Source organism: Labrus mixtus, chromosome 5, assembly GCF_963584025.1.
Source record: "Labrus mixtus chromosome 5, fLabMix1.1, whole genome shotgun sequence".
Taxonomy (NCBI): Eukaryota; Metazoa; Chordata; class Actinopteri; order Labriformes; family Labridae; genus Labrus; species Labrus mixtus.
The window spans coordinates 27426938-27715295 of NC_083616.1; the positions used below are offsets into that span (position 1 = coordinate 27426938).

General features: G+C 39.5%; 10 protein-coding genes, 1 long non-coding RNA gene and 1 pseudogene across 13 annotated transcripts in view; 6 read left to right on the top strand and 6 right to left on the bottom strand.

The window, feature by feature from the left end:
* The first annotated feature begins 342 nt into the window (after positions 1 to 342).
* Positions 343 to 23369, top strand: LOC132974797 (GTPase IMAP family member 4-like; annotated as a pseudogene).
* LOC132974892 (uncharacterized) lies at positions 7785 to 8229 on the bottom strand. The gene is made up of 2 exons (XR_009673150.1): positions 8110 to 8229; positions 7785 to 7893 (listed from the first exon to the last, which is right to left on the bottom strand). It is a non-coding gene; the product is annotated as an uncharacterized LOC132974892 (long non-coding RNA).
* A 7983-nt stretch (positions 23370 to 31352) lies between the features above and the next one.
* On the top strand, positions 31353 to 35737 carry LOC132974798 (GTPase IMAP family member 8-like). The gene is made up of 3 exons (XM_061039073.1): positions 31353 to 31989; positions 32864 to 34303; positions 35703 to 35737. Exons 1-3 carry the CDS (start codon positions 31353 to 31355, stop codon positions 35735 to 35737), a joined length of 2112 nt encoding a protein of 703 aa, XP_060895056.1.
* A 5343-nt stretch (positions 35738 to 41080) lies between these two features.
* On the top strand, positions 41081 to 47979 carry LOC132974820 (GTPase IMAP family member 8-like). Its single transcript, XM_061039094.1, has 5 exons — positions 41081 to 41225; positions 42124 to 42690; positions 42782 to 42820; positions 43638 to 44834; positions 45077 to 47979. The coding sequence occupies exons 1-5, from the start codon at positions 41207 to 41209 to the stop codon at positions 46705 to 46707; spliced, it is 3453 nt and encodes a 1150-aa protein (XP_060895077.1). The 5' UTR covers positions 41081 to 41206; the 3' UTR covers positions 46708 to 47979.
* Positions 47980 to 55939: 7960 nt separating this feature from the next.
* Positions 55940 to 62321, bottom strand: LOC132974857 (actin, non-muscle 6.2). The gene is made up of 9 exons (XM_061039157.1): positions 62161 to 62321; positions 60276 to 60400; positions 60049 to 60177; positions 59014 to 59124; positions 58660 to 58744; positions 58302 to 58463; positions 57982 to 58173; positions 57262 to 57443; positions 55940 to 56540 (listed from the first exon to the last, which is right to left on the bottom strand). The coding sequence occupies exons 2-9, from the start codon at positions 60396 to 60398 to the stop codon at positions 56397 to 56399; spliced, it is 1128 nt and encodes a 375-aa protein (XP_060895140.1). The 5' UTR covers positions 60399 to 60400; positions 62161 to 62321; the 3' UTR covers positions 55940 to 56396.
* Positions 62322 to 74183: 11862 nt separating this feature from the next.
* LOC132974821 (GTPase IMAP family member 8-like) lies at positions 74184 to 150597 on the bottom strand. Of its 3 annotated transcripts, none has more exons than XM_061039098.1 (7): positions 150576 to 150597; positions 144605 to 144673; positions 103438 to 103491; positions 102664 to 103284; positions 102520 to 102567; positions 99335 to 100528; positions 74184 to 75631 (listed from the first exon to the last, which is right to left on the bottom strand). In XM_061039098.1, the coding sequence occupies exons 2-7, from the start codon at positions 144621 to 144623 to the stop codon at positions 74226 to 74228; spliced, it is 3342 nt and encodes a 1113-aa protein (XP_060895081.1). In that variant the 5' UTR covers positions 144624 to 144673; positions 150576 to 150597; the 3' UTR covers positions 74184 to 74225. The 3 variants fall into 3 exon arrangements, with proteins under 3 accessions (XP_060895081.1, XP_060895080.1, XP_060895078.1); XM_061039097.1 differs by lacking the exons at positions 144605 to 144673; positions 150576 to 150597 and adding exons at positions 104166 to 104221; positions 108060 to 108155; XM_061039095.1 differs by lacking the exons at positions 99335 to 100528; positions 102520 to 102567; positions 102664 to 103284; ... (1 more) ...; positions 144605 to 144673; positions 150576 to 150597 and adding exons at positions 75779 to 76972; positions 78964 to 79011; positions 79108 to 79728; ... (1 more) ...; positions 80610 to 80665; positions 84586 to 84708.
* Positions 134719 to 150587, bottom strand: LOC132974827 (golgin subfamily A member 4-like). The gene is made up of 7 exons (XM_061039110.1): positions 150576 to 150587; positions 144605 to 144673; positions 140352 to 140405; positions 139594 to 140226; positions 139439 to 139486; positions 137089 to 138273; positions 134719 to 136938 (listed from the first exon to the last, which is right to left on the bottom strand). The coding sequence occupies exons 2-7, from the start codon at positions 144621 to 144623 to the stop codon at positions 135374 to 135376; spliced, it is 3504 nt and encodes a 1167-aa protein (XP_060895093.1). The 5' UTR covers positions 144624 to 144673; positions 150576 to 150587; the 3' UTR covers positions 134719 to 135373.
* A 7566-nt stretch (positions 150598 to 158163) lies between the features above and the next one.
* On the bottom strand, positions 158164 to 168002 carry LOC132974832 (GTPase IMAP family member 8-like). Its single transcript, XM_061039114.1, has 5 exons — positions 167913 to 168002; positions 164044 to 164114; positions 162906 to 163524; positions 161528 to 162736; positions 158164 to 160145 (listed from the first exon to the last, which is right to left on the bottom strand). Exons 3-5 carry the CDS (start codon positions 162964 to 162966, stop codon positions 158608 to 158610), a joined length of 2808 nt encoding a protein of 935 aa, XP_060895097.1. The 5' UTR covers positions 162967 to 163524; positions 164044 to 164114; positions 167913 to 168002; the 3' UTR covers positions 158164 to 158607.
* Positions 168003 to 170516: 2514 nt separating this feature from the next.
* On the top strand, positions 170517 to 176106 carry LOC132974880 (L-rhamnose-binding lectin SML-like). Its single transcript, XM_061039183.1, has 6 exons — positions 170517 to 170636; positions 171863 to 171898; positions 173237 to 173287; positions 174075 to 174216; positions 174383 to 174537; positions 175799 to 176106. The coding sequence occupies exons 1-6, from the start codon at positions 170606 to 170608 to the stop codon at positions 175825 to 175827; spliced, it is 444 nt and encodes a 147-aa protein (XP_060895166.1). The 5' UTR covers positions 170517 to 170605; the 3' UTR covers positions 175828 to 176106.
* Positions 176107 to 177940: 1834 nt separating this feature from the next.
* On the top strand, positions 177941 to 200118 carry LOC132974885 (protein mono-ADP-ribosyltransferase PARP14-like). Its single transcript, XM_061039193.1, has 25 exons — positions 177941 to 178177; positions 179395 to 179477; positions 183288 to 183315; positions 183742 to 183816; positions 184377 to 184544; positions 185785 to 185910; positions 186048 to 186149; positions 187308 to 189486; positions 189981 to 190114; positions 190187 to 190490; positions 190843 to 190918; positions 191726 to 191962; positions 192548 to 192769; positions 193342 to 193453; positions 193779 to 193928; positions 194357 to 194419; positions 194754 to 194939; positions 195454 to 195644; positions 195755 to 195767; positions 196205 to 196323; positions 196602 to 196837; positions 196938 to 197212; positions 197412 to 197551; positions 198462 to 198636; positions 198928 to 200118. Exons 1-25 carry the CDS (start codon positions 177991 to 177993, stop codon positions 199206 to 199208), a joined length of 5862 nt encoding a protein of 1953 aa, XP_060895176.1. The 5' UTR covers positions 177941 to 177990; the 3' UTR covers positions 199209 to 200118.
* A 6056-nt stretch (positions 200119 to 206174) lies between these two features.
* Positions 206175 to 282842, top strand: LOC132974814 (protein mono-ADP-ribosyltransferase PARP14-like). The gene is made up of 33 exons (XM_061039087.1): positions 206175 to 206406; positions 207741 to 207823; positions 216725 to 216752; positions 217179 to 217253; positions 217883 to 218050; positions 221145 to 221270; positions 221403 to 221504; positions 222584 to 222834; positions 226173 to 226365; positions 226897 to 227022; positions 227158 to 227259; positions 228546 to 228793; positions 230559 to 230586; positions 232157 to 232324; positions 233548 to 233673; positions 233806 to 233907; positions 235193 to 237371; positions 237867 to 237961; positions 272485 to 272812; positions 273165 to 273240; positions 274048 to 274284; positions 274868 to 275089; positions 275654 to 275765; positions 276081 to 276230; positions 276658 to 276720; positions 277055 to 277240; positions 277757 to 277960; positions 278514 to 278644; positions 278922 to 279157; positions 279258 to 279532; positions 279731 to 279870; positions 281491 to 281665; positions 281909 to 282842. The coding sequence occupies exons 1-33, from the start codon at positions 206220 to 206222 to the stop codon at positions 282187 to 282189; spliced, it is 7203 nt and encodes a 2400-aa protein (XP_060895070.1). The 5' UTR covers positions 206175 to 206219; the 3' UTR covers positions 282190 to 282842.
* Positions 282843 to 287780: 4938 nt separating this feature from the next.
* The window catches only part of LOC132974836 (phosphatidylinositol 3-kinase regulatory subunit alpha-like), a 22599-nt gene continuing 22021 nt past the window's right edge, over positions 287781 to 288358 (bottom strand). Inside the window, exon 17 of the mRNA XM_061039123.1 lies at positions 287781 to 288358. This exon is cut by the window's right edge and continues 2015 nt beyond it. The gene's annotated coding sequence lies outside the window, so the exon portion shown is untranslated.

A 288358-nucleotide genomic window follows, 5' to 3' on the forward strand; every position in this document is an offset into this window, starting at 1 on the left:
ATAATTATTATTATTGTCAGTTCATCATCATCAGATTGGCCTGGATTGGATCTATTGATTCATTTTTAGGAAGCTGTTACCAGAACAAAGCTATTGGGTTATTTACACAGGTTGCAGCCCAGACTTTTATCTTGAAGGTTATGTTCTTGGGTTTATTCTACGATATTCTCAAACTGGCAGTGTAATCAATTAATCCTTATATTATCAAATCATACATCACAAAATATTACTGTGGTCATATTTTTCTCATATCAACCAACCTTTAGTCAGGCTTTCCAGGTCTTTGATAAGTACTACAGGGACGTTAACTATTAACTTCTGATAACTGATGTCATTTCTAAGCAGTGTCCCACCCATTTTATAAAATAAAGGTTGGTCTTGATTTTGTGCCTTCTCTGCAGTCTGAAGTTCATCGATGCACTAAAGGCAGCAAAGAAGATCTCGCTTGGTGAGTGGACACGACTAAATTATGAATATAAACTTAATAGAATAGATTTGAAACCTGTATTGTAAAAAAAGAACTGTATTCTTGTATTAATAGTTAAAACGGATAGGTACTGACATTATATAACAAAGAGTAAGCTCTTTAACCTGCTCCTTTGTAAAGTGTCTTGAGATCACATTTGTTATGAATTGGTGCTATACAAATAAGATTGATGGATTGATTGGTTGGTACTGATCCACAGGTGTATGCTGATAGTTAAGGACGGGAGAGACCCTGGACTCAATGATGGAGGGCCAACAACCCACAGACACCTCAGGTTAGAAACAACAGAAATAAACACCTTGAGTTAAACTGTTTTTGTTTAAAGATGATCCCGATGTTATAACGTTTGACTGATACAGTGAAAATGTTGCTGTCTTGTGTTAGTCATGTACAGATCAGGGTTGGAAATGTTTTGCTCAACTGGTGACTGGTAGATTTTTGAATCCAACAGTTCCAGTCGTAGGTAGGCGAATAAGTTAATTTCCAACCCTGGTACAGATAAGATTTCAATCACAAGTTCAACGTTCAGAATAAAGGTGAATAAGGAAATAACATTTTATACCACTCATTAAATACAATCCCATTTTTTACCACCATAAGTTACACATTGACTTTGTACTATCAGTGTTTCTAGTGCTATGAAGGAAAGAAGATTTATAATCCCCCTTTTCAAACAGTCCCCCTGTGGTCTAAATGAAACATCTGTGCTGTGCTTTGGTCAAAATATAACATGAATCAAGCACCAGAGGAGGTTTGTGACCCTGTATAAACCAGCTCTCTCAGAACGCTCCATTTTGATGTGTGTGTCTCTTTAAAGAGTGGGTGGAGATACCAGGGGTGGGGAGGGTATTTTTTTTTACCAGAATCCCACTGTGACATCACAAGGAGAGCACATTTGAAACGGAGCATTTTTCTCTGTGTTGTAAGACTTATGCAGACCACAAACAAAGGACTGGATGGATTTATTTCACATATTGTGGGTCAGTAGACACTCAGGTTACCCAAATATATGTTCAAAAACACTGTGGAAGTGGATTTTTCACAATATGTCCCTTTTAATTTGCAAACTTATAATTTAAGTATTTTTAAAAAATATTTTCAATTTAATTTCACTTTTTGTATATACACATCCCACAGAAAGTAAGGAAATTTGTGTTTGATAGATTATTTATTTGTTGTAACAATGCTTCTTGGCAATAAATCTTATACCGTTGGAAAGGCTGTTTATGTCCCTTTTAAATAGTGCCACATTAGTAAGTAACATGAATTTGTGGGATGAGCAGCAGAGCTGAGTATGTGGGTTGCGCCCATGAAAGACTTGCCAAATCGTCTCTGCCAAACAGCTTTTGGTGGAAGCAGTGTGATGTTGTTGGGCAGCATCTCCCACACTGGAAAAACAAGGCTTGTCGTCATTGGAGAAAATCTCAATGCAGACAAATATCGAGATGAGATTGTGCAACCCGTGGCAATCCCATATCTCCACAGTCTGGGACCGAAGATGTCCTCCAAGATGACAACGCTCGCCCTTACAGAGCGGGATTTATCAGAGACTACCTCCAGAATTTGGGAGTGGAGAGGATGGAATGGGCTGCCTGCAGTCCTGAACTCAACCCCATTGAACACTTGTGGGATCAGCTTGGGCGTGATGTTCATGCCAGAGTGACCAACACAACCACATTCGCTGACTTACAACAAATGCTGGTTGAAGAATGAGATGCCATCCAACAGCAGTGTGTGACCAGTCTGGTGACCAGCATGAGGAGGAGCTGCCAGGCTGTTGTGGCTGTGTATGGTTCTTCCGCACGCTACTGGGGCTCCTGTTTGTTAAATGAATCAATTGTTAAATTGCCAATATGTCTTTTATTCTTCGGACTTCAATCATCCAATCCACTACACAACACCAAAGAAGAGTCAACAGCAAAATAAGCTGTTTGGCAGAGAAGATTTGTCAAGTGTTTCATGGGCGCAACCCATACTCAGCTCTGCTGCTCATCCCACAAATGCATGTTCCTTACAAATGTGGCACCATTTAAAAAGGGAAATGAACAGGCTTTCCAACAGTATGAGATGTATTGCCAAGAAGCATTGTTACAACAAAGAAATAATCTACCAAACACAAATGTCCTTATTTTTGTTTATTTTTACAATAACAGAAATGTATACAATTTTAAAATATTTATAATGTAATACATTTTTTTGAATGGCATTTCCCGACGCCCCTCTTGGTGGCTCGCAGCCACCCGCTTGGTCCCGATCCCCGCTTTGGGAACCAATGATCTAGTACACATTGTTAGTCATTTGGACAGAACAGACTCCGGTCAAAGTATTCATTTTTGGTGTAGTAAAAGTAAAAGTTTGTATTGATATGAGATATGAGAGCATAAAGGTAAGTGGAATAGCAAAGAAAAAGGTATAAAATCCTTTTTAGATATTATGTATCATCTATGTTAAAATAAATGAATGGGTCACCATTTAACACAGGAAATTGTCATTTGGTGACTTTATTATAACTATTACCTTGTAGTAGTTTTATATTTATGATGCTGAAAAAAAACTAATCAGCTCATTGACACACTCCAGGCTGCTCAGTAAAAGGGGTGTTGACCTAAAATAATATACATTTCAGTATGAAAGACTTCAATACATCTTCTCTCTGTTACAGCTAAAGACACAGCCTTTCCCCTGAAGTACCGACACAGCATAAGATTACCACCTACCAGTGAGTACAAACTAAGATATAAATCTTCTGATGTTTTGTAAATGAGAAATAGTCCGTGAAGACCATAAGGAAAGTTCATTTCAACCCTGTGTTAGTCATCAGGATCAATTGTGTTTATTCTCTTTGGTTAAACCCAATCTGCAAATATTCAGCCTTCTAGATTAGAAGCTAACCCAAACACTGCCTTGTCTGGGTTCATTAAATCCCCAGGAGGTGCACACTGCTGGTTTTACTCATTGCCTTCTCACTGTGTCTGGATTAACATTTAATGCCACTCCCAGTTTCTCCAGGCTGACTGCTGTCAGGTCTGTTAACCTGTTAGCTTCTGACTTGATTTATTGCCATTGTAAATATTTTTGAACAAGCTTATGGTCTCAATTGCAAGTTTTACATCTTCATCAATGGAATACTCTCTTGATTTTTTAAATTATGGTCCCATTTTCAAAAATACACTTCATCATCTTTTTAAAACACTAATATGTGTCTCTAGCCTGTCTACAAACCCCCCAATGATGAGAAAAGTCCATCCTCTCCGTCTTTTGCCTGCTCCACTTTTCAGAAAATGTGTGCTCAAATAGGCTGTTTGGAGATTTTCCCTTCATGACATCACAAAGGGCAGTAGCCCCTCCCCCAGGTGGGTGACACTCCCACAGCTAGGTGTTTGTTCTGCCCTCTGAGTCTGCCTTCTCACCGTAAACAATAGGACATGGAGCAAGAAAGCCCGAGCCACCCAAGCCCTTCTAGACAGATTTATACAGTAGGCATGATCAAGTGGCTCCCTGGGATTGGGAAGTCACTACCAAAACAGCCTGTCAAAGAGCAGAGAGAATTAGCAATTCATATCCACATATTTTTCTAATTCTGTGTTTTCATTTCAGTGTCTAAGATGGTCATTTCATCATTGAAGTCCATGTCAGGATACAACAACGAAGCTTTGACACTGGTTCTATGTGGGAGGAGTGAATCGATGAAGACTTTAGCAGCTGAGGCCGTTTTACGTCAGACCGATCACCGTCTCAGCTCTAGCTCACCAGAGTTTGGAAGTGTTTCCCTGATGGAGCTTCCTGCCTTGTATGGAAAACCTCCAGAGGCTGTGATGGAGGAATCATCAAGGTGTATCTCCTTCTGTGACCCTGAAGGTGTCAATGCCTTCATCCATGTCCTACCTGTGGGTCCACTCACTGATGAAGACAAGGAAGAGTTCAAAACCATCCAGAGCATCTTCAGCTCTCGACTCAAAGTTATGAAGACCATGATTATGTTCACTGTGGAGTCAGACCAGACCACTACAGATATTGATAACTTTCAGAAAGACAATAAGGACATCCAGGAACTTATTCAGAGCTGTGGAAGGCAATATTGTTTTATAAACATCAAGGACAAGCTGCAGATCTCAAGGCTGTCTGATGCTGGGGAAAAGAAAAGATCTAAAGGATCTGCTAAGGCTCGAGGGAAGGCAAACGAAGATAGAAAAGCAGCAGCTGAACTGTGGGATGAAGATGAGAAACAGGAGACTGCAATGGGAGGTGACGATGAAAGTCAGAACAGGGAGTGTCTCAGGATGGTGGTGATTGGAAAAACAGGCAGTGGAAAGAGTGCAACAGTAAACACCATTTTAGGCAACACACATTTCACACCTAGAGTCGCCCCGAAGCCAGCGAACACATCTTGTGAGAAAGCAACAGGAGAGATTGATGGACGGCCTGTTGTTGTGGTCAACACCCCAGGCTTGTTCGACACAACTCTGTCTGATGATGAAATCCAACAGGAGCTTCTTAAATGCATCAGCATATTGTCTCCTGGACCTCACGTGTTCTTGCTGGTGCTGCAGATTGGGAACATTGCACAAAAGGAGAAAGACTCTGTGGAAATGATTAAGAGTGTTTTTGGTAAAAAGTCTCAAGACTTCATCATTATTCTTTTTACAAGAGGAGACGCCCTGGAAGGTCGGTCAATTGAGAGTTATATAGAGGATTGCGATGGTTTCGTCAAACAACTTGTACATGACTGTGGAGGGAGATACCAGGTCTTCAATAACTATGCTGACAAAAATCACAAAGAAGGCAAGAACCGCGGACAAGTCGGAGAGCTGCTTACCAAGATCGAGGCAATGAAGCAGGCAAATGGGGGCAGCTGCTGCAACGCTGAGATGTTCCTATGGACAAAGGACGCTGTTCAAAGGGAAGTCCAGAAAATCATGAGAATGGAACGGAGAGCCAGCAAAATACAAGCTGAAGACATGGAACAGCTAAAAAAGAAAATACAAGAAATGGAGAGTGATAAACAAGAGGTAGACAAACTGAGAAAAGAAATAAGAGACATGAAGATAGTACTTGCTGAAAAGAAAAAAGAAAATGGATGCAACATCTCCTAATTATGTTTAACAGAGAACATTTAAAATAAGTCCATTGAGGCTTGCTTGTTCACATTAGAGAACAAATCTTATTCACTCATACTAGCCCTTTTCAGACTGATTTACTTCGCAAATGTGCTGTATCTTGTACATTCATATATATACAGGACTTTTTGGTTAGGAAAATTAAAGCTTGGTTAATTTCTGACAAGCATCATCAAAGGTCACATATCATGTAAAAAACACTTCACCATGTTTCTCTAACACTAATATGTGTCCCTAGTCTGTCTACAAACCCCCCAATGATGAGAAAAGTCCATCCTCTCCGTCTTTTGCCTGCTCCACTTTTTAGAAAATGTGTGCTCAAACAGGCCGTTTGGAGATTTTCCCTTCATGACATCACAAAGGGCAGTAGCCCCTCCCCCAGGTGGGTGACACTCCCACAACTAGATGTTTGTTCTGCCCTCTGAGTCTGCCTTCTCACCGTAAACAATAGGACATGGAGCGAGAAAGCACCGAGTACACCCAAGCCCTTCCAGAGAGGGGGCGTGGTTAGACACAGCTCATTTACATTTAAAGGTACATACACAGAAACAGCCTGTTCTGAGCAGGGCTGAAATAGAGGGGTTTATAGACATGATCAAATACAGGATCAGAGTGGATTTACAACAAGAAACTTCACACACATGTTTTGGGGAACTCTGAGACGTATTTAAACTTTTTGAAATGGATAAAAATATGTGACCTTTAAAGAGTAGTTCACAGCCAGAGCTGTTTTCATGAAGTAAAAGAACTGCCAAAAAACATACTTAAGTCGGCTTTTCACCTTAGTAATGTAGAGAACAGAATCAGATCCTGGACCAAATACTAAATGGAAAAAATTGGAAAGGCCGTCTCTTATAGGAAAGACTGTTTTATTTCATCTTCAGTAATGCCCTGAATCAAAGCTGTCTTCTCTCATTCAATTATATTGTCAACCCCGTAAACTCAGTTATAAACAGAGAATAACAAACTGTTTATAAAACCTGTAATTTGTTCAGAATTATGTGTCAGCTTCTATTTGAGATTTTGCAATGGTAAATGGACTTGAGCTTGTTTAGCACTTTTTTAGTCTTCTGACTACTTAAAGCTCTTTTACACCGCATGTCACACCTACACATTCACACACTGATGGTAGAGACTGCTGTGTAAAGAGACCATCAGAAGTTACTAATCCCATTCATACGTCGCCGACTAAGATCAATTTGGGGTTAATTGTCTTGCCCAAGGCCACATCGGACGTGTTGCTGCAGGAGCTGGGGATCGAATCCTTTACCTTCCGGTTCGAGAGACAACTGACTCTACCTCTGAACCACAGCCGCCCAGCTTTAGCCCCGTTTCGACCAGAGGAACTTTCCCCCAGAAATATGGTCTTTTTGAAGAACTACTTGCGTTTCGACCAAATCTACCAGGGTAGAAATGTAGTTCTGGGTAGAAGAAAGAAAAGACCCTGCTAGGGGTTATGTTCTTTCTAAAGGTCCAGGGACTTTTGAGAAGAGGGCATGCAGCCCCTGCAGCGCTGAATGTCTCTGATTGGTCAGTCAGCAGGGTTTTAGATCAACCACCGTGTTAAATTGTTTCGCAATATGAGGCCCTATAGCGGTTTTCTGAACTGCGGCATCAGTCTGAGACACTGTGAGGGAATATGATGTGCCTAAAGGAAAAGACTTGAAGGTCCAAACACAAGAATCCTTTAACCACAAATAATATGTTGGAAGAAACATTGAATAGAAAAAACTGAATGGATATAAGAACTAAAGCATTGAAAATAACCTGTGTCTGTGACCTTTTACTGTATTCCTACGTGATATTCTAGGTGATTCTGTTATTGTGTTTTAAGTTTTAGTGTGAGCGCTTTGACTGCAAATATGTATTCATCTAATGTTCTCTTTGTGTATATAGTTTCTGTTAAAAGTTCTAGTGTCTTATTTAGCAGCTATTGCACATTTTACTGCAGTAATACGTTAAGGAATATGTTGTAATTGTACTTTTGGTTTCAAGCGATGATTGTTTTGAATTGATAGTTTAAACTTTTTATGATTTACTCTTGTTGAACTTGTTGTTGTCACTTCCTGTTTTATTTTGTAATTTCCTCTCCTGTGTAGTTTTATTCATGTTCCTGAGTTTAGGCTTTAGTGTTTCCTGTTTTATTTTGTAGTTTTTATCCCCAGTGTTTCCGGCCTATGGTCACTTCCTCCCATTTGTGTGTCCATCCCTTTTTTATGACCTCATTATTCTCACCTGTTTAATTATCCCCGCATGTGGTTCAAATGTCTACCTATCCTGTGCTGTTTCCTCCTCGGTGTTCTTTTGGATTTTATGTTGGACTGTTGATGGACATGAAAAAAGAAAGCTTTTTTTTTTGTTAAATACATTATTTAGTTTGGTCTGCACTTGGGTCCTCTTCTTTGTTTTGTACTAACTGTGACAGAGTGTACTGACCAGCATAGACTGGAACAACTTGATTTTTTGTTTTGTACAGCACACACTAATATTAAGATGCTACTTAACTGTATTCTTGCCTTACTCTTATTCACGTAAATATTTCTTGTACTTATTTCTTGACATCTTTCTTACATTCCTATTCTATTTGATTAATATTTTGTTGTATATAACAATATTTCTACTGCTATATTGTGTTTAAGAGCAATTCTGATTCTGATTCTGATATAGTCGCTAAAATTTGTTACATCCAGAACATTTTTAGAAAGGTTCCAGTGAATGTGAGAAGCTATGCTAAAATAAAGCTGTCTCCTTTGTTTGGGACACGCCCGGCAGTATTCCCTGGCAGTGTTGTAGTCAAGACCATGCTAACCGAAGCCAAGAAATACCCAAGACCAGAGTGCTCCGAGATTGAGACAAAACCAAGACCAAGACCATAAATATCACAGAAAAATCATCATCTTGTGTTTAGGGGGCGTGTCACTCACTTAGACTGTAACACCGGGAAGGCTGCGGCTATAACCGGGGGATAAAAATTAAACTACACATGAATTGAAGTTATTTGTTATTTTAAAAAGAGGAGTTTTCCTTCTAATCTCAGTAATGACGTGGAGAAATAGCCTTTCAGTGGTGGTCTTGACCGGTCTTGATTTCCACCTAGTCTGAGACCGAGACCTTCAAAAAGTCTCTAGACCAAGACCGATTTCTAGTACTACATCCCTATTCCCTGGAACCTGTGGAGGTCGAAAAAAAGGAAAACACACGAGGATAGGAAATTACAAAATAAACCAGATTAAATCATGATAAAATTGACTGCAGGCTTTGATTTAAGTGTCAGCTGTACAGATGATGACATTAAATAGACTGCATGAAATTCAATAAAACGATAACATAGAGATTAAAAATCAAATGTCTGAAATTATTAATGACACTGATGATTTACTTTGTTAAAGTGCTCATGATGGATAGGCCGGGTCTTTGTAACATAACAATAAGTAAGGTCTTTTACCTGCTTTTTGTAAAGTGTCTCGAGATAACACTTGTTATGAGTTGACGCTATACAAATAAAAATTGATTGATTGATTTAAACTATCTGTTTGTAAATGTGTTATGTTGATTCTTCTTCATGTGTTTGTGGCTATAAAGTATAAACATATATCAGAATTTGTTTTGAAGTCAATTTTTATCCACCACTGCTGTTTGCAAATAAAACCAAGTTGTCACAGAACTCCTTTACACCTGATTAACTTTGCATTTTCTGTCTTTAGGTATAAAAAAAGAAAACAGATTATGAATAAGTAAAGTCTGTGAGGCTGGTCGAAATGTCCTCAGTCACCTTGGAAACAACTGTACCTACATGCTGTGGGAATATCCTTCAATTCTGTTTTGAAACCACATTTTAAATGTGTGAGCTGCAAGTTTCATGTAGGTGTGCTGAAATAATTGCTCCAACAGAACAGAGAGACCAGCAAATAGATACTTAAGTCGTTACATTTCAAATAAAACCAAATTATTAAGTGAAATGAAAATAAAATTAATGTTTAAAATGACTAAAAATGTAAGTTTGCACATAACAGCAGTAGGTGTCTGCTGCTCTTTACACTCAAACATGAACACACCTGTGTGTTCATTTAAGTTTTTTAAGGCCACTGAGTCATAAAGTCCATACATACATGGAAATTACTTTTATTCTGCTTCTAGCCAATCTAACAATAAATTACTTTACAAAAGTACCTCCCAAGAGAGTTGGTGTTGTATTTGCAGAAAATGTTTGCATTGACCAGGTTGTACACTGGCCTGGGAAATGAGGCAAGCAAGGCTTTTGCAAATTCTGTCAAATCAATGCAACCACCACCCTCTAATGTGTATCTCTGCTTCACTGCAGAAAGAAATTGTTTCAGATATGACCATTTTGCCGCGGCTTAACTGCCACAAATGTTGATACCACTGATTCAAATGTGGTGTGATAATATAAAAGTTATAGTTTCTAAACTTATTTGAGTTATGTTTAGTCAAGCTTACCACATAAGTCTGACTGTTTTTCAGTCATATACAGTAACATTTCATTGGCATATTTTACAATAGATCTGATGTGAAATCTGCTCTGACACATATAAGGGTGACAGCACACACCCTTGTGGAAAGTCAGTAGAAGTGCACTTTAGTTCAGACAGAGTCCCATTTACTCTGACTCTGTGTGTCTTATTGGTGAGGAAGACCATTATCCAGCCTGCCACATTTCTTTCTCAAGTCAAACTGTTCCAAACGCCTCCTAATTAAGATATGGGGCTGGATTGAAAGCATGAGTCCCATTACCTTCCAGAAGTCTGAAAAGCATGTTAAGCAGAGTGACTGTAGCGTCCTCCACTCCTCTGTGAGGCCGATATGCAAACTGCATGGGATCCAGCACATGTTCAGTTAGCCTCAGAACCTCAGACCTGACCAGTTTCTCCAAAATGTTCATTAAAATTGAGGTCAGAGCAGTTGGCATGAAATCATTTAGGGTTTTAGGGCAACTGGATTTAGGGACATGGACAACCACAGCATCTTTCCAGAGATTGGGGACGTGTTTGCAAGGACTTATTAAAATACTGTGAAATACAGGACTCGGCTGTTTTGCACATGATTTCAGTAAACGTCCACAGATATTTTCTGGGTCATGTTTTTTGTTTACTTTTACAGAAAGGAAGGCTTTTTCAACATCCTTAAGGTGAATGTTAAAGTGCTGATTGTCCTTAAGTTTAAGACTCAGAATTTCATTGATAAAGATAAGATAAGATGAACTTTATTGTTCACCTTGGACATCACAGTGCTCTGATGCAGTAGCAAATTATCAAAATACATTCATTCGTTAGTAAAACATGTCAGTTAAATAATCATTCAATTCCATACAAGTAAATTACTAAAACCATAAATGTGTCATAATTAAGAAAAGTGATGAACAGTGCATGTACAGCTACACATCTACACACACCCACCCACACACACACACATACATACACACATCTTACAGCTAAGTGTTGAGGGCTTTGATGGACAAGGGGACAAAGGAATATTTGAAGCGCTTGTTCCTACCTACTGTAAGGGTACCCTGTATCGTCTGCCTGAAGGGAGGAGCTGGTACTCAGGGTGCTAAAGTCAAGAGGATCAAAACGACAGTCAAAGCAATTAAGAACATTAGCCAATTCAGTATCTGTGTTAAAAGCATCTAAAAAGACATGAATGATACTCTCTGTATTTTGGAGACCTGCTATGGTTTTCATAGTTGCCCAGGCTAAGCCAAAATTTCCAGTTCTGACTTGTAGTTCAGCTTTGATCTTAAAAGTTAAATCTTCAGCTCCTTAGTAGCTGAATGTAGATCAGATGATGATCCCTCTTTAAAAGCACATTTCTTCCTTCTTAAGCAGGACTTTACAGATGAGGTAACCCATGGTTTATTGTTGGGAAAGGCTACATTTTTAACACGCTTACAGGGGATGATCATGTCCCTACAGAAGGTCACATATGAGTAGGTATACATCCACCAAGGATTCCACATCATCTCCACAGAACTGTGTAAAAATGTCCCAGTCAGTGCAGTTCTAACATTTGATGTCTTTAGTCTTAACTTTGTCTCTCTTTAAAACAGTCCTGTGTGGGCAGTTATGATCCGCCGAGCCCAGAGGAGGAAGTGGGAGGGATTTGTAGGCGTCCTTAACAAACCCATAACAAAGATCCGATGTCTGTCTAGTTACTGCGGTCAAGCCAGCCGCTCCTCGCTTTTACATGGTGAAGTGAGCCGCCCCTAAATTTGAAGTGCCCACGTATTCTGATCTTTATGGTAAATGCTCCGGACTCCAGAGCGAGCAGAGAGAGAGAGCGATGAAGTGAAGTGCTAAATGCCTAGGTCTTACCATAAAACTGAGATATACGTGTATGAAACGGGAGCAAACAAAATACTGTTCAGGGAATAGCTTCGGAGGTCGGTGAAATTAGTTTGAGAATAATACTGCGAGTCTGCGATAACTTCCGTTTTTCAAAATAAGGTGTTTTCCTGGGGAAAAAATAGTAGTAATATATGTTCTTCCATAAGTAGACAATGATTCTGATATGGATGGACTTAGTACTTCCTAGACTACGTGCACAAGTAATATGAAGTACTTTTACTGTGTACTTTTTGAGAAATCCATTGACAAAGTCCATTATAAATCACTATAATGAGTCTTTTTTATGACTTTGATGTCTTGTAAAAAATAATTCTTCCATAAGTAGAAAATGATTCTGTCCATTGAAAAAAAAATCCATCCAAAAAAATCCATTGATTTTGTGGATTTCACAAAAAGTACACAGTAAAAGTACTTCATATTACTTGTGCATGTAGTCTAGGAAGTACTAAGTCCAACCATATCAAAATCATTTTAAAAAAAAAGGGATCTTATAAAATCGCTCTCTCTGTCTGTTACTCCTGCTCGCTCTGCAGTCCGGAGCATTTACCATAAAGGTCAGAATACGTGGGCACTTCAAATTTAGGGGCGGCTCACTTCACCATGTAAACTCGAGGAGCGGCTGGCTTGACCGCAGTGACATAGCCTACTGGTGAAAGTTTCAGAGTGAGTTTTTGAGAGAGACGTGATTAAAAACAAACAGTATGAAGTTCAGTGCATCAGGCGAGATCGATCAAAGACGGTACCTGAGGCAGCGTCTACCTTCAGGTGAATAAAGCCATACACCATTGTATTAAAAAGTTGAGGGAGCTCGCGGGGCAGGTAAAAAGGGCGTAACGATACGTTCCCCGTGATAACCGTGGGCAGAGGAATCCGAGTGAGCCGCTGTTTCCTCATGTGTAGTCTGACGCCTCCTCGTTTGCCCCTCTTTCTCTTCTTGTCCATCTTAACACCACCATGTTCATCTCTCAGAATAAAGTCCGATAGTTGTAGCGTGGGATCAGTCGGCTGAGCTGGACCGGCAAAGTTTAGCTTCAGCACCTGGTCCCTGGAGTATTGAGTCCTCACCGTCCTCACCTGGCACAGTGCCCTGCGGACCTCGCAGGTAAGCAGTCTGTATAAAATAATACAGAATATCCATACTCGATATGTGAAACCAGGAGTGCCCCGATCAGATGTTATAACACAAGACGTTGCGAACTCATAGAAACATTAAAAACACAACAGTTTCCCGGCTGGTCGTTGTGCGCGCATGCGTAGATCATTTCTTAGCAGTGTCCCACCCATTTAATAAAATAAAGGTTGGTCTTGATTTCGTAGCTTCTCTGCAGTCTGAAGTTCATTGATGGCACTGTAGGCAGCAAAGAAGATCTCGCCTGGTGAGTGGACACGACTAAATTATGAATATAAACTTAACAGACCACCAATTGCCCCAAGAGGGATTAATAAAGTTGTTTGAATCTAATAGAATAGATTTGAAACCTGTACCGTAAAAAAAAAAAAGGACTGTATTCTTGTATTTATAGTTAAAACTGATAGGTACTGACATAACAAAGAGTAAGCTCTTTAACCTGCTCCTTTTTAAAGTGTCTTGAGATCACATTTGTTATGAATTGGTGCTATAGCCTACAAATAAAGATTGATTGATTGGTTGGTACTGATCCACAGGTGTATGCTGATAGTTAAGGACGGGAGAGACCCTGGACTCAGTGATGGAGGGCCTACAATTCACAGACACCTCAGGTTAGAAACAACAGAAATAAACACCTTGAGTTAAACTGTTTTTGTTTAAAGATGATCCCGATGTTATAACGTTTGACTGATACAGTGAAAATGTTGCTGTCTTGTGTTAGTCATGTACAGATCAGGGTTGGAAATGTTTTGCTCAACCCTACCAGCCACAGTGGAGGGTCAATAAATGTAATGTGACAGAGTGATTTGTGACCAGAAACAACTTAAATTGAGCTGCTTCATGCGCTCCGACTTTGAGCAGAGACAGAAGGTCCTGCACACTCACATCAGGGCTACAGATTCACAAAAACATGCCAACATGTTTCAGCCATACGGGCCTTCATCTAGGCAGGTACAAAATGGCAGCCAAGCTACTGATTTACAACCAGTCACATAATCAGTAGTGGTTTAGTAAAAAGGTTACACATTTGGACAAATAAAGTAAATGAGTTGCCATGATGAATATTTAAAAATGTCAGGTATTGATCATTTACCAAGCTCAATCAGAGGTGGAGACAGATTAGAAAAGCTCCTACAAAGAGAGTCCTTTTTGATTTATACATTGAAAGCTGTGCAATATCCAGGTCTAAATGGGGAACTGGACTTTTCTCTAGTTTTCTTGGTTTTGTTTTTCAGCATTTCTGACAGAGTAATTTGTGCAATATTTAGTCACATTTAGATATAAATATACATTTTAACTCTCATTACTAAACCATGTGACTACTACTGATCGAGGCCAGTTCTAGGCAATGCCCTGATGAAGGCCTGTGTGGCTGAAACATGTTGGCATGTTTTGATGAATCGGTAGCCCTGATGTATTAAAAACTTTTTATGCATACCCCTCTGAGTGCCTCAGGCCGCTTCAATAGCTTTTACATTGGATCCCTGCACTGAAGAGCACCAGAGGGACTAATTCATTTCAACTATTTTGAAAATATTTTTCAACACCCATGCAGCACAATTTATTTTAACTTCTTGTATATATTTTTACAATAACGGAAATGTTTACAACTTTAAAATATTTTTAAAATAATTCGTTTTTTTGAATGGCATCTCCCAACGCCCCTCTTGGTGGCTCGCAACCACCCGGGTGGTCCCGACCCCGGCTTTTGGAAGCTATGATCTAGTTCACATTGTTAGTCATTTGGACAATCCCTGTCCCTGTCAGAGGGGAGGGGGGGGGGTGGGGGGTCTCCTGAGGTAAGATGTGACGTAAAAAAACAACGCAGAAGTAGCAGCCAAAGCAACAGAGTCCGCTACACGACGTTCTAATGAGAATATTCGCCTTTATATCAATGCTATGTGTAGTCCAATGGAATGACAACATCCATATGTGTGAAAAGGGTTATTGCAACCCAGTCTCATGTCAAAATGTGTAATACCTACGTTGGTCCACAGCTCAAAACGTAGTAGTTTCACAATAATGGCTCTAAAATTGTGACATGTCTACGTTTCCTTTTCCCTATTCTTTTGTATAGGCATACCTCAGGTCACGTGACTGCCCAGTTTTCCCCTGGCGAAAAAAAAAACATGGCGGACATCCCTTCTATTTTCGGTGGAAAATGCAATATTCTAAGATAGTTTGAGGCTTAAGTGTTGTTTTGATAACCTTTCTGGCGACAAATGTACATTGTATCTTCATAATCTTCGTTCGGTTTATGTTTATGATCTTTAGTTTGTTCGTTTCTACGAAGATTCTTTCAGGTCTCGATAGAGAAACGTTGGAATGCTACGTTTTCTACTGTTGCTATGGTGGTAGCTATGGACGCTATCAACAACAAACCGGAAGGAAGTGGACGTTCGGTTCGTGGCTCTTAAAACGGGTTACATCAGACCCTAGACATCAAACTAAACTTCTATGCAATAAATAATGATTTCTGTTACATTTTTATGGATGTCTTTCATTACAACCAAATTTAATAAAACAATTGGAACAGATCGATGCATATTAGCAACATTATAAACTATAACATGTAACAATACATAAAGACAATACTGTACAGTTTGTGATTTATATGATTTCATAATTTTAATTAACAAAATAATCCTGACGGATTAGATTAATACCAGAAAATGCAATCAATAAAATAAACGGCCGGCAATAAGAACTACCAACGGGCGCATGACACTGACATCATATAATGACGTACTGATAATCGTCACTTGTGAGCAACCTCTTTATTAGATCTTTCAGGGGGTATTTACTGATGTTTTTTAAGGTTGGTTGCAAAAACACAATCTGTGTTAACCAAAGATCCCATTCCAGGAATCTAAGCAAAAACCCATTCAAAAAGTCCATTATTTCTATGGTCTGCCAGTGTACTGCTGACATGCGCAATCGTGCAGTCACGCCCACTGTCGGTTTAAAGGCTGAGGGCCCCCCCTCCCCCCTCCCCCCTCTCCCTCCTCTCCGTAGACTCAAATTTTAAATCCCTTTTTCATACACTTATGTTTGACCTAGAACCCCCAAATTTTCACCAGTTGTTGAGATTGGGAACTGTCACCAAAACAAAAATCAACTTCCTAGGTCTCTTCTAAGAGATTTTGTGAGCCCACAAGTCACTTAAGGCCCCACTCTCAATTTGCCAAACCTTTCACAATTGAAACACTTTTATCAAAACATCAAAAAAGGGTCTTAAAAAGTGTGAAAATGTTCCAAAAGACAGAGGGTCATTCTCCACTATATGCTGTATGCTTTGTGAACAAGACTGATGTTAAAAACTCATTTTAAAGGTGCTTGAAAGAGCTAATTTGACCATTTGAGGCCTAGCAGAGACATGAAGCCTTTTGACCTGTTCAACCCTGTTGCTCTATGAAAGACATTAAACTGAATATTAAAACAATGCCTGATGACAAATTAGATTAACTCTTCTTTAAGGAAAGAAGGATAAAAAAAAAAGTACTAGGATGAATTAATATGGACAAGAACATAAGAGATTTTTACTTTTAGCCATAATTCTAAACCAAGCACTTAAGGCTGTCCTCCAAGCATACAGTTCCCCAGATTCTATGATATACTTACACCAAAACAAACAAACAAACAAAATAAAAAAAATAAAAAAACATTTTATGTACTGGGCTTTGAAAGAGCTCTATGAAAGTATGACTGCAAGACCCCATGCCTATGAAATGAGAATATTTAAGTTTTTGGCTTAGAGCTGAACGACATATATCGTTGGAAAGGTCTCATCCTGGAGAGTAACATATGTGAAGATGAGGTTTCAACATGACCCCTGTTTTGAAATAATGCCCTTTGAACCTTGACCCAAGGGCATGTTTGAAGGCTTATACCTCAGCAACAAAAGGGGCTACAGACATGGGAATAACTGTTTTAGAGAGGTCTTGGAACAAAGTATCATGTGAGGGTAGTCAGCTCACCAAAACAACATGGGGAGCTGCTATATATGGTTAAAATACATTTTAACAAATGTATCAATTATTTTTTAAATATCTGATAACATAAATGTGTTAACCATCCAATTAAACTCCCCTCTGTACCCTCAGTTATATATATATTACTTCTTAGGTAAGGGAAACATTGAGATTTGTCTAAAAGACTACAATTCCTCAGAGTCAAGTCATACAGCTTGATACTGAATGGCGCCATAATTGTAGTCTTTTCCGTTTCCAAAAAAAGGTTGTAACTAGGATTATAAAAGGCTTACAAAAGATATATTCACTCAATATGTCACGGATCTCGTGTGGCCGAAGTATTTATTGCATAGTACATATGATCTATGTTAAAATAAAGTACATACAGTGGGTACGGAAAGTATTCAGACCCCTTTACGTTTTTCACTCTTTGTTTCATTGCAGCCATTTGCTAAAATCAAAAAAGTTAATTTTATTTCTCATTAATGTACACTCAGCACCCCATCTTGACAGAAAAAAAACAAAAAAAACTCTGCCATTCTTCCTTGCAGATCCTCTCCAGTTCTGTCAGGTTGGATGATGAACGTTGGTGGACAGCCATTTTCAGGTCTCTCCAGAGATGCTCAAGTGGGTTTAGGTCAGGGCTCTGGCTGGGCCAGTCAAGAATGGTCACAGAGTTGTTTTCCGAAGCCACTCCTTTGTTATTTTAGCTGTGTGCTTAGGGTCATTGTCTTGTTGGAAGGTGAACCTTCGGCCCAGTCTGAGGTCCTGAACACTCTGGAAGAGGTTTTCTTCCAGGATATCTCTGTACTTGGCCGCATTCATCTTTCCTTCAATTGCAACCAGTCGTCCTGTCCCTGCAGCTGAAAAACACCCCCATAGCATGATGCTGCCACCACCATGTTTCACTGTTGGGATTGTATTGGGCAGGTGATGAGCAGTGCCTGGTTTTCTCCACACATACCGCTTAGAATTAAAGCCAAAAAGTTCAATCTTGGTCTCATCAGACCAGAGAATCTTCTCATAGTCTGGGAGTCCTTCATGTGTTTTTTGGCAAACTCTATGCAGGCTTTCATATGTCTTGCACTGAGGAGAGGCTTCCGTCGGGCCACTCTGCCATAAAGCCCCGACTGGTGGAGGGCTGCAGTGATAGTTGACTTTGTGGAACTTTCTCCCATCTCCCTACTGCATCTCTGGAGCTCAGCCACAGTGATCTTTGGGTTCTTCTTTACCTCTCTCACCAAGGCTCTTCTCCCACGATTGCTCAGTTTGGCTGGACGGCCAGGTCTAGGAAGAGTTCTGGTCGTCCCAAACTTCTTCCATTTAAGGATTATGGAGGCCACTATGCTCTTAGGAACCTTGAGTGCTGCAGAAATTCTTTTGTAACCTTGGCCAGATCTGTGCCTTGCCACAATTCTGTCTCTGAGCTCCTTGGGCAGTTCCTTCGACCTCATGATTCTCATAAACTCTGACATGCACTGTGAGCTGTAAGGTCTTATATAGACAGGTGTGTGCCTTTCCTAATCAAGTCCAATCAGTTTAATTAAACACAGCTGGACTCCAATGAAGGAGCAGAACCATCTCAAGGAGGATCAGAAGAAATGGACAGCATGTGAGTTAAATGAGTGTCACAGCAAAGGGTCTGAATACTTATGACCATGTGATATTTCAGTTTTTCTTTTTTAATAAATTTGCAAAAAATTCTACATTTCTGTTTTTTTTCTGTCAAGATGGGGTGCTGAGTGTACATTAATGAGAAATAAAATGAACTTTTTTGATTTTAGCAAATGGCTGCAATGAAACAAAGAGTGAAAAATGTAAAGGGGTCTGAATACTTTCCGTACCCACTGTATATCAGTTAATTTTGGATATTTTGACTGTTATTCTAGAAACGGGAATTTTGGTAGTTATGTCTGGCGTTGTGCACAGAGGGAACATAATTAGGGTTGTAAAAGATGTATATCTACCCACTATATCAAATATTTACTAAAGCCGAATGGGTTTTGTAAAATAATCTAGACTATATATATTGTAAAAAAAGTGGTCAAATCAAACCTGTTTTAAAAGATAGTATTAATCTGTCATGATTATTTTTTTTAAATAAAATCATATAAATCACACATGAACTGTACAGTATTGTCTTTATGTATCAAGGATTGTTACATTTTATAGTTTATAATGTTGCTAATATGCATCGATCTGTTCCAATCATTTTATTACATTTGGTTGTAATGAAAAATGTAACAGAAATCATTATTTATTGCATAGGAGCTTAGTTTGATGTCTAGGGTCCGATGTAACCCGTTTTAAGAGCCACGAACCGAACGTCCACTTCCTTCCGGTTCGTTGTTGATAGCGTCCATAGCAACCACTATAGCAACAGTAGAAAACGTAACAGTCCAACGTTTTTCTAGCGAGACCTGAAAGACTGAATAAACGATATCATTCCCAATGGATTGTGGGATGGGTAGTTCCTTGACTCCGGACGAAAATGATGTACACAGTCTTGAACCTATACCTTTGTTTCCGTTTTTAACGCCGTTTTGGTGCCGAATTGAATGTACTATAGTCACGAGTGTTAGAGTAGCTTGTTGTTTTGGTCCCAGGCGCCAATCTCTTGATAAAAGGATTTTGTGAAAAATCAATGGAGGATTTGAATGGGAAAATTTAATTCCGGAACCAGAGCTGCCGAAAAAAGAGCCGCGAACCGAACGTCCACTTCCTTCCGGTTCGTTGTTGATAGCGACCATAACAACAGTAGAAAACGTAACGTCCCAACGTTTTTCTATCGAGACCTGAAAGAATCTTCGTAGAAACGAACAAACTAAAGATCATAAACATAAACTGAACGAAGATTATGAAGATACAATGTACATTTGTCGCCAGAAAGGTTATCAAAACAACACTTAAGCCTCAAACTATCTTAAAATATTGCATTTTCCACCGAAAATAGAAGGGATGTCCGCCATGTTTTTTTTTTCGCCAGGGGAAAACTGGGCAGTCACGTGACCTGAGGTATGCCTATACAAAAGAATAGACAAAAGGAAACGTAGACATGTCACAATTTTAGAGCCATTATTGTGAAACTACTACGTTTTGAGCTGTGGACCAACGTAGGTATTACACATTTTGACATGAGACTGGGTTGGTTATTGACACACTCCAGGCTGCTCAGTAACAGGGAGTTGCTATTGAACTATAATGAACATACATTTCAGTTAGAAAGACTTCAATAATTTTAAATATTTCTTCTCTCTGTTACAGCTAAAGACACAACTGTTCTCCTGAAGTCCAGACACAGCATGAGATTACCACCTTCCAGTGAGTACAAACTTAAACCCTTTTCACACATACGGAAATCTCCTGAAAAACTCCGGAGATTTGGCTACCCGGAGGTTCTTCAGGCTATGTGTGAACGCAAACAGCCAAATTTTTTGCGCAGACTTTACCCGGAGTGTCTCCGACCAGACCCCGAGTATTTTTTCCACAGAAAGTCCGAGTGAGCTGATGTCTGAACTTGGCAGCATATACTCTTGAGATTTTCAATTCGAGCCAATAGGACCCGAGTGACGTTTATATAGTGACCGGCTAAAGTGTCTGCACGCGACCACTACGATCTCCGTGCACGTAATTAAACGGCTGCATTATGTTTTCTGTTCGTCAGTATGTTGTTCTCCTCTCTTTTGTGGATGTTGTAATTCCATTGGATTACACATAGCATTGATATAAAGGCAAATATTCTCATTATAACGTCGTGTAGCGGACTCTGTTGCTTCGGCCGCTACTTGCGCGTTGTTTATTTACGTCATGTCTTACCTCAGAAAATCCCTCGATCCCCCTCCCCTCTGACCCCTCCGGAATCTCCGGAGCGGTCCTCCTGTAATTATCTAGATATTATCCGGAGTGCAGATGTGAAAACGGCTTTCAGATTTTAATCTTCTGATGTTTGGTGAATTAGAAATAGTCCGTGAAGACCATGAGCAAAGTACATTTCACCCCTGTGTTAGTCATAAGGATCACTTTTGTTTGAACCCAATCTGCAAATATTCAGCCTTCTGGATAAGTAGTTTTTTGGTGGGGGTGTTTCTGCTGTAAATATCCAATGATGAAATCATGAAACAGACTGTGGATTGTCTTTATCTATTCGGCCGAGGTCAGACAACGGCAACAGAACACAAACGGCTGACAAAGTTTTCATGTTACCAGTGTTGCTTATATTATTTTTTCCTTCTATTTTGGTATAATTCTAAAAGGCTAGAAGAAAGAGATTACCATGACTTGTCAATGTCAGACATCAGCGCACCAAATTGGCTTTGCTTTTTTCTTGTTACAACCCGACTCTTAGTCGGAGACGAGGTTGACCAAAATAACACCAAATGTATTTATTTACCCTAAGAAGAGGATTATATGCATGAGGACTACACAGGGCCAAGGTGTAGCTCATCCCCTGATTACGATCCCACCTTGACCTGAAACTGTAACAGAATAACAAACAAGCAGCACAGGAACACCAAAAGGTGTGGACGGGTCATCACATTCTGAATACACATTAGTAATAACTTGGGTTGATATTATTTAAAGATTGTTACTGAGTTATATAGTGTTATAGTAGTTAATTTCACTTTCATTCTCTGACTGACTTTGCATAATACTGTACATTGCACCATAGGTTTTTTTTTTTTTTTGTGGTTTGTCTTTCTAATTCTGTGTTTTCATTTCAGTGCGTGAGATGGTCATTTCATCACTGAAGTCCATGTCAGGATACAACAATCAGGTCATGAACCTGGTTCTATGTGGGAGGAGAGCATCAGTGAAGACTCTAGCAGCTGAGGCCGTTTTAAGTCAGATCGATCTTCATCCCAGCTCTAGCTTACCAGAGTTTGGAAGTGTTTCCCTGGTGGAGCTTCCTGCCTTGTATGGAAAACCTCCAGAGGCTGTGATGGAGGAATCATCAAGGTGTATCTCCATCTGTGACCCTGAAGGTGTCAATGCCTTCATCCATGTCCTACCTGTGGGTCCACTCACTGATGAAGACAAGGAAGAGTTCAAAACCATCCAGAGCATCTTCAGCTCTCGACTCAAAGTTATGAAGACCATGATTATGTTCACTGTGGAGTCAGACCAGACCACTACAGATATTGATAACTTTCAGAAAGACAATAAGGACATCCAGGAGCTTATTCAGAGCTGTGGAAGGCGATATTGTTTTATAAACATCAAGGACAAGCTGCAGATCTCAGGGCTGTCTGATGCTGGGGAAAAAAAAAGATCTAAAGGATCTGCTAAGGCTCGAGGGAAGGCAAACGAAGATAGAAAGCAACAGCTGAACTGTGGGATGAAGATGAGAAACAGGAGACTGCAATGGGAGGTGACGATGAAAGTCAGAACAGGGAGTGTCTCAGGATGGTGCTGATTGGAAAAACAGGCAGTGGAAAGAGTGCAACAGCAAACACCATTTTAGGTAACACACATTTCACACCTAGAGTCGCCCCGAAGCCAGCGAACACATCTTGTGAGAAAGCAACAGGAGAGATTGATGGACGGCCTGTTGTTGTGGTCAACACCCCAGGCTTGTTCGACACAACTCTGTCTGATGATGAAATCCAACAGGAGCTTCTTAAATGCATCAGCATGTTGTCTCCTGGACCTCACGTGTTCTTGCTGGTGCTGCAGATTGGGAACATTGCACAAAAGGAGAAAGACTCTGTGGAAATGATTAAGAGTGTTTTTGGTATAAAGTCTCAAAACTTCATCATTATTCTTTTTACAAGAGGAGAAGCCCTGGAAGGTCGGTCAATTGAGAGTTATATAGAGGATTGCAGTGGTTTCGTCAAACAACTTGTACATGACTGTGGAGGGAGATACCAGGTCTTCAATAACTATGCTGACAAAAATCACAAAGAAGGCAAGAACCGCGGACAAGTCGGAGAGCTGCTTACCAAGATCGAGGCAATGAAGCAGGCAAATGGGGGCAGCTGCTACAACACTGAGATGTTCCAATGGACAACAGACACCATTCAAAGGGAAGTCCAGAAAGCCCTGAAAATGGAACGGAGAGCCAGCAAAATACAAGCTAAAGACATGGAACAGCTAAAAAAGAAAATACAAGAAATGGAGAGTGATAAACAAGAGGTAGACAAACTGAGAAAAGAACTGAAAGACATTCAGAAAGTACTTGCTGAAAAGAAAATGCAAGAAATGGAGAGTGATAAACAAGAGGTAGAGAAACTCAGACAAGAACTAAGAGACATGAAGAAAGAATATCGTGAAAAGAAAAACAAAAGAAGATGCAAAATCTCCTAATTATGTTGAACAGAGACCATTTAAAATAAGTCCATCGAGGCTTGCTTATTCACATTAGGGAAAACATTTTATTCTCTCATACTAGCCCTTTTTAAGACTGCTTTACTTCACAAAAGTGCCATCACTGGGTTTAACCGTCATCACGTCTTTGTTCATTCATCTTGATTCCACGACGACGTAATATTGGTGTCCCAGTCGGTGAATTCAAAAATTTTCCGGCGTTGCAGAAGCACAGCACAGTGAAAGCTCCACATACACACACAGTAAGACATGCGCACACACACACACACACACAGTGCTGCGCTTCCTGCTGAAACAGTCTCCAACAGGGGGCATCACTTCATCCCCTCATTAAACCTCTGCATAATTCAGATTGAAGCCGAAACGTTGCAGGGTGTAAATATGGCGGCTTGAAACGGCAATCTTCATAGAACTACGGTACTATGAAGTATGAACAAATTAAAAAAACATTACAAGAAGTCTCCAAAAATTGAGATTCATTCTTAATTTTAACTCTTTCAGTATAGAGACTTTTAAAGATGAGGACTTTTTGCTTAGGAAGATGTAAGCTTAATTCCTCAAAATCATTAAATGTCATATATTATGTAAAATCATGTTTCTCTAACTCTAATACGTGTCTCTTGTCTGTCTACAAACCCCCCAATGATGAGAAAAGTCCATCCTCTCCGTCTTTTTCCTGTTCCACTTTTCAGAAAATGTGTGCTCACAAAGGCACGATTGCTGTGCTTTTCTGTTTCATTTCAATTTTTTCATTGGTCTCTACCACTTTTTCCATATTATAAAGCCGCCTCTATTGATTTTGTGCTTACATGTTATTATGTTGATATCTCCTGATGTTTATAGTTAGTCACTCATTATGGTAATCCTCCTGTAACTGCAGGGTTTTTTTTTCTGCTGGAGACGATTTTACCAATGTAAAATAATTTTTGTTTTCACTTTTGCCTTTTGTAATATCCATGCATAGGTCCTGTTGACCTTTAACGTGAATTTTTTGCGTAGCCTAATTTCTATTTTGCTCCTGGTTTTGTATCACATGACCTCTCAGGGTTGTATATATGTGGAGGTGTGTCCATTGACTTGGTCATGTCTGATGAGAGGCGAGGACCCGAAACGTTACACATTTCATTTATTTGGAGCTACTTCTGGTGTGTGGACTCAGTGTTGTAGTCAAGACCACACTAACCGAAGCCAAGAAATACCCGAGACCGAGACAAGACCAAGACCATAACTATCACTGAAAAATCATCATCTGGTGTGCAGGGGGCGTGTCACTCATTTAGACCGTAACAAGGTTGCGGCCGTAACCGGGGGATACAAAACAAATTATGAATGATTTGAAGTTGTCTGTTTTTTCAGAGAGAGGCGTTTTCCTTTTAATGTAATGACGTGGAGAAATAGCCTTTCAGTGGTGGTCTTGACCGGTTTTGATTTAAAATCCAGAATCTGCCTAGTCTGAGACCAAGACCGATTTCGAGTACTACATCCCTATTCCCTGGAACCTGTGGAGGTCGAAAAAAAGGAAAACACACAGGGAAAGAAACATGAGGATAGGAAATTACAAAATAAACCAGATTAAATCATGACAAAATTGACTGCAGGCTTTGATTGAAGTGTCAGCTGTACAGATGATGACATTAAATAGACTACATGAAATTCAATAAAACGATAACATAGAGATTAAAAATCAAATGTCTGAAATTATTAATGATGACACTGATGATTTGAACTATCTGTTTTTAAATGTGTTATGTTGATTCTTCTTCATGTGTTTGAGGCTATAAAGTATAAACATATATCAGAATTTGTTTTGAAGTCAATTTTTATCCACCACTGCTGTTTGCAAATAAAACCAAGTTGCCACAGAACTCCTTTACACCTGATTAACTGCATTTTTACAGTTTTCAAGAGTTTCTGTATAACTGAAGCACACCTGACTGCAGAACCCACAGAACATTTAGTGGATGTGAAAACTCTGTCCACCAGAGGCCGACATTTAGGCAGCATGGAGAGAATTCATTTCAGATTGATATTGGTAAATTAAAATTAAATTTTTTGCTAATGCTGAGGTGAGTGTCAGCTGGAATGGAGACATTGCATCAAGGTTGTTTAGTACTCCCAACTAATGTAAAAAAATGCTTTCACATTTTGTTCATGGATAAATGAGAGTATCTTTCTCAGCCACTCACTGCAGACCTTTTTAAGTTGTTGAAAGACGGATAGATTGCCCTTCCACTGCTGTCTGTATTTCACCCAGAAGCATACCCAGGGTTCATTAGGAAGTGTTCATTAATTTCTAGTTGTCCGTAATTGTAACATTGCAACAACAACATCTTCCGAGGGACATTAAAGGGGAGTTTCGAAGTATTTAATAGGGCGGATGATAGAAGGGTGTTGCCCAGAGGCTGATACAAATGTTTTCAAAAACAAGTTATTTTTATAAACAGAGGCGACAGCGCTGGAACTCTATCAGGTAAGAGAGAGAGAGAGAGAGAGAGAGAAGGAATATTTTGCATCAGCGTATTCTTTCTCAAAGGCAGTTAACAAATCTAAGACAGTTGGATTTTGTTTTTAAGGAAAATGAAAGTATTAAGAGGATCGACAAGCAGACGAGATGATTACTATTCAAGGTTTAGTCAGTAGAAGGCTTCAAATAGAAGATTTGAACGTGGACTAAAATGTGGTCTAATGTCATCTGGAGGTTTTCCCGCCTCTGTGCTGTTCAGTAACTGAATGCAGACTCTCCTTTTTTGTTTGACTGAAAGCAGCATGAGAAGGTCCTTAGTCCTTTAGAGGCTTAAAGACAAGCATGTGCATGTTAGGTACAGAGTATTTTTTTAATGTGACACATCTTTCTTTTCTGGCTTTGCAGTGTCTCTCTGAACTCTGAAGTGGGCACTTTGCTGAGACTTTCCAGAGTCTCAGCTAACAGTACACGGCGATGATTGTTTTCAGGTTTCTGTATCCGTTAAGTGTTTGTTCTGCAATGTTGTTGTTTTTTTCATATTTGGTCATACAGTACATATACAGTATAAGTTTAGCGTGAAAACATTACCACCAACCACTTAGTTAAACAAGCTATAGGTAATATAGAGATAAAGGTCACACTGTTTAAAGTAGTGGTTCCCAACTGGTCCAGACTCAGGACCCCCCAGTCAACTCAATCATGAAAAATCGAGACCAATCGTATCCATCAGATTTATTCTATGAAAAAGTGAGCCATTTGGTCCTCAGTAGCTACAAACAAGTGTAAGAGCAAAGAGATGGATCAAAACAAACATGTTTAAAAACGGCTTCACAGACTTCTTGACACTATTTTTTTCCAAGGCACACAATCGCCACTCACTGAAAACAGCTCCGCAACCCATTTGGGTCCCGACCCACCAGTTGAGAACAACTGGTTTAAAAGGATTGTTGATGTACTGTATTTATAGTAAAGCTATTAATTTAACTGCATATTCAAATGATACATAATGTGTCAAGTTGTATGAAGAGGAGACATGCTAAAGCTGAAGCTTATCTGTCTTTAGGTATAAAAAAAGAAAACGGAGTAAACAGATTATGAATAAGTAAAATCTGGGAGGCTGTTCGAAATGTCCTCAGTCACCTTGGAAACAACTGTACCTACATGCTGTGGGAATATTCTTCAATTCTGTTTTGAAACCACATTTTAAATGTGTGAGCTGCAAGTTTCATGTAGGAGTGCTGAAATAATTGCTCCAACAGAACAGAGAGACCAGACGCACCAGCTGAACTGGTTGTGACTCATCTACTTTGACCTTTATGTATTCCTTACATAGGTCATAATTCCCCCCTGAAATAATTCTACAACAACATTGTAATCTACGGTGCAATGATTCTAGAAAAGCTCTAAAGACATTGGCTGTATTTTAGGAGTCTCTCTAAAATCATGTCTTGACATGAAGAAATACAACCCTGAACTAAAGGTGAGCTGCCAAAATGAATACCTAAACCCCACCCACGTTGGCCAGGAAAACAAATGATTTACAATTACAAATCATTAAGAGTCACATTGTCTAGTTCCAGTCTTAAAGGCTTTACATGCGATTTTTTGATCCAGCAGATGTCGCCCTTGAGCACCAGCATGAAACCAAAACAACTCGCCCTGCATTGTTGTGTTAGCATGCTAGTGCTCTTTATTATGCTCGTATCTTCACACTGCATGTAAATTTACCTGAAATGAGCGTGATCTAGAAACACAGTTAAGCAGTGAGTACAGTATGTTATTCTTCTTTTCTCTAGTCCCTCAATTAAACTACTTTTATACACGAGGGGATGAGTCAGCCGGCCGTCCCAACGATGTAAACAAACTGAAGATAGGACTCGGAAAACATCACAGACAGTGGGACTCGGGTGTTACACCCATTGTAGACAGTCATGACTCACAGAGTTATTTTCAGAGGATATACTTGATTTCTATTACATTTAAGTGTGAAAAATCACATATAAAGCCTTTAAAGGGATACTTCACCCGTTGAAACATGAATCTGTATTGACATTGGGTCATACATGTAGTAGAAATGTGAAATACATTTTGAAGTTGGTGCCTTCTTGGCTGTGAAAAGGCAGAAAGTGTCTTTTTGGCTCATGTGGATGAAAGACACCAAATCCCAGAATGCACAGCACCGCAGGCCACGCCCACTGAGGTCCTCTATTTCAGAATCAGAAATACTTTATTAATCTCAAAGCAAAATTCGATCATTACAGTTTCTCCAAAATAAACAAAATAGCAGTAGAAATATAGAAATAAAAACATTTACAGACATATTTACTTCAACACATAAGACTGTTTCCTCAACTGATTCAGAGATTTCTTCCAGAATTGATCTTGGAAATTCCTGGCAGAAAACAGACTCTATGTCTGTGTCCATCGGCAAACAGTGAGAGCACTGACACTACCAGTCTGCCCCAGCTCACTGTTGCCAGCAATATATGGTAATATAGCCGCGAGACGGTTGCTGCCGACAGGCCGGATTTGTGTCGTGGCGGGCGGCGACCGGGATGCACGACCATTCAAAAATACTACCAGGTTTCTAATGATACAAAGCTTAATGCAAATGGGTGAAGTATCCCTTTAAGGATCAAAAAGTTTCGGATCAATAAGTGAAGTAGGGCAGGTCCAGGGTTAGCATTAGCCTACCCTGAAAGTAAAGAGGGTGTCTGCCTCCCTGTACTCCAATCTCAGAACCAACTTTGGCATCTTGAGAAAACGATGTCTCTGGGAGAAAGTGAGTTTTTTTTCCCTAAAACAGCACTCCTGGACTGTAATCTTAGTTATATTATCTACAAAGGTCCAACATTAATCCAGCAATAATCAACATTTAGCAAAGTATCAGTGGCAAAGAAAAAAAATCATTTTAACAGGCAGATAAAAAATATTTTTTTTAATTCGAAAACTATTTCTTTATTTTAAGCTAAATAACCATTTATACACATTCCTGGTATATGGTATATATTCTCACTGAAAAGGCAGCATAAGAAGCAATATGTAACTGACACTTAGTGTTTAAAATGGGTACTGCAGTCTAAATTCTAAACATTGTATAGAGCTGTTCCCCCCCCCCCTCCTCTCTAGAGTCAATGCTCACACAGGTCACCATGTGGTGGACACTGAAGCTTCAGTGTTTATCCAGCTCTGCATCGGTCTGTAAACCTTTCTGCGTTCTAACCTCTCTCCATTTTTCAAAAACATCTCCAATATTGATCCTAGTTTGAGCACATTTCTGCTCGTGGAGCTTATTAGAAACATGCAGAGGCTTTTTAGGTCGGGTACAATCACTTCTATCTGAACCACTTCTCTTGCCCGCTTCCATCTCTGCAACACCTGTTGGTTTGACCTGATAACTGGTCTCATATCTGGCAAACCGAGGGGCGTCCAAAACAGCCGTGTGTGGGTGCCTTAAAACCGCCTATGGTCCAAACAAATCCAGAGCATTCAGGACCAGAATCTAAAGTCAGAAGGAGGACATACTGACTGCTGCATTGTTGTCAGAGAAGCCAGCACTTCAACATACCATGTTTCCTTAATGTCTGATCATATAGTAAGGTCTTTTAAGTATTACAAAGAAGCTTTGTGTTGGGAGATAATGTAACATGAGGCTTCATCAGATAATGTAAGACTTTTAAACAAACCAAAAACATTATAAACTCTCTTTCTTTCAGGTCTCAAACCAAGTGATGTTTCCAGTTGAATAAGCCTCCGATGTGGACGGCAGAGTTTAATCATGGCTGCTGCAGCAACAGGTGAGTTCAGGTTTTGGCTGCTTCTAGGTTATCAAAACTAGATTTGCCCATATAAACTAGAATCATGATAAACACACTAACTGGAGCATTTATTCAAAGGTCTGTCAATAAAACTGTTAAAATAGGTGTACTCACTCAAAAATATCAGAAAATGGAGTCAGCCAGACACCCCCTGTAATTAAGGTTAGACTGAAATATTGATTTTGACAGCAATACATCACTTTTTTTTATCATGTGGGTACTGGTACTGGTTTCCCCTTTTTTAAAGGGGACATATTATGAAAAATACTCTTTTACAGTCTTTCTGAACTTATATTTGGGTAACCTGAGTGTCTACTGACCCACAAAATGTGAAATAAACCCATCCACCCAACCCTTTGTTTGTGGTCTGCATAAGTCTTACAATGCAGAGAAAAATGCTCCGTTTTAAATTTGCTCTCCTTGTGATGTCACAGTGGGATTCTGGTAAAAAAAAAAAAAAAAAAAAATCTCCTCACGGATGTGAAATTCAGCAGGTCCCAGTTGCTGTGTGCAAATCAGCGCATGCTAACAAAAATGATAATAATGTCTTTTTCTGATCCACACCAACATATAGAGAATTGCAATAATCTAAACGAGATGAACAGGTGGATGACCATCTCAAATTCATTGGGTGGAAGATAAGGCTTCACCTTACTCAAGAGTCCTAATCACCACCGAGGTTATCGTGTCAAATTTAAATGAGCTGTCAAAAAATCACACCCAGTTTTGTGACAAATAATTACCAGAAAATAAGTGTCTGAATCATGTTCTCTATCCTTAGATGACCTGCAACCACTAGCACGCAGAAGCAGCAAAGACTTCCTGCTACCTGAATGTGAGATCAATTGATCTGAGTCTAAATAATATTTCTGTATCTTTATATCTAGAAAAACATGTTTTGTAAGTGGAAGGCACAAACTCATTTATATATTCTCAAGAAACTAACGGCTGTAACATCCTCTTTTAAAACAATTCTTCTTAGCCGTAGAGCATGTAGAGCTGCACTTTTTTTTATTTGAGACAAAACTACCCAAAGTTTCGAAATAGTTCACTTAATTTGGTGTTTTCTTTCCAGTTTCTGAGCTGAAAGTTGTTCTGCTGGGGAACAGCTGGTCTGAGAGGAGTATTGTAGGGAACATCATACTGGGAGGGACTGCGTTCAACACTGAGGAAGAACCAAACCACTGTTTAATAGTCAGAGGACAGATAAAGGAAAAAGACATAGTTCTCATCAACACCCCAGATCTTATACGTCAAAACATTTCCAAAGACAAACTAACAAAACATGTAGACTATTGTGTGAGACTCTGTGATCCTGGACCACATGTTTTCCTGTTGGTTGTACAACCTGAGGACTTCACTGAGGAACAAAAACTCAGACTCTGCAGAGCTCTTCAACTCTTTAGTAATCAATCGTTTGATCAATCGTTTGTGTTGATTTCACCAATAAGAGAGGAGAGTCACAGTTTCATGGAAAAACTCGCACCAGACCAACCACTACAAGACATGATTGCAATGTGTGGATACAGATACCTGAGTCAAGAGAGCACTGATGTTTCGGAGCTGTTAACACGTTTGGATCAAACTGCAAAGGAGCACTATGGACAGTTTTCCTTCTGTAAAGAATTTGAAGGTAGTGATGCAGGTCTATTTATGAAACCAAAGTGTGTTTCTGAAAACATGAACACAGCTTTGAACCTGGTTATTTGTGGGAGGAGAGGAGGAGAGAAGACTTCAGCAGCTGAGGCCGTTTTGGGTCAGACAGGACTTCAATCAGCCTCCAACTCATCAGAGTGTGTTAAACATCAGGGAGAGGTGAGCGGACGTCAGGTTTCCCTGGTGGAGCTTCCTGCCCTGTATGGAAAACCTCAGGAGGAAGTGATGAAGGAATCACTCAGGTGTATCTCTCTCTGTGATCCTGAGGGTGTCCATGCCTTCATCCTGGTCCTACCTGTGGGTCCACTCACTGATGAAGACAAGGGAGAGTTAAAGACCATCCAGAACACCTTCAGCTCTCGGGTAAATGATTTCACCATGATCCTGTTCACTGTGGAGTCAGATCCTACATTTGCTATTAACTTTTTAAGATGTGACAGAGATGTCCAGCAGCTCTGTCAGAGTTCTGGAGGACGATATGTTGTTCTCAACACCAAGGACCAGCAACAGATCGCTGAAATTTTGGATTCTATTGATCAAAAAAGATTCATCAAGGACAAACCATGCAGCTACACAATAGAGATGTTTGCCCATGCCCAAATAGAAAGGATAAACACACTACAGGCTCAACTTAAGTCACTGAAAAGGAGCAGCAGCACAAGTAAGTAAATCCAGGGATAAAAATCATGTCTATAATTCCTTATACATTTGAAATATGTTTTAGTGAATTTGGGATCGATGTAACATACAGTATATAGTAATAGTCTTGCTTAATCACGTTATCTTAAGACACTTTACAAATAGCAGATAAAAATACCTTACTCATTGTTATATTACAAAGACCTAACGTTAATCCATCATGAGCACTAAGCAACATTTTAGCAAAGTTACAGTGGCAAGAAAGAACTTCCTTGTAAGAGGCAGACATTGTGGGCAAAACCAGACTCATGATGAACAGCCATCTGCCAAAACTGCGCCGGGCTTTAAAAAAAAATGGGATGGGGGAGATGGGATAAAATGCAGGAAGAAGGATCCCCCACCTTCCCCAACAATTTTCCAGAGGAACCCATGAGACAAGAGAGCTCAGGAACTCCCAGGAAAATAAGTGGTTAGTAACTTACTACATGAAGATTTACAGATAGTGACATACAGTAGAGAGAGAGACAAGAAGAGAGAGAGGAGCTCAAGGTGCCGGTTCCCCCAGTAGTCTCAGCCTATAGCAGCATAACTAGGAGCTTGTCCAAGCCTGTGCCAGCCCTAACTATAAGATTTATCAAAAAGGAGAGTTTTAAGCCTACACTTAAAGGTACAGAGTGTTTCTGCCTCCCGGACCATGACTGATAGATGATTCACAACAGTGGGGATCTGTTTTGTTTTGTTTTCAATTGCAGCTGGGCTGCTCGTCACCAACGAAATTCTGTTGTATGACAATCAAGTATCTGATAGCTTATATTTTATGTCTTATGGTTTAGAGTATTTCAATTCTCTGAGACAAAAGCTAATACACAGAAACTCTTTGCCTTTTTATGTCACAGGTGATGATGAGAAGCCCAGCCCAGAGAGTCTCAGGATTGTGCTGATAGGGAAAACTGGCTGTGGAAAGAGTTCTTCGGGAAACACCATTCTTGGACGTAAAGAGTTCGAAGCCAAACTGGGCCAAGGATCTGTCACCAAACGTTGTCAGAAAGAACACTGCAAGGTGGATGGGCATACAGTCACTGTGGTCGACACTCCTGGTCTGTTTGACAATAGCTTGTCCCATGAAGAGGTTTATGAAGAGATGATGAAATGCATCAGTCTTCTGGCTCCAGGACCACATGTCTTCCTGTTGGTGTTACAAATCGGCAGATTTACACCAGAGGAGAAAGAGACATTAAAACAAATCAGAAAAGGGTTTGGGAGGAATGCTGACAAGTTCACCATCATTCTTCTTACTAGAGGAGATTCATTAAAGCATGCAAACATGTCCACTGATGAATACATTGAAACAGGATGTCTTGATTCCTTTAAGAAACTGATCGATGACTGTGGAGGAAGATACCACGTGTTTGATAACTGTGAGGAACAAAACAGAACTCAAGTCAGTGAGCTGATAACCAAGATTGAAACAATGGTAAAGGAAAATGGAGGCAGCTGCTACACCAATGAGATGCTGCAAGAAGCTGAATTTTCTATAAAGAAAGAAATGGAGAGACTCTTGAAGGAGAAGGAAGAAGAGATGATGAAAATGACAGAGGAACTTCAAAGAAACCACAGAGAAGAAATGAAAGTCATGAAAAGAAGAATGGAAGAACAAAGAGCAGAAACTGAAAAGCAGAGAAAGATCAGGGAACAACTACTTGAGGAAAACATCCATAAAGAAAAAGAAATGAGAAGGAAAGAACAGGAAATAAGGGACGAAGAAGAATGGATAAGAAAGCAACAGGATGAGATTCAACGACAAGCTTGGAAATGGAAACTTTCTGATTTAGAGGAAAAGATTATGTCCAAATCAGAGGAAAAAGAAACCATTGACAGAAAGCTGGAAGAGACCAGAGAAGAATGGAAGAAAGAAAAAGATAACTGGGAGAAAAAACTTAAAGACTGGTGGGACGATCGATCACAAGAAAATGAACAGATAAGCAATGGGGAACAAACCAAACTGAAAAAGCTCCAAGAGGAATACGAAAAGGAGAAACAAGAGAATGAAAAGAAAAGACAAGAAGAGGACCGAATCAGAAGACAAGAGGAAAATGAAAAAAAATCCATTGAGGAAAACTTTGAGGAGAAAATGGAGAGTCTGAAGAAAATGTACAAAGAGGAAGCCAGAAAGAAAGCTGAAGAATTCAATGAATTCAAAAAGAAATACAAAAAGAAATATTTAGCCCAGACACAGGAGCATGACAAACAGATAAAAGACATCTTACAGTACCTTTCAGTCCACAGAGAAGAACTCGAGAGAAACCGTCAGGCTGAACTCTGCAATGTGGTCAAATGTATCACCAAAAAGAAAGAAAATATAAAGAAAGTCAACAACTTACTAAAAAAACACGAAAAAGAAATGAAGAAGGTGGAATCCGCAAAAGAAAAGAACAATCTTCAGGGAGCACATGAACAAGAAATAACTGATCTTTTAGAGGAACTTATAGATCAAGTGGACACATCAAGGTGTAGATTTTTATGAGATATCATTTATAAAGTCACAATGACAAAGCAGTTTCAGGCGTGCTGCAGATGTACTTTGCCCTAGCTTCATTTGGCTAAAATAATCTAAAAAGAAGATTTGACAGTTATTTTTCTCAGTGGACTACAGTGACATAGATACCATGACCACGTCAATACTTCTCCTTTGTTGGACAATGTTGAACATTTCATGGATTCATGCTGACTAGAGTTGCTTCTGCTCGTTTGGTACAGGTGGATTCCCTAAATTAAACTGCCTACAAACACTTCCAAACATTGGTAAATGGCCAGGGTGTAAGGGTGGTTTTCAAACCAGGGACACGGGCCTGGATCTCAGTACACTTGCACCCAAGGTCCATTTCATTTGATCAGTGTGAACACAAACGCACCGTACTCTAGTTCCTTGCCTGAGTCCACTTGAAGAGGTGGTCTAAGAGACGATTCATGTGTACTTGAGTACGGTCTGCAGGAGATGTGAACGCAACCGCGTTCAAACAAGGATTTGGAACGCTTTCTGAAGAAATTCTAAACGGCTCCTGTCACTTAAAAAAAAACATCATATCCACGGGCCCGTTTCGTCCTCTGAGCTGCCAGTAGATGTGGAAGCAGGAAGAGGGTCGTTGTTGGCATCTCAGAAATAACAAAACATCCACTGTAGCAGGATGGAGTCAGCCTGCGAGTGGTTGCCATGGTTGCTTCTTCTTTCTTCTTCTTGGGGGATTTGCAAAGTAACTTTGATCATACTGCCACCTGCTGAATTGGACTGTGTAGATACGGGAGCTTCCCACCCTGAGCGTGACAACACGGCAACATGGCTAATTTATTTATCCCTTTGAGTCAACTTCTGTGCAGAGAACAAGAGATGTCTGTGTCTTTGAGTTGAAGTGTTGTTTAAATGTTGTCTGTAGTTAAAATTAGGTTTTGATAACTTAGTGACCAACACTGTAATTTAACTTTGGTGAAAACTGTATCTTGTTTGTTTTTTTAGATTTTATTGTCCCCATCTGGAAATTCCTTTTCACAGCACCGTTTCTGTCCAACAGACAATTCCCACCAAAGACCATACATACACATAACACTGTGTGTAAAACAAACAATTTCAACCAGCAACCAAAAGTTCCCACTCTGGCCTGTTCAGAGAGGCCTTTTGTTCAGGGCAGCTATAACAGCAGGGATCTGGCTCCTCCCAAGGTGAGCCTTTCTACCTCTCAGTGCTCTATACCTCCTTCCTGAGGGAAGTGGGGTGAGGTAGATGTTTAGTGGATGTGTGATGTCCTGTTCTTTTGAGGTTGCAATGCGTGTGTTGTTTAGTTCTGTTAGGTTGGGTATAGGGAGACCGATTGTTGTGGCAGCTGTGGTTTCATGCATGTGAGTTTGGCCTTATATTTAACAGGTAACATGTTGAAGGAGACAGTGGAAGAGTAAAGTAGGATGGGCTGGATTATGCTGATATAGCAGCAGGAGGAGATGGGTGGCAACATAAGCCCCTTTTCCAGCGAGGGGTCTGGTTCAGTCTGGTTATGTATGGTACACATTTATGGGCGGTTCCAAAGTCAAAAGTTTGGAAGGGTACCAAAATAACTGATCCCTACAGTCCTACTTTTTTTAGTACTCTTCTGTTGGGGGACCAGCGTAACCCTATCCTACCCTAAAGGTTGGAGCTAGACACACTGCAGTCCCTTCATTGGTCGAAAGAATCTTCAAATCCTGTGAAACATCTGTAATAAAGGACAAAAACAAAACTCACCATGTTTAAATATCCTGTGGATTTGGAGAGAGTCATTTCAAGGCCGTTTTTGTTTTTTCTGCGAATATTGTCAGCGCGTACAGTAGCATGGATGACCTCAGAGATGAGAGAGCAGAGTAGAGTAGACCTTCCTAGTAATCATTGATCTTTGTTTACTGTGTCATGTTATTTTTCTATATTTAATTTATTGTCTACACTGTCTACACTATGTCGTGCGGCTGTGATGTAGTGATGTGCGGGGTAGGTTTGGCTGTGGAAACGCAAGCCAGATCATGATTTATCGTACCAAACTGTACTGAACCCGGGGCTATAAAGTCCTTTCAGTTTGACTCTCTTTTTGGATGTCACTGGTGTGCTGTTCGAGTTGGTTGTCTAGTGTCACACAAAATATTTTTGTGTGTGTGCTTTTATCTTTAGTACATCAGCACCAAAGTGTAGTGATTTTTTTAAAGCAGAGCCAGCACAAGGAGCAATTACTCTTTGGTCTGAAAGAAAATGTTTACGCTACATTGTAGTAATTTATTTTGTTGGCTGGACTGATTTGTTTGAAATGATGCCAGTTTTGTTTTTTCTATAATTATTGTTGAGTGAAAAACACAATAATCAGGTCAGAAAACAATGATCTCAACTCTGGAGGTCATGGTATGCCATTAAAACGGATCTTTGTTTCGTATTTTGTTTTGTAAATAACAGAAGAAACATTTTCTTTTTAATGTCAGAGAAATTAAATGTTTACAAACATCAACCTGTCCTTTCTCTGACACACACACACACATAATTAATATAACGAAATCAAGTTGAAAAAACTATAACTGTTTTCATTTCTCTGTTTGATATCATTGAGAAGATGCTTTAAGACTCATGTTACATCTACCGTTCTGTGTTTGAACTTTGGTTTCTTTTCTGATAATTATAAAACATGAATTAAACGTTTCCCTCCAGCTAAGTGCGGACTGTTGCTGATACAATAAACAATGTTAATAAATAATACAACAGGACAGAGCTCACAGATTTGTTTTTTAGCTGCACATCACTATCAGAGAGAGAAAGGGGAATTCTATCTTTATTAACCTTTTCATTCATCTTTGTTTCTACGATCTTAGCATGCTGCAGTTAACTAATAGAGTCTGATACAAATTTAAGATGACACAAGAAGAAAACATTTTAGAGACGGCAACACACACAAAAAAATGTGAAGAAAACACTTTAAAGTAACTTTCTGTATCAATGTTCAAGCCTGATCTGTCACAGAAATGTTTCACCTCAGGACTAAATTAAGTTAAGACATCCTGTTGAGGTGCTCCTGGACGCTCTTGAGTTTACCTGGTTGAGCCCAGCAGATGGCGCTCCAACATCAAGTTTCATACCTGTTTGATGTCTTTAAGTGTTTGACTAATAATGAACTATGAGGATTTCCTCAAAGACCTTTAATGTTGTTCATCACTTGAAATGTATTGGAGTGGACCGATAACATGCAGTATTGCATATGTTATGGCTTCAAACTTCCAGGTAAGCCACTGCTGAGTGGGTTTAACACACTATCAGAAAACAAAAAGCAGCCGCAGATCAAATGTCAACTTGTGAAGGTATTAACAAAAACGTTCATCAAAAATTTAACTCGACAAAATAAAATAATTAATAAAATAATTTAATCTCAGGCCTTGCACACAGATTATGAGTTCAGTTCTTCTAGTGTGTGGAGAGTAGCCAACCAACCAACCGACCAACTCAACACATCACACACTGACCGATTCATTCACCAACAACCAGAGTCTTGACTCTCAAAACGTGTAATCTCACAAGGTCAAACGCGATTTAAAGTGGATATGTGAAAAATCCTCTTCTACAGTGTTTTTGAACATATATTTGGGTAACCTGAGTGTCTACTGACCCACAAAATGTGAAATAAATCCATCCTGTCCTTTGTTTGTGGTCTGCATAAGTCTTACAACACAGAGTAAAATGCTCTGTTTGAAATGTGCTCTCCTTAGAAAAAAATCCCCTCCCCTTCCCTGGTATCTCCACCCATGGACTCCACCCTCAGCCCAGAACAAAACTTTTGCGCAGGTCCACCATTTTTATTCTTGACTTCAACACTACCTGTTATACGAATATGACTGGCTTCTTTGAAAGTATTTAATTAAGATACTTACATGAATCATTTCAGATATGAGGAAATGAATCGATGAAAGCATTTGACCTGAGGTGTTCTTTCCTAAACCACACCCAGCTCAGGCGTTTCATTATCAAGTGTACACAAAGGTTCTGTTTCTAAAGGAGTTAGACTTAACACCTGAGAAATAAAAGTGACCAAAAATATGTTTAAGGTCTTAATTAATATACGGCAATAAAAACAATTAAGAGCTCAGGTCAAAAAATGTCAATAAAAACCTTGAAAAAGTTTTTTTCTGTAGTCCTCGCCACAGCGGCCAGGGTGCTCGAACCCGACCTCGGCCCTTTGTTGCATATCATCCCCCACTCTCTCCTCCCAGCATGTCCTGTCTCTGATCAGCTGTCTGATCTAATAAAGGCAAAAAGATAGAGTCTCTTTAAATTACATTCAAACACAAAATGCCTGAAATGCTCTCTCTGTGCGGTCTCATTAACATATTGAAACGGTTATTCATTCTTTAAATATGAAGCCTCACCCATAATCACGTGATCATTATGAATATTTCAGATTCTGCTCCTGTTTTTAATTGTCCTTTCTCATCTCGGTGTGATGTCGCAGCAGAACGCTCAGCAGGTGAGTACAAAACTACAGAAATAAGTCAGATTAATGCATTTGTAAAAACTACATAGAACTTGTACTTTCACTCTTTGAGACTGACAGAGGTAATTTATTAAAGATTATTTAGTTTAGAGTTTGCTCCTCAGAACAGATTTACAGCTTTAACAGAAACTGATCTGGGAACAGATTTCTGTTCAAACAGTATACAGATACACAGAAATATAATCTAACAGGATGTTAAGTAGTTAAGTCAGTATATTTGTTCATCTAATCATTTCTGAGAGAAACTGTTGAAAGAATCTCAACAGGAGATGAGGGAAGCTATCTTTTAAATCACTTCTTAAAACTGTGATTTCTCCTTTTAAAGTCTTTTACTAATCTATCCATTCCTAATCCTTTAATGTTTGACTCTCCTATCCTCTGCTGTGTTTATATTTTTAACAGCTTTCTTTGATTTGGCTCCTTTTTATCTTAATTTCTGTTTTTATTACCTGTGATGTGATGTCGTCTTTTTTAGCGTATGTAATCGCCATTAGCTTGTTGACTTTTTGTTTTTATTTGTCTTTAACTGTTTTGGTTTATAGCCTTCAAGGCAGGGTTGGTAATTTCCAAAAATAGCATTATTTTGAAAGTAGCATTCCCTCCGTGCTCCCTCAAAAGCCACGCCCCTCACTTACATGCATGAGCACCGCATTGTGTCGCCTCATTCAGCGGTATGTAAATACTTTTATCATAATAGATGTTAAAAAAACTGAATATTTTACTACTCACACCGGCCAACGACCGGTTTTACAAGCTTACAAGTGCTAGAGACGATGGATTTTCTTTGTTCCTTTTTTCAGAGTTATTAATTTCTGTCAGGACCTAAAGACAATTTCAACCAAAATCTTATAAAGTGGATCTGGTGGAAATGACCAACCCTGCCTTTAACCAGTGGTGTAGTGATGCATGAAGAAGTGGGTATACTTTTTGAAGTGGCCCGCCCAGCAGAGGTTAAATGGCTTCTTTTATAAACAGTGACATGTAAGATATATTTAGTTCACCTAATAAAATGGGCCTTTTCTAATTTACACATCCACACTCAACTTCCACTGCTTGACTTAAAGGCACAGTTTGTATATTCTGCCATCAGGAGGCTCTCAATCAATACTACAAAAACAAAAGAGAACGCCAAGGTTGACGGGGAAACATGGGAGTCCCCGGTCAGAAAACTCCGTAGTGAAGTTGAACGGGTGAAACCAACCTAAGAAAGAGAATATGTTTACTGACGAGCTAATCATAATAATAATAATAATAATAATAATAATTTATCCTTTATTAATCCCGTGAGGGGAAATCAGTTTTACACTCTGTTTAATGAACATTCTACACAAACATAGGCTGAAATACACACACATGCACAAACAGGATCCTATGGACATGCATTAACAGAGAGGTCTCAGAGTGAGGGGGCTGCCCACAGCGAGCGCTCCAGAGCAGTTTTGGGGTTCGGTGCCTTGCTCAAGGGCACCTCAGCAGTGCTCAGGAATTGGACTGGAACCTCTTCAGCTACCAGACCAATTTCCAAATAATGTATCCGAGTATAATTTACATGACGATTTTATCACAGCAGCACATACAGCAACAGTACGGCAGCTTTCTGTAGCAGCTCACGCTTCTTTATGCAGCGGTCTTTGATGTAACATCTGGTGTTTCTACGGCAACGATACACACTCTGTCATTGCAGCTCATCATGGCAGCCGCTTCCAAAAGACACGTCCTGTTACAACTATACATTTTCAGATAAGATATACGATTTTAAAAGTGCTATATAAATAAAGTTATGATTATTAGGACTTAAACAGTTTTATCAACATAAAGCAAAGCCAACAGTTCAGATTTCGATGGTTAAACAGAAGTAGAAACGGAAGTTATGTAACTCTTATTAATGTAACAATGGTGTCAGCTCCTCTCTAAGCTTCATTAATTTATATTAACTATTTTTGGGTCATGTTCACTTTTGTCTACATGATATATATAACAAGTCTATGATCAGAAGTTAAAAGAACAAGTTAGTCAACTTGATCCACACCCAGCTCCACGCAGAGGCACACATTGTCACAGGTTTAGTAACTGAACTGATGAGAAACGTTCTCTCTTTATTGCAGATAATTTAGTTTTGATTACTTGTTCTGCCTTTTTTTTTATAGATTTTCTGTCTCAAGTGAAGTTTCCTGTGATGATTCTAACAGACGCATCATGGCAACGGCAGAATCAGGTGAGTTCAGTCTGACTTTGCACTAATGAGGAAAAAGGAAAATGTGTTTTTAAGGTTTAAATTTCAGTTTCATTTAATGTGACATAAACAGAAATAATGTCGAAGCTTAACTGCTTGGGATGGCTCGTTCCTCTCAGCTGTCTAATAATAGTTCCAGGAAGTCTTGACATTTAATAATTGATGTCTTCCAGTCAGTGATTGGCTGATTGCCAGGAGGAGTCATTGAAGTAAAAATATAGCTCACATCTGATGGACATCACTAAAATATATAAACTTTAAATATTTATGTATTTCTAAGTTTAAGTAGATGATTGTGATTACTGTTCAATATTTAAACACTTAAAAACCAAAAGCCAAGATGGAGACTAAACATCATTGAATATTAAAAGGCAGAAAAAATGTTAATTCTTCTTAAATTAAATTGGGGGACGGCTGTGGCTCAGTTGGTAGAGTCATCGTCTCCCACCGGTGGGTGGTTCGATCCCCAGCTCCTGCAGCTACATGTCCCATGTGTCCTTGGGCAAGACACTAAAATCGCTACCCCGAATTGCTACCGCTGCTTTGTCGGCAGTGTATGAATGTGTATGAATGAATTAGTTACTGCTGATGGTTTAACTACATAGCAGGCTCTACCATCAGTGTGTGAATGTGTAGGTGTGACATACTGTGTAAAAGTGCTTTGAGTAGTCAGAAGGCTAAAAAAAGGGTTATACAAGTTAAGTCCATTTACCATTTGAATGCAAGCTATTGTAATTTCTTTGCATGAGGAGATGCCAGAAAGCTTTAATTCTTAAACACCTGTGGAAATCCCATCCTCTCAATTTGATTCTTATTTTTTAACTGTTTTATTTTCTTGTAACTAATTATTTTCTGTTTTAATTCCATATCTTCATTTCAGATTTTGAGATGAGGGTTGTTCTTCTGGGGAACAGCTGGTCTCAACGGAATTTAGTGGGAAACTTAATGATGGGCGGGAATGTGTTCGAGGCAGACAAAGATCCACACTTTCAGTCAGTCAGAGGACGGTGGAGGGAGAACAAAGTAATAACCGTCATCAACACTCCTGATCTGCTGCTTTCCAAAATCTTTGATGATAGACTGAAAAGACATTTGGAAAAATGTGCTAGACTCTCTGCACCTGGACCCCATGTATTCCTGCTGGTTCTACAGCCTGAAGATTTCACTGAACAACACAAACAGAGGCTCTACAGAGTCCTTCAACACTTTGGTGGTCAGTCATTTGATCATTCACTGGTTCTGATCTCAACACCCAGTGAGAAGAGTTTAGGCTACAATCATGTGATCAATCCACACTTACAAGAAATAATTACACTGTGTGGAAACAGATACTTGATGCAGGAGAACCTTAAACATCAAGAGCTGGAAACACGTTTGGATCAAATTTTTGAAAAAAAAAACAGAGAGCATCTGAGCCTGAATCCTTTCAAGGACCAAACAACTGCTGGTAAGTATTCTGACATGTGATGGATATTTAGACAATAGCTACGAAATCAAAATGTTTGTTTATTGTAGATAAAATTTGTATTTTTGTACAGGGTTGACAACAAGGATGGATATCAGCACTTCAAGTCCAGGTAAGTCCTTCAAGTTTGTATTTTTTTCATAATATGGACAGAATAGAAACTCAGACTTCGCCCCCAGTGATCCTGTTGGTTAATCTTTATTTACTCACTGCTTAAAGGAAGAATGTGCAACTTTTTGATCCAGTAGATGTCGCCCGTGAGCACCAGCATTAAACCAAAACAAACTCATGTTTGCCAACACCTCCGCCATACTGAATCCTCTGCTCCTCCAGCCAGACACATCTCCAACCCCCCTCCACTCGCATTCGCACTAAGGAGTTATCAATAAAAAGGCACCATAAATAAGCACCATTGTCCCTGCTGAAGCTGCAATTGCCTGGAGTTTTGATGCAGGGCGCATCTTTGTGTTAGCAGGCTAATGTTAGCACACTTTGGTTAGCTCGTAGCTTCACATTGCACCAATGACCGTGATCTAAAGACTCTTAATTGACATCCAAATAAGCAGTGATAGGCTATTCTTCTTTCCTCTAGTCCTTGACTTAAACAGCTTTATACACAATGCCGTCCCGTCCATGTAAACACGGCTCCGACAACACAGCCAGCAGGATTTGAGCTTCTCAATCATTGTAGACAGTAATGAGTCAGAGAGACATTTACAGAGAATATATTTGTTTTCTGCTTTATTTATGTGTCAAATGTTGCACATTCTGCCTTTAATGCATTTAAGCAAACAAATGAAATTCAAAATATATCATTCATAATGTACAAAAATGCATTAAATGTCTGCATTAGTCACTGAAAATGATGAAAAGATTCTGAATGGAATATTGCAAGGTAATATATTAAATCATATTTCTTTTCGTTCCAGCGCCAAATCTCTGTGTTGTGTTGTTTGGCAAAAGTGATGAAAAAAAAACAACACTGGGAAACTTAATTGTTGGGAGAAGGCAGTTTTATAACCTAAAATCCTTTACAAACAATAAGTGTGAGGTTGCCAATGGAGAGTGGAAAGGGAAACAGTTAACAGTTGTGAAAACTCCAGACATTTTCAATCTGTCCATAGAAACAGTGAGACAAGAAATGAGAAGCTGTGCAGAGTGCTGTCCTCCAGGACCAAATGTCCTGCTTCTATTAGTGAAGCCTTCTGATTTCACTGAAGAGAACAGACAAACTCTGAAGTTCATCCTGAGTTTGTTTGGTCAAGATGCCTTAAATTACTCGATGCTCATCAGCACACATGAGGTGGAAGGAGCAGGAATCTCTTTCAGCCGTCTTCTTAAAGACTGTGGAGAGAGACACTACAGCATAGCTGAAAACAACCATTTGTTAATGATGGAGAAGATAGAAAACATTGTGCATGAAAACAGAGGAGCCTTCCTCACCTTCACTGAAGAGTCCATAAGACCAAAGTCTGAATACAACAAGGCAGCTTTAAACCTGGTTCTGTGTGGAAGGAGAGGAGCAGGGAAGACTTCAGCAGCTGAGGCCATTTTAGGTCAGACAGGCCTTCATTCAGTCTCCAACTCATCAGAGTGTGTTAAACATCAGGGTGAGGTGAGCGGACGTCGGGTTTCCCTGGTGGAGCTTCCTGCCTTGTATGGAAAACCTCTGGAAGAAGTGATGGAGGAATCGTTCAGATGCATCACCCTCTGTGATCCTGAGGGTGTCCATGCCTTCATCCTGGTGCTACCTGTGGGTCCACTTGCTGATGAAGACAAGAAAGAGTTTAAGACCTTCATAAACACATTCAGCTATCCAGTCAATGACTTCACCATGGTTCTGTTCACTGTCGAGTCAGATCCGTCAGCTTCAGCAGTTGTCAACTTTGTACAGAAAAACAAAGACATCCAGGATCTCACTCAGAGATGTAGAGGAAGTTTTGTTCTCGACATCCGTGATCAGCAGCAGATTCAAGAGCTGTTTGACAATCTAGAGAAACATAGACCTGGGATGAAAAACAAACTACTCAGCTACACAACAGAAACATTGAGACATGCCCTAATAGAAAGGGTCGACACACTACAGGCAGAGCTTAAGGACCTGAAAACAACAAGGATAACCAGAAGTGAGTAGTTATTTATATAAGCAATATCACATGAGAGGGAGTGCTGTTGTATTAAATGTCAGTGTGGCTGGGATTTGGCCATAGGCACAAGAAAGAGTTGCTTTAGTTTAATAGAGTACATCCATTAATTTTATCAAATCAAATGATTTGGTAAGAACTAACTGTTGTATTTTTGACAATATACCTGGATTAATGCTGTGTAATTTGTTAGCATATTAACTCCAGACCCTTTTATTTCCCAGGTGGTGATGATGAGAAGTTAAGTCAAGAGAGTCTCAGGATTGTGCTGATAGGGAAGACTGGCTGTGGGAAGAGCTCTTCAGGAAACACCATTCTGGGAAAAAAGACATTTGTGTCTAAACTAGGCCAAAAGTCTGTCACCAAGCATTGTCAGAAAGAACACTGCAAGGTGGATGGGCATCCAGTCACTGTGGTCGACACTCCTGGTCTGTTTGACAATAGCTTGTCTCATGAAGAGGTTTATGAAGAGATGATTAAATGCATCAGTCTTCTGGCTCCAGGACCACACGTCTTCCTGTTGGTGTTAAGCATCGGCAGATTTACAACAGAGGAGCAGGAGACATTACAACTCCTCAAGAAAGTCTTTGGGAGGAATGCTGACAAGTTCACCATTGTTCTTCTAACTGGAGGAGATTCATTAAAGCATGATAACATGTCCACTGAAGAATACATTGCAACAGGATGTGATGAAACATTTAAGCAACTGCTTGCTGACTGTGGAGGAAGATACCATGTGTTTGATAACCGCGATGACATAGACAAAACTCAAGTCAGTGAGCTGATAACTAAGATTGAAGAAATGGTGAGAACTAATGGAGGCAGCTGCTACACCAATGAGATGCTGCAAGAAGCTGAAGCTGCTATAAAGAAAGAAACGGAGAAGAACCTGAAAGAGAGGGAAGAAGAGATGAAGAGAGAGATGGAGGGACTTAAAAGAAAACATGAAGATGAAATGAAAGCCATGAAAAGAAGAATGGAAGAACAAAGAGCTGAAACTGAAAAGCAGAGAAAGATCAGGGAAATACAACTTGAGGAAAACATCAACAAAGAAAAAGAAGTTAGAAGGAAAGAACAGGAAAAAAGAGAAGAAGAAGACATGATGAGAAAACAAAAGGAAGAAATTCAAAGACAGGAATGGAAACAGAAACTTGCCAATTTGGAGAAAAAGAAACAGTCAGAATCGGAGCAAGATGACACCATTGACCGAAGGCTGGAGGAAGCTAGAGAAGAACTGAAAAAAGAAAGAGATAAGTGGGAGAAAAAACTTAAAGACTGGTGGGAGGATCGATTTCAGGAAAATGAACAGATACGATATGAGGAAGAAATCAAACGAAAAAAGCTCCAAGAGGAATACAAAAAGGAGAGAGAAGAGAATGAAAAGAAAAGACAAGAAGAGGACCGAATTGGAAAGCAACAAAAGGAAAGAGAGAAAAAAGCCATTGAGGAAAAATATAAGAGTCTGAGGAAAACCTATGAAGAGGAAGCCAGAAATAAAGCTGAAGAGTTCAATGACTTCAAACAGAAATGTGCAGCTCTGAAGCAGGAGCTTGAGAAACAGATGGAAGAACGAGATGAGAGGTATGACCTCTTACATGCACTTTTTGACTATAACGAAGAACACCAAAAGAAAAAACATCGAGAGGAACTCTACAGCGTCGTAAAATGTGTCACCAGAAAGAAAGAAAATATGCAAAAAGTCAACAAACTACTGAAACAACACAAAAAAGACATGAAGACGTTAGAAACTGAAGAGGACAAAAAATCCCTGCAAGAAACTCATGAGAATGAAATAACTAATCTGTTACAGGAACTCACAGATCAAGTGAACGCATCGCCATGTAAGGTTTCATGAGGTTTCCTTCATGAAGAAGTAACAACGACACAGCAGTTTGTTTACTGTCCTCGAACTCCGTTTCAATTTGGTTTTCAAAAACAGAAATGTATATGAATTGAAGATTGACATACACTGCAATGCATTCTGTTGCCAAAGAAAAACTGCTCGTCGGCTGTCAGGTGTTTAAACACCAGCCTATGCAACATAGATACCAAGTTCACACAGGACATAAGTACCAAGAAAAATATACTAACAAGATCAAATCTCTGATATGACACTAAAAGAGTTGCTCAATAACATGATCTGGAGAAATATGGAATATGTTACTAACCGTTGAGTTATGAAAGAGATATTTTGGACTACTCTCTGACTATTTTCTTGTTCCTTTTATTTGTTCAATAAGGCCTGAACTTATTATTCGGTTGACATGCGTTGCACTTGTACGCGCATTCATGTGCCATCTTGTCCAGCTACAGTTCAGGCGTCGTGGTTATGTGTGGATTGAAGGCATATCACTGAGGATTTGGCAAACGGCTTTATAAAGCGTAATATTTTGATTAATAACAGGTGGGTTTCATGTATCTTTGAGTTTATTAGACACCTGCACTGATCCCCCACAGTGCCCACTTATAGACTATACTAAGGACGATAATTTTATATTTGAACTTTGGTTGTCAGGCTTTTATTGTCAAACTCACTTTATGTACTATTTCTTTAACATTTGAGGCCTTTGTCACTAAAAATGTTTTTAATCTGTAATTTACAGAACATATTCAGGTGTGTTGTCAGGTTGACTGTGTAAGATCATCATTACAACGCATGTTTGTGTCATTATTAATAATTCTAGTTCAGAAATATCTCAGCAGAAACTCTGCTCAGCCAATGGAGATTGCTTGCATTTCTTATTTTAATACGAGTAAGAACATACATTTATAGACGTTTTTTTATGATGACTTTCTTTGTTTTGCTTCTGGTCACTTGAGAATCAATGCTCTATAGTAGATAACATCAATTCAAGACAAAAGTTGAATGCTTTGTGATGGAATTTTGGTTTCTGTGTATTGTTTTAAAATATAAATACAGTGTTTTCCTAAAATGTTGTGTAGACTGGTTTTATTTTCAAACTATGTGATGCAATGGAGACAATGTATAAGGAAAGGGGTTCTACTCTAGACCGATCAACTTTTCTATCCATCTATTTGGGTTATTTTTTGATACAAGGGTAAAACTGTAACTGTGGATACTCCATCCATTATCTTTTACCACTTTTTCCCGTTCGTGGTAGCGGGGAGCTGGAGCCGATCCCAGCTGTCATTGGGCGAGAACCCATGCATGGACGAGGAGAACATGCAAACTCCACACAGAGAGGCTCCTGTCCAACGGGGATTCAAACCGGAAACCTCCTCGCTGTGAGGCCACAATGCTAACTGAGAAAGTAAAAAAAAAACTCTGCAATTGAAATGAGGAATGGTAATTTAATGAGTTAAAATAGTTTGACTAAAGTATAAAACAACCTAGGATGAATAAGTACATATTGTTGTGGCCTTATTCTAAATAAAGGGGTGTGTGTAGGTCTCTTTATGGCTTCATTGGTTGTTCTGCCACTTCTTGTTTAAAGGCTGCGCTGTAAATGATAGAAGCTTGATGGCAACAGGGGCCAAATTTAGCCTGAGAACCTCAAACAGCGATGAACAGTGAGAGTCAGTATCTTACTTTCTATCTATTTATGAAAAGTGTTTAAATACCAGACTATCTGTCAGTATTAACGTTATCTAGGTACAGCTATTTAGTAGTTTATGCAACATCCATCTATGTCAATGTATTTATATTATCTATCCATTTAAACGTATAAAATGATTAATCTGTCTAAATGTATTTACATTATACTTCTTACAGCATTTTTACAATAAGTGCACTAGTGTTGTAGTCAAGACCACACTAACCGAGATCAAGACATACCCGAAACCAGAGTGCTTCGAGACCGAGACAAGACCAAGACCGAGACATTTAGGGATCGAGACCGAGACAACACCAAGACCATAAATAGCACAGAAAAATCATCATCTTGTGTGCAGAGTGTCACTCATTTAGACCATAACACCGGGAAGGTTGGGGCCGTAACTGGGGGATTAAAAATCAAACTGCAAATGAATTGAAGTTATTTGTTGTTTATGTAAGAGGTGTTTTCCTTCAAATCTCAGTAATGAAATGAAAAAATAGACGATCAGTGGTGGTCTTGATTTAAAATCCAGAGTTCACCCAGTCTGACCGAGACGAGACAAGACCGAGTAAAAAATGCATTAGATTCCGAGACCTTCGAAAGGTATCTCGAGACCGTATTTGAGACCAAGACCGACTTTGAGTACTTACAACATTAAAGTGCGCATCCATCTATCTCCTATTTGATAGATACTGTAAATACTCTAATTTGGATGGATACAGTGATCAGTATTAGACATTTAGACAGACAGACTTATAGATACATAGATAGCTATAAAAAGTATCTATCCTATCAGACTTACAGTATAATTAAATCTAACAAATCTACAGTATCTACTGATTATAATATTTTAACAAAATTTACAATATCAGTCTATCCAATATCATTTACAATATTTTTATAAGAAAGAAAGGTTTCCTAAATATTGAACAGCGTTTAGACTTTGCAGTATCTATCTATCCAACAATAATAATCAATAGATGATGTACTCACAGACGGACCCGTACTGGATATACCTTTATAGATATTACTGTAACAACTGTTAGACAGAAAGATATGATACTTTTGTTAGTCTGATATTGTAAATGCAGTTAATGTGGAGAGATAGACGCTTTACCGATTCTCAACAAAGATATTTACAGTATTTAATAACAGTGTGACAGTGTCTACATGATCTAATAACAGAAACAATCTGACATATCTATAGTTTCTAACAATTGTGACAGTGTCTCTCAATCAATAACTACAGCAGCATTACGGCAACAGTCTATCTCTCTATTTATCCATCCATCCATCTCTCTATCAACCTATCCATCCATCCATCTCTCTATCTATCCATCTATCTAACTCTACAGTATCTAACACCATCACTATCTACAAAGCAACATCTAAGAGTATGGAATAAATAGTTTTAGTTCGGCATCTTAATATCTAAGAAAATATAAATAAGTCTTGAAAGACTATCCTAAAATACACTTTATATCCATCAGAATTTACAGTATTTTTCAACAGTGTTCACAATACAGACTGAGTAACAGCGACTTACCTTGAGATTCATTTCATGCAGCTGTAAAATACCGTAAAATCTGGAATATAAATCGCACCGGTATGTGAGACGCAGCCTGTTTTTTGACTTCTCTCAGAGAGAAAGAAAAGGTTTGAACGATCTCCAAGGCATTCAGCAAAGTCCACAACGTGCAGTTTATTCTCGTTTAGTAACTTAAGTTAAGTACGGACCTGCAGGACGACTCTGCTGGTCACTGGTTGACTTTTACGAGTTAGGAGTCTTTCAATCCAACCAGAACTTTACAAGCTTTTATTTACTTAACAATATACCACGTTTCTTGGAACCTTTAATTGAACAAAGGTCATTACAACACGTGAGAGAAAGTGTGCATACTTTTATGATCTAAAAAAACAGTATGAAAAGTGAGTCTTTTCACACGATTATTCTATAATCCTCACCGGGAGTTGACTGAAACTTCCAGAGACTTTGGTGGGAACAGCAGATAGTTCTAGTATCTTTTTGAATTTCCGTTTACAGCCATATGAAGACCGAAAAATGGCATCAGGTTAATTTCTGTGTAATCAGATGTCCTTTTCTTTAACATAATCCATCTTCACATATGCATTCGGGGGGAGGTGTCAGGAGGCAAGACATGACGTAAAAAGAACAAGGCGTATGAGCGTACAAACCCTTTAAAGGCTTTATATGCGATTTTTCACACTTAAATATAATAGAAATCAAGTCTATCCTCTGAAAATAACTCTGTGAGTAATGACTGTCTACAATGGGTGTAACACCCGAGTCCCACTGTCTGTGATGTTTTCAGAGTTTTTTTTCTGTTTGCTGACATAGTCGGCCCGGCCGGCCGGCTCCTCCCCTCGCAAATAAAAGTTGTTTTAATTGAGGGACTAGAGAAAAGAAGAATAACATACTGTACTCACTGCTTAACTGCGTTTCTAGATCACGCTTATTTCGGGTAAATTTACATGCAGTGTGAAGATACGAGCATAATAAAGATTACTAGCCTTAGCATGCTAACACAACAATGCAGCGCGAGTTGTTTTGGTTTCATGCTGGTGCTCAAGGGCGACATCTGCTGGATCAAAAAATCACATATAAAGCCTTTAAATTAATGCTTTGTGTAATACACACTTTCACAATATCAACTAAAGAGCAAAGAAGAAAATATTTGTGAACATAAAACATAATGAAGCAGTTTCATTATGTGCACGGACATCGTACAGGTCGCGTGCATACGGTCTTTGGTCGTGCACCTGTCGCAGGATATAAACGTCACCACCCCCTCCCACTCACTCACGATGATTTTGTCTGAATCTTACCTATTGCATTCTCACATCAGCTCACCCCAGCTCCATGCAAAATACACTAAGGGGCAGGCAGGAGACAGAGTAAAAGTAAAGCCAGAGTGAAAAATTGAGCCGTTTGTGTTCACATGCAGCTTCGGGAAGTTTTCAGGACTTTAGTGCAAGTTTGAAAGCACTAATAATAAGATGTATAGTAGCAAAAGGTGTGTAGTTGTGTATAGTGACAGCCGTATAAAAAAAATAAGTGAGAGTTTTTCAGAATTTGAATCAGTCCCTAGTCTCTTGTTTTGAAACTTACCTGATCTCGAAGAAGCCTTTTGCAGTTGCAAACAGCCTGGATTGGGATCCCTTCCACTGATGGCCATGACCAGAAAATCCTGGACCCTTCTCGAATTTCATTCATTCAGCGTCTTGGAAGACCGTGTTTCACTGCAGAGATGTGCTGGACAGATAGCAACACAAAAAAAAAGGATCACAACTGGTAAAGTACTCACATTATTTGCCATCAGCTTGTTAGAATAACAATATTGACTGTGGTTATTTTTCAGTGTAGGCACAAAAAGGAATGTGTTTTTGTGGATTAGGATCAAAACATTGAAATACAAGAAATAAAAGAAACTAAACAACAAGCACTATTACTGAAAAAACTAAACGTCATTGATATTAAAGGTTTTTATGTACAAATTGGTATACATACAGCTGTATTTTTTTTACAGAAATGTCTCAGGAGCAGAGCTTACAAATAATGCAGGAGGATGGTTAAGTGATATTAAATATTAATAGTGCTTTTACACTTGTGAAGAAACTACTAAAAAACTCATGAAGTTTTCAGGATGAGCTGCATGTGAAAGCAAAAAGCTACATTTCTCACTCTGGATTTATCCGGAGTTTCTCCTGCCAGAGTAAGCTGATGTGAGAACGCAGCAGGATATAATCAGGAGAATTCACCTCGAGCGAGTGGGAGGGGGTTTAATTCCTGTGATCGGTGCATGATCATAGACTATCTGCACACGAGCAGTACGATCTCCGTGCTCTAATTAAGTTGCTGCAATATGTTTTCTGTTCTCCAGTATGTTCTTCTCCACTCTTAAGTTCTTATTGTGATTCTGTTGAACTACACATAGCATTGATATAAAGGCAAAAATTCTTATTATAATGTCGTACTAGACTCTGTTGCTTCGGCCGCCACTATTGCATCATTCTTATTAACGCCACACCACTCCTAAGGAGACCCGCCCCCATCCGACCGGGACAGTGTCCCACTGTTATGTGCATGTGTGAATGACTAGATCAGGAGGAGTTCAGGGGCAGTCCTTTTTCAGAAATTCTCTAGAAATTATTTCAGGAGTGCATATGTGAAAACGGCTTAAACAGGGTTTACAGGTAGGCACAGGTATGTCAGTTGGTAGCAGGGCCGGCCCGTGGCATAGGCAGTATAGGCAAATGCTCGTGGCGCCTGCCATCCATAGGCGGCGTCCTGGCACCCGAAATGAGTGAGAAAGAAAAGTTGAAGACAATAAGAAAAAGAAGGAAACGTTTGTATAACTGTTACTTAATGTTGTTTTATCTAATACCATTTTCATGCTATTATTCAGTTAAATAACAATAGAAGCCATACATATCTACATCACCTATTAAAGAAAAGCTGTAAAACATAAAGTTGTATGCCAGTTTTCTTTAAGTGTATGAACATTGTGATTGGTGAAGGAATTAGTTGCAATACAAGGGGCACCAACTAAAATCTTGCCTAGGGCACCAAGTGGGTTAGGGCCGACTCTGTTAGGTAGGCTGGTACCTAGTGAGGTGTTGTTGCAGAAGAGCAATAGCACAGACACCTGGCAAGAACTCAACATTGCGACAAAGTCACACTGCACTGCAGGTGTCTGCACTCAATTGGGAAAAGGATAATTGTGCATACTGGCCTCTGATTGAAGGGAAGCTGGTGCTGCGTTGCTCTCCCTGAAGTTCAATTACTTTTGTGATTAGTGTGAATAAATAATGTGGACTGAAAAATGTATTTATTGTGGTTCATCATTGGGAGTGAGGAAGGAGAGGGTCACTTTTAGGCCAAGGCTGGTTTCCCCCTAGGCTGGTCATAATATAATACTAAAGTTTAAGTACCAGCCAGCAATGATTATGTTTTTTATTAACATTTAGTCGTAAGAAGCAGAATTTTAAAAAGTACAAGTTTCGGGTATTTATAAAGTACATTTATTACCTTTTTGGTGGTTTCATATCCTGGTAGCAGTGCATGTACGCCTGAGCTCAACGGTCAGATCCGGTCTGAACCGGTTTAACGGTCCAGTTTATCAGATGAAGTTCGTGGATAATATTTTAATTTGAATATATAAAAGTGTACAATGTATCTTAATTTATTGTATAGCCCAGTTTCGAAAGATAAAAACAGTTGTGTTGCTAAAATATGAACTATAGTTAGCATTATACTAATTTTAAATCACACTTTGTTCTGGAAGTAAAAATCCCATTTATTTTCTCCATAGCGGATTTGATTTTTAGCCATAATGTCATAATCATCCAAGGTAGACTTACCTTGAGCTACCCGAGTATAAAACGATGGTGTATGCTCCTGTAGGAGACACATGTTGGTATGATATCAACCTCATTTTAAGAAAAACAAGATTTATTCACGATATCCGGGCAAAGAACTACACTACCCACGATCACAGAGTGTCACAGAGACGTCTCTGATTGGTTGAGCTTGCTGTTACCATGGCAATGTTTCCCGCCCCTCGGCGTCGTATGCGAACAGAGAAGTTTCGTTAGCAGGCTAGCTGGTTAGTTAGCTAACACGAAAGGTACTAATAACCTAGTCTTGCCGCTGTGGATGTAGTTTATATTTTCCACAACACACACAAGATAGGACAACACTTGCATTGACAGTATAAACATTATAACAACAACAAAAGTTACTTTTAAGAAGAAACGATGCCATTCGCAATGGATTGTGGGATGGGTAGTTCCTTGACAATAGAGTCTTGAACCTTTCCTTTTTTTCCGTTTTTTAATGCCGTTTTGGTGCCGAATTAAATGTACGATAGTCACGAGTATTGGGGTAACTGATTGTCTTGGTACCAGGCGCCAATCTCTTGATATAAGGATTTTGTGAAAAATTAAGGGGGGATTTGAATGGGGAAATTTACTTCCGGTACCAGAGCCACCAAAGAACTTCGCGGTCACTATTGAGCAATAATAAATTAATGTAGACACAGCATTATAGTAAAACTTCTACTAGTAGTCCCGGCTTTATGAAAAATTACCCTGCCTTTTTTGAGTTCTTTATGAATTATTTGAGACGGGCCTAATCGTTGTAAAACAAAACTTGTTCACAAGATATTAAAGACTATAACATTGTATATTACACCCGACAGAATATGTCACTGTGTAGGCTCACAAAGTTAGGATAGGCCTATGGATAAACAAATTAAGTTAAAAATCACTCAATTGAACTTGCTTTGACAGACAGCCCATGTCTTCCAAGCTGCATATTACTATATAACACTCGAAGCACAGAGACGTCTTCATTTGTCAAAATGTGCATCAACCTTACACCAGGCTAATAAAAGGGCCCTTAAATATTGATGGGCTTTTATTTGAACTTTTACTGTATTTCATTAACTATATCAGAAACCATGGCTGCAGGAAAAGGTTTGGCTTCAATTAACAATTATTGGTCCAAAGAACTCAAAGAAATGGATAGAGGAAAATGAATTTGCTCTCACACCTTTATTTTCTTTAATAAGAAATTCCTGATCATGTTTGCCCAGATGGTGGCGCCATCATATCATTAAACCAACTAGAGTGCCTTCTTCCAGATTTAAGTTTTGTATTTAGATTCTGGGAGTTATTTTTATGTCATGCAAAGTAGTTCAGGGTTTGCTAATGTAGTTTAAGTGCTTGTAGGCTATAATGCAGCAGTGATCCGAATAGCACATGACACTATTTTAGGAGTCCACACTTAACATATATTTTTCTGTAAAACTCTGATCCAGCAGCTTTTAAAGGGAACATTTTGATTTGAGGTATTCTTTAAGCCCTTAGTCTTATCTGCAGCAGGGAAGAACCTCTGGGTAAGAAAGCCCATTAAAGACTTGCTTCCTTAAAACTTTAATTATTAAAGGTCACTTTTCAACCAGCTTAAATATGTCTCAGAGCTCCCCTAAACATGTGTGTGAAGTTTCTTCTAAATCCACTCTGATCATGCCTATAAACCCCTCTATTTCAGCCCTGCTCAGAACAGGCTGTGTCTGTACCTTTAAATACGTAAATGGGCTGTGTCTGACCACGCCCCCTCTCTGGAAGGGCTTGGGTGTCTCTGGCTTTCTTGCTCCATGTCCTCTTGTTTGCGGTGAGAAGGCAGACCAAACACCTAGCTGTGGGAGTGTCCCTCCCCTCCCCTACCTGGGGGAGGGGTTACTGCCCTTTGTGATGTCATGAAGGGAAAATCTCCCAACAGCCTGTTTGAGCACACATTTTCTGAAAAGTGGAGCAGGAAAAAGACAGAGAGGATGGACTACTCATAATTGGGGGGGGGGGGGGGTGTAGACAGACTAGAGACACATTAGTGTGAGAGAAACATGCAGAAGTGTACTTTGCTTAATATGTGACCTCAGCAGTGATCAAAGTTAGCATAAACTTTCAAATGTTGGACATGCAAGCATCAAAATGACAACAATAAGCTCTAAACATCAAATGTTGGCATTTTATTGAGAAAGTAAACACTCATGATGAGTATGGGTACAGCTCAACTCTTAACAGAATCAAGAGACAGAACGAACAAGGAGAAAAGCAGAATATTGACGTGCAATTTACTGCATAGGATTACCGGGGGGTGAAAAAGGTTTTGTGATAATACTGTTTATTTTCTTTGACCTTAATCACCGGGAGTGAAAACTGAGCAGGAATGTGGTCAGAAATGTTACTCAACTTTGTTGGTCGTTCAGTTGCTGGGGATCTGCAGTGTTGGGATGTTAAAATGCAAACAGTCGCTAGATTCATCTTGTATGTGGCATCACACATCTTTTAGTCTGTTCACACAAGATAAACCAGAGACATTTGTAGTTGGATGGAACAGCTGAAAAGCTTGGTAACTTCTCGGCTGGGCTTGAGGAGGAAGGCGAGTAGGACGTCGTCGAGTTTAGAAGCACTTGCGATGGACGATGGAGGGGCCGGACTCGTCGTACTCCTGCTTGCTGATCCACATCTGCTGGAAGGTGGAGAGGGAGGCCAGGATGGAGCCGCCAATCCAGACAGAGTACTTCCTCTCAGGGGGAGCGATGATCTGGAGGAGAGGGGAGAGAAACAGGTAAGAATGGAGGCATCTACACAGCAGATTACATTTGTTTAGTTTATCTTGCACAAAGAATCAGACAAATTCTAATTAACCGAGTGAGAGAAAAACTGTTGCACTTTTAATGAAGTTTCTAAACCCTGATAAAGCATGTTCCCTTATTGAAATATGGTATATAACCACAGCACGCAATACCATGATGCAGATTTATGACGTCACATCCAATTAAACTACAAGTTTTAAGTTTGTAAGCATCTCATTTTAGGCTCTTAACACACTGTAGATTTGAGGAGCCTGCTGTGCCTTATTGAGTGTTTAAATTGTGGTATAAAATACATTTCCATACTAGAGAGTTTTACTAAATTCTATCAAAGATGTTGCCTTAAACTTCTAGAGAAAGACACCTACAGAAAAGAAACCGCCATCAGTCTCTTAAATTTAAATAACCTAGTTGGTCCACTGGGGGCAGCAGAGCCTGTCATTAGAGGAATAAAACCATCAGGCTGAACTTGCAGACTAAGGGGCTGAAATTAACTCAGACCAACATTTATCAAAGCCGTACCCTCTCCTGAAATATGTTGAGTCGTCCTTCACTGAGCCATGGACTGTGCAGTGTTGCATGTACACAACACGCAAGAGAAACCTTATTGTTGTACCGCTGTGTAGTGACAGTAAAGGTGTTCAGATTCTACTTGAAAACACAAATCTGTACCTTGATTTTCATGGTGGGTGGGGCGAGGGAGGTGATCTCTTTCTGCATGCGGTCAGCGATGCCAGGGTACATGGTGGTGCCTCCGGACAGCACGGTGTTGGCGTACAGGTCCTTACGGATGTCCACGTCGCACTTCATGATGCTGTTGTAGGTGGTCTCGTGGATGCCGGCAGACTCCATTCCTGGAAACACAGAACCCAAAAGGAGAGTTTAGTCAAATGTTCAGGTCAACCTTTAAGCTCATTGAAGAGCGACACTGAGGCAGGATAACAGAGTCTTCAAGCTGTTCCAACTACAAAAAGGTCTGGTTAATGTTGGTCTCAAAGTTCTGTTTTTCAAACCACTCTTAAATTAAACTCCACTTTTAAATGTCTGACTTTGCAGCAGCTCTCATCATAAGCTGCAAGGCAAATCGTGATGTTTTGAGGCTTTTCTTTTGAACACATCCACTGTAAAGAATGGGACAAATGGGTCCAATAAAAATACCTCTTTGCAGAGCGAGCTGTAGTACAACCACTAAATCATACTCTGATATTTGTGCCACATCTCATATCCACAGGGATCAATATTTTGAGAAGGAAGTAAGTTGGACATGACAAGAAACAAGGTCAAATTTTTATAAAAACGTCAGTGATGGTGAAAATTACAAGGTGGGGGGGGAGATTGTGAACACAACATGGAAACATCTCTGCCTCTGCCTCATGAATGTCTTTTACCCACCGATGAATGAGGGCTGGAAGAGAGTCTCGGGGCAGCGGAACCTCTCGTTTCCGATGGTGATGACCTGCCCGTCAGGAAGCTCGTAGCTCTTCTCCAGAGAGGAAGAGGAAGATGCGGTCTGCATCTCCTGCTCGAAGTCCAGTGCGACGTAGGCAAGCTTCTCCTTGATGTCACGCACGATCTCACGCTCGGCTGAAGTTCAGACGGGGGGGGGAAACATTTCAGCGTTAGTTTACTGCAACCATTCAGTAGCTTCGTCTGTATCAAAGTTAACATTTAGAGTCTCTAGAGAATACTGAGCAAGGGAGTAAAACTCATACCAGTGGTGGTGAAGCTGTAGCCTCTCTCGGTCAGGATCTTCATCAGGTAGTCTGTCAGATCTCTTCCAGCCAGGTCCAGACGCAGGATGGCGTGAGGCAGAGCGTAACCTTCGTAGATGGGCACAGTGTGGCTGACACCATCACCAGAGTCCAACACGATACCTACAAGACATGCAGCGCCACATTACAAGAGGAAAACACTGCAGTTCTTCTTATGGCCACTAGATGCTGCTCCAAGGGAACTCAATACTCAACGAAAGTGCTTTTTAAAGAAAGACTTCCTGCAGAAAACGCAAACTAATGAGACCTTGAATGTTAAAGTTTTAGAAACATATTTGCGGTTGTGTCGAGGTCTCACCTGTGGTACGACCGGAGGCATACAGTGACAGGACGGCCTGGATGGCCACATACATGGCAGGACAGTTGAAGGTCTCAAACATGATCTGGATTAAACAAAACAAGAATGTGTCATCATTCAAAACTTCCAACATTCAAACTGAAGAAACACACATCCTGTGGGTCAGTTGACTCTTTTGAAATAAAACTATGAGTAGAAAGACAGGAAAATTATGAAACTTACATGAATTACAAAAAGATAAAGGGAAACTAATGTGCAGGTTTTAAACATCTGAAACATAAGGGCAGCTTAAGATCCACCTGTAGGATCACCGTCAGCATTAATCAGTATGTGTGGAGCTTTTGTTTCACACACCTGTGTCATCTTCTCTCTGTTGGCTTTGGGGTTCAGTGGAGCCTCGGTCAGCAGGACGGGGTGCTCCTCAGGCGCCACTCTCAGCTCGTTGTAGAAGGTATGATGCCAGATCTGCAAGACAGGAGAGCGATTTATTCAGTAAATAAAATAAACACGCGCAGGACAGTCTGATTGTGGCTTTGTACAGCCGTCTGATATCTTCAGTGGAGGGGAAAATAACCAGACCTTCTATAAGCAAATGCATTTACATTAGAGCTTGTTGATGCATCCATTTATGTGAATCCAATAAAAGTTTCAGCTTCTACAACAACACATAATGCACAAGATATCATTTTTCAATTACTTCTGAGGCACAAACTGTATCACAAAGGGTTTGTTCTACTATTCATAACACCTTTTAGAATCATTCCCACCCCCATGAGGAGATATTTTACTTCAAGCTCCTGTGAGGGAATTTCAGGTTGTTGCATTTGGCGCCCCCTTTGGACAAAGTGTAATAATGATCTCTTTGCTGATTTATATCTACACATATGTCAGTGGTGTTCTCAAACAAAAAAAGCATCACAAAATTAATCTTTATCTTGGAAATTGTTTTTAAATTGATTATGTCATGTTGATTGCCTCATGTGGCAACAAGCTTTAAAAATAACTTTTTAGAGAAATAAGTCATCTTGTTGCTGAGGAGCTCATTTGCTTTCATAGTTCATAAAAAGATCAGCATTAACGTCAGTCTGTTTCATAACTAAAAACACCTCACATGAGCTTTGAAGCAAATATTCAATTTATAACAAAAAGGGGGAAGTTCTGCTTCAGCTCATCCTGATAAAATCTTGTTGATGATCAATGATCGACAAATCTAACCCGTACATTCATTCATGCAAGTGATTTGTGTGTTTTTAAGTCACTTCAAGTAAAGTAAACTGAATATTCTTGAATAGTTGCTGATAGTTTGACTGAACACTTCAGCTCTAAGGCTGTTTCACAGCTGAGCTGGATGTTTATTTGGTCTGCAGGTGTGTGTGTGTGTGTCTTCACCTTCTCCATGTCGTCCCAGTTGGTGACAATGCCGTGCTCGATGGGGTACTTCAGGGTCAGGATTCCTCTCTTGCTCTGGGCCTCGTCTCCTACGTAGCTGTCCTTCTGTCCCATTCCTACCATCACACCCTGCACACAACAACACACACACACGTTTACAGTCACATCACACTGCATGCATCCGTTTTGACTTCATGGTGATGCAGGCGACATGCAGCGGTACGTACCTGATGTCTGGGGCGACCCACGATGGAGGGGAAGACGGCACGGGGGGCGTCGTCTCCGGCGAAACCGGCTTTGCACATGCCGGAGCCATTGTCGACAACCAGGGCAGCAATTTCGTCATCCATGTCTGAAAGGAGAGATTTATATTACAATCATGATGGTAACAACTGGCTTTAAGGATTGTTTTAGGCTCACTGTGTTTACATGATGGTCTCTACATTTTATATCCTTACTGTGACAGTTCAGAGACAATATGACACTTTGAGATTTTGCACAGATAGAAAACGCCGAGTTAACGTTGCAAAGGAACGGCTGAAGAGAAATCTATGTCCTCCCTCTAAAACCTGGAATCAATGCAGAGACTGGTCGCAGATATTTATTTGGGGTTTACAGCAGGAAATGGCACCGAATTTTTGACTTGGAAACGACTGCAGGACAATCTCGTTAATGCTTTCAAGGAAAACTCAAAATAATCCTGAAACTAACCCACAAGTGACATCGTTTGGCAAAATTCTTCAAAAACATCTCCTGAGATCAGAAAAGTTTATCCAATTTGTAAAGAAACAAGAGGATATGCAACCTTTCCTTTTCAGTAATATTATGAAACAGTGTCGTGTCAGGATTTCCTCACGAGTAGAGCGTCTCAAAGTGATGCAACATCCTGATGGAGCAAGAGGAAGTTGTGGTTGATGTGGCAGTGATGTCTCATAACTGGAGCACACTGATTGAGTAACATGTCACGGTGTGGCTGCTCTCGTCATGTGTAATTACTTAATGAGATGCCTGATTCCTGTTTCACTTTATGAACGGTTTAATTCACATCCTTCCGGCGGGTGACACTGGAATGACTTTTTTTCTGGGCGTGGCAGTTTGTGTCCTACGTCTTCCAACCGGAAAATAGACTTCTGTAACCTTTTCTGTGTCACGTCGCCTCAGGACATCTCCAAACAAGTCGAGGCAGATCAGAACACCACTCCTCTTTAAGCAAACCAAACACCGTCTCTGCTGTGCCACATTTATTTTCTTAATATCCGAGCTGCACCCTTTTTCTGAATCAGATCACAGGACATGAGTCTTTGTGGCGTTAATAAGATGCAAACTAATCTTACAGAACGTTTAGTTTTAATGTCTGAAACTGTGAAGTGTCTGAAGCTGAGAGGAGCTGCCCCGCCCTCAGGTCAGTCTCAGTCATCCGCTGACAAAAATAAATAAGCAAATACCACAAACTGCAAAAAGTGAGAGAAAGGAAGTAAACATGTATTCTAAATCCTGCCATTATGACTTATTACAGCTGATTAAAGCTGCTTCAGTCCTCATCAGGCTGCACTTTGGCTTTCTAGAGCAGAAACTAAAGAATTCAACTTTCCTCCTTGTCATTAAATTAGGTTAAACTGCAAGAAAAACATGCTTCAAATACGAGTTTAGATCCTTGTTGACATATATCAGTGTTCAGTTATTCCACATTTCTGCCTTAAAGTGCAGTTTTGTCCTTTCAACTAAAACTCAAGCTCAAAGAGAGAAAAGTTGAGTGTGAGGACACATCCTGTGACATGCAGAGATGTTTTCTGATTCCCGGATCTTATCCTTCTCCTTAAAGTTAACCCTTCATGAAGAGGAAACGCCCATTTTCTGTGCTTATATTCCAGACTTCAAAAGAACAGTTAGCTTGTGTGGGGTTTTAAACGTTTTCTAAGATGGTGAAACTTTAACATTTCTGACGCAAAATAATGCATTTAAAAGCTGAAACATGCCGCCATCAGCTGCTGTCACACACCTGCACTGATTCAGTGTTGATGAGACTGATCAATAAATCGGTATCCTCCAGTAAAACTCGAGTGTAGCGGTTTAATTTGTTGAAATGGTTTAAATGTCATAGGTGGGTCTTACCTGTGCAGGTAAGTCTCGGGTGGGTCTGTAGATGAAGTCTTGCAGGTGTTGCTCTGCCCCAGCTGTGCTCGGTGAATGCATCATCACCACCTTCACAGCACAGGTTTTATTCGCGCTCGCGGGACTGCTGGCGTTGTCCATAAAAGGTAAGGTTCTGTCAGCTGAGCCTCTCATTGGTCCAGGTGAGCAGGATCCCTCACGTTCTCTCAGCTCGCGCCCTGATGGGCTGCAGCAACTATCTGTCAAGAGGGAGGGGGCACGCGGGGCAGAGACCTGCAGAAAAGAGCCTGCGGGGTTTCTACCGAAAGCAAGGAGCTCGAGGGTTGTGATTGGCCAGTCAGACCGGAAAGTAGAGCACAGATTGAAAAGCTTCTGCGGAGGAAAAGGGAACAATTAATACAAGTCATATCATTTTCTTTCTGCTGCGTGTTGAAGTTTTAGTCTTTTCTTCTCTGGCTGATTAAATCACTTCTGCTTCGTTTCAGTGTAAAATGAGATGGATTAGTTCAGTTCAGGATGACAGACAGTGCAGGTTATGTAAAGCAGTTTCTCCCTCTTTGATTACTTTACATTGAAGTTAGACCTTTAAATCAGACTGTATGTGTTACATTAACACACACTGAATAATTCTTATTTGTCATTTTGCACATCTTTACTCTTACATATAAAATTAGCATTCTCTAATGTTTGTATTTTTTGATTTGATTTTGTCTTATTTTAGTGTTTACGTGTTGTTTACTCGTTTTATTCGAGTTCGGTGTTCATTGTTTTTTTGCTCAAAGTCCTCTAACCTACACTGGGAATAAACCATAATGGACGAAGCCTGAGTGATGTCACCAGTGGTGTAGTGCCGGGTATACACATGTATACTTATTTTTCAGTCTCCACAGGGTATACCCATTTCTAAATCTCCTCCGATTCACACCATTAACTGATGACTGACAATATTCAGGAGTATGCTGCAATTGTTTTCCAAAGACGGAGAAGAGATGACCCTCCTTTCTCTGTCTAATTGGACACACACTGACATGTCACTGTTAACACCAGAGGCTGTTTATCCTCTGCTGGACGGGACACTTCAAAAAAACATTCGGGGTATGAAATTCTTCAGGTACTACTACACCACTGGACGTCACCCGTCTGTTACTGTCAGATTACATTAACGCTTACTGGACTTGAGCATTTATTGTTTGACTGTGCACTTTGTGTAACTTTATACTTTAATGCAGTGGTTCTCAACTGATGGGTCGAGGAGCCATTTTCAGTAGATCGAAAAGTGTCATAAAGTCTATAAAGCACCTCTCAAATGTTTTGTTTTGATCCATTTCTTTGTCCTTTCATACATTTTTTTTGTACCATCTCAGGTCCAAACTGCCTGACTCTTCAAAAAATAAATCTCCATCCATCCATTTTCCTTCGCTTGTCTAAGGTCGGGTCGTGGTGGCAACAGGTGAACTAAGTCAACTCAGACTTCCCTCTCCCCAGCAACCATCTGCTCTTGGGTGATTCCGAGGCGTTCCCAGGCCAGACGGGGTCTATAATCCCTCCAGCGTGCTCTGGATCCACCCCCAGGCTCTCCTTCCAGTTGGGTGTGCGTGGAAAATCTCCAAAGGGAGGCATCCGGGAGGCTCCGCCAATTAAAAGCCCGAACCACCTTAAACCGTTAAAGAATCTTTGAGAGAAGATGTGTGTGCATTAAAGCAACACAGCTAGCTACTTGACACATAAGGGAAACTGTTTGGTCACTTTGAACACGTCATGACGCCCCATGAGGCTCTGCAGAGCAGCCACCAGACGGATCTGCAGGTCCTTACACGTCATTTAGGGCCAGATGAACCTGATGGCCCCAGAACTGGTGTGCAACTGCCCACTGTGCATTCAGATATTTATGATTGGAAATAATTCTACATGATGTCTCAGCTCAGGAGAAACACAAGTACTCTGGTCTATCCAAGTATAAATTGGTTTTAACATATTTTTCCTGAAAGTATTAGTCAATCTTTATTTGTGTAGTGCCAATTCATAACAAAAGTTATCTGCAGACACTTTACAAAAACAGCAGGATAAAGACCCTACTCTTTGTTTTTTATCAAGTTTATTCTTCCATTTGAGTCTCATTGTCATCAGTCAAGTAACGACATGAAATGTGCAACAAAGCTGCAGCCAGACCATAAACTGTAAACATTAATGAACGAAGCCTGAGTGACGTCACCCATCTGTTCCTGCAGACAGCTCCGAAGGCTCATCAGCAGCAGCCGCCATGTTGGAAATCCTGTCTCAGACTAACTTTCAGTCAACCTAACGACAGGCTGAGAGCTGGAGCTGAGGCGGGTTTTAAGCCTCTTGATGAAGCGTTACATCGCGCCCACCTGTCAATCATGTCAGCTACGCGCCTAACTATAGATAACACGTATCGTTCATAAAATCAAAACGGAGCCATTTAAAAAAAATCACCCCCCGTGCAGTGTGTGCCAGTGATGACAATAACTAATCAGACCTATTTCATTTTTTGTACCAGGCAGTAAATCTTTTTATTTATGCTTTAAAAACGTCTTTTTTGCCTGTTGTGTGTGTGTGACTTCTGGTGTTTCTGGAGCCAGCCTCTAGTGGACACTCGATGAACTGCAAGATTTTGCACTTCAGCATTGGCTTCATTTTTTAATACCAGAGGTTGCAGCTAGAGCCAGATTCAAACTTCATGGACCTGGCCTTAAAAAACAGACCAACTGATAATAACAATAATAAACTTTATTTACATCGCAATTTTCTTAACAAGGTTAAAAAATAAAATCAACGCTTCATTTGCAACTTCTAAAATCACAAGTTTCGAGCCCGATGAGAATCTTTACAGTGCAACAAAAACATTTTCATTTTTAAAAACATCTTTTTTTCTCTGAGTTCCACATTTAAATATTTTGCCGTCTGTAAACTACAGTCATGTATCTGAATCCAATTAAAACTCTGATTTCATTTGTTTTCATGAATGGAGGAACAGGTTCCTTTAAAGCATCCGATTCGTCAGGCGCTTCAGTCCACTAAAGGTGAAATGATCTGAAACTAAAACAACAAACAGGTTGAAAACACAATCCTGTTTTGTCCTGTTTTGTGATTGTGTTTTGGGGTTTTGTTTTCCAGCTGCAGGTAAATCCTGAAAATCAGGACAAACAAAGTGAGTTTACATAAGCACAGTTCATCTCATTACAATATCAACTCCCTTTTGTTTCTTTCTCCGCTTGGTTTAAACTTCGTTAGCATCTTTGTACACCTCTCTTCCTAATTCTCAGCCCGTTTGTCATTTTAAAAAAATCTTTAAAGCCTCCACAAAACAAAGTGAAATTATTTGAGAACAATTTTAATCGATTTAAATGCACAAAGAAAACCACAAAGTACATTTCTATTAAAACATGAGCCTGATCTTAAAGAAATATGTAGCAGAATGAAGCACAGTACAGAGTTAAAATTGATATTTCGATGTAGACTCATATGCCATTAACAGAGTCCTGGTACAGATTTTATTTTTAAGATGTTTTAGTCGAGATTCTGATTATTTCTGGCCATCAGTCCAGTTTTGACAAAAAAAGATTAAGCGGGTTGGGGAGCAGTAGCTTTTTCAGCGAGCCTCAGCCTCAGATTTGTATTTATTTATTTTAAATAAACATCAAGTTTATACTGAAAATAATTCAAATTATATTTGAGAGTGTTGGAGGTAAATCAGGTTAATGCAGTGGCGATTCTAGGGTCTTCTAGGTTCGATTCTTGGGAGTCCTCTGACCAGCGTTCATCACCATCATGTCTGCCAGTATCCCGACGCTTACTCCTCTTCCTCTTTCTTCTTGTTTCTTTTTTCTCTCCTGTAGATAATTCCTCTTCATTTTTATTTGTTGACCTTATTTGGCAAACTTTGGTTTTCACAGCAATCATGCATGTTAGCAAGGCAACATGAGTGAGTGCTGCCAGATGGGGCCCCCTTAGGAAGGTTTCCTCCTGTCGTTGCAAAATTTGCACATTTTGGGCAACTGCTTTTGGGCAACTCCAGTCCTTAGGGTAGAAATGCATCCGTTGAAACTTCAGAAAGGCTTCATTTTAAAGCCGTTTTCACTCATGCACTGCACTCCTGAATATTTCCTGACCTTTTCCACGTGGTGATAAAGAATGATTTTTTTTCTGCCAGCCTTCTGGTAAGACATCTGTGTGAAGTTGGGATGGTGATGATGTGTGACGCAACAGGTAATAGTCACAGCGAGGGCGAGGAGATGAAGTCGTTCACGTTTAGCAGGGATTCTTTATACTCGTAATTGCTCGCCTCTGTTGTCTGTGGAAACATCTTATATGTGTTGGAGTGATATTAACTCAATCTCCTGCTGTGAGATAAAAGTTAGGAAGGCAATTTCTGAAAATATGACAACCTTGATGTCCTTAAGCGGCCTGGAGAATGTGAGGAGGTCATGTACGAAAGGACTCGTCACTCTCCACATTCATACTTTACAGCTCCTGGAAGGAACTTCAGGTTTGTGTCAATTTTTTTGTGTCAAACAACAGCTCAGGCAAACCCTGCAACTTCTTAGGACTCCAACTACTGGCTGAAATCTCATAACTTTTTCTGTTTTCTGACTCTAAATTATCAGCCTCTTTTACCTTTAGTTTTCTGCCACCTCCTTCTCTTCATGATTCCCTCTCCCCTCAGCTGCTCTCATGTTCTTTTCTACTTTTTTTTTTATCTCCTTCTTAAACTTCTTTCTATTTCTTCTCTTGTCTTATTTTCTTTCAACAGTTTCACATTGTCCCGGACAAATTGTTCACTTTTAATGGTGTTTTCAATTTCTATTTTCAAATCTTTTTTGCGCCACAGTTGCAGCTCTACTTGTGCTCCCACACTCAAAGAGCAAACCCAACATTTCTTTACAGTGGTCGTGCATGGCTTTATGTTGCAGAGTTGTTCCTGTCGTAGCGTCCGCACCCTGAACCTGCACAGACACGTCCACTTACAGCCACTCGAACGCTCCTCTTGCACTACACTATGTTCACATAAAGCAGTAAACATGCTCTTCTTTTGAGCCTCTCAGTCGTTTCCTTTTTTAACTTCTAACCGGGCCAAACGTAACGCAGGATTTCAGGGGTGTTACCTGAGGCTGCGCTGTAGAATCCAGGGGGCGGTCCTTGACAGGTGTGGCCACGCCCCCTGCGTTTCAGACCCATCTGTCCTTGTTTGGACTTGACTGTAGCTGAAATTCCACCAGGTGACACACCTGCTGCTGCAGAGGAGGAGGAGAGGTTCATTGAAGTTCTGCTGAATGTTAGAGAGCTTTACAGATTGTTACGGTTTAAATTTTTAATACTTAAATGGAAGACTCAGGGACAGATAAATGTGAAAGTAAGATTCAGAGCTGCAAAATGATTTAATGCGATGAAACAAATTAGCGGTTACAAATTAATACATCTTTCAGATTATTAAAGAAAATCTGATCTGCCAAAAACTGATCTCTAACGTTCAGATGGAGGGCATTCTTCACAGTAGAACAGAGAACTTTTACCTAAAAGTCACGGCTCGTCATCGACTTGCTCTAACAAAGTTGAAAGCCTGAGTGTTTCGAGCTGCTTCTCTCCTTATATGGACGTGACTGCAGCTCAAAGCACAGAGCTGCTGCTCTTACACAACATTCACCTGAAGGATGCAGGGACCTGAAACTTTGCTGGCGATGAAAAAAAAAAGAGTTACAACCATGCTCTAAAAATAAAGTATTGGAAAGCACATTTTAAAAAGTACTGTACTCAAGTAGACATTGTAAATACTTGTTCTTTGATATCTTGACTTTTAGCCTCTCAGACCCCTCAGGTCGTCTGGGACAGGCCTCAGACGACCTGTTCCCCAGAATAAGCACCAAGCAGGCTGAGGCAGCTTTTGGTTTCTATGCCCCCCCACCTCTGGAACAAACTGCCCCGAGTATCTGAGGTGTGCTAAAATAAGTGAATCATTTAAATCAGGTTTGAGTTTTGAGTAAATCATCATGTCTGTTATTAGAGACGATTTGCCACATAGTCCTTTTCAGAGTATTTTTTATTTGTCTGCAATAACTTTTCACTTTTTTCTTTTGATCAACGACTACTCATTTATTTTTACCTCCTGTTTTTATCTCACCTTTGATTTCCTTCTTAGTACTTTTGTGCCTATGTGAAGCCCTTTGAAAATACATTTAGTTCAACACATTTCAGAGACAAATATTACACAACCCAAAATGTTAGGACACTGTAAAATGTGAATAAAAACAGAATGTGAAGATTTGCAAAACATTGAAAAAGGGTGCTTTAATCAATATTAATAGCAAAAAGACAACATGTCAAATGATGAAACTGAGACATTTCATAGTTTTTGATAAATGAATTGCACATTTTAAATTTAATGTCAACAACATGTTTCAAATAAGTTTGGACAGGGTCATGTTTACCACTCTGCTGCATCACGGTTTCTCCTGACAATACTTAATTTTACACTCTTTTATTGAACATTCTACACACACATAGGCTGAAATACATTTGCATGCACAAACAGGATTCTGTGGACGTGCACTGCTGCAGAGATGTCAGAGTGAGGGGGCTGCTCACAGTGAACGCTCCTCAGCAGTGCTCATGAAGTGAATTGGCACCTCTCCAGCTACCAGACTGATTTCCAGGTTTGGTCCTCACCGGGACTTAAACTGGCGATCCTGTGGTTCCCGTCCCAAGTCCCGACTGAGCTACTGCCGCCCCCACTTTCTAAGAATTTTAAGCTCTGAGGAGACTAGTTTCAGTCATTTTTAAAGGGGACTGTTTTACCATTCTTGCTTGATGCATGATTTCGGCTGTTCAGGGTCTCATTATCTTTTACGTTTCATAGTGCAGCAAGCATTTTTAACAGGTGACAAGACCGCAGGAAGGCCAGTTTATTACCTGGACTCTTTGACTTCAGAGATGGCGATATCATCTATTGACATGCCTCTGCTTCCACTCTTAAAGCCCTAGACTTTGTTGGTCCTCTCTGGCACAGAGACGTGATAAACACATCCATATCTATGTCTATAAATCCTTTACACCATCTTTTATAACCTCTCTGCTGGACTGGACCACCGGACCCTACCAAACTCACTCTACTGGCTATTCCTTCAAGTCCTGCAGGTTTCCTCTGAACTTTTTAGTGTATCTCTATATCATAGGGAAACATCAATGATTTTCAAGGCTTAAAATAAGTGTTTGAAATGAAATGAAACTTCGTAGCCATGCTGTTGTAGCATGTATATAATGTTGGCTTTGTCCCGATGAAAGAAGCGACCTGAAAAAGAAGCACTGTTGGGAAGAAATTCAGAATTTTCATATATATTTCCAAAAACAAGAACATTTCTTTCAACAAGGAAAAGTTCTGGAGCAGCATGGTCAATTCAGAAATTTTCAAAGAATGTGCGCCTTTTTGATCCAGTAGATGTCACTCGGTATGCGACCAAAGCAAACTGCTCTTTGGTGACACCTCCGCCTTACAGAAGCCTCCGCTCTCCTCCAGAGACACACCTCCAACCGCCCTCTACTCGAGTTCGCAGAGAGTAGTTTAACGCAAGCAGCGGACAAAATTATCCTTAGCTCGAGCTCCGATATCCTGTGTCCTGCATTGTTGTGTTAGCATGCTAATGTTAGCGCGCTTTAGTTAGCTCGTAGCTTCATGTAAACTGACACAGACTGACCATGATCTAAAAACTCTTACTAACATCCAAATAATCAGTGAGTATGTTCTTCTTCTTCTCTCTAGTTCTTGACTAAAACAGCTTTTATACACAAGGGGAGGAGCCGGCCGTCCCGTCCATGAAAACACGGCTCTCACAACAACACAGCCAGCGGGACTCGAGCTTCTCACTCATTATCGACAGTCATGACTCAGAAAGACATTTACATAGGATAGACTGGATTACTGATATATTTATGTATAAAATGTTGTACATTCTTCGTTTTAATATGGTGCAAACTCACCGACGTTTCGACACAGCAGGTGTCTTACTCAGGGTCTGAATTGATCGTGTACTCCAGAAGTTTTCCGTGATTATCTGACCCTGTTCTGAAACACTGAAGCACAGAGTCCCCTTCTTTGTGTGACAACATTTGCTGTGATGTATTTTTGCTTTCAAATTCTGTTTCTTTTTTGCATCTTACACAATGTCACAACTTTTCTTTAAAAACTGGGGTGCGTTTTTAATATCATTTCATAAACCTGACGTTTTTAGTCACTTTATGTTTAAAAAAAACATGCTAATTTATTTGAGATGAAACTGGAAAATAACTTATAACAATTTGACCAGTAAATAATATTACTGCTAAAATGTTAATGCATCAGAAATACATGAAAAAAGTAATAGGATTATATGACATAGTCCTCATTTGCCATCCATACATCCATTATCTATACCTTTTCCCGATCAGGATTGCGGGGGGCTGGAGCCGATCCCATCTGTCATTAGGCGAGAGGCGGGTTACACCCTGGACAGTTCACCAGTCAATCACAGGGCTGACATATAGAGACAGGAAACCAGCCACACTCACATTCAGAGAGTCTCCAGTTAACCTAACGAGCATGTCTTTGGACTGTGGGAGCAAGCCCGAGTACCCGGAGAGAAGCCATGCATGCATGTGGAGAACATGCAGACTCCACACAGAGAGGCTCCTGTCAGACGGGGATTCAAACCAGGAACCTCCTCGCTGTGAGGGGACAGAGCCAAGCACTCCTCATTATATAACGTTTAATATTTGATCTACAGTTCTGTAATTTTATTTCAACAATAAAAATGACAGAACTTTAATGCTCTTGTTTTCCATTCACAGCGAGCAGCTTTGTATTTAGCATTTGTCGTCCTGCTGCAGTCAGAGCACCAGTTTGCTCCGGCATGCTGGTTCAGAGCCCTGACCTGTGATCATCGCCCTGAAGCCAGGCAGCGCCGACATTTCCCACATTCTCCGGCCGGTTCAGGCCTGTTCAGGGAGCCGGAGGAGTGTCAGTCTGCCACGCCACACCTTCACACAGAGACTGATTAACATGCCAAACACAATGACCAAAAAAGGTGTGAGTGCAGGAGAAACTTCCTGACAGGATGGGAATCCTCGAAAAATCAAATCACTTCTTTTTTTATATGCAAATCAACGTGCAGAGACTTGAAACCTGCAGCAGAGAGAGAATCCAACATGTCTGCCTCTGTCTGTGTCTGAGTACAGTTTATAGTTTTGTGGTCATTTAAAGGAGAATCTCTCTCACAGAGAAGGGAGACATGTTGACAGACTGATTGAAAGCAGATCTCTACATGTTAATTTTCATGGTAATAAGCAGAAACTAAAGGCTGCATAGAAAGAGGGAGTGACTTACTCAGAAATGTAAAACATGATTGTAAACGTCGTGTCTCTAAATAACAGCTTTTGGTTTCTCAGAGTCTTGTTTACAACTTTGCTACCATCGACTGTTATATTTAACTGGACATAAAGAGTACAACTCAGTATTAAACTTTAGAAACTAAATCATGAAAGGTAGCAGCTGCTGATCTGTTGCGTAATCACTCTGTAGATTAGATAACAATCATGTATCTATTGGTCTATTCAATGTCACAAAACCTTTTACAGCTCAGTCAATACAGAACTTAAGTAAGTATCATCGGTTCAAAGGCATGCATGCGTTGTATTACGATGTTATGTACAAGAGGTAATTGTGCTTTTGCACTTGGACTTAACCCAAGCCAAGAAGCAAGACATCACCTCTGTCCTACAGCAGCTTCATTGGCTCCCGGTTAAACATTGCATCACCTTCAAAATTCTGCTCCTCACCTTCAAGGCCATCCACAACCTCGCTCCGCTTTACCTCTATGAACTCCTGCACACCTACCTCTCAGGTCTTCTTCTTCCATTCAACTCACTGCACCACCCGCCCACCTGTCCACCATGGGGTCCAGGGCCTTCAGCCGTTCTGCCCCCCACCTCTGGAACTCCCTCCCACCACAAATCCGTAATATTGACTCTCTTTCCATTTTCAAATCTTATCTCAAAACACATCTTTTTAAACTGGCATATTCAGTCTGATCTTTCTCCATCCGGTCTCATAAATCCGTTACATCCTGTGCATTTGTGTTTTTAATGTTAATTTTATCGTTGTGTTGTTACTTTGTTGTTTTTATCTCTGCTTTGTAAGGTGACCTTGAGAGTTTTGAAAGGCGCCTTTAAATAAAATGTATTATTATTATTATTATTATTATTATTATTAATAAGACATGTAGGTGTTTTATATGACTAACCCTAAAGTGAGGCCAGGTCAGACTACAGTAACACTCTCCTTTAAGGCCTAACAAAGAAAACAATAAATCAGCTGCAATTCATGCAAAACGCAGACCAGAAGGAGAGCGCACATGACGCTGATTCTAAAATCTTAACACTGGCTGCCTGTTCTTGTTGATTTTACAATTATTGTATTAGTTATAAAGTAATACATGGCCTTACAGCAGACTACATCTCACAGATGTTTGACGTTAATAAACCCCTCAGATCCTCTGGCTCTTCTCTTTTAGTTTATGAACCAGGACAGTCCTAGAATTGCATTTGATTTGTATGAAAGGTGCTGAGCATATATAAAGCTTGATTGATTGAAATGTCAGATCACATGTAAGAGTATTACTTCCCCATGATAAAGGTGATGTCTGAAACTTCTTTTTTGTTGAGATTATTTTTAATTATCACAGACATAGAACAAAGAAAAACAAAACAAGTTTTACCTCAGGGATTGAAACATTTGTTTATAAAACGTAGTAAACTTGAAAAAAATACCAAAATATCTCTGAGAATCCTTGATGTACATTTTCTCAATGGATTAAATGACTTGAATGAGTATAATCAACTATAGTAAACATAAAACACCTTTTACAATAAAAGACACATTTTTCAAAATACAAAGATCAAAACACCTGAAATTACAAAAATTGTACAAACAACAATTGGAGCAATGGTTTTGTGTTTGATTCACATCTAAACTGAATGAAGAAATCAAACAGGAATCACTTAGATCAATTAGAGTAAAAAACATAAAAAAATTGCATTAGTAAGACAGGTGAAATCAGGCAGAGTTAAAACCAAAGCATAAAACAAGATAAAAAGCAGTGGTTTTCCGGGAAAAGGTTTTTTTTAGGGAAAGGCTCTTTTAAAAAGGAACAGGCCTGTTTTATACACAGGGCGCCCTCTTGTGGCAACATCTCTTACAATTTTTACACCTACAGTATATAAAACAGCAAAACCTTATCAATGAGTCCGATCAGTTTTGGTAGGTGATTTCTCGCGGCCAGAACACATCATCAGCAACGTTGGCACTCCAACATTTTCCTCCATACAATGACGTCTTGTCCCAGTTTTTGGTTGAGCACTTATTCTTTTTATTAGGGCACAAGTATCATGTGTTTGTTTTACATGACATCACATCCATGAATCTTAGAAAGAACTAAGTTACTACTGGAAGTCTCTTTGTCACCTCCTTGGACACTGTTGGGCATGTTTCTGTGCAAAGTGATGTATATCAACCCTATGTGGTCCAGCAAAAACACAAAACAAAACAGACGGTGTTCAATCGGCTAACATCATAATCAAGAGTTGATGGAACCATCAGAGGAAGATACATGTGCTTTCGTATATTTTTTTCATTTCCTCTGTTTCTTCTTTTAGATGTGTTACGGCTGTATGTTTCCCTGTGTCCCTTCTCCCTTTCTGTTGTCTCCAGCCCAGGTGAAGCTACTAATTGCACAACGAGGTACACCTGGCCTCAGTGCTTAAAAGGCCAGTGCTGGGTGCAGGATGCATTTGGAGTTGGGACTTCTATGCCTCTCAGTCAGGGATTGTCTTTTGTTATATTTTGATCGTTGTTATTGTTTAGTGTGTCATATTGTAATAAATCCCTTTGTTTTGGCTTTGTTAAGGTGTTGCAAGTATTTTAATGGGTGAATGTGTGGACTGTTGTTAGCCCCATAGGGCCGCCTTATGGTGGGGCGTAACAGATGTTTTTCTTTGCTTTTTGAGAGGTTTTGTAAAAGATTTTACTCTTTGTCACATCTCTCCTCTGAATCGTGCAGTTGTCTTTCTTGTCTTTGCTTCAACTCACATATTTCCTCCATGTGTTTCTCTACCAGTACATTGAAGTCCTTCATGTATTTCTGTCCGAAATCATTGAGTTCTTCAGCTTGTTTTCTGGCCTTCACTTCATACTTATCCTTCATTTCCTTAATTTGTTTCTTGTAGTTTTCCTCCATATCACTTCTCTTCTTCTCCTCCTGTTCTCTTCTGTATTTGTCCTCTTCCTTTCTTTTCTTTTCATTAATGTCTCTTTCTTTTTCGTATTCATCTTTGAGCTTTTTAAGTTTTGTTTTTTCCTCCTGTTGTCTCTGCTCATCTTCTTGTTTTCGTTCTCTTCTTTCTTTCTCCCAAGTCTCTTGTTGCTTTCTCATCTCTTCCCTGTACTCCTCCAGCTTTTTCTCAATGGTTTCCTTTGATTCTGATTCTTTCTGTTTCTCCAAAGCTGAGAGTTTCTGTTCCCATGACTGTTTCTTAATTTCTTCTTCTTGCTCTCTTTTCCTGTTTTCTTCTTCTCTCTTTTGCTCTCCTTTCTTTCTCTCCTCACACTCCTTGTTGATCAGCTCCTGCTTTTCTTGGAGTTGTTTTTCTCTCAGTTGTCGCTCCTTTTCAATTTCTGTCCTCTGTTCTTCCATTCTTCTTTCCTTTTCTTTCATTTCTTCCTTGTGTTTCTTTTGAAGCTCATCCATCTCTTCTTCCTTCTCCTTCAATAGTCTCTCCATTTCTTTTTCTCTAGTGGCTTCAGATTCTTGCAGCACCTCATTGGTGTAGCAGCTGCCTCCATTAGTTCTCACCATTTCTTCAATCTTTGTTATTAGCTCACTGACTTGAGTTTTGTTTTTGTCATCACGGTTATCAAACATGTGGTATCTTCCTCCGCAGTCAGCAATCAGTTTCTTAAAGGAATCGTCACATTTCTCTTCAATATATTTTTCAATGGACCTCTTTGCATGCTTTAATGAATCTCCTCTAGTTAAAAGAACGATGGTGAACTTTTCAGCATCCTTCCCAAAACCGTTCTTGATGTGTTGTAATGTCTCCTTCTCTTCTGGTGTAAATCTGCCGATTTGTAACACCAACAGGAAGACATGTGGTCCTGGAGCCAGAAGACTGATGCATTTAATCAGCTCTTCTTGAACCTCTTCATGAGACAAGCTATTGTCAAACAGACCAGGAGTGTCGACCACAGTGACAGGACAACCATTCACATCACTTTGTGCTTTCTGACAACATTTTGTGACTGATTTTTGGCTTGGTTCGGCTTCAAACTCTTTACGACCTAGAATGGTGTTTCCTGAAGAGCTCTTCCCAGAGCCAGTCTGCCCTATCAGCACAATCCTGAGACTCTGTTGACTCAGCTTCTCATCATCAACTGTGAAAAAGAGGGCATAGAATTACATTCAATGCTGAAAATTGTATAGTACAGTATATATACAGACTTTTAGGTATGATTAACAATGGGTTATTAATTTAAAAAAAGTTAGAATAATTTGTATAAATCAAAATAAATATTACTTACAGATGACTGGGTCTTTTGTTTTCAGGTTCTTCAGCTCAGCCTGTAGTGTAGCTATCTTTTCTATTTGGGCATGTGCAAATGTTTGTGTTGTGAAGATGAATGATTTGGATTTATCTTCGTGCATCTTTTCCACCATGTCCAACAGCTCTGGGATCTGCTGCTTGTCCTTGATGTTTAGAACCAAAGATCTTCCTCCACAGCTCTGAAGAAGCTCCTGGATGGACTTGGTTTCATTTAGGAAGTCAACAACAGCTGGATCTGAGGGATCTGACTCAACAGTGAACAGCAACACAGTGATGTCATTGAATCGACTCCCAAATGTGTTCTTCATGGTCTCCAACTCTCCTTTGTCTTCATCAGTGAGTGGACCCACAGGTAGAACCAGGATGAAGGCATGGACGCCCTCAGGATCACAGAGAGAAAAACACATGAGTGATTCGTTCATCACTTCCTCCTGAGGTTTTCCATACAGGGCAGGAAGCTCCACCAGGGAAACCTGACATCCGCTCACCTCTCCCTGATGTTTAACACACTCTGATGAGCTGGAGACTGAATGAAGGCCTGTCTGACCTAAAATGGCCTCAGCTGCTGAAGTCTTCCCTGCTCCTCTCCTTCCACACAGAACCAGGCTCAAAGCTGTTTTCATAAGACCAGACTTTGGGGCGACTGAATCATCAATGACAGTGAGAAAGGTTCCTTTGTTGTCATGCACAGTTTTCTCAATCTTTTGCATTAATACATCACGGTTGTTCTCAGCCATACTGTAGTGTCGTTCTCCACAGTCTTTAATGAGTCTTCTAAAAGAGACAACTGTTTTATCCTCCTTATGTGTGCTGATGACCACTGAGTTTTTAAAAGCATCTTGACCAAACAAACTCAGGATGAACTTCAGTGTTTTTCTTTTCTTCTCAGTGAAATCAGAAGGTTTCACTAACAGCAGCACAATATTTGGTCCAGGAGGACAAAGACTCACAGCCTTCTTCATCTCTTGTCTCAGCTTCTCCACAGAAACACTGAAAACATCTGGAGTTTTCACAACTGTTAGAGGCTTTCCTCTCCATTTTCCACTCTCTACCATTTGTTTGGCTGAGGAATGCTTTGTTTTAATGGGTTTCCTGTGTTGTTCTTTTCCAGTGATTAAGTCTCCAAGTTTTGTTGTTTTGTCATCCTTTATCCCCAGCAGCAGAATTCTGACTGTAATAGAAAAATAAAATATAACGTGTAGAGAGACATTAAGTCATGCCACATGGTTAAACTAAAGCTTACATTCTGTTTTCTATATTTAGCTTTCAGTTGTTTAATGAAAGAGAAAAACTTATAATCTTCATGTTGGCTTCTAACTAGCTTAATCAAGACAGTAGCAGGAAAATGAACTACGAACACTTAATCTGTTTACCTTTATAGTAATGTATATATATTTATACTACTCAACCTGTTTTCATCATATTAAAAGAGGAAGTATACATTACGTGTATACTTTCCCATTGTCAATCAACTTTGACTTCATAACAGCAGAACTTTTGTTAAGCAGTTTACACATACTATCTTGACACCAACTTTTATATGTTTAATTTCTACAAATACACCTATTTCGGTTTTTAACTTCTGCTCGACAGTGCTGGACACTGTTAAGATTGATCTTTGCAAACTTCAAACTTACAATTATTTTAGGTAATTTTGTAAATTAGCATTAGACCCCCAGCCATGGCTATGCCCTTTGACGAAACTTTAATAACTTTTATTCTCCAAGGTATCTACAGTATAAAGAATTCTGTACTGCCCGCAGATCATATAGCCAAGTCTCTATTGGATTGCTGTTTTGCATTTTTGGATACAATATGGGGCATTCTACCAAATTAGTTCAAAGTGCAGTCCCATTACAAAAAAAGGTTTAACAAAACAATTAAGTATTCAGACATGGATATTTACTGAGATTATATTATGATCTATTTAAACCCAGGGCATTAAATGAGATAGTGATAAGCTAAATAAATACAAAATCATCATAGGGTACTTTCTATTGAGAAGTGGCTGTCCACAATCCTGACCCCTAAATTTCAATTTATGTAAATACCACTTAAAACATTTTTTAGATTTGTTTCAACTGTGTAATTTAAAAGATCTTTATGATCAAGTTAAAAAAAAGAGGTTGAAAGACTTAGATTTATTGTGGGTTTAATTCTTAAATTAAAAACTATGCTCAAAAAATCATGTCCCTTGTTTTCATTTCACTACCGAAACACAAGAGTTTTGGTGGCTTGGCTGACCCTAAATTTAAGCCACACCCCTGAATTTTTGACCAGGAAGTGACATTGCATCCCTGTCCCCCATGGCTGCATGATAAGCAGCTAAATCCCATAATTTTTAAAGAAATGTGTTCCCAAAGTCTGAAAATCAGTGTGTAACTTTAAAAATGGTCACTACCAAACACACATTCTCTTCAATTATGTAAACTTTTTGGGGTTGTATGCAAATTATTACGTTCTTTTTTTTTAGAAAAATATATTTATATATATTGAGTTATCAACTAAAATGTTATGATACTAATTGGTTAACTGATACTGATTGGATGTTCCATCTCATAAATCATTAACTCTGAAATCAATCTGATCAGTGTTTTACATTTTAGAAAGAAAGATTGCACATAGATTTTGAAGAATTTTAAAATTTGAAATTTGAGATTTGTTTAAAAAAATATTTTTTATTGATTTTATTGTGAAAACCTTCAATACAAATTTGTAAAAATAATCTTTACATAGGGGAAGTCAGCATAATATTAAAAGGTTAACATAATATTGTTTTTATCATGGTTTAATACTATGTTTCGGTAGTGACAAATTTGGGGAGAGGAAAAACATTCCAAAACAGTCTAAAAATGCAATATCAAATTTGATGGTTCTTTTAATAGATAAGTGTACTTCAGATATAGTACAATATATATAGTATAGGGGAAACAATTTGGGAATAAAACTTAAAAAAATTCAAAATATTTCCAACCTGATTTTGAACCAATTCAGTAGAATGGTCCATATATAAAATTATTCTCTGTAGCAGAAAAACTGCTATTCTAACATTAGTTATTATAGTTTATCAACTTTTCTCCAAAGAGTGATGAGTTCAAATTGTCGCCAATATGGTACTGTTCAGTAATAATAACATTTGTCTATTTGTGAAAGTTTACTTACATTCCCCTGAGGGAGGAGGTGTCACCCTGTTATCCCTGGTAAAAAGACCTGTAAAAATATGACATCATTGACTTACAGCTTCAGGTTCTGATGAGATCAATATGATTGTGAGTTTAAACATTTTGATTACAACAGATCTCTTACCAGCAGAAGTAACAGCATTGCATGTTTTCTTTTTTGGTATTCTTTGTTTTTCACCACTGGCATCCATGAACTCTTCACAGCTGACATGCTCTCCATTGTGTTCCTTCGCGATTTGATCCAGACGTGTCAGCAGCTCTGGAAGTTCAAGGTTTGCCAGCTCCAGATATCTGTATCTACATTCTCTGATCATGTCTTTTAAGGGTTGATTTTGTAAATATATCTTAACACTACTTGAGCCCTGCTCTCTGGGTGTTGATATCAGTATTAGTGAATTTTCAAATGACTGATCACTGAAGCGTTTAAGAACTCTACAGAATCTCTGTTTGTATTCCTCAGTGAAGTCATCAGGCTGGAGAACCAACAGGAACACATGAGGTCCAGGATCAGAGAGTCTCAAACAGTCTGTCACATGTTCTCTCAGTTTGTCTGCAGAGATAGTGGGATGCAGCAGATCTGGAGTGTTGATAAGAACTATGTCTTTCTCCTTTATATGTCCCATTTCTTTCAAAACGCTGTTTGGTTCTTCCTCAGTGTTGAACACCGTCTCTCCCAGTACGAGGTTCCCCACTGAACTCCTCTCAGACCAGCTGTTCCCCAGAAGAACAACCCTCAACTCAGACACTGTGAAAAACAAAGGTTTAAAAAGATCTACTCACACATACATTAAGGAAGAGTTATATATTTTTTTATTTCAGGGGTACCTACTTACAGATGTTACCCAAAAATAATGTAAATCCAGGTATTGATGTACAGCTGGATAAAAGTTTCACTTACAGTCAGGTGGCAACCATTCATAGCTCGTATTGCGCCTCAGAGGATGCAGATCATCTGTGATTTGAAGGACACAGATGAATGTTGTCATGGGTGATCATAGACTTTAATTGCAAATATTAGTGAAGTTACTGACATGAATATAACCACACTGTGAAACTAAAATGAATAGCCCAGGCTTTGATTTACTTCAGTACATGAAATTGCCGTGCCTTTATTAGAGTCCGTTGTCAATACAAAACAGGCCTTTAAATATTTTCAATCAAACTTGATCTCAGCAAAGATGGGAGAGTCTATAAAATTGTGCCATAAAGAATATAAAGCTTTGTACAAAATGATTATGTCAAGAAATCTTAGAATTACAACTCACTAATGTTAATGAAGCAGGACACTCTGAGAAGCATCGCTCACATTTAGTGTAAGCATACACCCATAGCTCCACCTAATCTCTTAACCTGCTACACATACAAGTTTATTCTGTCTTTCTTGGATAGATGTTGGGCTTTTAATTTAAGATTAACGGTACATCAGACACCTCAGTATTTAGAATGATGAATTAAACATAGTGCTGCACATAATTAGTCTGCTTTCTGATAAAAAACTGTTTATTGACTTCAGGTGTTCTAGGCTTTAATCCAAGACTCATTGAACTGTTTGAACAGCTGAGTACAAAACTTTTTTTGATGGTGACAACGAGTACAAAGTTGTATGGACTAATAAATTCAACTCACCTGCCGCTGCAGTCGCCATGATGTCACTCTTCTGGAAAAACCAGGGACGAATTCGACTGGAAAAGAACAGCTTTGATTGAGAACCTTGAAACACAGTTTATGTTTACTTTTGTTTAGAAAGGTTTTCAGAGTAGCATGTAGCCTAGTCTGGTTACTGAGAACAACAGACCTTAATTGGGTGTATGTTTACATTTGTGCAGGACTATAGTTTTTTTAGTGTATCGCCTTCAAGAACTGATGGAGCTCGTCCCCTTAAACGTACAGTATGTAAACTCCGCCGCGAGGGGGCTCTCAATCAAAACAATAACAAAAAGATGACGTCAAGGCTGGCGGGGAATCATGGGAGATCTCTCTGCTACCCCTCCCCACCCCCATCCCTGATGAAGCTCAGAATTAACCGTAGTCAAGACAACTGGGCAAAACCGACCTGAGGAGGAGAATATGCTTACAGATAAGCTAATGTATCCGAGTATAATCTACATGAGCTGCTACGTTTTTATCACAGCAGCTCATACAGCAACAGTACGGCAGCTTTCAGGAGTAGCTCACACTTCTTTATGCAGCGGTCTTTGATGAAACATCCGGTGTTTCAATGACAATGATAAACATGTCGTGTTTTCTCATGGCAGCCCGGTACAACTAAAAAAATGAGGATTTCTCTGGCTTTGATAACTGTTGGAAATATTTGAGGTAATGTAAGTACTCAACAAAAAATATATAACATGGTTTTAGTCAATTTTTAATCAATTTAGAAATTTGAATGTAAACATTGTTATAAAATTCTACATATTATACCTTCAAGTGAAACGTTTTCTTCTTTTTCTTCTTATTTCAACTTTTCTCCCTCACTCATTTGGGGAGGCAGGGCACCCCCTATGGACGGCGACGCCCCTAGCATTTGCCTATACTGCCTATGCCACGGGCTACAACATATCAGCAAGCTCATATTGAAAGTGAACATGGATGATATTACAAACAATATTTAAAAAACGATGGCATTGTCGAATGTTGCTGTTGTTAGGAAGAAGTTCACAAAAAAATGCCCTTGTTTATATAAAATTATGGATTTCGGACATGTAAATGACTACTTTTTAAACTAACTAAAATAACTGGTTTTATCAAAGTGCAAGATCTGAGCACTTTCTCATAGTCTAATACACCGATAAACTGAATCTGTGTTTGAGGGGGAATCAAGATCAACTCTTCAGTTCCCTCAACTTGAAGAAACTTATGGGATTGTGTGTGACCCCAGCCATCCATTACACAGACTAGTCAGCCTCCTGCCATCTGGGAGACAGTACTGGAGCCTCCGAGCCAACTCCAACAGACTAACAATAATGTTTAGAATAATAATAAACACTTTATAACTACTCTTTAGCAACACAGAGTCATCAGTCACTTTAAAATGACAAAAAGACTTTAAAATACATTTGTTCCAATATTCTAGTGCCTTATATTTATTAATAAACTGATTTCATGTCCATGCACATTTGTTGTTGCTGCAGTTGTTCTTTGAATGCACATCTTTTTGCACATTCTCTTGTAATTTTTCTAATATCTTTTTTATCCTCATATTTGTTATTTTGTATTATGTTTTTAAATATTTTTATACTTAGCTTGCATCGTGTTTAGGAGCGAAACGTTTTTTAGATTTTTCTGTATGTCCAGCACGTATGAAAAATTTACAATAAAGATGACTTTGAGAAGAGAAATAAACACTTATTCCGTTTGATAAATATCAATTTCCAAATCTATTGTTGGTATTCAAAGTCACAATTTACTGAAATTAGTCACTTTTGATTTGCAAATTACCAATTTTAATTGGTAAAAGAATAAAGGGTGTCATTGCCCAAATAGACCACACGAGGGTGTCAGTGCTCATCGTTGTCAAGTACTTATTTGTTTGTTGTCTCTGACATACTCCCTCTGTTGTTTGTTTGTAAATGTATACATGGTCTGGTTGGACTCTGGAACCGAATTGCCCTCAGGGATAAATAAAGTTTCTAAGTCTAAGACCTTTTGGCTGTAGTTCAATCCAATACTTTCTGACTTCAACATTTCAATTCTATCCGAAAATAATCTGAAGTCATTAGATTGAAGATACGTTTGTCAGATTCAGAGTCTTTATCAGTCACTGTGTTGTGTGAGTGAACAGAATGCTGTTTGACTAGTTTAGGTCAGATGCTTTGAACTGCATAACACCCCACAAGAGGAAACAAATTACATTTTCATCACTGACAGAAACTATCACCTTGTTTAGTTGTTTAATCAGTCCTGCTGATCATAAGTTAACCTTTTTTATTTGTTGGTAAAAGTTTAAATCCGACTGATAGGTCATCACCTCAAGAGGAATAAAAACAATATCAATGGGCTGAACACATGGGGTGTAGGTTACTTCAGGAAAAGTATTCATGGATCACCGTTTTTAGATCAGTTACTGTGATAGGATCTTAACAGCAGACTTACAGGAGGACGTTTTGTGATTTCAGTTAATGTTTACCTAAAAGGCCTACTATCTGAATTTTTTATTAGAGTTCGGTAATTAGAGTAGGTGTTGATGAGATTTGACAATAAAATTAATGTAATCTTAGTAATATGTTATCTGATAACCTTTAAACTATACAGCTATTCTATTATTACTTGTTCATACTTGTTCATCTAGTTTTCGTCAAGTTCATTCACGCCATGAATTTCTTGCTGCGACACAAAAAGAATTGTGAAACGAGAGTGGAGTTGGGGGTCAGGTGGAACATGAACTCCATGATTATATGTTTATTTTTATTGGTTAAAAATCTGTAAGTCAGAGTAATTAAACTCGGACTCTATTCCTATTGGCTGTGTCCGCTAATGGCGACTACCAATTGGCTATGGAAAACAAGTCCCACCCCTTCTTGGTAGCAGCCAACAGTGTGGAGGCACTTTTAGAGCAGACGACTGTTGCTGTCGTTAGGAAGAAGTTCACAAAATGTTTAACTTGTTGATATAAAATGTTGTAATCCGGACATGTAAATGACTACTTTTTAAACTACTGGTTAAAGTGCAAGATCTGAAATAAATGTGTTAGATTCAGAGTCTTTATCAGTCACTGTGTTATGTGAGAGAACAGAATTCTGTTCGACTAGTTTAGGTCAGATGCTTTTAACTTGATAACACCCCACAAGAGGAAACAAATTACATTTTCAGCACTGACAGAAACTATCTCACCTCATTTTTGATAACCTTTACAGCATAAATAATTACTGAAACCCTAACAGGGCGCCTCGTTTCAGACCTGATCACACACAATACTCTACATTATTCACATGTTTGTTGGATGTTTTGGAAGTCAACTCACTCATGTCGCAAAAAGATCTGGAGAAAATCATCCACGCTTTTATTTCCTCCAGCCTTGAAGACTGTAATTCATTATACACCTGACTCAGTAAAAAAATAAATCAAACGCATTCAAACAATCCAAAACGCCGCAGCCCGGCTTTTAACAAGAAAATAAAAATGTGCCCATATCACTCCAATCTTAGCATCCCTTCATTGATTTTAAGATTATTTTAATTACTTTCAAACAACAACATGGGCTGGCTCCTACATATATTTTAGAGCTTTTAACCCCTTATGAACCAGGACGCAGTCTGAGATCCTCTGGCTGTTCTCCACTGGCTGTTCCAGGGTCCAGGCTGAAAACTAAAGAGGACATGGCTTTTGCTGGCATAGCCCCCCAGACAGTGGAACAGCCTGCCAGAGATCAGAGTTGCAGAGTCTGTCCCTCATTTTACTTCTGTACTTCAGACATTCTTTTTCATTTTAATATTTTATTCTATCAGCATGCTTTTATTGTCCGTTTGTTTTACTGCCTGTTTGCCTTTATATTTTGGAACATCATGCTGTTTAACGTCATCTCTGTCAACAGTACAAGCGATCTAACATTGCTTTTAGGATTTGATAATATTTCTATATATCTAGTTTGGTCGAGTTTACTCACCTGGTGAATTTCTTGTTGTGAAAAAATCAGCAGTAAAAGTTCAAGTGAAGCAGCCACGGCACATCTGACTAAAACATAGTTTAATAAAGATTAACATGTTACAGCGTGTTTGTTGAGTTCAAGAACAAACTGGATTTGCCTGAGGTTTTTTCTCACAATGAGGAATAACAGGTTGTATCAAATGTTAGAACTTCCTCATATTTTAAATCACAGGTAAACCACCTTTGCTTATGAGGGATCAAGAGAATCAAGATGAACTCTCCAGTTCCCCCTGCTGGCGGAAAAGTATAGTTCTCTACACACGGGACGACAAGGAGGTTGGTTGGAATCATTAAAAGAAAGTTATTTTGAATGATAAATATTCATCTCTAAATATGTTTTTCATTTCAGTGATAGCTGAGGAAACACTGAAAACAGTCACTATGTATAATATTTTGAAGTAACTCATTAAAACACTTGTTTGGTTATTAATAAAAGCCTTTTGGTAGTTTATTGGAACTCAAAGAATTTGTAAATTATTAACCTTTTTCTTTCTAAAAAAATGTAATAAATCAAGTATGATGAATGATTTTAAATAACAGAGCAGTAAACAACAGGTCTCACTAGAAAAAAGATGAGGTTTAAAACATAGAGTGGATGGAAACTGGGAGCATCTGGTGGAGAGATCAAGAACAGCAAGCAACCTTTAGAAGTGTAAATGTGACTGTTGAATAAAGTCAGAGATACTGACTGTGACAGAGGCAAACAAGGGAACTATCTACAAGTGCTACCCTGAAAATTTAATCTTTTTGTGATATTTAAGAGGTCTGTTTTGAGTTGTCATACTGTATACTTGTACTGTATATTGCAGATATATAACGTACAGAGGTCAATGGGCACTTTGTAGGAAACCATAAAAATAAAATAAAAAATCCTGTAGTTGTTGCTCTAAACTAAGAGACTTTTGGGTGAACATTGAGTAACAGGGTGCAAATGAAGCTATGGATATAATAAATCAAAAGTGTATCTTGAAAACACTATTTTAACTGTTACATAGAAAATAATAAATGACTTAAATAATTGCAGGAAAGTAAAGAATTGTTTAAACCATTAGAGACGCTCATTTTAAATGTCCAAATATGTGATGTTTTGATTTGGTTAACTTCTGAAGGGTTGTCTTTTTTAATGCATGACTGTTAGTACAGTAGGAGTGGGTGTTACGATGCACTGTAACTGCATTGTGTGAGAGATGACAATAGACTTACCTGACCTTACCTATGTAGAAGAAAAAAATTGATGTACTTACCCATTAGGAGAATGTGATGTACTTACCCATTAGTAGCCCAGAGTCTAACCCTGTAAGAGAACCAGAGATGGTCTTCTCATCTTGGGCATGCCAGGTCTCAAACATACAAACATCAAATCTCCCTCTTACTTACAAGATATTAAAGATACAAAAAAATCTGGTCTTCCAAGGTGACACAAAAATACATATATACAGCTATCATTCAGCTTGTTAAGCAAAGTGCTATATAAAACCAATGTATTATTATTATTATTATTATTATTATTATTATTATTATTATTATTATTAATAAAGCTTACCGTACTCTGATATATAATGCTTTTAGTACCAAATGATAAAAAAGTACATACAAAAGATACGTATTAGACATAAAACTAGTTTCATTAAATTCCTGATATATCACTAAAGTCTTTGTTATCAGATAAGGTTTAGTAGATTATACATTTGCCTAGCTTCTCTAGTCCTGAAGGTTAAACTGAAGTACCTAACGGACAAAAAAAAGTTACATGAGGTTGAAGATATAAAACCACCCCAAGATAAAAAGAGAGCTTCTATACCAACCACCAGGAAAGTAGTACTAAATAAATTAATAAATAAAACAACTTACCAAACACCACACACGTTTTTCATCTTTCTTCCTCGGGCCGTCTCTTTCTGCAAAAGTTATTCCTCCATGTAGTCTGGTTCATAAAGGTTTCCTTTCGTCTACAATGTTATCGACACTTTAATGATCCTTAACGATTTGAGTTTCCTTCATTATTTTTTTTTTTCAATATTTTATTTGTAGTTTTTATATTTTGTGCATAATACAAATAATACAAGGACATACAGGAACTCAAACAAACAAACACGGCTCAGACATGTACATTAAAAAATTTGGTGAAAAAAAACAAGTGAAAAGTAAACAGAAATTTCTTGCAAAGCTGAGAGTCACTCAGTAAACCCAAATAGGCTGTGTATTAAGTCTCTTAAGAAGAGGTCCGTGGTGGTAACAAGGTGAGTTTTCAACCCACATCAGCTTTGTCCAAATGGGCAAGAAATGGGTCCCAGAGAATGCCAAGAATTTCTTTATCGAACTTGTCCTCAGGAACCTGAGTTTTTCCATTCGTATGGCTGACATCATTTGAGAGATCCATTTTTGAAAAGAAAGTGGGGAAGACGACTTCTAGTCTGTCAGAATGAGTCTCTTAGCGATAATCATCCCCAGTGCTAGGGAGCATTGCAGGCGTGAGGGAAGATGTTCAGTTAACTGTGAGCAGCCAAATATTGAAACTTCAGCATCTGGATAAAATTCTGGTTTGTTATAGGCCTTAAAGTACCAGTCAAATATTTTGGACCAAAATCCAGTGAGCAAAGGACAAGACCAGAAGGCATGAGTCAATGTGTCCTCTGAAACTTTGCACCTGTCACACAACAGGGAAATAGAAGAATAGAATCGATGCAACCTGTGTTTAGAATATTGAAGTTGGTCGACCACCTTAAATTGAATCAGTTGGTGTCTACTGTTCACAGAGCAAGAATGTATCATAGACAGACTCTTATCCCACAAAACCTCTGACAGAGCAATGCCCAATTCCTCTGTCCAAGCCTCCCGGATCTTTACAGTATGGGCTGAGATACAACTGTCAAACAAACACACAAACTCAGAGATGTGATGTCTGGAGTTACGAGGGTTTTTCAGGACATCAAAAAATGAGTTTTCTGCTGGGAGGGTCTCAAAATCATGAATTTTGGATCGAACATAGTGTCTCATTTGCAGATAGCAAAAGAAGTGTGACTGGGGCAGATTAAATTTCTCTCTCAGCTGATTGAATGAAGCAAAGTGTTCGTCTATGTAGAGGTCTGCAACATTTACCAAACCCCTCTCCCTCCAGACATGATAGGTTTTATCGAACTGTGGAGGCAAAAAGAGTGGTTAAAACAGATTGGTGTCTGCACAGAGGTCTCCGGTAGATTTAAAAAGCTAAAATAACTATAAAATGTTTAATTATATATATATTACAGAATACAATTATATTGTGTCTTGTTGTTAAGTCTTAATCTACTATTTGTGGCCACCTCCTCCCACATACACATCCATAGGGCCCCATTGTACCAGGCCGCCCTGAAATCCTGGCTGCACTAGTTTCCTGTTAGGGGCTGGTGACAGCATAGGGTCAAGTGAAAAGTCAAATAACTTGCTTTTATGTTGAGATAACAGTCTAAAGAAGATAAAAATTACATATTTTAATGTTTGGTGTCCTTACTTAAAAAATTACAGACTTTGATATACATACCTTTTGAATTTTTGTTTCAATTTTCAATTTCCGCCTAAACTACATGTGTGTTTAAGTGTGAAAAATTCAAAAATTGAAAATGGTATTGATAAAAACTTTGCATAATTGTAACTAATAACTATCTGTGAACATCCTGTCCAAATTTGGTGAAATTCTGATTCTGATTCCCAGAGATACATGTGATAAGGCTAGAGCTGTCCCTTTTGGAGAATCCCTAATTTGACCTATTTTCGTTTTTTGGTAAGATGCATAAAACATCCAAAAAAAGTTATTTTGCAGTAAAATATTTTTATACAACTATCCGTTTCATAAACTAGACATGTTCAAGTTATGAAAAAATATGGTCGTGCTTTGTTCTACCTCGGGTAGGGGTATCTCGAAAACTAAAGCCTTTTTTGGGGGTTTGTTCCTCTACTATGTGTTTCGTTAGCTCCGAGTACTTAGCTTCTAGCTCCTGCACATCAAGTACATCAAGGTCGCTGGTTGCTAGCTCTTGGTTAGCCACACGGGTCTGCAGGGCAGCTTGCAAGGCCACAAGCGACTGGAAGCTAGTTTTAAACGCGTCAAAGCGCTCATTAATGCCACGCAGAACCGACTCAGACATCTCCTTACATAATTCCCTGCACATGGCAAATGTTTTGTCGGGTGGTCCTTCCAGCGCAGCGGGGGGATCACTTTGATGGCCGCTGATGGTGCTAGCACTAGCGGTAGCTCCGACAGTCTGGCTATCGATAGTTTTGCTTCTGCTGGAAAGATTTGGCTTCTGCATTTTTAAACGGTGTAGGTCTTGCGCTTAGAATAGAAAGGGTTGAATCGTCTCGTGGGACTTTTAACGTTTATTTGTGGTAAAATTATAGATTTTTTAGGTCGCGGAGAGGAGCACTGACAAAACACGTCTACACCATAAGCATGCGCACTAGCCAGAGGTGTAAAGAGTACTAATATATTCTACTCAAGTAAAAGTACTGTTACTTTAATGAAATTTTACTTAAGTACAAGTAAAAGTACCAGTTTAAAAATGTACTTTAAGTAAAAGTAAAAAGTAACTTGTTTAAAATGTACTTTAAGTAAAAGTTACTTAGTTACTTTTTTTTAACAACGCGTCTCTCGTGTGTCGTGGAAAAAGGACGAGAGGATATTAATCTCACAGTTTTTTTTAATTAAAGGCAAATCTTTACAAAGATTTATCTTTTCAGATAAACATTTTCTTTTCTACCCCATTGACAAAAACAAAATATAAATAATGGATACATATTCAAGGCTTATATGTTCAAGTAATCAGCTGTTTTATGAAGGGAAATGTTTAAACTATTTAAGAAAATACTAACGGGGTCTTTGTCTCAATCATAAACAGTGTAAAGAGTATTTTAGTGTTTTTAGTTTTGTTATTCTGAGGCTGGTTAGTCTCAAATGCTGATTTAGCTGTAACTAAACCTGAGATGAAAGATAATCCATTTATTGTTTTAAAATGAGCCTTTATGAGCTTAAATATTAGATGTTTTAGTCTCTGGTTGTTTACCTATTAGCTACTGAAGCTTCTAACTGAATCTGTTTGAAGTATTTATTTTCACACGTCTCAGATGTTTTAAGTTGCAGCAGCTTATAACACCCAACTTCCTCATATGTCTGCTTCAAAATAAAAGCACATCACAGAGATGGTAATAAGGGACTTTTATTGTGAAAAACTTTCCGGAACTAAATGTGTTTATCGCTCGGAGCTGCAGCGGTGATTGTAGTCACGAACGCTACAGTGAGAAAAAGCATCCTCAGCCACTTCTTTGCCCGAGAGTAAGAACCACAGCCAACTTATTTAAATCATCTTGGACTCAAGACAACAAGACATCAGTTTATAAACACCTTCAGCAGGTAGACCCGCTCTAGAGGAGGAGCTTATCCACTCTGCACTAACTGAAGTGACACCGAGCCAAGAAAAGGCTCTCTGTATGTCGTCCGGTGCGATGAAGGAAAATCATTCATAGCAGGCCTATTTTTTTTTTACTCAGTTAAAAACGACTTAAAAAGTAGTAAGTACACCAAAAAACGACTCTATTACAGTAACACGAGTAAATGTAATTCGTTACTTTACACCTCTGGCACTAGCGCCCACTGAGTTTCCTTCATTAATTGACTTTTCTTAAAGCTGCCTAAGATGTCAGGTCGTTTACCTTAAAGTCTCTGTAGATGTGTTTCATGGTCTTCTTCCAGGACCCCTATCTGTTATATGAATCACTCATGAAACTGCTTTCCCCTTACAGTAGAGAACAGGTTTAGTGGTTATGGGGGTTGCCTCCGTTTACCGCAAATAGTATGTTTACACAGCGGTAATTCATTGTTGGTGTTTATGGACAGCCCTCGTTTTAACGTATATTTATTTATTTAAGATTTATTTTTGGGATTTTGTGCCTTTAATGGAGAGACAGGACAGTGGATAGAGTCGGAAACCAGGGAGAGAAAGTGGGGAATGACATGCAGGAAGGAGGCCACAGGCGGGATGCGAACCCGGGCCGCCCGCTTGAGACGACACCCTCAATACACCCTCAATACGTATATTTAATAGTAATTTTTACAAATCTTTAACTTTACTTCTTTAAAGGTTGTTGTAAAGTTGAAGGCTTTCTGATATTATTGATTCAACAATTCCTGAATACATTTGTATAATACACGTCTAAAAAAAGGTCCAGATATTTGAGATTAAAAAAAACGCTAAAGTAGTGATAAAGAGCAAATTGTCAACCTACCTCCAGCTGTTTATAGCCGGTCAGCGGCGCCATCTTGTGGAGCCCCTGCAGAGTTGACTCAGTCAACCCAGAATTTGAATCCAGTCTCCCGTTAACTGTCGATCTATCACAAATTAAAATACACAAATAAGTAAAATTGTGGCTTTTACGTTATTAGTATGTTGTGTAAGCTTTACAATATTCACATTTACTTTTGTAAAAGATTCAGTGATCATATCGATTGTGTTAAATATGATTTAGAGTGATCTGAGCAGTATCTCACATTATTTTTGACTCAACGTACCTAGCTTGATTTTCTTCCATGACCCACGTCGCTTCAGAACAAATCTCCGAGGAGTATCTTCAAGTTAACTTGTAAACAGAAGTTGACTAAATATTTCTTCTGCAGTTTTTCTTTAGTTTGTGCCGCTGAAATTACGTTTAAATTCCCTCTTCTGTTGTAAAAAGTTGAGAGGAGTCGGTTGGCTGTGTGTCGGCCCGGTCCATGGAGTTGGTCGCATAGCAACCGGCAGCAATTTCGGGAGGGGGTTGTTGGAAAGAATGGACACCTGACTTTCTGAAATGTGTCTGCTTGTTGTTTGAATAATGTACACTATTAATGGTTAAACATTATAATAATCGCATATGGATGAGAGCAGTCTATATATTATACCTATTCTGCGAGGCAGGTGGACAGAGTGGTACCGACCGTCCTCACCCCCCACCCCCCCTCCCCCTTCAGGTGGATCCGTCCATGAAGCGTTGAGATCAAGCGGGAAATAAAGTCAATATATTAAAAGAAACAGAGAGTTGAATGGCTTCACAATTTTAATAGATAATAAAGAACAAGGAGATAGCAAAGGTGGGGAGAGAAAGTAAGAGAGAGAATTGAGAAAAATCTTGAGCCTGGTGACACAAAATCTCCTAACATTATGTTATTATTCTAAAATATAATGTTAATTATGCCAGTGAAGGGAAATTTCCTGCAAGCTATAAGATAAGATAAGATAATCCTTTATTTATCCCACAATGGGGAAATTGACAGTGCTACAATAAAATAAAAAATAAAAAATAAGAATGTACAAAAAATAGATACTAAAAAATAGATTAAAAGCTATTGACAAAAGTGTAGTAGTATATAAGTGATAACAGATACAGTCCACCTACAACGACATGAAGGAGGAGTAGAAAAGGTTTTATAACTGACAGATACACAACAGCTGATTCCCCTGAAAAGCTGGACTGTACAGGTAGCACCAGGTAAGTTAAAGCCATTAGAGCCTAGTATATATCATTTGATTTGTGGTTAGGAGTGTTATATTCAGATTTAAATGACTGCACCATTGCTGTAAATTCTGTGTTGTGGATCATTTTACGTTTAGTTTTTCACAGTTGCTTAAACACTAAATCCCATTCTCTGAACCAAATGGTCACCCATTTATTGAAATCAGAAAAACCTTAAACAACTTTACCTAGTAGGCCTAAGACAGAAATTGCAAATCTCATTCACTCTTTTTTGCAAAACTCTAAACACTTCTCATTTACTACATGATGGTGTTGCTAATGATGTAATTAAGCCAACATAAGACATTTCAGAGTGCACACCTTAAATTAATACAATCTGAGAGTTAGTTGAGGAAGAGACAATATTGCCTGTGATGTTGATGAAGACCTCCGGCCTGATCAAGCAGAAAGGCACGATGCTGAGGCTGAATGAAAAATCACACATAGGCTATGCAATATGTAAACTGTGATGGAGTTGTGAATAATTATTTTGAAAAACAAAACAAATAAAAGCAAGAAAGACAAAAAGACTCCTGCACACTGTCGTCTGCACTTGCAGATCTTCAACAGGTTGATTCTGATGATTTTCATGTGATTGTTTGAGTCTGTCAGAAGAATCAGAGATTTTGTGACTGTATTTCAAAACTGGGTTTTCTGTTCACAGTTTTGATTAAAGGGAGGAAGGTTTCAAGAAGTGTGTCTTTCTGTAGCAATTGGGAAAAACTGTATTGTGCTGTTGATTTTGAGTTTTCCTGTAGGCTTACGGTTACCATTAACTCTGTGAATGTCCTAAAGTAAAGGTGACGACACTGAGACTGTACTCAGCGACATTATGTCTGTGAGTTTTTTAAAAATCGGACAGGATTTATTTTCATCTCACATAAAACACCAACAAATCACAAAACAGAGAAGGACATTAACCTCTAACAGGAAAGCTAGGTACCTTCAGGTGACATGAATCATTGCTGATTGGATGAACGCACTGTTCATCTTTTTAACTGGAAGGAAACGCTGCTTTCAAGTATTGATTTCAAAGCCTACCAGTGATTCAAACTTCATCTCTACTATCAGATAACTTTTGTGTCCTGCACCAAAGACATGTGAAGCATGTTCTTGCTTTGGAAACATGTTGACAGACTGATTGAAGGCAGGTCTCTACACGTTAATGTTCATTGTAATGACCAAAAAAGGCTGCACAGAAAGAGGAAGTAACAAAAGGTCTTTGCACACTGAGTCCATTTGGTCGGATGCGTTTTTCGAATCCGTAATCCGATAAAATAAAAGTGTCACATTATTTATCACAAAAATTTGCTGTATGAGACAAAATGAAGTCATCAGGTAGTGATGATGATATTGTGGTAATTTCAGTTGGAAAAAATAAAAACATGTGGTCCATCCCTTGCTGAAAAAAAGACAATAGCAGCTCATTAATAAGAGCTGCAGAGTTATCCTGATCACTTCCAGGTGTATTTCAGGATGTCAGAAGTCAAGTTAGACAGACTGCTGCCTTCTACTGTAACCACACATTAAAATGCAATTGATCCTGAACACTGAGACAAAAAGAGATGGAGGCAGAAACACACAGAAAATAAAACCTGTTCTGAAAAAATGAATGGAGGGAAAGTTTGCAAACATGATTTACACAACATGAGATCCTTTTTTTCAAACCAGTGGCAATTTTGGATATAAAAGAAAACGGACATGGTATTCAAAAAGTCTTTACTCAAATGTAAATCATGTTTGTAAATGTCGTGTCTCTAAAACTAAAGCTTTAGGTTTCTTAGAGCCTTGTTTACAACGTGGCTACTATTGACTGATCATAACCAGACATAAAAAGTACTATTTAAAAGTCAACTTTAAAACTAAGAAATGAAAGGTAGCAGCTGCTGATCTGGTGGATAATCACTTACTCTGTGGATTAGATATTATCATACATCTTTTGGTCTATCTATGAAGAGTATTACTTCCCCATGATAAAGGAAATGACTGAAAATATATTATTTTGTAAAGATATTTTTAATTATCACAGACATAGAAAAAAGAAAAACAAAACAAGTTTTATCTCAGGGAATAAGACAGTTGTGTTTATAAAAATATGCAAACTTAAAAAAAAAACACCAAAATATTTCCTTATAATACTCGATGTACATTTTTTTAATAAATGAAATGACTTGTATGAGTATGTCTAACCAACTATAGAACACATAAAAACATTTTTTTAACAATAAAAAACACATTTTTCAAACAGCAAAAGATGACACCATTTTAGCTACATTAAATGAAGTCACCGCCTGAGTCTGATCAGCTTGGGTGACTGATGACTCATTGTCAGAACACATCATCAGCAACATCTGCATTCAACATTATCCTCTGTGCAGGGATGTCAAGGTCGGTGTGTTTGGTTTAACGAGTGAACCTTAACTGTCAACTTTCAACTGAATGTGTCCATGAATGCCAGTGCTAGTATTTCGTTAGCATGTCAAAATATACTCATTAGATGTGTATTTATTGTATTTAATGGAAAAACAGACAAAGACAGTTGCAGCCACGGGGCTTTCGGCTGAAAGTTGCCAGTTTACAGTGTCACTTGTTAATCTGAAACACCCAGCTTGTTCCATTTAGTTTTAAAGGTTCCATGTCAACGTTAAAGTAAAATGTACCTGTCCGAATGCTTTTTTTTTTAAAGGCATGTTTGTGTCTGTCCAGTGACAATGACACATCGTACAGATGTGGATAACTGTAGACTTAATCCATCAGCTTGTCTCCAGACCTTTTTGCCATTGTTGCCCCTGCTGCTGTGTCCCATCCCCCCTCCACTCCCCCTTCTTTTCATGTGCATACTGCATCTGCATCACAGGAATTTCTGAGAATGTGTAGAGCCAATGCACCAAACAATAGGAGGATCAGGCAGCCATCATGCACATGTGTGCGCATAATTAAATATATATCTGGCCTGGGTCATGTGGTAGGCACTGTGACTGATCATTAGGGCAAAAGCATTTGGATGAGAGGAGAGGGGGTTAACAAGAACTCATCCTTTGTAATAGGAGACAAGTATTGTGCGTTTATTTCATCAAGTCCTAGTATGTTTGTAGAAAAAATTATTAGCGAGAACTTAGAACATTTATTTTATCGCAAGTCTCTTCATGTCCTTCTTGGACACTGTTGAACAAGTCATTTAGAAGAAACTTAGTCTACTAGCAGCATACTGTATGTGGTCCATCAAAAACACAAAACAGACGGTGTTCAATCTGCAAATGACATAATCCAGAGTTAATGGCCCACACTTATCAATCTGGTGTAGAAACCAGCGCAGATTTGGGTGTAGAAATTATCGTACGACAGAGTCCACGTGGGACCTATGAAACGTGCGTATCTGGCTGATCACAGCGTACGCAAGACCAGGTGTTGATAAGTGTGGCGGCTGGAAACGATCGTCATTTAAATACCACGCCCCTATTTATTCACGGGTTAGCTGTCCTCGCCCCCAGAGTTCACGGCATGGAGATACGTAATACAGCAAAGAAGAGAAACGAGATATGACCTGAGTGACACCATAACAGAGAAAAGTAAAGAGGAATAACATTGTGTTGTTTGGCAGCCTGAAATGTAGGATGAAAGAGCTTCAGAAGAAATGCGCCTGCATGGAAATCTCAACAGCATTGGTGTGGATAACCGAACTCCAGCTGAGTTTTTAATAATTAATTTAACATCCGTGTAACGTTCATAATCTAGGCTATAATATAATCAAATGTTTATACTTTTAGTTCAAAAAACCTGGTCAGACCAAACGATCGCTACAATGTAGCCTAATGTTGCAGGTCTTCAAAGAAGCAGCTCCCGGAGCGGACCGGAGGACGCCAGCCGTACCCCACATGAAATTATCCCAGATCGTGGAGCAAGTGGCTTCTTTCATCAGTCAGCCTCAATATCAGGCACAAAGTGGTGCAGGCGAACCTGCATCTGTGTCGGATAACGTCGGCTGCACTAACGGGCTCCATGCCCGCCATTAATGAGACTTTAAAAGAGAAGAGAAACCTGAAACTGTTACGACCAGTGAATTTAGGACCCAGATGCAGGACACATAAACAGAGGGGTTGATTGGTAATGACGTTTATTGTGGCAAATGGAGATGAAGATGGGTTGAAGATTCTGGAGGTTAGCAGAGCGAAGGGGATGAAGGCTGACCAGACCAGAGTTGGGGTGCGAGTGTGGCTGAGCAGTTGTGAGTCCAGAGAGCAGGTTGAGGCAGGTGGGTGAATGGTGATCCTGAAGCAAAGGAAAAAACAGGATGACACTCAAAAACCAAAACAAGCACAAAAGATTAATTTCAAAAATCTTTCAAAGTCTTAATTAGCCTCAGACGTAGTCTACCGTAGTAGTTGATACAACGATCTGGCGATGAGTGGATGGAGAGCCGGGGTATATATATTGCTGAGTTGATGAGGAGATGGAGAGCTGGTGTGCAGGTTGGAGCAGGTGAAAGGAATGAACCTCAATCAGGAAGGAACCACAGAGTGAGAGAGCCATGACAGAAACGTCCTGCATCACATGAATAAAGTGTTTGATCAAACGCTGTGCAATGTGCATTTCTCATCCGATTAGCCTACTTTCCAAACATAAGAATTTAACACTTACATAAAAGAAGGTCCTGACTCCGTCTTAGAGCCCCCGGATTTCTTTATTCGTTATTAAGTCATATGTAGTCTGGCCTCAGGGCGTCTGCTGTGCGCAATTACGCATGTGGCACATCAGCGTATTTATTATTTTAATCTCCAGACATACCGATTAATTATGATCTAATGTTGATGTTCTGAATTCTTAAATATTTCATATTTCAGAGGTGTTTGTGTTGTGTTTAGTATCCTCTGGAAGTTTATCTGTCCTTTTAAAGTAGCCTAACTGTTTTTAGTTTTTCTGTTTTAATTTGTCTCAGTATTTTCTGCAGCGATATTCCTGTGTGCTGAATGTTTACCATGTATTTAGTGATAGCAGCCTCTCTAATCTTTAATCTTTAAAGTAAATTGATTAAACAAACATAAAATCATTCACAAAATATAAAACAACTAAAGAAATCACCTGACAGCTCACGCTGCTCCACATCATTTAAAAAGCAATGTAGCCTACAGAGATCGTTAGAGGTGGAGCGTAATATAAAATATATTTTAGATATCTTATCTAACAGTAAATCTGTGAACCTCTATCTATCCGTCTTAACAAGCACTGTTATAGTAGATGTAATTATTCTCCGACACAGACAGATTCGCTGCAGCGCTCCGCTCACGTCCAAATTGATAAGTGCCGAACTTTGCGTGGAAATGACCGTACACCCATTTTTCTGCCGTATGCACGTTTGATAAGTGAGGGCCAATGGAACCATCAGAAGATGATTCAATACAAATTCAAAAAAACTTTATTTGTCCCCGGGGGACAATTCAAAGGCACACAGAGCAGTAAATTAACAACAGTGCAAGTACGGTAGTTCAATTAGGAGAGACTTAATTGAGAATGAACAATTATTTATTTACAATAAATGTGCAACAATTTAATTTTGAATGTGCAAAGTCTTTGGGGGATTAGACTCCATCGTGACGACTTCCCACTCTTCAGGTGAAAATATTACAAAGTTTTAATTATTTTTAAGCTATGGGGAAATATTACAGTGATTATTTATCTTAATTTATCTCTATTTTCAGGGTGTAAAACAAAGCATAGTTGTTCAAAGTTTTTATGGGTCATTTGTGTGATGGAGGTGCGGTCATAGAAATTTTCGTTTGTTACTTAGTTTGGGCCATAGTATGGGCCCAATGTGATATCTTTTCACGGGGCCCGAGGTTCCTGGCTGCGCCCCTGCCTGTAACCCCCAATTCACACATACTCTGTGCCCCCCGCGGTCCGTTAGCGCCGCACACTACGTTGTACTTAGCTGCCACTCTAGTCAGTCATTGTGTTCACAAAGGGTGCGCGAGTCTATTTTCGCCGGAGTGCGCTGCAGGCACGCGTCAAGCTGGACAGAATATGACAGCCCGGACAGGAAGTCAGACAAGGAAACACACAGAACATCCGATCAATTTCAAAATAAAAAACAATATACGGACTCGCGAACGTATTTTTCATCACTTTATCAACATTACGTGAAAACAGGTACCGAATTAACAACAATGCATCCTCAGAAAGACAAAGCAACATGTTGTTTGCATGTTTTTCTCTTTATTCCCGCGGGATCTTGTAGTTCTCCTGTGATGTGTCATGGGTGCGCTCCGCTGCACTGACGTCCCAGAAAGGATCCAGTGTGAATGGGCGCGAGCCGCCCGACGGAGCAAAACTATGGCGCTGACGGACCGTGGCGCGCACGGTGTATGTGTATATTGGGGGTTGGAGTCACTCCATTTCTTTCTTTATAGCGGCTTCAGCTTCTGCAGCATCTCATTGGTGTAGCAGCTGCCTCCATTTTCCTTTACTATTGTTTCAATCTTGGTTATCAGCTCACTGGCTTGAGTTCTGTTTTGTTCCTCATGGTTATCGAACACGTGATATCTTCCTCCACAGTCAACAAGGAGTTTCTTAAAGGAATCGTCACATTCCTCTTCAATGTAATCTTCAATGGACCTCTCAGCATGCTTTAATGAATCTCCTCCAGTTAAAAGAACGATGGTGAACTTTTCAGCATCCTTCCCAAAGACTTTCTTGATGTGTTGTAATGTCTCCTTCTCTTCTGGTGTAAATCTGCCGATGCTTAACACCAACAGGAAGACATGTGGTCCTGGAGCCAGAAGACTGATGCATTTAATCAGCTCTTCTTGAACCTCTTCATGAGACAAGCTATTGTCAAACAGACCAGGAGTGTCGACCACAGTGACCGGACGACTGTTCACATCACTTTGTGCTTTCTCACAACATTTTGTGACTGATGTTTGGCTTGGTTCGGCTTCAAACTCTTGACGTCCTAGAATGGTGTTTCCTGAAGAGCTCTTCCCAGTGCCAGTCTTCCCTATCAGCACAATCCTGAGACTCTCTTGACTCAGCTTATCATCATCACCTGTCAAAAAAGAGGGCCTAGAATTACCTTCAATGCTGAAAATTATATAGTTCAGTATATATACAGACATTTATGTATGATTAACAATGGGTTATTAATTTTAAAAAAGTTAGAATAATTTGTATAAATCTAAATAAATATTACTTACAGATGACTGGGTCTTTTGTTTTCTGGTTCTTCAGCTCAGCCTGTAGAGTTGTGATCTTTTCTATTTGGGCATGTGCAAATGTTTGTGTTGTGAAGATGAATGATTTGGATTTATCTTCGTGCATCTTTTCCACCATGTCCAACAGCTCTGGGATCTGCTGATTGTCCCTGATGTTTAGAACCAAAGATCTTCCTCCACAGCTCTGAAGAAGCTCCTGGATGGACTTGGTTTCATTTAGGAAGTCAACAACAGCTGGATCTGAGGGATCTGACTCCACAGTGAACAGCAACACAGTGATGTCATTGAATCGACTCCCAAATGTGTTCTTCATGGTCTCCAACTCTCCTTTGTCTTCATCAGTGAGTGGACCCACAGGTAGAACCAGGATGAAGGCATGGACACCCTCAGGATCACAGAGAGAGATACACCTGAGTGATTCGTTCATCACTTCCTCCTGAGGTTTTCCATACAGGGCAGGAAGCTCCACCAGGGAAACCCGACGTCCGCTCACCTCTCCCTGATGTTTAACACACTCTGATGAGCTGGAGACTGAATGAAGGCCTGTCTGACCTAAAATGGCCTCAGCTGCTGAAGTCTTCCCTGCTCCTCTCCTTCCACACAGAACCAGGCTCAAAGCTGTTTTCATAAGACCAGACTTTGGGGCGACTGAATCCTCAATGACAGTGAGAAAGGTTCCTTTGTTGTCATGCACAGTTTTCTCAATCTTTTGCATTAATACATCACGGTTGTTGTCGGCCATACTGTAGTGTCGTTCTCCACAGTCTTTGACGAGACTTTTAAAAGAGACAACTGTTTTATCCTCCTTATGTGTGCTGATGACCACTGAGTTTTTAAAAGCATCTTGACCAAACAAACTCAGGATGAACTTCAGTGTTTGTCTGTTCTCTTCAGTGAAATCAGAAGGTTTGACTAACAGCAGCACAACATTTGGTCCAGGAGGACAGAGACTCACAGCCTTCTTCATCTCTTGTCTCAGCTTCTCCACAGAAACACTGAAAACATCTGGAGTTTTCACAACTGTTAGAGGCTTTCCTCTCCATTTTCCACTCTCTACCATTTGTTTGGCTGAGGAATGCTTTGTTTTAATGGGTTTCCTGTGTTGTTCTTTTCCAGTGATTAAGTCTCCAAGTTTTGTTGTTTTGTCATCCTTTATCCCCAGCAGCAGAATTCTGACTGTAATAGAAAAATAAAATATAACGTGTAGAGAGACATTAAGTCATGCCACATGGTTAAACTAAAGCTTACATTCTGTTTTCTATATTTAGCTTTCAGTTGTTTAATGAAAGAGAAAAACTTATAATCTTCATGTTGGCTTCTAACTAGCTTAATCAAGACAGTAGCAGGAAAATGAACTACGAACACTTAATCTGTTTACCTTTATAGTAATGTATATATATTTATACTACTCAACCTGTTTTCATCATATTAAAAGAGGAAGTATACATTACGTGTATACTTTCCCATTGTCAATCAACTTTGACTTCATAACAGCAGAACTTTTGTTAAGCAGTTTACACATACTATCTTGACACCAACTTTTATATGTTTAATTTCTACAAATACACCTATTTCGGTTTTTAACTTCTGCTCGACAGTGCTGGACACTGTTAAGATTGATCTTTGCAAACTTCAAACTTACAATTATTTTAGGTAATTTTGTAAATTAGCATTAGACCCCCAGCCATGGCTATGCCCTTTGACGAAACTTTAATAACTTTTATTCTCCAAGGTATCTACAGTATAAAGAATTCTGTACTGCCCGCAGATCATATAGCCAAGTCTCTATTGGATTGCTGTTTTGCATTTTTGGATACAATATGGGGCATTCTACCAAATTAGTTCAAAGTGCAGTCCCATTACAAAAAAAGGTTTAACAAAACAATTAAGTATTCAGACATGGATATTTACTGAGATTATATTATGATCTATTTAAACCCAGGGCATTAAATGAGATAGTGATAAGCTAAATAAATACAAAATCATCATAGGGTACTTTCTATTGAGAAGTGGCTGTCCACAATCCTGACCCCTAAATTTCAATTTATGTAAATACCACTTAAAACATTTTTTAGATTTGTTTCAACTGTGTAATTTAAAAGATCTTTATGATCAAGTTAAAAAAAAGAGGTTGAAAGACTTAGATTTATTGTGGGTTTAATTCTTAAATTAAAAACTATGCTCAAAAAATCATGTCCCTTGTTTTCATTTCACTACCGAAACACAAGAGTTTTGGTGGCTTGGCTGACCCTAAATTTAAGCCACACCCCTGAATTTTTGACCAGGAAGTGACATTGCATCCCTGTCCCCCATGGCTGCATGATAAGCAGCTAAATCCCATAATTTTTAAAGAAATGTGTTCCCAAAGTCTGAAAATCAGTGTGTAACTTTAAAAATGGTCACTACCAAACACACATTCTCTTCAATTATGTAAACTTTTTGGGGTTGTATGCAAATTATTACGTTCTTTTTTTTTAGAAAAATATATTTATATATATTGAGTTATCAACTAAAATGTTATGATACTAATTGGTTAACTGATACTGATTGGATGTTCCATCTCATAAATCATTAACTCTGAAATCAATCTGATCAGTGTTTTACATTTTAGAAAGAAAGATTGCACATAGATTTTGAAGAATTTTAAAATTTGAAATCTGAGATTTGTTTAAAAAAATATTTTTTATTGATTTTATTGTGAAAACCTTCAATACAAATTTGTAAAAATAATCTTTACATAGGGGAAGTCAGCATAATATTAAAAGGTTAACATAATATTGTTTTTATCATGGTTTAATACTATGTTTCGGTAGTGACAAATTTGGGGAGAGGAAAAACATTCCAAAACAGTCTAAAAATGCAATATCAAATTTGATGGTTCTTTTAATAGATAAGTGTACTTCAGATATAGTACAATATATATAGTATAGGGGAAACAATTTGGGAATAAAACTTAAAAAAATTCAAAATATTTCCAACCTGATTTTGAACCAATTCAGTAGAATGGTCCATATATAAAATTATTCTCTGTAGCAGAAAAACTGCTATTCTAACATTAGTTATTATAGTTTATCAACTTTTCTCCAAAGAGTGATGAGTTCAAATTGTCGCCAATATGGTACTGTTCAGTAATAATAACATTTGTCTATTTGTGAAAGTTTACTTACATTCCCCTGAGGGAGGAGGTGTCACCCTGTTATCCCTGGTAAAAAGACCTGTAAAAATATGACATCATTGACTTACAGCTTCAGGTTCTGATGAGATCAATATGATTGTGAGTTTAAACATTTTGATTACAACAGATCTCTTACCAGCAGAAGTAACAGCATTGCATGTTTTCTTTTTTGGTATTCTTTGTTTTTCACCACTGGCATCCATGAACTCTTCACAGCTGACATGCTCTCCATTGTGTTCCTTCGCGATTTGATCCAGACGTGTCAGCAGCTCTGGAAGTTCAAGGTTTGCCAGCTCCAGATATCTGTATCTACATTCTCTGATCATGTCTTTTAAGGGTTGATTTTGTAAATATATCTTAACACTACTTGAGCCCTGCTCTCTGGGTGTTGATATCAGTATTAGTGAATTTTCAAATGACTGATCACTGAAGCGTTTAAGAACTCTACAGAATCTCTGTTTGTATTCCTCAGTGAAGTCATCAGGCTGGAGAACCAACAGGAACACATGAGGTCCAGGATCAGAGAGTCTCAAACAGTCTGTCACATGTTCTCTCAGTTTGTCTGCAGAGATAGTGGGATGCAGCAGATCTGGAGTGTTGATAAGAACTATGTCTTTCTCCTTTATATGTCCCATTTCTTTCAAAACGCTGTTTGGTTCTTCCTCAGTGTTGAACACCGTCTCTCCCAGTACGAGGTTCCCCACTGAACTCCTCTCAGACCAGCTGTTCCCCAGAAGAACAACCCTCAACTCAGACACTGTGAAAAACAAAGGTTTAAAAAGATCTACTCACACATACATTAAGGAAGAGTTATATATTTTTTTATTTCAGGGGTACCTACTTACAGATGTTACCCAAAAATAATGTAAATCCAGGTATTGATGTACAGCTGGATAAAAGTTTCACTTACAGTCAGGTGGCAACCATTCATAGCTCGTATTGCGCCTCAGAGGATGCAGATCATCTGTGATTTGAAGGACACAGATGAATGTTGTCATGGGTGATCATAGACTTTAATTGCAAATATTAGTGAAGTTACTGACATGAATATAACCACACTGTGAAACTAAAATGAATAGCCCAGGCTTTGATTTACTTCAGTACATGAAATTGCCGTGCCTTTATTAGAGTCCGTTGTCAATACAAAACAGGCCTTTAAATATTTTCAATCAAACTTGATCTCAGCAAAGATGGGAGAGTCTATAAAATTGTGCCATAAAGAATATAAAGCTTTGTACAAAATGATTATGTCAAGAAATCTTAGAATTACAACTCACTAATGTTAATGAAGCAGGACACTCTGAGAAGCATCGCTCACATTTAGTGTAAGCATACACCCATAGCTCCACCTAATCTCTTAACCTGCTACACATACAAGTTTATTCTGTCTTTCTTGGATAGATGTTGGGCTTTTAATTTAAGATTAACGGTACATCAGACACCTCAGTATTTAGAATGATGAATTAAACATAGTGCTGCACATAATTAGTCTGCTTTCTGATAAAAAACTGTTTATTGACTTCAGGTGTTCTAGGCTTTAATCCAAGACTCATTGAACTGTTTGAACAGCTGAGTACAAAACTTTTTTTGATGGTGACAACAAGTACAAAGTTGTATGGACTAATAAATTCAACTCACCTGCCGCTGCAGTCGCCATGATGTCACTCTTCTGGAAAAACCAGGGACGAATTCGACTGGAAAAGAACAGCTTTGATTGAGAACCTTGAAACACAGTTTATGTTTACTTTTGTTTAGAAAGGTTTTCAGAGTAGCATGTAGCCTAGTCTGGTTACTGAGAACAACAGACCTTAATTGGGTGTATGTTTACATTTGTGCAGGACTATAGTTTTTTTAGTGTATCGCCTTCAAGAACTGATGGAGCTCGTCCCCTTAAACGTACAGTATGTAAACTCCGCCGCGAGGGGGCTCTCAATCAAAACAATAACAAAAAGATGACGTCAAGGCTGGCGGGGAATCATGGGAGATCTCTCTGCTACCCCTCCCCACCCCCATCCCTGATGAAGCTCAGAATTAACCGTAGTCAAGACAACTGGGCAAAACCGACCTGAGGAGGAGAATATGCTTACAGATAAGCTAATGTATCCGAGTATAATCTACATGAGCTGCTACGTTTTTATCACAGCAGCTCATACAGCAACAGTACGGCAGCTTTCAGGAGTAGCTCACACTTCTTTATGCAGCGGTCTTTGATGAAACATCCGGTGTTTCAATGACAATGATAAACATGTCGTGTTTTCTCATGGCAGCCCGGTACAACAAAAAAAATGAGGATTTCTCTGGCTTTGATAACTGTTGGAAATATTTGAGGTAATGTAAGTACTCAACAAAAAATATATAACATGGTTTTAGTCAATTTTTAATCAATTTAGAAATTTGAATGTAAACATTGTTATAAAATTCTACATATTATACCTTCAAGTGAAACGTTTTCTTCTTTTTCTTCTTATTTCAACTTTTCTCCCTCACTCATTTGGGGAGGCAGGGCACCCCCTATGGACGGCGACGCCCCTAGCATTTGCCTATACTGCCTATGCCACGGGCTACAACATATCAGCAAGCTCATATTGAAAGTGAACATGGATGATATTACAAACAATATTTAAAAAACGATGGCATTGTCGGCACCACCCCCTCTTGGTAGCAGCCATCCGTACGGAGGCACTTTGAGAGCAGACGAATGTTGCTGTTGTTAGGAAGAAGTTCACAAAAAAATGCCCTTGTTTATATAAAATTATGGATTTCGGACATGTAAATGACTACTTTTTAAACTAACTAAAATAACTGGTTTTATCAAAGTGCAAGATCTGAGCACTTTCTCATAGTCTAATACACCGATAAACTGAATCTGTGTTTGAGGGGGAATCAAGATCAACTCTTCAGTTCCCTCAACTTGAAGAAACTTATGGGATTGTGTGTGACCCCAGCCATCCATTACACAGACTAGTCAGCCTCCTGCCATCTGGGAGACAGTACTGGAGCCTCCGAGCCAACTCCAACAGACTAACAATAATGTTTAGAATAATAATAAACACTTTATAACTACTCTTTAGCAACACAGAGTCATCGGTCACTTTAAAATGACAAAAAGACTTTAAAATACATTTGTTCCAATATTCTAGTGCCTTATATTTATTAATAAACTGATTTCATGTCCATGCACATTTGTTGTTGCTGCAGTTGTTCTTTGAATGCACATCTTTTTGCACATTCTCTTGTAATTTTTTCTAATATCTTTTTTATCCTCATATTTGTTATTTTGTATTATGTTTTTAATTGATAAATATCAATTTCCAAATCTATTGTTGGTATTCAAAGTCACAATTTACTGAAATTAGTCACTTTTGATTTGCAAATTACCAATTTTAATTGGTAAAAGAATAAAGGGTGTCATTGCCCAAATAGACCACACGAGGGTGTCAGTGCTCATCTTTGTCAAGTACTGATTTGTTTGTTGTCTCTGACATACTCCATCTGTTGTTTGTTTGTAAATGTATACATGGTCTGGGTGGACTCTGGAACCGAATTGCCCTCAGGGATAAATAAAGTTTCTAAGTCTAAGACCTTTTGGCTGTAGTTCAATCCAATACTTTCTGACTTCAACATTTCAATTCTATCCGAAAATAATCTGAAGTCATTAGATTGAAGATACGTTTGTCAGATTCAGAGTCTTTATCAGTCACTGTGTTGTGTGAGTGAACAGAATGCTGTTCGACTAGTTTAGGTCAGATGCTTTGAACTGGATAACACCCCACAAGAGGAAACAAATTACATTTTCATCACTGACAGAAACTATCACCTTGCTTAGTTGTTTAATCAGTCCTGCTGATCATAAGTTAACCTTGTTTATTTGTTGGTAAAAGTTTAAATCCGACTGATAGGTCATCATCTCAAGAGGAATAAAAACAATATCAATGGGCTGAACACATGGGGTGTAGGTTACTTCAGGAAAAGTATTCATGGATCACCGTTTTTAGATCAGTTACTGTGATAGGATCTTAACAGCAGACTTACAGGAGGACGTTTTGTGATTTCAGTTAATGTTTACCTAAAAGGCCTACTATCTGAATTTTTTATTAGAGTTCGGTAATTAGAGTAGGTGTTGATGAGATTTGACAATAAAATTAATGTAATCTTAGTAATATGTTATCTGATAACCTTTAAACTATACAGCTATTCTATTATTACTTGTTCATACTTGTTCATCTAGTTTTCGTCAAGTTCATTCACGCCATGAATTTCTTGCTGCGACACAAAAAGAATTGTGAAACGAGAGTGGAGTTGGGGGTCAGGTGGAACATGAACTCCATGATTATATGTTTATTTTTATTGGTTAAAAATCTGTAAGTCAGAGTAATTAAACTCGGACTCTATTCCTATTGGCTGTGTCAGCTAATGGCGACTACCAATTGGCTACGGAAAACAAGTCCCACCCCTTCTTGGTAGCAGCCAACAGTGTGGAGGCACTTTTAGAGCAGACGACTGTTGCTGTCGTTAGGAAGAAGTTCACAAAATGTTTAACTTGTTGATATAAAATGTTGTAATCCGGACATGTAAATGAAACTACTGGTTAAAGTGCAAGATCTGAAATAAATGTGTTAGATTCAGAGTCTTTATCAGTCACTGTGTTATGTGAGAGAACAGAATTCTGTTCGACTAGTTTAGGTCAGATGCTTTTAACTTGATAACACCCCACAAGAGGAAACAAATTACATTTTCAGCACTGACAGAAACTATCTCACCTCATTTTTGATAACCTTTACAGCATAAATAATTACTGAAACCCTAACAGGGCGCCTCGTTTCAGACCTGATCACACACAATACTCTACATTATTCACATGTTTGTTGGATGTTTTGGAAGTCAACTCACTCATGTCGCAAAAAGATCTGGAGAAAATCATCCACGCTTTTATTTCCTCCAGCCTTGAAGACTGTAATTCATTATACACCTGACTCAGTAAAAAAATAAATCAAACGCATTCAAACAATCCAAAACACAGCAGCCCGGCTTTTAACAAGAAAATAAAAATGTGCCCATATCACTCCAATCTTAGCATCCCTTCATTGATTTTAAGATTATTTTAATTACTTTCAAACAACAACATGGGCTGGCTCCTACATATATTTTAGAGCTTTTAACCCCTTATGAACCAGGACGCAGTCTGAGATCCTCTGGCTGTTCTCCACTGGCTGTTCCAGGGTCCAGGCTGAAAACTAAAGAGGACATGGCTTTTGCTGTCATAGCCCCCCAGACAGTGGAACAGCCTGCCAGAGATCAGACTTGCAGAGTCTGTCCCTCATTTTACTTCTGTACTTCAGACATTCTTTTTCATTTTAATATTTTATTCTATCAGCATGCTTTTATTGTCCGTTTGTTTTACTGCCTGTTTGCCTTTATATTTTGGAACATCATGCTGTTTAACGTCATCTCTGTCAACAGTACAAGCGATCTAACATTGCTTTTATGATTTGATAATATTTCTATATATCTAGTTTGGTCGAGTTTACTCACCTGGTGAATTTCTTGTTGTGAAAAAATCAGCAGTAAAAGTTCAAGTGAAGCAGCCACGGCACATCTGACAAAAACATAGTTTAATAAAGATTAACATGTTACAGCGTGTTTGTTGAGTTCAAGAACAAACTGGATTTGCCTGAGGTTTTTTCTCACAATGAGGAATAACAGGTTGTATCAAATGTTAGCACTTCCTCATATTTTAAATCACAGGTAAACCACCTTTGCTTATGAGGGATCAAGAGAATCAAGATGAACTCTCCAGTTCCCCCTGCTGGCGGAAAAGTATAGTTCTCTACACACGGGACGACAAGGAGGTTGGTTGGAATCATTAAAAGAAAAATATTTTGAATGATAAATATTCATCTCTAAATATGTTTTTCATTTCAGTGATAGCTGAGGAAACACTGAAAACAGTCACTATGTATAATATTTTGAAGTAACTCATTAAAACACTTGTTTGGTTATTAATAAAAGCCTTTTGGTAGTTTATTGGAACTCAAAGAATTTGTAAATTATTAACCTTTTTCTTTCTAAAAAAATGTAATAAATCAAGTATGATGAATGATTTTAAATAACAGAGCAGTAAACAACAGGTCTCACTAGAAAAAGGATGAGGTTTAAAACATAGAGTGGATGGAAACTGGGAGCATCTGGTGGAGAGATCAAGAACAGCAAGCAACCTTTAGAAGTGTAAATGTGACTGTTGAATAAAGTCAGAGATACTGACTGTGACAGAGGCAAACAAGGGAACTATCTACAAGTGCTACCCTGAAGATTTAATCTTTTTGTGATATTTAAGAGGTCTGTTTTGAGTTGTCATACTGTATACTTGTACTGTATATTGCAGATATATAACGTACAGAGGTCAATGGGCACTTTGTAGGAAACCATAAAAATAAAAATAAAAATCCTGTAGTTGTTGCTCTAAACTAAGAGACTTTTGGGTGAACATTGAGTAACAGGGTGCAAATGAAGCTATGGATATAATAAATCAAAAGTGTATCTTGAAAACACTATTTTAACTGTTACATAGAAAATAATAAATTACTTAAATAATTGCAGGAAAGTAAAGAATTGTTTAAACCATTAGAGACGCTCATTTTAAATGTCCAAATATGTGATGTTTTGATTTGGTTAACTTCTGAAGGGTTGTCTTTTTTAATGCATGACTGTTAGTACAGTAGGAGTGGGTGTTACGATGCACTGTAACTGCATTGTGTGAGAGATGACAATAGACTTACCTGACCTTACCTACGTAGAAGAAAAAAATTGATGTACTTACCCATTAGGAGAATGTGATGTACTTACCCATTAGTAGCCCAGAGTCTAACCCTGTAAGAGAACCAGAGATGGTCTTCTCATCTTGGGCATGCCAGGTCTCAAACATACAAACATCAAATCTCCCTCTTACTTACAAGATATTAAAGATACAAAAAAATCTGGTCTTCCAAGGTGACACAAAAATACATATATACAGCTATCATTCAGCTTGTTAAGCAAAGTGCTATATAAAACCAATGTATTATTATTATTATTATTATTATTATTATTATTATTATTATTATTATTAATAAAGCTTACCGTACTCTGATATATAATGCTTTTAGTACCAAATGATAAAAAAGTACATACAAAAGATACGTATTAGACATAAAACTAGTTTCATTAAATTCCTGATATATCACTAAAGTCTTTGTTATCAGATAAGGTTTAGTAGATTATACATTTGCCTAGCTTCTCTAGTCCTGAAGGTTAAACTGAAGTACCTAACGGACAAAAAAAAGTTAGGTTGAAGGTTGAAGATATAAAACCACCCCAAGATAAAAAGAGAGCTTCTATACCAACCACCAGGAAAGTAGTACTAAATAAATTAATAAATAAAACAACTTACCAAACACCACACACGTTTTTCATCTTTCTTCCTCGGGCCGTCTCTTTCTGCAAAAGTTATTCTTCCGTGTAGTCTGGTTCATAAAGGTTTCCTTTCGTCTACAATGTTATCGACACTTTAATGATCCTTAACGATTTGAGTTTCCTTCATTATTTTTTTTTTTCAATATTTTATTTCTAGTTTTTATATTTTGTGCATAATACAAATAATACAAGGACATACAGGAACTCAAACAAACAAACACGGCTCAGACATGTACATTAAAAAATTTGGTGAAAAAAAACAAGTGAAAAGTAAACAGAAATTTCTTGCAAAGCTGCCAGTCACTCAGTAAACCCAAATAGGCTGTGTATTAAGTCTCTTAAGAAGAGGTCCGTGGTGGTAATAAGGTGAGTTTTCAACCCACATCAGCTTTGTCCAAATGGGCAAGAAATGGGTCCCAGATTGCCAAGAATTTCTTTATCGAACTTGTCCTCAGGAACCTGAGTTTTTCCATTCGTATGGCTGACATCATTTGAGAGATCCATTTTTGAAAAGAAAGTGGGGAAGACGACTTCTAGTCTGTCAGAATGAGTCTCTTAGCGATAATCATCCCCAGTGCTAGGGAGCATTGCAGGCGTGAGGGAAGATGTTCAGTTAACTGTGAGCAGCCAAATATTGAAACTTCAGCATCTGGATAAAATTCTGGTTTGTTATAGGCCTTAAAGTACCAGTCAAATATTTTGGACCAAAATCCAGTGAGCAAAGGACAAGACCAGAAGGCATGAGTCAATGTGTCCTCTGAAACTTTGCACCTGTCACACAACAGGGAAACAGAAGAATAGAATCGATGCAACCTGTGTTTAGAATATTGAAGTTGGTCGACCACCTTAAATTGAATCAGCTGGTGTCTACTGTTCACAGAGCAAGAATGTATCATAGACAGACTCTTATCCCACAAAACCTCTGACAGAGCAATGCCCAATTCCTCTGTCCAAGCCTCCCGGATCTTTACAGTATGGGCTGAGATACAACTGTCAAACAAACACACAAACTCAGAGATGTGATGTCTGGAGGGTTTTTCAGGACATCAAAAAATGAGTTTTCTGCTGGGAGGGTCTCAAAATCATGAATTTTGGATCGAACATAGTGTCTCATTTGCAGATAGCAAAAGAAGTGTGACTGGGGCAGATTAAATTTCTCTATCAGCTGATTGAATGAAGCAAAGTGTTCGTCTATGTAGAGGTCTGCAACATTTACCAAACCCCTCTCCCTCCAGACATGATAGGTTTTATCGAACTGTGGAGGCAAAAAGAGTGGTTAAAACAGATTGGTGTCTGCACAGAGGTCTCCGGTAGATTTAAAAAGCTAAAATAACTATAAAATGTTTAATTATATATATATTACAGAATACAATTATATTGTGTCTTGTTGTTAAGTCTTAATCTACTATTTGTGGCCACCTCCTCCCACATACACATCCATAGGGCCCCATTGTACCAGGCCGCCCTGAAATCCTGGCTGCACTAGTTTCCTGTTAGGGGCTGGTGACAGCATAGGGTCAAGTGAAAAGTCAAATAACTTGCTTTTATGTTGAGATAACAGTCTAAAGAAGATAAAAATTACATATTTTAATGTTTGGTGTCCTTACTTAAAAAATTACAGACTTTGATATACATACCTTTTGAATTTTTGTTTCAATTTTCAATTTCCGCCTAAACTACATGTGTGTTCAAGTGTGAAAAATTCAAAAATTGAAAATGGTATTGATAAAAACTTTGCATAATTGTAACTAATAACTATCTGTGAACATCCTGTCCAAATTTGGTGAAATTCTGATTCTGATTCCCAGAGATACATGTGATAAGGCTAGAGCTGTCCCTTTTGGAGAAGCCCTAATTTGACCTATTTTCGTTTTTTGGTAAGATGCATAAAACATCCAAAAAAAGTTATTTTGCAGTAAAATATTTTTATACAACTATCCGTTTCATAAACTAGACATGTTCAAGTTATGAAAAAATATGGTTGTGCTTTGTTCTACCTCGGGTAGGGGTATCTCGAAAACTAAAGCCTTTTTTGGGGGTTTGTTCCTCTACTATGTGTTTCGTTAGCTCCGAGTACTTAGCTTCTAGCTCCTGCACATCAAGTACATCAAGGTCGCTGGTTGCTAGCTCTTGGTTAGCCACACGGGTCTGCAGGGCAGCTTGCAAGGCCACAAGCGACTGGAGCTAGTTTTAAACGCGTCAAAGCGCTCATTAATGCCACGCAGACATCTCCTTACATAATTCCCTGCACATGGCAAATGTTTTGTCGGGTGGTCCTTCCAGCGCAGCGGGGGGATCACTTTGATGGCCGCTGATGGTGCTAGCACTAGCGGTAGCTCCGACAGTCTGGCTATCGATAGTTTTGCTTCTGCTGGAAAGATTTGGCTTCTGCATTTTTAAACGGTGTAGGTCTTGCGCTTAGAATAGAAAGGGTTGAATCGTCTCGTGGGACTTTTAACGTTTATTTGTGGTAAAATTATAGATTTTTTAGGTTGCGGAGAGGAGCACTGACAAAACACGTCTACACCATAAGCATGCGCACTAGCCAGAGGTGTAAAGAGTACTAATATATTCTACTCAAGTAAAAGTACTGTTACTTTAATGAAATTTTACTTAAGTACAAGTAAAAGTACCAGTTTAAAAATGTACTTTAAGTAAAAGTAAAAAGTAACTTGTTTAAAATGTACTTTAAGTAAAAGTTACTTAGTTACTTTTTTTTAACAACGCGTCTCTCGTGTGTCGTGGAAAAAGGACGAGAGGATATTAATCTCAAAGTTTTTTTTAATTAAAGGCAAATCTTTACAAAGATTTATCTTTTCAGATAAACATTTTCTTTTCTACCCCATTGACAAAAACAAAATATAAATAATGGATACATATTCAAGGCTTATATGTTCAAGTAATCAACTGTTTTATGAAGGGAAATGTTTAAACTATTTAAGAAAATACTAACGGGGTCTTTGTCTCAATCATAAACAGTGTAAAGAGTATTTTAGTGTTTTTAGTTTTGTTATTCTGAGGCTGGTTAGTCTCAAATGCTGATTTAGCTGTAACTAAACCTGAGATGAAAGATAATCCATTTATTGTTTTAAAATGAGCCTTTATGAGCTTAAATATTAGATGTTTTAGTCTCTGTTTGTTTACCTATTAGCTACTGAAGCTTCTAACTGAATCTGTTTGAAGTATTTATTTTCACACGTCTGAGATGTTTTAAGTTGCAGCAGCTTATAACACCCAACTTCCTCATATGTCTGCTTCAAAATAAAAGCACATCACAGAGATGGTAATAAGGGACTTTTATTGTGAAAAACTTTCCGGAACTAAATGTGTTTATCGCTCGGAGCTGCAGCGGTGATTGTAGTCACGAACGCTACAGTGAGAAAAAGCATCCTCAGCCACTTCTTTGCCCGAGAGTAAGAACCACAGCCAACTTATTTAAATCATCTTGGACTCAAGACAACAAGACATCAGTTTATAAACACCTTCAGCAGGTAGACCCGCTCTAGAGGAGGAGCTTATCCACTCTGCACTAACTGAAGTGACACCGAGCCAAGAAAAGGCTCTCTGTATGTCGTCCGGTGCGATGAAGGAAAATCATTCATAGCAGGCCTATTTTTTTTTTACTCAGTTAAAAACGACTTAAAAAGTAGTAAGTACACCAAAAAACGACTCTATTACAGTAACACGAGTAAATGTAATTCGTTACTTTAAACCTCTGGCACTAGCGCCCACTGAGTTTCCTTCATTAATTGACTTTTCTTAAAGCTGCCTAAGATGTCAGGTCGTTTACCTTAAAGTCTCTGTAGATGTGTTTCATGGTCTTCTTCCAGGACCCCTATCTGTTATATGAATCACTCATGAAACTGCTTTCCCCTTACAGTAGAGAACAGGTTTAGTGGTTATGGGGGTTGCCTCCGTTTACCGCAAATAGCTTGTTTACACAGCGGTAATTCATTTTTGGTGGTTATCGACAGCCCTCGTTTTAACGTATATTTATACGTATATTTATATTTTAAAGATTTATTTTTGGGATTTTGTGCCTTTAATGGAGAGACAGGACCGTGGATAGAGTCGGAAACCAGGGAGAGAAAGTGGGGAATGACATGCAGGAAGGAGGCCACAGGCGGGATGCGAACCCGGGCCGCCCGCTTGAGACGACACCCTCAATACACCCTCAATACGTATATTTAATAGTAATTTTTACAAATTTTTAACTTTACTTCTTTAAAGGTTATTGTAAAATTGAAGGCTTTCTGATATTATTGATTCAACAATTCCTGAATACATTTGTATAATACACGTCTAAAAAAAGGTCCAGATATTTGGGATTAAAAAAACGCTAAAGTAGTGATAAAGAGCAAATTGTCAACCTACCTCCAGCTGTTTATAGCCGGTCAGCGGCGCCATCTTGTGGAGCCCCTGCAGAGTTGACTCAGTCAACCCAGAATTTGAATCCAGTCTCCCGTTAACTGTCGATCTATCACAAATTAAAATACACAAATAAGTAAAATTGTGGCTTTTACGTTATTAGTATGTTGTGTAAGCTTTACAATATTCACATTTACTTTTGTAAAAGATTCAGTGATCATATCGATCGTGTTAAATATGATTTAGAGTGATCTGTCAAGCAGTATCTCACATTATTTTTGACTCAACGTACCTAGCTTGATTTTCATCCATGACCCACGTCGCTTCAGAACAAATCTCCGAGGAGTATCTTCAAGTTAACTTGTAAACAGAAGTTGACTAAATATTTCTTCTGTAGTTTTTCTTTAGTTTGTGCCGCTGAAATTACGTTTAAATTCCCTCTTCTGTTGTAAAAAGTTGAGAGGAGTCGGTTGGCTGTGTGTCGGCCCGGTCCATGGAGTTGGTCGCATAGCAACCGGCAGCAATTTCGGGAGGGGGTTGTTGGAAAGAATGGACACCTGACTTTCTGAAATGTGTCTGCTTGTTGTTTGAATAATGTACACTATTAATGGTTAAACATTATAATAATCGCATATGGATGAGAGCAGTCTATATATTATACCTATTCTGCGAGGCAGGTGGACAGAGTGGTACCGACCGTCCTCACCCCCCACCCCCCCTCCCCCTTCAGGTGGATCCGTCCATGAAGCGTTGAGATCAAGCGGGAAATAAAGTCAATATATTAAAAGAAACAGAGAGTTGAATGGCTTCACAATTTTAATAGATAATAAAGAACAAGGAGATAGCAAAGGTGGGGAGAGAAAGTAAGAGAGAGAATTGAGAAAAATCTTGAGCCTGGTGACACAAAATCTCCTAACATTATGTTATTATTCTAAAATATAATGTTAATTATGCCAGTGAAGGGAAATTTCCTGCAAGCTATAAGATAAGATAAGATAATCCTTTATTTATCCCACAATGGGGAAATTGACAGTGCTACAATAAAATAAAAAATAAGAATGTACAAAAAATAGATACTAAAAAATAGATTAAAAGCTATTGACAAAAGTGTAGTAGTATATAAGTGATAACAGATACAGTCCACCTACAACGACATGAAGGAGGAGTAGAAAAGGTTTTATAACTGACAGATACACAACAGCTGATTCCCCTGAAAAGCTGGACTGTACAGGTAGCACCAGGTAAGTTAAAGCCATTACAGCCTAGTATATATCATTTGATTTGTGGTTAGGAGTGTTATATTCAGATTTAAATGACTGCACCATTGCTGTAAATTCTGTGTTGTGGATCATTTTACGTTTAGTTTTTCACAGTTGCTTAAACACTAAATCCCATTCTCTGAACCAAATGGTCACCCATTTATTGAAATCAGAAAAACCTTAAACAACTTTACCTAGTAGGCCTAAGACACAAATTGCAAATCTCATTCACTCTTTTTTGCAAAACTCTAAACACTTCTCATTTACTACATGATGGTGTTGCTAATGATGTAATTAAGCCAACATAAGACATTTCAGAGTGCACACCTTAAATTAATACAATCTGAGAGTTAGTTGAGGAAGAGACAATATTGCCTGTGATGTTGATGAAGACCTCCGGCCTGATCAAGCAGAAAGGCACGATGCTGAGGCTGAATGAAAAATCACACATAGGCTATGCAATATGTAAACTGTGATGGAGTTGTGAATAATTATTTTGAAAAACAAAACAAATAAAAGCAAGAAAGACAAAAAGACTCCTGCACACTGTCGTCTGCACTTGCAGATCTTCAACAGGTTGATTCTGATGATTTTCATGTGATTGTTTGAGTCTGTCAGAAGAATCAGAGGTTTTGTGACTATTTCAAAACTGGGTTTTCTGTTCAGTTTTGATTAAAGGGAGGAAGGTTTCAAGAAGTGTGTCTTTCTGTAGCAATTGATTTCAAAGCCTACCAGTGATTCAAACTTCGTCTCTACTATCAGATAACTTTTGTGTCCTGCACCAAAGACATGTGAAGCATGTTCTTGCTTTGGAAACATGACAGACTGATTGAAGGCAGGTCTCTACACGTTAATGTTCATTGTAATGACCAGAAAAGGCTGCACAGAAAGAGGAAGTAACAAAAGGTCTTTGCACACTGAGTCCATTTGGTCGGATGCGTTTTTCGAATCCGTAATCTGATAAAATAAAAGTGTCACATTATTTATCGCAAAAATTTGCTGTATGAGACAAAATGAAGTCATCAGGTAGTGATGATGATATTGTGATAATTTCAGTTGGAAAAAATAAAAACATGTGGTCCATCCCTTGCTGAAAACAAGACAAAAGCAAGGAGAGTTTCCTCATTAATAAGAGCTGCAGAGTTATCCTGATCACTTCCAGGAGAATTTCAGGATGTCAGAAGTCAAGTTAGACAGACTGCTGCCTTCTACTGTAACCACACATTAAAATGCAATTGATCCTGAACACTGAGACAAAAAGAGATGGAGGCAGAAACACACAGAAAATCAAACCTGTTCTGAAAAAATGAATGGAGGGAAAGTTTGCAAACATGATTTACACAACATGAGATCCTTTTTTTCAAACCAGTGGCAATTTTGGATATAAAAGAAGACAGACATGGTGTTCAAAAAGTCTTTACTCAAATGTAAATCATGTTTGTAAATGTCGTGTCTCTAAAACTAAAGCTTTAGGTTTCTTAGAGCCTTGTTTACAACGTGGCTACTATTGACTGATCATAACCAGACATAAAAAGTACTATTTAAAAGTCAACTTTAAAACTAAGAAATGAAAGGTAGCAGCTGCTGATCTGGTGGATAATCACTTACTCTGTGGATTAGATATTATCATACATCTTTTGGTCTATCTATGAAGAGTATTACTTCCCCATGATAAAGGAAATGACTGAAAATATATTATTTTGTTAAGATATTTTTAATTATCACATACATAGAAAAAAGAAAAACAAAACAAGTTTTATCTCAGGGAATAAGACAGTTGTGTTTATAAAAATATGCAAACTTAAAAAAAAACACCAAAATATTTCCTTATAATACTCGATGTACATTTTTTTAATAAATGAAATGACTTGTATGAGTATGTCTAACCAACTATAGAACACATAAAAACATTTTTTTAACAATAAAAAACACATTTTTCAAACAGCAAAAGATGACACCATTTTAGTTACATTAAATGAAGTCACCGCCTGAGTCTGATCAGCTTGGGTGACTGATGACTCATTGTCAGAACACATCATCAGCAACGTCTGCACTCAACATTATCCTCTGTGCAGGGATGTCAAGGTCGGTGTGTTTGGTTTAACGAGTGAACCTTAACTGTCAACTTTCAACTGAATGTGTCCATGAATGCCAGTGCTAGTATTTCGTTAGCATGTCAAAATATACTCATTAGATGTGTATTTATTGTATTTAATGGAAAAACAGACAAAGACAGTTGCAGCCACGGGGCTTTCGGCTGAAAGTTGCCAGTTTACAGTGTCACTTGTTAATCTGAAACACCCAACATGTTGTATTTAGTTTTAAAGGTTCCATGTCAACGTTAGTAGTTAGGTAAAATGTACCTGTCCGAATGCTTTTTTTTTGAAAGGCATGTTTGTGTCTGTCCAGTGACAATGACACATCGTACAGATGTGGATAACTGTAGACTTAATCCATCAGCTTGTCTCCAGACCTTTTTGCCATTGTTGCCCCTGCTGCTGTGTCCCATCCCCCCTCCACTCCCCCTTCTTTTCATGTGCATACTGCATCTGCATCACAGGAATTTCTGAGAATGTGTAGAGCCAATGCACCAAACAATAGGAGGATCAGGCAGCCATCATGCACATGTGTGCGCATAATTAAATATATATCTGGCCTGGGTCATGTGGTAGGCACTGTGACTGATCATTAGGGCAAAAGCATTTGGATGAGAGGAGAGGGGGTTAACAAGAACTCATCCTTTGTATTAGGAGACAAGTATTGTGCGTTTATTTCATCAAGTCCTAGTATGTTTGTAGAAAAAATTATTAGCGAGAACTTAGAACATTTATTTTATCGCAAGTCTCTTCATGTCCTTCTTGGACACTGTTGAACAAGTCATTTAGAAGAAACTTAGTCTACTAGCGGCATACTGTATGTGGTCCATCAAAAACACAAAACAGACTGTGTTCAATCTGCAAATGACATAATCCAGAGTTAATGGCCCACACTTATCAATCTGGTGTAGAAACCAGCGCAGATTTGGGTGTAGAAATTATCGTACGACAGAGTCCACGTGGGACCTATGAAACGTGCGTATCTGGCTGATCACAGCGTACGCAAGACCGGGTGTTGATAAGTGTGGCGGCTGGAAACGATCGTCATTTAAATACCACGCCCCTATTTATTCACGGATTAGCTGTCCTCGCCCCCAGAGTTCACGGCATGGAGATACGTAATACAGCAAAGAAGAGAAACGAGATATGACCTGAGTGACACCATAACAGAGAAAAGTAAAGAGGAATAACATTGTGTTGTTTGGCAGCCTGAAATGTAGGATGAAAGAGCTTCAGAAGAAATGCGCCTGCATGGAAATCTCAACAGCATTGGTGTGGATAACCGAACTCCAGCTGAGTTTTTAATAATTAATTTAACATCCGTGTAACGTTCATAATCTAGGCTATAATATAATCAAATGTTTATACTTTTAGTTCAAAAAACCTGGTCAGACCAAACGATCGCTACAATGTAGCCTAATGTTGCAGGTCTTCAAAGAAGCAGCTCCCCGGGGGACAATTCAAAGGCACACAGAGCAGTAAATTAACAACAGTGCAAGTACGGTAGTTCAATTAGGAGAGACTTAATTGAGAATGAACAATTATTTATTTACAATAAATGTGCAACAATTTAATTTTGAATGTGCAAAGTCTTTGGGGGATTAGACTCCATCGTGACGACTTCCCACTCTTCAGGTGAAAATATTACAAAGTTTTAATTATTTTTAAGCTATGGGGAAATATTACAGTGATTATTTATCTTAATTTATCTCTATTTTCAGGGTGTAAAACAAAGCATAGTTGTTCAAAGTTTTTATGGGTCATTTGTGTGATGGAGGTGCGGTCATAGAAATTTTCGTTTGTTACTTAGTTTGGGCCATAGTATGGGCCCAATGTGATATCTTTTCACGGGGCCCGAGGTTCCTGGCTGCGCCCCTGCCTGTAACCCCCAATTCACACATACTCTGTGCCCCCCGCGGTCCGTTAGCGCCGCACACTACGTTGTACTTAGCTGCCACTCTAGTCAGTCATTGTGTTCACAAAGGGTGCGCGAGTCTATTTTCGCCGGAGTGCGCTGCAGGCACGCGTCAAGCTGGACAGAATATGACAGCCCGGACAGGAAGTCAGACAAGGAAACACACAGAACATCCGATCAATTTCAAAATAAAAAACAATATACGGAGTCGCGATCATATTTTTCATCACTTTATCAACATTACGTGAAAACAGGTACCGAATTAACAACAATGCATCCTCAGAAAGACAAAGCAACATGTTGTTTGCATGTTTTTCTCTTTATTCCCGCGGGATCTTGTAGTTCTCCTGTGATGTGTCATGGGTGCGCTCCGCTGCACTGACGTCCCAGAAAGGATCCAGTGTGAATGGGCGCGAGCCGTCCGACGGAGCAAAACTGTGGCGCTGACGGACCGTGGCGCTGACGGACCGTGGCGCTGACGGACCGTGGCGCTGACGGACCGTGGCGCTGATGGACCGTGGCGCGCACGGTGTATGTGTATATTGGGGGTTGGAGTCACTCCATTTCTTTCTTTATAGCGGCTTCAGCTTCTGCAGCATCTCATTGGTGTAGCAGCTGCCTCCATTTTCCTTTACTATTGTTTCAATCTTGGTTATCAGCTCACTGGCTTGAGTTCTGTTTTGTTCCTCATGGTTATCGAACACGTGATATCTTCCTCCACAGTCAACAAGGAGTTTCTTAAAGGAATCATCACATTCCTCTTCAATGTAATCTTCAATGGACCTCTCAGCATGCTTTAATGAATCTCCTCCAGTTAAAAGAACGATGGTGAACTTGTCAGCATTCTTCCCAAAGACTTTCTTGATGTGTTGTAATGTCTCCTTCTCTTCTGGTGTAAATCGGCCGATTTGTAACACCAACAGGAAGACATGTGGTCCTGGAGCCAGAAGACTGATGCATTTAATCAACTCTTCTTGAACCTCGTCATGAGACAAGCTATTGTCAAACAGACCAGGAGTGTCGACCACAGTGACCGGACGACTGTTCACATCACTTTGTGCTTTCTCACAACATTTTGTGACTGATGTTTGGCTTGGTTCGGCTTCAAACTCTTGACGTCCTAGAATGGTGTTTCCTGAAGAGCTCTTCCCAGTGCCAGTCTTCCCTATCAGCACAATCCTGAGATTCTCTTGACTCAGCTTATCATCATCACCTGTCAAAAAAGAGGGCCTAGAATTACCTTCAATGCTGAAAATTATATAGTTCAGTATATATACAGACATTTATGTATGATTAACAATGGGTTATTAATTTTAAAAAAGCTAGAATAATTTGTATAAATCTAAATAAATATTACTTACAGATGATTGGGTCTTTTGTTTTCAGGTTCTTCAGCTCAGCCTGTAGTGTAGCTATCTTTTCTATTTGGGCATGTGCAAATGTTTGTGTTGTGAAGATGAATGATTTGGATTTATCTTCGTGCATCTTTTCCACCATGTCCAACAGCTCTGGGATCTGCTGCTTGTCCTTGATGTTTAGAACCAAAGATCTTCCTCCACAGCTCTGAAGAAGCTCCTGGATGGACTTGGTTTCATTTAGGAAGTCAACAACAGCTGGATCTGAGGGATCTGACTCAACAGTGAACAGCAACACAGTGATGTCATTGAATCGACTCCCAAAGGTGTTCTTGATGGTCTCCAACTCTCCTTTGTCTTCATCAGTGAGTGGACCCACAGGTAGAACCAGGATGAAGGCATGGACGCCCTCAGGATCACAGAGAGAAAAACACATGAGTGATTCCTTCATCACTTCCTCCTGAGGTTTTCCATACAGGGCAGGAAGCTCCACCAGGGAAACCTGACGTCCGCTCACCTCTCCCTGATGTTTAACACACTCTGATGAGCTGGAGACTGAATGAAGGCCTGTCTGACCTAAAATGGCCTCAGCTGCTGAAGTCTTCTCTCCTCCTCTCCTTCCACACAGAACCAGGCTCAAAGCTGTTTTCATAAGACCAGACTTTGGGGCGACTGAATCATCAATGACAGTGAGAAAGGTTCCTTTGTTGTCATGCACAGTTTTCTCAATCTTTTGCATTAATACATCACGGTTGTTCTCAGCCATACTGTAGTGTCGTTCTCCACAGTCTTTGACGAGACTTTTAAAAGAGACAACTGTTTTATCCTCTGTGATGTGTGCTGATGACCACTGAGTGTTTAAAAGCATCTTGACCAAACAAACTCGGGATGAACTTCAGTGTTTTTCTGTTCTCTTCAGTGAAATCAGAAGGTTTGACTAACAGCAGCACAACATTTGGTCCAGGAGGACAGAGACTCACAGCCTTCTTCATCTCTTGTCTCAGCTTCTCCACAGAAACTCTGAAAACATCTGGAGTTTTCACAACTGTTAGAGGCTTTCCTCTCCATTTTCCACTCTCTACCATTTGTTTGGCTGAGGAATGCTTTGTTTTAATGGGTTTCCTGTGCTGTTCTTTTCCAGTGATTAAGTCTCCAAGTTTTGTTGTTTTGTCGTCTGTCCCCAGCAGCAGAATTCTGACTGTAATAGAAAAATAAAATATACCGTGTAGAGAGACATTAAGTCATGCCACATGGTTAAACTAAAGCTTACATTCTGTTTTCTATATTTAGCTTTCAGTTGTTTAATGAAAGAGAAAAACTTATAATCTTCATGTTGGCTTCTAACTAGCTTAATCAAGACAGTAGCAGGAAAATGAACTACGAACATTTAATCTATGCATGTCTGTGTGTCTGTTTACCTTTACAGTAATGTATATATATTTATACTACTCAACCTGTTTTCATCATATTAAAAGAGGAAGTATACATTATGTGTATACTTTCCCATTGTCAATCAACTTTGACTTCATAACAGCAGAACTTTTGTTAAGCAGTTTACACATACTATCTTGACACCAACTTTTATATGTTTAATTTCTACAAATACACCTATTTCGGTTTTTAACTTCTGCTCGACAGTGCTGGACACTGTTAAGATTGAACTTTGCAAACTTCAAACTTACAATTATTTTAGGTAATTTTGTAAATTAGCATTAGACCCCCAGCCATGGCTATGCCCTTTGACGAAACTTTAATAAATTCTGTACTGCCCGCAGATCATATAGCCAAGTCTCTACTGGATGGCTGTTTTGCATTTTTGGATACAATATATATAAGATTGTTCGCTGAAGCGGAAAAACTGCTATTCTAACATTAGTTATTATAGTTTATCTACTTTTCTCCAAAGAGTGATGAGTTCAAATTGTCGCCAATATGGTACTGTTCAGTAATAATAAAATGTGTCTATTTGTGAAAGTTTACTTACTTTCCTCTGAGGGAGGAGGTGTCACCCTGTTATCCCTGGTAAAAAGACCTGTAAAAATATGACATCATTGACTTACAGCTTCATGTTCTTATGATATCAGTAATGGTTGTGAGTTTAAACATTTTGATTACAACAGATCTCTTCCCAGCAGAAGTAACAGCATCGAAGACGCCTATCCTTTTTTCCTTTGTTGTATTCTTTGTATATCATCAGTGGCATCCATGAACACTTCACAGCTGACATGCTCTCCATTGTGCTCCTTCACAATTTGACTGAAACATGTCAACAGCTCTGGAAGTTCAAGGTTTGCCTCCTCCAAATATCTGTATCTACATTCTCTGATCATGTCTTTTAAGGGTTGATTTTGTAAATATATCTTAACAACACTTGAGCCCTGCTCTCTGGGTGTTGATATGAGTATTAGTGAATTTTCAAATGACTGATCACTGAAGCGTTTAAGAACTCTACAGAATCTCTGTTTGTATTCCTCAGTGAAGTCATCAGGCTGGAGAACCAACAGGAACATGTCATCAACATCAACAGATCATCTGTGATTTGAAGGACACAGATGAATGTTGTCATGGGTGATCATAGACTTTAATTGCAAATATTAGTGAAGTTACTGACATGAATATAACCACACTGTGAAACTAAAATGAATAGCCCAGGCTTTGATTTACTTCAGTACATGAAATTGCCGTGCCTTTATTTGAGTCCGTTGTCATTAAAAAACAGGCCTTTAAATATTTTCAATCAAACTTGTTCTCAGCAAAGATGGGAGAGTCTATAAAATTGTGAATCCACCCATAAAGAATATAAAGCTTTGTACAAAATGATGATGTCAAGAAATGTTAGAATTACAACTCACTAATGTTAATGAAGCAGGACACTCTGAGAAGCATCGCTCACATTTAGTGTAAGCATACACCCATAGCTCCACCTAATCTCTTAACCTGCTACACATACAAGTTTATTCTGTCTTTCTTGGATAGATGTTGGGCTTTTAATTTAAGATTAACGGTACATCAGACACCTCAGTATTTAGAATGATGAATTAAACATAGTGCTGCACATAATTAGTCTGCTTTCTGATAAAAAACTGTTTATTGACTTCAGGTGTTCTAGGCTTTAATCCAAGACTCATTGAACTGTTTGAACAGCTGAGTACAAAACTTTTTTTGTTGGTCACAACGAGTACAAAGTTGTATGGACTAATAAATTCAACTCACCTGCCGCTGCAGTCGCCATGATGTCACTCTTCTGGAAAAACCAGGGACGAATTCGACTGGAAAAGAACAGCTTTGATTGAGAACCTTGAAACACAGTTTATGTTTACTTTTGTTTAGAAAGGTTTTCAGAGTAGCATGTAGCCTAGTCTGGTTACTGAGAACAACAGACCTTAATTGGGTGTATGTTTACATTTGTGCAGGACTATAGTTTTTTTAGTGTATCGCCTTCAAGAACTGATGGAGCTCGTCCCCTTAAACGTACAGTATGTAAACTCCGCCGCGAGGGGGCTCTCAATCAAAACAATAACAAAAAGTTGACTTCAAGGCTGGCGGGGAATCATGGGAGATCTCTCTGCTACCCCTCCCCACCCCCATCCCTGATGAAGCTCAGAATTAACCGTAGTCAAGACAACTGGGCAAAACCGACCTGAGGAGGAGAATATGCTTACAGATAAGCTAATGTATCCGAGTATAATCTACATGACGTTTTTATCACAGCAGCTCATACAGCAACAGTACGGCAGCTTTCAGGAGTAGCTCACGCTTCTTTATGCAGCGGTCTTTGATGAAACATCCGGTGTTTCAATGACAATGATAAACATGTCGTGTTTTCTCATGGCAGCCCGGTACAACTAAAAAAATGAGGATTTCTCTGGCTTTGATAACTGTTGGAAATATTTGAGGTAATGTAAGTACTCAACAAAAAATATATAACATGGTTTTAGTCAATTTTTAATCAATTTAGAAATTTGAATGTAAACATTGTTATAAAATTCTACATATTATACCTTCAAGTGACACGTTTTCTTCTTTTTCTTCTTATTTCAACTTTTCTCCCTCACTCATTTGGGGAGGCAAGGCACCCCCTATGGACGGCGACGCCCCTAGCATTTGCCTATACTGCCTATGCCACGGGCTACAACATATCAGCAAGCTCATATTGAAAGTGAACATGGATGATATTACAACCAATATTTAAAAAACGATGGCATTGTCGGCACCACCCCCTCTTGGTAGCAGCCATCCGTACGGAGGCACTTTGAGAGCAGACGAATGTTGCTGTTGTTAGGAAGAAGTTCACAAAAAAATGCCCTTGTTTATATAAAATTATGGATTTCGGACATGTAAATGACTACTTTTTAAACTAACTAAAATAACTGGTTTTATCAAAGTGCAAGATCTGAGCACTTTCTCATAGTCTAATACACCGATAAACTGAATCTGTGTTTGAGGGGGAATCAAGATCAACTCTTCAGTTCCCTCAACTTGAAGAAACTTATGGGATTGTGTGTGACCCCAGCCATCCATTACACAGACTATTCAGCCTCCTGCCATCTGGGAGACAGTACTGGAGCCTCCGAGCCAACTCCAACAGACTAACAATAATGTTTAGAATAATAATAAACACTTTATAACTACTCTTTAGCAACACAGAGTCATCGGTCACTTTAAAATGACAAAAAGACTTTAAAATACATTTGTTCCAATATTCTAGTGCCTTATATTTATTAATAAACTGATTTCATGTCCATGCACATTTGTTGTTGCTGCAGTTGTTCTTTGAATGCACATCTTTTTGCACATTCTCTTGTAATTTTTTCTAATATCTTTTTTATCCTCATATTTGTTATTTTGTATTATGTTTTTAATTGATAAATATCAATTTCCAAATCTATTGTTGGTATTCAAAGTCACAATTTACTGAAATTAGTCACTTTTGATTTGCAAATTACCAATTTTAATTGGTAAAAGAATAAAGGGTGTCATTGCCCAAATAGACCACACGAGGGTGTCAGTGCTCATCTTTGTCAAGTACTGATTTGTTTGTTGTCTCTGACATACTCCATCTGTTGTTTGTTTGTAAATGTATACATGGTCTGGGTGGACTCTGGAACCGAATTGCCCTCAGGGATAAATAAAGTTTCTAAGTCTAAGACCTTTTGGCTGTAGTTCAATCCAATACTTTCTGACTTCAACATTTCAATTCTATCCGAAAATAATCTGAAGTCATTAGATTGAAGATACGTTTGTCAGATTCAGAGTCTTTATCAGTCACTGTGTTGTGTGAGTGAACAGAATGCTGTTCGACTAGTTTAGGTCAGATGCTTTGAACTGGATAACACCCCACAAGAGGAAACAAATTACATTTTCATCACTGACAGAAACTATCACCTTGCTTAGTTGTTTAATCAGTCCTGCTGATCATAAGTTAACCTTGTTTATTTGTTGGTAAAAGTTTAAATCCGACTGATAGGTCATCATCTCAAGAGGAATAAAAACAATATCAATGGGCTGAACACATGGGGTGTAGGTTACTTCAGGAAAAGTATTCATGGATCACCGTTTTTAGATCAGTTACTGTGATAGGATCTTAACAGCAGACTTACAGGAGGACGTTTTGTGATTTCAGTTAATGTTTACCTAAAAGGCCTACTATCTGAATTTTTTATTAGAGTTCGGTAATTAGAGTAGGTGTTGATGAGATTTGACAATAAAATTAATGTAATCTTAGTAATATGTTATCTGATAACCTTTAAACTATACAGCTATTCTATTATTACTTGTTCATACTTGTTCATCTAGTTTTCGTCAAGTTCATTCACGCCATGAATTTCTTGCTGCGACACAAAAAGAATTGTGAAACGAGAGTGGAGTTGGGGGTCAGGTGGAACATGAACTCCATGATTATATGTTTATTTTTATTGGTTAAAAATCTGTAAGTCAGAGTAATTAAACTCGGACTCTATTCCTATTGGCTGTGTCAGCTAATGGCGACTACCAATTGGCTACGGAAAACAAGTCCCACCCCTTCTTGGTAGCAGCCAACAGTGTGGAGGCACTTTTAGAGCAGACGACTGTTGCTGTCGTTAGGAAGAAGTTCACAAAATGTTTAACTTGTTGATATAAAATGTTGTAATCCGGACATGTAAATGAAACTACTGGTTAAAGTGCAAGATCTGAAATAAATGTGTTAGATTCAGAGTCTTTATCAGTCACTGTGTTATGTGAGAGAACAGAATTCTGTTCGACTAGTTTAGGTCAGATGCTTTTAACTTGATAACACCCCACAAGAGGAAACAAATTACATTTTCAGCACTGACAGAAACTATCTCACCTCATTTTTGATAACCTTTACAGCATAAATAATTACTGAAACCCTAACAGGGCGCCTCGTTTCAGACCTGATCACACACAATACTCTACATTATTCACATGTTTGTTGGATGTTTTGGAAGTCAACTCACTCATGTCGCAAAAAGATCTGGAGAAAATCATCCACGCTTTTTTTTCCTCCAGCCTTGAAGACTGTAATTCATTATACACCTGACTCAGTAAAAAAATAAATCAAACGCATTCAAACAATCCAAAACGCAGCAGCCCGGCTTTTAACAAGAAAATAAAAATGTGCCCATATCACTCCAATCTTAGCATCCCTTCATTGATTTTAAGATTATTTTAATTACTTTCAAACAACAACATGGGCTGGCTCCTACATACGTACTTTAGAGCTTTTAACCCCTTATGAACCAGGACGCAGTCTGAGATCCTCTGGCTGTTCTCCACTGGCTGTTCCAGGGTCCAGGCTGAAAACTAAAGAGGACATGGCTTTTGCTGGCATAGCCCCCCAGACAGTGGAACAGCCTGCCAGAGATCAGACTTGCAGAGTCTGTCCCTCATTTTACTTCTGTACTTCAGACATTCTTTTTCATTTTAATATTTTATTCTATCAGCATGCTTTTATTGTCCGTTTGTTTTACTGCCTGTTTGCCTTTATATTTTGGAACATCATGCTGTTTAACGTCATCTCTGTCAACAGTTCCAGCGATCTAACATTGCTTTTAGGATTTGATAATATTTCTATATATCTAGTTTGGTCGAGTTTACTCACCTGGTGAATTTCTTGTTGTGAAAAAATCAGCAGTAAGAGTTCAAGTGAAGCAGCCACGGCACATCTGACTAAAACATAGTTTAATAAAGATTAACATGTTACAGCGTGTTTGTTGAGTTCAAGAACAAACTGGATTTGCCTGAGGTTTTTTCTCACAATGAGGAATAACAGGTTGTATCAAATGTTAGAACTTCCTCATATTTTAAATCACAGGTAAACCACCTTTGTTTGTGAGGGATCAAGAGAATCAAGATGAACTCTCCAGTTCCCCCTGCTGGCGGAAAAGTATAGTTCTCTACACACGGGACGACAAGGAGGTTGGTTGGAATCATTAAAAGAAAAATATTTTGAATGATAAATATTCATCTCTAAATATGTTTTTCATTTCAGTGATAGCTGAGGAAACACTGAAAACAGTCACTATGTATAATATTTTGAAGTAACTCATTAAAACACTTGTTTGGTAATTAATAAAAGCCTTTTGGTAGTTTATTGGAACTTATAGAATTTGTAAATTATTAACCTTTTTCTTTCTAAAAAAATGTAATAAATCAAGTATGATGAATGATTTTAAATAACAGAGCAGTAAACAACAGGTCTCACTAGAAAAAAGATGAGGTTTAAAACATAGAGAGTGGATGGAAACTGGGAGCATCTGGTGGAGAGATCAAGAACAGCAAGCAACCTGTAGAAGTGTAAATGTGACTGGTGAATAAAGTCAGAGATACTGACTGTGACAGAGGCAAACAAGGGAACTATCTACAAGTGCTACCCTGAAGATTTCTTTTTGTGATATTTAAGAGGTCTGTTTTGAGTTGTCATACTGTATACTTGTACTGTATATTGCAGATATATAACGTACAGAGGTCAATGGGCACTTTGTAGGAAACCATAAAAATAAAAATAAAAATCCTGTAGTTGTTGCTCTAAACTAAGAGACTTTTGGGTGAACATTGAGTAACAGGGTGCAAATGAAGCTATGGATATAATAAATCAAAAGTGTATCTTAAAAACACTATTTTAACTGTTAAATAGAAAATAATAAATTACTTAAATAATTGCAGGAAAGTAAAGAATTGTTTAAACCATTAGAGACGCTCATTTTAAATGTCCAAATATGTGATGTTTTGATTTGGTTAACTTCTGAAGGGTTGTCTTTTTTAATGCATGACTGTTAGTACAGTAGGAGTGGGTGTTACGATGCCCTGTAACTGCATTGTGTGAGAGATGACAATAGACTTACCTGACCTTACCTACGTAGGAGAAGAAAAACATGGATGTACTTACCCATTAGTAGCCCAGAGTCTAACCCTGTTAGAGATCCAGATATGGTCTTCCCATCTTGGGCATGCCAAGTCTCCTAGAGTAATAGCATGATTTACCTGCATGTGGTTTGTCTATGACGACGAGGTGATGTTGCTTCCACTGTGGTCAAATATAGTAAATATGTAGACCTTGTCAGAAAGTTACGTAGCCAGGTTTAATCTACAATCAAAACTGAAGAATAAGTGATAAGAGGAATGGGAAAAAGTAAGTATGAGTATGAAAGTATGAATTACATTAACACTGAGGTGAGAAGAAATATTCAACTGTAGCTCCTTTAACAGAAATGAAAAAAAATATCTGGAGAAAAAGAAAGTTTAAATAGACAGTGCGCCCCCTTGTGGCAGCACAGGCACTTTACGTAATCATACAACTTCAAAATTTGGTGAAGCAACAGGTCAATCACTTACTGAAGTCTGTTGTTTTTTAAATACATAATATGAATCAAATGTTGTCTGTGAAGTCATAATTTATTATATTTAACTCATCTGATGAATAGTTTACATGATTTTGTTTTTCATTATAAACGGTGGTATTATAAAGGAGAGATAACCTGGTGTCTGAGATGCAAAAAAAAAGATGGCAGACAGCAAAGGGGTTAGGGTTTATAACAAAACTATGCAGAGAAAAACAGATTTAAGAAAGCATTGATATTATCTACAGACTCAATATGTCAGCTAACATTGAGCAAAGCGTATGGTACTCTGATATATAATGCTTTTAGTACCAAATAATAAAAAAGGATATACAAAAGATCATTGTTAGACATTAAATGTTTGTTATCAGATAAGGTTTAGTAGAGAATACATTTGCCTAGTTTCTCTAGTCCTGAAGGTTAAACTGAAGTTCATTAAATAAAGTTATACAAGTTTGAAGGTATAAAACCACCCCAAGATAAAAAAGAGAGCTTCTATACCAACCACCAGGAAAGTAGTACTAAATAAATTAATAAATAAAACAACTTACCAAACAGCACACACATCTTTCATCTTTCTTCCTCAGGCCGTCTCTTTCTGCAAAAGTTATTCCTCCATGTAGTCTGGTTCATAAAGGTTTCCTTTAGTCTTTAACGTTATCAACACTTTGATGATCCTTCACGATTTGAGTTTCCTTCATTAATTGTCTTTTCTTAAAGCTGCCTAAGATGTCAGGTCGTTTACCTTAAAGTCTCTGTAGATGTGTTTCATGGTCTTCTTCCAGGACCCCTACCTGTTATATGAATCACTCATGAAACTGCTTTCCCCTTACAGTGGAGAACAGGTTTAGTGGTTATGGGGGTTGCCTCCATTTACCGCAAATAGCTTGTTTACACAGCGGTAATTCATTTTTGTGGTTATAGCGACAGCCCTAGTTTCAACATATTTTTAATAGTAATTTTTACAAATCTTTAACTTTACTTCTTTAAAGGTTGTTGTAAAGTTGAAGGCTTTCTGATATTATTGATTCAACAATTCCTGAATACATTTGTATAATACACGTCTAAAAAAAAGGTCCAGATATTTGAGATTAAAAAAACGCTAAAGTAGTGATAAAAAGCAAATTGTCAACCTACCTCCAGCTGTTTATAGCCGGTCAGCGGCGCCATCTTGTGGAGCCCCTGCAGAGTTGACTCAGTCAACCCAGAATTTGAATCCAGTCTCCCGTTAACTGTCGATCTATCACAAATTAAAATACACAAATAAGTAAAATTGTGGCGTTTACGTTATTAGTATGTTGTGTAAGCTTTACAATATTCACATTTACTTTTGTAAAAGATTCAGTGATCATATCGATTGTGTTAAATATGATTTAGAGTTATCTGTCAAGCAGTATCTCACATTATTTTTGACTCACGTCGCTTCAGAACAAATCTCCGAGGAGTATCTTCAAGTTAACTTGTAAACAGAAGTTGACTAAATATTTCTTCTGTAGTTTTTCTTTAGTTTGTGCCGCTGAAATTACGTTTAAATTCCCTCTTCTGTTGTAATCAAGAAAGGTGGATCCGTCCATGAAGCGTTGAGATCAAGCGGGAAATAAAGTCAATATATTAAAAGAGACAGGGAGGAGTTTAATAGCTTCACAATTTTTATGGATAATAAAGAACAAGAAGAACAAAAGTGGAGAGAGAAAGTAAGAGAGAGAATTGAGAAAAAATCTTGAGCCTGGTGACACAAAATCTCCTAACATTATGTTATTATTCTAAAATACATGTACAAAAAATAGATACTAAAAAATAGATTAAAAAAAAATAGATCAGCTATTGACAAAAGTGTAGTAGTATATAAGTGATAACAGATACAGTCCACCTACAACGACATGAAGGAGGAGTAGAAAAGGTTTTATAACTGACAGATACACAACAGCTGATTCCCCTGAAAAGCTGGACTGTACAGGTAGCACCAGGTAAGTTAAAGCCAATTAGAGCCTAGTGTATATCATTTGATTTGTGGTTAAGAGTGTTATATTCAGATTTAAATGACTGCACCATTGCTGTAAATTCTGTGTTGTCAAGATATAAGTGGATAATTTTACGTTTAGTTTTTCACAGTTGCTTAAACACTAAATCCCATTCTCTGAACCAAATGGTCACCCATTTATTGAAATCAGAAAAACCTTAAACAACTTTACCTAGTAGGCCTAAGATACAAATTGCAAATCTCATTCACTCTTTTTTGCAAAACTCTAAACACTTCTCACTTACTACATGATGGTGCACCTGTGAAGCATAATGGTAACAGGTGGCAGAAGTTAAACACAAATACAGCACAGTTTTCAGAGTTTACACAGAACGACTAAAATCTGAACACATGTTGCTAATGATGTAATTAAGCCAACATAAGACATTTCAGAGTGCACACCTTAAATTAATACAATCTGAGAGTTAGAGGAGGAAGAGACAATATTGCCTGTGATGTGGATGAAGACCTCCGGCCTGATCAAGCAGAAAGGCACGATGCTGAGGCTGAATGAAAAATCACACATATGCTATGCACTATGTAAACTGTGACTCAGTTTTGAAAACAATACAAAGACAAAAAGACTCCTGCACAATGTCGTCCAATGTCGTCTGCACTTGCAGATCTTCAACAGGTTGATTCTGATGATGAATCAACCTCTCTCACAAGTCTGCTGTAAACGCTTCAGAGACCACACCTCTACTAAATGGAGGTAAGATGGTCCATTGTTCTTTTTTCTGTAATTTGTCTCCATTACAGCGCAAAAAGTCAAAGTCATCTTTATTGTCAATTTTTCCATACGTGCTGGACACACAGAAAGATCAAAAAAAGGTTTCTCTCCGAACCACGGTGCAAGCTCAGTATAAAATGATTTTAAAAATCTAATACAAAAATACCAAATATAATGATTAAAAACAAATATACAAAAGTACAATAACAACAACAAATGTGCATGGACATGAAATTAACATATAAATAAATATAAGTCACTAACTTAGTGAAAGAATTGTAAAAGTTGTGGTGTATTACTGACTATTCAGTGAGCTTCCATCCATAGTGGTGATTAATCAACCTGTTGAAGTTCGGAGTACTAAACGTTGTGAAGCAATACAGTACAATGCAGACGACAGAGTGCGGGGGTCATTTTTTATTTTGTTCGTCGACATCTCTCCTATGCACCTGGCCAGGTGTGCAAAAGTTTTTCTTTATCAATATTTCTCTTGGAAAACTGAACTGCAATTTCAGTAATTGTATCATTTATTTTTATTAATGTTTCTTACTTGCTTCCTTACTATTGTCTCAAAAATAATAAACTTTTGTTTCTGGAGCGAGCCCTAACCACCAGGTTTGTTTTTTGGATGTAGTGTGTGACGTCTCTACCCTCTGTGGTGTTTTTATTTCGACTGCTGTGTGTATGATGTGAAAACAGTGTGTGATTGTGGCACAGATAAAACAGTTTTCATGTGATTGTTTGATTCTGTCAGAAGAATCAGAGGTTTTGTGAATGTATTTCAAAACTGGGTTTTCTGTTCAGTTTTGATTAAAGGGAGGAAGGTTTCAAGAAGTGTGTCTTTCTGTAGCAATTGGGAAAAACTGTATTGTGCTGTTGATTTTGAGTTTTCCTGTAGGCTTACGGTTACCATTAACTCTGTGAATGTCCTAAAGTAAAGGTGACGACACTGAGACTGTACTCAGCGACATTATGTCCGTGCGTTTTTTAAAAAGGATTTCGTTTCATCTCACAAAAAACATCAACAAATCACAAAACAGAGAAGGACATTAACCTCTAACAGGAAAGCTAGGTACCTTCAGGTGACATGAATCATTGCTGATTGGATGAACGCACTGTTCATCTTTTTAACTGGAAGGAAACGCTGCTTTCAAGTATTGATTTCAAAACATAGTACCAGTGATTCAAACTTCGTCTCTACTATCAGATAACTTTTGTGTCCTGCACCAAAGACATGTGAAGCATGTTCTTGCTTTGGAAACATGTTGACAGACTGATTGAAGGCAGGTCTCTACACGTTAATGTTCATTGTAATGACCAAAAAAGGCTGCACAGAAAGAGGAAGTAACAAAAGGTCTTTGCACACTGAGTCCATTTGGTCGGATGCGTTTTTCGAATCCGTAATCCGATAAAATAAAAGTGTCACATTATTTATCACAAAAATTTGCTGTATGAGACAAAATGAAGTCATCATGTAGTGATGATGATATTGTGGTAATTTCAGTTGGAAAAAATAAAAACATGTGGTCCATCCCTTGCTGAAAAAAAGACAATAGCAGCTCATTAATAAGAGCTGCAGAGTTATCCTGATCACTTCCAGGTGTATTTCAGGATGTCAGAAGTCAAGTTAGACAGACTGCTGCCTTCTACTGTAACCACACATTAAAATGCAATTGATCCTGAACACTGAGACAAAAAGAGATGGAGGCAGAAACACACAGAAAATCAAACCTGTTCTGAAAAAATAATGATGGAAGACTTTCTGGGTCAGTGTGCAAACATGATTTACACAACATGAGATCCTTTTTTTCAAACCAGTGGCAATTTTGGATATAAAAGAAGACAGACTTTGTGTGTAAAAAGTCTTTACTCAGAAATGTAAAAAATGTTTGTAAATGTCGTGTCTCTAAAGCTACAGCTTTATGTTTCTCAGAGCCTAGTTTACAACATGGCTACTATTGACCGATTCATTTTAACCGGACATAAAAAGTACAATTTAGAAGTCAGCTTTAACACTAAATCATGAAAGGTAACAGCTGATTACTGGGATAATCACTCTCTAGATTAGATAATACTCATATATCGTCAGGTCTATTAAATGTCAGATCACATAGTAAGAGCATTACTTCCCCATGATAAAGGCAACTTCTGAAAAGGTGTTCTCTTGTTAAGATATTTTTTATTATCACAGACATAGAAAAAAGAAAAACAAAATAAGTTTTACCTCAGAACATTTCTACAAAAATAAGTAAACTTGAAAAAATTACCAAAATATTTCCTTAAAATCCTTGATGTTCATTTTTTAAATAAATGTATAACCAAATATAGGAAACGAAAAAACATATTTTACAATAAAAGACAATTTTTTTTTAAAAATACAAAGATCATAAAACCTGAAATTACTAAAATTGTACAAACAATATTTGGAGCAATGGCGACCTTGTGTTCGATTTACATCTAAACTGAATTGAGAAGTCAAACAGGAATCACTTCTTAGCAGGAACAGGCCTGTTTTACTGTATACACAGGGCGGATTTCTCCTGGCCAGAACACAGCGTCAGCAACGTCTGCATTTAAACATTTTCCTCGAAGGACGTCATGGTCCTAGTGTTTGGTTGAGCACTTATCCTTTTCATTAGGGCACAGGTATCATGTGTTTGTTTTACATGACATCACATCCATGAATCTTAGCAAGAATTAAGTTACTATTGGAATTGTCTTTGTGGCGTTCTTGGACACTGGTCCAGCTAGACACAAAACTAAAACGGACGGTGTTCAATCAGCTAATGTCATAAGCCAGAGTTGATGGAACCATCAGAGGATGATACATTTGCTTTCGTATTTTTGTTTCATTTCATTTATTTCTTGTTCGTGCTTTTTCTTCAATTCCTCTCTTTCTTCTTTCAGATGTTTTTCTTTGCTTTTTGAGAGGTTTTGTAAAAGCTTGTAATCTTTGTCACGTCTCTCTTCTGCCTCATGCAGTTGTCTTTCTTGTCTTTGCTTCAACTCACATATTTCCTCCATGTGTTTCTCTACCAGTACATTGAAGTCCTTCATGTATTTCTGTCTGAAATCATTGAGTTCTTCAGCTTGTTTTCTGGCCTCCACTTCATACTTATCCTTCATTTCCTTCATTTGTTTCTTGTAGTTTTCCTCCAATTCTCCTCTCTCCTTCTCCTCCTGTTCTCTTCTGTATTTGTCCTCTTCCTTTCTTTTCTTTTCATTATTCTCTCTTTCTTTCTCGAATTCATCTTTGAGCTTTTCAAGTTTTGCTCGTTCCTCCTGTTGTCTCTGTTCATCCTCTTGTGTCCGTTTTGTCCACCATTCTTTTCTTTCTTTCTCCCAAGTCTCTTGTTTCTTTCTCATCTCTTCTCTAGTCTCCTCCAGCTTTTTGTCAATGGTTTCCTTTGATTCTGATTCTGATTTTATCTGTTTCTCCAAAGCTGAGAGTTTCTGTTCCCATTCCTGTTTCTTAATTTCTTCTTCTCGCTTTCTTTTCCTGTTTTCTTCTTCTCTCTTTTGCTCTCCTTTCTTTCTCTCCTTACGATCCTTGTTGATCAGCTCCTGCTTTTCTTTTAGTCGTTTTTCTCTCTGTTTTCTTTCCTTTTCAATTTCTGTCCTCTGTTCTTCCATTCTTTTTTCTTTTTCTTTCATTTCTTCCTCGTGTTTCATTTGAAGCTCCTCCATCTCTCTCCACATCTCTTCTTCCTTCTCCTGCAAGAGTCTCTCCGTTTCTTTCTTTATAGCGGCTTCAGCTTCTTGCAGCACCTCATTGGTGTAGCAGCTGCCTCCATTAGTTCTCACCATTTCTTCAATCTTTGTTATTAGCTCACTGACTTGAGTTTTGTTTTTGTCATCGTGGTTATCAAACATGTGGTATCTTCCTCCGCAGTCAGCAATCAGTTTCTTAAAGGAATCATCACATTCCTTTTCAATGTATTCTTCAATGGACATGTTATCATGCTTTAATGAATCTCCTCCAGTTAAAAGAACGATGGTGAACTTGTCAGCATTCTTCCCAAAGACTTCCTTGATGAGTTTTAATGTCTCCTTCTCTTCTGGTGTAAATCGGCCGATGCGTAACACCAACAGGAAGACATGTGGTCCTGGAGCCAGAAGACTGATGCATTTAATCATCTCTTCATTAACCTCTTCATGGGACAAGCTATTGTCAAACAGACCAGGAGTGTCGACCACAGTGACCGGACGACTGTTCACATCACTTTGTGCTTTCTCACAACATTTTGTGATTGATTTTTGGGATGATTTGGCTTCAAATGTCTTCTCTCCTAGAATGGTGTTTCCTGAAGAGCTCTTCCCACATCCAGTCTTCCCTATCAGCACAATCCTGAGACTCTCTTCACTCAGCTTCTCATCACCTGTCAAAAAAGAGGGCATAGAATTAACTTTAATGCTGACAAATTTATAGAGTACAGTTTATATACAGACTTTTAGGTATGATTAACAATGGGTTATTAATTTAAAAAAAGTTAGAATAATTTGTATAAATCAAAATAAATATTACTTACAGATGACTGGGTCTTTTGTTTTCTTCAGCTCAGCCTGTAGAGTTATGATCTTTTCTATTTGGGCATGTGCAAATGTTTGTATTGTGAAGATGAATGATTTGGATTTATCTTCGTGCATCTTTTCCACCATGTCCAGCAGCTCTGGGATCTGCTGCTTATCCTTGATGTTTAGAACCAAAGATCTTCCTCCACAGTTCTGAAGAAGCTCCTGGATGGACTTGGTTTCATTTAGAAAGTCAACAACAGCTGGATCTGAGGGATCTGACTCAACAGTGAACAGCAACACAGTGATGTCATTGAATTGACTTCCAAATGTGTTCTTGATGGTCTCTAACTCTCCTTTGTCTTCATCAGTGAGTGGACCCACAGGTAGAACCAGGATGAAGGCATGGACGCCCTCAGGATCACAGAGAGAGATACACCTGAGTGATTCGTTCATCACTTCCTCCTGAGGTTTTCCATACAGGGCAGGAAGCTCCACCAGGGAAACCTGACGTCCGCTCACCTCTCCCTGATGTTTAACACACTCTGATGAGCTGGAGACTGAATGAAGGCCTGTCTGACCTAAAATGGCCTCAGCTGCTGAAGTCTTCCCTGCTCCTCTCCTTCCACACAGAACCAGGCTCAAAGCTGTTTTCATAAGACCAGACTTTGGGGCGACTGAATCCTCAATGACAGTGAGAAAGGTTCCTCTGTTGTCATGCACAGTTTTCTCAATCTTTTGCATTAATACATCACGGTTGTTGTCGGCCATACTGTAGTGTCGTTCTCCACAGTCTTTAATGAGTCTTCTAAAAGAGACAACTGTTTTATCCTCCTCATGTGTGCTGATGACCACTGAGTGTTTAAAAGCATCTTGACTGAAGAAACTCAGGATGAACTTCAGTGTTTTTCTGTTCTCTTCAGTGAAATCAGAAGGTTTGACTAACAGCAGCACAACATTTGGTCCAGGAGGACAGAGACTCACAGCCTTCTTCATCTCTTGTCTCAGCTTCTCCACAGAAACACTGAAAACATCTGGAGTTTTCACAACTGTTAGAGGTTTTCCTCTCCATTCTCCCCTCTGCACCATTTGTTTGCCTATAAATTTATTTTTTAGGACACTTGAGATGTGTTGTTCTTTTCCAGTGATAAAGTCTCCAAGTTTTGTTGTTTTGTCATCTGTCCCCAGCAGCAGAATTCTGACTGTAATAGAAAAATAAAATATAACGTGTAGAGAGACATTAAGTCATGCCACATGGTTAAACTAAAGCTTACATTCTGTTTTCTATATTTAGCTTTCAGTTGTTTAATGAAAGAAAAATACTCATAATCTTCATGTTGGCTTCTAATTAGCTTAATCCAGACAGTAGCAGGAAAAAAAACTATAAACCATTAAATCAATATCTGTGTGTGTCTGTTCATACCTACATAGTCATTATATATATTTATATTCCTCAACCTGTTTACTAACTGTTAAACCGTCACATTAAAACAGGAAGTATACAGTAATTTACATGTATGCTTCCTGATTTAATGTGTCCATAACTTTTGCTAAGCAGTTTACACATACATACATACAAATACACTTTATTACTTATTTAAACTTATGCGCTTTACAGTGCTGGACCTTGCATATATAAACTTACAGTGATTTTCTGTAATTTTACATACATTTTAACCCCCCAGCCATGGCCACGCCCTTTAACAAAACTTAAGCTTTTAATACATTTTATTCTCCAAGGTATCTACGGTACCAAGACCAAATTTGGGTTGGATCGGATAAAGCCTTCGAGAGGACTTCTTTTGAATATGCACCCTGTTCATGGCTTAAATAGGCATTATTTTAATTATACAACTCACTCTTTTGGTGAGTCTTGTTATGCTCCAGATTTCTTCCTGTTAAAAGGCAGTTTTTCCTTGCCACTGTAACTTTACTGTGCTCATGGTAGATTAATGTTGGGTCTTTGTAAATAATATAAAAGAGTACGGTCTAGATCTACTATTTTTGTGTCTAAAGACAGCATTTGTTATGAATTGGCACTATACAAATAAAGATTGATTGATTGTAAATCAGTACAAAATGGCTCACCACCTTTTGCATTATGGGCATGGGCCAAGTTGTTTTTTAGTGCGGGAGCTGAACTTTGTACTGCTCTCAGATCATATAGTCAAGTCTCTATTGGATTCCTGTTTCACATTTTTGGGTACAATATATTTAGAATTATTCTAACAGAAAAAAAAGTGACTATAATTTCCCAACTTTTCTCTAAAGGGAGATGAGTTTTGGGGGATGGGGTCAACCACAGTGGCGCCAATATTGTACTGGTCAGTAATAATAAAATTTGTCTATTTATGAAAGTTTACTTACTTTCCCCTGAGGGAGGAGGTGTCACCATGTTAGCCCTGGTAAAAAGACCTGTTAAAATATGACATCATTGACTATCAGCTTCATATTCTCATGAGATCAGTAATAGGGTTTTAGTATTTTGAGTTTAAACATTTTGATTAGAACAGATCTCTTACCAGAAGACATAACAGCATCCAGGATTCCGGGCCTTGTTTCCTTTTTTTGTATTCTTTGTAGGTCATCAAGGGCATCCATGAACACTTCACAGCTGACATGCGCTCCATTGTGCTCTTTCACAATTTGACCCAAACGGGTCAGCAGCTCTGGAAGTTCAAGGTTTTTCAGCTCTTGATATCTGTATCTACATTCTCTGATCATGTCTTTTAAGGGTTGACTTTGTAAATCATTTTTATCGACACTTGAGCCCTGCTCTCTGGGTGTTGATATCAGTATCAGTGAATGATCAAAGGACTGATCACTGAAGCATTTAAGAACTCTACAGAATCTCTGTTTATATTCCTCAGTGAAGTCATCAGGCTGGAGAACCAACAGGAACACATGAGGTCCAGGATCAGAGAGTCTCAAACAGTCTGTCACATGTTCTGTCAGTTTGTCTGCAGAGATAGTGGGATGCAGCAGATCTGGAGTGTTGATAAGAACTATGTCTTTCTCCTTTATATGTCCCATTTCTTTCAAAACGCTGTTTGGTTCTTCCTCAGTGTTGAACACCGTCTCTCCCAGTACGAGGTTCCCCACTGAACTCCTCTCAGACCATGAGTTCCCCAGCAGAACAACCCTCAACTCAGACACTGTGAAAAGAAAAATTTAAACAGATCCAGTTTTCTTCCTTTATTTTGGGATTTGATTACCTACTGTTTTTACAGATGTGACCGAAACAGATATTTTTGTACAAATGGATAGAAGTTTTACTCACTGTCAGGTGGCAACCATTCAATACTCCTACAGCGCCTCAGGGGATGCAGATCATCTATGATTGAAACAAGTACATTTTGTCATGGGTGTGCACAGTCTTTCAATGCAAATTTCATTAAAGGAAGAATGCATGACATTTTACACATAAATAAAGTAGAAGTCTACGGAGCCTGGGAGGTGACATGAACTAACACATTTTATAAAGCGTGCAAGTTATAACTTTAAATAAGAAAAAACGTAACAAACTGTAATTTTTCTGAACCGATAAAACGGAGTGTTTTATTTTGAAAATTAAACGGATGTTTTAATGTTGTATTGGTGTCTGACTTCCCGTCCCGCTTGTTCTTTTCTGTGCTAAATTGATGCGGCGGGCTCCGGCATCTGGAAAAAATAGAAAACCTATGAATCTGCTGCGGAGGTAGAGACGGACCGGACACGCATCTGGTGGAAGTTGGCCGTGAGTCATCTCCACTGTCAGGACCGGACATGATGTAGAAACGCTTGGAGACAACGGTAGATGACTATCTTTATCATCCAAAACAGCGGTGATAAGATTTAAGATTTACTTTTATTGATCCCCGCAAGGGGAAATTTCAGTTTTTACACTCTGTAGTTCATGAACACACACATAGGCTGAAATATACACACACATGCACAAACAGGATCCTATGGACATGCACTAATGGAGAGATGTCAGAGTGACGGAGCTGCCCACAGCAGGCACTCCTGAGCTGATGGTGGGGAGGGGGTTTGGTGCCTTGCTCAAGGGCACCTCGGCAGTGCTCAGGAAGTGATCTGGCACCTCTCCAGCTACCAGACCAACTTACATATTTGGTCCGCAACGGGACTTGAACTGGCGACCCTCCGGTTCCCAACCCAAGTCCCTACAGACTGGAAGTGAATTGTAACATTGTAAATAAATAAACAACTATCAAACATTCACATTCAGCTGGAAGTCCACAGCTAAAATGTCTTTCTATTTAAAGTTAAGTCTGTGTGTGTGTGCCTACATGTGTGTGTATTATTTATTGTTAGTCACTGCCTTTTGTTGCTTGATTTGTTTACCTCCGTGCTCTGAGCTTATGATGGTGAAATTTTCCTGTTTAATTATAATTCTTCATGTTCTGACAATAAAAGAATAATTAAACCATAATTAACCATCTGGTTTCTTCATCTTTCACTCAGGAACAAAAATCAGCTTTTAAATGTATTATTGTTTATACATCGATTGATATGACATTTTTCATCTACCTGCCACCTTGGCCGGTGAGTCAAAAAGTTAATTTCGGACCCTGCCTACACACCCTCTTGGTCCCCCCGTTCTGCCTCCTCCATGCTCCTCACCACACCTCCTTTCCACCTATCATCAATGGGATCTCGAGCATTTAGCCGTACGGCCCCCCGTCTCTGGAACTCTCTCTCTCACAAACCATCCGTGACATTAACTATCTCCCCACCTTCAAATCACAGCTTACAGCTGCTGTTTTTGTGTTTTTGTTTTTAAGTAGTTGATAGTGTTCGTGTTTTTCACTCTACTGCTGTGTCTGTAAGGTGACCTTGAGTGACATGAAAGGCGCCCTTAAATAAAATGCATTATTATTATTATTATTATTATAGGTGAAAAAGTTTTGAACATGTTTTTAGATTTCTTTGTTTAAGGTCAAGATTTGGCCTGACGTGATAATGGCTTGTTTTTATTATTAAAGCTAAAAATGCCTCTCCTTTTTAAGGCAGAGGAGTAACTAGAGCCTCTGTAGGGTGACAGTTGGCTTTAAAAAGAAGTGGAGACGAGAAGTGGTAGGATTTTATGCTTTCACAGGGTTTTTCCTGGCTCAGTATTACCTTATTTGACAGAAATCTGTGCATTTCCTGTTATTTCTGACCATTTTATAAATAATATTATCATTATGCTGAACCCCAATTCAATCTGGTAAAGAATTTTTTTAAATTGCAACAGTGAAACATGGGAGGAGAGGGATTTTGAGGGAGAGGGGTGTCATGAGATTGGGAGAGGCGAGGTCACATCCTGCCAAAAGTACATTTATTTGAATTACTAAGGTATTATGTCAAATAATCACAGATTTAAGTCACAGATAATTTGGATCATTTGATCAGATCAGGAAATTGAGAAATAATAAAAATATATTTGCTGGCTATAACGCAGCGCTGTTTGACGGTCTGTGTGGAGAAGTTCACAGACTACAGCTGGCTGACGTTACGATCGTTAAGATATTTATTGTTGATAAAAGCAGACACGTTGGAATTGAACAGAGAAAAGTTGAACGTGCGTTCCCAACTCGGTCCATACGGATAGCGGATCAACCGTGTTCCGTTCCACAGTTGCACTACAAGTAAACAGGTGCGCGCGGTGGTTGGCATTCCGGTGTGTGTGCGCGTTTGCAGCCATGTATGTTGGTGTGTCTCGTCTCGGTGTGCCCCCCCGATGACCCGTCTGCAGACAGCAGAGGAGCAGGGACAAGTAGCCGCGGCTATACGTCATACGCGGTTTAGTATATTTTTAACATGACTGTTGGGATAAATATTTACCACCATGAATAGCATTGCTCTTTGAAATTAACTCACCAAACAGAAAATCAACCCGAATTTAGCGCTTGTGGGTGTCAGCGGAGCGAACGGAACCAATCAAAAGAAACGAACAGTCAATCAGCTGGCTATCCAGCGCGAGCCACATGCGTAAACGGATGAGAGGGGAGATGACTGCTATAAGTCAGAGACGTCATATTTAAGTTTATGTTCTGCTTGTTCAACAGTCGTTTGATGTATTGATATTTTTAACATACATTCAGGGAGGATTTGATTTGCTATTTGAATCGTCTTTTTTTTCTTTTGGCGCTCGGGATTTTCCTTTGGCGCTGGGTAAAACCTCTTTGGGGGGCGCCAAAGAATTGTCTGTGCAGGAAAAACCCTGTTTTATGCTTCTTACCCAAAATAACTTTGTATCATTTTTTCTGTTTGTGTGTTTTCCCTCTTTAATGATTCACTTTGAGAACACACAGAGATGAGTTTGAACACATTCTGGAGTTCATGTATTTTGAACACAGTTAGGTGGTCCAACGGCACAAGGTAAGAAAATAGCCCAATAACATAAATAGAGCAAAATATTGAATGATGGAGGATTAAAAATATCAAATTAAAATGCACAAGGTAAGCTAAAACTATGATGACAAATAAAAGTTCAACTTTATTCAGAGATTTCGGACAATAGTGCCGTACAGTCTGAGAGTGAAATGATCACTTTATGAAGGAGTACAGGAAAACTTCCTGTTGTGAAATATGTCAACAGAATGAAACATGAAAAATAGGCCTATTATATATATTAGGATGTCATACCATTGTGAAGAGAGTTACTTAAGAGAAAGAGAAACTTACAAATACTAATTATGCATGCCTTACATATATGCAAACATTGCTTTCATTATTTATTGGCATTAATCTCTTTTAGTTTTGGAATGCAGGTAGACATAATTGCACTTATATGCTGCACTGTGATATTTTAAGAGGGAATTTTGAATGTGATATGTTTTTCTAAGAAGAAAGCCTTTACTACAGACTCAATTACTATTATATTTCTCTGCATTTAATTCACTATAGGGCTGCACGATATATTGTTACAGCATTGTCATCGCGATGTGAAGAAAAAAATACATATCCGTCTGGAGCCGAAAAATATATTTAAGCCTTTCAATTAAGTTTATGTAGCCTGTCTAAGCCCAGTCACATTACTATTATATCTAAATGAGCATACATTTCTATATTTTACCACATTACATGCAACACCTCGCATAGTTAGAGCACCTTCTCAGCGCTCTGTCATCTAACCTGCTCAGGGTCGGGCAGAGCGAGAGGGAGCGGTGATGTGCGCGGAGAGGAGCAGGGATTTTGACAATCTGACAGTTTGATAACTATGTGCTAACGCAAGGGGAGAGTGGTTGGCCAAACAGCAGTTGATTTGGTTTCATGCTGGTGCTCAAGGATGACATCTACTGGATCAAAAAAGGTGCACATTCATCCTTTATAAAGTTAAGGACATACACCAGACCCCTCTGTGTTTAGAATGATATATTGTATGTAGTGATGTATAACATATATCTGCTCAAGAAAATAAAAAGTGTTAAGGCCGTTACTATTTATTAAATCCAAGACTCACTGACCTGCTTAAATGTCTCAGTATTATCTCTTTTGGTGTCTTTAAATGTGTAGACAGAGGATAAAACAGAGTCTGACTGGACTCACCTGCTGCTGCAGTCGCCATGATGTCATCAGGGACTAATTCAAATGGAAAGAACAGCTCTGTTTGAGAACCTAGAGAAACGATTTAAAATATTTTAAAGGGTAACATGTACAGTAGCTCATTAGTGAATAAATCAATGAGTGCAGACATTATTCATAGCAATTCCTGTAATATCATTGAATTCATATACTTGTAAAGTAGTTTAGCTTAAGTGATTAGGATGGTGGTAGGAAGGCATTTCAGCAGACTTCATTTAAGTTAATAAAAACAAAAGTTCAAAGGAAATAAGGTAAATTACCTCAAAACTAAATCAAACTAAGGCATAGGGCTGGATGATATAGACCAAAACTCATATCTTGATATTGATTAGCTGAATGGCGATACTCGATATATATCGATATGTATTTTATTAACAATGAAAACACATGGAAAATAAACTACCTGTTTGTCAATTTAAAAATTAATATTATAAAATAAAAATGTTCCTTAAATACAATAAAAGAGAAAAGAGAGGAGGGGCAGGGTGAAGAGGGACAGTCAGTCATCATCAGTGAGATGAGAAAAAGGTGACCTGGCACCTCCATAACGTTATTTTAATGTAACATAAACTATATCAATATTTACGATATTGTCTTACCCGTTATCTTGTTTGGAAATATATCGATATATCTTAAAAACTCGATATATTTCCCAGCCCTACTAAGGCATGTGTCAAAGGCCTCACCTCTCTTTCAGCAATAGCAAACTTTTGCTGGCTTTATAGACTGCCACATTAACAAATTGGCTGCAGCTTGGTGTAACATAACTCAAAGGGTGGGTGTACACTTTTCTCTGAAACCAAAGAAATCAACATGAACCCTAAAATGAACCTTAGCTCATTAACCCAACCCAATTAACTTTAAACATTAAATTATATTCTACTAATAACTCAAATAGGCAAGAAATAAAAAAACAAAGACAACATAACTCAAGATAAACACTACAGTCGGTTTGCCCCAATGATGTCAGTGATAACATCATCAATCTTATAAATACCCAGGAAGTGCTGAACCAGCCCCTTTAGCTGCAGGACCACATGGGGAACTGAACCAAAGAATAAAGAAAGGTAAGTATCCGATAAAGAGAACAACAATTATATTGTGCAAATCCTGAAACTAAATATAAAATTGACTGAACTAAATCAAAGCTGTGTGTTTGCTTTAACTTACTTTGTACTTTGGTATGAACTGTAATGTAATGCCTACACAAACAAACCCGGGATAGTAAGTGCTGCAATGTTACACAAGCAAAGGTCAATTATTGCAAAATGAACAACTTTAAAGAATTATGTGATTTGATATGAATGAAGATTTGAGTGACAAGTGGGAAAAAGTGAAGTGTCTCACAGTCTCTGGCTTAGTTCTGGGCATGAATTACATTAAGCTTATAGAAATAGCTGAATATTCATGCTGATTGTTATGAAGATTGCATATCCTTTTATGCATTTCGACCTGTTCTTTTATATTACTCTTATATGCCTTAGTCTATCTGAGCCTGTCAGTTGCTAAGTCGCGCCTACTGTGCATTGCTGTTGGCCAGTCAGCTGTCCCTTAGTTCTGTAAAAGATTCAAGTTATTTAGTTCTCCATCATTTGGACAGTTAGAACATGTGTGTGTTCATAGAGTTTGTAGGTTTTCTTTTCATTTCATATAGGAGTGGACATTTGAAATGAAAGCTTATACTCATTAGCCAGGATAGTTCCGATTGTATGAGCAAATGCAAAGTACAGCGAATGATTACAAGCCAGAAGCAACAACTGTATGTAATGTGTGGCAATGGTGTACTCGATATAAAATGTTAATTTCTCAGGTATTCAGAGGGACTAGTAACGAGGCGCTCCTCAAGTGTACCTTTAATAAACATTAGCATGCAAGTGTGACTGTAACTTCAATAGCGCTGCCCTGTATCTATTCATCTTCTGTATTTATGTTCATATCAATACATGAAGGAAGTTAATGTTATTTTTATGAGAACTGATATTTACAGTATTTTTTGCCATCGCTATGTTAGGTCAGTAAAGAATACAGTCTCTCATGTTCATATCAGTTATGTTGGTTATCTCTGTACATTGGAGTAAGGTGGCAGTGTTGTGTGGATTTTTCATTATGTCCTTTATTTTTATGGTTACAGAAAACCACACACAAATATTTTCCTGTCTGAATAATAAATGCAGAACAGTGTGAATCTGAAGATTAATCCATCTCAGGTGCGTTTTTACTGAAGGCCCATTGCGAATACACCAGCAAACTGTAAGTGGTAGTTTAGCAAATGTCCACTGGCGGTTCTGGGGAGGGGCCAACAGGGGCCAGTGCTCCTGTAACACTGAGCTTGGACCCCCCTGTGGCCCCACCTCCAAACGAAGAGCATATTAATAAAAAATAATTAATTTCGATGATATTGCGCTGATGCAAAAGTGAAAGGGTGAACAATTGTGGCTCAACCACAGAGCTTAAATTAAAAGAATAGTCATCCCTGTCAAATCAACAACCATGAATGGAACTAGTCATTCTAATTCTGTGGGCTCAAGATTCTTGTCAGACCCTTTAGAGCGGTAAACTGACGCTGCATCCGCTAACGACGTTACCCGCCACTGCCAGATCTTATTGGAAGCAAGCAATCAAGATTCTAATGCTACGAGACCAATAACGCTGACACGAAAGATTTAAGGTGAGAAAAACATTTTTATTTGATTAGCCTAATTGTTACAAGGTAAGACTGGTCAGGAAATGTTGTTGACTCGTTAGCTAACTTAATAGCATTAGCAGCCACACCAGCCTGAACAGTTTAAAGTTTGCTTGCATTAATACTTGTTGCAAGTAACGTAACGTTAAGTTTTGCTATAGCTAATGTTTGAAACAAATGGGCTGTCTTCATAAATGGTTAGCCTGACGGCATGCTATAACGTACATAATTCCTAGCGCAAAGGCTAACGTTACCACAACATACATCCAAGTATGTAACAGTAACGTTAGTTCACTATTCTGGGTTACTTAAGTGTTGTGCATTCCTCCCTGTTGTTTTTGTCTATAGAGGTTATCAAGATGAAGAGAAACCAGGACATTATGTCCTATTTTGCCCCCAAAAGTAGAGACAATGATGAGGCAGACATAGAAACAGACACAGACGATCCAGGTGTTGAGGGAGCACAGGGAGTGGAGAGCATCAAAGAGGGAAAGCCAGGGGACTTGATAGATGACAGTGAGGACACAGAGAAGGAAGATGACGCAGATGAAAGTCCAGAGAGTGAGGCTTTGGTTGAAATTCAACGAGTGTGAGACACAAGAGGATACAGGTGCATCCACAAGCACTGGACCAGGTGTGATGTTGAATTGAAGTTTAGAATGTGTGTCCATGTAGACGTGTGTTGTCTTATGATTGAGAAGAAATCAAATCAAATTCTCCTTCATGTCATTGATTTATAATTATTGATTGCCTATAATTGGTGTTTCTTGATTGCTAGTGAATTATGTGCCATATGATTTGGTTGGACTTTCTCCACAGATATCAGCAGGGGTAAAGACCCACCGATGCAACCCAACATGACCTTGTTTCCACGGACCTTGATGGGGGACAGGAGAAGGAGCTTCAAGGCCACCTGGTACAGCATACACCCCTGGCTTGAGTACTCCAAACAATCAGACTCGGCATATTGTTACGCCTGTAGACATTTTAGCCCCCCTAATAGCACAGACTCAGTTTTTGACTCACCATCCGGATTCAAAAACTGGAAGAAAGCAACCTACAGAGAGGGGGGATTTGCAATCCATGCCAAGTCTGAGAGGCATAAACATTCAATGATTACATGGAGAGACTATTAGAGATCTGTAGCAAATAATTCAACACTGCCAAATGTCCTAAACAAGGAACATAACAGACTGGTTACAGAAAATCGGGAATACATAAAAACCATAGGGGAAGTGCTACTACTTACTGCCACACAAAACATTGCTCAAAGAGGAAATGATGAGTCTGCAGTCTCAGATAATAAAGGAAACTTCAGGGCAATTCTAGAGACAATTGCTAACCATGACAAAACTGTTAAAAAAAAGACTAACTTCTATTCATAATGTGAAGTACACGAGCAAAATCATTCAGAATGAGGTTCTGGATTGTTTGGCAGAAATGGTTCGAACTGAAATTACAGAAGAAGTGAAACAAAGTGAAGTCTTCAGCATCATGGCAGATGAAATGAAAGATATAAAAAAAAGAACAGATTTCTCTAGTACTAAGGTACTATTTCAATGGAGCTATTAAGGAGAGTTTTCTTCATTTTGAATCTGCCGAGAAGCTAGATGCAGCAGGGCTTACTGAAAAAATAATCCACATTTTGGAAGTTCATGGTCAAGAATACAAAAACAAGCTTGTAGGCCAAGCATATGACGGTGCTGCAGTCATGAGTGGAAAGCATACCGGGGTCCAAGCTAGAATCAAAGAGCAAGCAAAATATGCCTTTTACATCCATTGCAATGCCCACTGTCTACAGCACAGATAGATCTTGAATTCATTGTGCATCTTATTACACTCCGTAAAGTGTTTGGAGAAACAAAACTTCTCTCTGATATGCTACAGTGTTCATCACTTGACATTTCAAAAGCTGTTGATTTAGTTGAAGCTTTGGTTCAGACATTGGATGACTTTAAGCAGGAGTCATTTTTTAATAACTTGTGGGATGATGTGTTGAACATTTCTGAGTAATGTGATACTGCAACAGACACACAGCCACAGTCAGCAGCCAACACTGCCATCTGCAAAACGACAAAAAAGGCTAAGATCCAAACTCAATGAACACTGTGTACTGAGTACTGTTGGTCAGAGAGCATCAGAACCAGATAAAGACAGGTTTCGTACAGCCTGTTTCTACCCTGTCATTGATAACATGCTCAATGAGCTTGACAGAAGGTTTTCAAAGACTAACTGCGAATTAATGAAAAGCATCCAAGCTCTAAACCCCAAAAGTGATGCATTCCTGCAAGCTACAGCTCTATTTGCATTTGCTCGATTGTATGATTCAAACATTGATGACTTGGGGCATGAACTACATCAATTCAGACGAATTCTAGAAAGGAAAATACAGTCTGGAATGCAGAGACCCTCTAGTACAGTAGAGCTGGTGCTGTTCATTGAGCCCTATAAAGAAGTGTTTTTTGAGCTGTTCAGATTGTGCTTTTATTATTTTCAATATTGTAATTTGTAAACTCTTAACATGTTTTTTGTACTGTATATTATTTATGTGAATTTTAATCTGCAAAGTAACTGTAACTAGTTGTAAAAAAGTTTAATATTTCCCTTTGAAAGTAGGAATGTAATGCAGTATTAAATACTGTTACTGAACCAAATACTGTTATGGAAACACTGAAACAAATGCAAATCATGGTATTTTATGTTGTCCGCTATCTTTTGTTAAGATGCCATTAACCATTATTAAAGCATGAATATCTTTGTCTCTTTTTGTCCTCGGTAGAATGTGCCCCTTTGACAAAACAACTGGCCCCAGACTGGCCCCCTCAGTTAAATTGGTCTAGAACCGCCACTGCAAATCTCACCTTGTGCGATTTAACGCTAAGGCTCACTGATTTTTACTACATTGAACTGGCGCCATGACAGCTGCCTGAACGATTGTCACAAACTTCTCAATAAATCACCTCACCTCAGAGAATTTTTTAGAAAATATATTAAAAACTCAAACCAAAATACCACACAAATCTTTTTTCAAAATGTTGTTTGTAATATAATAAATTCACTTTCAATATGAGCTTGCTGACTTGTTGTAGGAATAGACACATTACAGCAGAAAAGTTTTCATGGATCACCTACTCAGAATTGACAATAAAATGTATATAATTTTAGTAAGACGTTATTTGATAACCTTTAAACTATACAAGTAACATTAGGCTACTTGTTCATTTTTGTGTATCTAGTTTTCTGGTAACTCACCCGATGAATTTCTTGCTGCGACACAAAAGATAATTGAAAGTGAAAGGAGAGTGGAGTTGAGGGTGGAACATGAGCTCCGTGATTATTTGTATAATGTAATTGGTTAAAAATGTGTCAGTCAGAGTAACTAAACTCGGACTCTGTTCTTATTGGCTGTGTCAGTTATGTCGACTACCGATTGGCTATGGAAAACAAGTCCCACCCCTTCCTGGTAGCAGCCAACAGGAAGGAGGCACTTTTACAGCAGCTGGCTGTTGCTGTCGTCAGGAAGAAGTTCACACACAAAATTACTTGTTTATATAAATTATGTATTCCGAACATGTAAATGACTACTTTTGAAACTGAGGTATAACTGGTTTTATTAAAGTGTTCACTGATAAACTGAATCTGTTTGTGAGGGGGAATCAAGATCAACTCTTCAGTTCCCTTAACTTGAAGAAAAGTACAACACTTAGATCTTATATAGTGGCTGAAAGCACACGTATAACTCCAGCAAGACATTTAGTTATAGTGATAACTCTGGACACCATGGGCCACCATTTATGCCACATGGGAAGAATTCGCATCACAGAGACTAAATATCTTCATCCACAGCCATGAAGTTACAAAGACTCAGAAGAGAAATAAACACTTATTCCGTTTGATAAATATCAATTTCCAAATCTATTGTCGATATTAAAAATCACAAAATACTGAAATTAGTCACTTTTGATTTGCAAATTACCAATTTTAATTGGTAAAAGAATAAAGGGTGTCATTGCCCAAATAGACCACACGAGGGTGTCAGTGCTCATCTTTGTCAAGTACTGATTTGTTTGTTGTCTCTGACATACTCCATCTGTTGTTTGTTTGTAAATGTATACATGGTCTGGGTGGACTCTGGAACCGAATTGCCCTCAGGGATAAATAAAGTTTCTAAGTCTTAGTCTAAGACCTTTTGGCTGTAGTTCAATCCAATACTTTCTGACTTCAACATTTCAATTATATCCGAAAATAATCTGAAGTCATTAGATTGAAGATACGTTTGTCAGATTCAGAGTCTTTATCAGTCACTGTGTTGTGTGAGTGAACAGAATGCTGTTCGACTAGTTTAGGTCAGATGCTTTTAACTTGATAACACCCCACAAGAGGAAACAAATCACATTTTCATCACTGACAGAAACTATCACCTTGCTTAGTTGTTTAATCAGTCCTACTGATCATAAGTTAACCTTGTTTATTTGTTGGTAAAAGTTTAAATCCAACTGATAGGTCATCATCTCAAGAGGAATAGAAACAATATCAATGGGCTGAACACATGGGGTGTAGGTTACTTCAGGAAAAGTATTCATGGATCACCGTTTTTAGATCAGTTACTGTGATAGGATCTTAACAGCAGACTTACAGGAGGACGTTTTGTGATTTCAGTTAATGTTTACCTAAAAGGCCTACTATCTGAATTTCTTATTAGAGTTCGGTAATTAGAGTAGGTGTTGATGAGATTTGACAATAAAATTAATGTAATCTTAGTAATATGTTATCTGATAACCTTTAAACTATACAGCTATTCTATTATTACTTGTTCATACTTGTGTATCTAGTTTTCGTCAAGTTCATTCACGCCATGAATTTCTTGCTGCGACACAAAAATAATTAAAATAATAATAATACATTTTATTTAAAGGCGCATTTCAAAACTCTCCAGGTCACCTTACAAAGCAGAAATAAAAACAACAAAGTAACAACACAACGATAAAATTAACATTAAAAACACAAAAAAACAGGATGTACAGGATGTAAAGGATTTATGAGACCAGATGGAGAATGATCAGACTGAATATGCCAGTTTAAAAAGATGTGTTTTAAGATAAGATTTGAAAATGGAAAGAGAGTCGATATTACGGATGTGTGGTGGGAGGGAGTTCCAGAGGTGGGGGGCAGAGCGGCTGAAGGCCCTGGACCCCATGGTGGACAGGTGGGCGGGTGGTGCAGTGAGTTGAATGGAAGAAGAAGACCTGAGAGTGCGGGTAGGTGTGCAGGAGTTCATAGAGGTAAAGCAGAGCGAGGTTGTGGATGGCCTTGAAGGTGAGGAACAGATGGTGATGGTGATGTTTAACCGGGAGCCAATGAAGCTGTTGTAGAACAGGGGTGATGTGATTAACAGAGGGCGTTCTGGTGATGATGCGAGCGGCAGAGTTCTGGACCAGTTGAAGTTTGTGGATGGACTTGAGAGGGAGACCAAAGAGAAGGGAGTTGCAGTAGTCAATGCGGGATGTTACCAGGGTGTTGACGAGGATGGTGGTACTGTTTGGGAGTGAGGGACGGGCGGAGGCGATTAATGTTACGAAGATGGAAATAAGCAGACCGGGTGACATTATTGATGTGAGCTTGGAATGATAGTGTTCTGTCTAGGATGACACCCAGACTCTTAACCTGAGGGGAGGGAGAAACTGAGGAGTGGTCAATAGCCAGAGAAAAACTGTCGAGTTTAGAGATTGTTGATTTGGTGCCGATGATGCCTGAGGTTTCTGCACTGTAACTGCATTGAGAGATGACAATAGACTTACCTGACAGTCTACCTACGTAGGAGAAGAAAAACATGGATGTACTTACCCATTAGGAGAATGGGATGTACTTACCCATTAGTAGCCCAGAGTCTAACCCTGTAAGAGATCAAGAGATGGTCTTCAAATCTTGGGCATTCCAAGTCTCCTAGAGTAATAGCATGATTTACCTGCATGTGGTTTGTCTATGACGATGAGGTGATGTTGCTTCCACTGTGGTCAAATATAGTAAATATGTAGACCTTGTCAGAAAGTTACGTAGCCAGGTTTAACCTACGATCAAAACTGAAGAATGAGTGATAAGAGGAATGGGAAAAAGTAAGTATGAGTGTGAAAGTATGAATTACATTAACACTGAGTTGAGAAGAAATATTCAACTGTAGCTCCTTTAACAGAAATGAAAAAAATATCTGGAGAAAAAAGCCAGTTTAAATAGACAGTGCGCCCTCTTGTGGCAGCACAGGCACTTTATCCTCTATGCACACTAAAATTTGCCATGGAGTCCCACAAGGTTCAGTGCTTGGACCAATTCTATTTACATTATATATGCTTCCTCTGGGAAATATTATGAGGAAACACTCCATACAGTTTCATTGTTATGCAGATGATACTCAGCTTTATGTATCAATGAAGCCCGATGGTACCAGTCAGTTATGTAAGCTAGAAACGTGCCTTAAGGACGTTAGGACCTGGATGACCAGAAATGTTTTGCTACTTAACTCAGACAAGACTGAAGTTATTGTGCTAGGCCCTAAGAACCTCAGAGAGACTTTTTCTAGTGATGTGACTGTCCTCAATGACATCAGCCTGGCATCTAGCACCACTGTTAGGAATCTAGGAGTTCTTTTTGATCAAGATATGTCTTTTAGCTCTACAGCCTACTTTCACCTTCGTAATATATCCAAGATCGGGAATATCCTGTCGCAAAGTGATGCAGAAAAACTAGTTCATGCATTTGTTACCTCCAGACTGGATTATTGTAACTCTCTTTTGTCAGGGTGCTCTGGCAAATCTCTAAAGACTCTTCAACTGGTCCAGAATGCTGCAGCTTGTGTACTGACCAGAACCAGGAAATGGGACCACATCACTCCTGTCCTGGCTTCTCTGCACTGGCTCCCTATACAGTCTAGAATAGAATTCAAGATCCTTCTTCTCACCTACAAAGCTCTAAATGGCCAGGCACCATCTTACCTGAAGGAGCTACTAGTGCCGTACTGTCCCTCGAGAGCATTGCGGTCCCGGAGTGCAGGCCTGCTGGTGGTACCTACAGTCTCCAAGTGTACTATGGGGGGTAAAGCCTTCAGTTATCGGGCTCCTCTCCTCTGGAACCGCCTTCCAGCCGGGGTCCGGGAGGCAGACACAGTCTGTATTTTTAAGAATAGACTTAAAACTTTCCTTTTTGATAAATCTTATAGTTAGGGCTGGTGCTGGTGTAGACCAGCTCTTAGTTATGCTGCTATAGGCTTAGACTACCGGGGGAACTGGCACCCTGAGCTCCTCTCTCTCTCTCTCTCTCTCTCTCTCTCGCTCTGTGCATATTACATCATATTACTGCATGTATCTATCTATAAATCTCAGTCACTAACCACCTACTTTCCTGGGAGCTCTTGAGCTCTCCTAGGCTCCTCAAGATCATCGGTTGACGGCTTGCCAGAACAACCCCCACCCCACCCCTACCCCCTCCCCACCGGATCGTGGGTTGGCGGCCTGCCAGAACAACCCCCCCACACCCTCCCCTCCTCACCGGATTGCTGATGGACGGTCTACCTCCCCCCACCCCCTTGCTCTCTATCCCTCTTCCTGCATCTTATCCCATCTCTCCCCCTATCCCTTTCCAAGCCCGGCGCAGTCTAGGCCTGTGAAGACTGTTTCGTCATGAGCCGGGGATCCGGCCAAAGATTTCTGCCTTTTAATAAGGCAGTTTTTTCTTACCACTGTAACTTTTGCTGCTTTGCTAAAGTGCTCATGATGGATAGGCCGGATCTTTGTAACATAGCAATAAGTAAGGTCTTTTACCTGCTTTTTGTAACATAACAATGAGTAAGGTCTTTTTACCTGCTCTTTTGTAATGTTAACAGACAAAGAGTAAGGTATTTTACCTGCTTCTTGTAAAGTGTCTCGAGATAACACTTGTTATGAGTTGACGCTATACAAATAAAAATTGATTGATTGATTGATTTATGTAATCATACAACTTCAAAATTTGGTGAAGCAACAGGTCAATCACTTACTGAAGTCTGTTGTTTTTTAAATACACAATATGAATCAAATGTTGTCTGTGAAGTCATAATTTAACATATTTAACTCATCTGATGAATAGTTTACATGATTTAGTTTTTCATTATAAACGGTGGTATTATAAAGGAGAGATAACCTGGTGTCTGAGATGCAAAAAAAAAGATGGCAGACAGCAAAGGGGTTAGGGTTTATAACAAAACTATGCAGAGAAAAACAGATTTAAGAAAGCATTGATATTATCTACAGACTCAATATGTCAGCTAACATTGAGCAAAGCGTATGGTACTCTGATATATAATGCTTTTAGTACCAAATAATAAAAAAGGACATACAAAAGATAATTGTTAGACATTAAATGTTTGTTATCAAATTCCTGATATATCACAATAATGTTTGATATCAGATAAGGTTTAGTAGAGAACACATTTGCCTAGTTTCTCTAGTCCTGAAGGTTAAACTGAAGTTCATTAAATAAAGTTATACAAGTTTGAAGATATAAAACCACCTCAAGATAAAAAGAGAGCTTCTATACCAACCACCAGGAAAGTAGTACTAAATAAATTAATAAATAAAACAACTTACCAAACAGCACACATGTTTTTCATCTTTCTTCCTCGGGCCGTCTCTTTCTGCAAAAGTTATTCCTCCATGCAGTCTGGTTCATAAAGGTTTCCTTTAGTCTTTAACGTTATCAACACTTTGATGATCCTTCATGATTTGAGTTTCCTTCATTAATTGTCTTTTCTTAAAGCTGCCTAAGATGTCAGGTCGTTTACCTTAAAGTCTCTGTAGATTTGTTTCATGGTCTTCTTCCAGGACCCCTACCTGTTATATGAATCACTCATGAAACTGCTTTCCCCTTACAGTAGAGAACAGGTTTAGTGGTTATGGGGGTTGCCTCCATTTACCGCAAATAGCTTGTTTACACAGCGGTAATTAATTTTTGCGGTTATAGCGACAGCCCTCGTTTCAACATATTTTTAATAGTAATTTTTACAAATTTTTAACTTTACGTCTTTAAAGGTTATTGTAAAATTGAAGGCTTTCTGATATTATTGATTCAACAATTCCTGAATACATTTGTATAATACACGTCTAAAAAAAAAGGTCCAGATATTTGAGATTAAAAAAACGCTAAAGTAGTGATAAAAAGCAAATTGTCAACCTACCTCCAGCTGTTTATAGCCGGTCAGCGGCGCCATCTTGTGGAGCCCCTGCAGAGTTGACTCAGTCAACCCAGAATTTGAATCCAGTCTGAGTCTGTCTAACTGGTGTCTTCAACCTGCAATATGCTCTGTCGATCTATCACAAATTAAAATACACAAATAAGTAAAATTGTGGCTTTTACGTTATTAGTATGTTGTGTAAGCTTTACAATATTCACATTTACTTTTGTAAAAGATTCAGTGATCATATCGATCGTGTTAAATATGATTTAGAGTGATCTGAGCAGTATCTCACATTATTTTTGACTCATCGTACCTAGTTTGATTTTCTTCCATGACCCACGTCGCTTCAGAACAAATCTCCGAGGAGTATCGTCAAGTTAACTTGTAAACAGAAGTTGACTAAATATTTCTTCTGTAGTTTTTCTTTAGTTTGTGCCGCTGAAATTACGTTTAAATTCCCTCTTCTGTTGTAATCAAGAAAGTTGAGAGGAGTCGGTTGGCTGTGTGTCGGCCCGGTCCATGGAGTTGGTCGCATAGCATGGTCTGCTTGTTGTTATATAATATACATTTTTTACATTATAATAATCGCATATAGATGAGAGCAGTCTATATATTCTACTTATTCTGCGAGGCAGGTGGACGTAATGCTATTAAAACAGTTAGAGAGGAGTTGAATAATTATACAATTTTAATGGATAATAAAGAACAAGAAGAGTGCTAAGGTGGAATGAGAAACTCAGAGAGACTGGTGACACAACATCTCCTAAGACAGACAGACAGACACACAGACAGATAGACAGATAGATAGATAGATAGATAGATAGATAAATTTACTTTATTGATCCCAAACTGGGAAATTGTGGTGTTACAGCAGCAGGTTAACAGAGCAAAACATTTTGTTATTATAATAAAATATAATGTTATTAAAATGCTAGTGCAGGAAATGTCCTGCAAGCTGTGATGACAGTTACAGTCCACCTGCAATAACATGAAGAGAATAGAGTTTATTACTCGGATAGATGCTGAAGCTGGACTGTACAGGTAGGCCTACAGTAATAACTAAGAGGCAGAAGGCTCAGACTTCGGTCAATGGTAAATGTAAATGGACTTGTTTAGCACTTTTCTAGTCTTCTGACTACTCAAAGCACTTTTACACTCACATTCACACACATGATGTAGAGGTTGCTATGTAGTGAGACCATCAGAATTAACTAATTCCATTCATACGCCACCGAAGAAGCAGCCGAAGAAATTGGAGTTTAAGTGTCTTGCCCAAGGACACATCAGACATGTTGCTGCAGGAGCTGGGGAACAAACCCTCAACCAATTTGAGCATACTATTTATGTTTTCACTCGATTTGTGGTAAAGAGTGTTATATATTCTGGCTTAATTAAACCTGGGCTGTTAGATCCTGTGTTGTTAATGAAGTCGTTAGTTTTAGATTTGTTATCGTGCTGTTCATTTTGAGTTTACCTGTAGTAGGTCTATAAACCATTTTAAGGTACTTAAGTACAGGTGATGACTTTGAGACTGTAGCCTACCTATGACCGTTGTGAAAGAGTATAGTTTGATCTTTTTTTTCCATTCCTGTTGTTAATGTTTTTGGTGTATAAAGTGCCAAGAAACATTACACAAAGTTCATCATTTGTACTTTTATTGAAAATAGGCTTACACACTCACATGATATTTTACAAGTAAGAACAATGATTTGAAACATGTACTGATATATTATTTATAATATTTACAAGAATGTATTGACACAGTTCCCTACACAACATCCCTCACCAGGTTCCTTTGAGGCTTACAGACACATCTTTTCATCATGAAATTGAATTGTTAAATGAACTACAGATTGGTTTAGGGGATGTAGTAGCCACTGATTAGAGGTCTTTACAGGATACAGACTCAAACCCTCATGCACACACATAATGTTCTGAGATGTAATAATTATTTAAAATGTATCAAAGATGCACCTGCCGTATATCACTGCAATAATAAAAAATAGTACGTGAAGTAAACATGGAAATAACATTTATCAATGACACTGTCTGTTATGTTAAAATTAGAGTCCAAGAAGCAGATCAAAGGATGGCACATTCTCTTTTAACAGTTATTTCTGTCTCAGGAGCTGCCATCGAGCCCTCCTTTTCTTTGAGTTGTTTTTCCATTTCTTTGACTTTCTCTTTGTGCTCTCTTTCTTTGTACCTCAAGAGCTCGTCCAACCGTCTATACTCTTTGCTGTGTTCTTGCTGCAGTGCCCTTTTTTGCTCCTCTATCAGACCTGCAAAGTTCTTGATGTATTTCTGCCCAAATTCATTGAATTCTTCGGCTTTCTTTCTTGCCTCCTCTTCATATGTCTTCTTCATATCATCCATAATTTTCTTGTGTTTTTCCTCTAACTCTTTTCTTCCTCTTTTCTCCTGTTCTCGTAAGTTTTCTTCTTCATTTTTCATCTCAATGTCAAATTTTGCTCTCTCCTGCTCATGTTCCAACTGGAGATTTTTGAGCCTTGCTTCATGCTGCTTTTGTCTAAATTCCTCTTCTCTTCTGCGTTCTTCCCAATATTGTTTTTGTTTGTTGTCCCATGCTTCTTGTTCCTTTCTCATCTCTTCTTTGGTAAGCTCTAGCTCTTCTCTTTTTTCTTCATCTGATGCAGAATCATGTTGTATTTTTTCCTGCAAAACATTCAACTTGTTTTGCCACTCCTGTTGTTCAACTTTTTCTTGTATTTTCTTACTTTTGTCTTCTTCTTCCATCTTTTCATTTTCTTGCATCCTCATCTGAAGCTCAATGTTCATTATCTCCTCCATCTTTTGAAGTTTTGTTGCTTTCAATTCGCCCTTGTTTTCAGTTTCTGCTCTCTGTTGTTGATTTCTTTCTTCCATCGCTCCAATTTCTTCTTCATGTTGTTTTTGAAGTTCCCCCCACTTTTTCTGCATCTCTTGCTCCTTTTCTTTCAGGATCTTCTGCACCTCTTTTTTGATTGCTTTCTCAGCCTCTTGCAGTATCTCATTGGTGTAACAACCACCTCCATTTTTTCCCACCATGGTCTCAATCTTTGCCATCAGTTCACTGACTTGTTTGCGGTTTGGTTTATCATAGTTGTTAAACACATGGTATCTTCCACCACATTCAGCGAAGAGATTCTTAAAGGAATCATCGCATTTCTCAATGTAATCTTCAATGGACTTCTCCTCATGCTCAAGTGTATCACCTCTTGTGAAAAGAATGATAGTGAACTTTTCAGCATTCACCCCAAAGCCTTCCTTGATGATTTTTAATGCCTCCCTCTCCTCTTCTGTGAGTCTGCCAATTTGTAACACCAACAGGAAGACATGTGGTCCTGGAGCCAGCAGAGTAAAGCATTTCATGATCTCTTTATGAACCTCTTCGTTGGACATAGTTGTGTCAAACAGGCCTGGGGTGTCGACCACAACCACCGGACGACCGTCCACTTCACCTCGTGCTTTCTGACATTCAGTCGTGACTGATATTAGACTTGCCTCAGCTTTGAACTCTTTTCGTCCCAGAATGGTGTTTCCTGAAAAGCTCTTACCGCTTCCAGTCTTCCCTATCAGCACAATCCTGAAACACTCCGGGCTCAGACTTTCATCATCAACTGTGAAATAAGAAAGCCCAAGGTTAAATTGAATGGTTACAGTTGCGACAATATGGTGTTTAACATACAGAAATGTACTATAGTGTTTACCGACTGCATTTATGTTTACATTTCACAAATACATTGGCAAAGGTTGCCACCAAAACATTGCCCGTGTATTTGAACACTTGACAGAATGTGAAGGAATTTGCCTGCCATGTTAAATTACCCAATATTGGGTTTCTTGCAATTAAAACAGGTATCGGTATCGTTTGATTTTAACTGGTACCGATCAGTGTTTAATCTGAAGCCTGACCATAGGCAACTGGACTCTTAAAACCAAGTCCAGTTGTCCTTGAATCAAGCTTTGAATTTACCTTGACCTGGATGACTCAGTATGGAAGCGATTAGTGATCAGAATTCGAATGATAAAGCCAATTTGAAAATTCAAATGCATTAACAGAAATTCTTTTTAATTTTCAGAATATGGGTGTATTATTTGACTCAAAAATAAAATTATGATTAATTTATCTAATTTGAATTTTAGTTTTCAACTTTAAAAATGCACATTCTTTGACTAAATTAAAATGAGGAAGAAAATGGCATTTGCTTTATCATTTTCAAAAAATGCCCCACTAAATCTGTATCATAATTCAAATGAAAAAGCTAATTTTAAAATGAAAATACAGTAACAGAAACACATTTTAATTTTCAGATTATAGGTGCATTATTTGACCTATATTTAAAATGAATATTCAGTCATCCAGTTTGCATTATACTTTTGCTCTCTATGTATGCATATTGTATGACATCATTCAAATGAAAACTAAAAGGTCTTTGGCTTTTCGTTTTCAAACTTGCCGTGCTAAAAAGTGATCATAATTCAAACTCGAAAACGAATTGGCAAAGTGGACGACGCAGGAAAGTGACGTCAGAATCCAGCTCCCAGGCAGGCGAACGTAATATTTACAGTCTATGAGGCGAGCGGGCAGAACGCGCACTACGATGGGTGGCGGGGTGAGTCTTTAAAATTAAAACATGTTTCTGTTACTGTATTTTCATTTTAAAATTACCTTTTTCATTTGAATTATGATACAGATTTAGCAGGGCATTTTTTGAAAATGATAAAGCAAATGTCATTTTCTTCCTCATTTTAATTTAGTCAAAGAATGTGCATTTTTAAAGTTGAAAACTAAAATTCAAATTAGATAAATTAATCATAATTTTATTTTTGAGTCAAATAACACACCCATATTCTGAAAGTTAAAAATAATTTCTGTTAATGCATTTGAATTTTCAAATTAGCTTTATCATTTGAATTCTGATCACTAATCGCTTCCATAACTCAGAACCTACACAGAGAAAAGTATTTAGTATTCTGGTATTGTGACAACCCTACTTACAGCTGATTGTGGTCTTTGTTTCCGGGTCCTCAGGTTCATCGCATAGTTTAGTGATGCTTTCGTCTCCTTGCAGGATTTCCTCCCTTTTGGCAAATGTTTCCGTTGTATAGCAGTGTGGTCTTCCCTTCAATAGCCTCAACCTGTCCACAGTATCCAGCAGCTCTGGGATCTGCTGCTCGTCCTTGATGTTGAGAACAAAAGAGCTTCCTTCACAGCTCTGAAGAAGCTCCTGGATGGCCTTGTGTTCTTTTAGAAAGTTAACAACAGCTGGAGCTGAAGGATCTGACTCTGAAGTGAACACAACCACAGTGAATTCATTGCCTTTTGAGCCAAATGCGGTCTGGAGGGTTTTGAACTCTTCTTTGTCTTCATCATTGAGTGGACCCACAGGTAGGACCAGGATGAAGGCATGGACACCCTCAGGACCACAGAGGGAGATGCACCTGAGTGATTCCTTCATCACCTCCTCCTGAGGTTTTCCATACAGGGCAGGAAGCTCCACCAGGGAAACCCATCGTCCACAAACTTCTCCCTGATGTTTAACACACTCTGATGAGTTGGAGGCTGAATACAAAGCTCTCTGACCTAGAATGGCCTTGGCTGTTGATATCTTTTCTTCTTCTCTCCCGCCACACAGAACCAGGTTGAAAGCTGGTGTCTTGTGTTCAGACACAGCTCTTATGGACTCCTCAGTCAGTGTCAGGAAGGCTCGTTTACTGCGGTGGACAATGGTTGTAACCCTCTTCATTAACAATCGTTGGTTTTTTTCCAACATGCTGTATTGTCTTCCTCCACATTTCTCAAGCAGTTGATTAAAAGTTGAAGTTTTGATCCCTTCATCAGTTGTGATGACCATTGAATGCTCAAAAGCTTCTTCACCAAACAAACGCAGAATTTTCATAAATGTTTGTAGCTTTTTCTCTGTGAATGTCAGAGCTTTCACTATCAGGAGCAGGACATTCGGTCCAGGATCACAAAGAGCCACACAGTCCTTCATTTCATCTGTTAGTGTTTCCATGGATAAGCCAAACATGTTTGGGGTCTTAACTACTGCTACAGATTGTCCTTTCCAGTCCCCATAGATGACGCCGGATTGACTGACTGGAGAATGCTTCTGGAAATGACCCCCTTGGTTACTGGTGATGAAGTCCCCAAGCTTTGTCTTTATGTTCCTATGTTTCCCCAACAGGAGAATCCTGATTTCAGATACTGGACAAAAAGAGAGGGAAGGTAACGTCCAAAAATCATCAGTCATGAACAGAACCATAATCGGTTCTAAGCTGTACTCATCTCTAAGTTTATTTTTCTAACAAAGATTTTACATTATCAGCTAATAGATATAATAGATAAAAAAGAATGAAACAAGATGGTTACTTACTGTCAGGTCGCACGATCTCATTGCTGCTGCTGCGATCCCTTGGTTGCAACTCATCTGACATTAGAAACCAGAAATGTAAAGATTTAATATTAATGAATCACATGTACGTAATAATTATTCTGCTAATCATAGTAACAGCTAGAGTTTAACATGGTAAAAAAAAAAAAGTGTTCCATGTGTGCAAGTGCAACGGATCGTAAAAATTCAGATTCAGATTCAGACGACTTTTTTAATCCCAGAAGGGCGCTTCAGTTTCACAGCCTACCGAGTCATTGAAAGAAGCCAAGACAATATAAAAAAACAAACCCAGCAGCATTCAGACAGTTTCATTCACATGCCAGTAACAACAACTCAACAGACGCACAGGTTGCCAAATGAAAAGCCAGAGTGAGCAAATCTAGAAATTCATAAATACAATGCCAGAAATATATCTGATATATAGATACATACATGAATGGACCTTACAGGTCACCTAAGTGTGTAGTAGCAGTCCATACAGTAAATTAATTACAAATGTTCAGCATTCGACCGCCGTGGACAAAAATGAAACAAGATGATTACTCACTGTCAGGTGGCAGCATATGATTGCTGCTCCTGCGCTTCATTGGTTGCAAATCATCTGACATTGGAATCATGGTAAAAAAAAGAAAATAATTTAATGTGTGTAAGTGCAACGAATCATGAAAATGCAATTTCACAGAATAACATGATGACAATCGTTTCTCTACACTTGGGCATCGTTGTCCCCTTACATATGACATTTCTAGAATCTCCTACAACCAAATTCATGTTGACCATTGACGTTTAGTTTAGTTTAGTTTAGTTACAATCAACATAACACAAATAAACAGGACAACATTCAATTTAGCAACTTTCATCATAACACATAACGTTACAACGATAACAAAAACAGACTTGACAGAACACAACACAATAACACAATTAGGACGATAAAAGAGTTTTAGTATCTGTAAGAGCTATATGCTGGTTCTCCTTGGATGGCCAAATTAGCGCCGTCCAGAGGGCGTTTAAGAAAAGACAGATGAAAGAGTGTGTCCAGGTTGATTCATCATTCAGAAATACAGCCCATACATACAGTATGTAATTAAATTTTGATATTAAACTCAATTTAACTCACCGGATATTTCAGCCATAGTGTCACTCTGCTGGGAATAAACAACAGAGTGAATCAACAGGAGGTGCTGCGGCCTGTTAATACAACAGAACATAAAAAATTATTTATTTTATTTATCAGGGACAGTGTGCACATTGATCATTTATACAAAGAAAAATTAAAAAGGTGGTTAGACCAGATTAAGCGAGTCTGTAGTCGATCTGTAGTCCCACATAAAAGTGGCACAAGACTCCTGTTATGGCTTCAAACAGAAACGTCCAGGAAAGCCACTGCTGAGCGGGTTTAACACGCTATCAAAAAACAAAAAGCAGCAAAATAAAAACAAATAAGGTCGCTATCATATTAAGGCTATTTTTAAGCTGCTGTTTGTGGTCTAAAAATTGTCCCGCTTCCCACTCTAACCATGTCTCCCCCAGGTGTTATCAATCAACTTAAATTACCCAGCCGATACACTACGGTCAAGCCAGCCGCTCCTCGCTTTTACATGGTGAAGTGAGCCGCCCCTAAATTTGAAGTGCCCACGTATTCTGATCTTTATGGTAAATGCTCCGGACTCCAGAGCGAGCAGAGAGAGAGAGCGATGAAGTGAAGTGCTAAATGCCTAGGTCTTACCATAAAACTGACTATGAGATATACGTGTATGAAACGGGAGCAAACAAAATACTGTTCAGGGAATAGCTTCGGAGGTCGGTGAAATTAGTTTGAGAATAATACTGCGAGTCTGCGATAACTTCCGTTTTTCAAAATAAGGTGTTTTCCTGGGAAAAAAATATAAAAATATATGTTCTTCCATAATTAGACAATGATTCTGATATGGGTGGACTTAGTACTTCCTATAATACATGCACCTGTACTATGAAGTACATTTACTGTGTACTTTTTGTGAAATCCATTGTCAAAGTCCATTATAAAGCACTATAATGAGTCTTTTTTATGACTTTGATGTCTTGTAAAAAATAATTTTTCCATAAGTAGAAAATGATTCTGATATGGTTGGACTTAGTACTTCCTATAATACATGCACCTGTACTATGAAGTACTTTTACTGTGTACTTTTTGTGAAATCCATTGATTTTGTGGATATCAGATACCATATCAGAATCATTTTCTAATTATGGAAGAATTCTTTTTTACAAGACATCAAAGTCATAAAAAATACTCATTATAGTGATTTATAAAGGACTTTGTTAATGGATTTCTCAAAATCAGAATATCAGACTCTTTTTCTACTTATGGAAGATTTGTTTTTTGTCTGGAAAAGGAGATTAATAACGGGTCAAAATCGCTCTGTTACTCCTGCTCGCTCTGCAGTCCGGAGCATTTACCATAAAGATCAGAATACGTGGGCACTTAAAATTTAGGGGCGGCTCACTTCACCATGTAAACTCGAGGAGCGGCTGGCTTGACCGCAGTGCCGATACGCAGCGGCTCTGCTCCAAAAAAGGAACAATAAGGCACAAATACCCCAAATCCATTAAAATTCATTAATGTTTGGCTCTTTTCTATTTCTTAATAATACATAATTCATATTCCCATCTGGCCCCAACAACTCAACAGACCGGCCCGGTTCTAGAACAAAATGACTAAGGCCGCGTCTGAGGTTAAGGGGTCCAGCAGCTACAGTAAGCGGCAACAGCAATGAAAAAGACCGCAGGCGTTATCGGTCCTGCATGTGTCCCCGGTGAATAGACAGGTCACCTCACCTGCACCTATTATCATGACCATCAGATCATGGATGTATTAAACACGATGTGAGTCGCTGTTGTGATTTGAAAGCCTTTTTTTGTTGTTGTCCATTCAATTGAGGGTGCAGATATTTAAAATGAGGGTGCTGTAGGAGCCATGTTTATGAAGTGCAAACACAAATTGTTCCAGCAGGGGTCGCCTTTAGGTTAAGGTGAAACTCTATATAGGTAGGAACTATCACTGGGGTGTCAGGTGTTGCTAGACGGGGAGCAATTACACTTTTTTGACCGCTGTACGCCACGCTATGAGGTAACAGGAGTGATTGTAAATGGACATGTCTGGATTATTGTTTGAACAGTTCACATGCGACAGTAATCAAGACAATGATGGAATGAGAAATAAATATTCCTAAACGAAGAAGATATTGGACTGTCTTATTTCGAATTCTTACGCTCAGGAGCGAAGCAATTAAAAGGCTAGATTAGCCCGTCTATGTAGCCCCTCAGTGGCTTTAAGTTTTAGGCTTAGCCGCTATAGGTGCAATGCATGCTTTTGCACCCTTGTAGAACCGGGCCTGCCAACAGAGGACAATAAAGAAAAACACCTGACAACCCAATGTGCTTAAACTAGATAATAAAATGCGATGAACACTGTGGAACAGTAAGTATATCGTACTCGGTACAAAGTATTCAAACAAAATCATATCAAGTATACAATAAATCTGTTTTTACACAATAAATACCAGGAGGAGAATACACACTGCATGTTATATTGGACAATATAATAAACCATACATTATAGAGATACTAATGCAGGTTTCTTACTCAATAAAAACATTAAGTACACACTGCACAGTATATAGGCTGCAATATGAGAGACACAGTTATTGCTGTTACTCTGTTAATTCTTCTGAATGTAATTCAAAAAATGAATTACCAAGAAGAAAGAAAATTACTTATAACATAAGAAACATTAGTTATTAGATAAGGGGTGAAAGTGGTAAATTACATAAACATAATGTCTTATTTATTAATACAATGTCATACAAATCTTCAAATGTTTCTCTAACTCTAATATGTGTCTCTAGTCTGTCTACAAACCCCCCAATAATGAGAAAAGTCCATCCTCTCCATCTTCTTCCTGCTCCACTTTACAGAAAATGTGTGCTCAAACATGCAGTTGGGAGATTTTCGCTTCATGACATCACAAAGGGCAGTAGCCCCTCCCCCAGGTGGGTGACACTCCCACAGCTAGGTGTTTGTTCTGCCCTCTGAGTCTGCCTTCTCACCGTAAACAATAGGACATGGAGCGAGAAAGCCCGAGACACCCAAGCCCTTCCAGAGAGGGGGCGTGGTCAGACACAGCTCATTTACATATTTAAAGGTACAGACACAGAAACAGCCTGTTCTGAGCAGGGCTGAAATAGAGGGGTTTATAGGCATGATCAAATACAGGATCAGAGTGGATTTAGAACTAGACACTTCACACACATGTTTTGAGGAGCTCTGAGACTTATTTAAACTGGTTGATGAGGAGGAGGCTATGTCACCTTTAAGACTTTAAATTTGTCAAATAAAACTAGTATATTGACATATTTTTCTCCCTGACAAAAGCATTTGTTGCATTTCTTTTAAAATGCCAAAAGTTCTTCATCACAACAAGGAAAAAACATTTTTTGTCAGGGCGATGTTTTTACCTATAATCATATAATTAGGCATGAACTTTTCCATCTCTGTCCTACCAAACACTGAGCCTCTCAATACAGAAACAAACTGACTCTTCTATACGAGCTATAAATGATCAGTAGTTTAAAATATTAGTTTGTACTTCTAAGGTTAAAGTACCGCTCAGAATCCACAGCAGGTGTCAGAGTATCGGTCTTAACAAAGGTTGAACATTATATTGCACACTGTTTTCTTATATTGCATTATATTGTTCAGCTCTCAGATCAATAAACTCTTTATAGCTAATTTCTTGAATAACATGCACTTGGTACAAAGCTGTATATCTTTAAAACTATATCTTTTACTTATCACTTAATCTCTAATTTACGTTCCTTATTTGATTCATATTCTATGTTTATGTTCTATGTTGTGTGTAAGAGCAACTCTAACAACCAACCTGGAGATTTAAAAAGTATTTTTGATTCATTTCAATTTGTTTGAATTTATCGTGATTCTACTCACCAGGAAAGTGCTGCGCCATTTTACCTCCAAGAAAAGAAGCTCAAAGTTCACAGAGATGCTGAATCAGCTGAAGATGAAGAGAGGAGGGTGAAGGTGTGTCCGCTTATAAACAAGAAATCTGATTGTGCAAACTTTGATCCCAAGTGACTGAGACGCGCCCTCCCTGCTCAGTTACTCTGCTCTGAACACAGCTCTCTCCAATGTTTTGAATTTTAGACTGCAGTACCAATTTTGAAACACTAGGTGTCAGAGTTACATGCTCCTTAACACCGTCAAGAATGAATCAATTACACACTGACTTATCAAAGATATCTGTGTTACAATAGAGAGGGTTAAAGCAAAAAATGTAAGAAAACATTTCCTCTGTACCGTGATAAAGTACTTTTACTTTCTTACTTCACGGCTCAGGTCGCAGCTGACCAAGTCCAAGTCACAAGAATGAAGTCTGAACTCTCAAGTCCTAACTTGACACACATCATTAAAGCGAATTCATCACACTTAAAAACACTCTCATTAAAAGTTAAACACTGTGTCAGTTATGTAAGTCATAATGTTGCTGCCTCCTGTTGCAGTGCACTCTGGTATTTATGAGCCTCGGGGGCCACCTGGACTTCTTCATTAAGCTGCTGATGCATGCTGGGACATTTTTGGAGTTTCTGGGCAGTAATTATCTGTGAGCATTTCTCTTTGGTTTTGACTTCTTCAAAACAATAAGACCTTTTTTTACATTTATTTTATTAAACCAGGTAACAACCCATTGAGACCACGAGGGCAGCAGCACACATGAATAAGTAATAATAAAAATAATAATAATAATAAATTAGTCTTATATAGCACTTTTCTAGATACTCAAAGATGCTTTAACAAGGAAAAAACAACAAAAACGACGAGGACAGTACAGCGAAGAAGAAGTAATGTGGGGGGGAGTTAGTGGTTGTTGGCAGTGTTGAAGAGGTGAGTTTTTAGGGATTTCTTGAAGGAAGTGAGTGTCGGGGAGTCTCAAATGTTTTTTTGGAAGTGAGTTCCAGAGGGTGGGAGCGGCAATGGAGAAGACCCTGTCCCCCCAGGACCGATGGTTTGGGAGGTTTGTATCGGCAGACCTGAAAGTGCTGGTGGAGAAACTCAGACAGGTAGAGGGGGAGCCAGGTTGTGAAGCGCTTTATAGGTGATGATGAGGAGTTTGAAGTGGATACGCTGGGGGATGGGGAGCCAGTGGAGGTTATGAAGGACGGGGGTGATGTGGTCTCTGGTGCGGGAGAGTGTGAGGAGACGAGCAGCAGAGTTCTGAATGTGTTGAAGTTTGTGGAGTGTATTTGATGGTGATCCGTAGAGGAGACTGTTGCAGTAGTCTAGTCTGGAGGTGATGACTGCATGGGTGAGGGTCTCAGCAGCTGAAAATGAGAGGCATGGGCGGAGATGGAAAAAGGCTGTTTTGGTGATGTGTTTGATGTGTTTAAGTAACAGTAAACAAACAGCTTTAGAGAAAATGAGCATTTGTTCACAGAGAAAGTGCAGAAGCTGTGAGCGCACATAACAATTCAAAAACACAAGCTCTGATATTAACTATCTTATTGTCCTGATCTGTCGAGTCACGTCTAACGCTGACCTGAAAAGCGGATCGTGAAAGTGAAAACATTTCAGTGATGCCAACAAATTGTTTTATCGCCAACGGTTGTCTTCATCATTTCAGTCATTCATGTAGCCTGCGAAACTACAAATCTCATACACACTTATGTGAGGTTGTCCATCAGGGGGGGTAAAGGGGAAAGCTTTCCGGGGTCCAGTCTCATGGGGAGGGTCCATGGAGGTTAGTGAAAACCTGGTCCATCCTAATTTAAAGCAACAAAGACCACATTTTATTTTACACCTAAATACTCACCATGACCTCTTAAAGCAACAAAAACAAACATTTGTATTTATTGTTGCTTCAGTAAGATGTAGTCTGTTTCATGATGTCAACTCTCTCTTCTTTAAATGATGTGTCATCTGTCATCCTCCAACATCCTGCACAGCTGCAAACATCTCATCCACAACTATCAGTATTTTTTTTCCAAATTTAAAATATTTATTTTTTAATCCCGCCTACAAAGCTGTGATTGTCTCACAAGTTTTCCACCTATTCATGCAGGCACCAGGAGGGGCTTTTTGAATTTTCTGTTTGAACTTTTGAAAATTTGTATTTGTTTCTTTAAAGTAATCAGGATGAAGATTAATGTGAGAGCGTCAGAGCAGATTTTGTTGTACTCTGAAGTTCAATGCTTCAGTCCCGAAGATTAAAGCTCCCAGTTTAAACCTTTTTGTAAATGAGCTTTAGGTTCTTCAAAACAAGCTCATTTTGTAAATATGTGCCCGTTGGCAAACATTTTCACCCCTACAAAACCAGATCCAGATGTTTTTCCTTCAGCCTTTGAGCTTCTTAATGAGGAATATGGAGGAGAACGAGGAGCAGCTGGGATTTAAAGTGTTAAAGGTCCTGAAACCTGTGGATTTATAGATCTCCCTCCTGCAACCTGCAGGGTTTTACACGTCCATCACATCTGTGTCAGGAGGCCCTGCATGCCTGCAGCGGCGGGACAGGCGTCTGCATGTCTGCTGTCAGCACGGACGCATAAATACCTGCGCGTCCAGAGGCTGCGTTCACTGTCAGCCTGTCTGCAGGTGGAGGATAGAAGAGGAAGCTGAGAGACGCCAACATGGTTCCACTGAGGCTGCTCGCCTTCGGATGTGAGTGCACCGCTTTACTATGATTCTTTCATCCTTTTACATTCTGGAATAATATATCTCTAGACGGTCTGGAAACGTTTCACTTAGATGGACTCTTAAATATAATGCGGTTATTCACTTTGTTATTGAATACGTTTGGTTTAGGATAAAATAGTCATGTGTCAGAATGTAGACTAATTCCCTGTTTTCCAAAGGTGATCTCACAGCTGAGTAAAAAGGTATAGTTCAAACTATCAAACAAATGGAGACACATTTCATGAACGAGTTTAACTGCTTTACTTTGTGTAGTGGATGATGATGGAGCGTGCATTTGTTAGTCAAATATTCCCGTCATCTTACACAAATCAAATGGATGTTAGACTATTTTTAGTTTGTCAGGTTGAAGCCGTAACTCTCCTGGTAGCTTTTAAGCTCTAAACAGAGTTCAGGGACCCATTTTTTCTTTGAGTAAAGTTTGTGAATTCAGTTCAGAAAATATAGCATATAATTGTTTCACTTCTCCAGCTTTCATATTTCACCACCAAATCTACATAGTGCACCTTTAATAAAAGTATTAACACAGCTTGATGGTCCATAGCAGGTTTGCCTACAGGGACAATAAAAGTGTGTGGTATCATATTGTATTGTCTCGTATCATATCATATTTTCTTATTGTCTCATTTTGACTGTGACGATGCCGCTTTGATCTTTTATATTTCTTATCACTTCTTATTACTTCTGTTGAGACAGCTGAATGTATGCAGCAAAAAGTCCCAAAAGATTTCCCCACCGACGAAAACAATGGTGCATCGTATCACATAGTATCGTATTCCATCGCATCGCATCACATCGCACATAAAATCATATCGTATTGTATCGTAGCGTATCTTTAGACTGAACTCTGGCATTCGTATGGGATGTTAAAGTTCATTTGTTGGTTTCCTAGACTGAAGTTTTCATTAAGCATGCCAACAAAATTCAAAATTTAAACATTTTTCTCTTCTTGTTATTAAAAGATTTTCTGTCGTTTTATTGTTATTGCTCCTAGTTATAATATTTCCGAAGTCCTCTTTTTATTTTGACGTAAATCAGATGTATGTCATTTTTACTTTTTTAGGCAATAAAAGGTCACAAACAGAAATGTTTCATAATCATTAAAGTTAGAACAGGTTGTTTTTATATGTCGCTGCAGCTGCTCGTGTTAAACTGGTCAAAGTTGTAACTCTGATGGACTTTTGTGTTTTCAGTGCTCGCTGCATCCTGGTACTTCACTCGAGCTGCTGGTGAGTTTCAGAACAATCACAACCGATTCAGTTTCAGCCACAAGAACTGAATTTAACAGATATGATCAAGTTTATAACATTTATACGTTTATTTATTTATAGCTTATTAATCTGTCATTCCTCCTCTAAAGATAGAAAACAGCTGTTGCTTAATCAAGTTTTTGAAAAATAAAAAATACATACGATTTTACTGGAGATATTTGACTAAAATACATTTTAGGAGAAAAAATACAACAAAGTTAAAAATCATAATGATAATAATAAAATGTTTGTATAATAAACCTTAGTGGTTATCTAGTGGTTAGTTTCCCATTCATTTCCCACTAACTATGCACAATGTGTGTACCTTATTGTGAAGTGTTGCCAAACCTTCAAAACAAAGTTACAAAGTGTGCTGTAGGGACTTGGGTTGGGAAGTGGAGGGTCGCCGGTTGAAGTCCCGGTGCGGACCAAAATATGGAAGTTGTTCTGGTAGCTGGCGCCAGGTCACTTCCCGAGCACTGCCGAGGTGCCCTTAAGCAAGGCTCTGAACCCCCACCCACTCTGGTACGCTCAATGGGGATTCTAGAGTCTGTTGGGGCCCTAGGCAAAAATCAATTGGGGGCCCTCCAACCAATGTCAGCAGGGCAAAGAGAGAGTGGGTTCTGTCCCCTAATGGTCTGGGGCCCCAAGCTGTTGCCTGTCTTACCTGTTGACAAGCAGCGCCTCTGGTACGCTCCCTGAGCAGCCGCCGCACTCTGACATCTCTCCACTAAACATGTCCACAGGTCCTGTTTGTGTTTGTGTGTGATTCAGGCCGATGTGTGGGAGAAGCATATCTTTAAATAACAGAGCGTAAACCAGAATATCCCTCAGGGGTTAATAAAGTATTTCAAAATAACAAATACATAAATTATAAAAACACAAAATAAAATCATCTATGAGAGCGTTAAAATCTCGACAGAAAACAACAACTCTAACTTTCATGATGATGATGTCACTGCCAGGAGGCGCAGCTCGTCAACAGCCAACTGCTTGGGGCCCCAGGGCGTCCAGGGCTGACAAACCTTAGTCCACAGCAGAGGCTCAAAATGTGCAAAGTTTGCAACGACAGTAGGAAACCCCCCCTAAGGGAGCCCCAACTGACAGCAATCGTAGAATAAATGGCTGAATGTTAGTTTAGCGCTAAATATGGAGGAGACACTTGAAAAATGCAATTTGCATTTCTTTTCTCACATCATGATGTTTGTTCTGTGATGTTTTTAACATTCTTAATTTAATAATAATAATAATTAATTTTTGTGTGTGTGTGTGTGTGTGTGTGTGTGTGTGTGTGTGTGTGTGTGTGTGTGTTTTCAGAGGGAGAGGTCATCTATGCGTGTCATAATGAGACCGCTGAGATGTCGTGTGGTAAGAAACTAACAGTTTTATTGCTTTATTGTTTGATTGTCTTATTCCTGTTTTATTCTGGTTGTTAAGAGTTTGTTTTCTGTCTCCTGTGTGTTTGTTTCTGATTTTATTTTATTTTAAAAGGCTGATTCATGGGCAGGCATCGCTAATAAGCTAAAAAGTCCTTCATTGTAGATGAGTGTTTGTGAAAGGTTTAAAATTAAAGCTTCTGCGTTGGTACACCAATCACAGTTCAGGGATCAGAGTCAAACGTCTTCAGAGTTTATTTATTTTCCAAATTATTTCCAACTCGTAGTGATGTATAACATTTCAGGTGCTTTAAAGTCCAACAATGCACCTGTCGTGCAGCTCGGCCCTCTGCAGGAAACCAGAGAGAGAGAGCATGGCCTGCTGCAGACCGCTTCATTACTCAGGCCTGATAGGTTGAAGGAAGGAAGTAGGCTGAAAGAGGAAGTGGGACCTACAACAAAGATGGTGTCTCGTGTGGTGTCAGTTTACTTGCTTCATGCTTGTGTCCCTATAGATATGAGCAATGCATCCAGGTACTGTGCCCAAACGATGCCGGCCCCGCCCCTTCCTGCATGAAAACATTCAGTGTCAAACTAATGGTGATGCTGCTGACAGAAATCTATAAATGATCAACCAAAAATGTTTATGAGCGATCATTTTCTTTACATCAGAGACTTTACAGTCTTATTAAAAAAACCTGAAAAAGAAGTTAAAGCAGTTCTATTACTGCACAGTATCTGGTGATATGTGTAAACCTTTATTTCGTCCTGTCCTCCAGATGTTGGCAGTAAGATAAAGCTGGAACACATCCTGTACAAGGTCGGGGTCGGGACGAGGTGCGGGGAGGGAAAACAATTCCCAGACGACGGACCGGAGAACTTCTGTTCCTTCCCCTGGGCGGAGATGGTGGTGGAGGACCTGTAAGAAAACATCTACTTATCTTCTTCAAAAGGACAACATCGAATGGAGATTGGTAGTTTGTTCCACTACCAGGGGGCGACAAACAGTTTTACTTTTTATTGAACTACCTCTTCTTATTTACAGTCTTTGTTCACACCTCGTTGTCTCTCTGTGTTTCTATCTCAGCTGTGGGAACAGGAGGTCCTGTAAGGTCCCCGTCACTGAGTGGGTGTTTGGTGAATATCCCTGCAAAGAGGAGACCAGGTACCTGGAGGTATCCTACACCTGTGCAACACCACCTCCTCCCCCTCCTCCACCACCACCTCCAACCAAACCTGACTGTACGTACACACATGCTTTTGCCTTCTTTTGATAGGATAGCTGTAGAGAAACGTGAAATGTGGGGCGGAAGAGTGAGGGATGACGTGCACCGAACAACGACAGGATCGGGACTCGAACATGCGACCAATGCAACGAGAACCCAGGACTATAGCCTCTGAACACGGGGCACCTGCTCTAACAACTGATCCAAACCAGCGCTGCATTAGTACTTTATACTTACAATGACGCATATCCTAGAACCTAAATGTAGCTTCACTTTAATCCTTTAACCAGCCATCAAAAAGCCTGAAAAAATCTGGAGTTGAGGTAAAGCTCTCGCTGTTTAAATCTTTTTATTTAGTTTTTGCTCATCTTAGACACTGTATGACTATATTCAAAGCAGCAGTATGTAACTCTGACACCTAGTGTTTAAAATGGGTACTGCAGTCTAAATTATAAACATTGTAGAGAGCTGTCTCCCCCCGTCCCCTCCTCTCTAGAGTGGATGCTCACACAGGTCACCATGTGGTGGACTCTGAAGCTTCAGTGTTTATCCAGCTCTGCATCGGTCTGTAAACCTTTCTGTGTTCTAACCTCTCTCCATTTTTCAAAAGCATCTCCAATATTGATCCTAGTTTGAGCACGTTTCTGCTCGTGGAGCTTATTAGAAACATGCAGAGGCTTTTTAGGTCGGGTACAATCACTTCTATCTAAACCACTTCTCTTGACCCGCTTCCATCACTGCAACACCTGTTGGTTTGACCTGATAACTGCTCTCATATCTGACAAACCGAGGGGCGTCCAAAACGGCCGTGTGGGGGAGCCTTAAAACCGCCTACCTTCTCTGGTCCAAACAAATCCAGAGCATTCAGGACCAGAATCTAAAGTTAGAAGGAGGACATACTGGCTGCTGCATTGTTGTCAGAGAAGCCAGCACTTCAACACAGCATGTTTCCTTAATGTCTGATCAGATAGTAAGGTCACTTTATCATTTCACTCACTACACATCTGACTGACTGGTCCTTTAAATCATTTCAAATACTTGCCTTTTACATCATAAACTTTCTGTATTCAATTGTCTCTCTGTTTTATTAAAGTATTTTGAATTGCCTTGTTGTTAAAGGTTGTTTGATCAGTAATCTGTCCTTTCCTCCCTCTTTCCAAACTTTAATCTTTAGACTCAGCACCCTCTGGTGGCAGAGTATTTCATAGTTTCATACACGGCACAAGTTTTTGTATTTTTTTGTCGCTGATCTGTGTTTATTTCTCCCCTCTCTGCAGGTGAAGAAAAACCAGCCGGTGACGCCTGATGATCTTAAATTTGTATTGTTCTTCTCTTTGGAACAGAATAGCATGAAGACTCATCGTCGCCTCAACATTTCAGATCAAAGTTTAACTCTCAGTAAAAACCAAGATATCATACTGTCTAACAACCAGAAATAAACTTGTTCTTTAGATCTTAAAGTTTGAGTTTCTGGGAGGAGGCAGAAGTGTTGAATTCATGTTTCTGAATGCGTAAAATATACTTGAGCTTATTTACTCAAAGAAGGATTTGAAGTCAATTCAATAAAAGTTATCTTCAAACTTTATGTGAATTCAGTAGATTTCCCTTTGTTTCATTTATCTGCATCTACAGTCACTCTTTTTTTGTTTTTATTGTTGCCATAGCGTAACAAACTAGTGACAAACATGACAAACAAGAAGAAACAGAAAAGATGAAAGAAAACAAAGGCAGCATGGTGACACAGATCATCGATTACAGATAACAAGGTTTCCTGTTGAGACTTTTTGTTTTTTTAAGGCATGTGATGACGAGAGTTCGGGGGAAACAAAAATAACTTAAAATAAAAGTGGATCCCAATTTACAGCCTCGTCCCTTTTACTCGCCTGGTGTTGCTGCATGTTGTCACAAATGAAGGCAGCTCTCATTTAGACGCTTCGATGCTTTTAGTGCTGATTAGTTTGAAGATAAAAAGTAAAAGCAGAAAAACACAAAAACATAAAGATGGACTTCAACATCTGTCCAACAAAGACAAAATAATGGTAGTACGCATTCCAGCTGTGCAGCAGGTTGGCGTGCTGTCTTACAAAGCTGTCATTGGGCGAGAGGCGGGGCTACACCCTGGACTGGCCAATCACAGCGCTGACATATAGAGACAGACAACCAGCCACACTCACATTGACACCTATAGACAATTTAGAGTCTCCAGTTAACCTGACGAGCATGTCTTTGGACTGTGAGAAGAAGCCGGAGTACCCGCAGAGAACCCACACATGTCAATGGGGATTTGAACCAGGAACCTTCTCACTGTGTGGCGACAGCGTTAACCACTGAACCACCGTGCAGCTCCAAATAAGTGATTTTGTAATTTAGTTAGTTAATTTATCGATATCCTATTTTTGTACTCAGCTACATATTCTTTCTGGTGTAAATGAAGTCTTTCCCATCTTTGCAGTGAACCAGTTTTGTTTGAAAATAATAAATGGCCCGTCTCGTTTTGATGCCTGTCCCGAATAAAGACAGGGTCACTTCATAGACTGAAGAAAATAAAGGCCTGGGCTTTTAGTTGAAGTTGAATTGAAACACATGTTCATACTTTCAAACTGTGTCCATTTCAATGGTTTCACATTTTAAAACAGTTGTAGTTTCCTTCCCTCAGTACTTCAGACACTAGATCTTTAGAAGGAACTGATACGTTTTCAGATCAAAGAAATCCATTGATTGTGATCTTCAGAGGTTAGAGAGAAACTTTCATTAACATGTTTTATAAATAACATTGCATTTAAATCATTAAAAATAAACTTTTACACATTCAACAGTTTCTCCACTGGATGGCGCTGTTGGCCTGTCAATATAATAAAATTGTTCTCATTTGTTCACTGTAAAAAAGATTTCTTCAGGTCAACCTTGAATAAGTACGGAGCCCCTGAAGTCCCAAAATGTGCGAAAAAACCTATATGCACAATTTAATTAACGCATAAAATATTGTGTTCTACTTTTTGGGACTTCAGGGGCTCCGTAAATTAGTTTTATTGGGTCATTTTCACTAACATAATGGCATTGAATACAGATGGGTGACGTCATCCATTAATATTTACAGTCTATGATTGAATCCAGAAAAAACACAAAGAAAAACAAATCTTTAATCAAATATTGGATTGGACAAAGCAACTTAACTCTTGATCACAAAAACCTTCATTTTACGTGTAAAACTGTTTTAATATTCACATTTTAGAATAATAATTTACTATTTATTACAATCAGGACTTTATCAGGATGAAGTTATATATATATATTTAGTCTATATAAAGTATTTAGAGGCTCCCGTGTGTTATTACAGTGAGTCAGCTGCATAGAGATCAGTTTTTTCCCCGTCGTTTAGTGAAGAAACGAAAGTGAAAGCAGTTTGAAATGTGACGCCTCGCTGCCTGTTTGGATTCAGTCTGTCGGTGAGCTCGTACCGGACAGGATCATGGAGGAGACCGAGGAGTGTGTGCCGGTGATCGTGGAGGGGGTCTGGAGTGCGGCTCAGACTAAAACCGTGAGGAACAAACTGCAGCTTTACTTCCACAGTAAGAAGAAGTCCGGCGGAGGAGAGTGCCGGGTGGAGGCGGAGGAAGGAGCCCCGCGAGCGGCAGTTTACTTCAGAGGAGAGGACGGTGAGTCTCCCTGAATGACGGTGAAAACCACCAAACACCAAGTTACTGCTCTGATATCTGTTGATATCTGCTGACAACACTAAAGCTTTTAGAAAGTGAAATATACAAAAGAAAAAAAAACGAATCTTTAAACTTTTTTTTCACTTATTTATACTGCAGCATTTTGAATTTGAACCGTGATGGAAACACTCTAATAGAAACTCATAAATCTTAAAGCACCTGGATTGGCTGTAAAAGTTGGTTAATAAACACCCGGATCTTGTCTGCTGACTTCCCAGCATGCACTTCAACTCTTACACTCCTTTTCCTCATAGTTCAAACTATTAGTCATGTAAATAGTAATGTCATAACAAGCAATAGACTGCTGAGTCTATAAGAAGTGGACGTAGAGCATCTTATTTCAAAAGTGAAGCCATGAACATGCAAGTTCACTGACTTCAGAAATAATTATTCGATGATTTATTAGCTCAGGTAACATTTTTCTAATTAATGTATTTTATTTTATTTGTATTCAAAATGTATTCAAACAGTAAAAACTTCATTGAGATTATTGATCTGATTTACAAAGTGTTGTGGTCGAGGCAGGCAGCAGCACAATAAACAAGTTACAGACGTAAAACACACAGCGATAACAAACACAGATCAACATCTCCTGAGTCACAGAGCTGAAAAGTCAAAGGTCAAAGCATCTACAACCTGAAGCATCTTCCTCCAATGTCTTTAATTACCTTTTATAAAAACTTAAAGAGACAGGCTCCCTCAGACACAGATCGTGCTACAGAAACCAAAACAGTTTACCAAAGACGAAACGCATTTACATTTTATAAAACAAATTACCAAGGGGAAGGACACTTTACCAGTCCCAAAACAAATTTACAAACTACAGATTCTTTCTGTAAATTTTCTTCCGATGTCCCGGTAGGTCTGTAAACTAGAGCTCAGGACTGTGGGTCCAGTTTGTTGTGATCTGATCTTCCCTCCTATTGGATGCGGGGAGTTGACATCACAGAGCGCAGATACGCTCTTGTGCGCTGTGCTAACTAGCAGCTAAATCAGAACAAATATTCCACTGTCAGCTGAAGCTCGGCAGATATTTATTTCTTTTGTTCATATCTTTTGCGATAGGAAGAGGAGGACATATCAAACTTTTCTAAGTCTTCTGCTTTGAGAGAACTTTGCAGAATTGTTAATGACTGAAGTGTTTTGTGTGATTCCAGTGAGAGAGAGAGTCCTCGCTCGTAAAAACCATGAAATCACTGTGGACAATCAAGCTGTGACGTTACGTCTGAGCTCTGCACCGGTGAGTACAACTGAAGGTCAAAATAAAAAGACTGTTTTAAAAGTGGAAATGTACTGCTGAATGACAATTCTAAAGAAGGAGGGTTTATGTGTTTTCATTGATTTCTCTTATTTATGACTGAACTGTTTTGTTCTGTTTGGTTGTTTTCTAACTAGAGGGTAACAGTCTAACCTCACAGTATGCCACGGGACAAAGTCTGCTTGATTCTAATGTTTACTATCGTAGTGTCTTACACTGTAACTGACCGCGAGTTAAACATTTTATACCGCACGCCCCTCCTGTCTTGTTCCTCTCTGTTGCTCCTGTAGGAGGAAGATGAACGAGCATGGCACTGACGCTCGCTTTTCTCACTCAACAGAGCCCGTTAGCTTGTCTTACAAAGTGGAGATAAAGGTGCATTAATCAAATCCATGTCCGCGATGTAAATGTTGAGTTTTGGTTTGTGTCAACACCGGAAAAAAACTTTATTCGGCTCACTGTTTGTCGACGAGCCTCTGAGTGTTGTGATTTGAGTCAGCGACTCGCTTCTGTTTTCCTCCTTCAGGACAAAAGCACCTGATGTCATTGTGTTTGCAAGTGGAAACTAAAATTCACAGAGAGAAGAATTCAATATTTAACGCATGCGGTGTGGACAGCGAGCGTGCGATTGTGCGCGATGCGACCCAACATCCAAAGCTCGCGTGCTGTTACAACACGGTGTTAGATCCAACGTAGTGACTTTTTTAAAACAAACTCAATATTGTCCACCGCTGAGGTTATGGAACTATTTCTGGACATGTCCTCTGCAGGTGCAACAAATGTTAAATGTCTGATACTCTTTTCTACTAGAGTCATCATTCTGTTTATTTAAGTCCATGATCCGGACTCAAACATGCACTTCAACGTCTCATTACGTCAATACATAATAAAACATAAACTCTTACATTCAAGTCAACTACCCGACAAGACGACACGGTCAAAAAAACACTGCCACCAAACACACGGCTGAATCCAATCACCAGCAGTGTTCAGTCACAATCCAGGCTCCGTGTGCTGGACACACAGGGAGACCACACAGGGTTAAAGTCATTTAAAACTGTAACTAATGCAACTGGAAATTAAGCAAATCAAACCAGAGCTAGAGAGAGCGAGAGAGAGCGAGAGAGAGAGAGAGAGAGAGAGAGAAGCCATCTTAAACACCCTGGCCCAGCTTGCCCAGCTGCAGGAATTCAAATGATCTGGCTCCGCCCCTTTCTACCTGAATGCAACTTGAACGAAGAGAGAGAGAGAGACGAGGTAACAGGAGGAGCTCTGACACTGTCAGGGGTCGTCACAGTCGGTATTACACTCAAATACAAAGTCACAGTGTTGTAGTGGTTACGTGCAAAGATCAAATGAAACAAGAATTTTGGCTCCAAAATCACAAAAATATAAAACTGCCTGAAAACAAAAGATTAAACTCATCTCTCCACCCAATTACTTCTCCTTTGTCCAAAACCAAACACCTCAAAGCTTTTATTCAGTCACCTGCTGCTTCTTTTATAACATGCGTTTCCTCCTCTGTGGTTTAAATTCCTTGATGAGTGACGCAGCAGGAAGTTGGACTTTAACTCTCTGCTCTGTTGTGTGTTTTGGACTCTGCAGTTTGTCAGGGTGTGTTTCAGTGCTAACCTAACAACAATCCTGAGACATTTAGTGAGGGATCATGTAGAGTGATCTTGTTTTCCCTTTAGTTTTTACATCTTTGATCCTCTTTTCACTGCTGTTATTCTCTCTATCCTTTCTGCTTTTCCCACAGTAAACAAACTTTAAATGAACCGGACTTCCTTCCATGGATTGATTTCTTTACAGTTAGTCCTTCAGAGTCGGTGATAAGAGCTGTAGCCATAGCAGGTGTGGCACCCTGGGTATTTTAGTAGCTAAGACTATGCCTGTGATTATTGGTTATCAGTTATATTATTACATTGGTGCCCCCCCCCCCCACTATTATTTTTCTGGTTAAATGTCATTAAGATGATTTGTGTGACTTAAAATAGGAGAGATTCACCTGCTTAGGCTGTAAGTACCTGCAGGGCAATATTCATTGTGGCCAGTAGGTGTCAGTAGCAGCATTGATATGTCAACAACTGGCGCTGTTCCCTGTGTAATTGCAGGAAGTAAGCACAGTTGTATCGCATCAGACAGTCTGCAAAGCAGCACTATATGCCGATTCTCATACAAGACTGTCTTTCTGTTGTGTTTGCAGTTACGAATGCTGTAAATAAAAACACCTTTCTTATGGAAGCCACATTGTCATAATTCAGTGTGTGTAACACAACCGTCTGCTTTTATTAGCAATGGTGTATTTCTTCTAATAGACGGTGATCTATAAAAGGAAAGCAGACGGTTGCTATGCAACATTGGCCAATAAGACTCAGACAACTTTATTTATCTCAGAGGGCGATTTGGTTCCATAGTCCGCCCAGACCATGCATACATTTACAAACAAACAACAGAAGGCGTTTATCAGAGACAACAAACAAATCAGACAAAGATGAGCGCTGGCACGCTGACACCCTCGTGTGGTCTCTTTGAGCAATGACACCCACAAGGGCCTGACGAAAAGCTTGGTTTAAGGACAACAGTAATAAATAAATAAGTCAGTAAATACATAACTAAGACATTCTAAGATGCACCGCCGTCACATTGAGGACTATGTTCAAATAATGTACCGGTACGTACAGGCCGCTGCTGCAGGAGTCACAGGAATAAACAACGATCAGGTTAAAGAAAGCCGGGACACTGAGAAGCGCCCCCTCTCTCACCAGACTATCAGAATCAAGTATTTGAAACAGCCGTGTAATATTAACCATTTACATCCAGTAGATATCATGTTGAATTGGCAGTGGTGTTATTTTAAATCCAAATTGAAGACCTATAAAACATTTTTTTAAATAATTCTACTTCCACCTTTTCTCCAGTTTGCTCCACGTTGTCTCATAATGTCTAATAAGGTGTATCATCTTATTTGACATTGAATTGAAGATAAATAAATGTAACACCAAGAAGAAAAATTAAAAGTAGTGACTCTTTGTTTTTATGGTTGCAGTTTTCATTCAGGTGAAACTACTCTACATCAGGGCCCGACTGATATGGGAGTTTTGGGGCCAATATCGAAATGAGGAAGAGAAAGAAATCTGAAGCCGATATATTGGCCGATATCTTTCTCAGACCTATCTTTGATCTGTAGAGATTGATGGAAATAGATGAACACATTTTCCGTTGATCCCTAAAACGCAGTTTTCAAACACTTGTGGAAAAGATATTTAATGAAGACGAGATGGTCAGAGTGATGATGTTTCTTATAGTCCTTATAGCGCCCTCTGCTGGTGAAAGCCAGACAGAGATCTGCTAGTGTAATATAATGAAACTCAAATTAAATTATGTTTGACTGGTGAATAAATGTAGTAATATCGGAGCATATCAAAGATGAAATCAGCCGATACCGATAGTCACTTGATATGTTAATATCGGCCGGTATTATCGGCTGGCTGATTAATCAGTCGGGCTCTACTCTATGCGTCTTCTCTGTTTCAGCCCACAAGTTCACAAGTTTTTTTTTACTCTGATAAAAATCTGAAACTAAAATCTGTTGGTTGGACAGTAATTTTGATCTTTACCAGCTAGTGCTGGCAGAGTTTGTCTCTATCCTGCTTATTTTAACGGGACACAGAAAAAGCAGTATTTAGCAGTTTATAGTTTCTGCATGAAACAGATTTAGTTTGTAATGTTTGGTTTTCCTATCGTCATTTTATTCTTTGTGAATGTTTTTCTTTTTCTTTCTCTTTTCAGAGTCCAGCGGATGACGCTGATGTCTCAGGTGAATCTGCTTCATTTGTTTTATCTAAAACAGCTCAAAGATATTCATCTTAGTTGTTTAATCTTGGTAAGTTCCATTTATGTCCAAAAACGACTACTATAGTTTTTATTTAACAGAGAGGAGGAAACATTTGTTTGGGACTATTTTAAGATGAGGATTATTGAAGATCCGTTGCTCTGGTGTGTTTTTGGAGTAGCATTACGTGTACGAAGGATTGAGTCATATTTGAACACTTTGGATTCACGGGCAGACTCAGACCTGGTCCACACGTAGGCGGGTATTTTTGAAAACGTAACTTTTTCTGTGTTTTGACCTTTTTGACTTTATTTGGAGTTTATCATTCCTATCTCATATTTTAATTAACTTTTGTGATTTTATTGAATGTGTTTGACATTTTGAATGAAAATCGATTGTTTTCATTGTTAGATTCAGCGACAGATTCAAAGATGCCAGAATCAGAAGTTGAGACTGGAGATGGAGCTTCTGCAGAGAAACAAGATGGTAAAAAACATGCAACAAGGAGCACAATATGTAACTCTGACACCTAGTGTTTAAAAAGGGTACTGCAGTCCAAATTCTAAACGTTAGAGAGAGCTGTCTCCCCCCGCCCCCTCCTCTGTAGAGTCGATGTTCACGCAGGTTGCCATGTGGTGGACACTGAAGCTTCAGTGTTTATCCAGCTCTGCATCGGTCTGTAAACCTTTCTGCGTTCTAACCTCTCTCCATTTTCCAAAAGCATCTCCAATATTGATCCTAGTTTGAGCACGTTTGAGCACTCTGCACGTTTCTTATTAGAAACATGCAGAGTTATTTGACCTGATAACTGCTCTCATATCTGGCAAACTGAGGGGTGTCCAAAACGGCCGTGTGTAGTTGTAACCTGCGATGTGAAAGTGCTCTGAGTAATCTGAAGACTAGAAGAAAAAAATATACAAGCTCAAGTCCATTTACCATTTACGCTTGGTTATGTTATTTCTCTAGCACTAGTTTGAAACAAATAATAAGAAATACATTGTATTGGTAATAGAAGATAAAGCTGTTTATTATTTGTCTCCTCTCAGAGTCCATTCAGAGCTTCTCTGTGGTTTTGGACAATGTTGGATCCAACATGTCTAGAGATCTGCTGCTGATGCTGGTGGAGACCATCTCAGGTTTGGACGACAGTTTTTACAGTCTGGAGATTATCCTGGAGAGCAACAGAGCTGTGGTCACCTTTAAAAGCCCCACAGGTACGAAAATAACACTGAAATAATACATCCACAAAAGTACATTGAAGACACCACAGCCTATAGGTGTAGAAGTAATACACCCATACACAAAAATATGCATACGTGTGTTTTTTTTTTTGTGTTTGTGCAATAAAGATTTCATTCATTAATTCATACAAAAAAGACACAAGTGTGCAGTGAGAATGTAAAGACATGAACATGTTGTTTTCTAGATATTTCTGCAGGTAAAATAATAATGAGAGAAGAGTAGAAAATTATGTAACACAGCTAAGTAGTCCTCGTCGTCAAAAATGCATCTGCACGCATCAGAAATTTGTTGACTATCCATTTATTTATAATTCATGAATCAGTTCAAGCTGACATTCGAGGCATGCATACACGGCAAAAAAACATTGGCACATGTTTCACCTCCACTTCTCTTTCTGCAAAGACTCATCTTAAAATCACAACTCTAAAAAATAGTGTTCAGTAATGAAAGGGACTCCTTCAACTTCTCAACATTATTACACACCACACCTTAATTCTTTATGACACCACCTACACTCGTAGACACGGCATAACCTGATGGTGCCCTAAAGCCCCGTTTCCACCAAGCAATCCAGTTCAGTTCGATTCGATACGGTACCCATTTCTTGGCGTTTCTACCATCAAAAGTTGGGAATGGTACCAAAATAAGGGATCCGTACCGTCCTACTTATTTGGTTCCCTCCTGTTGGGGTGCCAAGGGTTCCGATCGGATCCTAAAGGGTCCCTTCTTTTCTGTGTCCCTGTTCTTCATGAACGTTTAACTTCATTCATAGCTGGCTACACTGTGTTGGGCTGCTATGATGTCACACTAATAAATAGCTGACGTGGCTACAACGGGGAATATCTTATATTTGGAAAAGAGTTTCTTTTGAAAAGTTTAAAGATTATCAACTTGAGCGCTCAGAGTGGCCGCACAAAAAAAAGAGGAGCGCTCGGAAAAAAGACACCGGGCGCTGCGCTTTTCCTCTGGGCGGCCACATGCAGCTGCTTACGCTCTCTCCTCATTGAAAACTATTGAAAACAGACACTCTAGGTGAGTGTCAGAAAAAGCTAGGTGGACACAGGGCCTGAAAGACAGAAGACAATGAATCCACAAGTGAAGATAACAAAGGCAAAGTCAAAATATTATATTTTACAGACCTTGAAACAGTTCTGATGTAGCTTAAGGCCTCATGAACTCCTAACAAACAGGTTAATCCAGAGTATTTTGCAGATGTGGAGAAGTTTCTCACTGTGAGTCAGACCAGCCAGAAGCTGAAGAAACACAAACTGACCGCCTGGAAGTTAGAGGAAACAAAGAGCGTCCGAGTGGAGAGTCTTCCTTCTGCTGTGGTTGAAGGTAAAAGTGATTTAATCCCAGTAAAGAGGTCTGTGGTTAGAGGACGTCCTGTTGACATGTTTTGGAATCAATGTGTTTAATAAGTTTTGTGTCTGTTTTTTTGTTGTTCTCAAAACGTATTTCTGATGATTTTGCAGACCTGTTGGAGCTGTTCTTTGAGAAGAACTGGGCTCTGCCAGAGAACATCACCATGGTCCCAGATGAAGAGGCTGCCATTGTCACTTTCGTTGACCCCAAAGGTTTTCCATTCAGCTTTACTAATTACTCACTGTTATTTGGTCAAGAGTGTTCTTTAAGCCCAAAGACCAAAAACTGTTAGGCTAAAAGTAACTATCCAATACACTCGGATCTGACTGTTGAGCCTTTGATTGGTTCATGATGGATACTACAGGTAGGATCTAACAACCTCCAAGAGGCAACCTCTGAGGCTGGAATATAAAGTTGACATGGACACGCAAAAAATGTGGCAATTTTTTTTGCTATAACAAGCGCCAACCTACAGTGTTTAAATTAAGCTAATGTGGAAGAGCAAAGAAACTGCAGTTCCTCAAGTGTCCACTTGAGGCTGTCTGCAAAAGCCAAGGAATCCCCATTAGGTCCCTTTTTAAAAAGTCATTTTTCACAGCAGAAAAAATAGTGTTTACAGCCTGGTTCATGTTGAAATCTTAAAGCACGTGGCTAGTAAAAACTTTATGGGGTTTGAATTTCTTTTATAACTCATTTATTCTGATAATATAAAGGCTGAGAGATGTGCATAATTAGGAATAATTAGGGGCGTGCCAGTGATTCATTTGGCAAAGGGCATTTATGAACACAACACACACCACCACCCAAATGTATGCAGCAGATGGATACATCGCTTGAACTCATACATACAGAGTGAGTGATGCAGCGTCACTTGATCAGAGCATTGACTCTTTATAAAAACGATCAAAGCAGCAAACCAGACGAGCATACTATAGGTCAGTAGTTTTTAAAGTTGGTCTCCACAGACTTTAGGAAACATACTGTATGTCTATAAGTACGAGTGCATACGGTGTTGTTAAATAAAATAGATGATGATCCCTAAGTTAATATATTTACGATGCTAATTCTGTTAGCCAGTAACTTCTGGCGCCAGAAAACTAACATGGCTGCAGTTGAAATGCAAAAGTCAATTCTTCAAAAATGTTGTGAACAAAACAACGGGTGAAAAACAGGATCGCTATATCCAATATATTTACAGTCTATGATATAAACAGACCTAAGCCAAATGCAAACTTCAAAGCAAAGGCGTCAGCACATTTTAGGCAAAATTGTGTATCCTATGACCTGGATAACTAATCTTCATAGAAACCTAAGATACATTCATGAGTACTAATCAACTACTTACTCTAGCGTTCTGTTTTTATCTGCAGTTGTGAAAAACATTTGCATCAAACAAGACTACATGATTGGATCCACTCCTGTCAAGGTGTATCCATACTACGAGTCCCTTGGCACCGCCCTTTATGGAAAAGAACGACCAACATGGAAGATGCCTGAGCCTTTCACAGAGGGTGTTCATCCCGTCATCTGGAAGTTTCTCCAGATGAAGAAACTGTCTAACGAAATCAACGACCTGATGCGTCCATACTTCTGCAGCGTGAACATGGAAAACCCTGAAGTGAAGCTAAGCCCTATCCCAAATTTTTTGAGGCAGAAAGGTCTAACCACCCAACAAGTCGATATGTGGAAGAGCACTGCTCAAGACACCTTCCGTCAGCACATGTCTCAGTACACTGCATTTGAATGTACAACAAACAGACCTGCATGGAAAGCTGCAGAGAAAGATGTCCGTTCCGTCGTCAGGAAAGATGCCCACCTTGTTTTGGATGCATCCAGGGGGGTTTTGACCGTGGCAGGGAAAGCTGACAATGTAAAAACATTCAGGGTGTCTGTGGAGAACATCGTTAGTAAAGCCTTGAGTCAGATTGAACGGCAGACAAATGGAGTCTCTGAAGTAATGGACTTGTCCCCTGCACTTTTCTACATCCTGCAGCAGGAAGGAATTCAGAAAGCTACACAGGACATTTCCCCTGAGATGAACCTGTCCTATGATAAAAAATCCCAGAAGTTAACCATTACAGGGTTCTCTGCAGAGGTTTCCAAGACTAAGTCATGGATCTTGGCGCGAAATGTGGGTAGGAGTAAAAAACAGATAGAACTTCATTCAGGTCTTTTAGACTTTCTCAAGACCGTGGATCCCATGGACATGTCACACCATCTGTTCACATCCCATGGCATCAGTGCCATCTTTGGTGTTGAAAGAAAGGGGGTTTTGCTGTTGGGGAGTTCTGAGGGTGCTCTTGCTGATGCAGAGAGAAAGATAAATGCAAGTTTAACAGTCATGATGCTGGATGTGGAGGACCAGGCAGTTCTGAATCTTCCCAAGTGGGTTGATCTAAACCGACAGCTTTTGGACACTTACAACTCTTCAAAGAAGAAAACAGTGTCCATCCAGATCTACCCTGGAAGACAAGATCAAATAACGGTGGCAGGCTTCCTGAATCCAGTGAAAGAGGTCAGTCATAATCTGAGTGAATTCATTAAGTGCTACTCCCGAATTGAAGAAAGAATTCGTTTGCGGTCTGCTGTCGTTGAGTTCATTGACAAGAAAAAAACACTAGAATGGTCCAGCATTGCAAAAGACAATGATGTGAAAGTGAATTTGGATTCACTAAGGCAAAGAATCTATATCACTGGGGCTCGTCTCCATGTCCAGAAAGCCAAATCCTGCCTTGAGGAACTGACCAGTTCTCTCTTTAGTGACAACCTGAGAATGAATAAGCCTGGAGCAAAGAAGTATTTCCAATCTCAAGAAAACTGGTTTCAGGTTAGTATAATGTCAGAGTTCAGTTGTGTGGTGATGCTTCGTCCAGAGAATCAAGAGGAAGAGGAGGAAGAGAACTATGAGGATGAAAATGGCTTTATTTACTGCAAAGTGAAGACTGCCGGTGGAGTCCTGGTGTCTGTAAGCAAAGCAGACATTTGTCATTTTGGAGTCGACGTGGTGGTTAATGCAGCTAATGAGGAATTGCAGCACATTGGCGGCCTGGCTCTGGCGATGCTCAAAGCTGCAGGACCAGAGCTGCAGAAAATCAGCAACAACTATGTCTCCAAAAATGGAAAACTACGTCCCAGTGATGCCATCGTAACAAGTGCTTGTAACCTACCTTGCAAGTACATCGTACATGCAGTTGGTCCTCGGTTCTCTGACTACAACAAGAAGACCGCAGTCTCCCATCTGAAGCTTGCAGTTAGAGAAAGTCTGAGAAAAGCAGTAAGCGTGAACTGCTCCACCGTTGCGCTACCAGCCATTAGCTCAGGTGTGTTTGGCTTTCCTGTTGACCTCTGCGCTGAGACCATAGCTGAGGCAGTGCGGGAATACTGCGACAGTCCAGAAAGCCGAGGATCATTGACTGAGATTCACTTGGTAGACAACAATGATAACACTGTGAGGGTCCTGGCAGCAGCTTTCAACAAAGAGTTCAGTGATCTTGGACCAACTATGACTATACCACCGCAGTCAGGAGGACAAAGTTCAAGGGCTTCAGGGTAAATTGGAGATTTTTTTAATTATAGTATTAGAAGATACAACTGGGCTTTGGATTTGGTTTAATGTTTAATAATTTAATGTTTCACCTTTTAAGAAATAGACTGACAGTATTTCTTTTTGTTTAAAAGTTAGTCATCCGCCCTCCCTTAGTCCATCAGTCTGTCCCTTCTTTGTGTTTAATGTAGGCTAGCAGAGGCATACTGCTAGCAAATAAATCTATATTTTCAAAGATTTATGTGCACTGATTGTTACCACTCACTCATCCATGTGATAAATTTGAACATACTGACACTAACTTGTTAGCTTAGCTTAACACAGAAGATAACATGCTAGCTAGAATGATAGCCATCTGTCAGCCAACAGACTAGTTTAGATTATGAAAGAGATGGGACAGAGAATAGATATATTTAGGTAAATACATAACATACAACATGTAAATCAAAGACTTGTGACAAGTTGGGTCTGTGTTTGAACATGATTTTCCACTTTACAGCAGGTATCAACGGGGCAGAGGTCGAGGTGGACAATGGCAGTCACCAAGGGGCCATCAGTTTAATGAAAAAGGAGGACGAGGATATCAAGGAGGAGGACGAGGATATCAAGGAGGAGAACGAGGATATAAAGGACGAGGATATCAAGGAGGAGGACAAGGATATCGAGGACGAGGAGCTCAAGGAGGAGGACGAGGATATCAAGGAGGAGGACAAGGATATCGAGGACGAGGAGCTCAAGGAGGAGGACGAGGATATCGAGGAGGACGAGGATATCAAGGAGGAGGACAAGGATATCGAGGACGAGGACAAGGACAAGGATATCAAACAGAAGTAGGATATCAAGGAGGAGGAGAACGAGGATATCAAGGAGAAGAAGAAGGATATCTAGGAGGAGAAAAAGGATATCAAGGAGGAGGAAGAGGAGCTGGTGAGACAGGAGCTGGATCTGAGTGGAGTCTGCAAAGTAACAGGGGTGGTCAGAGCCCCAGGGGACACGGCAATCATGGAGGGTAAAGTTCTTTCTCTTATTTATTTTCCTATCTTTATTTTTGTTGACAGTTTGTAATGCTTAATTTTGTATTTTATCTTTGGTGAGGTACTATAGAAGACATTTTTGGAGTCCAACTTATTTCTTAAACCCTGGTTATCTAAGGGTCAGGCAAAATGTCAAACCAATGCAAATCATTTGTAAGAAAACAAATCAAAACTAAAATAAAATTAAAGTAAAATTGTTGCATAGGGAGTTTGTAAAATCCGCCAAACATTTCACAACAAAACAAGAAAAAACTAAGTTTGGAATTGGTAAAGGAGACCTGTGATGACATCATTTTTGTTTTTTCACTGTTCTTCGACTGGCTGCAGGCCTGGGAGGATGGAGCAGACCACAAATGAAGGTCTGAAGATTGCTCTCTTGGAGGGAAACATTCAGGACCAGACTGTGAGTGACATGTTTAATACCACGGTTCAGTGTTGATATCAAGCCATAATGTTGATGAGTATAACATTAATTGTGGTAGTTAGAGTGATAGTTTGGGTTCTTTGGTAGTTGGTTTGTTATGAGGTACATATCAATATGACCTACAGTAGCTGATAGATGACAGCAGTCCAGTTTGGAGAAGACAGCGTTTCTACACAGAAGCAATAGCCCTATTCAGACTACTGTTCAAGACCCGATATTTACATTCCTGTCACGTTTAGCCTTTAATCAGAATCTCACAGAGGAGTAATGGTGGGACAACGTGACCCTCCGCCTCTGGGCAACCTTTAGATGTAAAGACGGGTTACAGTGGCGAGATGGGATTGGCAGAGCCAGCGTGGGAGCACAGTGTTGTGTGTGTGTGAGTGCATGTCTTGACGATGTGTACGTGGAGCTCCTGCTGTGCCATGCTCACTTTGCACTTCTGCAACGCTGTAAGTCAATGTGAATTAACAGATTGGTACACCAATTGGAAGTTGTTGGAGAATTGATTAGAATGTCTTTAGGTGTAATGACGGCGGAGCTTTGTTACGGCGCTGTATCGGAATTGCGCCATGAAAAGGGCTTATGATTTGCTGTAGATAGGGTCACAAGAAACACAAACTTTAGCCATTTAAAAAAATCCTACATGTAAAACAACATGTTATTGTGAACGCTGTATTTCCAGATACAGCCTGAACAGCCATCTGCATTTCTGATCAGTGAAATAACAGATCTTCTGAGTTGTTATCCTCTTCTTATGTTTGATGTTGAGATTTTGATCTGCAGACTCACGTCATCGTCAACACCATCGCAGAGAACATGAACCTGACACAGGGCGCTGTTTCCAAAGCCATCCTGCTCTCAGCCGGGCCCGGCCTGCAGGCGGCTGTTAAGTCTGAAGCTGGCGTGTCCATCCTGCAGTACGGAGACGTCATCATCACCGACAGCTTCAACCTCATGTGTCGTAGGGTCTTTCATGTGGTTTGCCCTGGATGGGACAATGGAGGCGGCCAGGCAGAGGAGGTGAGGGGATTTAATCAAAAACCTTTGGGATTAAGATACTTTACTTACCTGGTGACGAAAAAATATAATAGTGAGTACATCTACAGGAATATTTCTCTGGACATGTATGTTTTAAGAATGTCAAATGCTGACACTTTTCAGAAGTAGACAGCTGAAGAAATAACAGAAAACCTCATCCAAAATTCCATTGATATTTGTGCTAGTGCTGTCACTTAAAATAAAAATCAACTTTGAACGAATGCTGCACAGACACAAAACACATTCTGTTGTAATAATAAGCCTAAAACCAACAGCCTGTTGACAATCCAAAAGGACTGATTTATTTTTTTATACCATTTGCCAGAAACACAAATCTATGAACTTGATTTGGATCGAGTGCAGCTCTCTCTCTATTTATTGAACTACTGTTCAGAGCGTACAGAGGTATATTTTTGTGAAAGAGACTTTAATACCATTGTAAAATAGTTCAGTTCCTTGCTCTTACAGAACACCAGATTACCTTCTTGTCTGTATCTTGTTTTGGTCCTACTAGTTTGGTCTTTGATATGCAGTTAAGCTTGTGTTTATGTTGTCTGTTTGTGTCAGACATTGATAACAATCATCAGATATTGTCTGGTGGAGGCTGAGAAACTCAAGATGACATCGCTGTCCTTCCCGGCCATCGGTATGGGAAATCTAAGCTTCCCCAAAGACGTGGTTTCCAGAGTCCTGCTGAAGGAGATCCACAATTTCAGCAGCAGCATATCTCCTCGCCATATGAGAGAGGTGGCCATCGTTGTCCACCCGAGTGACAGACAAACTGTGGATGTGAGTTTCTAATTTGTTGACGAAAGTGGGACATGTTGAAGTTCTTACCAAGTTCTGGATGTGACAGCTATGCATGCAAAATAATGAAAGAAACGTTATTTCTTCTTTTCCAAAACAGCATAATGTCTGAAACCACTTTTGTTAGATGGAACGAGTAGAAGTACTTTCCGGTACATAATCTAATCGTCATCAAAGCTAGCAAAAAGTCAGATTTTGGGGTTTTCCAACCTCACATTCAAAGAGGTTTATTTAATTTTCAATTTAATTCAAAACTCCTGTGAGCAGATATTTGATCATTATCAGGAAGGAAAAATGTATTAAAACAACTCAAGGCCCCACTGTTCTGCGTTCCATCTGTAGGGAGCATAGTTTTGTGAAACCATATTTAAGTGGGCTTGTTTTCTTTTTTGCAGGACATAAACCAGCTCTTCCCAAGCTCAGTAGTTACTTTATCACTCTAGTTATCTTTTTGTTCAATCCACATGAAAGTGTAAAAATTCTTCCACATTAAAGGGTTAATTGACAGACTGCTCCTTTAAAGTTGCTTGTACATCCATCCTTTTGTTTTTCAGTGTTTCACCAGAGACTTTAAAGGTCAGACAGGTCAGAGAAACTTCCAACATGAAGCCCCGGAGTTCAGCCATCCAGCGGGGCAATCATTCCGCCAATCACAGCAGTCTTCAGGTATGAGGCATCCGACACTATTCATTTAAACATTATCTCTTAAATAGATTTTATGTCCAAGAAAACTTTTAAATAGATGAACAAAACTAACATTACTTATTGTAAGTAAAGATTTATAAATTAAAGTACTGGTTTAAACGCACAATATGTAAATTCCACCGCCGGAGGGCCCCGTCATCGAAACAATAACAAAAGATGATGTCGATGCTTCAGGGGAATCATAGAAGTGATTCTCTTTGCTATGATTAAAGCCGCCTTAAAATCCAATCATGAGCCCACTGTGTGTGTCTGTGTGTGTCTGTGTGTGTTTGTTTGTGTGTGTCAGCCTCCTTCGGTCAGGTGGGGTCCCCATCTCTAGGCGTGTACCAGATGCAGATGGGCACTCTGACCCTCGAGGTATCGTCTGGAGACATCACCAAGGAGACGTGTGATGTCATCATCAACGCCTCCAATCAAACATTTAACCTTCAATCAGGTGACTGGTTTTTCTCCTCTACATCTTTTTTCTTGGTTTGATTATCTTAACACAAGTATTTTACTAAACATCACGTCTGCTTACGTTGAGGAATGATTTGGGAATTGTAATGCTTGCAATATTATTATCACCTACTCTTGTTATCAAACGTAACCTTGAAGCTTAGGTTGTGCATATAGGTAACAATTCAGTCCACTCACGATACGATCTGATTGACGATACTGGGTTCAAGATAAGATTCTCTAACAAACTAAATTATCTACTGGCAGATCGTTTCTGTTTCAGACTCAGATTCAGAAGGGTTAATTCATTAGGAGAATCTGTTCCCCAGCTGAGAACCACTTTCTTGCAGTTTAACTTCAATAAAATGCATTACTGTTCATGTTAAAGCTTCATTATAATACCTTTGTTCTCTTATTAAATCTTAGGAGTGTCCAAGGCGATCTTAGACAGCGCTGGAATGAGTGTTCAGATGGAGTGCGCACAAATAGGTATGTAGCTGGAGATCTTAACTGATCTCAGAGTGTCCTAAAGATATCAACATACCATCTGTGCACCGGACCACACCTTATTTTAAGACCAACACACCCATGAGTGCTAACATGGTCCAAAGTTCTTTTTTGACAGCTTCAAGACTTTTTTCATTCTCCATGCACCTTGGAAGTTGATGAAGTTAGAAAACCCTTCTCTGCTTCTGCAATGGCTCTTTGTCTTTTGTACCTGTTGCTCATCCACCATCTATAGATTACATCAGTAGAGTATCTGTCCTGGGGAAGTATGTTTTACTAGACTTTGTTATAAGTGTTGTTTGTTTCCTGTCTGTAGTGAGTTCTCCTGGTTACCAACCTAGTTCAATGATCGTGACGTCAGCCGGGCAGCTGCCGAGCAGAAACATCATCCACATCGTTGGGCTGAGCGATCCCGTGAAGATCAAAGAAATGGTTTACTCAGTGCTCAAGATCTGCGAGGAAAACAAGTTCAAGTCTGTCGCCTTCCCGGCCCTGGGAACAGGTCAGTGCAAAAAAAAAAACATGTCTGTCTCTGTGTGTAGTTATTACTTATTGACAGAGAAACTTTGTATTATTACTTATGATAACTCTCCTCTCGAAGGGACTGAACTGGTTTCTCTCAAACATTTCCCTTTTCATCTTTTGTGTTGTTTTCTTCAATTTGTCATTTATATAATTTCACTAGTTCCCCATGCAGCTATGTTGCTTGAATCAATACTGATTTATTTGGTTGATATTGGTGGTGCAACAGTCGTAACTGTCAGTTTGGATTAGAATGCCAAGTCAAGCTTAAGACCAGGCCCTGTTCCCAGGTGTTGACGCTGATGCTAAGAAGATTTAGATCATCAGCAAGATGTTTGAATAATCAAGCACTTTTAAATCTGGACTTTAGTGAACCCTAAACGTTCTGCAGCTAGCACAACACTTTTGAGTTTAACAGATGGTACAGATTCTCTTTTTCATCCTTACATCATCACCATCGTCATCATCATCACTGGTGTTTGTCTGCCTGTTAGGTCAGGGAGGAGCCAACCCGTCGTTGGTGGCTGATGCCATGGTGGACGCGGTGGTCGACTTTGTGAGAAACAAACGCCCGAAGTCAGTTCAGAGCGTGAAGATCCTGATCTTCCAGACATTCATGGTGATGGAGTTTCACAAGTGCATGAAGAAGAGAGAGGGAGAGGGAGTGGAGGAGAACAAAGGTATCGTAACTTAATTTTGGAAGGATATAAACTCCACCTAATTTAATTATTTTTATCCTTTGTTTCTTGTTGATTCCTCGCTGTGGTTTTGCAAACCCAAGCCTCTTGGCCTGAGCACAAGTTTTTGAGTGTTTTTGAAGGGTTACTGTCTTTCAAAGCAACAAGGCATGGAGTTTGAAATCTTTACCACAAAATGGGTCACCACTGATTATTTCACACTTTCTAGGTTTTATACATGCAGCAAAAACAAATGTCCCAAACTAATCATTGTTTCCATTAAGCTCCTTAGACCATTATAATGGAACACATGTTACATTTATCTGCAACATATTCCTTTGTATCAACCATGATGACTTTACAAATTTTAACTTTTCTACACTCATCTGGGATATATCCTCTACCACTGTTTTAAGACTCTCTGAAAATACTACAAATAGAGGAATACGTTACTCCCAATTATGTTATCAAGTCTTTTATTAAACTTGTTGCCAAGAGAAACTTTTTTGCAAGTCTACTAATTCTACGTCTATAATACAACTCTCTGCTTATTTAGATGCTGTTTCAGACACTTTCACTTCGCTGTTTGCTGGACCAGTGGACAAGCGGACCAGGCCTGGTAACTTGGATCTGGAGACGGAGGAGTTTGAACCTACAGAGTTTGAGCTCTGTGCTGACGACAAAATGGTAATCATTCAATCATTTAGGCTGTGGGTCCGTCATACATAACTACCAACGTTATCCTAAGCTTAGAGTGCAACTACCAGAGTGGGAGCTCGTAGTGTTGCCAACCCAACATCGAAAAACGGATGGTAAAGATTTATGACAAGTTCATGAGAATATAAGGGCTCTTTGAATCCAACCTAAACATTCACACAGGTTAACTTCAGAAAACAGACAGAGGTCCAGACGAGTGAATAAAATGTTTTCGCAAAATGAAACCAAACTCCTCCCCACCTCTGCAGGCTTTGGTTCTGGCTAAGACAAGGATTGAGAAGCTGATTTTGGATGAGCAGGCAGAGAAAACCATCCAAGACCAGTACATCAGTCAACTGTCGCAGGAAGACATGGATAAGCTGAAGGACCTGCAGAGGAACCTGACTGTGAGCATCCGTCTGGACAAAGGGCAGGAGGACAAGGAGCCAAAAATCCACCTGGAGGGTTTGACCAGGGACGTCTCCACCGCTGAGTCTACAATCAGGTCAGCAGATTCATCAAAAAGAGAAAATCTATAATAAAGACTTAGTTCAATTCTCAAAATGCTAGGCTATTCCTTTACATGTTTTGTTTCTGTCCTTAAGGGAAATCATACAGAGGGTGGAAAGGCAGGAGAACTTAAGAAGTAAGGCCAAACTGGTGAGTTCTCTCGTAGAGTGGCAGTTTCAACACCCCAACGGGAATAATGTACCCTTCGACATTTTCACCAACCTCAAACTGGAGGAGGCTCTGGAGAAAAAAGAAAAACTTGTGAACATCAAGATCAACAATGAAAACTACAAGGCTGATGTCAACTTTAGCAGAGCAGTTTCAGCAAATGGACATAAAATGGTGGAGCTACTCAGAAAAGACTTGAAAAGTGAGTCATTTTGTTTCTCTGTATCTCACTAAGGTAGTTTTTTTACAAGGTTTATGGAACTAACTCAATGTAAAACTAGACCAATGTGGATTGTACAAATCTTCCAAAAATGTGTCCTTTGTTTTTCATATTTTAAATATTCTACAAACACTAGCTACACAAGCACAACAAAAATGATTCTTTGTTATTTTCTTTGCAGGCGATGCTCCTCTGCCGTCAAATTGGGAAGACATGAAAGGCGACCTCATCAAGCTGTTTGCTCTGACTGCAGGAAGCAAGGAATACAAGGATGTGGAGACGGAAGTAACAAAGACTGGTCTTACGATAACCATCATCAGTGTATGTTCACTCTCTGATTATCTAGTCCTGTGTTCAGCAAAAGCATTAGTCAATTAGCCCGCATGTTGTTGTGTGTACAGGTGAGTAAAATAACTTTGGAAGATCAGTTTGTGTAGCACATCAGTCAGGTTGAAGGTCCATCAGAAACCAAGTCCACTTCTCAAAGGTCTGTAACTCTGAGAGTGTTCCTCCCTCCAAGTGATATGAGCCAGTGCTTCCCACAGAATGACGCTGTACCTGGGTCGTGGGGTTGGCAGTGCATCATTTAATCCCTCTATCTGCTCCGTCTCAAGGTCTAATTCACAGACTGTCTGTTTACTGTGCAGCGGCCGTTAATACACCTTGGCGGCCCGTCCAAGTTTAGTCTATGTGTGTGTAGCAGCTATTTATTTGTTTTTAGAATTAGTTTGGTCTAATATTTTGGTGGTGTTGTTTAGTTAGTTATTCAACACGTTTTCTTTATTTAGAATAGATTTTGGGTAATATTTTCTTATGCTAGTTATTTGTTTAGTCAGTTTAGTTTTGCATTAGTATTTTTGTTCGGCATTTGGGTAACACTATGGGCACCTGAGGTTATTTAGGTAAGAGGCAGGTAGAGGACAAGCATGCACCTGGGTGGGACTATGGTTTTTTAAAGCGCAAGAGAGGCAGCAGGATCAACGATTTCCTTTGTTCTTTTGTTGCTTGCTTGCTTTCGACCAAATACACCACCAGAAATGCAGATCTTTTGCATGGACTTCTTTTGCCAAGTACATCAAACCCCCATGGTGCATCAGTGGTCATTTGATTATGTTTGATTAAGTTTATTTTGATTTCAATCGGACACTCAGAGCACTTGATATGCCTCTATACACTGTAAGGGTGATGGCCTTTACTATACCTTTAAATATGTCGTTTTCTGTATTTGCAGATTGAACGAGTCCAAAGTCCGACACTGTGGCAGAGCTACCAACTGAAGATGAAACATATGGAGCAGAAGAACAATCACACAAACAACGAGAGGCAACTTTTTCATGGTACAGGAGCCGACTCCATCGATCTCATCAACAAAGATGGCTTCAACCGCAGCCACGCAGGAAAACATGGTAATTAACAAAGAGTATGACCTACACCTGCAAAGTGTCTTGAGATAAAACCTGTTATGATTTGGTGCTATACAATGAAAATTGATTGGCTGATATAGCAGGTTAAAATGATGCAATGTTTACATGTGTTACTGTCTGAAAATTGACTATATAAAAAAATGGATGGTGTCCATTGTACAAAATTTAAGACAAACTTTCCCAAGCAAAAGGGGGCTGACAACATCAAGGATCTGTTAACAGTCCATCTTTTTATGCAGGCATGATTGTTAATTTATTTTTGTTTGTTTGCAGCTGCGATGTATGGCAACGGCACATACTTCGCTGTGGATCCATGCTACTCAGCACAAGGCTACGCTACGCCGGACACTCAAGGGCATAAGCGCATGTACCTGGCCCAGGTCCTGGTCGGAGACTTTACCCAGGGAGTAAATGGCATGCTAACCCCACCCCCCAAGAGTGGGAATACTTCAGATCTGTATGACAGCGTTACTGATAACAAATCCTCTCCATCCATGTTCATTGTGTTCAACGACACGCATGCATACCCCGAATATCTTATCACATTTACATAAACTACTACGATCCTTTACAGCAACAGCTCTGAGAAAAATGCACCTTTGTCTAAAGTGTTCCAGTTTCACGAGCGCTCAACACAAAAATGTATACGGAGAAGTTAAATGTTTTACATTGTAATTACTGTTTTTATGTTGTCTTCGATGTATTGTCCATGCAGCGATTTCCCAGCATCCTAGACAAATTTCTCCCTAGGGAGACGAATAAAGAAACCTTACTTACTACGTACTCGAAATCGGTCTCTAGACCACTTCTTGAAGGTCTAGTCTCGGAATTGAAAGCATTTTCACTCTGTCTTGTCTCAGCCTCAGACTGGGTGGACTCCAGATTTTAAATCAAGACCGGTCAAGACCACCACTGAGAGGCTATTTTCCCACATCATTACTGTGATTAGAAGAAAAACGTCTCTTTCTAAAATAAATTAATAACTTCAATTCATTTGTAGTTTGATTTTTTTTCCCACCTGGTTACGGCCGTAACCTTCAAGGTGTTGAAGACTAAATGAGTGACACGCCTGCTGCACACAAGATGATAATCTTTCAGTGATATTTATGGTCTCGGCCTCGCCCTGCCTTGGTCTTGACTCACTCTCGATCCCTAAAGGTCTTGGTCTGGACTCGATCTCGGAGCACTCTGGTCTTGGGTATACATCCTGTTAGTGTGGTCTTGACTAAAACAATATTATCAGTACATAGATAATTGGCCTATAAACGGATCCAATGGTGAAATCTTTAAACTACCTTTTGTAATGATCGTCTAAAAAAAATGAAATTCAGTTGAATACTTCGCAGGATAAGGATTAATCATATTTTCAAAATGTTTACTGATATACTTCTCTCAAGGGCTCCATTGATATTTCTAAGCTTTCTGTGATATTCTGTATTAAATACTTAATATTTCCAAGGGGCAGTGTTGTTTTGTTGATTTTTGTTGTTTAAACACTCCTGGATAAATCTAGCAGAAACAATCATAAGGCTGCTGTGTTTAAAATGTATTTCTGCTTAAATTGTTGAGTTTAACTTGAATAATTTTTCCTCTTTTCACCGTTCGTTTAGTCTTGAGTTTAGTTTTGAGCAGCTCCATGTTTTTTGTTTTCTGGATGCAGATGTGACCATAGTTTGATAAAAAATATTTAGAGCTGGAGAGGACAACAAACAGGAAGGAAATACTGAGTTATCAGTTAACACCTTACTCTTATTAGCAGAGCTGGGTATTGTCCACAGCCTCACAATTCGATTTTTGATTCTTTGGGTCACGATTCGATATTGATCAATATGCTTTGATATCGATTCAATATTACACATAGAGAGAAATACCCAGAGAACTACTCACTGTACCTTCTTATATTTGTTAAATAATTATGTTTGTATTTGTTTAAAAAAACTGACTCAAAAATGTTATTTTATCGTTGCATTATACTTTAATAAACAAAGAATAAAACATTAAATTACAGTATGAACTAAAGCGCAAAATTGTGCCTGACCTGAATTCACACTACCCACAGTGCCCCAGTGGAGAGGGGTGTCATTACAACAGAAAAAGGATTAGGATTTCCCTGAATCGATATTGAATTTGGGAAAATAATAATCGGTCTTTGTCAGACACATGATTTTTTAGTTGGTGATGTCACGTCGGCGCCATATTGGCGGTAGGTTGCGGTAGCAACAAAACCAAAACAGTGAGAGATAGAGACAAACAACGTTGAACAGTAAACCTATATAATCGACCAACTTGATCATAAAACTGGAGAAGAAGCGTGATGAGAAGATCCCATACCGGGACAAGCTCAGCAAGGATGCAAGGGGCCGGTATTTGGAGAAGTTGGCATCAGTAAACAATATTGATCCTTACGACCTGGCCGCAAGAAATTGGAACACTGACCCGGCATTGTTGCCTCCAACCTCGTACCTGGACATTACCAACTACCTTGTTTACGGTATAAGTGCATATACCTTTGACCAGTTCAAGAATTATAAGTCCCTCGAGGCCCACGGACATTTTTCAAGAATGGTTGGGTGCAGATTTGTTCGTGTTTTGACCGGAGGACTGCGACAACACAGTCGTTACAGCCAAGGTAAGCTATCTGTAAACAAAGGAAACCTGTGATTAACTTAGCGAGTTACTACAAATGTATAACGGACATAGGACGCTGTTGGGCCACGCAGGCTTTAGACAGGCAAACAATGGACTTGGGCCTGCACCTCTGTGAGAAGCCTCATTGGAGTTATTCACTGAGATCACAAAGAGGCCTAAAAGGACTCTTAATCCCAGAATCCCCTGCAGTACTTCACACCTACGTGTGACGTGAAGGGGGGACCGGAACCTCTCTCTTCTCATTGGAGGGGACCTGAGGTAGACCCCCCCATGAAGCAGGCTAGGCTACAAAGCTCCAAGACTTCCATTGTTCTTTCTCTTTCCACGCGCTGACTTCAAGTGTTCGGAGACACAAGCTCACCTCCTGTTTTCTGCAACCATCTTCCTTTGTTTTAAGTTCTGGCGCGCAGGTAATCCGCGGCCGGCAGTGTTCTAAATTCCGAGCTCGGATTGTCCAGTGAACGCATCTCAGCTTCTCAGAGAGCGTCAGACAATAACAGATTATCAGAAAGATAACGGTCTTATTCCGTCCTGCAACGAAAGGACATCAACGGACATCTTTCCACTAGACAGAGAACCAACGAAGCCGCTCTTGCCGTAAGGGACCCTCGCCGCCATCAAACGCCTCTGCACCTGGATGGACAGAAGATCTGTTTTATCGCCGGACTCCTTTTTCCTTCACCAATCTCGGGCAAAGCGATTCACAAGTGAGGCTTAATTAGGTCTGGGCAGAATTAGCTTTAGAGAGTGTTTTTTTTAACAATTGTTTGATTGATGCAGAAACTGTAATTTTTCTCTTTGTTGGATCGCCGCGTCCTGAGTTTTACCTGTTTAAAACTCTTGTTCCCGTTTCGGACCGCTGCGTCCTATATGTGTTTAGCGTAACAGCGTTATAACCGGGTATTATTCTTCTGATCAGAAAGGCCAGTGTAAACCGTATTAACTTGAATTCGGCCATTGGTTTGTTTCTGTGAATGAAGGGAATTACTCCGAGTTGTGACGCAGGATTCGGACTGTGATCCGGCCTCTTCAGGCACGCGTTTCTCTCTCTCTTTTCTCCTCCTCTTACTAACACACACACACACACACACACACACACACACATATTCCCGTGTAGACGCACATCTGGAGACTAACTCCACCACCGCGCCATTACGCACATAGGCTACACACACACACACACATAGAGATCTGTACACTCGCGGCCATCCAGGCGCCTCAGAGACACCGATCGTGCAGGGCCGAACTCAGCCTCTTTTAGACAATAAGACCACTAGGTCTTTGTTAGGTGTGTGCCATCGGAAGGGCGACCACGTGGGAAGAAGCAATCTTCCCCTTTTCCCCCTCCTCTCTCTCTTTCATTCACAGACACAGACACACACACACATTTACACCTCTTCCACAAGCCTTGCTTGATAATGTTTGTTGCTTAGATTAGTTTATGATAGTTATTTGTTTGATTAAGTTCATTGATTTTGGATGGTGATTACAGGGTGGTGCCCCAAACGAGATTAAACATAGTTTAATGATATTTTTATTTATATTATTAATAAGTAAATATAATTATTAAAGAATATAACCAAAGTTGACTTGATACAACTCCAACAACGCAATGACTATTATTGTCACATAATGTTATGTGTGTATAATACAGGCCAGATTATGGTTTGTTTGCTTTGTTTATTTAAAGCATGTACACACCAACCCACGTTGAAACAGGAGTTGGAATGAATTAAAAAGGATATCATCTTAGCCCTTTATAAAACATACATCTATTACATAATCATTACAGTAACTCATTGGTCAGATGTGGACCAGTTATTGTTTATAGTGTTTATATTATCATCTTGTCTACAGGTCTTGCATACACAACGTCTGAGTGAGACACCTCTCAAGCCATGGGCCATCATCATGTCTTCCGGTGCTATATCCTCTGGCCAGTTGCACGTATGGCTGGCATAGCTGAGACCTGCACACATGTTGCAGCTATGCTGTTCAAGTTGGAGGCGGTGGTCCGATGCAGGGAGACAGTTACAGTAACTGGCCAGCCTGCATACTGGATGATACAAAGCAGCGTCACAAAAGTAGGAGCAGAGGCGGGACATCGTATAGACTTCACCTCCTCGAAAGCTAAAAGGAAGTTGCTTGATAGAGTCCTGAATGGCGAGGCAGTAACTCTGCCTGCTTTAAGGACTCAAACATTGAGCACCAGCAAGTTCGGGATTGCTAAATGGTACCAGTGGGCGTCATATCTTTCACAGCTGTGGACAGCATCCCCTAAAGCCGCAATCCTGTCCAACACCCAAAGTTACTGCCATGCTTTTAAGGACCCAGTACAGCCACTCTCAGCACCAGGTTCGCTGCGCTGTCTTCGGGATATGAAGCATCTGAGCAGGCACAACATATTGAGAAACTATAGTGGAAAAATACTATCTGTCTGTCGTCTTCGTTTGAACTTAAAAGATTTAGATGTTCGTGCGTCATTTAGCAATTAAAAACTGTTTCTCTGTATGGCCTGGGTCTGTATCTCCAACAGGAACTCTCCTCATTATCTGAGTACAGCATGATCCTAAATCAGTGCCCTCCGGACAAAGGAGTTTCTGTTGGTGTTCCTCCGTACCAGATACCTTATAGAAAGAAGCTTGCATAGATAAATCACCAGGCAAACTAGCAGAAGGCGTAGCCACTAGGGCAAGCTGAAACCAATGACGACATATTACTCATGTATGTAATATACCTACACACTCATGTATATGCAAAATACCTACACCCTGTGAAAGTATAAATATGCTTTGCAACTGGGACTGCCCCAGGAATCTTGGATGCACTTGTGACTGATGTTACTTTTGTTGCTGATTACCCCTTTTGCAAAAGAACTCTTTACTATAGGCAATAAAATCCACAAAGACAAAAGACTTTGACTTGAGTACTTTCATTACCAATAGAAAAATCCACAACAAGACTAACACGAAAGCAGCACAAAGCCCCATCATGGCATCACTTCCGCACCAGACATGTAACGGTGTCAAACATGCACTCAGTTTACGTGTCGGACATGGAAAAGCCTGCCCTATCAACAATTAAAGCTGTTTGTCACCCAAATAATGGAGCTACAGGACGGTGTGTTGCTGCTACATGGGGAAGAAAGAATGAGGACACTGCTAGAAGACAGTATAGAGCAGGGGTCTTCAACTAAAATTGAACGAGGTCCAGTTACTAAAGATTCTTTCCAACAAAGGTCCGAACCTCATAACGTCTACCTCCTAATAGCCTACCTTTGTCATCAACACGGCATATTTCCTTATCATTTCAAAAATATTTATTTTCAATTTCCAAATAGCTTACTTTTAAACATGGAAAACAAGTAAGACAAATAGTAACAAATATTAATATTTCAAGTAAACAAAACAGGTACCAAAGGCCTGCATTTCAAATAAGCTATAAACTGTGACAGTGCATCATCTGATAATATTTCAGATTTTCTGGTTGTCGTTGAAGCTGACATTGGGATTTGCTTTATTTTTTCACACAATTCATCCCTTTGTTTACCTTCAAGTAACGTCTCGGCAGCGGCGTTCAAGCACTCCTTCACAACAGTGAAACTGAAAGTTTTTTTATGTTGCCCCAAAATCCATGCAATCTTAAGTGAGCAGTCATTTGCACATTGCTGGCCTGTAAATGAGTGTGTAAAGAGTTGCGTAGACCTCTCATACTGAGCTCTCAGCTCGGATATTTTCCGTGCTCTTACTTCTGACTGCTGGGGATAAGTTTCCTCAAAGGATGTGTGTTTGGATTCTTAATGCCGCTTAACATTCCTTTTTATCAGCGCCACGGTTTCAACACATACAAGACACAAAGGTTTAGTACCGCCATGCGGGAGAATGAACAGGTATTGATAGAGAAACACCACGGTTCTTTGGAGGTGACTGAGAGTGGCTTTTTGGTAAATCCGAAGTTCCCTCAAGTTGGTGCATCACCTGACGGAATAGTTAGGTGCAACTGCTGTGGAAAGGGCTGCATCGAGATTAAGTGCCCCTACAAGTACAGAGAGAGCACTGTGAAGGAGGCATGCAAAAACAAAGTCCATGGAGAACTGCAGCTGAAGAAGAGCAGTCCATACTACAAGCAAGTCCAGACGCAAATGTTTGTAGCTGATGTCGACTACTGTGATTTTGTTTTGTGGACCTTCAAAGACTTCACTGTGCTGTGTGTTGCACCCAACATACCGTTCTGGAATAACGTTCTGAATAAAGCACAGCAATCTTTTGAGAATGTCTGTCTTCCAGAACTTGTAAGTGGATACTTCACCAAGAGTGCTGCAATGACTCCACTTAGAGACATTTCTGCTACATCCGGAAATGAGCAGAACCCACAAAAACACCTAACAAAGAGGAGAAAAAAGAAGGAAACAGGTGAGAAGTTGTGTTGTCTTTGTCGTGGGCCAGAGAGCATGGACGACATGTGAATTAGTTTTATTGGGTCATTTTCACTAACATAATGGCATTGAATACAGATGGGTAACGTCATCCATTAATATTTACAGTCTATGATTGAATCCAGAAAAAACACAAAGAAAAACAAATCTTTAATCAAATATTGGATTGGACAAAGCAACTTAACTCTTGATCACAAAAACCTTAATTTTACTGTAAAACTGTTTTAATATTCACATTTTAGAATAATAATTTACTATTTATTACAATCAGGACTTTATCAGGATGAAGTTATATATATATATTTAGTCTATATAAAGTATTTAGAGGCTCCCGTGTGTTATTACAGTGAGTCAGCTGCATAGAGATCAGTTTTTTCCCCCCGTCGTTTAGTGAAGAAACGAAAGTGAAAGCAGTTTGAAATGTGACGCCTCGCTGCCTGTTTGGATTCAGTCTGTCGGTGAGCTCGTACCGGACAGGATCATGGAGGAGACCGAGGAGTGTGTGCCGGTGATCGTGGAGGGGGTCTGGAGTGCGGCTCAGACTAAAACTGTGAAGAACAAACTGCAGCTTTACTTCCACAGTAAGAAGAAGTCCGGCGGAGGAGAGTGCCGGGTGGAGGCGGAGGAAGGAGCCCCGCGAGCGGCAGTTTACTTCAGAGGAGAGGACGGTGAGTCTCCCTGAATGACGGTGAAAACCACCAAACACCAAGTTACTGCTCTGATATCTGTCGGTTAATCACATTTTATTGCAGTTTTCAAAAGTTCAAAAGTGACTCCGAGTTTAAACACTTCACGATGGACGTAACAGAAATAACAAACAGGCCTGATTTCAACTGCCACACTAAATCTTTTAGAAAGTGAAAGTATACAAAATAATTTAAAAAACGAATCTTTAAACTTTTTTTCACTAATTTATACTGCAGCATTTTGAATTTGAACTATGATGGAAACACTCTGATAGAAACTCATGAATCTTAAAGCACCTGGATTGGCTGTAAAAGTTGGTTAATAAACACCCGGATCTTATCTGCTGACTTCCCAGCATGCACTTCAAGTCTTACACTCCTTTTCCTCATAGTTCAATCTATTAGTCATAAGCAATAAATAGACTGCTGAGTCTATAAGAAATGGACATCGAGCCTCTAGTTTCAAAAGTGAAGCCATAAACATTATGTTATCATCATTAAGTTCACTGACTTCAGAAATAATTTATAAAAGAGAAAATATGTCACTTCTTAGATGATTTACTAGCTCAGGTAACATTTTTCTAATTAATGTATTTTATTTTATTTGTATTCAAAATGTATTCAAACAGTAAAAACCTCATTGAGATTATTGATCTGATTTACAAAGTGTTGTGGTCGAGGCAGGCAGCAGCACAATAAACAAGTTACAGACATAAAACACACAGCGATAACAAACACAGATCAACATCTCCTGAGTCACAGAGCTGAAAAGTCAAAGGTCAAAGCATCTACAACCTGAAGCATCTTCCTCCAATGTCTTTAATTACCTTTTATAAAGACTTAAAGAGACAGGCTCCCTCAGACACAGATCGTGCTACAGAAACCAAAACAGTTTACCAAAGACAAAACACATTTACATTTTATAAAACAAATTACCAAGGGGAAGGACACTTTACCAGTCCCAAAACAAATTTACAAACTACAGATTCTTTCTGTAAATTTTCTTCCGATGTCCCGGTAGGTCTGTAAACTAGAGCTCAGGACTGTGGGTCCAGTTTGTTGTGATCTGATCTTCCCTCCTATTGGATGCGGGGAGTTGACATCACAGAGCGCAGATACGCTCTTGTGCGCTGTGCTAACTAGCAGCTAAATCAGAACAAATATTCCACTGTCAGCTGAAGCTCGGCAGATATTTATTTCTTTTGTTCATATCTTTTGCGATAGGAAGAGGAGGACACATCAAACTTTTCTAAGTCTTCTGCTTTGAGAGAACTTTGCAGAATTGCTAATGACTGAAGTGTTTTGTGTGATTCCAGTGAGAGAGAGAGTCCTCGCTCGTAAAAACCATGAAATCACTGTGGACAATCAAGCTGTGACGTTACGTCTGAGCTCTGCACCGGTGAGTACAACTGAAGGTCAAAATAAAAAGACAGTTTTAAAAGTGGAAATGTACTGCTGAATGACAATTGTAAAGAAGGAGGGTTTATGTGTTTTCATTGATTTCTCTTATTTATGACTGAACTGTTTTGTTCTGTTTGGTTGTTTTCTAACTAGAGGGTAACAGTCTAACCCAGGGGTGGGCAAACTTTTTGACTCGCGGGCCACAGTGGGTTCTAAAATTTGACAGAGGGGCCGGGCCAGGAACAGATGGATGGAGTGTTTGTGTTAACTAATATAAATGACATGTAAAAGCCATTACATGAAAGGATTTGGCCTTTAACAGGTAGCAAAGCATGAATATGCAAGGCTCATTGTACAAATTGATTTCCAAATGCATTCATTTAATTAATTTAAATTTTAAAAAACACAGTAGAGAAACTCACGTTCAGTTTCAGTGGGAACAGTGTTGTTGATCCCCCTTTTTTGCCAGTGCATTAAAGTCTGGAGTTAGTTTTGTAGTGGTAATTCTCAGGATAGATCCGAGGTATTGGTCAGTTAACTTGGATCTGTGAGGGGCTTTGTTGATGTTCATGACGCTGAATGTCTGCTCACATACGTAGGTCGAGCCAAACAAAGTCAGCATCTTCCGTGCTGTCCTCCGGAGGTTTGGAAACGTGGCTTCGTTAAGTGAAGCATAAAAGTCATTCAGTTTAAGAGAGTTGAACTTCTCCTTTAAGACGGAGTCAGACTGAAGATCGATCAGTTCCAATTGCAGCTCCTGTGGTGCTGTTTCAGGGTCTTCTGACAGGGGACAGGACACCAGCTGAAGTGACTTTTCAATGTTTTCAAAATCAGAAAACCGACGGCAGAATTCTCCCTGCAGGTCGTCAAGGGATTTGCTGTATTTCTTTGCATTTCGCGTCGCCTCTTTCTGCATGGCAAGTGTGGGGAAATGAGCGAAAGATTTGTTTGCAATTTGTCAGGAGAATAAAGCTTGGATTTGAAGGCTCTAACATTTTTGTACATGTTGTGCACAAACTGATCTTTCCCCTGTAGTTTCACATTCAGCTCATGCATGTGTGAAAATATGTCCACAGCAAATGCAAAGTCACAAAGCCAGTTCTTGTCGCTTAGCTCAGGAAATTTGTCAGATTTCCCCATTAACTCCAAAAATGCGCTGATCTCCTCTTTCAGCTCCCACACTCGTTGAAACACTTTGCCCAAACTTAACCAGCGGACACGAGAGTGGTACAGTAAGTCCTGATGATCCGCATCAGTTTCCTCCAGGAACATAATAAACTGACGATGCTGAAGTCTCCTTGCTCGTATAAAGTTAACAAGTTTTACAACTGGATTCACGACATGATTAAGCTGCAATACAGACTTACACAGAGATTCCTGACGGATGATGCAGTGAAGGAAAATAACATCCTGGTCAGGGTTTTCCGCTTTCACTTTATCCTGGATTCTTTTCAGCAGCCCAACATGTTTTCCAGTTAAATTTGGCGGTCCATCCGTTGTGACATTGGCAAGTTTACTCCAAGGTAGCTTCATTCTCTCGATGACAGCAGACACCTGGTTATACAAGTCCTCTCCTCGCGTTTTTCCTTTCAGGGACTCCATGGTCAAAAACTCCTCCGTTATCTCAAAACTGTCATTAATCCCTCGGATAAAAATTAGGAGCTGAGCAGTGTCTTTTACGTCATTACTTTCATCCAGCGCTAGTGAATATAACTTAAAGGACTCAGCCTTTTTGTTTAATTCGCTGGCTATATCTTCGTCAATCAGTGCCACACGGCGAGTCACAGTCCTGTGTGATAAACTGATTTTTTCAAACTGGCCTTGGCTCTCCGGACACAAGAGACCTGCTGTCTCTACCATGCATTCTTTTAAAAACTCGCCTTTGGAGAAAGGCTTGCTAGTCTTTGCTAATTTGAATGCCAGCAAAAAACTTGCCTTGGTAGTTGACTCTTGAATCGCAGTTTGTTGGTGAAAAAAATGTTGCTGAGTCTGTAAATTATCCTTCAACCTCTGAGTTGTTGCGGGGACTGCTTGCTAGCGTAGTTAGCATGCTTCGTAGCAAAGTGACGGCTGACACTGTACTCTTTGAAAACTGCGACAGTTTCTTCGCATATCAGGCATACAGCCTTTGATCGGACTTCATTGAAAAAATATTTAGTTGTCCACTCCGTATTAAACACTCGGCATTCACTGTCCACTTTTCTTTTCTTTGATCCGCTCATTTTTACAGAAGGGCTCATACGGGTTCATAGAGCAAAGCGAAAAAGTGAAGAAGGGCGTAATACACCACACTCTGAAGTGCGCCATCTTTTGGGGAAACGCGGGCATTACAGGGGAAAAGGAACAAGGTTTAATTATAATAAAATGTAATTTAATAATAATATAATTTGGACAAGTTCGGCGGGCCGGATTAAAAAGCCCAACGGGCCGTATATGGCCATGCCTGGTCTAACCTCACAGTATGCCACGGGACAAAGTCTGCTTGATTCTAATGTTTACTATCGTAGTGTCTTACACTATAAACATTTTATACCGCTCGCCCCTCCTCTCTCGTTCCTCTCTGTTGCTCGTGTAGGCGGAAGAGGAACGAGCACGGCACTGACACTTGCTTTTCTCAGTCAACAGAGCCCGTTAGCTTGTCTTACAAAGTGGAGATAACGGTGCATTAATCAAATCCATGTCCGCGATTTAAATGTTGAGTTTTGGTTTGTGTCAACACCGGAAAAAAACTTTATTCGGCTCACTGTTTGTCGACGAGCCTCTGAGTGTTGTGATTTGAGTCAGCGACTCGCTTCTGTTTTCCTCCTTCAGGTCAAAAGCACCTGATGTCATTGTGTTTGCAAGTGGAAACTCAAATTCACAGAGAGAAGAATTCAAAATTTAACGCATGCGATGTGGACAGTGAGCGTGCGATTGTGCGCGATGCGACCCAACATCCAAAGCTCGCGTGCTGTTACAACACGGTGTTAGATCCAACGTAGTGACTATTTTAAAACAAACCCAATATTGTCCACCGCTGAGGTTATGGAACTATTTCTGGACATTTCCGACAAGACGGCACAGTCAAAAAAACACTGTGTGTGTGTGTGTGTGTGTGTGTGTGTGTGTGTGTGTGTGTGTGTGTGTGTGTGTGTGTGTGTGTGTTTGTTTGTAGTGGAGGGAAATTAAGCAAATCAAACCAGAGCTAGAGAGAGAGAGAGAGAGAGAGAGAGAGGCCATCTTAAACACCCTGGCCCAGCCTGCCGTGGTTTAAATTCCTTGATGAGTGACACAGCAGGAAGTTGGACTTTAAGGCCGTGTTCACACTGGACTTCTTTTTTCAGAGAAAAGCGCTGCCTTCAGCGCCTTTTGAGCGCTTATGCGCGAGTGTTCTGTAACCTTAACAACGGGATCTAGCCTGCGGTGCAACCGTGCCGGAACCGGCCGGAGCACGACCAAGCACGACGCATCAATTTAGCACAGAAAAGAACAAATGGGACGGGAAGTCAGACACCGATACAACATTAAAACATCCGATTTATTTTCAGAATAACACTCTCCGTTTTGACGGTTCAGAAAAACGGCCGTTTGTGTGTTTGTTTACGTGTTCATAAGGTTTTTATTGAGTTTTATACCAAGAACATCGTATTATCTCGTGCTGTCGCGAGTGAATCTGTAACATTACCACGGAAATTCCTTTGTCTCCGTACTCCAGCTGTCCGGCTGTGCTCTCCGTGCTGTAGACTGAGAACGCAGCCGGTGGGTGTTGACAGATGAGGATGCACGGACCCGTAACAGACCGGAGCGGACACGCAATGCACACATATCTGGTGGAAGTTCGCCGTTTTTGGCTGCATGACATCTTTTGGGGCACCGGTAACTACGGATGTAGGTTACTACTCGTCCTGATTGGTCAGCTGTCAGAAAGGCGCTTGACGTCACCCAGCGTTTTTCTGAAAAGTTGAAATAATTCAACTGAAAAAGGCGTCGGGCGCAGCGCTTTTTGAAAAGGCGTCATCCTTTTTCCTTTTTCCATAGGCTTGTATGTAAAAAAGGCGCTGGCAGTTGAAAAAGAAGTCAAGTGTGAACACGGCCTAACTCTCTGCTCCTGCTCTGATGTGTGTTTTGGACTCTGCAGTTTGTCAGGGTGTGTTTCAGTGCTTACCTAACAACAATCCTGAGACATTTAGTGAGGGATCATGTAGAGTGACCTTGTTTTCCCTTTAGTTTTTACATCTTTGATCCTCTTTTCACTGCTGTTATTCTCTCTATCCTTTCTGCTTTTCCCACAGGAAACAAACTTTAAATGAACCGGACTTCCTTCCATGGATTGATTTCTTTACAGTTAGTCCTTCAGAGTCGGTGATAAGAGCTGTAGCCATAGCAGGTGTGGCACCCTGGGTATTTTAGTAGCTAAGACTATGCCTGTGATTATTGGTTATCAGTTATATTATTACATTGGTGCCCCCCCCCCACTATTATTTTTCTGGTTAAATGTCATTAAGATGATTTGTGTGACTTAAAATAGGAGAGATTCACCTGCTTAGGCTGTAAGTACCTGCAGGGCAATATTCATTGTGGCCAGTAGGTGTCAGTAGCAGCATTGATATGTCAACAACTGGCGCTGTTCCCTGTGTAATTGCAGGAAGTAAGCACAGTTGTATCGCATCAGACAGTCTGCAAAGCAGCACTATATGCCGATTCTCATACAAGACTGTCTTTCTGTTGTGTTTGCAGTTACGAATGCTGTAAATAAAAACACCTTTCTTATGGAAGCCACATTGTCATAATTCAGTGTGTGTAACACAACCGTCTGCTTTTATTAGTAATGGTGTATTTCTTCTAATAGACGGTGATCTATAAAAGGAAAGCAGACGGTTGCTATGCAACATTGGCCAATAAGACTCAGACAACTTTATTTATCTCAGAGGGCGATTTGGTTCCATAGTCCGCCCAGACCATGCATACATTTACAAACAAACAACAGAAGGCGTTTATCAGAGACAACAAACAAATCAGACAAAGATGAGCGCTGGCACGCTGACACCCTCGTGTGGTCTCTTTGAGCAATGACACCCACAAGGGCCTGACGAAAAGCTTGGTTTAAGGACAACAGTAATAAATAAATAAGTCAGTAAATACATAACTAAGACATTCTAAGATGCACCGCCGTCACATTGAGGACTATGTTCAAATAATGTACCGGTACGTACAGGCCGCTGCTGCAGGAGTCACAGGAATAAACAACAATCAGGTTAAAGAAAGCCGGGACACTGAGAAGCGCCCCCTCTCTCACCAGACTATCAGAATCAAGTATTTGAAACAGCCGTGTAATATTAACCATTTACATCCAGTAGATATCATGTTGAATTGGCAGTGGTGTTATTTTAAATCCAAATTGAAGACCTATAAAACATTTTTTAAAATAATTCTACTTCCACCTTTTCTCCAGTTTGCTCCACGTTGTCTCATAATGTCTAATAAGGTGTATCATCTTATTTGACATTGAATTGAAGATAAATAAATGTAACACCAAGAAGAAAAATTAAAAGTAGTGACTCTTTGTTTTTATGGTTGCAGTTTTCATTCAGGTGAAACTACTCTACATCAGGGCCCGACTGATATGGGAGTTTTGGGGCTGATATCGAAATGAGGAAGAGAAAGAAATCTGAAGCCGATATATTGGCCGATATCTTTCTCAGACCTATCTTTGATCTGTAGAGACTGATGGAAATAGATAAACACATTTATTCCGTTTACCCCTAAAACGCAGTTTTCAAACACTTGTGGAAAAGATATTTAATGAAGACGAGATGGTCAGAGTGATGATGTTTCTTATAGTCCTTATAGCGCCCTCTGCTGGTGAAAGCCAGACAGAGATCTGCTAGTGTAATATAATGAAACTCAAATTAAATTATGTTTGACTGGTGAGTAAATGTAGTAATATCGGAGCATATCAAAGATGAAATCAGCCGATACCGATAGTCACTTGATATCAATCAATCAATCAATCAATTTTTATTTGTATAGCGTCAACTCATAATAAGTGTTATCTCGTGACACTTTACAAAAAGCAGGTAAAATACCTTACTTATTGTTATGTTACAAAAAGGACCCCGTCTGGAAGACGATTCCAGAGGAGAGGAGCCCGATAACTGAATGCTTTACCTCCCATAGTACACTTAGAGACTGTAGGTACCACTAGTAGGCCTGCATTCTGGGACCGTAATGTTCTCGAGGGGCAGTACGGCACTAGTAGCTCCTTAAGATAAGATGGTGCCTGGCCATTTAGAGCTTTGTAAGTAAGAAGAAGGATCTTGAATTCTATTCTAGACTGTATAGGGAGCCAGTGCAGAGAAGCCAACACAGGAGTGATGTGGTCCCTTTTCCTAGTTCTAGTCAGTACACGAGCTGCAGCGTTCTGGACCAGTTGAAGAGTCTTTAGAGACTTACCAGAGCACCCTGACAAAAGAGAATTACAATAATCCGCTTCCGGCGCTGTGTGAAGTGGCTGCCGGTTGCAGCAGCTCCCGTTGTCCGTGTCGTTATATCGTATTTTTTGATTAGTTATTATTTGTTTTTACTGTGTGTTTTTGGAGTATTAGTTTAATCTATTGTGTGGGAATGGCTACTTTCACTCTTGGAACTTTTTGTGCTGTTTTTCTGTTACTTTGGACATTCTTTGTAATGGAGAGCAGCGCACAGCTGAGTGAGGGCATTGTTTACACACGCGATCAGCTGATGGCGCTCTCCAAGGTGCTACTGCCCGGAGCAAGGCCTGTAATTCCTGGAGAGCTGAGGAGGCGACGCCGGGGTTGCAGAGCTAGAGCTAAGAGAAGAGCTAAGAAGAGAAAGCATAAGCCTTCTGTACCAGCGGTGATTATGGGGAACGTGAGGTCTTTGGGCAATAAGATGGACGAACTCGATGCGCTTGTCCGGCACCAGTGGGAATACTGCCAGTGCAGTATTATGTGCTTCACGGAGACATGGCTGCACTCGGACATCCCGGACCACAGCGTGGCGGTACCCGGCTTCAGGACTTTTCGGGCTGACAGGGACGTTATTAAGAGCGGTAAGAAGAAAGGTGGAGAGATTGCACTGTATGTGAGTGAGAGATGGTGTAATCCTGGCCATGTTAGTGTGAAAGAACGTCTCTGCAGCCCGGACATTGAACTGTTAGCTGTTGGAATGCGCCCATATTACTTGCCCAGGGAATTCATGTACGCCATTGTTATAGCTGTTTACATCCCACCGTCAGCTGATGCCGAGTCTGCGAGTGATGCCATTGACTCTACTGTTTCACAGCTTCAAACTAAGCATCCAAATGCTTTTGTAGCCATTACCGGGGACTTTAATCATGTGAAAATGGACAAAACACTACCCACTTTTCATCAATATGTTAACTGTCCAACTAGAGAAAATAAAACACTGGACCTTCTGTATGCTAACGTTAAGGAAGCATACAGTACCACTTCCCTTCCCCCCCTGGGCAGATCAGACCACAACCTGGTCCTACTGACACCAGAGTATATCCCCCTGGTCCAAAGGCAGCCTGTGACCACAAGGACTGTTAGGAGGTGGACACAGGAGAGCAATGAGGTCTTAATATTTTCTGCAGTGCTATTCCTGTGCGCATGAACGTTTAACATGTATTTACTGAAAGCAGCCTCTCTAATCTTTAATCTTTAAAGTAAATCGATTAAACAAACAAAAATTAATCAAATAAAACACACAACTAAATAAATCACCTGACAGCTGGCGCTGCTCAACATTATTTAAAAAGCAATGTAGCCTACAGAGATCGTTTTGAGGTGAAGCGTAATATAAAATACATTTGAGATATCTTATCTAACAGTAAATCTGTGAACCTATATCTATCCGTCTTAACAAGCACTGTTATAGTCTGATCTAATTATTCTCCGACACAGACAGATTTGCTGCACTGCAAGTCCACACTGAGTTGAAAACGTGTGTACACGAACTGAGACCTGGCGTGGGATTTAAGCGTACCCTCCGCTCACGTCCAAATTGATAAGTGCCGAACTTTGCGTGGAAATGACCGTACACCCATTTTTCTGCCGTACTTATGTTTGATAAGTGAGGGTAAATGAGTACTAAAATGACTGGGAGGAGTGGATTCATTCAAACTAACATATTCATCTCGACACAGCCAGGTTTCAGTCAAACAAAGTAAATCAACATGCTGATCTGATATCAGATCATTCACTAAAAGAGATTTGGATGCTAAGGACCTAATGTTCAAAAGTCCGCAGGGAATTTTCTGATTTTTTTGCAAAATCGTATTCATACTTTTTATTCTAATGAGATTTTGACAATTTACGCCTTTTCTATGTTTGGATGACTTATAAAAACGGGTCTGGACCGGGGGACAGACACAGTACCTATAGTATAACTACAGTTTGATTCAGAATTACAGCTATAGTGACTGGGAGACAGATCTAAGGGAGGCGCAGAGAAGCGTGTAAGACTGCAGCTCTGCCTCCTGGTCTGAACTCTGAGTTGTTGTCAAGATATGATAATATCTGCCGGTATTATCGGCTGGCTGATTAATTCAATTCAAAAAACTTTATTTGTCCCCGGGGGGCAATTCAAAGGCAAAAGATTAATCAGTCGGGCTCTACTCTATGTGTCTTCTCTGTTTCAGCCCACAAGTTCACATGTTTTTTTTTACTCTGATAAAAATCTGAAACTAAAATCTGTTGGTTGGACAGTAATTTTGATCTTTACCAGCTAGTGCTGGCGGAGTTTGTCTCTATCCTGCTTATTTTAACGGGACACAGAAAAAGCAGTATTTAGCAGTTTATAGTTTCTGCATGAAACAGATTTATTTTGTAATGTTTGGTTTTCCTATTGTCATTTTATTCTTTGTGAATGTTTTTCTTTTTCTTTCTCTTTTCAGAGTCCAGCGGATGACGCTGATGTCTCAGGTGAATCTGCTTCATTTGTTTTATCTAAAACAGCTCAAAGATATTCATCTTAGTTGTTTAATCTTGGTAAGTTCCATTTATGTCCAAAAACGACTACTATAGTTTTTATTTAACAGAGAGGAGGAAACATTTGTTTGGGACTATTTTAAGATGAGGATTATTGAAGATCCGTTGCTCTGGTGTGTTTTTGGAGTAGCATTACGTGTACGAAGGATTGAGTCATATTTGAACACTTCGGATTCACGGGCAGACTCAGACCTGGTCCACACGTAGGCGGGTATTTTTGAAAACGTAACTTTTTCTGTGTTTTGACCTTTTTGACTTTATTTGGAGTTTATCATTCCTATCTCATATTTTAATTAACTTTTGTGATTTTATTGAATGTGTTTGACATTTTGAATGAAAGTTGATTGTTTTCATTGTTAGATTCAGCGACAGATTCAAAGATGCCAGAATCAGAAGTTGAGCCTGGAGATGGAGCTTCTGCAGAGAAACAAGACGGTAAAAAACATGCAACAAGGAGCACAATATGTAACTCTGACACCTAGTGTTTAAAAAGGGTACTGCAGTCAAAATTCAAAACGTTAGAGAGAGCTGTCTACCCCCGCAGCCTCCTCTCTAGAGTCGATGTTCACGCAGGTTGCCATGTGGTGGACACTGAAGCTTCAGTGTTTATCCAGCTCTGCATCGGTCTGTAAACCTTTCTGTGTTCTAACCTCTCTCCATTTTTCAAAAGCATCTCCAATATTGATCCTAGTTTGAGCACGTTTCTGCTCGTGGAGCTTATTAGAAACATGCAGAGGCTTTTTAGGTCGGGTACAATCACTTCTATCTGAACCACTTCTCTTGCCCGCTTCCATCGCTGCAACACCTGTTGACCTGATAACTGCTCTCATGTTTGGCAAACCGAGGGGCGTCCAAAACGGCCGTGTGTAGTTGTAACCTGCAATGTGAAAGTGCTCTGAGTAGTCTGAAGACTAGAAGTAAAAAAAATATATATAAAAGCTTAAGTCCATTTACCATTTACGCTTGGTTATGTTATTTCTCTAGCACTAGTTTGAAACAAATAATAAGAAATACATTGTATTGGTAATAGAAGATAAAGCTGTTTATTATTCGTCTCCTCTCAGAGTCCATTCAGAGCTTCTCTGTGGTTTTGGACAATGTTGGGTCCAACATGTCTAGAGATCTGCTGATGATGCTGGTGGAGACCATCTCAGGTTTGGATGACAGTTTTTACAGTCTGGAGATCATCCTGGAGAGCAACAGAGCTGTGGTCACCTTTAAAAGCCCCGCAGGTACGAAAATAACACAAGACTGAAATAATACATATATACACAAAACTTAAGTGAAGACACCACAGCCTATAGGTGTAGAAGTAATACACGCATACACAAAAATATGCATGTGTTTTTATGTACTGTCCTGTTTATGTTTGTTTTTATTGTGTTTGTGCAATAAAGGTTTCATTCATTAATTCATACAAAAAAGACACAAGTGTGCAGTGAGAATGTAAAGACATGAACATGTTGTTTTCTAGATATTTCTAAAATGAAAATGAAAATGAGAGAAGAGTAGAAAATGATGTAACACAGCTAAGTAGTCCTCGTCGTCAAAAATGCATCTGCACACATCAGAAATTTGTTGACTATCCATTTATCTATAATTCATGAATCAGTTCAAGCTGACATTCGAGGCACGCATACACGGCAAAAAACATTGGCACATGTTTTACCTCCACTTCTCTTTCTGCAAAGACTCATCTTAAAATCATAACTCTGAAAAATAGTGTTCAGTAATGAAAGGGACCCCTTCAACTTCTCAACATTATACACACCACACCTTAATTATTTATGACACCACCTACACTCGTAGCCACGGCATAACCTGATGGTGCCCTAAAGCGCCGTTTCCACCAAGCGATCCAGTTCAGTTCAATTCGGTACGGTACCAATTTATTGGTGTTTCCTCCGTCAAAGTTGGGAGTCCTCCGTCCTACTTTTTTGGTTCCCTCCTGTTGGGGTGCCAAGGGTTCCAATCCAACCCTAAAGGGTCCCTTCTTGTTCTTGACGAGGGCGCGGGAGTCAGCAGGGCCTCAGACAGGAGTCGCCAGGGCCTCAGATGAGGGCGCAGGAGTTGCCGGAATCTCCGACGAGAGCTCAGGAGTCTGTGGAGTCAGCGGGGCCTCCAACGAAGACACAGGAGTGGGCAGGACCTCCAACGAGGAAACAGGAGTGGGCAGGACCTCCAACGAGGAAACAGGAGTGGGCAGAACCTCCCACGGAGACACAGGAGCGGGCAAAACCTCCCACGAAGAGACACAGGAGTTGATCGGACCAGAAAGGCCACCAGAGAGCTTGAAGAAATTGAGTCCTGACATCGTAGGCCCTGACTGCGTCTCCTCCTACCTCGGGTGCCAGGGAAAAAGGCAAGAAGAGTCCCCTCCCAGGGAGAAGCCTTGTTGAAACTAAAAAAATCCGCTGGGTCCATAATGTGGTCAGTTTATTCTGTCAAGGTTGTCGGAAAACAAGGAGAGGTGGACCCAAGTGCAGAATAACAAAAGACTATTTAATTAAAACAAAAAGGCAACTTAAACTTACAATGAAAATTTCCAAACTGAAAAATGCTAAAAAGGGTCAAAACAGGAAGCCATGAGGGAGCACGAGGAAAACTAACATCTGACACTAACATACACATACGACAATGAACTTACGTACTTTTCAGTAGGGAGTTTCAGTATACTGAACTTACGTGGTCATTCAGTATGCATTTTTTGGGTCCACCTCAGTATACTGAACATTTCAGTATGGATACTAACTTCAGGGTTTCATGCAGTATGGATTGTATGCATGCTTTCAGGACATGAATTGTATTTTACCACCCACAATGCTGTGTGAAATTAAACGTAAATCGTCACTTCACGTCCGCCTCCAAATCAAAACAAACGAGCGTGGATTAATTGAATCAATTTTTAATCTAGACTTAAAGTCCCACCTGAAATCGCTACTTTTAATTAATAACAGAAAATAAAACAAATGTCTGCATTATTATAAAACCTTTCCCCCTCTATTTAAATAATGATGTCACTATTTAAATGTGTCTTTATTGGTTTATTTTATATTCTGTATATTATTGTCTTTCATTTGATCTTTCCTTTTTATGTACTGTATGTTATTTAGTTATTTAATCTGCCTTTTACTTGATTTACATTGTGATATTGTTTTTTTTTTTACCTGACTGTATGCGCATTACTCTTCTTGAATAAAGCTAAACAAAAAGATTAAAATAAAAAAACGGGTTGATGCGGCCGGTTTGGGTAACGTAAATGACGCCACTTCTAGGGATGACCCGATATCGATACCAGTATTCGGCATCGGTCCGATGCCGCCTTTAAGTACTCATACTCGTAGTCGTAAAACTACGCAGATACAACGGCACCGATACCACTTTACGTGCACTTTGCGTGCGCCTCTTTTCAGTTGAGCGGGTAGGCGGAGAGAAGCGAGATGTCAGCGGTGTGGAGATATTTCAGCGTTAACGATGACGACAAAAGAAGAGCAGACTGCAAACTGGGGATGCTGGACTCCCCAGCCTTCCGTGCGTGGCTCACACGCTACAGCTATCTGTTAACAACTTTTGAGCAAAGAAACAGACGCGGATCAGGACATTAAGTACTCGTAACGGTACTCGGTATCGGTGAGTACCCAAATGTAAGTACTTGTACTTGTACTTGGTTTGCAAAAAAGTGGTATCGGTGCATCTCTAGCCAGTTCCATACTGAATGAATCAGACGAAGTAGGAACAAATATCTGCCTACTGTGCGCGCCTACTATTCAGTAGGCGCGCACAGTATACAGCATGGATAGTAGGTAGTAGGTACTGCGTACTGCCTACTGCCTACAGCCAGATTGAGTAGGTACTTTGCAATTCGGATACAGCCAGAGACTAAATAGACATAGGGTAATCAGACAGGTGAGACTAACAAGACACAGGTGAAGACAATCAGGGAAATCTTACTGGGAAACACACAGAGGCAGGAATAAAATACAAGAAACACTGAAAGATTTTCAACTTGAGCGCTCAGAGCGGCCGTATAAAAAAAGGGGAGCGCTCGGAAAAAAGACGGCAGGCGCTGCGCTTTTCCTCTGGGCGGCCACATGCAGCTGCTTATGCTCTCTCCTCATTGAAAACTATTGAAAAAAGACACTCTAGGTGAGTGTCAGAAAAAGCTAGGTGGACACAGGGCCTGAAAGACAGAAGACAATAAATCAACAAGTGAATATCACAAAGGCAAAGTCAAAACATTAGATTTTACAGACCTTGAAACAGTTCTGATGTAGCTTAAGGCCTCATGAACTCCTAACAAACAGGTTAATCCAGAGTATTTTGCAGATGTGGAGAAGTTTCTCACTGTGAGTCAGACCAGCCAGAAGCTGCAGAAACGTAAACTGACCGCCTGGAAGTTAGAGGAAGCAAAGAGCGTCCGAGTGGAGAGTCTTCCTTCTGCTGTGGTTGAAGGTAAAAGTGATTTAATCCCAGTAAAGAGGTCTGTGGTTAGAGGACGTCCTGACATGTTTTGGAATCAATGTGTTTAATAAGTTTTGTGTCTGTTTTTGTTGTTCTCAAAACGTATTTCTGATGATTTTGCAGACCTGTTGGAGCTGTTCTTTGAGAAGAACTGGGCTCTGCCAGAGAACATCACCATGGTCCCAGATGAAGAGGCTGCCATTGTCACTTTTGTTGACCCCAAAGGTTTTCCATTCAGCTTTACTAATTACTCACTGTTATTTGGTCAAGAGTGTTTGATTGGTTCATGATGGACACTACAGGTAGGATCCAACAACCTCCAAGAGGCAACCTCTGAGGCTGGAATATAAAGTCGACATGGACAGCCCAAAAAATTTGGCAATTTTTTTGCTATAACTAGCGCCAAACTTAAGCGTTTGTAAATTAAGCTAATGTGAAAAGAAACTGCAGTTCCTCAAGTGTCCACTTGAGGCTGTCTGCAAAAGCCAAGGAATCCCCATTAGGTCCCATTTTAAAAAGTCATTTTTCACAGCAGAAATGATAGTGTTTACAGCCTGGTTCATGTTGAAATCTTAAAGCATGTGGCTAGTAAAAACTTTACGGGGTTTGAATTTCTTTTATAACTCATTTATTCTGATAATATAAAGGCTGAGAGATGTGCATAATTAGGAATAATTAGGGGCATGCCAGTGATTCATTCGGCAAAGGGCATTTATGAACACAACACACACCACCACCCAAATGTATGCAGCAGATGGATACATCGCTTGAACTCATACATACAGAATGAGTGATGCAGCGTCACTTGATCAGAGCATTGACTCTTTATAAAAAGGATCAAAGCAGCAAACCAGATGAGCATACTATAAGTCAGTAGTTTTTAAAGTTGGTCTCCACAGACTTTAGGAAACATACTGTATGTCTGTACGTACGAGTGCATACGGTGTTGTTAAATAAAATAGATGATGATCCCTAAGTTAATATATTTACGATGCTAATTCTGTTAGCCAGTAACTTCTGTCTCCAGAAAACTAACATGGCTGCAGTTGAAATGCAAAAGTCAATTCTTCAAAAATGTTGTGAACAAAACAACGGGTGAAAAACAGGCTTGCTATATCCAATATATTTACAGTCTAGGATATAAACAGACCTAAGCCAAATGCAAACTTCAAAGCAAAGGCGTCAGCACATTGTTGGCAAAATTGTATATCCTATGACCTGGATAACTAATCTTCATTGAAACCTAAGATACATTCATGAGTACTAATCAACTACTTACTTTAGCGTTCTGTTTTTATCTGCAGTTGTGAAAAACATTTGCATCAAACAAGACTACATGATTGGATCCACTCCTGTCAAGGTGTATCCATACTACGAGTCCCTTGGCACCGCCCTTTATGGAAAAGAACGACCAACATGGAAGATGCCTGAGCCTTTCACAGAGGGTGTTCATCCCGTCATCTGTCATCCGTCATCAAACTCCCAGAAGTTAACCATTACAGGGCTCTCTGCAGCGGTTTCCAAGACTAAGGCATGGATCTTGGAGCGAAAGTTGGTCGGGGTTAGTGCTGGGCGATATATCGTGAAGTTCGATTCGATAGATATTTAATTAATGCTTGATATGGAAAAGAAAACATCGACTTTATTTTTTAAACTACTTCAAAGTTTTCTAGCGATATTTCGTTGCTCCGCGAGATTTCCACGGCAGCGCTTGTTGCACGGAGACGAAAGGGCGGAGGAGACTCCGCTCCTGCCGCTTAGTAGCCTAGCTCTTGTAAGCGACCAACACAGAGGAGGAAGAGAAAGATGCGAGCGAGGCCGAATTACTTCCAAAAAAAGGGCACATAACGCTGGACTCGACATTATAACTGGCCCGCTGGCCCGGATGAATGATTGACAGAGTCCAGCTGATTGCACATTCCGCTGGCGACTTCACTGCTGTCACTCCCGCGAGCGTGCTCGCTACTCTCGAACTGTACACTCGCACACAGATTTTAGCGCATGTTTTCTCTACTAAAAAACACGTTTGGTAAAACGTTTTTTAAAACCATCAGATCCCGACAAAAGCCAAGCTTAAATCATCATTCAAAGGAAAAAAATCACTGGAAGAGTCGAGAGTGACAGCAGGGCATGACGAAAACAGAACGGAGAAAAGTTTCAGCCACAGTGGCAGACAGCTGGAGGAGCTGGAACACACTGCAGCTAAATTTCCCCTTAAAGTTAAAGACTAGATCCTGGTAAAAATAAAAGTTATTCACAAAGTATCTTAGCCCTTAAGAGAGCTCCTAAAGTAAAGATCTCAAGATGAAGAGTTTCTCACAGAGAAGAAAGAAGGAGAGAAAGGTGATCATAACAATACCAGCTCTATCACAGCCTCACATTAATATCAGATTAAGTAGACACTTAATAAACATGAGCACATAAATATTAGAAAAATACACAATATTTTTATAATTAGAGCTCAATTAATTAAATAAAAGTTGTAATTTAATTTTGCATCTGAATGGTTCAAGAGTAAATTGGTGACTGTTATTTTTCGAATCAAAAGTAACGTTCCTGGGCCAGCGGCTACAATGGTCGGGCCAGTGATCTTTTTTGTTATACAGTAGAGATTCAGTTTTATAGGCTACATTTATAAACTTTAATACGATAAATATCGAGTCATATCGAATATCGACATTAGGCAAAAGAATATCGTGATATCAAATTTAGGCTATATCGCCCAGCATCTGTTCACATCCCAAGGCATCAGTGCCATCTTCAGTGTTGAAAGCAGGGGGGTTTTGCTGTTGTCAGTTCTGAGGGTGCTCTTGCTGATGCAGAGAGAAAGATAAATGAGAGTTAAACAGTCATGATGCTGGATGTGGAAGACCAGTCAGTTCTGAATCTTCCCAACTGGGTTGATCTAAACCGAAAGCTTTTGGACACTTACAACTCTTCAAAGATGAGAACAGTGACCATCCAGATCTACCCTGGAAGACAAGATCAAATAATGATAGAATAAAGATATATATCCAAGACGAGATAGTCAGAGTGATAATGCTCGTTGTGATCCATGTAGCACACTCTGCAGGAGACAGAGAACTGCTGGAGCAATACGATGATACTCAAATGAAATTATATTTGACTGATGAATACATTTAGTAATATCTGGGATAAAATTAGTTGAGTTTGTCTCTACTTTGCTTATTTACTGAGACACAGAAAAAACAGTATTTAGCAGTTTCTACATAAAATAGATTTATTTTGTACTGTTCGGTTTTCCTTTCGTCATTTTATTCTTTGTGAATGTTATTGTTTTTCTTTCTCTTTTCAGAGTCCAACGAGTGACGATGATGTCCCAGGTGAATCTGCTTTATTTGTTTTATTTTATGGTTAAAGTGTCTTTTAAGGTGTTCTGCTTTAAATGATCAGTTCTGGGTTGTTATTCTCGTCTTCAACACCAGAAGCTCAGTAATCTTTCTATTCGTACTTTCTCACTCTTGAATTTTTATAGAATAGAATAAAATGAAATAGAAAGTTTATTTATAAAGCACATTTCATTACAGGTAAGCTCAATGTGCTTTACATTGATGATAAAAACATAGGGATACAAGAGACAAATAGCTGTCTCAACCATCATGAATATGATACAGAAATCAAATTAGGAACAAATCAAAACAAAATGAAAGAAACACTTACACATACCCACACATACACAAAGAGTAATTATTTGTATGCTTGAGAGAAAAGATAGGTTTTGAGTTTAGCTTTAAAAGTAGAGACAGTTGGGATGGACCTCAGGCCAGCAGGTAGTTTGTTCCAGAGAGAAGGACCACAGTAACTAAAGACCCCCTCTCTGGACTTTGATCTGATTCTGGGTAAGACTAACAGACCTTCACTTGATGACCTGAGAGCCCTGGTAGAGTTGTAGTCTGTGAGCAGGTCAGAAATATACAGAACCATTAAGTCCTTTAAGGACTAATAAGAGAATTTTGAAGTGATTCTGTGTTGTACGGGGAGCCAATGGAGTGTTTTTAGGACAGGAGTGATATGATCAAATTTTCTTGTGTGTGTCAGGCCTCTGGATGCTGAATTTTGAATCAGTTGGAGTCGTCTGATAGATTGTTTGGATAACTTGGCTTACAGTAATCAAAAACTGGTGGAGAATGCATGGACACATTTTTCTGCGTCTGTTTGGGATATGAAGGATTGGAGTTTTGATATGTTCTTTAAATGGTAAAATGCTGTTCTGGTAATGTTGGAGATATGATTTTCAAAGCTAAGGTCGGAGTCTAAAATAATTCCAAGATTTCTGGCCTGCTCTCTGTATTTAATGGAATTTGATGTGAGGTGTATATGGATGTGTTGTCTCTGAGTTTTTGGACCAAAAAATAGTAATTCAGTCTTGTCTGTGTTGTGTTTTAAAAAGTTTCTGAACATCCAGGAGTTGATATCTTTTATACAATCTGTAAGTTTGTCAATGGAGCTCAGATCATCATATGAAAGGGAAATGTATACCTGTGTGTCATCAGCATATGAATGGTATGATATGTTGTGTTTATTCATGATTGTACTAAGTGGGAGCATGTATAGATTAAAAAGCAGTGGCCCACGGACTGATCCTTATGGAACCCCAGAGAGAACCTTTCTTTCTTTGGATTTAAAATTGCCTAGGGAAATATTACATTTCCTGTCTTTTAAAAATGATGTGAACCAGTAGAGAACAGTGGTTCACTGAGGGGCGTCCAAAATGGCCAAGTCGGGGTGTGACATGAAATGTAAAAGTGCTTTGAGAAGTCTGAAGACTAGAAAAAAAAGCTGAAGTCCAGTTACACTCAGTTATGTTATTTCTCTTGCACTAGTTTAAAACCAATAATTAGAAATACCTCATATTGGTAATAGAAGGTAAAGCTGGTTATTATTTGTCTCCTCTCAGAGTGCATTCAGAGCTTCTCTGTGGTTTTGGACAATGTTGGGTCCAACATGTCTAGAGATCTGCTGCTGATGCTGGTGGAGACCATCTCAGGTTTGGACGACAGTTTTTACAGTCTGGAGATCATCCTGGAGAGCAACAGAGCTGTGGTCACCTTTAAAAGCCCCGCAGGTACGAAAATAACACAAGACTGAAATAATACATATTTTTATGTACTGTCCTGTATATGTTTGTTTGTTTTGCATTTTTATGTTCTAGGTTCAAGGCAAATTCCCTTAGGGGCAATAAAGGTTTCATTAATTCATCAATCAAAAAGACATAAGTGTGCAGTGAGAATGTAAAGACATGAACATGTTGTTTTCTAGATATTTCTGCAGGTAAAATGAGAGAAGAGTAAAAAATAATGTAACAAAGTTCAGTAGTCCTCGTCACCACAAATGCATCTGCACACATCCGAAATCGGTTTATAATTCATGAACCAGTTCAAGCTGACATTCGAGGCACAAATACACGGCAAAAAGACATTGGCACAAGTTTTACCTCCACTTCTCTTTCTGCAAAGACTCATCTTAAAATCATCATCAGCGCTCAGAGGCAAAGGCAAAGTCAAAATATTAGATTTTACAGACCTTGAAACAGTTCTGATTTAGCTTAAGACCTCGTTAACTGCTAACAAACAGGTTAATCCAGAGTATTTTGCAGATGTGGAGAAGTTTCTCACTGTGAGTCAGACCAGCCAGAAGCTGCAGAAACACAAACTGACCGCCTGGAAGTTAGAGGAAACAAAGAGCGTCCGAGTGGAGAGTCTTCCTTCTGCTGTGGTTGAAGGTAAAAGTGATTTAATCCCAGTAAAGAGGTCTGTGGTTAGAGGACGTCCTGTTGACATGTTTTGGAATAAATGTGTCTAATAAGTTTTCTGTCTGCATTTGTTGTTCTCAAAACGTATTTCTGATGATTTTGCAGACCTGTTGGAGCTGTTCTTTGAGAAGAACTGGGCTCTGCCAGAGAACATCACCATGGTCCCAGATGAAGAGGCTGCCATTGTCACTTTCGTTGACCCCAAAGGTTTTCCATTCAGCTTTACTAATTACTCACTGTTATTTGGTCAAGAGTGTTCTTTAAGCCCAAAGACCAAAAACTGTTAGGCTAAAAGTAACTATCCAATACACTCGGATCTGACTGTTGAGCCTTTGATTGGTTCATGATGGACACTACAGGTAGGATCCAACAACCTCCAAGAGGCAACCTCTGAGGCTGGAATATAAAGTCGACATGGACACGCAAAAAATGTGGCAATTTTTTGGCCACTTGAGTCTTACTAATAGAGGGAGACAATGCCTAAATAACAAGCACCAACCTACAGTGTTTGTAAATTAAGCTAATGTGGAAGAGCAAAGAAACTGCAGTTCCTCAAGTGTCCACTTGGGGCTGTCCGCAAAAGTCAAGGATTCCCCATTAGCTCCCATTTTAAAAAGTCATTTTTCACATCAGAAATGGTAATGTTTACAGTCTGGTTCATGTTGAAATTGGTCTGAATAGTTCAGGTCTTTATCAACACAAACTGTACAGCGAAGGCGGGGTTTACCATTCTGTTTTTATTTTATCAAGGTTAATGATCATAAAGCATGTGGTTTGTAAAAAAAACTTTACAGGGTTTGAATTTCTTTTATAACTCATTTATTCTGATAATATAAAGGCTAAGAGATGTGCATAACTAGGAATAATTACGGGCGTGCCTGTGATGACTGACAGGTGGGCGCTTTGCAGCCAGTGATTCATTCAAGTGCATTTATGAACACAACACACCACCACCCAAACATGTGCAGCTGATGGATACATCCTTTGAACTCAGACATACAGAGTTAGTCATGCAGCGTCACTTGATCAGAGCATTGACTCTTTATAAAAAGGATCAAAGCAGCAAACCAGACGAGCATACTATAAGTCAGTAGTTTTTAGAGTTGGTCTCCACAGACTTTAGGAAACATACTGTATGTCTGTAAGTACGAGTGCATATGATGTTGTTTACTAAAGTAGATGGTTTCCTAAGTTGGTCTGATAGCTGGAGAGGTGCCAGATCACTTCCTGAGCATTGCCAAGGTGCCCTTGAGCAAGGCACCACCCCCCCCTAACATGGCTGCATTCAAAAAACAAAAGTCAAGGCTTCACAAATGTTGTAAACAAAACAATGGGTGAATAACACGCTAAACAGACCTAAGCCAAACGCAAACTTTAAAGCAAAGGGGTCAGCAGACTTTAGGCAAAATTGTATATCCTATGACCTGGATGACTAATCTTCATTCATGAGTACTAATCAACTACTTACTCTAGCGTTCTGTTTTTATCTGCAGTTGTGAAAAACATTTGCATCAAACAAGACTACATGATTGGATCCACTCCTGTCAAGGTGTATCCATACTACGAGTCCCTTGGCACCGCCCTTTATGGAAAAGAACGACCAACATGGAAAATGCCTGAGCCTTTCACAGAGGGTGTTCATCCCGTCATCTGTCATCCGTCATCAAACTCCCAGAAGTTAACCATTACAGGGCTCTCTGCAGCAGTTTCCAAGACTAAGGCATGGATCTTGGAGCGAAATGTGGGTAGGGGTTAGTGCTGGGCGATATATCGTGAAGTTCGATTCGATAGATATTTAATTAATGTTTGATATGGAAAAGAAAACATCGACTTTATTTTTTAAACTACTTCAAAGTTTTCTAGCGATATTTCGTTGCTCCGCGAGATTTCCACGGCAGCGCTTGTTGCACGGAGACGAAAGGGCGGAGGAGACTCCGCTCCTGCCGCTTACTAGCCTAGCTCTTGTAAGCGACCAACACGGAGGAGGAAGAGAAAGATGCGAGCGAGGCCGAATTACTTCCAAAAAAAGGGCACATAACGCTGGACTCGACATTATAACTGGCCCGCTGGCCCGGATGAATGATTGACAGAGTCCAGCTGATTGCACATTCCGCTGGCGGCTTCACTGCAGTCACTCCCGCGAGCGTGCTCGCTACTCTCGAACTGTACACTCGCACACAGATTTTAGCACATGTTTTCTCTACTAAAAAACACGTTTGGTAAAACGTTTTTTAAAACCATCAGATCCCGACAAAAGCCAAGCTTAAATCATCATTCAAAGGAAAAAAATCACTGGAAGAGTCGAGAGTGACAGCAGGGCATGACGAAAACAGAACGGAGAAAAGTTTCAGCCACAGTGGCAGACAGCTGGAGGAGCTGGAACACACTGCAGCTAAATTTCCCCTTAAAGTTAAAGACTAGATCCTGGTAAAAATAAAAGTTATTCACAAAGTATCTTAGCCCTTAAGAGAGCTCCTAAAGTAAAGATCTCAGGATGAAGAGTTTCTCACAGAGAAGAAAGAAGGAGAGAAAGGTGATCATAACAATACCAGCTCTATCACAGCCTCACATTAATATCAGATTAAGTAGACACTTAATAAACATGAGCACATAAATATTAGAAAAATACACAATATTTTTATAATTAGAGCTCAATTAATTAAATAAAAGTTGTAATTTAATTTTGCATCTGAATGGTTCAAGAGTAAATTGGTGACTGTTATTTTTCGAATCAAAAGTAACGTTCCTGGGCCAGCGGCTACAATGGTCGGGCCACTGATCTTTTTTGTTATACAGTAGAGATTCAGTTTTATAGGCTACATTTATAAACTTTAATACGATAAATATCGAGTCATATCGAATATCGACATTAGGCAACAGAATATCGTGATATCAAATTTAGGCTATATCGCCCAGCATCTGTTCACATCCCATGGCATCAGTGCCATCTTCAGTGTTGAAAGCAGGGGGGTTTTGCTGTTGTCAGTTCTGAGGGTGCTCTTGCTGATGCAGAGAGAAAGATAAATGAGAGTTTAACAGTCATGATGCTGGATGTGGAAGACCAGTCAGTTCTGAATCTTCCCAACTGGGTTGATCTAAACCGACAGCTTTTGGACACTTACAACTCTTCAAAGATGAGAACAGTGACCATCCAGATCTACCCTGGAAGACAAGATCAAATAATGATAGAATAAAGATATATATCCAAGACGAGATAGTCAGAGTGATAATGCTCGTTGTGATCCATGTAGCACACTCTGCAGGAGACAGAGAACTGCTGGAGCAATACGATGATACTCAAATGAAATTATATTTGACTGATGAATACATTTAGTAATATCTGGGATAAAATTAGTTGAGTTTGTCTCTACTTTGCTTATTTACTGAGACACAGAAAAAACAGTATTTAGCAGTTTCTACATAAAATAGATTTATTTTGTACTGTTCGGTTTTCCTTTCGTCATTTTATTCTTTGTGAATGTTATTGTTTTTCTTTCTCTTTTCAGAGTCCAACGAGTGACGATGATGTCCCAGGTGAATCTGCTTTATTTGTTTTATTTTATGGTTAAAGTGTCTTTTAAGGTGTTCTGCTTTAAATGATCAGTTCTGGGTTGTTATTCTCGTCTTCAACACCAGAAGCTCAGTAATCTTTCTATTTGTACTTTCTGACTCATGAATTTTTATAGAATAGAATAAAATAAAATAGAAAGTTTATTTATAAAGCACATTTCATTACAGGTAAGCTCAATGTGCTTTACATTGATGATAAAAACATAGGAATACGAGAGACAAATAGCTGTCTCAACCATCATGAATATGATACAGAAATCAAATTAGGAACAAAACAAAATGAAAGAAACCCTTACACATACCCACACATACATAAAGAGTAATTATTTGTATGCTTGAGAGAAAAGATAGGTTTTGAGTTTAGCTTTAAAAGTAGAGACAGTTGGGATGGACCTCAGGCCAGCAGGTAGTTTGTTCCAGAGAGAAGGACCACAGTAACTAAAGACCCCCTCTCCGGACTTTGATCTGATTCTGGGTAAGACTAACAGACCTTCACTTGATGACCTGAGGGCCCTGGTAGGGTTGTAGTCTGTGAGCAGGTCAGAAATATACAGAACCATTAAGTCCTTTATGGACTAATAAGAGAATTTTGAAAGTGATTCTGTGTTGTACGGGGAGCCAATGGAGTGTTTTTAGGACAGGAGTGATATGATCAAATTTTCTTGTGTGTGTCAGGCCTCTGGATGCTGAATTTTGAATCAGTTGGAGTCGTCTGATAGATTGTTTGGATAACTTGGCTTACAGTAATCAAAAACTGGTGGAGAATGCATGGACACATTTTTCTGCGTCTGTTTGGGATATGAAGGATTGGAGTTTTGATATGTTCTTTAAATGGTAAAATGCTGTTCTGGTAATGTTGGAGATATGATTTTCAAAGCTAAGGTCGGAGTCTAAAATAATTCCAAGATTTCTGGCCTGCTCTCTGTATTTAATGGAATTTGATGTGAGGTGTATATGGATGTGTTGTCTCTGAGTTTTTGGACCAAAAAATAGTAATTCAGTCTTGTCTGTGTTGTGTTTTAAAAAGTTTCTGAACATCCAGGAGTTGATATCTTTTATACAATCTGTAAGTTTGTCAATGGAGCTCAGATCATCATATGAAAGGGAAATGTATACCTGTGTGTCATCAGCATATGAATGGTATGATATGTTGTGTTTATTCATGATTGTACTAAGTGGGAGCATGTATAGATTAAAAAGCAGTGGCCCACGGACTGATCCTTATGGAACCCCAGAGAGAACCTTTCTTTCTTTGGATTTAAAATTGCCTAGGGAAATATTACATTTCCTGTCTTTTAAAAATGATGTGAACCAGTAGAGAACAGTGGTTCACTGAGGGGCGTCCAAAATGGCCAAGTCGGGGTGTGACATGAAATGTAAAAGTGCTTTGAGAAGTCTGAAGACTAGAAAAAAAAGCTGAAGTCCAGTTACACTCAGTTATGTTATTTCTCTTGCACTAGTTTAAAACCAATAATTAGAAATACCTCATATTGGTAATAGAAGGTAAAGCTGGTTATTATTTGTCTCCTCTCAGAGTGCATTCAGAGCTTCTCTGTGGTTTTGGACAATGTTGGGTCCAACATGTCTAGAGATCTGCTGCTGATGCTGGTGGAGACCATCTCAGGTTTGGACGACAGTTTTTACAGTCTGGAGATCATCCTGGAGAGCAACAGAGCTGTGGTCACCTTTAAAAGCCCCGCAGGTACGAAAATAACACAAGACTGAAATAATACATATTTTTATGTACTGTCCTGTATATGTTTGTTTGTTTTGCATTTTTATGTTCTAGGTTCAAGGCAAATTCCCTTAGGGGCAATAAAGGTTTCATTAATTCATCAATCAAAAAGACATAAGTGTGCAGTGAGAATGTAAAGACATGAACATGTTGTTTTCTAGATATTTCTGCAGGTAAAATGAGAGAAGAGTAAAAAATAATGTAACAAAGTTCAGTAGTCCTCGTCACCACAAATGCATCTGCACACATCCGAAATCGGTTTATAATTCATGAACCAGTTCAAGCTGACATTCGAGGCACAAATACACGGCAAAAAGACATTGGCACAAGTTTTACCTCCACTTCTCTTTCTGCAAAGACTCATCTTAAAATCATAACTCTGAAAAATAGTGTTCAGTAATGAAAGGGACCCCTTCAACCGCTGAACATTTTTACACACCACACCTTTAGCCTTCATGGCACCACAGACACTCCTAGACACAGTATTACATGCAGCTGCCCCAAGAGGGGTGCAGGTCTGTGAGTGCCACGCCTTACAATAAGAAAAAATGTCAGTCTACCATAAGGCCCCATGTCCACCTAGGGTTTGTTCTGGGCAGAAAAGCGCTGGCTGTGCGCTCAGGAGTGCTTGCATGAAGCATTTGTGTGCTGAGAAGAAAAGCGCTGCAGGTCCGTTTTGGTTCTATGACAACAGTCTGTTGACCGCTGTGTGACCGACACTACTCTGATACTTTTTACTGATTGTTTTTTATTTTAGATTATATGTTTCCCGATCAGACACGGAGCAAGGACGATGTGGGCACAAAACACGATCTTTAGGCGGCAAAACTACAGAGAATAGCATATATTTGGAAAAGAGCTTCTTTTGAAAAGTTGAAAGATTTTTAACTTGAGCGCTCGGAGCAGCTCGGAAAAAAGACGCTGAGCGCTTCGCTTCTCCTCCAGGCAGCCACCTGCAGCTGCTAACGCTCTCTCTTCAAAAAAATGAAAACAGACACTCTAGGTAAGTGTCAGAAAACACTAGGTGAACACGGTGCCTGAAAGACACACTTTGACAGAAGACAACAAATCCAGTGAATATCACAAAGGCAAAGTCAAAATATTAGATTTTACAGACCTTGAAACAGTTCTGATTTAGCTTAAGACCTCGTTAACTGCTAACAAACAGGTTAATCCAGAGTATTTTGCAGATGTGGAGAAGTTTCTCACTGTGAGTCAGACCAGCCAGAAGCTGCAGAAACACAAACTGACCGCCTGGAAGTTAGAGGAAACAAAGAGCGTCCGAGTGGAGAGTCTTCCTTCTGCTGTGATTGAAGGTAAAAGTGATTTAATCCCAGTCAAGAGGTCTGTGGTTAGAGGACGTCCTGACATGTTTTGGAATAAATGTGTCTAATAAGTTTTCTGTCTGCATTTGTTGTTCTCAAAATGTATTTCTGATGATTTTGCAGACCTGTTGGAGCTGTTCTTTGAGAAGAACTGGGCTCTGCCAGAGAACATCACCATGGTCCCAGATGAAGAGGCTGCCATTGTCACTTTCGTTGACCCCAAAGGTTTTCCATTCAGCTTTACTAATTACTCACTGTTATTTGGTCAAGAGTGTTCTTTAAGCCCAAAGACTAAAAACCGTTTGGCTAAAAGTAACTATCCAATACACTCGGATCTGACTGTTGAGCCTTTGATTGGTTCATGATGGACACTACAGGTAGGATCTAACAACCTCCAAGAGGCAACCTCTGAGGCTGGAATATAAAGTCGACATGGACACGCAAAAAATGTGGCAATTTTTTGGCCACTTCAGTCTTACTAATAGAGGGAGACAATGCCTAAATAACAAGCACCAACCTACAGTGTTTGTAAATTAAGCTAATGTGGAAGAGCAAAGAAACTGCAGTTCCTCAAGTGTCCACTTGGGGCTGTCCGCAAAAGTCAAGGCTTCCCCATTAGCTCCCATTTTAAAAAGTCATTTTTCACATCAGAAATGGTAATGTTTACAGTCTGGTTCATGTTGAAATTGGTCTGAATAGTTCAGGTCTTTATCAACACAAACTGTACAGCGAAGGCAGGGTTTACCATTCTGTTTTTATTTTATCAAGGTTAATGATCATAAAGCATGTGGTTTGTAAAAAAACTTTACAGGGTTTGAATTTCTTTTATAACTCATTTATTCTGATAATATAAAGGCTAAGAGATGTGCATAACTAGGAATAATTACGGGCGTGCCTGTGATGACTGACAGGTGGGCGCTTTGCAGCCAGTGATTCATTCAAGTGCATTTATGAACACAACACACCACCACCCAAACATGTGCAGCTGATGGATACATCCTTTGAACTCAGACATACAGAGTTAGTCATGCAGCGTCACTTGATCAGAGCATTGACTCTTTATAAAAAGGATCAAAGCAGCAAACCAGACGAGCATACTATAAGTCAGTAGTTTTTAGAGTTGGTCTCCACAGACTTTAGGAAACATACTGTATGTCTGTAAGTACGAGTGCATATGATGTTGTTTACTAAAGTAGATGGTTTCCTAAGTTGGTCTGATAGCTGGAGAGGTGCCAGATCACTTCCTGAGCATTGCCAAGGTGCCCTTGAGCAAGGCACCACCCCCCCCTAACATGGCTGCATTCGAAAAACAAAAGTCAAGGCTTCACAAATGTTGTAAACAAAACAATGGGTGAATAACACGCTAAACAGACCTAAGCCAAACGCAAACTTTAAAGCAAAGGGGAAAGCAGACTTTAGGCAAAATTGTATATCCTATGACCTGGATGACTAATCTTCATTCATGAGTACTAATCAACTACTTACTCTAGCGTTCTGTTTTTATCTGCAGTTGTGAAAAACATTTGCATCAAACAAGACTACATGATTGGATCCACTCCTGTCAAGGTGTATCCATACTACGAGTCCCTTGGCACCGCCCTTTATGGAAAAGAACGACCAACATGGAAGATGCCTGAGCCTTTCACAGAGGGTGTTCATCCCGTCATCTGGAAGTTTCTCCAGATGAAGAAACTGTCTAACAAAATCAACAACCTGATGCGTCCATACTTCTGCAGCGTGAACATGGAAAACCCTGAAGTGAAGCTAAGCCCTATCCCAAATTTTTTGAGGCAGAAAGGTCTAACCGCCCAACAAGTCGATATGTGGAAGAGCACTGCTCAAGACGCCTTCCGTCAGCACATGTCTCAGTACACTGCATTCGAATGTACAACAAACAGACCTGCATGGAAAGCTGCAGAGAAAGATGTCCGTTCCATCGTCAGGGAAGATGCCCACCTTGTTTTGGATGCATCCAGGGGGGTTTTGACCGTGGCAGGGAAAGCTGACAATGTAAAAACATTCAGGGTGTCTGTGGAGAACATCGTTAGTAAAGCCTTGAGTCAGATTGAACGGCAGACAAATGGAGTCTCTGAAGTAATGGACTTGTCCCCTGCACTTTTCTACATCCTGCAGCAGGAAGGAATTCAGAAAGCTACACAGGACATTTCCCTTGAGATGAACCTGTCCTATGATAAAAACTCCCAGAATTTAACCATTACAGGGTTCTCTGCAGAGGTTTCCAAAACTAAGGCATGGATCTTGGAGAGAAATGTGGGTAGGAGTAAAAAACAGATAGAACTTCATTCAGGTCTTTTAGACTTTCTCAAGACCGTGGATCCCATGGACATGTCACACCATCTGTTCACATCCCATGGCATCAGTGCCATCTTCAGTGTTGAAAGCAAGGGGGTTTTGCTGTTGGGGAGTTCTGAGGGTGCTCTTGCTGGTGCAGAGAGAAAGATAAATGCAAGTTTAACAGTCATGATGCTGGATGTGGAAGACCAGGCAGTTCTGAATCTTCCCAACTGGGTTGATCTAAACCGACAGCTTTTGGACACTTACAACTCTTCAAAAAAGAAAACAGTGACCATCCAGATCTACCCTGGAAGACAAGATCAAATAACGGTGGCAGGCTTCCTGAATCCAGTGAAAGAGGTCAGTCGTAATCTGAGTGAATTCATTAAGTGCTACTCCCGAATTGAAGAAAGAATTCGTTTGCAGTCTGCTGTCATTGAGTTCATTAACAAGAAAAAAACACTAGAATGGTCCAGCATTGCAAAAGACAATGATGTGAAAGTGAATTTGGATCCACTAAGGCAAAGAATCTATATCACTGGGGCTCGTCTCCATGTCCAGAAAGCCAAATCCTGCCTTGAGGAACTGACCAGTTCTCTCTTTAGTGACAACCTGAGAATGAATAAGCCTGGAGCAAAGAAGTATTTCCAATCTCAAGAAAACTGGTTTCAGGTTAGTATAATGTCAGAGTTCAGTTGTGTGGTGATGCTTCATCCAGAGAATCAAGAGGAAGAGGAGGAAGAGAACTATGAGGATGAAAATGGCTTTATTTACTGCAAAGTGAAGACTGCCGGTGGAGTCCTGGTGTCTGTAAGCAAAGCAGACATTTGTCATTTTGGAGTCGACGCGGTGGTTAATGCAGCTAATGAGGAATTGCAGCACATTGGCGGCCTGGCTCTGGCGATGCTCAAAGCTGCAGGACCAGAGCTGCAGAAAATCAGCAACAACTATGTCTCCAAAAATGGAAAACTACGTCCCAGTGATGCCATCGTAACAAGTGCTTGTAACCTACCTTGCAAGTACATCGTACATGCAGTTGGTCCTCGGTTCTCTGACTACGACAAGAAGACCGCAGTCTCCCGTCTGAAGCTTGCAGTTAGAGAAAGTCTGAGAAAAGCAGTAAGTGTGAACTGCTCCACCGTTGCGCTACCAGCCATTAGCTCAGGTCTGTTTGGCTTTCCTGTTGACCTCTGCGCTGAGACCATAGCTGAGGCAGTGCGGGAATACTGCGACAGTCCAGAAAGCCGAGGATCATTGACTGAGATTCACTTGGTAGACAACAATGATAACACTGTGAGGGTCCTGGCAGCAGCTTTCAACAAAGAGTTCAGTGATCTTGGACCAACTATGACTATACCACCGCAGTCAGGAGGACAAAGTTCAAGGGCTTCAGGGTAAATTGTATATTTTTTTTAATTATAGTATTAGAAGATACAACTGGGCTTTGGATTTGGTTTAATGTTTAATAATTTAATGTTTCACCTTTTAAGAAATAGACTGACAGTATTTCTTTTTGTTTAAAAGTTAGTCATCCGCCCTCCCTTAGTCCATCAGTCTGTCCCTTCTTTGTGTTTAATGTAGGCTAGCAGAGGCATACTGCTAGCAAATAAATCTATATTTTCAAAGATTTATGTGCACTGATTGTTACCACTCACACATCCGTGTGATAAATTTGAACGTACTGACACTAACTTGTTAGCTTAGCTTAACACAGAAGATAACATGCTAGCTAGAATGATAGCCATCTGTCAGCCAACAGACTAGTTTAGATTATGAAAGAGATGGGACAGAGAATAGATATATTTAGCTAAATACACAACATACAAGATGTAAATCAAAGACTTGTGACAAGTTGGGTCTGTGTTTGAACATGATTTTCTACTTTACAGCAGGTATCAACGGGGCAGAGGTCGAGGTGGACAATGGCAGTCACCAAGGGGCCATCAGTTTAATGAAAAAGGAGGACAAGGATATCAAGGAGTGAGTGCATGTCTGACTGTGTCTACGTGGAGCTCCTGCTATGCCATGCTCTCTGTCTCTCACTATGAAAAGGGCTTATGTTTTGCTGTAGATAGGGTCATAATTGATTAAATTAAATCCCGGATCACTGAAGCTCCTTTTCAACATCAGAGTCAGCAAAGAAATAAGAGTTATTGCTTCGATCAGAGGGGGCGAAAAACTACAAATTTAAAGGCAGGGTTGGTCATTTTCTAAAACTAATATGATGTTGAAAGTAGCATTCCCTCAGTGCTCCGTCTACACCCACCCCCTCCCCTCTGTGCTCCCTGAAAAGCCTCTCACTTACATGCGCGAGCGCCATTACTCCAGAAACAGACCTCAGCTCATCGCTTGCATTGTGTATTGTGACTATTTTACTACTCGACGACAACGACAAACTCACAGTATACACTCTGTCATCGGTTTTAGTGTGGGCTAGTGCACGCAAGCATAGAGAGCGAGCAGGGAGACAGGGAGCAGCTGATTGGTTCATCAGATTGGTACCTCATGGCAGACATTGGTCGAAGTTTTTACAGGCTTACAACGGCATAAAACCATTCAACACTAAAAATAAAGCACTTTCATGTTATATATAAAAGAATCTGGGTTCAGTCATATAATTTATATATATGATGATTATCAGAAAGTAAAAATGTATTAAAACAACTCTAGTCCAAAGTGTTCTGCTTGTCTTCTACGGTGAGCATAGTTTTGTGAAACCATATTCAAGCAGGCTTGTTTTATTTTTTGCAGTACAACAGTTCATGCATTTGCATAAACCAGCTCTTCCCAATCTCACTAGTTACCGTTATCACTCTGGTTATGCACATTAAAGGGTTCATTGACAGACTGCTCCTTTAAAGTTGCTTGTACACCCACCCTTTTGTTTTTCAGCGTTTCACCAGAGACTTTAAAGGTCAGACAGGTCAGAGAAACTTCCAACATGAAGCCCCGGAGTTCAGCCATCCAGCGGGGCAATCATTCCGCCAATCACTGCAGTCTTCAGGTATGAGGCATCCGACACTATTCATTTAAACATTATCTCTTAAATAGATTTTATGTCCAAGAAAACTTTTAAATAGACAGACAAAACTAACATTACTTATTGTAAGTAAAGATTTATAAATTAAAGTACTGGTTTAAACGCACAATATGTAAATTCCACCGCCGGAGGGCCCCGTCATCGAAACAATAACAAAAGATGATGTCGATGCTTCAGGGGAATCACAAAAGTGATTCTCTTTGCTATGATTAAAGCCGCCTTAAAATCCAATCATGAGCCCACTATGTGTGTCTGTGTCTGTGTGTGTGTGTGTGTTTGTTTGTGTGTGTCAGCCTCCTTCGGTCAGGTGGGGTCCCCATCTCTAGGCGTGTACCAGATGCAGATGGGCACTCTGACCCTCGAGGTATCGTCTGGAGACATCACCAAGGAGACGTGTGATGTCATCATCAACGCCTCCAATCAAACATTTAACCTTCAATCAGGTGATCTATATCTATCTATCTATATATCTATATCTTTTCTCTGTTTGTCTTGGCATGATCATCATAACACGAGTATTTCACTAAACATCACGTCTTCTTAAGTCATAACTTTTCTCACCTAAACTATTTTAAGTATGTTGGGGTTGTATCAAGTCAACTTTGGTTATATTCTTTAATAATTATTTCTAATTATTAATAATATAAATAGGCGCTAGTCCGTTGTTATGATACGAGAAGACCATTTTCACACTGCTGCCGCGCACCACTTGTATAAATCCAGAAGTACAAGTAGAAAACAGCTGAAACACACTAAACACATTTAATAAATAAATAAAAAATCTCATCCATGATGGCGTGAAATCTGATGTTAGAGTTCATTCTTTATACTTTAGAAATCCTCATCTTTCTTTTTTATTCACAATCTATGGTATGAACCAGCTTGTCCAGTAAGAGGCAGGTCAATTTTTTATTTTATTATTTTCTTTTTTATTTGAATCTTTACCACACACAGAGTGAGGTGACATGAACAAAAGTACATCTCTTTGTGTCATATTTGGGTCAAATTGATTTGGACTAATTTGGGTCAAATTAATTTGGACTCCATGGTCTTAAGGGTGGAGTATTTTTGTAATTATTAGTAATTAGTATTTAGTAATATTTTTTGTGGTAAAGTTATTGTGAATGATTGATGAATTCTGGTTCTGTGAAACCTCATACAAAGCTGAGTCTTTCACTAGTGACCTGAAGGGCACTGTGAGTTGTAAACAGCTGATGACAGTCAGCGTTAGTGTAACCAACACCAACTCTCCACCAATGTTGGTGCCTGGTTCCTAGGTCTATAGTCTTTATAGTCTTCTCTTTGCTTGTTGAGCGTGGACTCGACGTGTCTGGACTCTTCCAGCTGTTGTTTTTGAAGCCTGGAGAAGTTTTCCTCAGATTTCCGGAGAGCTACGGCCAGCACGTGCTTCTCCTCCACACTCTTTATGTAGTTGTTCAAAGTGTCCTTCAGCTCATCTTGAAGCTTTCCACTGGTGATCCTTTCTCTCTCAGAGGCAATTTGATCAACTCTCTGCTGCAACTCAGAGTTCTTCGTCTGTTGCTTTGTGAGTGCGTCTTCAAGTTGTGTCCGTCTTTTCTTGCTCTCCAGCTCATGTGCATTGAGTGCGTCTACTGTGCGCTCCAGCATATCAACGGAAGACTTCTTCTCCGCAAAACGTTCAGAGAGGGAGCAATACTTTGACTTAAGTTTGTCATACTTTCTCTCTGCATCCTGGAATTTATGCCTGATATCTGCATTCTCCATCTTCAGTGTCTGCACGTTGTACATGACACGCTCTGAGGACACAGAGGCTTCTCTTAGCTGGGTTGTCTGGAGTTTTAGAGATTCAACCTCAGCCTGGCTTTTTAAAATCATCTCCTCACAGTGCTTCTGTTGAATTTTGATGGAAGACCTTAACCCTTCTTCCATATTTAGGCTTTTTTCTAATGCCAGAGTCTTCTCAGAGAGCTCTGCTTCTAGCCTCTGAATCTTTTCATTTGCTTCTGAATACCTGGCCTTCATCAGTTCCTCCTCAAATCTTCTACGTTCTCCGTCTTCCTGAAGCTGTTTTTGTGCAAGCTGGCACTCGTCCAGGACAATCTTCAGCGTTTCGTTCTCAGAATTCAGATCATGGCTTTTCTGTGTCAGAAATTCTACTTCCTTCAAGAGTGAACAGTTATTGGCTTGTTCCTCTTTGAAGTCGGAGGCCTGCTGGTTCACTTTCTCCTGCAGGGAGGAAACAATGTGGTCCTTGCCTTCAATTTCAATTTCAAGACTCTGATTATTGTTGAGTAGGGATTTGATTTCTTTGTTTTTCTGCAGAATTTTGTTCTTCTGCTCATCAATGTGTCTTCTTAGTTGCTTGTTTTCAGCACAATTGTCCTTCTCACGCTTTTCTGATTCTTCTTGCAGACTCTGCAATTGCTCCAGATGATCTGTGAGCTTCTCAATCGCAGTATTTTTCTGTTCAAGCTCAGCGGTCAACTCACAGGTCTTGTTATCCAGCCTTGCAAGCCGGCACTCGGTCAGGGCAGCCTCAAGTTCGTCCTGCAGCCTGGTATTCTCAGAAGTTAGTTCTAGGAATTTCTGATTATTGATATCCAGGGATTTTATTTCTTTGTCTTTTTCAAGACTTTTCTTGTGCTGCTCGACGAGTTGGGCTTCGAGCTCAGAGCACATTTCACTGACTTTGTCTGTCAGTTTTTGCTTGGACCACTTCAGTTCTTTCTGAGACTTTTTACAATCAGCCAATTTGGCATTTAATCTCTCAATTTCAACACTGAAACTGCGTGTGTTAGCTTGCTCCTCCTCTAGAGCCTTTAAAAGCGCTTCTTTTTGTTTTCGCTCCTCCTCCAGGGCTTTATTCTCATGAGATCTGGCGGTTTTTTCAAGAGGTACTATGTCTCTTTTCTTCTTCCTCAGATCATCTTGGAGATCAGCATATTGCTGTGATCTCTCCGATCTGGCAGATCCATCAGATCTGGTAATTATCTGAGAGCTATCTGATCTTTTAGATCTATGAGATTTCTCAGATCCATCTGATTTCTCAGATATGTCTAAGCCTCTTGATGTATCCAAGAAATTTGATACCTCCCAGCAGTCCATCTCCAAGTTCTCAGATCTCGTTGGTATTTTTTCTTCAACAACCTCTGATCTCTCCGATCTGCCACATCCATCAGGTCTCGTAATTGTCTGAGATCTCTTAGAGCTATCTGATCTTTTAGATCTATGAGATTTCTCAGATCCATCTGATTTCTCAGATATGTCTAAGCCTCTTGATGTATCCAAGAAATTTGATACCTCCCAGCAGTCCATCTCCAAGTTCTCAGATCTCGTTGGTATTTTTTCTTCAACAACCTCTGATCTCTCCGATCTGCCACATCCATCAGGTCTCGTAATTGTCTGAGATCTCTTAGAGCTATCTGATCTTTTAGATCTATGAGATTTCTCAGAGCCATCTGATTTCTCAGATATGTCTAAGCCTCTTGATGTATCCAAGAAATTTGATACCTCCCAGCAGTCCATCTCCAAGTTCTCAGATCTCGTTGGTATCTTTTCTTCAACAACCTCTGATCTCTCCAATCTGCCACATCCATCAGGTCTCGTAATTGTCTGAGATCTCTTAGAGCTATCTGATCTTTTAGATCTATTAGATTTCTCAGCGCTATCTGATATCTCCAATATGTCCACGCATCTTGAAGTATCCAAGAAATTTGATATCTCCAAGCTTTCCAAGTACTCCAAGTCCTCGGATCTCTTCGGTATCTTTTCTTCAACAACCTCTGATCTCTCCGATCTGCCACATCCATCAGGTCTCGTAATTCTCTGAGATTTCTCAGATCTATCTGATATCTCCGATATGTCGCTGTCCGTTGCGTCCAAACATCCTGACACCTCAGAGCATTCTGAAATCTCCCAGCTATCTGAGGTCTCAGAATAGCCTGTTTTCGCCCAGGTGACATGTTTGCCTGATCGGTTGTCGGTCATTTTCTTAGCTTTAAGAAAAGACTTTGCCTTACTGTTAATACTGAATTAAAAGTAGCTGGGATTAAACCAACAGTTAAGAAGTGTTCTCTGGTAATTCAAGAAGCTTCCTACAGACTAATGCTGAAAGCAGGAGACCTTATAGACTTTTAGAGTTCTGGAATCCAGATCAAAGCTCTTTGATGTGTCATCATGATACATTCCATCTTAATGGGCCAGTTCACACATTTAAAACAAAACAAAACACAAACAAAACCAGCATTCTCTCCCTTTACTTGAATGTAAAGACCAATCCGGGGGAAACCAGAAGTTGACAAGCCGCCATTACTGCTGTTGGGGTTGTATCAAGTCAACTTTGGTTATATTCTTTAATAATTATTTTTAATTATTAATAATATAAATAAAATATCATTAAACTGTGTTTAATCTCGTTTTGGGGCACCACCCTGTACTCAGGGAAATATAACCAAAATATCACTCAAATCAGTCTCAGATTAGTTATTTAATTACTAATATTATTAATAATTAATAACTATATTTAATAAATTAGTCTCCGTCTTGGGTCTCCGAGCACTTCAAGTCGACGCGTGGAAAGAGATTGAACGAGGGGAGTCTCAGAGTTTTATCACCTGGCCGCCTTCCTGTGGGGTCTCCCTCAGGTTCCGGTCCCCCCTTTACGTCACACGTAGGTGTGAAGTACCGCAGGGGATTCTGGGATAAAGAGTCCTTTTAGGCCTCTTTGTGATCTCATTAAATAACTCAAAGGCCCAAGTCCATGGTTTGACTGTCCTAAGCCTGCGTGGCCCAACAAGTATTTCAAAGTGTTGGTAAAAGCCTGTCATTTAGGATTTTTTCAGGCGGATTTAAAGAGAAATAAAAAGCAGGAGGGTGATTGTACCATCACAATGAGGAATGATTTGGGGAATTGTGATACTTGCAATGCTACTATCACCTTTTATTATTAACTTACATAACCTTAAAGCTTAGGTTGTGCGTATTTAAGAACCAGAAACATTTGAAAAATCCCAATAAATGACATCAAAATAGGCAAATGATTAAATTATCTACTGGCAGATCGTTTCAGATTCAGAAGGGTTAATTCATTAGGAGAGTCTGTTCCCCAGCTGAGAACCACTTTCTTGCAGTTTGTTTAAATAAAATGCATTACTGTTCATGTTAAAGCTTCATTATAATACTTTTGTTCTCTTATTAAATCTTAGGAGTGTCCAAGGCGATCTTAGACAGCGCTGGAATGAGTGTTCAGATGGAGTGCGCACAAATAGGTATGTAGCTGGAGATCTTAACTGATCTCAGAGTGTCCTAAAGATATCAACATACCATCTGTGCACCGGACCACACCTTATTTTAAGACCAACACACCCATGAGTGCTAACATGGTCCAAAGTTCAATTGCTATAGAGGTGATGTGGATTCCCGTTGTTGATATGTTTGATGATGAAGAAATTCGCCGTTGAGACTGACTTGCTTTCAAACAAAATTGTTTATTAACAAGATACAGAATCACTGAACACGTCTGCTCAGGAGAGACAAGAAGCCAATACCGATCTCTCCCAAACATACACACAATGTCACAGGACACATGAGGACATCTGTTTGTTTTTTAGGACAACCCCTATTACTTCAACAGCAGGGGTTTCTGCCTTAGTCATAAGTATGTCATAAACTTAAAGGCCAACACAGGTCACAGGTACAATCTCCTGTCTAGATGTCCCTGGGCAACCCTCTGGACATAAGGGTCCATTTGTTCACATTCCACTGTGGGGGATCCTAGCTTTGCTCTAAACATTTCCTGACACTCATAACTCATCCTGCGAACAACACCTCTAAACAACCATTCCACTGAAGGAAACCCCTTTAACAGATGTGTGCAGTATACACTTAAAGATCACTATAATATCTCTGTCCTAGATATTTAAGACACTTCAGAGGGTTGCAGGGATGACGTATTTTTGTTGGCCAACCCAGAAGTTAGCACTGCCCTGTACACTTGTGACTTTTATTACTATTGATGAGTATCAGTGACCTGTTTATATTCTTGTTGACTCAGCACTTTATTCTGTCTGTACTGGAAGCTGCTAAGAGCATCAGTCAATGATCACTGTTGTTACTCCAAGGCGGCTATATTCAGTGTCTCTTTCATTTGACCTTGTTAGCTTAACAAATGTCTTTAGACCTTTGTCTTTCAGTAAATGCCTTGCAGAAAAACCAGTCGCCCTTTGGGGACAAATAAAGGTGAAGTTGAGTTGAACTGGTTCCTATGGCAAAAAGCCTCTGGGTTTTTTCCACTGGTTTCTGGCAAAGAAAGAGTTGAAAAGCCTTTTTTTTAAAGAAATTAAAGGGTTAAATGTGTGCGAAAAGTTACAGATGAAGGCAACAGAAAAGAGGAAGCTGTTCAGCAGGACTTGCTCCTACGATACCAAAGCGTGAAGTGAACTCTAATGAGAAGTATTGTTTTTTTCTCTATCAGTGCCTCGCAGGCGGAGAGGGGCTGAGGAGAATGGTTACTCCCACTCGCACGCAGGAGTGGACACCACTTGAATTAAACCGAGTTTACTTAATAAGATTAAGAATAAGAACTTTAAACATATAAAAGTCAGCATACTTACATTTAGATATACATTTCTATCAGAAATTGATGTTGGTCGCGTCAGACATTAGATATTTCTATCAGGTTCACACTGAAATGAGAATCGCATCACCTGGAGGGGATCAGTTAATTCCAGTCAGTATGTTATAGCAGTCGACATCATTAATAAGACACATTAATAAAATATGAAAAATATAAAATGGTGTCTTTAAATAACACCTTCTATAGCTAATGATAAACAAAATTGTAACCTCCTGAACGTGGTTTTAAGGCTTACATGTTCATGGAAACTCCAACTACGAGATGGCAGTAGTGCTCCACACTAAAGTCTGATAAAAAATTAATTTTCCCATTTGTTCATTTAATATCGGATTGGAAACGTAATCAGATGACTTCAAGATGACAATTACATATATAAACCAAAAACACATACATTTTCATTGGATGAGGAATTAAACGTGTTGACTTGAGACATATAGTCCTTGAGCAGAGATTGAATGGTTATCTTGAGGTACTCCAGAGGTCTTAGTTAACCAGTTGTTAGCAACCGCCTTTTGTAAAACTTAAAAACACTTTAAAATTCACAACTGGGGCACTTCCAGATGTATTTTATGTCGTACAAAAATACCTTAAAATCTCTGAAGCTTGTCTTTACCACCTTATTTCGAGCATCTAACCAAAAACTCATTCTACAATCCCATAGACTTTGAGACGATGGAACCAGAAGTGCTAAAATTCATACTGATTTCCGGTATTTAGGAATCATTACTGTCCCACTATATTTACACGACATTCCCTTTCAGACGGGTGATCCACTAGTGCCGTAACGAAGTTCCACAGTTATTACGCCCTTGTACCTACACATTGCATCTGTAACTATATTGGTATCCCAGTGGGTGATACACATTTCATTATAGCGCTGTTAAAGCGTGAGAGGAACGGCAAGTGAGCACACAGCTGGAGCACTTAGCACACAAGGCGCAACAGTTTTAGTTTGAAGAACAACTTTATTATGAACTACAAGTGTTGCTGGAGCTTTTTTGACAGCTTCAAGACTTTTTTCATTCTCCATGCACCTTGGAAGTTGATGAAGTTAGAAAACCCTTCTCTGCTTCTGCAATGGCTCTTTGTCTTTTGTACCTGTTGCTCATCCACATGTAAAATAGATTACATCAGTAGGGTATCTGTCCTGGGGAAGTATGTTTTACTAGACTTTGTTATAAGTGTTGTTTGTTTCCTGTCTGTAGTGAGTTCTCCTGGTTACCAACCTAGTTCAATGATCGTGACGTCAGCCGGGCAGCTGCCGAGCAGAAACATCATCCACATCGTTGGGCAGAGCGATCCCGTGAAGATCAAAGAAATGGTTTACTCAGTGCTCAAGATCTGCGAGGAAAACAAGTTCAAGTCTGTCGCCTTCCCGGCCCTGGGAACAGGTCAGTGCAAAAAAAAAAACATGTCTGTCTCTGTGTGTAGTTATTACTTATTGACAGAGAAACTTTGTTTATATCATTACTTATGATAACTCTCCTCTCGAAGGGACTGAACTGGTTTCTCTCAAACATTTCCCTTTTCATCTTTTGTGTTGTTTTCTTCAATTTGTCATTTATATAATTTCACTGGTTCCCCATGCAGCTATGTTGCTTGAATCAATACTAGGGCTGCATGATTAATCGTGAAAAAATCACGATCTTGATTCTCACATGGTGATTCTCTTGTTCCTATTTCTCTCATAAGCTTCACTCATGCTGCACTCGCATCAGTGTTTCCCACAAATAGACGATACTCAGGCTACCCAGGTACATTAATAGCCACACAAGTAGCCTATCCCGTTAATGCACCTGAGGTGCAGCGCTCCTGTCATGTCAAAAGCTACTCATGACTTGGTTTTGTTACGTTTCTGCAGCTGCCGATGTGATTATTCTCTCTATTGGTTTTGCTTCATCTTAATAACAAGCCTCCACATCAGGCTCACCTGTTGTGAAGACTGAGACGCAAGAGAAACTTTGTTAAACGGGAGTTGTGTTGCACGGAGCTTCTGAAGGCTCAGTTAAGAAAAAATAAAAAGCCGTTTGCAATTCAGTAGCCACGCTTTACAAGTCCTAATTACCAAACTGTTGCCACGGTTTCATAAATAGTGCGCAAAATCTATGGACTCAGTGTGGACCGTTAATTATTTCCATGCAGCGTGGCATATCACCTCTTTCTCCCTCTCTCTCTCTCGTGCACGTTCATTGGGCTAGAATAGTGCAGAAACACTACAAGTATCCAGTTCATATGTTAATCAAAGTATTCAAATGAATGCATTCATCATTGTGTGAACATGTGTCTGATGAACACTGAAAGAGATTTGAAAAATACAAAAAAAATACAAAAAGACTATCATAATCATAAAGTTGTGAAGAAAAGGCACAAATAGGTGCATACAAAATGATCAGAATGCAGTAGAAGAAATTTGGTATCTTAGGGAGACCCCAAGATAGTGTTTTTACTTATAAGTTGAAAAAATGAGAATCGTCTGAGAGAATTGTGATCTCAATTCTGAGGAGAAAAATCATGATACGCATTTCAGCAAAACATGCAGCCCTAATCAATATATCAATATATCGATATTGGTGGTGCAACAGTCGTCACTGTCAGGTTGGATTAAAATGCCAAGTCAAGCTTAAAACCAGGCCCTGTTCCCAGGTGTTGACGCTGATGCTAAGAAGATTTAGATCATCAGCAAGATGTTTGAATAATCAAACACTTTTAAATCGGGACTTTAGTGAACCCTAAACGTTCTGCAGCTAGCACAACACTTTTGAGTTTAACAGATGGTACAGATTCTCTTTTTCATCCTTACATCATCACCATCGTCATCATTATCACTGGTGTTTGTCTGCCTGTTAGGTCAGGGAGGAGCCAACCCGTCGTTGGTGGCTGACGCCATGGTGGACGCGGTGGTCGACTTTGTGAGAAAGAAACGCCCGAAGTCAGTTCAGAGCGTGAAGATCCTGATCTTCCAGACATTCATGGTGATGGAGTTTCACAAGTGCATGAAGAAGAGAGAGGGAGAGGGAGTGGAGGAGAAGGGCTTCTTCACTAAGATCAAAGGTATCGTAACTCATTTTTGGAAGGATATAAACTCCACCTAATTTAATTATTTTTATCCTTTGTTTCTTGTTGATTCCTTGCTGTGGTTTTGCAAACCCAAGCCTCTTGGCCTGAGCACAAGTTTTTGAGTGTTTTTGAAGGGTTACTGTCTTTCAAAGCAACAAGGCATGGAGTTTGAAATCTTTACCACAAAATGGGTCACCACTGATTATTTCACACTTTCTAGGTTTTATACATGCAGCAAAAACAAATGTCCCAAACTAATCATTGTTTACATTAAGCTCCATAGACCATTATAATGGAACACATGTTACATTTATCTGCAACATATTCCTTTGTATCAACCATGATGTCTTTACAAATTTTAACTTTTCTACACTCATCTGGGATATATCCTCTACCACTGTTTTAAGACTCTCTGAAAATGCTACAAATAGAGGAATACGTTACTCCCAATTATGTTATCAAGTCTTTTATTAAACTTGTTGCCAAGAGAAACTTTTTTGCAAGTCTACTAATTCTACGTCTATAATACAACTCTCTGCTTATCACTTTCACTTCGCTGTATGCTGGATCAGTGGACAAGCGGACCAGGCCTGGTAACTTGGATCTGGAGACGGAGGAGTTTGAACCTACAGAGTTTGAGCTCTGTGCTGACGACAAAATGGTAAACATTCAATCATTTACAATAAAATCAGATGTATTGAACGCACTTCTTCTGGGATACATAGCGAGCTGGACCAGGCTGGCAGCGCCACTCTTCTCATTTAGAGAAAACGGTGATATAGAGTTAAGCAAATAAACCTTGTGGGGTGCTGGTTTGATTGAAAAGACTCCTCAATTAAAGATGAGTGACAGCAGCGTAACTCTAGGTGAATTGGTCTCAGGCTGTGGGTCTGTCATAACCGTAAGCTACCGTAAGCTAAGAGCGCAACTACCAGAGTGGGAGCATCGAAAACAGACAGAGGTCCAGACGAGTAAATGGAAATGTTTTTCAACTCTTTCTGCCTCTGCACCAATCACACACAAACACAAACACAAACACTCTTATCTGATTCTCTCTTTTCTCTTTACCTTTCTTAGCCGTTCACCTTCCTTTACATTAAACCATTACTCTGAAATATCATTTTACATTTTCTCTAATTAGTATTATTATAATCATTATTATTATTATTGTTGTTATGTTATATGTTGTTGAATCTTGTCCTTGTTTTTTATTATATTTTTTTTTTTTATGACTTCCGTGGATGATAATACATCAGTGGTCTCTTTCAACACTTCTGCTTTATTTTATTTAATACGCTGTTATATTTCACCTTTCTTGAACTGCGACATACAAACATAAAAAAAAATGTTATTACGTAATTTTATTATTATCATTATTAGATATGAAACATAGTATTTTTATATATTGTTTCTTGTCATTTACATCATTATTTATTGATTGATTGACTTTTGGGTTTTTCTTTTTTTTCTCTCTCTTATTTTTCTTTTTTGTTCACTACTACAACTTTGTTTTGTTTTTTCTATTCTTGCAATTATTTTGATTTATAATGTTATTCCCTTTATTCCTTTTGATATACATCAGGCATCACATTATCTGTTCAATTTCAAAACACCATCATGCAAACTTTTTATCTGTTTATTATTTTTTTGATTGTTTTTTTTTTATTAGTTTTTCCCTTCTTCCAAAGTTTTCGGCTACATGTTACTTCCATTCCATCATAAGACATATCATCATCATTAGTATTATATATTATTATTATTATTATTATCCCTTTTTCCCCTTCTTTTTATACTACTCTTTCCTCTCTCAAATACACACACACACATACACACACTCTGTCATACAACCCAAGTGACCCCAAGCAGGCCCAATACGTTGGGCCCACGAATCACCAAAGAGCTCATTTTGTTGCGGAGGAATGCTCAGGAGGGAGGGGCATGACAATAATAAAACAGGGTACTGCATTTGGGGGGGCGGGCTTCCCTCTGCTGGGTCTGGTGGCCCCTCCCTCTCATGTGTGCTCCCTGAACAGGTCGGGCCAAAGAAAAGAAAAATAATAGCTTCGCCTCTCCCTTCATCCTACCATCCTACCCTCAAATCAAATCAAACGCTCAAACCAAACCCAAAACTCCAGCTGCAGTCAACTACCGCTAATACATAATCATTACACAAACTCTCACCTCTCACACCACAACATTGTTTAACATCAACATATTCAACACATACCATATACACTGCTCAACTCCTCAACTCTCTTCTACCCCTCAAGTCCCCCTTACAAAGCACCTTCTCTCCCTCCCCTTCTCTCTTTCTCTCTATCGCTTCTTTCACTTCTTGAATCCTTTCTTAGGTATTTCGTATAGTTTTGTAATGTCTTTGCTGGTTGTAGTCAGATGTGTGTCTGTTGATGTCTTAGTATTTTGCTGTCTTCATTTTTTTACTGTATTTTGGAGTTGTTGTCCTGACCTTGTCTGTTTGTTTTTTTGTGCCTCATTTGTTATGTATATGTCACAATTTAGTCACGCTATTGCACCACATAAAAAAAATAGAAAAGTGAATAAAATGTTTTTGCAAAATGAAACCAAACTCCTCCCCACCTCTGCAGGCTTTGGTTCTGGCTAAGAAAAGGATTGAGAAGCTGATTTTGGATGAGCAGGCAGAGAAAACCATCCAAGACCAGTACATCAGTCAACTGTCGCAGGAAGACATGGAGAAGCTGAAGGACCTGCAGAGGAACCTGACTGTGAGCATCCGTCTGGACAAAGGGCAGAAGGACAAGGAGCCAAAAATCCACCTGGAGGGTTTGACCAGGGACGTCTCCACCGCTGAGTCTACAATCAGGTCAGCAGATTCATCAAAAAGAGAAAATATATAATAAAGACTTAGTTCAGTTCTCAAAATGCTAGGCTATTCCTTTACATGTTTTGTTCCTGTCCTTAAGGGAAATCATACAGAGGGTGGAAAGGCAGGAGAACTTAAGAAGTAAGGCCATACTGGTGAGTTCTCTCGTAGAGTGGCAGTTTCAACACCCCAACGGGAATAATGTACCCTTCGACATTTTCACCAACCTCAAACTGGAGGAGGCTCTGGAGAAAAAAGAAAAACTTGTGAACATCAAGATCAACAATGAAAACTACAAGGCTGATGTCAAATTAAGCAGAGCAATTTCAGCAAATGGACATAAAATGGTGGAGCTACTCAGAAAAGACTTGAAAAGTGAGTCATTTTGTTTCTCTATATCTCACTAAGGTAGTTTTTTACAAGGTTTATGGAACTAACTCAATGTAAAACTAGACCAATGTGGATTGTATAAATCTTCCAAAAATGCAGGCGATGCTCCTCTGCTGTCAAATTGGGAAGACATGAAAGGCGACCTCCTCAAGCTGTTTGCTCTGACTGCAAGAAGCAAGGAATACAAAGATGTGGAGACGGAAGTAACAAAGACCGGTCTTACGATAACCATCATCAGTGTATGTTCACTCTCTGATTATCTAGTCCTGTGTTCAGCAAAAGCATTAGTTTATAATCCTTTTCACACATACGGAAATCTCTTTAAAAACTCTGGAGATTAGGCTACGCAGAGGGTCATTAGGCTATATGTGAACGCAAACAGCCACATTTTTTCCGTGGACTTCACCCGGAGTTTCTCCTGACAGACCCCTCGTATTTCTTCAGCAGAAAGTCTGAGTGAGCTGATGTGAGAACGCAGCAGGATATTCTCAGAGAATTCACCTCGAGCCAATGGGAAGAGAATGACGTTTATATACAGTGACTGCATAAAGTGTCTGCACGCGACTACTACGATCTGCGTGCACGTAATTAAACAGCTGCATTCTGTTTTCTGTTCGTCAGTATGTTGTTCTCCTCTCTTTTGTGGATGTTGTCATTATTACACATAGCATTGATATAAAGACAAATATTCTCATTATAACGTCGTGTAGCGGACTCTGTTGCTTCGGCCGCTACTTCCGCGTTGTTACCTCAGGAAATCCCCCGACGGCCTTTGGAATCAGGTGGAACTGCAAAAACATATTAAAACGAAGGCACAGAAGCGTCTGTTTTCACATGAAACATCACACCTCAATTGGTGCATTAATGGTGGAGACGTACCAGCGGAGTCTCATCGTCTCTCTCTGGTAGCAGCAGCTACCTCGGCGGCCCGTCCAAGTATAGTCTGTGTGTGGGAAACGCTCAGAGCACTTGATATGCCTCTATACACTGTAAGGGTGATGGCCTTTACTATACCTTTAAATATGTCGTTTTCTGTATTTGCAGATTGAACGAGTCCAAAGTCCGACACTGTGGCAGAGCTACCAACTGAAGAAGAAACATATGGAGAAGAAGAACAATCACACAAACAACGAGAGGCGACTTTTTCATGGTACAGGAGCCGACGCCATCGATCTCATCAACAAAGATGGCTTCAACCGCAGCTACGCAGGAAAACATGGTAATTAACAAAGAGTATGACCTACACCTGCTCTTTGCAAAGTGTCTTGAGATAAAACCTGTTATGATTTGGTGCTATACAATGAAATACACTTTATTTATATACCGGGTTACAAAGTGCTTGACAAAAAAAATAAAAATAGAGAAATGTGAGGAAGACAATACAGGAGTTCCACAGATTATAAAAATTTAAAGGAAATAAAACAATTTAAAACCAGTAAGGAATCAAAGAAGAAAGGGAAAGGTCAATATAAAATCACAAATACAAAAAAGGAATGGAGGAAGCAGAGTAAAACCATAAAAAGATAAACTATCAAGGAGATAAGAGATTAAAGATACTGCCTTGGATACCGCCTTAATTAAGAATAAAAGCATTATCTAAGGAATAAAAAACACGCTCAAACAATAAATCCCCTAAAAGCACATTTATAACAATGTGTTTTTAAGGGCACCATCACACTGGCAATCCTTACCGTGCTTAAGCACGCTTCAAGTCCACCCTAAAGTCCAGTTCGTTTGGCCAGTGTGACCGCTCCGTGCCATGCTCAGGCACGGTACACTTCCTTGGCTTTGGCACACTTCAGAGAGGTGTGCTTCAGCACGGTACACTTCATGCACGAGCACAAGCACGCGGGTACACAATGCTGACAGCCTTCATTATGGAGAAATCCGGACTGTTCTGGCTGTATCTGACTAAAATGACACAATATGAGCCACAAAGTAGCTGTCATGTTCTCCGATGTGTGGATGCGCACTCGACCTCGTGTCTCTTTTATTTATTTATTTATTTATGGCTCTATCTGATTAAAATGACTTAAAATAAGTCACAAAGTCAGTAAAGTATCTAAAATACCTAAAATAGATTTAAAAGTGGACAAAGAGGGTGGGGGCCTTGATGAAGAAAGCCCTGTGGATTTAATCAATCTTTATTGGTTGATATAGCAGGTTAAAACGATGGAATGTTTTCATGTGTTGCTTTTCTGAAAATTGACTATATAAAAAAATGGATGGGCTCCACTCATTGTACAAAATTTAAGACAAAATGTCCCCAGCGAAAGGGGGCTGTCAGCATCAAGGATCTGTTATACGGTCCATCTAGTTATACAGTCATTGGTCTCATTAAGGCATGATTGTTAATTTATTTTTGTTTGTTTGCAGCTGCGATGTATGGCAACGGCACATACTTCGCTGTGGATCCATGCTACTCAGCAAAAGGCTACGCTAGGCCGGACACTCGAGGGCATAAGCGCATGTACCTGGCCCGGGTCCTGGTCGGAGACTTTACCCGGGGAGCAAGTGGCATGCTCGCCCCACCCCCCAAGAGTGGGAATACTTCAGATCTGTATGACAGCGTTACTGATAACAAATCCTCTCCATCCATGTTCATTGTGTTCAACGACACGCATGCATACCCCGAATATCTTATCACATTTACATAAACTACTACGATCCTTTACTGCAACAGCTCTGAGAAAAATGCACCTTTGTCTAAAGTGTTCCAGTTTCACCGAGCGCTCAACAAGAGAAATACAAAAAATTTTATGTTCCAAATATGAGGATTGCAATTTTTGGCTTATTGATACACAGATTATCAGTGAGTGTTGTAGTACTTGAAATTCGTCTCAGTCTCTGCTCGGAATTGAAAACATTTTTAATGGACCTTTCTCTCAGTCTCAGACCAGGCAGACTCAGGATTTAAAATCAAGACCACCACAGACTGTTTTCCCACATCATCACTGTGATTAGGAAGAAAACTCCTTTCCCCGGTTACGGCCGCAACCTTCAAGGTGTTAAAGACTAAGGGAGTGACACAAGATGATGATTTTTCGGTGACATTTATGGTCTTGGTCTTGACTCGGTCTCGATCCCTAAAGGTCTGGTCTCAGGTATGTCTTGGTCTCTGTTAATGTGGTCTTGACTAAAACAATATTATAAGTATGTAGATACTTGGCCGGATCCAATGGTTAATTCTTTAAACTGCCTTCTGTAATGATGAAATTCAGTAAATACATTGCATGATTAGAGTTAGTTTTTTTTCCTTGCAAATGAACATAAATGATTAATCATGTTTTTAAAATGTTTACTGATATACTTCTCTCAAGGACTCCATTGATACTTCTAAGCTTTCTGTGATATTCTGTATTAAATACCTAATATTTCCAAGGGGCAGTGTTGTTTTGTTGATTTTTGTTGTTTAAACACTCCTGGATAAATCTAGCAGAAACAATCATAAGGCTGCTCTGTTTAAAATGTATTTCTGCTTAAAGTGTTAAACCTAACAAAACAATTTCTCAAACCTTGAGTTTAACTTGAATAATTTTTCCTCTTTGTACCGTTTGTTTTACTTAAAAATAAACTCTGTAACGGAGAAAAGTTTTCTGCCTACAAATGTTAAATGGTGTTTGAAATAAGATAAATTATACGTGGACTATTTCCATAGAAATTGTGGCTGTGGCCAGGGTTGTGGACGTATTGTTTAAGTCTTGAGTTTAGTTTTGAGCAGCTCCATGTTTTTTGTTTTCTGGATGCAGATGTGACCATAGTTTGATAAAAAAATATTTAGAGCTGGAGAGGACAACAAACAGGAAGGAAATACTGAGTTATCAGTTAACACCTTACTCTTATTAGCAGAGCTGGGTATTGTCCACAGCCTCACAATTCGATTTTTGATTCTTTGAGTCACGATTCGATATTGATCAATATGCTTTGATATCGATTCAATATTACACATAGAGAGAAATACCCAGAGAACTACTCACTGTACCTTCTTATATTTGTTAAATAATTATGTTTGTATTTGTTTAAAACAAACTAACTCAATGGGGCGCCCCATGTATGGAGGCTGTCGTCTCAAGCGGGCAGCCCGGGTTCACCTCCCACCTGTGGCTTCCTTCCCGCATGTCATTCCCCACTCTCTCTCTCTGATTTCCAACTCTATCCACTGTCTTATCTGTCCATTAAAGGCACAAAAAGCCCAAAAATAAATCTTAAAAAACAAACTGACTCAAAAATTGTATTTTATCGTTGCATTATACTTTAATAAACAAAGAATAAAACATTAAATTACAGTATGAACTAAAGCGCAAAATTGTGCCTGACCTGAATTCACACTACCCACAGTGCCCCCAGTGGAGAGGGGTGTCATGACAACAGAAAAAAAATTGACCTTAGGATTTCCCTGAATCGATATTGAATTTGGGAAAATAATAATCTGTCTTTGTCAGACACATGATTTTTTAGTTGGTGATGTCACGTCGGCGCCATATTCTCGGTAGGTTGCGGTAGCAACAAAACCAAAACACAACAGTGAGAGATAGAGACAAACAACGTTGAACAGTAAACCTATATAATCAACCAACTTAGAAGAAGAAGCGTGGTGAGAAGATCCCATACCGGGACAAGCTCAGCAAGGATACAAGGGGCCGGTATTTGGAGAAGTTGGCATCAGTAAACAATATTGATCCTTACGACCTGGCCGCAAGAAATTGGAACACTGACCCGGCATTGTTGCCTCCAACCTCGTACCTCAGACATTACCAACTACCTTGTTTACGGTATAAGTGCATATACCTTTGACCAGTTCAAGAATTATAAGTCCCTCGAGGCCCACGGACATTTCACGAATGGTTGGGTGCAAGATTTGTTCCTGTTTCGACCGAAGGACTGCGACAACACAGTCGTTACAGCCAAGGTAAGCTATCTGTAAACAAAGGAAACCTGTGATTAACTTAGCGAGTTACTACAAATGTATAACGGACATAGGACGCAATGACTATTATTGTCACATAATGTTACGTGTGTATAATACAGGCCAGATTATGGTTTGTTTGCTTTGTTTATTTAAAGCATGTACACACCAACCCACGTTGAATTGATTAAAAAGGATATCATCTTAGCCCTTTATAAAACATACATCTATTACATAATCATTACAGTAACTCATTGGTCAGATGTGGACCAGTTATTGTTTATAGTGTTTATATTATCATCTTGTCTACAGGTCTTGCATACACAACGTCTGAGTGAGACACCTCTCAAGCCATGGGCCATCATCATGTCTTCCGGTGCTATATCCTCTGGCCAGTTGCACGTATGGCTGGCATAGCTGAGACCTGCACACATGTTGCAGCTATGCTGTTCAAGTTGGAGGCGGTGGTCCGATGCAGGGAGACAGTTACAGTAACTGGCCAGCCTGCATACTGGATGATACCAAGCAGCGTCACAAAAGTAGGAGCTTTACACATATTGATTCTGCGGTACGTGAATTCTCAGTGTGTTTCGGGCACGGCCTGTTGGGAGGTTTAAAACCCGCCTTAACAAGCAAAAACATGACTACAGCTCCTTGTTGTGGTAAGCACTGCTAAGGTGTTGATGCTGTCAATACACTTGTCAACATGGACGCCGTCCACATAGAAAGTGTCCTCCCTGCACGTCGCAGGCTCATTTATTGCTATGTTGTGTACAGATTGTCTGAAAGTCTTTTTCTTAAAGCCGTTTTGACTGTGTGTTTTGGATTTACAGCACTTCTTGTAATGATTCAGTTTCTTGCAGTTATGACATTGCTGTCTGAAAGATGGACATTTTTCCTGCTTAGCCGCGTGGCTACCACCACAGTTATTGCAGTTGGTGATGGACTGGGACTGAGAAAATGATTAGGACTTTGACTGGTACTTTCTGAGGGTAACTGGGCGTACTATATCAACACTAGTACCTTGAACAGCTAGTGTTTTGCTACTCTCCTCTGTCATTTCTTGAATGCGACAGAGAGAAATGGCTTTGGTTAATGTTAATTCACCGTCTCTTAACAGGGATTTTCTAAGAGTGTCACTAGTGATGCCACACACTATCCGGTCACAGACAAGTTCATCAGATTCAATACAAAGTCACCCTTTTCACCTACCAGTGCACCCATGGAAATGCCCCCCCTATCTCAAAGAACTCCTCACCCCACAATCCTCACACGAAGCCTCCGCTCTGGAAATACCAACCTCCTCCACCCCCCAGGACTAAACTCCACACCATGGGTGACCGGGCCTTCTGCTCCTCTGCTCCCAGTCTGTGGAGCGCTCTCCCTGAGCAGCTGAGGGCACCACAGTCTGCGGACGCTTTTAAAAGGGGCCCTAAAAACCCACCTTTTTAACAAAGCCTTCTGCTTGTGCTTTTAGTTTCGTCAGTTGCTTAGTTGATGAAATTTGTTTTTATTTCTATTTTATTTTATTTTATTTTATTTTATTTTTTCTGTAGCACTTTGAGATGTTTTTTTTTGCAAAAATGTAAAGTGCGTTACAAATTAAATGTATTATTACTCCCGCTCAAATACCCGCCAACTTTCGGCGATGTTGCCATCAAAAACAACTGGGTCTGGTCTGCGAAATCCATCCGCTATTGTAGCGACATAGCGTGGCCTTAGCTAGTAGCTTGTTAGCATAAACAGGCACTTTTACTTTATCCGCCAACAAAAATACTCACAGACGAGGAGTTTGTACTATTTCTGACACCATGTTGAATTGTCTTTGTTGCACCCAGTGCATGAGTGTGAATGAGAAGAGATCGTTTAGGACTAAATGAAATTCATGAAATCAAGTTTCATTCAGGATGAAATTATTTGGAGTCCACATAACTGCACCAGGATTTTCTTTTTAAGGAAACTTTAAAAAGCCGTAGTCTTCTCCCAGCTGCACCATAGATTAGATAGCTACCTCTCTGTCAGTGTGTCATCTTGTGCCACGCCAGCAACAGACGTTGAGGTTTGGTGTATGCAGGCAGCAATTATGTTGTCAATTTGGCTATTAAATTAATGTGAATAATTATGATGAATGAATTATTAATAGGGCACCACCCTGAAATCAGGGAACAATAACAACAAAATCAGTCTAGGCATCGTCTCAGAATGGAAAGCATTTCTACTTGGTCTTGTCCTGGTGTCAGACTTGGGCGGACTCCGGATTTTAAATCTAGAGCGGTCAAGACCATCACTGATAGGCTATTTCTCCACATCATTAGTCTACTGTGATTAGAAGGAAAACACCTATTTTTTACAGAACAAATGACTTCAATTCATTTCATACATTCTTCAGAGGTTAGAGAGAAACTTTCATTAACATGTTTTATAAATAACATTGCATTTAAATCATTAAAAATAAAGTTTTACACATTCAACAGTTTCTCCACTGGATGGCGCTGTTGGTCTGTCAAACACGGTTCAATAAAATTGTTCTCATTTGTTCACTGTAAAAAAGATTTCTTCAGGTCAACCTTGAATAAGTACGGAGCCCCTGAAGTCCCAAAATGTGCGGAAAAAATTATATGCACAATTTAATTAACGCATAAAATATTGTGTTCTACTTTTTGGGACTTCAGGGGCTCCGTAAATTAGTTTTATTGGGTCATTTTCACTAACATAATGGCATTGAATACAGATGGGTGACGTCAACCATTAATATTTACAGTCTATGATTGAATCCAGAAAAAACACAAAGAAAAACAAATCTTTAATCAAATATTGGATTGGACAAAGCAACTTAACTCTTGATCACAAAAACCTTCATTTTACGTGTAAAACTGTTTTAATATTCACATTTTAGAATAATAATTTACTATTTATTACAATCAGGACTTTATCAGGATGAAGTTATATATATATATTTAGTCTATATAAAGTATTTAGAGGCTCCCGTGTGTTGTTACAGTGAGTCAGCTGCATAGAGATCAGTTTTTTTCCCCGTCGTTTAGTGAAGAAACGAAAGTGAAAGCAGTTTGAAATGTGACGCCTCGCTGCCTGTTTGGATTCAGTCTGTCGGTGAGCTCGTACCGGACAGGATCATGGAGGAGACCGAGGAGTGTGTGCCGGTGATCGTGGAGGGGGTCTGGAGTGCGGCTCAGACTAAAACCGTGAGGAACAAACTGCAGCTTTACTTCCACAGTAAGAAGAAGTCCGGCGGAGGAGAGTGCCGGGTGGAGGCGGAGGAAGGAGCCCCGCGAGCGGCTGTTTACTTCAGAGGAGAGGACGGTGAGTCTCCCTGAATGACGGTGAAAACCACCAAACACCAAGTTACTGCTCTGATATCTGTCGGTTAATCATATTTTATTGCAGTTTTCAAAAGTTCAAAAGTGACTCCGAGTTTAAACACTTCACGATGGACGTAACAGAAATAACAAACAGGCCCGATTTCAACTGCGACACTAAATCTTTTAGAAAGTGAAAGTATACAAAATAATTTAAAAAACGAATCTTTAAACTTTTTTTTCACTTATTTATACTGCAGCATTTTGAATTTGAACTATGATGGAAACACTCTGATAGAAACTCATAAATCTTAAAGCACCTGGATTGGCTGTAAAAGTTGGTTAATAAACACCCGGATCTTGTCTGCTGATTTCCCAGCATGCACTTCAAGTCTTACACTCCTTTTCCTCATAGTTCAATCTATTAGTCATAAGCAATAAATAGACTGCTGAGTCTATAAGAAATGGACATCAAGCCTCTAGTTTCAAAAGTGAAGCCATAAACATTATGTTATCATCATTAAGTTCACTGACTTCAGAAATAATTTATAAAAGAGAAAATTCATCACTTCTTAGATGATTTATTAGCTCAGGTAACATTTTTCTAATTAATGTATTTTATTTTTATTTGTATTCAAAATGTATTCAAACAGTAAAAACTTCATTGAGATTATTGATCTGATTTACAAAGTGTTGTGGTCGAGGCAGGCAGCAGCACAATAAACAAGTTACAGACATAAAACACACAGCGATAACAAACACAGATCAACATCTCCTGAGTCACAGAGCTGAAAAGTCAAAGGTCAAAGCATCTACAACCTGAAGCATCTTCCTCCAATGTATTTAATTACCTTTTATAAAGACTTAAAGAGACAGGCTCCCTCAGACACAGATCGTGCTACAGAAACCAAAACAGTTTACCAAAGACGAAACGCATTTACATTTTATAAAACAAATTACCAAGGGGAAGGACACTTTACCAGTCCCAAAACAAATTTACAAACTACAGATTCTTTCTGTAAATTTTCTTCCGATGTCCCGGTAGGTCTGTAAACTAGAGCTCAGGACTGTGGGTCCAGTTTGTTGTGATCTGATCTTCCCTCCTATTGGATGCGGGGAGTTGACATCACAGAGCGCAGATACGCTCTTGTGCGCTGTGCTAACTAGCAGATAAATCAGAACAAATATTCCACTGTCAGCTGAAGCTCGGCAGATATTTATTTCTTTTGTTCATATCTTTTGCGATAGGAAGAGGAGGACACATCAAACTTTTCTAAGTCTTCTGCTTTGAGAGAACTTTGCAGAATTGCTAATGACTGAAGTGTTTTGTGTGATTCCAGTGAGAGAGAGAGTCCTCGCTCGTAAAAACCATGAAATCACTGTGGACAATCAAGCTGTGACGTTACGTCTGAGCTCTGCACCGGTGAGTACAACTGAAGGTCAAAATAAAAAGACAGTTTTAAAAGTGGAAATGTACTGCTGAATGACAATTGTAAAGAAGGAGGGTTTATGTGTTTTCATTGATTTCTCTTATTTATGACTGAACTGTTTTGTTCTGTTTGGTTGTTTTCTAACTAGAGGGTAACAGTCTGACCTCACAGTATGCCACGGGACAAAGTCTGCTTGATTCTAATGTTTACTATCGTAGTGTCTTACACTGTAACTGACCGCGAGTTAAACATTTTATACCGCACGCCCCTCCTCTCACGGCACTGACGCTCGCTTTTCTCACTCAACAGAGCCCGTTAGCTTGTCTTACAAAGTGGAGATAACGGTGCATTAATCAAATCCATGTCCGCGATTTAAATGTTGAGTTTTGGTTTGTGTCAACATTAGGGCTGCACGATATTGGGAAAAAATGACATTGGAATATTTTTGTTTCCTGCGATATATATTGCACTATTTTTTTAAAGTTTACTGCTTCACTCTGTTCAGCTGAATTCTCCCTGAAATGATGATTACAGACTCTCACCTGTCTGCCTTTGTCTCTCACTGCCTTCGTGAACTCTATAAGAGTCTTAATCATGTTGATGATCCGTTTATTATTGATATTGATCTATAATATTTCCTGCAAGTGATGCTAGATCAAGCACAATGCATTTTGTGAAGACAATACACCTTGGAAAGAAAAAAGGGGCGATTTCCGCAGGAAGCAAAGCAAACTTTAAGCAACAGATTACTGTGACATTAAACTACGACTGTTTCAAGTTTCATGGCAGCTCATGAAATCGTAAGGAGTGGGAAGGAGGACGTGAAATAAACAATAAAATGGGCTATCAGAAGATCGAAACTTAGACCTCAAAAACAAAACCGAGAGCCCGTTCTGACTGATGACAAAGTTGAAACTCAAATTCACAGAGAGAAGAATTCAATATTTAACGCATGCGGTGTGGACAGTGAGCGTGCGATTGTGCGCGATGCGACCCAACATCCAAAGCTCGCGTGCTGTTACAACACGGTGTTAGATCCAACGTAGTGACTATTTTAAAACAAACTCAATATTGTCCACCGCTGAGGTTATAGAACTATTTCTGGACATGTCCTCTGCAGGTGCAACAAATGTTAAATGTCTGATACTCTTTTCTACTAGAGTCATCATTCTGTTTATTTAAGTCCATGATCCGGACTCAAACATGCACTTCAACGTCTCATTACGTCAATACATAATAAAACATAAACTCTTACATTCAAGTCAACTACCCGACAAGACGACACGGTCAAAAAAACACTGCCACCAAACACACGGCTGAATCCAATCACCAGCAGTGTTCAGTCACAATCCAGGCTCCGTGTGCTGGACACACAGGGAGACCACACAGGGTTAAAGTCATTTAAAACTGTAACTAATGCAACTGGAAATTAAGCAAATCAAACCAGAGCTAGAGAGAGCGAGAGAGAGAGAGAGAGAGAGAGAGAAGCCATCTTAAACACCCTGGCCCAGCTTGCCCAGCTGCAGGAATTCAAATGATCTGGCTCCGCCCCTTTCTACCTGAATGCAACTTGAACGAAGAGAGAGAGAGAGACGAGGTAACAGGAGGAGCTCTGACACTGTCAGGGGTCGTCACAGTCGGTATTACACTCAAATACAAAGTCACAGTGTTGTAGTGGTTATGTGCAAAGATCAAATGAAACAAGAATTTTGGCTCCAAAATCACAAAAATATAAAATTGCCTGAAAACAAAAGATTAAACTCATCTCTCCACCCAATTACTTCTCTTTTGTCCAAAACCAAACACCTCAAAGCTTTTATTCAGTCACCTGCTGCTTCTTTTATAACATGCGTTTCCTCCTCTGTGGTTTAAATTCCTTGATGAGTGACGCAGCAGGAAGTTGGACTTTAACTCTCTGCTCTGTTGTGTGTTTTGGACTCTGCAGTTTGTCAGGGTGTGTTTCAGTGCTAACCTAACAACAATCCTGAGACATTTAGTGAGGGATCATGTAGAGTGATCTTGTTTTCCCTTTAGTTTTTACATCTTTGATCCTCTTTTCACTGCTGTTATTCTCTCTATCCTTTCTGCTTTTCCCACAGTAAACAAACTTTAAATGAACCGGACTTCCTTCCATGGATTGATTTGTTTACAGTTAGTCCTTCAGAGTTGGTGATAAGAGCTGTAGCCATAGCAACCGTCTGCTTTTATAAGTAATGGTGTATTTCTTCTAATAGACGGTGATCTATAAAAGGAAAGCAGATGGTTGCTATGCAACATTGGCCAATAAGACTCAGACAACTTTATTTATCTCAGAGGGCGATTCGGTTCCATAGTCCGCCCAGACCATGCATACATTTACAAACAAACAACAGAAGGCGTTTATCAGAGACAACAAACAAATCAGACAAAGATGAGCGCTGGCACGCTGACACCCTCGTGTGGTCTCTTTGAGCAATGACACCCACAAGGGCCTGACGAAAAGCTCGGTTTAAGGACAACAGTAATAAATAAATAAGTCAGTAAATACATAACTAAGACATTCTAGGATGCACCGCCGTCACATTGAGGACTATGTTCAAATAATGTACCGGTACGTACAGGCCGCTGCTGCAGGAGTCACAGGAATAAACAACAATCAGGTTAAAGAAAGCCGGGACACTGAGAAGCGCCCCCTCTCTCACCAGACTATCAGAATCAAGTATTTGAAACAGCCGTGTAATATTAACCATTTACATCCAGTAGATATCATGTTGAATTGGCAGTGGTGTTATTTTAAATCCAAATTGAAGACCTATAAAACATTTTTAAAAATAATTCTACTTCCACCTTTTCTCCAGTTTGCTCCACGTTGTCTCATAATGTCTAATAAGGTGTATCATCTTATTTGACATTGAATTGAAGATAAATAAATGTAACACCAAGAAGAAAAATTAAAAGTAGTGACTCTTTGTTTTTATGGTTGCAGTTTTCATTCAGGTGAAACTACTCTACATCAGGGCCCGACTGATATGGGAGTTTTGGGGCCAATATCGAAATGAGAAAGAAATCTGAAGCCGATATATTGGCCGATATCTTTCTCAGACCTATCTTTGAACTGTAGAGATTGATGGAAATAGATGAACACATTTTCCGTTGATCCCTAAAACGCAGTTTTCAAACACTTGTGGAAAAGATATTTAATGAAGACGAGATGGTCAGAGTGATGATGTTTCTTATAGTCCTTATAGCGCCCTCTGCTGGTGAAAGCCAGACAGAGATCTGCTAGTGTAATATAATGAAACTCAAATTAAATTATGTTTGACTGGTGAGTAAATGTAGTAATATCGGAGCATATCAAAGATGAAATCAGCCGACACCGATAGTCACTTGATATGTTAATATCGGCCGGTATTATCGGCTGGCTGATTAATCAGTCGGGCTCTACTCTATGTGTCTTCTCTATTTCAGCCCACAAGTTCACATGTTTTTTTTTACTCTGATAAAAATCTGAAACTAAAATCTGTTGGTTGGACAGTAATTTTGATCTTTACCAGCTACTGCTGGCGGAGTTTGTCTCTATCCTGCTTATTTTAACGGGACACAGAAAAAGCAGTATTTAGCAGTTTATAGTTTCTGCATGAAACAGATTTATTTTGTAATGTTTGGTTTTCCTATTGTCATTTTATTCTTTGTCAATGTTTTTCTTTTTCTTTCTCTTTTCAGAGTCCAGCGGATGACGCTGATGTCTCAGGTGAATCTGCTTCATTTGTTTTATCTAAAACAGCTCAAAGATATTCATCTTAGTTGTTTAATCTTGGTAAGTTCCATTTATGTCCAAAAACGACTACTATAGTTTTTATTTAACAGAGAGGAGGAAACATTTGTTTGGGACTATTTTAAGATGAGGATTATTGAAGATCCGTTGCTCTGGTGTGTTTTTGGAGTAGCATTACGTGTATGAAGGATTGAGTCATATTTGAACACTTTGGATTCACGTGCAGACTCAGACCTGGTCCACACGTAGGCAGGTATTTTTGAAAACGTAACTTTTTCTGTGTTTTGACCTTTTTGACTTTATTTGGAGTTTATCATTCCTATCTCATATTTTAATTAACTTTCATGATTTTATTGAATGTGTTTGACATTTTGAATGAAAATCGGTTGTTTTCATTGTTAGATTCAGCGACAGATTCAAAGATGCCAGAATCAGAAGTTGAGACTGGAGATGGAGCTTCTGCAGAGAAACAAGATGGTAAAAAACATGCAACAAGGAGCACAATATGTAACTCTGACACCTAGTGTTTAAAAAGGGTACTGCAGTCAAAATTCAAAACGTTAGAGAGAGCTGTCTCCCCCCGCCCCCTCCTCTGTAGAGTCGATGTTCACGCAGGTTGCCATGTGGTGGACACTGAAGCTTCAGTGTTTATCCAGCTCTGCATCGGTCTGTAAACCTTTCTGCGTTCTAACCTCTCTCCATTTTTCAAAAGCATCTCCAATATTGATCCTAGTTTGAGCACGTTTCTGCTCGTGGAGCTTATTAGAAACATGCAGAGTTATTTGACCTAATAACTGCTCTCATATCTGGCAAACTGAGGGGTGTCCAAAACGGCCGTGTGTAGTTGTAACCTGCGATGAGAAAGTGCTCTGAGTAATCTGAAGACTAGAAGAAAAAAATATACAAGTTCAAGTCCATTTACGCTTGATTATGTTATTTCTTTTTCACTAGTTTGAAACAAATAATAAGAAATACATTGTATTGGTAATAGAAGATAAAGCTGTTTATTATTCGTCTCCTCTCAGAGTCCATTCAGAGCTTCTCTGTGGTTTTGGACAATGTTGGATCCAACATGTCTAGAGATCTGCTGCTGATGCTGGTGGAGACCATCTCAGGTTTGGACGACAGTTTTTACAGTCTGGAGATCATCGTGGAGAGCAACAGAGCTGTGGTCACCTTTAAAAGCCCCGCAGGTACGAAAATAACACTGAAATAATACATCCACAAAAGTACATTGAAGACACCACAGCCTATAGGTGTAGAAGTAATACACCCATACACAAAAATATGCATACGTGTGTTTTTATGTACTGTCCTGTTTCATGTTTTGATTGTGTTTTTGTGTTTGTGCAATAAAGATTTAATTCATACAAAAAAGACACAAGTGTGCAGTGAGAATGTAAAGACATGAACATGTTGTTTTCTAGATATTTCTGCAAGTAAAATAATAATGAGAGAAGAGTAGAAAATGATGTAACACAGCTAAGTAGTCCTCGTCGTCAAAAATGCATCTGCACGCATCAGAAATTTGTTGACTATCCATTTATCTATAATTCCTGAATCAGTTCAAGCTGACATTCGAGGCATGCATACACGGCAAAAAAACACTGGCACATGTTTTACCTCCACTTCTCTTTCTGCAAAGACTCATCTTAAAATCACAACTCTAAAAAATAGTGTTCAGTAATGAAAGGGACTCCTTCAACTTCTCAACATTATTACACACCACACCTTAATTCTTTATGACACCACCTACACTCGTAGACACGGCATAACCTGATGGTGCCCTAAAGCCCCGTTTCCACCAAGCAATCCAGTTCAGTTCGATTCGATACGGTACCCATTTATTGGCGTTTCTACCATCAAAAGTTGGGAATGGTACCAAAATAAGGGATCCGTACCGTCCTACTTATTTGGTTCCCTCCTGTTGGGGTGCCAAGGGTTCCGATCGGATCCTAAAGGGTCCCTTCTTTTCTGTGTCCCTGTTCTTCATGAACGTTTAACTTCATTCATAGCTGGCTACACTGTGTTGGGCTGCTATGATGTCACACTAATAAATAGCTGACGTGGCTACAACGGGGAATATCTTATATTTGGAAAAGTTTAAAGATTATCAACTTGAGCGCTCAGAGCGGCCGCACAAAAAAAAGAGGGGCGCTCGGAAAAAAGACGCTGGGCGCTGCGCTTTTCCTCTGGGCGGCCACATGCAGCTGTTTATGCTCTCTCCTCATTGAAAACTATTGAAAACAGACACTCTAGGTGAGTGTCAGAAAAAGCTAGGTGGACACAGGGCCTGAAAGACAGAAGACAATAAATCAACAAGTGAATATCACAAAGGCAAAGTCAAAATATTATATTTTGCAGACCTTGAAACAGTTCTGATGTAGCTTAAGGACTCATGAACTCCTAACAAACAGGTTAATCCAGAGTATTTTGCAGATGTGGAGAAGTTTCTCACTGTGAGTCAGACCAGCCAGAAGCTGAAGAAACACAAACTGACCACCTGGAAGTTAGAGGAAACAAAGAGCGTCCGAGTGGAGAGTCTTCCTTCTGCTGGGGTTGAAGGTAAAAGTGATTTAATCCCAGTAAAGAGGTCTGTGGTTAGAGGATGTCCTGTTGACATGTTTTGGAATCAATGTGTTTAATAAGTTTTGTGTCTGTTTTTTTGTTGTTCTCAAAACGTATTTCTGATGATTTTGCAGACCTGTTGGAGCTATTCTTTGAGAAGCACTGGGCTCTGCCAGAGAACATCACCATGGTCCCAGATGAAGAGGCTGCCATTGTCACTTTCGTTGACCCCAAAGGTTTTCCATTGATCTTTACTAATTACTCACTGTTATTTGGTCAAGAGTGTTCTTTAAGCCCAAAGACTAAAAACCGTTTGGCTAAAAGTAACTATCCAATACACTTGAGAGCCTTTGATTGGTTCATGATGGACACTACTTGTAGGATCTAACAACCTCCAAGAGGCAACCTCTGAGGCTGGAATATAAAGTCGACATGGACACCCCAAAAAATGTGGCAATTTTTTTGCTATAACAAGCGCCAACCTACAGTGTTTGTAAATTAAGCTAATGTGGAAGAGCAAAGAAACTGCAGTTCCTCAAGGGTCCACTTGAGGCTGTCTGCAAAAGCCAAGGAATCCCCATTAGGTCCCATTTTAAAAAGTCATTTTTCACAGTAGAAATGATGTTAGCCTGGTTCATGTTGAAATCTTAAAGCACGTGGCTAGTAAAAACTTTACGGGATTTGAATTTCTTGTAATATTGTAATCATTTTAGATAAGGGTTAGATTGTAAGCTGCCACCACCTTTGTTAATCCGGTCTGGTTCGGTCTCAGAGGCAAGAGGAATTCACACCACACTTTTAGGTATAGAAATATATACTTTATTAACAATATTATTTAATTTAAACAATGGCTAAAAACCCTAGGTAAAAAAGGGGCCCACTGAGGTAAACCCAACCTGGCCAAGGCAGCCACCCTACGACCCTAAAAAGACAGCAAGTGAGGATAAACGCACCCTTAAGAGACACTGCACACTAATACACAGCAATCAATTGCACAGCACAATTACGGAAAAGGGTGAATGCATGCACGTCCAACAACTAGGGACCACTTCACACTGTCAAACGGTCAAAACCACTTCAAACCATAGGGGGAGGCAGAGGGCTGCCTTAGCCACAGCGTCACCCTCAATTAAGACCCAGACCGGGTATTAGCACATCCAATATTAGAATTAGGTTTACTGACATAGGCCTACACTCAAAACTTAGTTGAGACTAACAAAACAAAACAAAACATAAACATGAATAAGATAATTGACTTAACTCGCCTGGTCTGGCGATGAGACCCCCCCCCCCCGTGAGGTACAAGCATGGAATCTCCCGTATAGGATCAGGAAGTAGATTCAGCCCATTCAGCCTGGCACACAGTCGCAGCGAGAAGACGATGAATGCAGCCTCAGTGATGCGTGACCTGTAGTCGGAACAGTCTAGTGGGCTTCCCAAAGTCCCAGTCCCTCACTTTCTAAAGGAGGCTTCCAATCCCAGTCTTAACTGCCGCAACACTAAAAGTCACGGCCAGCACACGTATCCCCTTAACGTTTTTAGTGCCAAAGCCACAGCCCCGAACAACAGCCGTTCCTTCCGTTTCTTTTCGTCTCCTCCACACAATGCCTCTCTTCAAAACAATCCTGGCGCTCCCCAACTCCCCACACAGGTGAGAGTCATCAGCTCATTAGTTCAAAAATTCTCTGATCTACAGAATCTGTGCCCCACAAGTGTCCGCAGGGAGCCAATTACCCTCCCCCCACATTGTTTCACTACAATATAAAGGCTAACAGATGTGCATAATTAGGAATAAGTAGGGGCGTGCCAGTGATTCATTTGGCATAGTGCATTTATGAACACAACACACACCACCACCCAAATGTATGCAGCAGATGGATACATCGCTTGAACTCAGACATAAAGAGTGAGTGATGCAGCGTCACTTGATCAGAGCATTGACTCTTTATAAAAACGATCAAAGCAGCAAACCAGACGAGCATACTATAAGTCAGTAGTTTTTAAAGTTGGTCTCCACAGACTTTAGGAAACATACTGTATGTCTGTAAGTACGAGTGCATACGGTGAAATAAAATAGATGGTTTCCCTAAGTCAATATATTTGCGATGCTAATTCTGTTAGCCAGTAACTTCTGGCGCCAGAAAACTAACATGGCTGCAGTTGAAATGCAAAAGTCAATTCTTCAAAAATGTTGTGAACAAAACAACGGGTGAAAAACAGGATCGCTATATCCAATATATTTACAGTCTATGATATAAACAGACCTAAGCCAAATGCAAACTTCAAAGCAAAGGCATCAGCACATTTTAGGCAAAATTGTATATCCTATGACCTGGATAACTAATCTTCATAGAAACCTAAGATACATTCATGAGTACTAATCAACTACTTACTCTAGCGTTCTGTTTTTATCTGCAGTTGTGAAAAACATTTGCATCAAACAAGACTACGTGATTGGATCCACTCCTGTCAAGGTGTATCCATACTACGAGTCCCTTGGCACCGCCCTTTATGGAAAAGAACGACCAACATGGAAGATGCCTGAGCCTTTCACAGAGGGTGTTCATCCCGTCATCTGGAAATTTCTCCAGATGAAGAAACTGTCTAACGAAATCAACGACCAGATGCGTCCATACTTCTGCAGCGTGAACATGGAAAACCCTGAAGTGAAGCTAAGCCCTATCCCTAATTTTTTGAGGCAGAAAGGTCTAACCGCCCAACAAGTCGATATGTGGAAGAGCACTGCTCAAGACACCTTCCGTCAGCACATGTCTCTGTACACTGCATTTGAATGTACAACAAACGGACCTGCATGGAAAGCTGCAGAGAAAGATGTCCGTTCCATCGTCAGGAAAGATGCCCACCTTGTTTTGGATGCATCCAGGGGGATTTTGACCGTGGCAGGGAAAGCTGACAATGTAAAAACATTCAGGGTGTCTGTGGAGAACATCGTTAGTAAAGCCTTGAGTCAGATTGAACGGCAGACAAATGCAGTCTCTGAAGTAATGGACTTGTCCCCTGCACTTTTCTACATCCTGCAGCAGGAAGGAATTCAGAAAGCTACACAGGACATTTCCCCTGAGATGAACCTGTCCTATGACAAAAACTCCCAGAAGTTAACCATTACAGGGTTCTCTGCAGAGGTTTCCAAAACTAAGGCATGGATCTTGGAGAGAAATGTGGGTAGGAGTAAAAAACAGATAGAACTTCATTCAGGTCTTTTAGACTTTCTCAAGACCGTGGATCCCATGGACATGTCACACCATCTGTTCACATCCCATGGCATCAGTGCCATCTTCAGTGTTGAAAGCAAGGGGGTTTTGCTGTTGGGGAGTTCTGAGGGTGCTCTTGCTGATGCAGAGAGAAAGATAAATGAGAGTTTAACGGTCATGATGCTGGATGTGGAAGACCAGGCAGTTCTGAATCTTCCCAACTGGGTTGATCTAAACCGACAGCTTTTGGACACTTACAACTCTTCAAAGAAGAAAACAGTGACCATCCAGATCTACCCTGGAAGACAAGATCAAATAACGGTGACAGGCTTCCTGAATCCAGTGAAAGAGGTCAGTCGTAATCTGAGTGAATTCATTAAGTGCTACTCCCGAATTGAAGAAAGAATTCGTTTGCAGTCTGCTGTCATTGAGTTCATTAACAAGACAAAAACACTAGAATGGTCCAGCATTGCAAAAGACAATGATGTGAAAGTGAATTTGGATCCACTAAGGCAAAGAATCTATATCACTGGGGCTCGTCTCCATGTCCAGAAAGCCAAATCCTGCCTTGAGGAACTGACCAGTTCTCTCTTTAGTGACAACCTGAGAATGAATAAGCCTGGAGCAAAGAAGTATTTCCAATCTCAAGAAAAATGGTTTCAGGCTAATATAATGTCAGAGTTCAGTTGTGTGGTGATGCTTCGTCCAGAGACTCAAGAGGAAGAGAACTATGAGGATGAAAATGGCTTTATTTACTGCAAAGTGAAGACTGCCGGTGGAGTCCTGGTGTCTGTAAGCAAAGCAGACATTTGTCATTTTGGAGTCGACGCGGTGGTTAATGCAGCTAATGAGGAATTGCAGCACATTGGCGGCCTGGCTCTGGCGATGCTCAAAGCTGCAGGACCAGAGCTGCAGAAAATCAGCAACAACTATGTCTCCAAAAATGGAAAACTACGTCCCAGTGATGCCATCGTAACAAGTGCTTGTAACCTACCTTGCAAGTACATCGTACATGCAGTTGGTCCTCGGTTCTCTGACTATGACAAGAAGACCGCAGTCTCCCGTCTGAAGCTTGCAGTTAGAGAAAGTCTGAGAAAAGCAGTAAGCGTGAACTGCTCCACCGTTGCGCTACCAGCCATTAGCTCAGGTATGTTTGGCTTTCCTCCTGACCTCTGCGCTGAGACCATAGCTGAGGCAGTGCGGGAATACTGCGACAGTCTAGAAAGCCGAGGATCATTGACTGAGATTCACTTGGTAGACAACAATGATAATACTGTGAGGGTCCTGGCAGCAGCTTTCAACAAAGAGTTCAGTGATCTTGGACCAACTATGACTATACCACCGCAGTCAGGAGGACAAAGTTCAAGGGCTTCAGGACAAGGATATCAAGGAGGAGGACAAGGATATCAAGGAGGAGGACAAGGATATCAAGGAGGAGGAGGACGAGGATATCAAAGAGGAGGACAAGGAAATCAAGGAGGAGGACAAGGATATCAAAGAGAAGAAGGATATCAAGGAGGAGGAGGACAAGGATATCAAGGAGGAGGAGAAGGATATCTAGGAGGAGAAGGAGGATATCAGGGAGGAGAAAAAGGATATCAAGGAGGAGGAAGAGGAGCTGGTGAGACAGGAGCTGGATCTGAGTGGAGTCTGCAAAGTAACAGGGGTGGTCAGAGCCCCAGGGGACACGGCAATCATGGAGGGTAAAGTTCTTTCTCTTATTTATTTTCCTATCTTTATTTTTGTTGACAGTTTGTAATGCTTAATTTTGTATTTTATCTTTGGCGAGGTACTATAGAAGACATTTTTGGAGTCCAACTTATTTCTTAAACCCTGGTTATCTAAGGGTCAGGCAAAATGTCAAACCAATGCAAATCATTTGTAAGAAAACAAATCAAAACTAAAATAAAATTAAAGTAAAATTGTTGCATAGGGAGTTTGTAAAATCCGCCAAACATTTCACAACAAAACAAGAAAAAACTAAGTTTGGAATTGGTAAAGGAGACCTGTGATGACATCATTTTTGTTTTTTCATTGTTCTTCGACTGGCTGCAGGCCTGGGAGGATGGAGCAGACCACAAATGAAGGTCTGAAGATTGCTCTCTTGGAGGGAAACATTCAGGACCAGACTGTGAGTGACATGTTTAATACCACGGTTCAGTGTTGATATCAAGCCATAATGTTGATGAGTATGTCATTAATTGTGGTAGTTAGAGTGATAGTTTGGGTTCTTTGGTAGTTGGTTTGTTATGAGGTACATATCAATATGACCTACAGTAGCTGATAGATGACAGCACAGTCCAGTTTGGAGAAGACAGCGTTTCTACACAGAAGCAATAGCCCTATTCAGACTACTGTTCAAGACCCGATATTTACATTCCTGTCACGTTTAGCCTTTAATCAGAATCTCACAGAGGAGTAATGGTGGGACAACGTGACCCTCCCCCTCTGGGCAACCTTTAGATGTAAAGACGGGTTACAGTGGCGAGATGGGATTGGCAGAGCTAGCGTGGGAGCACAGTGCTGTGTGTGTGAGTGCATGTCTTGACGATGTGTACGTGGAGCTCCTGCTGTGCCATGCTCACTTTGCACTTCTGCAACGCTGTAAATCAATGTGAATTAACAGATTGGTACACCAATTGGAAGTTGTTGGAGAATTGATTAGAATGTCTTTAGGTGTAATGACGGCGGAGCTTTGTTACGGCGCTGTATCGGAATTGCGCCATGAAAAGGGCTTATGATTTGCTGTAGATAGGGTCACAAGAAACACAAACTTTAGCCATTTAAAAAAATCCTACATGTAAAACAACATGTTATTGTGAACGCTGTATTTCCAGATACAGCCTGAACAGCCATCTGCATTTCTGATCAGTGAAATAACAGATCTTCTGAGTTGTTATCCTCTTCTTATGTTTGATGTTGAGATTTTGATCTGCAGACTCACGTCATCGTCAACACCATCGCAGAGAACATGAACCTGACACAGGGCGCTGTTTCCAAAGCCATCCTGCTCTCAGCCGGGCCCGGCCTGCAGGCAGCTGTTAAGTCTGAAGCTGGCGTGTCCATCCTGCAGTACGGAGACGTCATCATCACCGACAGCTTCAACCTCATGTGTCGTAGGGTCTTTCATGTGGTTTGCCCTGGATGGGACAATGGAGGCGGCCAGGCAGAAGAGGTGAGGGGATTTAATCAAAAACCTTTGGGATTAAGATACTTTACTTACCTGGTGACGAAAAAATATAATAGTGAGTACATCTACAGGAATATTTCTCTGGACATGTATGTTTTAAGAATCAAATGCTGATACTTTCGAGAAGTAGACAGCTGAAGAAATAACAGAAAACCTCATCCAAAATTCCATTGATATTTGTGCTAGTGCTGTCACTTAAAATAAAAATCAACTTTGAACGAATGCTGCACAGACACAAAACACATTCTGTTGTAATAATAAGCCTAAAACCAACAGCCTGTTGACAATCCAAAAGGACTGATTTATTTTTTTATATCATTTGCCAGAAACACAAGTCTATGAACTTGATTTGGATCGAGTGCAGCTCTCTCTCTATTTATTGAACTACCGTTCAGAGCGTACAGAGGTATATTTTTGTGAAAGAGACTTTAATACCATTGTAAAATAGTTCAGTTCCTTGCTCTTACAGAACACCAGATTACCTTCTTGTCTGTATCTTGTTTTGGTCCTACTAGTTTGGTCTTTGATATGCAGTTAAGCTTGTGTTTATGTTGTCTGTTTGTGTCAGACATTGATAACAATCATCAGATATTGTCTGGTGGAGGCTGAGAAACTCAAGATGACATCGCTTTCCTTCCCGGCCATCGGTACGGGAAATCTACGCTTCCCCAAAGACGTGGTTTCCAGAGTCCTGCTGAAGGAGATCCACAATTTCAGCAGCAGCATATCTCCTCGCCATATGAGAGAGGTGGCCATCGTTGTCCACCCGAGTGACAGACAAACTGTGGATGTGAGTTTCTAACTTGTTGATGAAAGCGGACATTGTTGACCAAGTTCTGGATGTGACAGCTATGCATGCAAAATAATGAAAGAAAAGTTATTTCTTCTTTTCCAAAACAGCATAATGTATGAAACCACTTTTGTTAGATGGAACGAGTAGAAGTACTTTCCGGTACATAATCTAATCGTCATCAAAGCTAGCAAAAAGTCAGATTTTGGGGTTTTCCAACCTCACATTCAAAGAGGTTTATTTAATTTTCAATTTAATTCAAAACTCCTGTGAGCAGATATTTGATCATTATCAGGAAGGAAAAATGTATTAAAACAACTCAAGGCCCCACTGTTCTGCGTTCCATCTGTAGGGAGCATAGTTTTGTGAAACCATATTTAAGTGGGCTTGTTTTCTTTTTTGCAGGACATAAACCAGCTCTTCCCAAGCTCAGTAGTTACTTTATCACTCTAGTTATCTTTTTGTTCAATCCACATGAAAGTGTAAAAATTCTTCCACATTAAAGGGTTAATTGACAGACTGCTCCGTTAAAGTTGCTTGTATACCCATCCTTTTGTTTTTCAGTGTTTCACCAGAGACTTTAAAGGTCAGACAGGTCAGAGAAACTTCCAACATGAAGCCCCGGAGTTCAGCCATCCAGCGGGGCAATCATTCCGCCAATCACTGCAGTCTTCAGGTATGAGGCATCCGACACTATTCATTTAAACATTATCTCTTAAATAGATTTTATGTCCAAGAAAACTTTTAAATAGATGAACAAAACTAACATTACTTATTGTAAGTAAAGATTTATAAATTAAAGTACTGGTTTAAACGCACAATATGTAAATTCCACCGCCGGAGGGCCCCGTCATCGAAACAATAACAAAAGATGATGTCGATGCTTCAGGGGAATCATAGAAGTGATTCTCTTTGCTATGATTAAAGCTGCCTTAAAATCCAATCATGAGCCCACTGTGTGTGTCTGTGTGTGTTTGTTTGTGTGTGTCAGCCTCCTTCGGTCAGGTGGGGTCCCCATCTCTAGGCGTGTACCAGATGCAGATGGGCACTCTGACCCTCGAGGTATCGTCTGGAGACATCACCAAGGAGACGTGTGATGTCATCATCAACGCCTCCAATCAAACATTTAACCTTCAATCAGGTGACTGGTTTTTCTCCTCTACATCTTTTTTCTTGGTTTGATTATCTTAACACAAGTATTTTACTAAACATCACGTCTGCTTACGTTGAGAAATGATTTGGGAATTGTAATGCTTGCAATATTATTATCACCTACTCTTGTTATCAAACGTAACCTTGAAGCTTAGGTTGTGCATATAGGTAACGATTCAGTCCACTCACGATACGATCTGATTGACGATACTGGGTTCAAGATAAGATTCTCTAACGAACTAAATTATCTACTGGCAGATCGTTTCTGTTTCAGACTCAGATTCAGAAGGGTTAATTCATTAGGAGAATCTGTTCCCCAGCTGAGAACCACTTTCTTGCAGTTTGTTTAAATAAAATGCATTACTGTTCATGTTAAAGCTTCATTATAATACTTTTTTTCTCTTATTAAATCTTAGGAGTGTCCAAGGCGATCTTAGACAGCGCTGGAATGAGTGTTCAGATGGAGTGCGCACAAATAGGTATGTAGCTGGAGATCTTAACTGATCTCAGAGTGTCCTAAAGATATCAACATACCATCTGTGCACCGGACCACACCTTATTTTAAGACCAACACACCCATGAGTGCTAACATGGTCCAAAGTTCTTTTTTGACAGCTTCAAGACTTTTTTCATTCTCCATGCACCTTGGAAGTTGATGAAGTTAGAAAACCCTTCTCTGCTTCTGCAATGGCTCTTTGTCTTTTGTACCTGTTGCTCATCCACCATCTATAGATTACATCAGTAGGGTATCTGTCCTGGGGAAGTATGTTTTACTAGACTTTGTTATAAGTGTTGTTTGTTTCCTGTCTGTAGTGAGTTCTCCTGGTTACCAACCTAGTTCAATGATCGTGACGTCAGCCGGGCAGCTGCCGAGCAGAAACATCATCCACATCGTTGGGCTGAGCGACCCCGTGAAGATCAAAGAAATGGTTTACTCAGTGCTCAAGATTTGCGAGGAAAACAAGTTCAAGTCTGTCGCCTTCCCGGCCCTGGGAACAGGTCAGTGCAAAAAAAAAAACATGTCTGTCTCTGTGTGTAGTTATTACTTATTGACAGAGAAACTTTGTATTATTACTTATGATAACTCTCCTCTCGAAGGGACTGAACTGGTTTCTCTCATTCACATTTCCCTTTTCATCTTTTGTGTTGTTTTCTTCAATTTGTCATTTATATAATTTCACTAGTTCCCCATGCAGCTATGTTGCTTGAATCAATACTGATTTATTTGGTTGATATTGGTGGTGCAACAGTCGTCACTGTCAGGTTGGATTAAAATGCCAAGTCAAGCTTAAGACCAGGCCCTGTTCCCAGGTGTTGACGCTGATGCTAAGAAGATTTAGATCATCAGCAAGATGTTTGAATAATCAAACACTTTTAAATCGGGACTTTAGTGAACCCTAAACGTTCTGCAGCTAGCACAACACTTTTGAGTTTAACAGATGGTACAGATTCTCTTTTTCATCCTTACATCATCACCATCGTCATCATCATCACTGGTGTTTGTCTGCCTGTTAGGTCAGGGAGGAGCCAACCCGTCGTTGGTGGCTGACGCCATGGTGGATGCGGTGGTCGACTTTGTGAGAAAGAAACGCCCGAAGTCAGTTCAGAGCGTGAAGATCCTGATCTTCCAGACATTCATGGTGATGGAGTTTCACAAGTGCATGAAGAAGAGAGAGGGAGAGGGAGTGGAGGAGAAGGGCTTCTTCACTAAGATCAAAGGTATCGTAACTCATTTTTGGAAGGATATAAACTCCACCTAATTTAATTATTTTTATCCTTTGTTTCTTGTTGATTCCTCGCTGTGGTTTTGCAAACCCAGGCCTCTTGGCCTGAGCACAAGTTTTTGAGTGTTTTTGAAGGGTTACTGTCTTTCAAAGCAACAAGGCATGGAGTTTGAAATCTTTACCACAAAATGGGTCACCACTGATTATTTCACACTTTCTAGGTTTTATACATGCAGCAAAAACAAATGTCCCAAACTAATCATTGTTTACATTAAGCTCCATAGACCATTATAATGGAACACATGTTACATTTATCTGCAACATATTCCTTTGTATCAACCATGATGTCTTTACAAATTTGAACTTTTCTACACTCATCTGGGATATATCCTCTACTACTGTTTTAAGACTCTCTGAAAATACTACAAATAGAGGAATACGTTACTCCCAATTATGTTATCAAGTCTTTTATTAAACTTGTTGCCAAGAGAAACTTTTTCGCAAGTCTACTAATTCTACGTCTATAATACAACTCTCTGCTTATTTAGATGCTGTTTCAGACACTTTCACTTCGCTGTTTGCTGGACCAGTGGACAAGCGGACCAGGCCTGGTAACTTGGATCTGGAGACGGAGGAGTTTGAACCTACAGAGTTTGAGCTCTGTGCTGACAACCAAACGGTAATCATTCAATCATTTAGGCTGTGGGTCCGTCATACATAACTACCAACATTATCCTAAGCTTAGAGCGCAACTACCAGAGTGGGAGCTCGTAGTGTTGCCAACCCAACATCGAAAACGGATGGTAAAGATTTATGACAAGTTCATGAGAATATAAGGGCTCTTTGAATCCAACCTAAACATTCACACAGGTTAACTTCAGAAAACAGACAGAGGTCCAGACGAGTAAATAAAATGTTTTTGCAAAATTAAACCAAACTCCTCCCCACCTCTGCAGGCTTTGGTTCTGGCTAAGAAAAGGATTGAGAAGCTGATTTTGGATGAGCAGGCAGAGAAAACCATCCAAGACCAGTACATCAGTCAACTGTCGCAGGAAGACATGGATAAGCTGAAGGACCTGCAGAGGAACCTGACTGTGAGCATCCGTCTGGACAAAGGGCAGAAGGACAAGGAGCCAAAAATCCACCTGGAGGGTTTGACCAGGGACGTCTCCACCGCTGAGTCTACAATCAGGTCAGCAGATTCATCAAAAAGAGAAAATCTATAATAAAGACTTAGTTCAGTTCTCAAAATGCTAGGCTATTCCTTTACATGTTTTGTTTCTGTCCTTAAGGGAAATCATACAGAGGGTGGAAAGGCAGGAGAACTTAAGAAGTAAGGCCAAACTGGTGAGTTCTCTCGTAGAGTGGCAGTTTCAACACCCCAACGGGAATAATGTACCCTTCGACATTTTCACCAACCTCAAACTGGAGGAGGCTCTGGAGAAAAAAGAAAAACTTGTGAACATCAAGATCAACAATGAAAACTACAAGGCTGATGTCAAATTAAGCAGAGCAATTTCAGCAAATGGACATAAAATGGTGGAGCTACTCAGAAAAGACTTGAAAAGTGAGTCATTTTGTTTCTCTATATCTCACTAAGTTAGTTTTTTACAAGGTTTATGGAACTAACTCAATGTAAAACTAGACCAATGTGGATTGTACAAATCTTCCAAAAATGTGTCCTTTGTTTTTCATATTTTAAATATTCTACAAACACTAGCTACACAAGCACAACAAAAATGATTCTTTGTTATTTTCTTTGCAGACCATGCTCCTCTGCCGTCAAATTGGGAAGACATGAAAGGCGACCTCATCAAACTGTTTGCTCTGACTGCAGGAAGCAAGGAATACAAGGATGTGGAGATGGAACTAACAAAGACCGGTCTTACGATAACCATCATCAGTGTATGTTCACTCTCTGATTATCTAGTCCCGTGTTCAGCAAAAGCATTAATCCAGTGGTTCTCAAACTTTTTAGACTGCGTACCACCTCTATGGTAGACGTTAAAATACACTGTAGGCCTATTTCTACACACATTTTACGCAGGAGGCGAATATATTCATAAAAATAATATTATTTATTATTAACTGTTGGCAGCCACACTGTAGGACTACTAAGGGCTAGCGCTAGAACTGGCACTAATACTCCACACAACTCTGACATTTGACCAAATCAAAAAAAGTGCAGCACAATAAAAATGACAACTTTATACCAACAACCTGTTATGTTAAATATTTAATCTCCAGTGTTTCCCACACAAAGACGATACCTGGGCCCAAGTATATTTCCGGCCTGTTCTTATTTAATTTTTCAATTATTCATAAAATTGCTGCGTGCGCGCGAGAGAGCAAGAGAGAGCGGGGGAGAGAGAGAGCGCGCGTGAGAGAGTGCAGGATCCGTGAGAGTGAGTGAGAGTGAGTGACTGTCCGTACATTTTTGTAAAAGCATCAAAAAGGAAGCTTCTCCTGGCTCCGTTTTAAAAATGTTAATGTACAGCTGCTAGCCACCGATTCTGTGCTGAACTCCAATAAATAACAGAATATCTGTTAATGTAGGCCTACAGCTGCTTTCTGTTGATTCAGTACTGAATTCCTATAAATAATGGAATATCGAGTGGAACTTTTCAAAACGCGAGGCGTACTCCTGGTGTTTATGTCTGTGTACGTTCGAGCATAAATTGAGAAGATTAAAGTTGTTTGTTGCAAAAACTAGATTAATTTAGAGTGGAAAACACATTTGATATAAATACAACCCAATAGATACAAGACAGATAAGATAAGAGTATGACAAAAAAATAAATAAATTGGAGTTTTATGCTGAATGTTTTTTCTTTTTAATATTGTGGAGATTCCTTTGCGTACCACCACAGGGAGCCCGGTACCATTGTTTGAGAATCACTGAATTAGTCAATTAGCCCGCATGTTGTTGTGTGTACAGGTGAGTAAAATAACTTTGGAAGATCAGTTTGTGTAGCACATCAGTCAGGTTGAAGGTCCATCAGAAACCAAGTCCGCTCCTCAAAGGTCTAATATTTTGGTGGTGTTGTTTAGTTAGTTATTCAACACGTTTTCTTTATTTAGAATAGACTTTGGGTAATATTTTCTTATGCTAGTTATTTGTTTAGTCAGTTTAGTTTTGCATTAGTATTTTTGTTCGGTATTTGGGTAACACTATGGGTACTTGAGGTTAATTAGGTAAGAGGCAGGTAGAGGACAAGCATGCACCTGGGTGGGACTATGGTTTTTTAAAGCGCAAGAGAGGCAGCAGGATCAACGATTTCCTTTGTTCTTTTGTTGCTTGCTTGCTTTCGACCAAATACACCACCAGAAACGCAGATCTTTTGCATGGACTTCTTTTACCTAAGTACATCAAACCCCCATGGTGCATCAGTGGTCATTTGATTATGTTTGATTAAGTTTATTTTGATTTCAATCGGACACTCAGAGCACTTGATATGCCTCTATACACTGTAAGGGTGATGGCCTTTACTATACCTTTAAATATGTCGTTTTCTGTATTTGCAGATTGAACGAGTCCAAAGTCCGACACTGTGGCAGAGCTACCAACTGAAGAAGAAACATATGGAGAAGAAGAACAATCACACAAAAAACGAGAGGCAACTTTTTCATGGTACAGGAGCCGACTCCATCGATCTCATCAACAAAGATGGCTTCAACCGCAGCTACGCAGGAAAACATGGTAATTAACAAAGAGTATGACCTACACCTGCAAAGTGTCTTGAGATAAAACCTGTTATGATTTGGTGCTATACAATGAAGATTGATTGGCTGATATAGCAGGTTAAAACGATGGAATGTTTACATGTGTTACTGTCTGAAAATTGACTATATCAAAAAATGGATGGTGTCCATTGTACAAAATTTAAGACAAACTTTCCCAAGCAAAAGGGGGCTGACAACATTTATTTTTGTTTGTTTGCAGCTGCGATGTATGGCAACGGCACATACTTCGCTGTGGATCCATGCTACTCAGCACAAGGCTACGCTAGGCCAGACACTCAAGGGCATAAGCGCATGTACCTGGCCCGGGTCCTGGTCGGAGACTTTACCCAGGGAGCAAGTGGCATGCTAACCCCACCCGCCAAGAGTGGGAATACTTCAGATCTGTATGACAGCGTTACTGATAAAAAATCCCCTCCATCCATGTTCATTGTGTTCAACGACACGCATGCATACCCCGAATATCTTATCACATTTACATAAACTACTACGATCCTTTACTGCAACAGCTCTGAGAAAAATGCACCTTTGTCTAAAGTGTTCCAGTTTCACCGAGCGCTCAACACAAAAATGTATACTAAGTTATATTTTAAGCTCAAAATGTAAGGATTGGAACAAGCAACTTTTGGCTTATTGATACACAGATTATCAGGTAGTGTTGTAGTACTCGAAATCGGTCTCTAGACCACTTCTTGAAGGTCTAGTCTCGGAATTGAAAGCATTTTCACTCTGTCTTGTCTCAGCCTCAGACTGGGTGGACTCCAGATTTTAAATCAAGACCGGTCAAGACCACCACTGAGAGGCTATTTTCCCACATCATTACTGTGATTAGAAGAAAAACGTCTCTTTCTAAAATAAATTAATAACTTCAATTCATTTGTAGTTTGATTTTTTTTCCCACCTGGTTACGGCCGTAACCTTCAAGGTGTTGAAGACTAAATGAGTGACACGCCTGCTGCACACAAGATGATAATTTTTCAGTGATATTTATGGTCTCGGCCTCGCCCTGCCTTGGTCTTGACTCACTCTCGATCCCTAAAGGTCTTGGTCTGGACTCGATCTCGGAGCACTCTGATCTTGGGTCCTCTTTGTACTTTTGGTTTTACTTTTAAATAAACTCTGAAAAACTTCAACTATTTGGTAAAGTTTTTGTTGATGCCTACAAATGTTATATGGTGTTTGAAATAAGATAAATTATACCTGGACTATTTCCATAGAAATTGTGGCTGTGGCCAGGGTTGTGGACGTATTGTTTAAGTCTTGAGTTTAGTGATTTAGCAGCTCCATGTTTTGTTTTTTTTGGATGCAGATATAACCATAGTTTGATAAAAAAAAAAAAAGATGTAGAGCTGTAGAGGACAACTAGTAAACGAGTTATCAGCTAACACCTTACTCTAAATAGTTCCCTTTTCTGACTGTGTTTCTGCAAAAGCGTTGCAACTAAGCTCAGCCGTCATCACATCTTTATTCCACGATGGAGTAATATTTTTGTCCCGGTATGTGAATTCTCATTGCGTTTCTGCATTGCGGAAGCACGGCACAGCGGAAGCTCCATACAGTGGGTCAGACATGCACAAACACACAGCGCTATGCCCCCCCACCCCTCTGGGTCAGCTTATCCCGTCTCGCCCCTGAAACACCCGTTACCACCTCCAAAGAAGGTATAGAGGGGGGATCACTTCGTCCCTCCATTACGCCTCTACTGCATTCAGATTGAAGGCAAAACATCACAACTTTTATCAGCCGTTGATAGGGCAACATTTAAACCCCAAGGCAACCACACCCTTTGGATACCCTCTATTTATAATTTATTTGACTTTAAAAAGAACCATCATTTACAATCTAAACATCATGCAGTATTTCACAAGTCTTAAAAGTAGTGATTGAGACTAAAACAGATAAGTAAAACATTGACTGTGGCAATAGATCAAGTTAAGTAGGTTCAACTATTTATAGACCAGTTTTTTCGCAGGAAGTAAAGTTGCCGCTGCGGGCCATTAAATGCAGATTTAAGGTATTTCATTTTTAGACCATAGGCTACACCCAGTTTTTATATCAACAGTTTACTGCAACATTGGCCATCCTGTAGCTTGTTTAATATTTCTTTACAACTACTGCATAACTTGCCAAAACATGTTGAACAAAGATTCATATTTCTCAGAGGATGAATTTAAATGACTGGAGATCCAATGGATTTATATCAGGCCCTACCATGAAATTCACGTTTGTCAGTAGGATATTTTGTTCAAGCTTTAATAACCTGCAAAACTAATGGAATAACCATTAATATTAGCTATTCCTTATGTTATATTCAGCATATGGTGACCCCATTCTGATGTCCACACATAGATCTATAAAACACTAATATGTCCCAGTTTTGAACAGTTTTAACCAAACCAAAACGATCAGGGGTGCAAACTCATCAGGGATGAAAAAGGTGACATGGATCCAAACCTCCTAGGGGGGTCCAGGGGCATGCCCCCCCGGGAAGACTTTTTTTAAATATCAGCTTTAAAATGTGAATTTACAGACGATTTTAGCATTCAAACCTACTAAATAAGCAGTGCAAACAATAAGAAAAACACAATTGCTTGTCGATATCTATGTTCTGTTGCTCCCAACCTTCAGTCCCTTTTTATAAATGGGATGAATTTGCAGAACAGGGCTTACCATGTTCCACTAAGGGGTGATGTGAATGGCAGTCACTATGCAAGTAGCTCTCAGAGCAAGAGTCTGAGAGAGCATCATAATACAGTCATCAAGTATGACAATATTTTCTCTTCTATCATAAAATATGTAACATTATCAATATATTAACCTGATGTTTTGCTCCTGCTGATTCTCATTAAGTTTATATTCCCTCTGTCCTCATTACATGTGTTGACCAGCTGTCACTTTAATGTTGCCTGAGATAATAATGAACCAGAAAGCTGTATGAAGTTACCTTCAGCTGGCACGCATTTCTCTCAACATCTTTACCTATGGCTACCAAACAGTAAATATGATCAGACAGGATGTTTAACAGAAAGGCTGGATTGCTAGCCAGACTTCGAATCTTTCCACAGTGTTATCACAGGAAAATAACGTTATGTAAATTAGCCATGTGCTGCACATTGCGACTCATTGAATCAGGTTTCATGCTTCTTGCGGTCGGCACAGCGATATTGCATATCGAGAGGAGGGTCCGCGGAGGATCTGAGCGCCCCTGAGCGATTTTTTGTTAAAAATCACCTCCAAGATTTTGTAATAACGCGGACGGGTTCGCGCCAACAGCGTTGCAATGATTGGCTCCAGGGCCCGGAAGTACTTTTTTCGGGCCGTGTTGACTGCAGTCAGTATGAAAAGTCTCGACGTTTGCAGGGGCCGTGCTCGCCGGCCGCAAGCAGCATGAATCAGGTTTTCATGACAGCTCGCGTCGCAGATTTACCCCCCCCCCCTTCCTCCAAATGTTTTTATTGCAGATCTATATGAATCACACAAATTACATATTTGGGATCCAAAACGGCAAATTTCGCCGAAAGGTGACAAGTTTGCACCCCTGACAATACACCATGCTTGCAACATTCATTTGATATGTAGACAAATCATATGAATCAAATGTATAGTCTATCCTATTTTAAAATGCTAAACAAAAACAAGATGATAAAAACTTAGGGAGTATCATATCCAAGATTTCTCATGCTTACTGATTACATTTTCGAACAATAAACTGGTGGTGTGTCCAGCATTTAAAACAGTTTAACAAATGGCTCAGAGACCTTTTGGGGCAGCTGAGGCTCAGTTGGTAGCGTTCGATCCCCAGCTCCTGCAGCTACATGTCGGATGTGTCCTTTGGCATCTCACTACAGCAACCTCTGCCATCACTATGTGAATGTGTAAGTGTGACATGCGGTGTAAAAATGCTTTGAGTGGTCAGAAGACTAGAAAAGCGCTCTACAAACTCAAGTCCATTTACCATTAGCATGTTAGCATACAGACGTAGCTTTAGTAGCACTGTGTAGCACTTTGTACTGTTTTATACCTTTTCTAGCATGAAAACAACTAAAAAACAAGCTATAGGAGAACAGTTTGATGGATTTACTACAAGTGTGCTAAATGGAAGACCTTTCATAACTAATAATCCGATTTCTTATTTCAGTTTCTTACCTTTAACAGCTCTGAAACCGCTAATCTCGTTTTTCCTCTCCTGCTGACCGTTACTTTGGTCCGCCATTACCGGAAACAGACTGGACAGAATTGGCGCCACTTTCAGTTGAACATAAAATAAAATAAATATGTTTAAAACAAAGGGCAAATAAACTAGTTTTTCAGTTAGATCATTGAAATCTTTCTAAGAATAAAGATAAAATTAAGTCGATATTGTATTATTGTCTCTAGCCGTAGAGTTGTTCTGATCCCGCCTTAGATTGAGTCCGTTTGTGTTACGAACCAATAGAATAACAGGATCTATGATTGACAGGCTGAAAAACCAATCAGTGTCCTACAAAGAGAACTCGTTCGTTAAGAGTAATCCAATGACTGAATTTAATGAGTAGATTGGTGTTAATAAAATAATAACCTTGTTCTGAACACCACCAAAACAAAAGAGATAATTTTGGATTTAATGAGATGAAATCATGATTCATTCAGTAGGAAATTATTGGGAGTCCACATAACTGCACCAGGATTTTCTTTTTAAGGAAACTTTAAAAAGCCAGCAAGAGAGGACTTGGCCTAGATTGTAAAAATAGCACAGAGGATTATAGGAGCTGTGCTTCTGGACCTGGATGCTGTATGCTGGCCACCACTTGCCCCTGACCCAGTCTGTTTGTCCCCCTTACCATCTCAAAAAAAGGCATCGCACCATTAAAACTGTAGCAGACTGAGGAACAGCTTCTTCCCTCTAGCTGCAACATCCATCGCCCCCAATAACCATCATTCAGTTATATTTTGTTCATTGTGTACCTTGCTTGCGTTTGTTTTATTAATCTGCTTTGTGTTTTTTTAATATTTAAAAATCTTCTTTTTCTTGTCAATTGTTGCAGGGCTGCTCATCACCAACGATATTGTGTTGCATTGCTGTCTTATGTGAATAGAAGTTGCCTGTGTGCGAGGAGAAGGGTTGAAGCTGGAGCGCAAGAAATTTCTGTGTTATAGGCTATAAATCTACATGCCTTGATGATATTATTCTTTATATAGCCTGCCTATCAATTGATTTTAAGTGCAATAAACACGCACAATATCCGACCGCATTTTTTCCAAATAGTGAGTGAAAGATTAGTCAGCCATAACAACGGCTTTTATGTAGTTTTAAATTTTGGATACTAAGGCTATAACAAGGAGTCATTCTCTAATAGATTTGATTTGAGATGTACATGATTCCTAAAAAAACATCCCAAAACACCTGTAATGTTTTGAATATGCAGAAAGTTATGAACAATACAGTTGAATAATTAATAGTAATTCAAAAATAATTATAATTTCCTATACATAGTAAAGAAATTTCCGCCATAAATTAATTCAGAAAAGGCACAGTGTTTGACGCTCAAAATTGTACAGATGTACAGACATATAGCTCACTCCCTTGGCCTGGCAGCAGTCACAGCTGTACTGCTAGGGCAGGTCGTCACGACGACAACCAAGGTCGCTTTGTGTCTCCCCTCATATCTGGCTTAGTTCGGCAGATGCTTGCTCTCCATTATCTGAAACCTCACATTCTTATTGTGTCAAATCAAAAGCGTTTAGGTAACATGCTCCTCCCTGACCTCAGCATCATGTTGACGATAAATAACGAGCCAATGGGACGCTGTGTTATATGTGCTGTTCATGTAATCTATCATCATTTATAAACTTCACTTTCAGCTGCCTGAATCTCCTGAATCTTTTATTGTGTGAAGTCAAGTATTTCCTCAACACTATTTGAGAACACAAAAAGGTTTTTTTAGGTCAAGTTAAAAAAATTCTGGCTGCAAATTCAACAAGTCGTTCTCTCAAAATGAAAAGAAAACACGCTCTTGAATAAAAAAAAAATAGGAAAAAACTCTGAAGACGTGTCACTAAATATGCGCCTGAAGAAGAAACTTACGGTTACACGATGATTTTTGTGGATGTTTTATTCACCAGGGTTCCTGAATTATTCACTTTACATCACCTTTTGTTGTCTAATATCACAGATTTGAGTTCACCTGTTAAACTCAAGAATCATTTTTAATGTTCTGAGTTGTTCCTCCTTCATTGGAGTCCAGCAGCTGTTCAACAACAAGATCTGAGGGGGTGGGAAAAGGAGCTTGAAAATTCAGGACAAACTGATATATAAACTGAGTGAAACATCAAAGGTAAAAGTTGAAAAGGAAGTCACCAGGTGATCCAGCTTCAATACTTTAGAGTCTCCTGTACCTGGTTAATGCACAAAAAGAGGAAATAAGAAATAATCCACAAAGAGGAAAAAAAGTTATCTGATTTTCATCATCTGAGCAAATGTTTGCCGGCTGCAGTTTGTCCATAAAAATCAGACGAGTCCTTTGAGCAGATCCAAAATAAATCCAGAAATATTCCTGAAGTGTTAGGTTACAGATTCAATGCAGCACGACGAACTCTTTGTGCTGTCAGAACTTTTTTTTTTTTTTTAAATGAAAGATTGAAGAATCGTCCGTCAGTTCTGCAAAATTAAACG

What these genes read in the sequence shown, in the direction of transcription:
- LOC132974798 (XM_061039073.1), top strand. Translation starts at nt 31,353, where the DNA reads ATGAACACAGCTTTGAACCTGGTTATTTGTGGGAGGAGAGGAGGAGAG. An exon ending in GAAAAGGAGCAGCAGCACAA is followed by an intron (nt 31,990 to 32,863) that starts GTAAGTAAATCC and finishes TTTATGTCACAG; the next exon opens with GTGATGATGAGAAGCCCAGC. An exon ending in ACTCTGCAATGTGGTCAAAT is followed by an intron (nt 34,304 to 35,702) that starts GTATCACCAAAA and finishes TCTACCTCTCAG; the next exon opens with TGCTCTATACCTCCTTCCTG.
- LOC132974820 (XM_061039094.1), top strand. An exon ending in CAAGGACCAAACAACTGCTG is followed by an intron (nt 42,691 to 42,781) that starts GTAAGTATTCTG and finishes ATTTTTGTACAG; the next exon opens with GGTTGACAACAAGGATGGAT. An exon ending in AACAACAAGGATAACCAGAA is followed by an intron (nt 44,835 to 45,076) that starts GTGAGTAGTTAT and finishes TTTATTTCCCAG; the next exon opens with GTGGTGATGATGAGAAGTTA.
- LOC132974857 (XM_061039157.1), bottom strand. Translation starts at nt 60,398, where the DNA reads ATGGATGACGAAATTGCTGCCCTGGTTGTCGACAATGGCTCCGGCATG. An exon ending in ACAGAGAGAAGATGACACAG is followed by an intron (nt 58,745 to 59,013) that starts GTGTGTGAAACA and finishes TGTTTAATCCAG; the next exon opens with ATCATGTTTGAGACCTTCAA. An exon ending in CACCCACCATGAAAATCAAG is followed by an intron (nt 56,541 to 57,261) that starts GTACAGATTTGT and finishes CCTCTCCTCCAG; the next exon opens with ATCATCGCTCCCCCTGAGAG.
- LOC132974821 (XM_061039098.1), bottom strand. An exon ending in TGAATGGTTGCCACCTGACT is followed by an intron (nt 103,285 to 103,437) that starts GTAAGTGAAACT and finishes TGTTTTTCACAG; the next exon opens with TGTCTGAGTTGAGGGTTGTT. An exon ending in CAATGCTGTTACTTCTGCTG is followed by an intron (nt 102,568 to 102,663) that starts GTAAGAGATCTG and finishes ATATTTTTACAG; the next exon opens with GTCTTTTTACCAGGGATAAC.
- LOC132974827 (XM_061039110.1), bottom strand. An exon ending in GGATGCTGTTATGTCTTCTG is followed by an intron (nt 139,487 to 139,593) that starts GTAAGAGATCTG and finishes ATATTTTAACAG; the next exon opens with GTCTTTTTACCAGGGCTAAC. An exon ending in AACAAAAGACCCAGTCATCT is followed by an intron (nt 136,939 to 137,088) that starts GTAAGTAATATT and finishes CTTTTTTGACAG; the next exon opens with GTGATGAGAAGCTGAGTGAA.
- LOC132974832 (XM_061039114.1), bottom strand. Translation starts at nt 162,966, where the DNA reads ATGTCAGATGAGTTGCAACCAAGGGATCGCAGCAGCAGCAATGAGATC. An exon ending in TGAGATCGTGCGACCTGACA is followed by an intron (nt 162,737 to 162,905) that starts GTAAGTAACCAT and finishes CTTTTTGTCCAG; the next exon opens with TATCTGAAATCAGGATTCTC. An exon ending in AACAAAGACCACAATCAGCT is followed by an intron (nt 160,146 to 161,527) that starts GTAAGTAGGGTT and finishes CTTATTTCACAG; the next exon opens with TTGATGATGAAAGTCTGAGC.
- LOC132974880 (XM_061039183.1), top strand. Translation starts at nt 170,606, where the DNA reads ATGGTTCCACTGAGGCTGCTCGCCTTCGGAT. An exon ending in GACCGCTGAGATGTCGTGTG is followed by an intron (nt 173,288 to 174,074) that starts GTAAGAAACTAA and finishes CCTGTCCTCCAG; the next exon opens with ATGTTGGCAGTAAGATAAAG. An exon ending in GAGATGGTGGTGGAGGACCT is followed by an intron (nt 174,217 to 174,382) that starts GTAAGAAAACAT and finishes TTTCTATCTCAG; the next exon opens with CTGTGGGAACAGGAGGTCCT.
- LOC132974885 (XM_061039193.1), top strand. Translation starts at nt 177,991, where the DNA reads ATGGAGGAGACCGAGGAGTGTGTGCCGGTGATCGTGGAGGGGGTCTGG. An exon ending in TTCTGCAGAGAAACAAGATG is followed by an intron (nt 183,817 to 184,376) that starts GTAAAAAACATG and finishes GTCTCCTCTCAG; the next exon opens with AGTCCATTCAGAGCTTCTCT. An exon ending in AACATTTAACCTTCAATCAG is followed by an intron (nt 193,929 to 194,356) that starts GTGACTGGTTTT and finishes ATTAAATCTTAG; the next exon opens with GAGTGTCCAAGGCGATCTTA.
- LOC132974814 (XM_061039087.1), top strand. Translation starts at nt 206,220, where the DNA reads ATGGAGGAGACCGAGGAGTGTGTGCCGGTGATCGTGGAGGGGGTCTGG. An exon ending in TTACTTCAGAGGAGAGGACG is followed by an intron (nt 206,407 to 207,740) that starts GTGAGTCTCCCT and finishes GTGTGATTCCAG; the next exon opens with TGAGAGAGAGAGTCCTCGCT. An exon ending in TCTGTGCTGACAACCAAACG is followed by an intron (nt 278,645 to 278,921) that starts GTAATCATTCAA and finishes CCACCTCTGCAG; the next exon opens with GCTTTGGTTCTGGCTAAGAA.